The 288,358-nt window shown below is 39.7% G+C and overlaps 1 protein-coding gene, 1 long non-coding RNA gene and 2 other non-coding genes across 4 annotated transcripts; 2 read left to right on the forward strand and 2 right to left on the reverse strand.

Moving 5' to 3' along the window:
• Positions 1-2,035: 2,035 nt before the first annotated feature.
• LRP2 (LDL receptor related protein 2) lies at positions 2,036-226,517 on the reverse strand. The gene is made up of 79 exons (XM_064373346.1): positions 226,439-226,517; positions 184,106-184,213; positions 181,814-181,936; positions 175,349-175,465; positions 162,402-162,512; positions 161,962-162,075; positions 160,169-160,285; positions 158,474-158,626; positions 156,684-156,803; positions 150,547-150,675; positions 148,335-148,504; positions 147,363-147,586; positions 145,736-145,942; positions 142,601-142,803; positions 140,080-140,220; positions 137,684-137,887; positions 131,818-132,010; positions 129,921-130,046; positions 128,798-128,928; positions 126,122-126,259; positions 125,444-125,725; positions 123,322-123,561; positions 122,048-122,167; positions 121,822-121,938; positions 119,516-119,893; positions 118,117-118,365; positions 116,714-116,925; positions 115,736-115,920; positions 114,493-114,721; positions 112,117-112,294; positions 110,444-110,572; positions 105,192-105,358; positions 104,090-104,233; positions 98,970-99,079; positions 97,763-97,940; positions 95,180-95,393; positions 93,488-93,727; positions 91,004-91,192; positions 88,185-89,105; positions 87,877-88,042; positions 87,328-87,486; positions 85,895-86,181; positions 84,661-84,864; positions 83,533-83,775; positions 80,848-80,973; positions 78,984-79,103; positions 69,926-70,057; positions 68,015-68,216; positions 64,515-64,810; positions 62,089-62,605; positions 58,465-58,617; positions 57,773-57,943; positions 54,198-54,421; positions 52,685-52,862; positions 51,512-51,708; positions 50,233-50,478; positions 49,413-49,541; positions 48,338-48,457; positions 46,952-47,068; positions 46,107-46,223; positions 45,108-45,245; positions 42,573-42,695; positions 38,959-39,087; positions 32,394-32,525; positions 31,299-31,430; positions 29,278-29,421; positions 27,482-27,647; positions 25,712-25,840; positions 20,437-20,657; positions 19,457-19,633; positions 16,667-16,786; positions 14,456-14,546; positions 13,548-13,615; positions 11,774-11,894; positions 11,098-11,227; positions 9,927-10,031; positions 7,834-7,941; positions 3,933-4,004; positions 2,036-3,755 (listed from the first exon to the last, which is right to left on the reverse strand). Exons 1-79 carry the CDS (start codon positions 226,515-226,517, stop codon positions 3,585-3,587), a joined length of 13,971 nt encoding a protein of 4,656 aa, XP_064229416.1. The 3' UTR covers positions 2,036-3,584.
• On the reverse strand, positions 83,335-83,453 carry LOC135273686 (5S ribosomal RNA). The gene has a single exon (XR_010341503.1). It is a non-coding gene; the product is annotated as a 5S ribosomal RNA (ribosomal RNA).
• LOC135273691 (U6 spliceosomal RNA) lies at positions 219,857-219,965 on the forward strand. The gene has a single exon (XR_010341508.1). It is a non-coding gene; the product is annotated as a U6 spliceosomal RNA (small nuclear RNA).
• A 26,922-nt stretch (positions 226,518-253,439) lies between the features above and the next one.
• LOC135273622 (uncharacterized) lies at positions 253,440-258,544 on the forward strand. The gene is made up of 3 exons (XR_010341372.1): positions 253,440-253,662; positions 257,289-257,341; positions 258,018-258,544. It is a non-coding gene; the product is annotated as an uncharacterized LOC135273622 (long non-coding RNA).
• Positions 258,545-288,358: the final 29,814 nt, after the last annotated feature.

The following is a 288,358-nucleotide window of genomic DNA, read 5'->3' on the forward strand; positions in this document are numbered from 1 at the left end:
CCCCTCTTTACTGATAATATGATCTTGTATCCTGAAGAGTCTAAAGACTCCACCAAAAAACTCTTAGGTTTGATAAATGAATTCAGTCAAGTAGCAGGATACAAAATTAACAAACAAAAATCAGTAGCATTTCTATATACTAGTAATGAGCTAGCTGAGAAAAAAAATCAAGAAGGCAATATCTACAAAAAATAATAATAAATAAAGTATCTAGGAATAAATTTAACCAAGGAGGTGAAATATCTCTACAAGAAAAACTGCAAAACACTGAAATAAATGGAAGAGAACACAGACAAATGGAAAAATATTCCATGCTTATGGATCAGAAGAATTAATATTGTTAAAATGACTATATTGTCCAAAGCAATCTATAGAATCAATGGAATCCCCATCAAAATACCAACACTATTCTTCACAGAATAAAAAAAAATCTTAAAATTCATATGGAACCAAAAAAAGAGCTCAAATAGCCGAGACAATCTTGAGCAAAAAGAAAAAAAAAAACAAAGCTGGAGGCATTACACTACTTGACTAGAAGACTATAGTAACCAAAATGGCATGGTATTGGTATAAAAATAGACACATAGGCCAACAGAATAAAATACAGAACCCAGAAATAAAGCCACATATCTAACAGCCAATTGATCTTTGACAAAGCCAACAAGAATCTATACCGGGGAAAGGACATCCTCTTCAATAAATGGTGCTGGGAAAATTGGTAACTGCATGTAGAAGAAAAAAAAACTGAACCCTGTCCTTCACTGTGAACAAAAATTAACTGAAAATGAATTAAATGCTCAAAAGTAAGACCCAAAATTATTTTTAAAAATTAGAAAAAAACCTAGGGGAAACTCTCCTGTACTTTCTTATAGGCAAAGAATTTGTGACTAAGACCTCAGAAGCACAGGCAACAACAAAACCAAAATAGACAAATGGGACTATAATAACTAAAAAGCCTCTGCACAGCAAAGGAAACAACCAACAAAGTGAAGAGACCACATGTTAAATGGAAGAAAATTTTGCAGACTGTTCACTTGACGGGACTCGTATCCAGAATATACAAGAAACTCAAACAACTCCTCAGGATTCTTAAAAAGATCCGGGAAACGTATATTTATTTCAACAGTGGCTCTGTTCCCTGTGCTGTGATGTGAACATGCACTTTTCTCTTCTCAGCCTTGGTTTCCTATCTTCCATGTACAGGAGTATTTACTGCCCTTCCTATCACCTTCAAATGACGGTAAAGCAAGACCGAACATTTTATCATGTGCTCTTCAGCCTCATTATAGATAAGATGGTGTGCATCATTTCAAAGGCCCAGACAAAATCTCGTTCACCTGCATAAACTCCTTCACTAAAAAATAAAGAGCAGCAATTTCTATTTAGAATCGTCATTCTCAACCAAGGCTCTGCATTAAATCACCCAAGGAACTTTTACAAACACCTAAACGTCTGTTCTAGTTTCCTTTTACTTCATAAATGATAATAGGCATGGCTTCTGTTGACTGAGGGTATACTTTATGCTGGGCGTTGGGTTACACTCTTTTTATACACTTCCACATTGGACTCTCACAACCAAGCCCCCTATTTTATAGAGGCCACAGCTGAGGCTCAGAGAGCTTAACAGCGGGAAGATGGCCCACACCCTGTGTGGAAAGGAGCTGGCTGGGAAATCGTCCTCCTGACAAATGACTGTTAGAGGAACACTAGTCATTAGAGAAACAGGAATATATGTCCTTCCTCCCTGGTCTGCCTTAGCCATAGACGGCATTCAAGGACTGGCTATCCTGGTCGTTACTTGGGACTCTGATATCTACTTGTTTCTGGAGAGTTGTTTCCTATAATTTATACCAGACTATCATGGACACATACAAAATGAATGCAGAGGCTTGATTTTCAATCAAATGGCTCTGGATTCACTTCCAGGAAGGAGTGGTACAGAATTGGTGTGACTGAGAGCACTCAAAGCCTCAAGTTTTTACACAGCAAAATACAACCGATTCATGACTGGGGCTCATGAAGCACACAAAAAACATCTGATAAAATACACATTTATTAGAAATTTTTCAGCAGCATAATTTCCAGTTGTTTAATCAAAGTACATTTCAAAGTAATTACAATCAGCACTCAAAATATGAGCAACAAATATTTTGAGAAGCCTGGAATAAAATAATCAGTAGTATATGTTTCATTCATCCATCCATCCATCCATCCATCCATTCATTCATTGTTTAACAAATGTGCAGTATTAGCACAGAGAGCCAGGAATGCTATTTGCTATGGGAAAGTGTATATTCCTGCCATGGTTCCTGTTGTGGAGACTATACCTGCCCACTATTTAAGAGAAGAGCTGGAAGCTGGGCACAGTGGCTCATGCCCATAATCCCAACTACTCAAGAGGCTGAGGTGGGAGGATCACTTGAGCCCAGGACTTCAAGATCAGCCTGGGCAACATAGCAAGGCCCCATCTCTTTAAAAAAGCAATAAAAATTAAAGAGAAGATCTGGACTGTACAGTACATTCTAATATAAATGTACACATTTAGTCAAAGGGCCTAGAAAAAGTTTAATAAGAATGGTTTCCCTTTCTATTCAGGTTCAACTTAGGAAATAAATAGTGACTATAATATTTTCATAGAAACAAAAACCCAGTTGAGGCTTTGCTTAACTGGTACTTTTTTTTTTTTTTTTTTGCACCTTATTTTATGAAGACACAGATTTGGTTTCAGAAATTTAGCTACTGAGCTCCAGCTACTAGGGTAGGTGACCACCTCGGATGTCAGGTGGGGGCAGAAATTGCTTCAGGATCCATCAAGCAGAAGAGCTCATTTAATTAACTACAAACTCAATGCAGGGCAGTGGCACTTAATGATATGGGATTTCCTCATATACATCACAAATAAAAATGTTGCCTTGGTAGCTAGTGAGAGAACACACATGAAACAGAGGGTTCTGGTTAGACAATGCCAACACGCAGAAGGGCCAAACTGAATTGCTTTTTCTACCTTCTGTATTATCTGAGGAGTCTACAGTCAAGTTCAGATGTCTATATAACACATAGTGGCCCTTATCAATATACCCATTAATCAAACTGACATGTAATATTGAACATTAAGTGCTAATGTGTAAAAACGGAGCCAAGAGTGGAGTCTGGATTCCTTTCCTAGATAATTTTATGGGAGATATGAGTGGTGCCTCTTCTTTAGACACGGCTAAAGGTCCCAAGTCAATTCCTTTTCTCATTGGATCACTTACTATCATGATCACCACCCAAATCAGCAGACACTTTTATTAGCAAATTCAGTAACAGGATAATCTTTCCAAAATTTACAAATATACAGTATATTTATAGTATTACCTTCAGACAACTTCAGTGCAAAGATATACATATAATACATTGTGATAATTATTTGTAAAAATATGAGATGGCATAAGTAAAAAAAAGACATACAGGATACTTTCAACTATAGGCAAACAGGGAAAAATATATTTTTCATAAAGTACTGAATGTTGACTTTTTTCATCTCTTTGTAAAAAATATATGTGCAAAAGTGTTTCTAATTATTCCTTAAATAGCTGGTATAGCTATACTTCAGAGTCTTCTTTAACAAGATTTGCGGTGTCTTTAAAAGTGTCTTCTGTTGCAGAATAGGTTGTTGGCATTGGGTCTGTTTTTGAAGGAGGCTTAGGCTTAGCAGGGGGAGAAGGTGATGGAGGTGGGGTCGCGGCAACACTTTCCTTCTGTTCGTTCTCCACCTAAGAACACAACGTAGCAGGAATCAGTCATTTATTCCCCCAAGGTAACCATACATGATTTTTCATAAAGAAGACTATTTGTGGCCGCTCTGCTCAGAATAAGTGTGTGTCCAATTTAACTGAACAAATAATTTCTAAGAAAGAATGTCTGTGCTAAGAAAAATTGTTAAAAATTACCTGGGCATAGATTGGATTTTCAAAGTTGGTAGTTTGTTTAGCCTTCCGTCTGAAGAGATTCCATTTTGTCACCTAAATGAAAAGGGGAAAACAAAACACTCTCAGTAATGGAATTATTTTGTGGGTTTCTTTTCCTCCTGTCTCAATTTAAAAATTTCTTCTTACTGAAGGATAAAGCAATTTGGGACTTAGGACCATATGATTGAGCCCATGTGGTAGATTTTCAGTTTCTCCTGTGGTCCCTGAGCAGTAACTGAAACACTCTCGGCTCCTTTCATCTAATGGTTTTAGATACTTCTTTAATTTCAAATTTATAATTTACAGAATCTGTGCCATAGTGTCTACAAGCAGAGCACCTGGCTACTTCAGTACAGAGAGAACACATAAAACAGACACATACAAGGTGCATCTGGAGAAAAAGAGATTTCTGGGGCTGCCTGAAAATTGGGCAGAGATAAATTATAACTCTTACTCTCTAAAATAATATTCTTTGTATCCCTTCTCCCTTCATCATTCCCTCCTGTATCATAATAATACTAATAACAAAAACATCTAACATTTGTTGAGTGCTTACTGTGTGGCAGGAATTACTCTAAGAGTTTCACCAGTTTCTGATGTTTTCTTAACAACTCCTAGAGGTAGGTACACTTATTGTCCTATAGTTGCTGAGTCACAGCAAGATTATACAACTAAACTGCAGGTAGAAGGGCAGGTAATGATTACTCAGGGGACCCAGAGGCCCACAAACTGGAGAACCCAAAGAGAATCACCCTGGACCATGGTGTGTGGCCCACGCTCTACTGAAAAGTTGCCTGTCCTGCTGACTGCCAGATAAAAACCCAGTGGAAGACAAGGGAACAGACAGCCTACTCCCAACAGAAGCTGAGGGAGCCCACGGGTTTTATGGGGTATCTCTTACTCTGTGAAAGCAAGGGACCAGGCTGTGGAGGAATGGGGAGCACAGAGCTACAGGAGAAGTAGAAGAGGTCTTCACTTTAACCCATATTCAAGTGAGTCCCTGCATTGTACATAGTGCCCCCAAGGGGAACATGAAGACATTCAGGTCAAAGCCCTGCCTCTGGGCGCTCACAGTTAAGTGGGGCAGGCCAAAGTCTCTTAGATGTCATTGCTTCAAAATGGAATGGCTAGCTTGGAGTTAAGCAATTACTAACAAGAGAAAAGGGATGGTGACTTTCATTTCTGCCTCCTTGGGAGACCTTATGCATATCAATGGAAAATACACTTTTGAAAAATAATAGAACTGAATCCCAGTTCATGGTTTTTGTTTTTTGTTTGTTTGCTTGAGATGAAGTCTCGTTCTGTTGCCCAGGCTGGAGTGCAACTGTGCGGTCTTGGCTCACTGCAACCTCTGCCTCCTGGGTTCAAGCGATTCCCCAGCCTCGGCCTCCCGAGTAGCTCAGGCATGTGCCACCACACCCAGCTAATTTTTGTATTTTTGGTAGAGACAGGGTTTCACTATGTTGTCCAGGCTGGTCTCAAACTCCTGACCTCATGATCTGCCTGCCTAAACCTCCCAAAGTGCTAGGATTACAGACGTGAGCCACCGCAGCCAGCCCATGTTTTTAATTGTTAGTCTTTCTACATATTTATGGATGAAAGATACATCTGTGAGACTCTAGCATGTTCAAATCAACCTAGGTGATCTCACCCAAGCGCCTCTACTGCTTTTAAGCCATGCTGGCTGTTTTCTCAGTGCCCAGGAGGCAAGAAATACAGTGAGATCCCTGGACAGGCCACGGCAGACAAATTTTACAGGGTCTCAGCCTCACTAATTAAAAAAGTAAGAGGAGGAACCAAGGGATTACAAAGGGGAAGAGAAAGGACAGATTCCAGTTGGTGACGATCTACGATCTGCTCTCCTTTGAAAGAGCCTGTCAGTATACATTTTGTTTCCGATAACAGACATGCAGGTCAGAGGTTACGGCCTCCACACCACATTCCCCTTCCAGCTCCAGCAGGGGAAAATCTCTATTTAGTGAAGAAGATCACTAGACTAGAGATGGACGGAGAAAAAATATTGAGAATACACATCTGGCGCTAGCTTGGGGTTGACTCAAACTTGGAGGACCAAATATATGACATTCAAACCTCCATGTGTCTGTGGAAAATTAATCTTCAAAATCTATTTCTAATACAGCTTAAAGAAAAAATGTTTAGTCCCTTGAAAAATGTGAAACTGAAAATTCCTTTCTAGACAATATTTGTGTATGTCTGTGTGTGTGTGTGAGACAGAGAGAGAGAGGACAGTGTGTGTGTGTGTGTGTGTGTGTGTGTGTGTGTGTGTGTGTGTGTGACATGAGAAGAAGGAATAAGGAAGGGAATTTGAGAAGGTATATAGAAACTTTGATATAGACTCTTCTCATTAGCATCAATTTAGTTCAAATTTTATTTTTATTTAAATAAGCAGCACAGGAACCAATGTTTAAGGTGATGAGACTGCCAAGTTATCCCGATATCAATGTTTACAGATTATAAAATTTGATAAATATTGTATCAAATGGTAAAATTTCTAACTACTCTTAGACTTTCATTTCTTTACATTACTTCACAAAATTGGTCATAGAATCTTTTTTTTTTTTTGAGACGGAGTTTCGCTCTTGTTACCCAGGCTGGAGTGCAATGGCGTGATCTCAGCTCACCGCAACCTCCGCCTCCTGGGTTCAGGCAATTCTCCTGCCTCAGCCTCCTGAGTAGCTGGGATTACAGGCATGCGCCACCATGCCCAGCTAATGTTTTTGTATTTTTTTAGTAGAGACGAGGTTTCACCATGTTGACCAGGATGGTCTCGATCTCTTGACCTCGTGATCCACCCACCTCAGCCTCCCAAAGTGCTGGGATTACAGGCTTGAGCCACCGCACCCAGCCAGTCATAGAATCTTAAAACAGAGACATTCCAGTTCCTAGTGGTTCTCAACTCAGAGTGTGTGCACATGTGTTGGGGGAAGGGAGGTGATTTCTGGAGTCACATTGAATTAAAGGAGACACTACTGTAATTTAGTGGACAAGGACCAGAAATACTGAAATTCCCTGCAGTGCATAGGGCAGTTTTGAAGCACAAAGAACTGTCCCACTCAATATGCCAATAGTGCCCCAGTGAGAAATACTGTATTATTGAGGACTTTAGCCCCAGAGGTAAAACGGTTTGTCCAGATTCAAACAGCTAGATCTGGGATAGCTTCATATGTGTTCATTGAAACTAATGATGCATTAATACAGAGTTTAATATCAAATATATTTATTGAATTTCTTTCTGCAGACCAAATAGTGTACCAATTGCAAAGGACCTGCAGGCATGTTTAAGAAGTTCCATCTAATGGCATTTTTTTTCTTTCAATCTCCAGTATTAAACACCATCGAGGGCAATAACATTAGTTAGATGATTGGTTGGACAATAATTAAAAAATGGATGGTGAATGGACAAAGAGTATGTAAATTAGTGCCATCTAGTGGTAAAGACTGTAATAGCAGGAGCGCGAAGACCAGCTTAAAGGAATAAAGATGCATGCAGAGAAATCATGGCACACAGAGAAGAATCTTTCATCTGTATCTTTGACACAAGGAAATCTTTATTCATACTGAGTCAGTTTCTCAACTTAAATGTCCCTGGTCTAAAGATACTGGATCCAGAAGTCAATTTGTTCTTTTTTGTGATGTGTTCTCCCATGTTACAAGAAACATTATTCCCAACTCAATATTAGAATGTAGCTTTATTTGGTGGCAAGTTTTTCAATCTACGATTTTTAAAAATATATATTTATTAACTGTCAATGGATCTTTGAGCCTGTCAGAGTCTCCCTTGTTTGCTTAAGGTTAATAACAACCCGGCCATCCCAAAGATCTTTCCAAATCCCACAATATTTCAGGAGTCAGCAACTGTTACCTGAGTTCCATCAGCATCTGGGGAAGTTGGCTTTGTCTCTGGAACTACCTCAGAAGGGTTTATGGGACTTCCATAATTCTTATTCTCCACATTGCCAGATACAGTCACCTGTGGACATATTAAAGGCCGTTACCCTATTTGGAAACAATTCAGTAGTAAATAAATTTGCTGTAGTTTTTACCAACTCTGGCTCTTTTCGCCATCTTGTTCTTCCACAGACATCATCAGGCACCATTTTGATTGCATGATGTAACCCAGTAAGTCAGGTCTAAACATTACTCCCACCACCCCAAAATTAAGAGCAGCAACCACTAAGACACCTCATACTGTAATCCTGGGAGACAAATAACATCCCTCACTGGTCACACTCTCACTTATTACTAGCAATTTCTACTATATTTTCTATACCTTCTTACTCCCACTGTTGACCAAATTTTTGGATAAAGAAACTCTGGTTATATACCGGAAGCCAAATCCTAGAAGAACAGCAAGAATAATTCTCCAACCTCACTGGTGAACTGAGAATCCTTTCTTTGGCTCTTCATAATTTCTTTGAATATTAATAAATCCTATCTTTGCAAATTAAAATTTCATAGAACTACTAAAAAGAGGTTGCATTTTTGAAAAGATGAGAATAATAAAATTAAAACTCTTCTACACATTTTTCTGTAAGATTCATATAATTGCAAGGTTCCCTTTGAAGACCAAATGACCATGAATATATAATAAACTACGAGGTGGACAATTCTCTCCTTTTCCTATATATTCACATCCATTACTTTGTTTATTCTCAAACTTGGATATGCATTTGTATACATGACCTCATTTTATTTTAGGTGAAGATGTCAAATAAAATGTCATATCCGTTTTAACATGTGATTAAAGTTTTCATATCTGTTTATTAAAGAATCAGGCAAAACACTTTCAAAATTTAAACATTTATGATCTTAAAATCACAAAATATTTGTAAAATAAACATTTCTAGCTTCCGTATTAAAATGTGCCATATCTCAAGTTCGAAAGGAGCATAGGTGTTAACAATGTCAGTTATTCATTGTCACTAAGGCCACAGTTGTTTTGACAAAAGAGACACATGTTCACAGTTGACAAGTGCTGGAAGCGGTGCTAGGGCTATCGATGCAGACCTTATAAAAAGTTATTCCCTTCACCTATATTCCTATCTCATCTCCCAGCTCTTCTTCTTTTTTTTTTTTTTTTTTGAGGCGGAGTTTCGCTCTTGATACCCAGGCTGGAGTGCAATGGCGCGATCTCGGCTCACCGCAACCTCCGCCTCCTGGGTTCAGGCAATTCTCCTGCCTCAGCCTCCTGAGTAGCTGGGATTACAGGCACGCGCCACCGTGCCCAGCTAATTTTTTGTATTAGTAGAGACGGGGTTTCACCATGTTGACCAGGATGGTCTCGATCTCTTGACCTCGTGATCCACCCGCCTCGGCCTCCCAAAGTGCTGGGATTACAGGCTTGAGCCACCGCGCCCGGCCCCAGCTCTTCTTCTTAAAGATGACTGAGCAATAAGGCTGCAGCAAGGAAATTTAGATATCTGTCCATCAACTCTAGAGACCTTTGTACTTTTGGGAAAAGTATCACAACAGCAAGCATAAGAGGTCCCTCTCCCTTTAATCCACCTCAAACCACAAACTTGTGATAGCAGCAAGAACCAGAGACTGGGCCCAGTCCTCCAATTCCTGTATAATGATCTGACAAGTCTCCACTCCTTCATTTCACAAGTATTTGTAGATAAGCTGTGGTGTTTCAGTCACTGTGTTTACCAGGCCCGCGAAGGGACTCAGACCTCATGCTCTGACACCCCTCAGAATGAAAGGCTCTTGGTCAGCAGCCCCGGCACAGCTGCCAAACCTCCACCAATATGCAATGGAACAGGATTCTAATTGTTTTCAGGTCTTATGTCCTTGGGTTGGTCCTGTTCCTGCAGATAGGGCAGCTGCGGCATGGACCACTCACTACGCTTCCATCCATTTGGAAGGAAGGTTAGGAGAATCCTAAGAAGACATGACTCAATAGATTAAGATCCAGTGACAGCAGTAACTGAAATGAAGGACTGCATGGTTTCTCACCTGCGCTGGCTGAACCACTTTCACAGCACTGTCTCTGGCTGCTGAGTACATTGGGTTTTCAAATATTATGGGCTGCTTCCCCATTTCCATGACAAAGTCTTCACTCTGATGGCAGACAGACAGAGAGATTACACCATACTAATCTAGATCACACACAAAAAAAGGTGCCTTCCTCACACCTGGAGGTATGCTTGGTGCTATGCCAAAGTTACCCACAAGAGAACTTGCAAAAAAAAAAAAAAAGAAAGTCAGCAAGACACAAGGCCTCCATATGGCAAATTTTTATGCAAAGTCACATGACATGCACTAATTTACCAACTCAAGGAAATGGAAACACTCTTCTTATATCTAAATTCTCTTAAATAATTCAATTGGGGATTGGGTCTATGCAAGAGAAAAGGATAATGGTGGAAGAAGAAAAGAAAAATGAGAAGAGAGGGAAAAGAAAAGAATGGGTAACATTACATTTTCAGGGAAGGAAAAAAATGAAAGATTTGAGGGAGAAACAAAATACTGAAAGTGGTTTCCCAACACTGATTACAGAGAGCCCCCTCGGTGCCACGACTGTGGCAGCCCCTCATAAAGTACTTCGTTTGGTCATCCCAGGAGGTATTATTGTACCCATTTTACAAATAGGGACAATGAAGGTCAGATATATCAGCTTCATGTCTATTGTCACGTACTTAGTAGGTGGCAGAGCCATGGTCTGAACCAAAGCCAACTCTAAAATCACTGTTTATTCCATCACTATACATTGGTGGGAAAATATATGACACTAAAAAAAATATAGTTCCCTACTCCTTTTATACATACAAAATGTCATCAAATTAAAACAAAATATCATGTCCTCCCCACCCATTGTTCCCCAAAAAACCAGGAAGCTCTTCAATATTCAAGTTAAACTTAAGACTGATCATGATTCCAGTTCAACAGTGTGGCTTAGAGCAGGGGTAAATTCCAATTTTATTACTAGTGTTTTTAGACACCTTTAGGCAACAAACCTAATTTGTTTCAGCAACAATGTTTCCTAACTTGGTTTGTGTAGTGCAGACTTTATTCTGAGAGGCCTACTACTGTATTTCAGTCTTCTCTGGATAAATTTTATTCTTTGTAAAAGGTGTTTATTCTATAAATGACAACCTTCGAGTAATCATTTTGAAATCATACTCACCATTGCCATTGATCTGTCAATAGCAGTCTCAGGTCCAAAATCAGATACTCCAATATCCATGTTAAGATCTGCCCCTGATCTGAAGGTCACCCCATTTCCATTTTCAGAGGGCTTGACAAGACTGCTTAAGCTGGAAACAATTATCCAAAAAGTGTCTTGTTATTTAAAACAACAACAAGAACAAAAACAACAAACAACCTTTCACAACAGTCCCCTTTCTTCCACACTGCTGACTCTTCCTTAAATGTAATGCTCAATTCCCACTCTAAATTTACACTGTCAAATATGGTAGTAAGTTCCCTTAGCTACCTGGAAACGTTAAAGCACATTCCTGAACCCTGAGATCTAAAAGAAAAAGGGTGCAGCACACACCAGGATAAAGCCTGGGCATCACGCAGCTGCCTTTTCACTCCCCTCTGACCTGCACCCCTACCAATAGGTACAACCATTTGGACTACAAAACACAGCTTGTCACCACTCAGGCTTTAGAGAAGCAGTTAGTTAAGAAGTCGTGATTTGAAGTGACTGCCTGACATCCTCACTACTTTTCGTTTCTGCAGAATAGGCGAACCGCGTATTGTGCTTTTTTAACTGAAAAAGAAAACTAAGTCCTTCACATGGCTTCCTATGAATTTCTTAGGCTTCAAACATCAGTGTTCCCCATAATGGAACTGACCTTGGCAGCTTGGGCAGAGCAGGCAAAAGGGAGCCGGTTCTCCTATAGTGGAAGAATCCTGCAATTGCCAGAGCTCCAATTACGATGATCAAGAGGACTGCCAACAGCACAGCGACTGCGGCTATGAAGAGAGCAGAGAGCACATCAACACACGGAAGCCCACAATCCTGGCAGAAACTGGGGGCTAGAACCACTCTTTTAAAGACTGTGTTTAAGACCTAACACCATAAAAACCCTAGAAGAAAACCTAGGCAAAACCATTCAGGACATAGGCGTAGGCAAGGACTTCATGACCAAAACACCAAAAGCATTGGTAACAAAAGCCAAAATAGACAAATGGGACCTAATCAAACTCCACAGCTTCTGCACGGTGAAAGAAACAGTCAATAGAGTGAATCGGCAACCAACAGAATGGGAAAAAATTTTTGCAGCCTACCCATCTGACAAAGGGCTGATATCCAGAATTTACAACGAACTAAAACAGATTTACAAGAAAAAAACAAGCCCATTCAAAAGTGGGTGAAGGATATGAACAGATACTTTACAAAAGAAGACATACATGAGGCCAACAAGCATATGAAAAAATGCTCATCATCACTGGTCATTAGAGAAATGCAAATCAAAACTACATTGAGATACCATCTCACTCCAGTTAGAACGGCGATCATTAAAAAATTCTGGAGACAACAGATGCTGGAGAGGATGTGGAGAAAAAGGAACACTTTTACACTATTGATGGGAGTGTAAATTAGTTCAACCATTGTGGAAGACAGTGTGGTGATTCCTCAAGGACCTAGAAATAGAAATTCCATTTGACCCAGCAATCCCATTACTGGGCATATATCCAAAGGATTATAAATCGTTCTACTATAAGGACACATGCACACGAATGTTCATTGCAGCAGTTTACAATAGCAAAGACCTGGAACCAACCCAAATGCCCATTGATGATAGACTGGACAGGAAAAGTGGCACATATACACCATGGAATATTATGCAGCCATTAAAAACGATGAGTTCGTGTCCTTTATCGGGACATGGATGAACCTGGAGACCATCATTCTCAGCAAACTGACACAAGAACACAAATTCAAACTTCGCATGTTCTCACTCATAGGCAGGTGTTGAACAATGGGAACACATAGACACAGGGAGGGGAGCACTACACACTGGGGTCTGTTGTGGGGGAGTGGGGGGGGACAGCGGGGAGTGGGGAGTTGGGGAGAGATAGCATGGGGAGAAATGCCAGATATAGGTGAAGGGGAGGAAGGCAGCAAATCACACTGCCACGTATGCACCTATGCAACAATCTTGCATATTTTTCACATGTACCCCAAAACCTAAAATGCAATAAAAAAATAAAAATAAATAAATAAATAAAGACTGTGTTAAGTAGAAAAGCTGTGACAGCGTTCAGTTTAGGGGCCATGAGTATTTACAGGTTGCCCGCATTTTTTTTTTTTTTTTTTTTGAGACCAAGTCTCACTGTGTCGCCCAGGCTGGAGTGCAGTGGTGTGATCTCGGCTCACTGCAACTTCTGCCTCCTGGGTTCAAGCAATTCTCCTGCCTCAGCCTCCCAAGCAACTGGGACTACAGGCGCTCGCCACCACACCCAGCTAATTTTTTGTAATTTAGTAGAGACAGGGTTTCACCATGTTGCCCAGGCTGGTCTCAAACTCCCAAGCTCAGGCAATCCACCCGGCTTAGCCTCCCAAAGTGCTGAGATTACAAGCGTGAGCCACCGCGCCCGGCTGCTCACATTCTTAAAACTTACTTGTTCCTGGAGAGATGCCTTTTGAAAATGCCATTTCACAATATTTTCCGGTGTAGCCGTTAGGACACCTGAAAGGAAAAAGAAAATCATTCACTAGCTGTTAGTTCTTGGACTTCTAGTGCAGTTTTCTGAGCACATCCTGGGGTAGAGAGAGCTTTACATAAATTACATGTTGAACAGACAGGTATCCTGCATGACTTTTGTTTATTCTGCCAAGAGAAAAGCAGACAGAACAGTGCTCTGGTTTTAGAAATTCACTTTTAATGGAGTAGCTGTGGCACCTACGGGGTCAGTCTCATCACCAAAACCCATTGGTGTCTTCTCTAATCTATGCAATGCTTCCTTGGGGAGTAAAAATGGAAACCATGCTTATGTTTTTTCTTTTATGTGCTTTCATTAAATGCTTTTTAAAGACATCTATTTATCTTGCCCCATGTTAGAGCTTTCTCAACACAGTCATCTTCTTTCCGAATCTTTCTCCCAGTCTTTCTGCTCATCGTGACACCTTGTACTAACGCAGTACTGCAAACAGCTCTTCTCCCACAGTCCTCTTGGTATTAACAATTCCAGTGAGTAGGAAAATGCTGCTGCCAATTCTCTAACTCCTTGCTCCCCAAAGTATGGTCCAAGACCCCATAGCCTCACCCAGACCTTGTTAGAAATGCAGAATCTCTGTGCATGAGAATGGGCCCTTGAATCAGATCTCCACGGGATTCTCATGCACATTCTAGTTAAAGAAGCACTGCCTCAGTTCTCTGTGGACTCCCTCAAGGGAAGGAGAGCTGGTTAAAATATAAGAATTAGTAAACTGGTGAGGCTCCTGTATTTGTTTTCCCAGCTACTTAAAGGTCTCAAATTCCCCTAGAAGAGGCGAGGCCTATGGCTGGGACCTCTACATTCAGACTTACTTGCATTTGGGGAGGTCAGTCTCATCAAAATAGCAATTTCCTCCGTGCATGCACCTGCACGGTGGGGGCAGGTTGATAGGCAGTTCGATAGCTGCAGGAAGGGAAAGCCATGCACGTGTTAGTCAGCTGTACTCAGCAGAGTGCCCACACCATGCAAACTTGCCCGGGTTAGGGGTGGGAGGAGGGGCGGGCCAGCCAATTAGTCTCCCTGTCAAAGCTTACCTTCCCCCTAAGTCCAGTGAATTTCCTTAAAATCTTAGAGAGTAACATACATTTAGTGGAAAGAGAGGGAGCAGTTTATAGAATTTTTCCCAAAAAAACCATGGAGAAGTACTAGACTCTGGAGCATATATTAATAGTTACAAAGAGCGTAGTGGTAAAATGATCTCTTAAGATGTTCACATTATCATTTGAAGTTTTCAGAATTCTCCTCCATGAACCCAGTTAAAATCAAGAGTTTAATGTAGGCCCACCTTGAAACTTGCACTAAAGGCCCCAAAACATCAGTAATTGATCAGTCAACAGGCAGTTACATAGTACAGATATACAGATACTTGATAGTCAGCTAGCTAGAGAGCTCCTGAATTTTCAAGTCCTCCCAAACTGCCCTGATTCCAGGTCCCTGCTCCCAGCTCAGCCCATAAATACTCCTAGGATGTACCTGATGGGTGATTAGTGCTTCAGTGTCTTATATGTTGAAGATGCTTAATAAGTATAGATCACATGTGTATATTATTTAAAGAGTCTGGATACCCGCCTGGCTCAGACCTTCAATATGAGTCTCCACTCAGTGTTCACTGTATTAGGCCTTCCCTGAACACTATCTAAAGGGGGGAAACCCACCCACCCCATCCTCATCCCTCTTCCCCTGCCTTCATTTTCTCCATAGTACCACCTGACCTACTGTATATTTATTGACTTCTCTATTTATTGTCCTATTAGAAAGTAAACTCAATGAACACAGGGGTTTGTCTGTTTTGTTCACTTGTTACATCCAGCACTTAGAACAGTGCCTGGCACACAGTTGGCACTCAAGAACTCTTACTGAACTAATTGCTTAATTAATTATTATACCAAACTGAGGCCCTATATGGAATGACTGCCATCACTCATGTTCTTACTTCGGTTAATGTTCTTTAAAACAAGAATCTTAATATCATTCACTCAGCGAAAAATTTAAATGAATAAAGTAGTAGATGAGGTGACAACCTGGGCCACACTGCTCCTACGTTGTGAAGTTGCAATGAGTGGCAAAATGATCTATCCGCAGCATACAGCACATCTCAAAGCTTGAAATTGTCATTTTGTTCCAAATATTGCTCGAAATATTGGAGTCCTTCCAATATTTCACCAGTAACATTGGGATGAGTGCAAGAGTAGGGGAAGAGGGCAGACAAGAAGCAGTTTTTTCTCCCTGGATTCATTCCCTAAACCTGCCAACTTTTCAGCCTGTTTAGGATGAGTCAAAGGGCGGTTCCTGGTCCAACTGCCTGCTCCCCCTGGTGGTAGAAGGTGGTTAAGCGTTTTTATTTCCCCATCAGCTAAAACTGGGGTAGGCCCCAAGGATGTGAGCCATAAAATGGGCCACTAGTGAATTGCAGGATGACTTTTTCACAGGCTTTTTCCAGCACAGGATGCTAGTTAGGGACACTAGTTAGTCCCCCCAGATTATTAACTCCTTAACTTAAAAAAGTCATTGAAAAGACGTCTTGCCAAGAATAGTTCATCCACAGCATTTGGGACAAGAATTAAACCAGTTTCCTCATGCTGGTCTTCAGCTCCTGATAATATAAAGCACTTTTCAAAAGGGGGTCCTTTTTCAGTTGTCAAAACTGAACATGGTTCTCTACCCTGAGGAACTCCAGTTAAGGTTGAGTGGATTCTGGGGCAATGGGAATCCAGACGGAGGTAGAGGGCCTATAAAAACTCACCCTTCAAAATGTCTTTACAAAACAACACAGCAATAGATTTAGGGACACTGGATCTCTATTTCTGCAGAGCTTAGCAAATAATTCTCAGAAGTCACTGGAACATGGTTCTGCTTGCCCCCTAAGTCCCTCTCAGCTCTGTTCATGCCTCCCACATCCCTCATCCCTCCTCCCTGCCATCCCCACCTGCTGCAAAGGACCCAGTACACGGAGATTCTTCAGGCTCCTGAAGACAGCAGAGGAGTGCTCCCAGGCCCCCGTGGCTGTTCAGGCAGTGCCCTACCTGCGTCACACTCAGTGTTGCTCCCCTCTATAAAGCTGGAGCCTTGGGGACAGGCACAGCTGTATCCTCCAGGTCTCAGAAGGCAGAGGTGGCTGCAGATCTGTTTGCAAGGGTTGGGCACTGGAAAATGGGTAAGACAGCAGTTAGGTCCTGATAGAATGAATAACCTGACTGTGGACACACCCAGCAACTGGATGTGGCTCTGCCAGGTGACAGCAGAGCCTAGGCAGCATCCCAGTACCTCTAGTCCAGTGCCACCTGGCTACTCACCCTCATTTACACTATCCTCTCTGCCACCCCACTGCAGTGGCATAGTCCCTTCCCGGGCCCTCCTGCCAATTTCTGTACCATTCACATTTTCTGTTGTCATCACTTATCTTCTCTGCTGCCCTGGGAGGTTTGGAAGGTATCTGGTTCACTGCCTAACCTCAAAATCTGCTCAGTGCTAAACAACTTGAGATGGTTCAAAAGACCAGTGAGATCCACATGTTATATCAAGATTTATCACTACCCAAATCTGGATAGATCATAACGATGGTCTACCCAAAGCACACTGGATGTGATTTCCACCCCAACTCTCCAAGGAGAACTTTCTCTGGGCTTTAGTTACCTTAATTGTAAGAAAAGGGAATTTAGAGCAATGATTCCTCAGAATTGCCTGGGAGCTATTCAAAACTATTGATGCCCATTCCGAGATTCAGATTTAAATTCATCTGGAATAGAGCTCAAGTACTACCATTAAAAGGTCCCCAGGTAAGTTTAGAATCTTCTGAATTCTACCTTAGCATGTATTATGATTTATCCAGCAGTTGTACTAGAGTAGATAACCTTTACATTCCTTCTCAGACTAACACTCTGTGATCCCGATTGATCGTCATTCAAGATGTAACCATAGACAAAGCATGGCTATAAAATAATAAGACATCTTCCAAAAGCCTGTCAAAATCTGTCCCATTACTGTGTCATCTGCCCTCCAGAGAGGAGCTTTTCAAACTTGAGTTGTGATACCAGTCACCTGGGGAATCTTGCTAAAATGCAGATTTGGATTCAGAAGGTCTGGGTGGGCCTGAGAGACTGCATTTCTGACTAGCTCCCACAGGATCCCAAGGCTATTGGCCCATGGCCTACACTCTGACTAGCAAGGAACTGGAGCAGTGGTTCTCAAAATGTGGTCACTGAACCAGCAGCATCAGCGTCACTGGAGAGCTTGTTAGGAATGCAAAGTCTTAGGCCACCTCAGCCATATTGCATGTGAAGTCCGACAGGTGGGGCCCAGGAATCTATGTTTAACAAGCTCTCCAGATAATTCTGAGGCATGCTCAAATTTCACAACTCTGAAATTCAAACAAGGCGCTAACCTAGCACAGCTGGGCTGGCACTGAACTTCCCCACCCCAATCCCTCCCCTGCTCCACCAGCACTTTCCAAAAGGGCCGCCTTTCCCTGAACATCCACTGGCTGAGATGCTTTTCCTTCAGGGCCAGCCTCCAGACCTTCCTCTGCCTTCTCCTCAGGGTCCAGAGGCGGTGTGGGGGTTGCGGGGGGGCTTGCCTTTCCAGGTGTACTGTGCCTTCCTCTCCTACCTTTAACATTGCCAGATGTGAGAGCTGCAAAGGTACTTAGGACACAAGAGCCATTATTTTGGTCAGGTCTAGAGTGTTGCTGGAGTGTTTTGGAGACAGGCAATACTACTTCCAAAACAAGGGAGCCACGCCCCAGAAAAGGCATTTGTCACCCCTGTCGTCTCATGCGAGTCTCAGCTCTGAGTTGTAATTTTTCAAGGCTGATCAGGGTCTCAAAATATCAGCAGACTCAAGAGAACCCTGGACTCCACCCATCACTCACATATGGGGATAGGAAGGGAGTGGCTTGTCACAGGCCACATATCCATAGCATTCAACCTGGGACTTTGCCATACCGAACACGGGGAATTTAGAGCAATTCCAAACAGCTGGGCCAAAACAGCAAGATGCTGAGTTTTGGGTTGGCTGGAATTGAGCCTAAAAGTTCTTTCATTTCTGAGATTAAAACTTACCCATTTGTTATGTGACTTAGGCACACAAGTTACTAAATCTCTCTTGGCCTCAGTTTCTTTATTTGGGATAAGAATAAAATGCCTTTATAAGGTTTTAGAGGTCTTTATAAGGTAATTGAAGTAACAGATGTCTGAATTAACACTGAAGAGAGAATCTGACATAAGAACTTAGTAAAAGACTATTTCCTTTCCTCACTTCCCCTTGCCTTTCATCTTGCTCCATACTCTGCTTAAGGACGAATTAGAGCACAGGTAACCTGAGGAAGCAGGGCTCAAAACTAGGAAAGTGAGACAGAGGGAGCACGCAGGAATGCACATGACTAGCCATTTTAAACTAAGACCTACATAGCTCAGGTTGACCTGACTAGCCTCGCCTTGCAATGGGAAAGATAAGATTTCTGATGCCCATGAAACCCATTTGGTGACTTGTTAACCCAACCCACACTTAGTAAGGGATTAACTTCTGCTGAACTCTGTGGCCTAGAAATACATATCCATAACTTCAAACAACGAGGGTTATTTTTACTTATCTGCTGGTGGTTTGCATAATTTCATTTGACCTCCCATTTTATCTTTCTTTGGTTAAAATAGTTAAAACATTCCTCCCCCCAGCACCCGTACATACACACGTACCCTTTTCATGCACCAAGAGATTAGCCTATTATTATCTACTGCCATCTTTCAGCACTATAGCCATTATTTTGAAATAAGGTTTCCAAGTAATGAGGAGCATCTTATACCAAAGTTGGTGATTACCTGACTTATTGTATCTGAGTTGATGAAAGATTCGAACTTGGGTGAGCCAAGGGTTCACCACTAGAGTTTTCTCTTTCTTGCCTTGCCCAAATTTATTCTGTTTCCACACTTCTCCTTTTTCCTTAGCTATCCAGTATAACTGGTCTTCAAAGATGTCCAGGCTGTAAGGGCGCATTGCTGCTCACCCACAGGGGAGAAATGAAACAAAAGGTTATTGAAAAGAAAACATCCAGGATACCCTAGCACCACTTGTACATCTGATGGCATTCTGCTTGAATTCTTCCCTCATACAATGCCTTGAAGCTCTGGGAATATTCAGGCAGACTTTAGACACATGGGACTGGGAAAGTGTGCTGCACTAGGAGGTCAAGAAGACAGAAATTAAACCACATTCATGTACACAACACCAGTAACAGGGCCCTAGCTCACTTTGAAGTTACTGATTATATTGCATTTTTGGAAAACAATTTATATGGCAAGATTTTATATTTTCTTTTGAACATAAGACATCTATCTGATCAAATAGGAAAAATGTGATATGTGCTGGGTCATTACAATTCTGCAGAGTCTGAACAACAACAAAAATGTTTCTCTCCTAGATATATGTACAGTTGTGCATACTGGGCAGTCTAGTAAAGTGAAAATGAATGTGTCCAGAAGCGGTAAGACCTGGATTAACATCAGTACACATGAAGCTACCTCTATGGGGGTAACCTAACAGGAAACTCAGTTATTTCAATATCTTCTGCTGAGAAGCATTTTCTTAAAAAGTTGTGTAAAAAGGACAAACAGGATTTAATTATTGCTAATGAACTCATCTGCATTTAATTCAGCAGGTGGGAGTTGGTGGGGGTAGAGGGCTGGTCTCTAAATAATTATATAAGCCATTTCCTAAAGGGCTCCTTCTTGAGAACATAGGCAAAGACATTAGAATATATTAATTAGTAATTTAATATATTACATTCAAACTCATTTCTAACCTTCCTTTGAGATGACTCTCCTATCAGTCCCATCAAATTTTATGGTTTCAATAACGTCCTCCTTGAAGTCACTCCAGTAGATCCGGTCATTGTTCAAATAATCAATGGAAAGACCAGTTGGCCAACCAAGGTTCCCGAAAACCAGGACATTGCGGGACTCTCCATTCATCCAGGCAGACTCAATTTTAGGTTCTTTTCCCCAGTCAGTCCAGAACATAAGCCTGTAACAGAAGGTTTCTTCATTGTAGCATCTCACCTGGTGGGACTTCATTACAGTAGAGCACAGGGCATTACCTACAGGGAAACCAGCTGTTTTGCTCGGGGACCTGGGTGCTCAGTGACACTGGTTTTATATTTTACAGAAGATGGGAAGCAAAAATAGGGGAGCGAGAGTGTGTGTGATTTATCCTTCCTGAAAACTGCACCTCCTTAAAAGAAATTGGCCAAAGGATGGACATTTTAGGAAAGCTGTTCGCATTTTAAGAAATATTATTGAAGGCCTACTGTGTGAGAGGCACTGTTTTGTGTTTGGGATCTGTGGGTCAAGATGGCCAGGGGGAGACCTATGTTAATTCTAGCTAAATAATGATAAGCTTGATTGGCTCATAGTACACTGAAGTTTATACACCAGACTAAACTATATTATTGGTGTAGTTAATTAGAAATCAAAGCGGCAACAGGAGGCCTAAGGTAAAGACCATCCGAGAGCATGGGGAACACCTCGGGGTGGTTGCAGAGCAGGGAATACTACTCTGGTCCCATGAATGCCTTCTCAACATTGAGACTGCATAAGGGCCTCATAAGGAAGGCTTGTGCAAAGATCTCTGAGAAGGGAGGCAACCTCTGCTCACAAGATCTGGGAGGGTCTTTGCAGATGGGAGCTGGCAAAGAGGAAAAAGCCTTGCAGGGCAGAGATCACGGAACACCTCAGGCTCTGCCTAGGTTCTCAGAATATGGAGTGATTTTAATCGTTCTATGTCCGCTATACTTGTGGTGCAGCGGCACCCTGATAACAATCGGTGGTGAACTCGGAGTACTAGTTCAGCATGTCTTAGAAGGATCTCAAGTGCTCTCCACCTGGCTATCTTACTCCTTTACCCTCCCTTTCCATACCCATAAGATCAATGAGATTGTGCACATAATAAAAGTGTTTGGAGCCCACAGCTCCAAACCAAGCATGGTTGCCATGCTTGCGTTGGTCCCCTGAACCTATGCTGTAAATTCTGTTTTTGTGTCTCTGTCTTTATTTCCTTTTCTCAATCCCTCTTCACTGCTGGGACTAAGGGCACCCATGTACGGGGTTGGGCTGGTTCCCAACAGGATCTATCAGAGAAAAAAACATACGAAGATGTCTGTCTTCATGGAGCTACTCTGTTGCCTGGGCTGGAGTGCAGTGGCACAATCATGGCTCCCTGCAGTCTCACCCTTCTGGGCTCAAGCAATCCTCCTATCTCAGCCTCCTGAGTAGCTAGGACTGCAGGCGTGTGCCACCATGCCTGGCTAGTTTTTTGTAATTTTAGTAGAGATAAGGTTTCACCAATGTTGCCCAGGCTGGTCTTGAACTCCTGGGCTCAAGCAATCTGCCTGCCTCACCCTCCCAAAGTGTTGGGATTACAGGAGTGAACCACCACACCTGGCAACTATTTTTAAGTGTATATTTTGCATCCAATGAATAATTAATTGTAGAGCAAGAGTCTATGTAAGCAAAGGTGATCTGACTTTGAAGAATTATCTAGACCAGGGCTTGCATGATTTCAAATACCTGGAGAGGAACACATATGTAAGATGAATGAGGGGAGATCCTGGTTGTGATATCAAGTGATTAGGAGAGCAAGACCCTGTGTAAGAGCTCCTGTCAGCGCCCTGGAAGGCAGACCTACCCAGTGCTACCAGTTCCTCTGATTTCCAAAGCAAGAAATACAGATTTTCTTTCTTTTCTTAAGTTTTCAATGTCAACACTACGTTTAAAAAAAAAAAAAAAAAAAAACCCTTAAAGCTCTGTGTTGTCCAAGCCAAAAGTGTCTATGGGCCATATTTGGCCCAGCAGCTGCTGCTTTGCTGCCTCTAGTCTAAACCAGGCATCAGCATAGACCAAATCTTAAATTCTGCTGAGGAATGTGTGGATTTTAGACAAACTGGGCTCCAGAAAAAATGTAGCCAGGGGCCTTTAAAGTCTCAGCAACTGGTAAATACCACCTTGTTTGGTTTTCATTAAAAATGGCACACATGTGAAAGAAGCCAGTCACAAAGAACCACATACTGTAGGATTCCACTTGTAGGAAATGTCCAGAATAGGCAAATCTATAGAGACAGAGAGCAGATTAGCTGTTACTGAGGGCTGGAGAATGGTGGCTCAGAGGAACAGGGTTTCCTTGTAGGGTGATGAAAATGCTTTAAAATTGACTGTGATGATGGATATACAGCTCTGCATATACTAAAAGCCAGTGAATTGTACACTTGAAATGGGTAAATTGTGTGGTATATGAATTATATTTTAGTAAAGCTTTTTTTTTTTTTTAAGATAATAAGCCTAGCATGGTGGTTCCACCTGCGGTCTTAGCTACTCAGAAGCCTGAGGCAGGGGATTGCTTGAGCCCAGGAGTTTGAGGCTACAGTGAGCTATATCACACCACTGCACTCCAGTCTGGGTGACAGAGAAAGACCCTGTCTCTATCAGTAAATTAATTACTTTAATTTAATTTAAATTAAGAAATATTAAATATTCTGGCTGGGTGTGGTGGCTCACGTCTATAATCCAAGCACTTTGGAGGCCAAGGTGGGTGGATTACCTGAGGTCGGGAGCTCAAGACCAGCCTGACCACCATGGTGAAACCCCGTCTTTAAAAAAAAAAAAAAAGGATTAAATACTCAAAACTAAAAAAACAAAAGGTAGGGAATGGAGTGGGAAAAACACGCAACAGGTTCACAGAATGATTTTTGTTTCCTCCATGACTTCATTTATGCTATTCCCTGAGTTCTAAATAGCCTGCCTGGCTCCCTTGCCTACCTGTGCCCAAGACATCCATCCTGGTTCCATGTCAGTCCCACTTTCTCCAGGAAGTGGCCCTCCTCACTCTCACCCATGCTGACCTCACATGTCACATGCTTTATCACCAGTTATACTAACAGTGGATCCCAGTCTTCAACATTCAGTTCCGTGCTACTTTCTCCATAGAGCTTCTCTGGATCCTTGTAAGGTGGGAGAACTATCATAGGTTTTTCAGGAATTTCCTCATCACAATTCTCCCTTTCTGGCTTATATTTTAGTCAACAATTGCTATCTAAAGGCGCATGGTATTATTTTGCCCATCTATGTAAATAAGGGATTAAAAACCTATGACTAATTTATAAATCCTTTGTACGATTCAAAGGAGTTTATATATGCAGACCACTTAGCAGAGTAGTTGGCACACAGCAAAAATATAATAAATGTTGGCACTTTTCATTGCTGCTCATGGTATTTTCAGTAGTCATCATCTTCATCATCCTTTGAACCCAGTGGCAGGTCTTATACCACAGACGCTGTAAGAAGGTTTCACATATCATATATGCTTATGCTTATAAAACTTACGGATGATGAGCCTTTCAAATGAATCATGGAATGAGGAGGTTGTAGATCGGGTCTGGAGGCCTTAGGCAGTGAAACCCTTTCTTACTCCTTTGTTAGTTCCTATCCCTCCCAGGGCTACACTGAACCATTCCAGAGAGAAAGGAATTACAAAGACTAAAATAAGAATTTCTGGCGGGGTGCAGATTACTGGCTCATGCCTGTAATCCGAGCAGTTTGGGAGGCTGAGGCAGGTGGATCACCTGAGATCAGAAGTTCGAGACGAGCCTGGCCAACATGTTGAAACACCCACCTCTATTAAAAATACAAAAATTAGCTGGGCGTGGTGGCGCACACCTGTAATCCCAGCTGCTCAGGAGGCTGAGGCAGGAGAATCACTTGAATCTGGGAGGCAGACGTTGCAATAAGCTAAGATCGTGCCACTGCACTCCAGCCTGGACAACAGAGTAAAACTCCATCTCAAAAAAAAAGAAAAAAGAATTTCTATGAAAAACAGTGAAGGGATATCAGAGTGTGATCATAATATGAGATGGATTTAAACATTAGTTACAAAGGAAAAAATTAAACAGCACACTGGAAACAGTCACATCATTCAGACCACAGAACACATTTGCATCTCCTTGCTCCTAAGATATTGTGTAGTTAAGATATAAGCAGCGATGACTAATGCTGAGGACAAGTACTCATCACGGGTTAATCTTATCAGTCAAGTATTTGTAATGTTTCATCGCTGAGTTTCTGAGGGTATGATTTAACATATGAAATATAACAGAATCAAAGTAATAGCTCATAGTGTTCTACCTACAAATACTGGCATATCTACAGAGGGCTAGACTGGTCCTACCCAAATAGGAAAATTGTTTGGGGTTATTCAAAAAACTTTTTAAAAATGTCACTATTCTGCAGCTAAACTAATATGTAAATACCAAGATATTTCAGCTTCCTGATTATCCAAATAAACATCCTGAAATGTAGAGGAAAATAACAAAAATTGTTCTCACTTACACTAAGATAATTTATAGGCAAACTGCAAATTGGAACATTTCTACAACTGGATAATATATATTTATACATATGTCATTTTAAATATTGACATATTTTGGATATACATGTTTAATTATTTCCAATGAAACATGACCAAATCCCTAGCGGAATTTCAATGAATGAGTTACTTTAAAACATACAAATGAAAGGAAACACAATTCTGCTGAAACCTTCAGTTAAAGCAGTTAAATCCACCGAGAACTTTAGAGTTCAGAGCTCTGATTTGGCAAGGAATCCATGTAACCAGAAAGATCCTCAGATGTGTTCTCAAAGGAATTTCCCCATCAGAAATGGTTGCTCCTAGATGATCTCAAAAGCATGTTATAATTCTTTTTTTTTTTTTTTTTTTTTTGAGACAGAGTTTCACTCTTGTTATCCAGGCTGGAGTGCAATGGTGCGATCTCAGCTCACCGCAACCTCCGCCTCCTGGGTTCAAGCAATTCTCCTGCCTCAGCCTCCTGAGTAGCTGGGATTACAGGCATGCACCACCATGCCCAGCTAATTTTTTGTATTGTTATAATTCTTGAAACAGTCATAGATGCTACTCCCAAAAACCTGAAGGACAATTTCAGTATAACTAGGAACAAACATTAAAAGAAACAGAATTTGATGAGAATCCAGGGAGAAATATATAGAACACTGAAGACTTCTCCAAATACTTACCCTAGTTTGGGATTCACAGCAACTGCAGCTGGTTGATCCAGGTCAGTGGAAATTAGCCACTTTCTGTACCTTCCATCAAGTTTAGCCACCTCAATGCGTTTATTCTTGACATCTGACCAGTAAATATGCCTGAATTCAGAGGGACACAGTTAAACAACTGCAAAGCCTAGAGTAATCATTACTGGGTAAGAGGTTTGAAGATGAGAGCATTTTGTTTGAAAGTTCTGGCTGGTGAGAGAGCTACTCAGATACCCATCATCAGAGCACAGTCCTCCTCTCGGGAATGCCCAGTCTCTCCAGCCAAGGAATATTTTTGGCAGGTTACAACTGGAAAAGTAAAGAACTGACGGGACTCCTGTTCACCAGCCAAAGCACCTGAATCAGGCAGCTCTGCAGTGATGGCAGACACAGCAGTCAGACTAGCCTCTGACTGGCATTATTATGAGACTCAGGCTTCTAGTAGAAGTCGCAAGGCACCATGGGCCTGGTGCGTTAACTCTGACTGCTCGTGAGTCTATTTCCTCCTCCTCAAGAAAGAGCCCCATTAGAATCAATAGGAACCTGGCATCAGCTCAAAGATGAGTGGAAACAGCCTATCAAAATAACAAACTCAGAAAGACTGTCCTGCCTTATTTCCATTCTGAGGCTGCAGGTCTCAGTCTCTTACAAGCAGAAAAAGTTCTATCACTTTCTTAATTCTCTTATTCATTAAGGCTGAGAAAGAGGTAAAACTTAAAGCAAGAAGACAGATCTGCCATTGCCTGGTTGGTTTTCAGAAGAGAGTATGAATGCCTGGATTTTGAGTTCCTGACTCTAGCACCAGTTCTCGAAGGCCCTGTTTCTTGTCCAAAAGTGCTGAATTGAGACTCCTGTTAGCCTGCAGGCACAGTGGGACCCAATTAGCTTCTTCAAAGATGCTCAAGTCTTCCAGGGATACCAGCCACATTTTTTAAAAGGTGAAAAAGAATTTATACTGCAAATGACTCTCTATTCTCCAGGAAGGCAGTGACCCCTGAATCTTCCCCCTCAAACATGTTTCCATTATTAGTTCATTTTCAAGGAATCACTTTCCCACCAATGTAACTCAGTGCAAACTTCTTCCTTGAAGGAGCTAACTTCTCCACATCTGTTTGCACCTCACACATCTACCTGATAACCCTACTTAAGGTTCTACTTAAAGACCATCCAAAATGTGTGACTGTGGTCCCTGGGCTACTAGACGGTCTATTAGAACAGAACAGACTGACATTTCTATCAACTCATCCCAAAGACTAAACAGGAAAGTCAAATTTCCAACCTGTTTTAATTATCAAGCCTGCTAAAAACACAAGATGTGGATTGTTCATCCCCAAGAGAACTACCATAGGAAAAAAAAAAGTTTCACCTCAACTGCTTTTCTGGGAGAATTGTGAGGCTGCACCATTTATTCACAAAATAAACAGTACTGCCATACTGAAAGTTAATTTTGGAATCCAGAACTCTGTTGGCAAGAATGCTGTCCTAGATACAATAGTGAATCTTAACCTGGGTGCTTTTTCAAATTTTTTCACTGCCCACAAAAAATACAGGATATGATAATGTCTCCATAACATGTTGGGGTAAGTGGAGGTAGTTGCTGGGGCTTCAGCAAGCCCAACCATAGCCCGGCTGCACCTGTGGCTGAATGTACCCATATCCAGGTCCAGCCTTACTCATGGGCCATGGCAAGCAATAGAGAACTCTAACCAGGAAAACAGAACAGATAAGTGGGGAAATGTATGGCAAATTTACCTTCCAACCCAGTCCACTGCTATTCCATCTGGCTGCATTACATATTTCAGTTTCAGGTCAACTTCCTGCACAGGATTATTGCGGCCGGATTCAAAGTTGGGGATGTAGGCACGTTTGATAGCACCAAACCTAGAGCCCTCCCCTCGCACAGTGTAATACACAACACCTACAAAGGAAGACACACAGGTCAGTTTCATATCAGAAGCATCAAGTAAAAGAAGAACTGGGGTCTAGTCTGGTGAAGTACTGTTCATTCATTGACATACCTACCTCCTTCCTCACTATTGTTATAAGGTAAATAATTCAATGACATCAGTATAATCAAACCTTAAAACCTATCAAACTTGAGCTATGAGCTACAAATGCTTCAACTGAGAACTTAGTCAGATTTAGTCATCTCTATTTAAAAGTGATTGATTTAAACATATTTCAACAAAGTGCATATTTACCCTTATTAGGATCAAGTTCTAGTTTCCAAAACAGAATGTATAGAGATAAACCAGGGCAGGCTGTTGAGAATTTCAAAGCATACTCAAGACCAGAGGCAATAAAGAAGCCATGTTAATGAGAAGTCCTGTTTTATGTATAGACGGATGGTGGACAGCAGTCATGTTAAAAGCATAGGAAGACTGCGACTGTAAAGGCATGAACTGAACGCCTGCTGCTTTCCTAGGTATGCACCATTCTTGAAAAGCTCATTGTGTTGCATAAGCTTTTCATGTTCTTTTCGTATAAAAAGAACATGAATTTTTATAGGAATCTGACTATATTAACTATCTCTCTGTTAATCAATAAAGCTGACTATCCAACTGGGTTACAAAGTCTGTGATTTGACATATGTGAAATACAACAGTATATGTGAAAATACAACAATAATAAATCCTATATTGGCGTAGTTATTGATAGTTTTCAAAGTCTTTCATATATGCTATCTCATTTAATCTTCAAAACAACTCTCAGAGGTAGGCAGGCAGAACAAGATTACTACTTTGATTTTGTAGATTAAAAAACTGAGATTCAGAGAATTGTTATGATTATTTAGGATCATAAAGGTAGTAGATAAGGGAGACTGGCATAAAAGATAAGTTTACAGGCACAGAAGACAAGTTTTCTGACTCCTACCTTACTGTCATCTCCCCCAACACCAGATAGAGCCATGAGAGATTCAACAATAAGCATTATTCATTTTTTCCTTCATTTGACTAAATTTTTTTTATCACCTACCACATAGAGTATACTAGATGTTGGGTCAGATGCTAGGCATTTAGAGATAAATTAGATTCAGTCTTTGTCTCCAAAAAACAGATGTCTAGAGGATAGAGAGATATTATGTGGCCAACTAGCATATAACTCAGAGTAGCATGTGCCATAAAATGACATAGGCTCATGGTGAGCAATCATAAAACTCTGCCAGGAGGAGTAATAGAAGTTGTCACAGAGGTGGTGACATTAAACTGGGTCTTTGAGGTGTCAGTAGAAATTTTCAAGGTATGCAATGGTAGGAAAGAACAAGATCTGCAGTATCAGTGACAGAAATTTCAAAATGCAAGGAGATGTGAGATGGTCCAGAAAGGATAAACCCTAGTGATGAGAGGAGTTTTGGAAATAAATCAAGAAAGACTGGCTGGGATACAAGGCCACACTAAAGCATCAGAAACAGGCTGGATTGGAAGAGTTTCCTGTTCCACTAATGTAACAAAATTCACTCATTAAACAATACATTCTTTAAAAGTCAACACCTTAAAATTCTATAAAGTTACTTAATATCAATGAAAGATGCTGAAGTTTATACTCACTGAGGCCTGTGTCCTCGGGATCCCAATCGTAATCAACAGCTTGGATATATTCCTCATCTTGAAGATACTCTGAGAACCTCTCAGATGAGAGATTATATTTTCGAATTCGAACATTGTCAGGCAATAGCAACAAAGGAGAGCTACCTGTAAACAAACAAGGGGCTACTTTATACTTTCCTTATATAAAGCAGAATATAAAATGCACAGCATGTACTTGCCCCTTTTTTTTAAAGAACATGAGTTTTTTGTTTTTTTTTTTCTTCTGAGACGGAGTTTCACTCTTGTTACCCAAGTTGGAGTGCAATGGCGCGACCTCGGCTCACCGCAACCTCCGCCTCCTGGGTTCAGGCAATTCTCCTGCCTCAGCCTCCTGAGTAGCTGGGATTACAGGCATGCACCACCATGCCCAGCTAATTTTTTGTATTTTTAGTTGAGACAGGAGAACATGAGTTTTTATAGGAATCTGACTATCTCTGTTAATCAATAAAGCTGACTATCCAACTGGGTTACAAAATCCGTGACTTGACATCTTGTCTCCACTTCAAGTGGAAAGCTAATATGTCTTTTAGAGACATTACCAGTTCTTTATTCTTTGTCCTTAGTGGTAGTTTGGAACAAAGCCAGACTGGGACCGCTACATAGAGTCCTCATTTTCACAGAAATGTTTTTATTTACTGACATCAAAATAGACAAGACTGCAGACATTCTATCTCACAGAAGAAATACTTTTATAGGCTTACTAAAAGTTTACCAGGAGAGTCTCATTCCTCATTCTTTACTGATAGATTTTATGACTCTTTCAGCAGGTAATCAGTTCTATGACCCAATTTAGTTTCTGGCTAATGAAAAAGTAAACCTAGTTTGTCCTTGATTTATTTTTTTAACCTAAAGCAGCTACTTAATGGTGACTCATCCCAAGATGCTCTGTCTAGAATCTTTAAAATTTAATTTACTGGCATAATATCAATTGAATCCAATTTAAGTAACTTTTAGAAGTTCATTTTATATATTTCTTCTATCTTGACATTATGTTTTATATGAGTATTCCAGTTTGTTTCAGTCATGTCCTTAGTTAAAAGATTTAAACATTTTTAAATTTGCGGCTTAATTACCAGACCAACTGTTCAAATGCCTTCAGTCTGGTTTTCATTCACCGTCAACAGTGTTTGGAAGGTCAAATATTTAAGTATGTTAGTCAAATGTATGCTTTAAAAGCTCAATTTGTATGAAGAAATCGAACAGCTATTTTGGCCATTTGCTCTTAATTTACAAAATAAAGTGCTATTTTCTTATCAAGTTCCTTAAACCCTAGTATGAACTTCAAATTCAAAATAAAGACCCATGCCTCTTAACTAGGATAGGATGATTTAGATCAGGCCTCTGGGATTTAGAGTATAATACTTCTGACTTACATTCTTTCTTTTTATCAGGCCTGATTCTCAGATACTGGCATCAACCTAAAGTATAAAACTCACGATTGAAGTTATGACAGTGCCAGACTTCTTTCTGCCTGTGATCAGTAGCCCATGAACAATAAAAAGCAGATATGTCAGCAGAGTATCCTTGATTTGCCCCAATTTGTGAGCCATCTTGGACTCCTGGGCCTCAAATCTTATTCTCAGTGAAGTGGGAGCTAGAGGGCCTTGTTACTTTCCTTCTATTGATGACCATCCCTTAGGAAAGCTTTTGCTGTTGTTTGAGCCTTAAGGAAGATGACCCCTTGTCAACTTTCTGAAGTTTTTATCAAGCTGGACAAGAAGCTAAATCCATTAAAATAAGTAACACCTGACTCTTGTTTTAATTGCTACATATTTGTTGGGGGATGTTGCTATTGTTTTAAGCTGGCAGGGGAGGAGAGAGAAGGACAGACTAAAGATGTGTCGGAAGAGAAGTAGCTGGAGAGTTAAAAAAAAAAAAAAGAAAAGAAAAACTCAGAATCTAAAGTTTCTTTCCTCATATAGTGTACTCATCAGTATTTATTTCCCCAAAAGTCAATTAATCCCGGCATGAACCCATCATACCCTCAGCTGCACATCGTTTTCCAAGGCGGTCACTCATAGATGTGAAGCCATCAGCACAGACACACTCATAACTTCCTTTGGTATTTCTGCAGTGCTGGGAACAAATCCCAAATTGCTCACATTCATTGATATCTGTAGGTAAAATAAAACCAAATATGCAACATCTGCTCCCATGCATTCTTTAGAGACCTTACTTCTGTTTAAGGTCCAGCAGTGAGGAACAAGAAGTGTACAGATGAAAATAAGCAATGATACAAACATTTGTGAAACACTAGGTTTCAGATACTGTTCCACATGCTTTCCAAATATTTTCCTCGTACAATCCTGCCAAAAGACTGTAAGAGGTATGGACAATTAAGCCCACAGTTCCAAAGCTGATAAGCAATGGAGACAGGATTTAAACGGTATGACTCTGCAATAGCAGAGCACATTCTCCCTTTCAGAAGGCACCTGTTGTGTTGTATTTTTCCGTTGTCCCTTCCCTTCTGCTAACCAGCTTCAGGAACAGGAGACATTGATTTGGTTTTCAATTGAGTTCTTAAGCTTCAGGTCCAAAATGAACGCTTAGAAAATCTTCTGACTATGATGTAACATGAGTTACAAACAGTAAATTCAAATGGTAAAAGGCACCTAAAATCATGCTCATCACTCACCATCTTGATAAGCTACCTTCTGACTCCTTACCTTACAATTCATCTATGTCTAGTGTAACTGTAGGTATGTAACAAATATGTGTTGTTTGACATCCGATGAAGAAAGCAAGCCTAGTTTGTTTCTTTTAAAGACTTTGATTTCACACACTGGTGTAATAAGCAGCCATCATCACCAAGGCCTTTATCATTCATATTGATTCCACAGACTTTACTGAGCACACAGTATCTGACAAGCACTTAGGTAGGCACTGGTCAGATGGCATGCATGCAGGCAGGGGGCAAAGCAATTCTTCAGTAGTTTAATTACCTAGAACCATGAAACCATGAGTATGGATGGCACCATTGGGGGAATTAAATAGTGATTTATTTAATAAAAGGGAATGCGTGGAGAACCTTAAATGTAAAGTTCACCTAAACAGGAATTGGAAAAAATATACTCTACCTAAACAGGAAGTTCTGTCAAAAACACTGGCTTCGAACCCGGCTGTACAGGAGCAGATAAATCCTCCTTCATTTAATTGGGTACAGTTTTGCTCGCATATATTTTCAGCACATGTTCTTTCTTTTCCTATGTCTGAAAAACAAAATCACAGCATCACAAACCAGATCAGCCACAAATAACAGTCAAGTGGTGTAACAAAAGGAGCACCTACCCATAACCAACTATAGGACATCTTAAAATGACACCTTTCCACAAGCCTTGGAGAGGACAGAGGGCTCTGGGTGAATCTGGATTCCTATTTCTGATAATGGCCTGAATGCCATTTATAAAAATGCATAAAATATTAAAACCTTGAGGTAATTTTCACATTATATGCCGCACTCCCAGGCTGATCCTCAGAGCATCCAATTCTGGACTCCAGAACTGTGAAGCCTGATACTGTTCAGCTATTACCACCTGCTCTACTATCTTTAATCCTATTGCAGATAGATAGATAGATAGATAGATAGGCACGTATAAATAAAAGACATAGATACTTGTAGGTTAGAACAAAGTTACAAACAGGAAGAAACTATAAAATTTTAAGAAGACTATAATTTGCCTAACATTGACCAATTGATTTTATATATATATAAAAAACACTTGATATACATACATATATATGTATATATACATATATACATATACATGTATATGTGTACATAAACACATATATGTACATATGTGTACAAACATGTACACATATACATGTATATGTGTGCATACATTATATGTGCATGTATATACATCAAGTGTTGACGCATTTTACTGCACTCTGGTCAACACTTTATATACATACATATATATGTATGTATATATATGTACAGATATATGTACATTTTATATAAAATGTACAAAATTCATATAAAAGAAATTTTATAGTTTCTTCCTATTTGTATATATATACAAAAAACACTTGATATACATACATATATATGTATATGTATATAGGTCTGTATACATATATAGACATATATGTGTGTGTGTGTGTGTGTGTGTGTGTGTGTATATATATATACACGTCTCTGTCTCCATCAATCCTCAAACCTAGGTCTTACAGAAAAACTGGTGAAGATATATATATATACACACACACACACACACACATATACACACACACACACACATATATGTGTGTGTATGTGTATATGTGTGTGTGTGTATGTATGTATATCAAGTGTTGACCAGGGTGCAGTAAAATACATAGAATTCTAAGTCATACTGCTCTTAGAGCCATAAATCAGTACACATGGAAAGAAATTTTGTACTATGTATGTATGCATCAAGGACTTAAAAATATTCATACTTTTTTACTCAGTTATTCCATGTTAATGAATTTTCCCTTGAGAAGGAAAAAAAATATGCAGTATGATTTATGTTTAAGGGTTATAACAATATTTATAATTAGAACATTTTGAAAACAAATTGAATGTATGTTCAGTGATAGGGAATAAATTATGGTATAGTATACTTTAACAAATTTAAGACATTACTGATGCACCATTACTTTATGTTACACTAATGTAGAAAAAGTCTGGAACACACACTAACATGTTATTAATTGTAAGATGTATCTTGGTTTCAAAGATGTTGAAATATAAAAAAATACACCTAGAATCAATGTTATTATTATCTAGCAATGTTATTATTATCATTTAGCAATGTAAATGATGAATTGCTATGCAAGTATTAAAATTTATAGTTTCAAATGATACTTTGACACGGGAAATATCCATAACAAATTGAAAAAATTGAAAAGCTCCAGTTAGTATAGAATATTGCTTAATTTTTTTAAATACTAAGAAATATTTCTTGCATACACATATGCAAAACAAAAATGATGTAAATGATGAATTGCTATGCAAGTATTAAAATTTATAGTTTCAAATGATACTTTGACACGAGAAATATCCATAACAAATTGAAAAAATTGAAAAGCTCCAGTTAGTATAGAATATTGCTTAATTTTTTTAAATACTAAGAAATATTTCTTGCATACACATATGCAAAACAAAGATAGCAAAAGTACACCAAACTTTAAAGGTTAGTTCTCTCTTAGTGAAGGGATTCAAATGATTTTTACTTTTGATTGGTAGTTAACTTTCACAGTAAACAAAACAAAACAAAAAAACCCAACTCATGGTTTTTTTTGTAGAGCCCATATGAATGATCCTTGTTATTCTGGGATCTAGATGTTCCAGGATAGACTTTTAACAGCTCACACTCTACCCTAACACTTCATGGTTCATCATTGCTCCAAGATCTTGTCTCTACCAATATCTATCCAAGCTGTCTGGCTTTCATCCTTGTCATTCTTATCAGTTTGCTTCTTTTATCCTCAGTCTCCATCTATCCCCAAACCTAGGTCTTATGGAAAAACTGGTGAAGATGAACATAGATAGTGAGTGATAATGGGGGAAAGAGAGGCAGTGGTTATCTCCATTAAGGATTTAAGCTTCATCTACCTCTCAAATAAAAAGTTTCCTGGTCATAGGCTTATAAATATTTTAGCCAAAGAGACTATAGTATCTCCTGGTTCAGTCCTTTCAAATCAAAATAGATTTTTATCTATCTGTTTTCTATACACAATGAGATGAACTTAATCACCTCCAGAGTCCTTTAGGTATAATGAGCACATCAGTATATGTGGTCTGAATAGACTAAAAACATTGAGTTTCAAAAAGAAAAATAATCAAAATAAAGTACAATGAAATTCAATGGAATGCTGCCCTTGGAGTGCAGACTTCAAAACTGTACACAGGAAAGCATTATAATAAATATCCTAGCCTTTTTTACAGGAGCTCTTAACAACTATACATTGCTAAATCATCTATTTAGATTTTTTTTTCATGAACCATTTTCAGCATTGTGTGTCTTTCTAAGAATTTGTTCACTACATGTAAGTTGTCTAATTTACTGCCATAAAATTTGTCATAGTATTTCCTTACTATCTTTTAAATTTCTATAAGGTTAGCAGTGATGTCCCCTCTACATTGCTAAATGAATCTGACCTATGTTTATTACCTTGGACATCGAGACAGTCACATAACCTCTATGAGTTTCATATGCATCACTAGACGTTGTAATTTCCTCCCAGCTCTGAAATCTATAAAGGGATTGGGCATCCCAGGAGTCAAGAATTTCTGGACCAAATGATCCACTGAATAAGTCACACTTTTATGAAGCAAGAGTCTTTAACAAGAGCAGAAAACACACAACACTACGGGATTCTTTCTAAAATGTGAGGGCTTTCTCATAATTGCTTTTCATTTGAAAATGATCACCATTTTAATCCGTATAACTATTTCCCCAAACCCAGACATATGACACTCTATTTATAAAAGAACTACTAATACAAAAAATTAGCTGGGCATGGTGGCGCGTGCCTGTAATCCCAGCTACCCAGGAGGCTGAGGCAGGAGAATTGCCTGAACCCAGGAGGCGGAGGTCGCGGTGAGCCGAGATCGCGCCATTGCACTCCAGCCTGGGTAACGAGAGCGAAACTCCGTCTCAAAAAAAAAAAAGAAGAAAGAAATACCCGACTTTCCATTTTATGAAGAAGGAGTAAGAACTACCAGAGAAACAGCAAGTCACTCTATCTTTATGATCACATAAATAGTATTTGTTACCTGAGGTTAACATCTTTCCTTTATACCTGAATGGTGCTTAAAAAAAAAATGCTAATATATTTTCATTCCTTTATACCTGAAGGGTGCTTAAAAAAATCCTAATGTATTTCCAGTTTGTCAAGAGACTAGATTGTAGGTGCTCTCACTACAAAAAAACAATTTTTTAAGATAATTATGTGAGATAACAGATATGTTAATTTTCTTGACTATAACACTTCATTACAGATGAGTATATTAAAACATCATGATGTACACCTTTAATTTTAAAAAAAACAAATGTGTGTCCCAAACACCTCAGTGATGCTTTTGGAGAAGAAGAAGAGGCAGAAGGAGGGGAAGGAGGAAAAAAAAGAAGAGGAAGAAGAGAAGAAAGGAGAAAAAAAATGAAAGGCAAAACAGCACCCAAGAACTAGTATTTTAAATAAGAATTCTATGCCTCAAATTATTGGCTCAGAGAAATAAGACTGAATTCCATATCACATATCCACTTAATATCTGAAAAGAGAAGCTGCATGCACACCTGAATTAATGTTCATGCTACTTATTTCCTTTAAAAAAAAAAAAAAAAAAACCTGCTACTAATTAAATGCCATTTGAAAAGAAAGTACTGTAGTTGATTTTAAGCCTTTTAACTGGCACAGACAACTGAAAGAGAAACCAGTGCTTGACCACTAGACCCAAGTCCAATTTGGAAGTACTCCAAACTCCTGGAACTGTTCACCTATCAGCATCTGGGAGTCAGAACCCAAACCTGCCATTCAGTTTTGTAAATTCTATCATGTTCAGCTTTTAAAATATTCAATCAAGTCACTTCATTCTGTCAATAACTCTAAGTCTCACAGAAAACGCATGTGAAATAAACAGCAAGTCAACTCAATATGGCTGGTTATTCAAACCCCTTTGTAACTTATGCAGGACAAAAATTGACAGAAAATCTTTTAAATGCCTAAGAAAACTATCAGTTAAAGTCCAAGAAGTTGAAAGCACATGGAACTCACTAGGATGACTAAGTCACAGGCTCCTAGAGTTTGAAGAATGGTCTCCTTTTTTCTGTGAGGAAACCAAAGACTGGTGAGGTCAGTATGTGACAAAGTGGCAAAGCTAGTGTCAGGGATCCAGAAGCCAGCCCTCCTAACCTGGACTCACACGACTGCTCCAATTCTGCCTCTGCCATTCTGTGTGACTTCGAGCAAGTTACTTAAGCTCGCTTACCTTTATTATATAGACAGACAATAAAAACAACTCAATGGGGCTAACTTGAGTAATACATTAGATAACATATATAAAAGCACTTTATAAGTCATAAATGGATTACAAAGGTGTGACTTAGTAACATGTCATTCCAACATTTCCATCAAAATATTGAGCTAGAATTCTTCCTTGGTTATGGTGTTTTTTGGGGTTTTTTTTTTTTTGAGATGGAGTTTCACTCTTGTTACCCAGGCTGGAGTGCAATGGCACCATCTCAGCTCACCACAACCTCCGCCTCCTGGGTTCAAGCAACTCTCCTGCCTCAGCCTCCCAAGTAGCTGGGACTACAGGTGGGTGCACCATGCCCAGCTAATTTTTGTATTTTTAGTAGAGACGGGGTTTCACGATGTTGACCAGGAGGGTCTCGATCTATTAACCTCGTGATCCACCCGCCTCAGCCTCCCAAAGTGCTGGGATTATAGGTGTGAGTCACCATGCGAGCCCCTTGGTTATGTTAATCATCCTTTTCACATAAAAAGTGCTCCCTCTACTTCGTTTTTGCTGTTGTTGTTTTTTGTTTGTTTTGATACAGGGTCTCTTTATTGGCCAGGCTGGAGTACAGTGGCACAATCACAGCTCACTGTAGCCTCTACCTGCACTCAAGTGATCCTTCCACCTCAGCCTCCCAAGTAGCAGGAACTAGAGGTGCATGCCACTACACCCAGCACATTTTTACATATTTTGTTAGGACGGGGTTTTACCATGCTGCCTCAGCTGTTCTTGAACTCCTGGGCTCAAGTGATCTGTCCGCTTCAGCCTCCCAAAGTGTTGGGATTACAGGTGTGAGCCACTGCACCTGGCTACTCCCTCAACCTTAAAAATAAAAATCAATGTTCCTTCCAAAGTCCCCTGTGGTGTTCCCTTCTTGATCAACCATCCTCAGAAGCTTTTTCAAGTACCAAGGATACTGCATTTGGCTTAAGATTTGTTTTTAATGTGCAGATTAATAAACAAAATATGTAGCCTTAAGAGGCACCCAGTGAACTGGAAACAGGATGTGCTCTGCAGTGAAGCAGACCAGAGTTCAAATCCTGACTCAGTTTGTTTTTTTTTTGAGGTGGAGTTTCGCTCTTGTTACCCAGGTTGGAGTGCAATGGCGCGATCTTGGCTCACGGCAACCTCTGCCTCCTGGGTTCAGGCAATTCTCCTGCCTCAGCCTCCTGGGTAGCTGGGATTACAGGCACACACCACCATGCCCAGCTAATTTTTTGTATTTTTAGTAGAGACGGGGTTTCACCATGTTGACCAGGATGGTCTCGATCTCTTGACCTCGTGATCCACCCGCCTTGGCCTCCCAAAGTGCTGGGATTACAGGCGTGAGCCACCGCGCCTGGCCTCTGACTCAGTCTCTTAATGACAGTAAGATCTGGCCAATTCATTCAACCTCTAAGTTTGTTGCCTCATGTGTACATAAAAAAGAGATAACAATACCTAACTCATAAAATTGCTACCAGGCACACTGAATGTTTGACACAATGTCTGGTCTAGGATAAGCACTCAATCACAGCTAGCTATGGGCTTGACTGGAATTCAAGCAAAAAGTAAATTCAAGAAAATGTGGTGAGTGTCTACATTATGTTATTGCATGCTTTAATTAAGTAAACCCGAGTTACTACAATGATGTATAAAAATAAATGTTTACTTACTGCAACCCAGTTCATCAGACAAGTCACCACAGTCATCAGCATTATCACACACACTGTCATGTGGAATGCAATGTCCATTGCCACACTTATATTCATATTCTGTACAAGGTTTCGGGGTGGGTTTTCTACCTGTAACGTAAGAATGAGTTAAAATCAAAACTTTTTCTTTTATGAAGCAAGATGCTTCCTTCTATGACAGAGACAGTTTGTGCTTACCAAATAAATAAGTGCTTCCCTACATTTCCCAGTCTCCCTTGCAGCTGGGTTAGAACCATGGACCAGTTCTAGCCAATGGACTGTGAGTTGGCAGAGCCATGTGTCACTACTGGGCTGAAGCAATAAAAAGCCCATGTGCCTCCTCCATGTATCCTGTGCTGCTGCAGCAACCTTGGAAACCATGTGTTCCAGGCAGCACAGCTACAAGATGCAGGAGGGCTGTGGAACCAGCATTGGCATTTATATGAGTGCTCAGTAAGGCTTCATTATGTTACACCCCTGAGACTTTAGGATTTGTTGGTTGCAACAGCAGTATTAATTGCTCTGAATATCCTAGAGTGATAAGGGAAGTAGAGTACTTCCATAAAAAAACCTAAAATATTTGGCATTGGATTACCAGTCAGGAGGCAAGCAACAGGGACACTGATACTGGAGGCAGGGAAGACAGAGATCACGTTACACAGCATCTAAGCATTTGGTAAACCTACCACCTCAAACAAACTGGAAGGCAGATCACATGCTTACTGAAGCTGTCAATCATGGAGTGAGGTTAGAAGACAGAATGTTAGGAATGGGCATTGATTGTGTGAGAAAAGCCAACTGTATCTACATCCCAAACAATAAAAGTCTGAAGTTTAAAAGGCTTTGAGACACAAGGGCCCAATAAAATCTCTTCATTGGATAAAATGACTGCCCATCTATTTTTCTACATGGATTGGATGTAAGTGACAATCAGTTCAGACAAAGGTATATGAGGGAAAGAAAGCAAAGAAAAAAGCAGATTTGAGAACTATGTCTCAAAAAGAGCACTAGGTCAGGTTGCTAACTTTTAGAACGGACTAGAAGCAAACAGATCAAAAGCCTGGTAGGTTTCTGAGAGAAAGTATAATCAAATAAACCAAAGTATTATGACTGTTTGAGACTTGAAAAACAAAACTCTTGGGGTCCCGACCTTCCGTAAGCAAGAAGCAGGCTGAGAAACCTGTGCAGGCCCTAATGGGAGTATATTTCCCTTTCCCTCTTCATTTGAAGAAGAAAATAGACAAGGAAAAACTCTCAAAGGGTAGAGTCAGACACTGAGGGACATTTGGACATAGGAGTTCCTCTCAAAGCAGAGGCATGAGCTAATCAACAAATCCCATCCATTCCCCAAAGAAGGGACCTTTATGATGTCTTCCCAGAGTCACTATGTAATTTACTCTCCTTTCCAAGCCAGTGTGCTTTTGAACATAAAGGTGGTGCTATTCATAATTCCACCAGGGTAGCAGACATGAATCAGGACTGTCCTGTGCCAACATGTGTCATCTAGCCCAGTGGGACTTCAGAATTGCTACGGACTGGTGATTGCCATGATTCTCTCTTTTTTTCCAATGGGAATGTTTATTTCTATTGTGTTGCCCCTGTTCCACCACTACCTATTAGGAGCCAATGGCACTGATAAAACTAGTTTATTAGTTTGTGGGTCTCCAAACCAAGAGGAACCACATCTGGAACTGACTGAGTGGCTAATGCGCATTACCCAGAGGTCCTGGATTTCAGTTTCTGAATGGACTATGAGCTATGTCCCTTGGGGAGGGGTTAAGAGTGTGAGAAGAAAATCATAAAGGAGTATTTAGTGACGCAAGGGTAAATCGTATGAGAATGAGTTCTTGCAGTCTCCCTTATAGTTAGATCAGGGCCATGTGACTGGTTCTGACCAATGGTCTGTGAGCACGAGAATATCTGTTATTTCCAGGTTCAGGAAGTTAAGAACCTGCATGCCTCCACCATGTAGATCTTCTCTTGCCTTCACAACCTTGAATGTGTTCCTGATGGTACATTATAGGACAGGGGAGGGTTGCTTGTCTGTTATTAAACTTAACATGAGTGAGAAATGAACCTTTGCCATTTTAAGCCATTGAAATATTGCAGTTTGCTTCCTGTGGTGGCTGGTAGTGGTTTCCCAGATTAAAACCCTGCTCCTTGGAAAGAATAGAAGTTTATGGATCTTTTTTCCCACTCTGGGATTTGATCATGTGCTACAAATGTCTTGCTTCATTTTTTTTTAAAGGGCACTATTAGTAGGGGAAATGGAAAGAGAAAAGGGGAAGGGGAAAATCTACTCAAATTTTTAAAAAATTATTTTATGGCCAGGTGCGGTGGCTCATGCCTGTAATCCCAGCACTTTGGGAGGCCAAGATGGTTGGATCATGAGGTCAGGAGTTCAAGATCAGCCTAGTCAATATGGTGAAACCTTGTCTCTACTAAAAATACAAAAATTAGCCAGGTGTGGTGGCATGCACCTATAATCCCAGCTACTCAGGAGGCTGAGGCAGGAAAATAGCTTAAACCCGGGAGGCAGAGGTGGCAGTGAGCCAAGATTGCACCACTGCACCCCCAGCCTGGGCAACAGAGCAAGACTCCGTTTCAAAAAAAAAAATTTATTTTATTTCTGGGTTTTGATCCTTTTGTGTTATGCCTCAAATAAATGTATTAATGCTATAGCCACAGATTCATCTCTGCCAGCAATAATGATAATCTGAATACAACCTTGAAGGTTGCAGTAGTGTCAAAGTCCTCCCTGACAGACAGTCCCCTCTGGGATGGGGGCTGGAAGTAAGCATTCTGTGGGAAAGCATTCTAAGGCCACATCAATCCAAAAAAATAGAATGTGGAAAAAAGTCATTTATCTTAATTTTCCCAGATAATATCTTTGTAGGGGAAAAAATATTAATTGGAGTTGGGGAAATGATCTTCCTCATTGACTTTTTTCTAGGCAAATTAAATTGCCCAGAAAATTGATCAACTTTCCCCTTCAATGAATAGATTTTAAAACATTTTGAAAGTATAGAAAAAGCACAGATATTTCAATGCCTGAAATATTAAATCCAGCCAACTTGAACTAATCTATCACTTTTCTCTTCTGGGAAATGAATTTTCATTTTCGACAAGGATATCAGATAAGCTCTGTTAACACCAGTGCTGCCTTACTTCACGTGATCTCTGCAGCCGGGCACCTGCCTAGATTAGCAATTAGCAACTCCAGGCTGAAGAATGATCAAATCTTATATTTGAAAGAAAATAAACTATGAATTTGTGAGGTGGGACTCAACCAATATTTAGTGTTTGTTCTCATTTTCTTATGAGAAAAGAGGAGGGAAAGGCTTATTAAACGTTTAAACAAAGACTGAAAACTTAATGGATTTTCCAGCACCATGCTCAAATGAGACAGGAAGAAAGAGGCAGAGTTACATGGAAGCAATGCATGGGGCATGGTCTTGTAAACCATTATGTCAGCAGAGATCCACAGCCATGGGCACAACTTTGTAGAACAAACTGAAATCCCAGGGGTACATTTTGCAAACTGCCGACCACTTGGGGCCCTTCCTTTCTCCTTCTCCCTTTTGACTTTTGCTTACAGTGCTCCTCTGTCTCATCAGTTCCATCTCCACAGTCATCCACACCGTTGCACACCTCATGACCATAAATGCAGCGATTGTTGACACACCGGAAACGGTTTGGTGAATTACAGGGAATATTCACTGAAAGGAAAGATGGAAAAATGAAATTACAAGAGTAGAATCTAAGTGTCAATATCTAAAATACTCTGGTGCCAGCACCAAGCTTGCTTCATCCATGCACTCATTTACTCATCTGATTTATCAGTCTGCAGATACACCTTACATATCTAGTACACAGTAAGGCACTGTGCTAGGCACTAGATACTATGGGGAACAAGAAAGACACAGTCCTTGTCCTCATGGAACTTTCATTCTGATAGAGAAATTGAATTTTCAAATTAACCATTCAATTACAACTGTGAAACATCCACTAGGGTGATCTGGCATAATTTAGGGAGAGGAAGGCTTGGAAGAAACTTCCCATAGCTTCTGAGTCAGGGAGAAGCATGGCAGGTCTCTGGACCTCAATAAAGGCCTCTGTGGCTAGAGCATGGTGTGGAGCATAATGGGGGCTGCGAGGCTGGACAGGTTGGCAGTGCATGGGCTCTTATCCTGACAGCCAGGAGGCCATCTGTTTGATCATTCTGATGGCAGTTGTCCTAGAGTCTCTAGAGCATGAGTCTTTTATTGAAGCTTTAAATTGTGTTGGATTTTCCTTCCTGAATTCCCTCACCTCTTACATTTAAAATCGATAACTCACAATCAAACCCTGAATCATCTGTTGTCCAGAGTGAGACCTCTAGCTGCTGCCTGTACAGCTGTGAGGACCTCAAGGGTAGTCCCCGGGTCCCCTAATTGTTTGGTACAGGGAACATGGTTCTCTATGCATGCACCACAAATTCAGTGAGCTCAACATACATGTGGGCTTCTTTCACATGGAGGATTTGGGCTGCCTGATTTTCCTTCTGCCTCTCCATCACACATAGGGATCAAGAAGAGAGACTTGTAATGAAAAGATCAGATCTAAGGGCTGGTTCTTGGAAATATTTTTAATAGAACTACTGCAATAATTATTTTGTGGGAAAGGCAAGTACAATATTATAAAACAGTCTTGGAAATTTATTAATGTAGCTGTGTCCCTGACTCTTCAAAGTTTACTTTTACTAGCTATGGGAATTTTACCTTATGGAGAGAAGAGATTTCCTAAAGGCTTCTTTGAAAGTTAGACATGTCTAAGATATGTCTCAAGTTTCATGAAGTTAAAAGCAAAACAAGGCTAGTTCCTAATGAGTAAAGAAAAATGTTGGGATTCCACTGTGAAATATAATGAACACTAATTAATGTTTTCTGAGGAGGAACAAAATACTAAGACATACCATTTTCACTAGTCAAATCTCTGGGCTAAAAATGAATAGCGATGAAGCTGGGAAAGGAATTGGAAGATGCAATGTGAACTTCCAGGAGGAGTGCTTCTGCGGTCCTGTCTCCTAGGTTGAGGGCTTTTACTTATGCAAACTCCTAACACTTTTAGCTTGCATCAGAATCATTTGTATAGATTATTAGGTCCTTTATTTTCCCACAAAATTAAGACCATTTTCAGGAAAGAGTTTAAACAGCAAGGTCTTTGAGTTAATGCCTTTCTTTCCTCTACTTCTTCTGGTCTTGATTTTTTATTTCTGTTTGGATAGGATGCAGCCCCTGAATTTGCATTTCTAACATGTTCCCAAATGGCATTGACATTCCTAGTCCAGGGAAGACACTTTTGAGAATTATTACCCTAGAGTTTCTCCGGTGACTCACAGCATGTAGCAAAATGACTGAAACAAACTCTTTTCCTTCACTTTCTTAAAATCAGTAGTTCTCAAACAGAGGACTAAACTAAAAATCGAAGAAGCTTTTTAAAATAAATATATGGGCAGGCTTCATCCTTGGAGATTCTGCTTTATCCGGTCTAAGCCTAGGGTGAGACCAGGGCACGTGATTTTGAAATACCCTTTCTCCACTGCTTCTGACATGTACCTGAATTGAGACTCACAAACAAGCAGGGTTTGAAACATATATATATGCATCATTCAACAAGAGGGAATTAGATGGCCTTGAATCACAATGTTAAAAGAAAGTGACTGTAAAGATTAAGAAAGTCTTAGCATTTTCCAAAGGTGTTCCAGGAAGCTCTAGGGATTTGGAGAGGGTACTTCAGGGGCACCCAAAGTAGGATGCAGCAAGAGAGGTACAGCCTCCTCCCTGCCCTTTGTCAGACTCAGCCACAATAGACCTGCCTTTATTTATGCACACTGGGTTTTCAAGCAAGATTTCCTTTAAGGACATTGTTTTCTAAGGCCACAAAATGTTTAAAACAATGGAGTTTTTCCCAACTTTCTCAGGTTACAGAGAGAACTGAAGCTGGAAGACCAAGTGAAATAACACCAATGTTTATCCTATGTCCAGTCAACAACTGTACATCTGTCCTCCAGGCTCACATGCTGCATGTAAGAAACATTGAGATTTGACAGAAAACACCACTCTTGTTCACTCCGTTTCACTCCCTCTTACAGCACTGGTGAAGTTCTTCATCTGAACCATCGCCACAGTCATTATCGCCATCACATTTCCAATATTGTGGGATACAAACATGGTTTTTGCATTCGAACATAGTAGCCTGGCAGTATGCACCATCAGGAAAGCGTGTGGCTGCCATGGGAAAGAAAACATATTCAAATTATTGTACAATTGACTAGTTTGGGAAAGCTTCCTGCTGTTTCTCCTTTGGCTCTTGCCATTATAGCCTGCTCTTCTTTATTCATCAAGATGTATAGTAGCCTTGACCTGTCTGAAAGTCGGATGGGCTATGTCTTAGGGCAGCTGTCAGAGCCCAGTTTCCAACAGCATGAATCATCCTGTGGACAGCACTGAACTTAGTCTCTACAGGCAAGTGTCAGGACTGGTTTGATCCACGTACATTTACAAAGTCTCTTTGGCAACCACATCATCAACAGTAACCATCATGGATGGTTATCAGGGATGCTAGTTATTGCTGATGGATCAGCAATAATGATGGATCAACAGCTTGCATTATTCAAGTGATCCATAAAGACTCAACTTTGAGTAATCATATTGGCTTTCCAGTTTTAATCATTTCTATACCCCATTGTGTGATTAGAAAAATTTTAATGCTATAAATTCAATATGTTCTAATATCCAACCCAAGTTCTTTATACTACTGTTTTCATTGCTTAAATATTTGTTTTTAACCTGAAATGTTTTTCAGTCAATTAATGATTTGTATAGTAGCTGATAATATATAAATAAATTGTTAGCACAGATTACTTAATATATTCTCCATTTAAAATACCAAGGAAGTGCACTTGAATGGCCATTATCAGATATATGATTAAGGTGACTTAGAACTCAGGTGAACTGATCATTGTCAGTGCATGCTGAACAGACAATACCTATGGCCTTTTAATCTAAGAAGTGGTAGCTAACTGATGTCTAAACCATCACATCCATACTCTCGGGTAAGTAGTACTACATATGTGTCTAGGGACTTACGACAATCAGCTTCATCAGAGGCATCCAAACAGTCAGCGGTTCCGTCACATTTCAAATCACTGCGTACACAATGTCCACTTGTACACTGAAAATACTCAGGATGGCAGGTCCTCATCTCTGAAGACAAAAGATCATCATTCTGAGAAGGCCTTGTCATTTTCAGTCAGATATTAGGTACCTGGAGTACAGTGAGTACTCCATCACATTCCTATCCACACCCTGTGACTGACTCAAAGCAAACCCACAACTTGTGGTTAGCAGATTAATAAATTCTCAAAACTCACACTTTCCCCACTCAACATACAGAGATAGAAGTACCTTGCTCCCTTCTATTAAATAATCTCCAGCTCTTAAGCTTTTCCTCAGAAATCAGAATTCCCCAATTTTCAATGTTTTCTAATTTTCCTAAGACCCAACACCTAATCAGTAAAGAGCTATAAAAAGGGGTTTAGGATTCCTCTTTCAATGATCTGACCTCTACACAAGAGCATCACACTGGTACATGTATGTTCCTTAGGGTGACTTTCTGTGGAATAGTAGCAAGATCAATGTCTTTGTTTACAAGGCTAATGCAGATTAAACTCTGCTCCTAAGAAGTGTTGAGATTAAAATTAGATTTTTCTAAATTCCTTGCTATTTGTCTCTATTATGACTGATCTAGACTGCTATGAGTTAAGAATAAAGCATAGGAAATACAGAGCACAGAAGGTACTGTGTTATGCTATGGTTTATATATTACACATATGAAAAGTCATTTTCCTCTAAAAGCCTTATAAACACTAATTTGAAGTCCCTACACTGTCACGGTACAAAATTCTATGGTAAGCTTCTCCAGTGACAGTTACCACAGTCCCGTTCGTCTGAGTTGTCCCCACAGTCGTTGTAATGGTCACAGATCCATCGCGAGGGAATGCACTGCTGATTGACACATCGAAACTCGCTCTCCGTGCATTCCCGGGGGACTGGAAAGGAAAAGGAAAGACACCTGGCCATGAGTGTGCACAGGAATCACACACAGGAGACATCTTGTGAGCTGGTCAAAGTGTCCTGAGCGCCCAATGCCCTCTGGTGTCCCAAGCCCCAGAGGTGTGCTTGGGCAGGTCATTCACCCTCCAAAACTAGACCTTTCACCTTCATTTTGAGTCTAGAAAGAATGGCCTTTATTAAGATGTTTGTCCAAAGGTGACTTTTATCTCTCTTTCCTTCTTTCTTTTTTTTGGAAACAGGATCTTTTAGCATTGCTGGCTTTGAACTCCCGGACTAAAGTAATCCTCCCAGCTCAGGCTCCTGAGTGGCTGTGACTGCAGGTGTGTGCCACCATGCCCAGCTTGATTTTCTCTTAAGATTTTTTTTTTTAATTTCATGAAACTCTAGATAATCTCTTATAACATTCAATATGAACCTTTATTAATTTAAAAAAATGCCAGTTGGATTATCCTTTTGTGTAAGTTTTTGGCTGAAGGATATTTTGATGTGTAGTCAGCTTCCTAATTCTTTCTTCGAGTAAAGTTAGAATGTATTTCATTAGTCAATTAGAAATTGACACATATCATGAGTCAGTGACATATGCTCTGGGTAGGACTTCATTAAGTTTGTTTTCAGAACACAAAATCGAGTATGTTCTGACCATCTACTTTAATATGATTCAGCCTCTTGGCTTCCTTTCCTCAACCTCCCTATCCAATGCCTTGTAGTCAGTACCTTCAACTGGGAGAGAGAAACTAAAACTTTTCCTGTTATTTAACCATTAACCCTCCTCAAATAGTCAGCTATTCCAAGAAGGGTAATAATCCAAACACAAGTTCTCTCTCCTCTCCCATGAAGGCCATTTTGGGGAAAGAGCTTAAGAAGCAGTATCTCTGGGTTAGCACCTTTCTTCCCTCTACTTCCCTTTGTCCTGATTTTCTGTTTCTATTTATCTTATTATATTTTTCCTTTATCATAAGTCACCTCAAGTTCTTTTGGAAAAAAAAAGTTGGGTGTAAATAAATTCAGTACACAAAAGATATACTTCAGTAAATATCTTCCTCCAAAACCTTGATTTGAAGCATCTCAGAAGGAGATGCTTATGTCTTTAGTGGAAGAAAAAGTAAAAATGTACTGACCAGCAGGAAGAAAGAGATGTCATCCTACCCAATGAGAATCAATGACATAGACAGTTGAATTACGGAAAAAGAGCAAACCTCTCAGCTCTGGTGGCACATAAGGACCACAGGACTGTGAACACTCACCACAGTTTTCCTCATCTGAGTTATCACCACAGTCATTTTGCCCATCACATTGCCAACGAAGAGGGATGCAGTGATGATTTTTACAGCGGAAATCCCCTGCAGGACGGCATGTCCTCTCCTCTGCAAAGCATTGCAAAGACTTCATAAACCAAAATGCACAAAGTAGTACTAGCTTCTTTGTGACACACAGTCTGAGAATTGTGTTATCATATTCTTGAAGCTCCCAGAGAGAGGAATGCCAGCAATATTCATGGTCAACATTCCCTCTTTTAGCTACCCTGAACCCAACCTACTTCTTGAAACCAGGTCCATTCCCTTTGGTAGAAACTGTGCAAAAAAATGAAACGGTTTCTGGTTTGTAATTTGCAACAAAGGCCTGGTATGGGAGGCTAAAATGATGCCATAATAAATAGAATATTTCAATCATATTGTCTTCAGTTGATTGGACTCAGTGTTCTTAAAGCAATCCAGTATCTTCCTTACTTCTCTTCCAACTAAACCTAATACGCATACTCATAGACACTTTGGTTTCATGTTAGACTATATGACTAATCTTGACAAATTCCATTAATTTATCTGGCTTTCCCATGTTGCCAGAGGGACTACAGATGTCCAGTAGATAAGAGGGAAAATCAGAGAGACGTTCAGAATATGAAAATCCGCAAATAAGAAATATTCTAATTTGGCAATATCCTTTTTAGAGATAGATACCAAGTCTTTCCTCTAACCCCTTTCCACCAATTTCAACCAATTTATCAAATTAGACAAACAATTTAAACTTGTCAAGTGTAACTAAGGATTCTACATTTGGAAGAAATTATACAAGTTTCTAACATCTTAATAATGACTTCCTCAAGCATAGCATGATTTAAAATGCTATAAATTAAATTACCCCAGTAACCCTGCAAAATGCGATGAAAAACTTAACATGTTATTAGAAGAATCAACAATTTTTTTTTTTTTACAGAGGTAAGAAAAGATGACATGGGAAATCCACTCTCATCTCTCATCTAGTAAATGGTGCTTGACATGTGAAGTTTCTTGTCCCGCTCCACTCCCCTGCGACCCCTCCTACCACAGCCTTGCTCATCACTGTTGTCCCTGCAGTCGTCCACACCGTTGCACACGGCCCACTTTGGGATGCAGCGGTAATTTGTTTTGCAGCTGAATTCTGTGAAGTTGTCACAGAGATGGGCAGAGCTCACTGAAAAGGGAGGAGGCAGCAAAGTCAGAACTGGAGGAACAAGAAGGCACCCTTCCATTGTCACACTGAGGTCGTGGTACTGAGGAGTAACAACGACCATGTTACCAAGCAAACTGACTCTGGCCTTATGTGTCTGTTTTATGATCTGCTTACCATGAGCAGAAAAACAATCCTAACTTTTCTCACTATCTCAGCATCACTCATTTGTTTTATAGTATAACTTTGTGGGTGGGGTTGGGGAAGGGCAGGGTTTGAAGTAAAAAACCTGGGTTGAAGTGTTGAACCCCGTGCTGAAGTGTTAGATCTGACACTAAACAGTAATATGTGAACCTCAGTTTCCTCATCTGTAAAATACAAATGGTTAACACCCCATACCTCATAACGTTTCTCTGTGGCTCAAGTGAGAAAGCAGTAGATACACAAAATGTGTAAGTTCTTGATACCATATTCTGGTTAGTTAGACATCCTATGTATCAAAAGGAGGCATTAGCCACTTCAGAAACAGTGTCTGGTTCCACCTGCAAGCCATACAGCTATACTCTGCCTTACAGTGCCAGAGTTTGCAGGAGTGTCAAGGGAGAGCATCCCATCAGGCTGAAAAAGAAAGCTCCTCGTCCTCTCTTAGTCCACATGGAAGTTTCCTTGTGTCTCTCCACTCTGGTCATGCCTTGGCCCTCCCACAGGAACTTACTGCATTCTTCAATGGGCTCATCCGAGTGGTCTCCACAATCATTATCCACATCACATTTCCAGGCCTGTGGGATGCAGCGGCCGTTGGCACAACGGAACTGGCCCGGCCGGCAGGTCCGGCTGGCACAGTGGGAACTGTCTTCATCTGAGTTATCCTCACAGTCATTAAATGTGTCACACTGCCAGGATTCTGGGATGCAACGTTTGTTGGTACACTGCCACTCATTGGTGTCACAGCGGTGATTCTCTGAAAGCAGGGACATTTGGTTATCAGCTTGGAAGGCATCAAGAATGGAAGCTCCTAACAGACACCGATGAATCCTGAATCGCTCGATCATGATTTCTTTTTAGAGGACTTATTTCCTAATGTACTTATCAACCAGTACTAATACATGGGGCACTGCTTTTGACTATTACTGTCTCCCAAATTCTTAAATATCTTTTTATTGCATGCAGTGTAAGAACTGAACACCCTGACCCATTAAACATACCTTCCTCTGTCCCTATTATCCTACTGGAAAATAATCTTCAAACTTTGTGTTTGTTGCTGTTATTGATGTGTTGTTTTTAGTTTGGGGGGGATTTTATTTTTTTGCCTATTTAATTATTATTATTATTATTTTTCTTGAGACAGGGTCTGGCTTCATCACCCAGGATTGAATGCAGTGGCACAAACAGCTCACTGCAGCCTTGACCTCCCAGGATCAAGCTATTCTCTTACTGCAGCCTCCCAAGTAGCTGGGACTACAGGCACATGCCACCATGCCCAGCTAATCTTTTGTATTTTTGTAGCGATGGGTTTTTTCCATGTTGCCTAGGCTGGTCTTGAACTCCTGGGCTCAAGCAATCCACCTGCCTCAGTCTCCCAAAGTGTTGGGATTACAGGTATGAGTCATTGTGATCAACCTTTTTAAATTTTTTTGCCTTTTAAAATGGAAACATAAATAAATATTACAACTGAGAGTCCCTCTTAAAAATGGGGATGGAAACCCCTCATTTCCTCCTCAATGTTAGCTCTCAAAGGGGATTCAATGCCTCACACATGGCAAAGAGCCATCAATAGAGACAATTTACTATCTACATCAATCATTTGCCTTGTGAAGACCTTGAGACTTCTTTTAAAAACTTCATAAAAATAGAAAAAGGGTGGAGCCTGAATTTCCTTCTAGGACTTTTTAACTGGTTTTTATTTCATGATATTCAGGAAATATTCACAGAATCATGATTGTATACAATCAACATAGAAGTGGGAAAAAGAGGCATAAAGCAATTCAACACACCACAAAGAAGATGGTCTTCGTCAGACCCATCAGGGCAATTTTGGTGAGCGTTGCATAAAGACTGTGGGCTGGTGCAGTTGCCGTCATTGCACTGGAACTGCCCTAGTTGGCAGAAGCGCTGCGGGCAAAGGGTCGGTTCATCAGAGCCATCTGAGCAGTCTTTCTGTCCATCACATTTCCACCAGATAGGGATGCACCTGCACAGAGAACATACAGCACTTCTCTAGCAAAGCACCAGGAACAACACTAGTCTGGAGAGGAGAAGTCAACGCTGAATTCCAAGAAATGATATGCATGAGTTCTCCTGTGGCCGCAGAAGAGGATCAATTAAATCTCAGTTACAGTGGTATGTTTTCAGAGAAAACATAACTTGGTGAGATTGAACAGGTTTGTTAAGCTCCAAACACACACTGAGAATATGCTTTAAGTATGATGAATAAATTCCTTCCACAATAAACCATAAATAAAGAGTGGGTATTTGGAGCTGTGTTCTAGGAGCAGTGATTGGTTGAGATTGTCTGCCAGGGTGATATAAAAGGCATTCAAGTAGTGTTTGGGAAGTTTGAAGGCAATAAAAATTGTTGACGGTCTTTCTTAATCACACAGTCATCTACCTCTGCATCTTAGACGCTATAATCTGCATTAACACCTCTCTCCATGCCACTCTCTAACTCCGGTCCTCTAGTCATCAATGGCCTGTGGACATTGTTAAGGAAATAATCTGTGGCCATGTTTCATAGCAAACACAAACGATCAAAAATGACTTTGAATGTGTAACCCTAGAGCCCCTAGCATAGGCAGCTAAGGAGCTAGGCCAGCATAGGCTTGGAAAAGACAGTGAAATTCTATTACTTCTGAGGACTATTTTTCAGTACATACTTATATACACTCTGGCTCCAACACTCAGGACAATTAGAAATGAGAAATACATGGTTTGCTCCCTTTCTATGAAAGCTTGCATATATAGGCATAACAGTTTGGTGAACAAATTCCTTCTATTCGTGGAAAGGATTATCTGAAGTTGGAGTCTGAGAGTCTTGCTGTGTTCCACATGAACCAAATTAATTAACCAAAACCTTGTCTCATTATAAACTCCCATCTCTTGGAGTCTTGAAGGTCAATGTCTGTCCAAGGGCTAGAGAGGCACTGAGGGGAGGGGAAAGAGAGGCTTACTTTTCATTGTTAGCACACAGGAACTGGGTGCTGGAGCACATGGGTAGGCAGTAGGTGCTGCCACTCAGCTGAAGGGTGCGGAAGTCATCCGGACACTCACAGGTGAACCCTTTTCCTCCTGGTTTGATGAGGCAGAGATGAGAACAGCCACCATTGTTGGTACCACAGGGATTGCTTACTAGTGGAAAAGAAAGAAAAATATGTTCATTGGCTTAAAGACAGTATGAAGCACAGATAAGATGATTACACATCTTTATATTAAACTCGTCACCTCTTAGAGAGCAAGAAAAACAACCATCCTAGATTTATTATTTTCCCCAAAGTTCCTAAACAAAACAGATGATAGAGTTATATAAGCGACAACCCTTTGCTTTGAGAAAGTTCATTTATATGCCACCAGAAGTGAGTCATACCCACTGGTGTTTCTGACTAGAAAAGATGTGTTTCTCTAAGTCCTGGGACAGCAGGCAGTAAACTTAGCCTATACTCATGTGCCCAGACATAGGTTAAAGTTTTAATTTCCAACAGATGCTATACTCATTCCCTCATTCTAAGTATATAGGTACCAGAGGTTTGGCCAAAACTAATGTGGATGAATAAACCGAGTAGCATCTTTACTAATTTTCTGGGTCACCACTTGGAGGTGAATATTTATTTGAACTTCTTTTTTTGTTCGTTTGTTTGAGACGAGTCTCACACAGTCACCCAGGCTGGAGTGCAATGGCGTGATCTCGGCTCACCGCAACCTCCACCTCCCGGGTTCATGTGATTCTCCTGCCTCAGCCTCCTGAATATTTACTTAAACTTCTAATAAAATGATAGGAATATTAACTTCCAGAAGAAATACTGAATTTCTTTATTTTGCTAATTCTCATTTTTCCTTAATTCAAAGTTTATCATGTTTTAACAAGACATCACAACAAAGCAGACCCAAAAAAACCCAAAATATAATCCAGACCTTTATTACATTATCTCTAAATCATAAAGTTGCTTTAATTGCATAAAAAATAAGTTCACAGTCAAATAAAAACAAGTTCTCTTATTTATGAAACACTTAAATGCACTGCTCTTGACATTATCTTCTAGAAGATAAGAATAATATCTGTTTTATACATAATACGATATCATACACATTTATTTAGTATTTAGTATTCAAGGCTGAAATGCCATATTTTTCATTTCTTTAAAATACTCCAGTCCTCCCATAGAAATAGATAAAGTAAATATGGCAATACAGTAACTGTTGAATCTTATCAAAAACAAAGAAAAAAATATGATCTTAAAGAATTGAGCAAGTTTTAAGGAAAAGGAGAGTTCTAGGTAGTCTTTCCTAAGGGAAGAGGCATAAACTCTAAAAATATCTACCTACTCTCAACTTTCAGCATATGCTTTGAAGGAAACACTAACAAGTAACAACAAACTCTTTGTAAATCATAAAGTTCATGTTTAAAGACAATAACAACATGCACATAACCCAGGGCAACCACGCCAAACCCCTCAACCACTTACTCACCAATGGGCTGCCTATATGGATGGTACACATGGATGTCAAATGGTCTGTGTGTTGTGTTCACCAATGTCTGTCTTTTTGATCCATCATATTTGTTTCCCTTTTCCACTGTCCTTGTATTCCAATCTGTCCAATAAATAGTGTCTTCAAAAATGGTAATAGCAAAGGGGTGAGGCAGTGTTCCATCATACACTGTGTGTCGATGGCGGCCCTCCAAATCAGAGTACCTGCAGCAGTAAGCAAAGACAGTCACGTGATGAAGGAAATCCCTCTCCTCTAATGTCTTGCAGGATAAATGAATTCACAAATCAGCTAATAAAATTCTACCTCCTAGAGATAGCGTAAGTTCAAATCCTCAAAACTCCTCATCTTTAATTAAAACAAAAACTAAACTTAAAGGATTTCTTCAAATTGAAAAGCAATGCTCAACAAAATAGGAATAGTGTCAGGACTTCAAACAAATGCTAATTCCTAACCACAGCTGCTTTCCTGCAGATGAAGCTGGTATAGCTGTTGTAGGTTTATGATCTCTTACGTTGATGTTTCTAATTAAGCATCCTTTTGATATCCTGGGGTGAACACCATTTGTGTTTCTTCCAACACCATTGGATGAAATCAGAAGATAGCAATATAGTACCTTCTCATTAACATTCAGGATGAGAAGCTATTCCAGGAGATAGTTGGGTTCTCAGAATAACCTAAGGGGAATACAACTTACAGGCCTGCAGGGTTAACTTTGCAAACAACAGCAGGACATTTATTATTAATCATGCCATGACACTATTAGCGAATATTTTTCCAGATGAATAAACCTCCAGAGAAGGTTCTCAGATTTCAATATGTTACAGAGGATCCTCAGCCAAATTTCCAAGTCCTCTCAGTTTCAAGGGCTCATTCATTACTATAGGTCTATATCAAAAATCATTTCTAAAATAGTGACAATTTAGTATTTTTAAAATTCAGAACAGATCCTAAAATTCAAACAGGAGATAGAACAAGCCAGCAACCAAGAAACCAATAATGTTAGCCATGCAATGTTAAAAATATTTCCAAAAATATCATAATTTATGGTAACTTATAGAAGCCACAAGAAAACTTGAAGACACGCTTGGTCTCTGTTGATAAGGATGTAGGTGAATGACCAGAAATTAGTCACCATCTGTTTTATTTATTTATTTTGAGACAGTCTCACTCTGACGCCCAAGCTGGGTGTGGAGTAAGACTGGAGTGCAGCGGCGCAATGTCAGCTCACTGCAACCTCCTCCTCCTCCTAAGTTCAAGTGATCCTCCCACCTCAGCCTTCTGAGTAGCTGGGACTTCAGGCAGGTGCCACCACATCCAGCTAATTTTTGTAATTTTTGTAGAGACAGAGTTTCGTCATGTGGCCCAAGCTGCTCTTGAACTCCGGAGTTCATGCAATCTGCCCGTCTCAGCCTCCCAAAGTGCTGGGATTTAAGCGTGAGCCACTGCACCTAGCCACCATCTATTTTATAAAAAAAAGTCATAGGCCAGAAAGTGGTCTTGACACCTCTCCTTTCAGTTCCTGTGTAATCTCTGTAGAGAGATCTCAGACACCTCTATGAGTATTTTTTGTCAAGGGTAGAACTACAGGCAAAGCTCCAGTGATGTGTTGGTGCATCCCAAGATGTACAAGGAATCAACTGGATGCTCTATAAAAATATATTGTTTTATGTGTCTATGAAATATATTTCTGAACACAGTCATTGCTACCTCTCCAGGTAACCAATTTAACATGGCTCATGAATATTAAAGTTTCCTTCATTCCCAGATCACAGTGCCTCATACTATGATTTGACTTTTAGGCTGAAATCTACTGCCTAAATTTTAGAATCCATCTACATAAAAAATCTATATTAGATCTTATCAAAAAGTGAACAGAATATTGTGCAACTAGAAAATTTTTTTTCACTTCTAATGCTCCTGAAAACAGTGTCTAAATGTATGCTGAGTGAAACCTACTAAGCTTTCAAGATCCAGAATAATCTATAAGACCCAAAGAACAACAAAATTCAGTGAGAAAGTTGTTGAAGCTTCTATGGGACAGAGTTTCACTCTATTGCCAAGGCTGGAGTGTAGTGGCACAACGTCGGCTCACTGCAACCTCTGCCTCCTGGGTTCAAGTAATTCTCCTGCCTCAACCTCCCGAGTAGCTGAGATTACAGTGCCCACCACCATGCCCAGCTAATTTTTGTATTTTTAGTAGAGACAGGGTTTCACCATCTTGGCCAGGCATGTCTTGAACTTCTGACCTTGTGATCTACCTACCTTGGCCTACCAAAGTGCTGGGATTACAGGCGTGAGCCACCACACCCGGCCTCTTTGAACATCTTGATGCTTCTACTGATTCAATATAGGATTATAGGGGAAGCTACTCAGATCTTTGATGTGCCTTTCAAGAGAGGATACACACACTGTGGGAAGGGCTAAGGGTATCACCATCAGTATATCACATCACAATGGTATAAGTAAACTAGAAGTAATACTTTACTGCTTCTGATTAAAGTTAGTCTCTACTCTTAAGAGTGAGTTAGTATCTACTATGGTAAATTCTGCAATGAAAATGCTAATGGCTATCTTAGTGTAGCAAATGAACCAGTTCAACAAGAGAACATTCTGGGATGGATTAATTATGCCTGTCATGAGCACAGGAAGAAAGAGCACTAATGTGCCAGGTATTCCTTCTTTTTCAGTGGCATGTCCCAAGGGCGTATGGTGTTAGAGAACATCAAACTTTTCTACACTGACTTTGGCAGCAAAGTAAATATAACAGAAGAACATAATTTCTATTAAAAAACAAAACAGCAACTTTGAAATAGCTCTACTGAATGAATGGCATTTCCATGCTTTTGAATGCAACAGGATGTACCTGGATCATTATTCATAAATGCTTATGCAGAAGACATTACTATGGTCCGACTAGGCCCTAACTAGCAAAATTCAAAATAAACATTATATTGGTTGATTAATAATGTGTATCATCTTTTTTACAATGAATACTTTTTATTGAACAGTATATTTAACAAATCTTAAAAAAATCATCCTATTACCAGAAAGATGTAAATGCCTTATCATATTGGATTAATGTTAACAGACTCTACTGCTACCTAAAACACTGCACTGTACTTAACCATAAATATGCCAAAGTATTTTAGGGAAAGTTTTTCAAATCCTTTTATTCTTTCCATTTTCTCAAATACTAAAATTTATTAATCATATATTTCATAGGGGAGAGCAAAGTAAAGAGATTAAAAAACTAAGATGAGTTGCACACTGAGCTGACTACCATGGGGAGAGATTATTAGCCCCATTTTCTAGATGAAAAAAAACAGATAGAAGTAAAAACACCAGGTCATAAACCCTGATCCATATGACTTCAAAGTTCACTCTCTTTCTACTACACCATACCATAGAGGTTTAGTTAGAAGTATAACTTCCTCTGAGTGACTTCCAACAGACAGGCCAATTAGATGATAGAGGGAACTAATAGACTGAATCACAAGCTCTGATGTTCAAAATAAACAGTTACACAATTATTTTATGCTTTTCTATGTACGTACTCGATATAACCCAGGTGGGCATCTGCCCAGTAGAGTAGATCATTGGTGTAATCAATGGTGATGCCATTAGGCCACTCTAACTTGGTGGAGATAATCACAGACTTGTTGGTTCCATCCATGCCTACTCTCCCAATGTATGCACGGTGACCCCAGTCTGCCCAATAGATGTACCTGTCAGGGCAAACACAAAGGGTCAGTCCCTGATGTCAAAAGAAGTCAGTAGCCAAAATATACACCTTTTTTCCATTTAGAGAAATGGAGTCTAGATTCTCTAGGGCCCCTCAGAAAGGAAAGAGAGCTAACAGCAAATGATCTTTAAAAGAAAAAGGAAGGGGACAAAGTAGAGAAAGTGCTCACAAACAAACATAACTCACTGGATTTCAGTGGCTTTGACATGGAGAGTCCAGTAAAGAAATTGGTTTTTCAAAACCGCAATTTTGTTTGCAAGCAGCCAAAATACACAACTTGAAAAGTACAAAAGTGTGTCAGGTCAAAGAAAATGGAACAGCTGATGACGATGTGAAGAAGCCATGCTTCTACTCATTACACTAAGTGATTTACCCAGTAGGAAAAGCAGAAGACAGACCCCAGGAAGACACTGGCCTTGAGACAGCTACATGAACAGCCTTTTTGGTAACAGAGGTGGACTAGGGAGGTGAAAGAAAAGCCCAGGATTGCAGGGAGACAATTACCCATATTGAGGGTGAAGGACAATTCCTCTGGGATTATCAAAGCAGAAGGTGTTGTTGGCATCCACACAGTGCTGGGCCAGCATGCGGCGGTGTTCACCATTTAGGTCAGAGACAAAGAGGCTATCCAGGTGGGCATCCAACCAGTAGAGCTTTCTAAAATGGAGAGCCAGGAGTTAACCAATACAGTTACTTTGTGAAATGGTACATATTTAGCCACACAGTTTCCTATCCAAGCTACCTGAGCATCACAGACCGTTGTTAGAAGGCACCTTTCTTCATGCAAATGAGGGCAGGGGAAAACGGGAAGTTGGTCTTTCTGAAGGGAGGCAACAGAGGGTACAAGACTGTGTGCAATAATTCCCACTTTAAGGTGGTGTCATGTAGGAAATACTGGGGCCACACCTCACATCAGGGGTCTGGTTTTACTTTCCTCATGCAGCATAAGGCACCCTCTCCAGGCAATGCAAAGGCTTAGTGGAACAGGGAAGCAGCAGTGAGTATCATGAATTACAGTTTAAACAGTAGAGTCAAGGAAACAGACTTGTCTAAGTGTGTCACTGAAACTGCACAGAGAAACTCTGATTTGTGACATCCTTAAGATAAAGATTATGACATCTGTAGGATAAAGAGACATCCCTGCCTCTGTCAGACAAGCTGTCAAAATGAGTTTCTTAACCTGTGACACGTTTTACTTAATCAAACCTAAGAAGCTTTAGAAATGTATTAGGATCTGTTAGAAACTGCTACCCCAAGGATATTTCAGTTATAAATATATTTTTATTCAATAAAATTTATTTTTTCTATAAGGTTCTTAACCCAAGGTCTTTACCCAGAATCAGGGAAGCCAGCTTTGGGGATCTGTGTGCTTTCTAAAACGAATGTGAAATTTTAAGAGTATAAATGCCTAATTGCTGTTATCCAGCAAGGGGCTCATGGCTTTCACCAGAGTCTTAAACTATCCATAACCTTCCAAAGGGTAAAATACCCCTATAATGAGAAGGTCACTTAGGATTTGATAATCAATTCCAACTGGAATAAGAATGATTTCCCTTCCAAAAGACTTGAATGCCTCTTTGCAATAAGTGACCCCTTATCCATTCATACTGGATATCTGAACAGTTTAACTTAGGTCAGTAGCATCGTTTCAGGCTTAAGCAAGAAGGAATGAGTATGCATATTGTACAAGTCTTGCCAGTTAATTCACTTGGGTAAATGGGTAATCCTGATGAATGAGATGGCTACAATCTTGGATTCCATCATTGTAAACACTAAGAATAGTAACAGTAATAGTAGCTAATTGTTGAACACTTGCTATATGCCAGGCCTTAGATCAGGGATTTTTTAAAACATTATATTATTTCAGATCACAATAGGCTTAGAAGGAGTTGCTATTACTATTCTTGTCATATTATTATTCCTGTTGCTATTACCATTCAAGTGCTGGCACACTGGCTACCCCATAGGGCACTCTACTCTGTTCAGCTTACTGCTTTCCCATTAATTTCTCTTTATTCCACAATCAAAAGACATCCTGTAAACAGATTCTTTTCAAGAGAACATGGAGAAGACATTCCATCTCCACTACTGGAAAAATTAAGATGACTGAGAGCCAGCAGTGTCTTCCAATGTGCATAATGGTTTAAAAAGTTATGTCAGGGCCAGGCACAGTGGCTCACGCCTATAATCCCAGCACTTTGGGAGGCCGAGGCGGGTGGATCACGAGGTCAAGAGATCGACACCACCCTGGTCAACAAGGTGAAACCCCGTCTCTACTAAAAATACAAAAAGCTGAGGCAGAAGAATTGCTTGAACCCAGGAGGCGGAGGTTGCGGTGAGCCGAGATCACGCCATTGCACTCCAGCCTGGGTAACAAGAGCGAAACTCCATCTCAAAAAAAAAAAAAAAAGTTATATCAAATGTAAGGGCTTTGGAAACCAAACACATAATTGTTGGCAGCAGAAATCTTTATTAATATTGGAGAAAAAACTGTTTCTAATTTCAGTGTAGCTAATATCTTAGAAGTGCCCCCTACCAATGTAAATGTAACTGGGCTCCATTCTCCCTTCATGTTTTTAGGAATGTTGAGCCTGGCTGTGCACCTTCCTGGACTTTCAAGAAAAGTTCACCCTACCCTCGCCCAGACTTTCTTGCCCATGTTTGTCATATGTAGTTAATTCTCTTCTGATCAAGAACACACCTAGATAGAGAGGAAAGTAGCTGAAATCCAAAAGAAATGTCATTCTACCAGTTTCTGAGAGAGAGGGTTGAATGACAGTATCTTACAGTTCAAATATTATTTTGTCTGCACTGGAACAAAGGATAGTGGCAAGAACAGTACCATGTTCAGTTCTGTTCCTGGAAATCATTAATCACTGTACTTTGTGACATGTAGGATATGTAAAACAGGAACTGATTTATAAAATAGGAATGCTTAGTCAATGTTTTATTCATTATTCAGCAAGCACTCAGCACCTATGTCAGGCCAGCTACTGGTCAGAGAGAACTAGGAAGCAAACTCTCCTCATGTGTTGTAGGATCTTTACCCTTAAGGTGGTCAGATAAGAGGATATGGGGAAGACTCCTCTGGAGGTCTGGGCTGACTGCAACAAGAATCTTCACAGCATAAATGGCTGCAGCTTGATGTCTACTGACCACCCGGCCAATTCGTTTATGCTGCCAAGAATCTGATAGATTTGATAGTCAACCGAGATGTTAAGAAGTGTGGTTGATCTGGTAGTTTAGTTAAAGAATCACTGGCCTGCCCTAAAGACTGTCAGCGTCCAGAAGGGAAGTCTCAAAGCAAAAGTCTCATGTTAGCCATTCTCTAGTTTTCATGACCAGCCCATGTGGGGAAGGACTAGTATTGGCTGGTTTTTTTGTTTCATTTTATTTTGTTTTGTTGAGACAAGGTCTCATTCTGTCACTCAAGCTAGAGTGCCATAGCATGATCTCGGTCCTATAACCTCCATCTCCTGGGCTCAAGGGATCTTCCTACCTCAGCCTCATGAGTAGCTGGTACCACAGGTGTGCACCACCACACCTGGCTAATTTTTTTATTTTTCACAGAGACAGGGTTTTGCCATGTTGCCCAGGGTGGTCTTGAACTTCTGGGTTCAAGCGATCCTCTCACCTCAGCCTCCCAAAGTTCTGGGATTACAGGCATGAGCCACTGCTCCCAACCAATGACTAGTATTGTAAGCAAGTCTATGCACTCCAGAAGAGCAGGGACCATGTTTGCCTCATTCCCTCAAAATTCCTACTGCTTGTCATCACACTGGGCATGTGGGAGGGACTCAGGAAGTAATGACTGATCACACCAATGAATGCATGAATCGTCCCTCATATCATCTCCAGTTAAGTGAATGGCCAGCAACAGTGAACTCTCTTCCCTTGCAATTCCTCTTTCCATAAAAAAGATACCATAAATTCTTAAAATAATTAGATATTCCCTTCTGTATCTCTCATTCGAGTATCAGATACAAAGCAGAAAATAAACCTGCAGAAGCATTAAATGTATCTGCATATTAATCCAAGTTGAAAAGATTAATTTCCTATCAAGATGAAAACCTGGTTAGAATTTTTTTTAATTTTTAACTTTTAAAAAGCTCATCAATGTTTTCTTACCTGGAAACCCAGTCTACAGCCAGACCTTCTGCAGCTGGTAGTCTGTGGCTTATGATTGTCTCCTTGTTTGTCTTATTCAGAAACATCCTCTCAATGACTTGCCTCTGTGTATCAATCCAGTATAATCTCTTTTCTACTCGGTCAAAATCTAATGCCACAACATTGCCCAGTCCTTCCAAGATGAGGGAGTAAAAATAGCCATCTACAGTTAGATTTCTCAAATAGTAACGGTTACTAAAAATGAGATAGGGTTCGATGTTACTGTTCTGCCGGCAGGTCTTTCCATCTGGTTCTCGGAGGTAGCCTGGGGCACACTTACAGATGTAGGAGCCTATTACATTCTCACACTTCTGGCTACAGACAAAGGGCATCTCTGCGCATTCATCAATATCAACACAAGTCCGCTTGTCCAACATGAGCTTGTAACCAGGACGACAGGAACAATAGAAACTGGTTAAGGTGTCTGTGCAGTTGTGATCACAGCCACTGATTGAAGGGTTCTGACATTCATTAATGCCTGTAGGTAAAAGGCAGTTCTTAGAGATTCTACAATATCAACAACCACTCACTATAATGGTTCAAAGTCAACATTTCTACTAAACAATGCCAGTTCTTAATGAATCATGCTAAAATAAGACAGACAACAGAGACTTCCAAAGACTGGATTATTGAAAAGTCACTGTTTTCAACTTCCTCACCAACTTACTCCATCAGTGGTTTAAACAAACTAATACAGGAGAAAAGAGAAAGAAGAGAAGAAAAAAGCCTGGCCAGTGTGCTTGTAAAACAGAGCTCAGGAAAAATTTTCTAAGGGCTTGGATTTGTAGTATCTTCCAGTGTGACTGTTCACACCATGGTCGACCTCAGGCTTCCAGTGTGACATCACTGAACATGGAACCATGAAGAGATGCATACATTTGCCTCTCACAAGATAGCACGAGCTCAACACTAGATGCAACACAACACTACACGTCCCTCTGGCTGGTCCTGTAACACATGGTCAACCTCACTCAAAAATGATCTACGTAGGGAGGAGAGCATGTTCTTATTAGCTCTCTACTCATCGAGGAGCAATAGATTAAAACTTCATGTACTGCAAAATCCCTGATCCAAATATCAGGCCAAGTTCTGCTGCTAGTTTACTGTGCACCCCCAAACAATTCATTTCCCAGATAATAAGCTACAGTCTTATTATCTGCAAAGAGAAGAGGGTACTCAAGATCACTGGGCCTCCTTCTAGTTGTAAGAGTGGATGTTTCATAAGTTTGGAAGAGACCTAATGAGATCACTTCCTCTTCAAACTAAAAATGTTAATTTGAATTATGTACTATTGAGAATTTCATTCTTATAGTTCAGGTAGAGCCAAATTAATTACAATGTAATGGGAATCTATATGAATTAAAACTAAATATAAGAAAGTTTCATATGATTTTTGTGTAAATGTATAACATGTTTTTCTTAATTTATTAAATGGTTCTTGAAACTTATAGTTTTTCTTATAATAGAGCAAAAGCCAGTTCTTAGATTATTTTTAATATTTTTAAATTTCTTTTATTCTTGAACTTTTAAGTTCAGGGGTACATGAGCAGGATGTGCAAGTTTGTTATAATAGGTAAACACATGCCATGGTGGTTTGCCGCATAGATTTATTATTATTATGCATAGATATTCTCTTCTCTACATTTCCACACCAGTTTCTGTCTAGAATTTAATTTTGATGTTATTTCAGATAAATCTTATCTTTCATATAAGGACAAAAACTACCTTATATACTTCTGGGTCCATTAGGCAAAAATGAGTACTGACAATGAACCAGTAGAATAAAGAAAACAAAATAAATGAAATTATATAATCTCTCCCTCAAAGTATTTACATTGTTATTACAGAGACAATACCAACATACATGAAACAATGGTTACAAAGATTAAACACCACAAACAGGATGAATTGCCAATATTACCGAGTTCAAGACAGTGCTAAGCAAATAATACTATGTTATAGATTCTTGACTGCTTTACTTGTGGTTGGGTGACAGAGATATTAAACTCTCCTATTCAATTACCTGAGAATGAAAATGAAGAACAGGCCAAGGACCCCTAGCAGAGGTTTGCTTCAGGCAAAAAGTCATTACAAGGTTCCCTTCATTCTTGAGTACCTTATTTGGCCATGACATTAAATGACGGCCTGATTATTTGTTCATCTTCTGTTCTCTCTAATGACTGTCTAAGTAAAGAATTGGTCCAAAATAATGTGTGTTCCCATCTTATATACCAAGAAATCTTGGTAACCTTTTGCTATATCAGGAATAGTGACTTTATGGTAACTTTGTAGTTAGAGGACAGGTTGGAAAGTCTAAGCTGCAAAGGGTTGAGAATCCATATTCTGTCTCTCCGGTTTCCTTTTCCCAAATCCTCTGCCATACTCACCACAGCCTTTCTCATCGCTGTTGTCCAAACAGTCGTCTAGGTGGTTGCAGAGTTTCACCATCTCGATGCAGCGCCCATTGTCACACTTGAACTCGTGAGGTGGACACGTGGGTTGCAGGGTGTGGCACAGGTGCGTGAGCTCATCAGATCCATCACCACAGTCATTGTCCTTATCACAGACGAAGCTTTTACTAATGCAGCGCCCATTCTGACAGGTAAACTGATTCTCTTGGCAGGTCGGGTATGAGCAGCCCCTCTCATCGCTGTAGTCACCGCAGTCGTTGTACCGGTCACACCTGTATCACAAGATCCAGTACCACTTTTAGGGAGGTTGACAACAAACCTTAACTACTACTCACTTGGGGCTTTGCTCCTTCTCTATCTACCTGAGTGCCAGGTCAACCATTTCAATAAGATCACCAGTGTCCTTGGTCCCCTTTCCTCCAAAGTTGTGAGGAAGTTTCCACACAACTTCCTCAGGGGCTGGCTGCTACCATTAGAAACATGGATCTATAGCTATTAAAAATAATTGCATTCATTTTTTCCTTAGTTGGCAAACTCAACTAAATCCAACTTTTGTAATTTTGGTATACATCAGATCTATGAGTCAGCTTATGAACACTGGCACTATGTTCAACAGATAATGAGACAGCTGGTGGGCACTGGCAATGTACTAGGTAATCACATGATGGAAGTGCCCATACCCAAGTGGAAACTTGTAGGGTGAGTGCTATATATCACAAATGATAAGATTATTGGGTATGTCCTCGAATAACACATATCTTCCCACTGGAGTAACATTTACATTGTCAGTCTGTTTCTTCCTTCTTTCATTACACTCCTGCCATCTATCATGAGATGTGAGTTTCCATGGTGATGTGAATGAGGGCAAGCTAGTAGGTTAGCATGGCATACTGGCAAAGGAAGAAGGCATGCTATAGTAGTAGAAGCTATCTCGGGACCTAACATACACAGGCATCATTATGACAACATAGTTTCCTGAAGCTCTGTGAGCCAAACTGGCCTTTCTTCTCCATGTTACCCCAACAGCCTATAAAAGTTATGACTAAAGTGGATCTCGCATAAGCATAAAGGAATCTTTGATAAGAATGAACAAAGCTAATGGTTTTGAACAATTTAGCACAGAAAGCACAGGAGCTGCACATACAGCATTACAAGATATGAAGGCACCAATGGTGAAAGCAGATCTATAACCAGATCTGTTAACCAGCACAGCCATCCACAAACCCAGGGCCTTGTCAACATGATTTACAGCAAAATGTTTGCATGTAATTGTGAAGAAAGTTGTTGTCAAGGCAGACAGCTCCATTGGGTCTCCTGGGAGCTATTTAGCTCATTTCCAAATGGTTTGAAACACCAGTGCTTTCCTTTCTCTAATTTAGATCCAATGCAAGAGGAAAAACAAGTCACCAAGTGAATCACCAAGCTTTCAAACACTATTGCAAGTCAGTATTCCAGCTCACCACCAAGCTGTCACCACTTAGTTTTATCATCCATGATTTTCAGCAGCATCAGTAATAAGCCAAGAAAAAAAAAGTCAACAGGAAAAATCATCTCCTGTCCCACTGTACCAAATGGGGGAGCACACTGTCTGCCAAGCAAGCTGGGAGATGCACACTAACAGCACACCTAGTGAAGCCCACTCCAGACACATAGATTTTTGACTTATTTAAAAGCTGATAGCTCAGGTTTTCAAACAAACAGCATTTTTTTTTTCTCTTCTATCATAGCCCTTTTCAAGGAAATTCAGAAAGCACAAGAGAGAGAGAGAGAGAGACAGAGAGAGAAAAAGGGAAGGAAAGGGAAGGAAAGAACAAGGGAGAAATGAAGACAGGGAGGGAGGAAACATGACTGTGCTGTGAGATCATAGTGATGGTAAAGGAAGAACCCAGAAAGCTCAGAATGGGAGGAATCAAAGAGATAACTTGGAGTCTGATCAAAATTAACACCTGCTACAGTTCTTGTGCCTAGAGTCTAAGCCTAGGTATTCAAAATATATTTACATCTAAGACTAATGCTATTAGCTATTTATGAAATTCAGAAAACACAATAGAACTCTTGAGCAGTAGGGAGAAAATATAGACAAAGAATTATCCACTTTAGCTGGAAAAAATAAAAATCTACACATTACATCCATATTACTTAAACCCAAAGCATCTTCTACTGCAGCTTCACTACAAAAGAACACAGCTCCATCTCTTGAATGTCTTTGGATTATCAGTGCACAAACTGCCACCTCTCAACAATGTCCACTCATCAGAGGATGAATCACTGACACAGTACATTTTCTTGATAGCATTTATCTCCTTTTATGTCACTGCTGAGTCCCTGCTTCTTCACCTCCTCTTTCCTCAGGATCACCGCAATAAACACACAATCATGTATCACACGGGACTCCAGTGGTACCTTAGTGCCTGTTGATTAGCTGCCTGCCCCTCCAGTCAATGGCCCCTGTGACTCTGCTGCTCTGATCTTGTGCCTACTTAGTATATCTTTCCCATTGTCTTCCTTCGCACGCTAGGAGCTAGCCATTCCTGTTCTTTCAGTGTGCCTGTATCCCTCAACAGTCCTTGACACAAGCAATATCTCTTCGTGGCTCCAGTTCCATGTGCCCAAATGCCTAAGACATACTTTCACCTCAGGAAGTCCTACTACATCAAACTCATCTTCCACCTTGAGCTAGCTCCTTTCTGGACTCCCCTACTTTTGTTAATGCTCTTGCTATTCTCCTAGTCAATCAGGATTGAAACTTACAAATTGTTCTTCTTCTCCATTTCCTTCCATAATCCAAATATTTGTTAAGTGGGATGAAGAGAAGTTGGGACATTAAGAAAGTATATAAACCATTTGAAGAGGCCCATTTGGAGAAAGGTGAGAAGTCAATGGAATGCTGCAGGAGAGGTCCCCCAAACCAGCAGGCTGTGAGCTGAATCTCTTTGACCTAATTGGTGTTTTTAAGAATTTCAAAATTTGTTTCCAGCATTTAAAATCAGACTATTTTGTATGAAAATCCAGATTTCCAACTTCCCACAAAAAGAGAGCATCAGAAAGTCTGGCCTCCCAGCCCTTCCTGCACGATATTGATCAATGTCTGCATCCTTAGTTGGAGACATTGTCTCAGTTCACTCCACCTGCCTCTCCTTGACCCTGAGCCTAAGAGCCAACCTCTATTTATCATCATGCTTGTGCTGTTATCTTTCTTATAGCAGAGAGAGGAGAGTGAAATAATTATTTAAGTATCTAACTTTTTTCATTTTAATGCAGTCATATTGGTATAAAGCCAGATATATTACTATCATATATTAAAATACTTTCTTTGATGTAAAAGTTCTTTTTTTTTTCCTTTTGATTTTAAAAGGAATCCAAACATTTTCATAGGCCACCAAAAGCATCATGGGCCACTGTGTCTAATATGTAAGTCAGCCCAGGCTGCATGGACATTTGAGGCTTGCTGGGTAACTTTTGAATCCTCAATTCACCTGAATACAGCTGGGATACACAGTCCATAACTACAGGTGAATTCGTTTTCAGAGCAAGTTCTCCTGGTGCAATTCTGATTCTCATCGTAGCCATCAGCACAATCCACATCGCCATCACAGACCCAAGACTGGGGAATGCACCTCCTCTCCGGAGGTTTGTTATTCACACAGAAAAAATCGGTATGTGAGCAGTTTTGACTCTCTGAAACCAAAGCACACAAGAATCAGAAAGCATGAGAGTTCAGTGCAGCAGTTAATTCTCTTTGCTTTAATGTTACTTACCATTCTAAGGATGAAAGAAAATGGGAGGAAAACATGTAGACAAATCACATTGCTATTGTAATAATAGATCGTAATAAATATACCTCCAAAAGTTCCACTTAAATTGCTTTGGACCCTGGCTTTTTCAAAGAAATCAATATAAGAAAACGCCTCCTTTATTTTTCCATAAAATACATTAGAATGGTCATACTTTTTCTCTTAGGACTTCAGAGAACCACTCCCATTTTGTTAATTGGATACCAAATGCCTTATATTTTGGTAACTTTTTTTAGTTTATAAAGTATAATCACACAGGCACAATGTGAGACAGGTATTTTTACACCAGTTGTATAGATGAGAAAACTGAAGCTCAAGTTAACTGGATGTCTCAAAGTCCTAAAACTAGGTGAAGAGCTAGGGCTTCAGACCTGTCCTCCAAATTTAGTGCTTTTTCAACTACATTATAGCTACCACCCCAAGCAGTACTGGGGTGGAGAGGAAAGGCATATGTCAATGGAGTTGTCAGAAACCATGATGCCAGGAGGAAAGAGATGAGATGCTGACATGGAATCATTAGTGCCCACAAAATAAAAGAATGGGTATTTTATCCAGTCTCATTGCAGATGAATAGGAAACAAAAGAAAGGAGATCTTGGTAAAAAGAGGTGAGAAAAATGCATACGCCACAATCCATGTATGGGCAGCTGTCAACCACCCATGTCAGTGGATAGGGTGGACAGGGTAAATGTGGAGTTGTTAGGTCCCACCACCAGTCACGACACAGGAAGGTGTCGTCAGATGCAAGCAGCAGGGAGCCGTTGAGTCTATTGCCCTACCATAGAAAGACATTCTTCTAACACTGGTTAGATTAATTCTTGGACTAGCTAAGATTTCCATACCCTGTTGGTAATGAAAATGATGTTCTATTATCTACTCAAGAGGCATAACATCCCTCCCTTCATATCACTTTAAGGTGACAGAGTAAACTAGAGACAATTCATTGTTATACTGTGAAAGATGCTATTAAGTGTGGCCAAACACTGGGTGCAGTGGCTCATGCTTATAATCCCAGCACATCAGGAGGCCAAGGCAGGGGGATTGCTTGAGCCCAGTAGTTTGAGACCAGCCTGGGCAATATAGTGAGACTTCATCTCTATAAAAAAATACATTAAAAAAATCAGCCAGCATGGTGGTGGGCCTATAGTCCCAACTACTTGGAAGGCTGAGGTGGGAGGAACACTTGAGCCCAGAAGGCGGGGGCTGCACTGAGCCATGATCATGCTGCTGCACTGAGCCATGATCCCACCGCTGCACTCCAGCCTGGGCAACAGTGTAAGACCTTGTCTCTAAAAAAGAAAAATAAAGCGGCCAGCCAAGTCTTTTGTGGGTTTTTTGCCCTAGAAATGTAGGACATTATGTCCATTAGCCAAATGGAAGAGAAAGAAAGTAAACATAAGCCATTTTTCAACATTCTGAAGCATTTAAGTGGATGATATCAAACACTCCAGCATGGTGAAACAAAGGTAACATTCTATCAGTGTCCATTCAATTAAAGAGAAATCTGCAATCATACTTTCCAAACACAGAAAAACAACTCTACTGCATTTCCCCAGAATGTGACTCTGCAGAGGAATTAATCAGCTTCACTTACCACACTCGTGCCTTTCATCCTCATCACTCATATCCCCACAGTCATTATCACCATCACAGATCCATTCGCTTGGGATGCACCTCCCATCATCACACTTGAACTCATCACTGAGGCATGTTCGCACCTGGTGACCTGAAAAGATCAATAGCATTCTCAGTAAAAAAACTGTTTGCAGTCCAGGAATCTGGAGAGAAGCTGGCAGTAGCATGGGCTGTCTAGAAAACCTGAAACAGAGCATTATTTAGTTATATACATCTAGATGTTATATACATCTAAATAATACACATTATTTAGTAATATACATGAGACTAGTACCAGTGACCAACAGTCTGAGGTAAAAGTAGTCAACTGACAGTGCAAAGCCCTAATTATCTTTGGTACTAAAATGAGATACAATATTCCCTACGGGTATGGTAGAGAAAGAGCAAGTTCTTTTTCCAGGGAAGATATGAATTACCCACTATTTCACGTTTCTGTTTTAAAATATACTTTTCTTCCAAAACCATTTCATTTTGTGCAAATTCTCTCCCACCTACACTCACCATCCCCAATTCCTTGCTCTCTTTCCTTCTTTCCATAACACTTACCACCACCTTTCAACATACTAGACAATTTACTGATTGGTTGCCTGTCTCCCCTCTTTAGAATATTAGCTCCATGTGGGCAGAGATCATTGTCTCATTCACTGACACAGCCTAAAATTCCTACAACATGGCTGTTCAATAAATACTGAATTAAAATAAGTCACTCTTCTACTGCAAATTAGCCATCGCAAATTCAGATGCTTTAACCCTAACCCCACGTGTTCCTATTTAACTAATCAAGGTGTCATTGGCTTCCAAATCCAGGGTGCCCTGGAATTAGTCCAAGGCAAAAGAAAATATAATTACAACTGATAAAGACACAGCCTAACAACAGTAACAAGAAACAGGCTCTTTCAGAAGCTGCTATGAAAAGTGTGTACATTGATCCAGACTTTTTGAAGAGACATATCCCTGTTGACACAGCGGCACCACTTCTGGACATCTAGACCATAAGGATCCTTCCATTTGTGCATAAAGAGGTTTCTAAAAGGATGTTCATCCCGGCGCTGTTTTTCATAGCAATCAAATGGAAAGAAACTACATATCTAACCACTAGGAAAAGGATAAAAATACATGGACTATTCGTATGTCAAAGTATTCTTTGGCAGTGTACAGAAGTGAGACAGGTCTGTATTTGCTGACATGATGTTAAGCTTTTTTGAAAAAGCTAACTGCAAAAAATATGTATAGTAAAACTCTGTGTTTTTAAAAACTATATATCAATATATATAAAACTAAAGTAAGATATATAAAAGATAAAAGTAAGGAGAATTCACAACCACACTTAATAGTGATTATCGGGGGATCGATCCAAGATGGCCACTTAAGAGGAAGTCGGGATTGCAGCTCCGAGAGAAGGCGCAGAGGGTGAGTGGACGCCGCATTTCCAGACGGACTTTTACTGCCCACAGACCAGGAGATTCACAGGAGGAAAAGCCCCACGGGTCTCCAGCGCCGCTGGTTTGAGCGGAGTGGCCGCTCAGCCTACGCCCTGGAGCGGGGGGCAGTGGCTTCTTGCGCAGAGCGAGAGAGACAGAGTTCCCTCTGAGCCAGAAAGGGGAGCTGAAGCAGGGAGCCAAGCCAGGAGACCCCCGGGCAAGGGAGCGCCAGGAATCTCAGAGCCGCTGCTTCAGCTGACGCAGCGGCACACAGGGCAGCGGATTTTAATTGTGCGGAGAAGCTCCCCGCATTCCCAGCGCCGCTGGTTGGACCCGAGCAGCCGCTTGGCCTGCACGGGAGGCGGGGAGCAGCGGCTCCTTGAACAAAGTGAACGAGACTGTGTCCCCTCTGGGCCAGCAAGGGGAACTGTGGCAAGGAGGCAAGCCAAGAGATTACAGGACAAAGAGGGCCCCTCTGGAAACAGGGCTGAACCCTGGACGGTCCAGCTCTGTGGGGGAGGGGCGTCCTCCATCGGGAAACACCCTGCAGTTCCCGGGGCAATTTTCCGTAACCAAGACAACCCGCCACTACAGAGACTCCGTCACTACAGGGGCGGGCCAGCATAGCGGAAGCAGTTCTAACTACACTCACAGGACTGCAGGGAAGCTCACACGGAAGCTGGGCGGAGCCCACAGCAGCTCAGCGAAGCCTCTGCAGGCTGAGTGTGACTAGACTGCCACCTTGTGGGCAGGGAAAACGGTAGCAACACAGCTGAAAAACATAAAGTGCTAAACCCCTGGGCCAGAACACCTGGGGAGAAGCAAAGGGGGTTTATGAGTTCAGCTGCTGCAGACTTAAAATTACCAAAATCAGAAAGACAGCAACTACAAAGTCAATAGGCGGATAAATCCACAAAGATGGGAAGAAACCAGCGCAAAAAGGATGAAAACACCCAAAACCAGAACACCTCTCCCCCTACAAGGCAGCATAACTCCTCACCAGCACGGGAACAAGACTGGACGGAGAATGAGTGTGATGAAATGACAGAATCAGCTTTCAGAAAATGGATAATAAGAAACTTCTGTGAGCTAAAAGAACATGTTCTAACCCAATGCAAAGAAACTAAGAACCTTGAAAAAAGACTTGATGAAATGCTAACGAGAATGGACAACTTAGAGAGGAATATGAATGAATTGATGGAGCTGAAAAACACAACACGAGAACTTCGCGAAGCATGTACAAGTTTCAACAGCAGAATTGACCAAGCAGAAGAAAGGATATCAGAAGTTGAAGATCAACTCAATGAAATAAAACGAGAAGAGAAGATTAGAGAAAACAAGGTAAAAAGGAATGAACAGAGTCAACAAGAAATATGGGACTACGTGAAAAGACCTAATCTACGTTTGATAGGTGTACCTGAATGTGACGAAGAGAATGCATCCAAGCTGGAAAATACTCTTCAGGATATTATCCAGGAAAACTTCCCCAACCTAGCAAGGCAGGCCAATATTCAAGTCCAGGAAATACAGAGAACACCACAAAGATATTCCTCTAGAAGAGCAACCCCAAGGCACATAATCATCAGATTCGCCAGGGTTGAAATGAAGGAGAAAATACTAAGGGCAGCCAGAGAGAAAGGTCGGGTTACCCACAAAGGGAAACCCATCAGACTCACAGCAGATCTCTCAGCAGAAACCCTACAGTCCAGAAGAGAGTGGGGGCCGATATTCAACATCCTTAAAGAAAAGAACTTTCAACCCAGAATTTCATATCCAGCCAAACTAAGCTTCATAAGTGAAGGAAAAATAAAATCCTTTGTGAACAAGCAAGTACTCACAGATTTCATCACCACCAGACCAGCTTTACAAGAGCTCCTGAAGGAGACACTACACATAGAAAAAAACAACCAGCACCAGCCACTCCAAAAACGCACGAAATGGTAAAGAGCAGCAACACAATGAAGAATCTCCATCAACCAATGGGCAAAACAGCCAGCTAGCATCAAAATGACAGGACCAAACTCACACATAACAATATTAACCCTAAATGTAAATGGACTAAATGCCCCAATCAAAAGACACAGACTGGCAAATTGGATAAAAAGCCAAAACCCATCAGTGTGCTGTATCCAGGAAACCCACCTCACATGCAAGGATACACAAAGGCTCAAAATAAAGGGATGGAGGAAGATTTACCAAGCAAATGGAGAGCAAAAAAAAGCAGGAGTTGCAATTCTCATCTCTGATAAAATAGACTTTAAAGCAACAAAGATCAAAAGAGACAAAGAAGGACATTACATAATGGTAAAAGGATCAATACAACAAGAAGAGCTAACGATCCTAAATATATATGCACCTAATACAGGAGCACCCAGATACATAAGGCAAGTTCTTAAAGACTTGCAAAGAGACATAGACTCCCACACATTAATAGTGGGAGACTTCAACACACCATTGTCAATATTAGACAGATCAACGAGACAGAAAATTAATAAGGATATCCAGGACTTGAACTCAGACCTGGAACAAGCAAACCTAATAGATATTTACAGAACTCTCCAGCCCAAATCCAGAGAATATACATTCTTCTCAGCACCACATCACACCTACTCTAAAATTGACCACATAATTGGAAGTAAATCACTCCTCAGCAAATGCAAAAGAACAGAAACCATAACAAACAGTCTCTCAGACCACAGTGCAATCAAGTTAGAACTCAGAATTCAGAAGCCAACCCAGAACCGCACAGCCTCATGGAAATTGAACAACTTTCACCTGAATGTTGACTGGATAAACACTGAAATGAAGGCAGAAATAAAGATGTTCTTCGAAACCAACGAGAATGAAGACACCACATACCAGAATCTCTGGGACACATTTAAAGCAGTCTCTAGAGGAAAATATATAGCAATAAGTGCCCACATGAGAAGAAAGGAGAGAACTAAAATTGACACCCTATCATCAAAATTGAAAGAGCTAGAGGAGCAAGATCAAAAAAACTCAAAACCTAGCAGAAGACAAGAAATAACTAAGATCAAAGCAGAAATGAAGGAGATAGAGACACGAAAAACCCTACAAAAAATCAATAAATCCAGGAGCTGGTTTTTTGAAAAGATCAACAAAATAGACAGACCACTAGCCAAACTAATAAAAAAGAAAAGAGAGAATAACCAAATAGATGCAATAAAAAATGATAAAGGGGATATCACCACAGATGCCACAGAAATTCAAACCATCATCAGAGATTATTACAAACAACTCTATGCACATAAATTAGAAAACCTGGAAGAAATGGATAAATTCCTGGACAGTAGCCTCCTCCCATGCCTAAACCAGGAAGAAGTCGAAACCCTGAATAGACCAATAACAAGGTCTGAAGTCGAGGCAGCAATTAAGAGCCTACCACTCAAAAAAAGCCCAGGCCCAGATGGTCTCACAGCCGAATTCTACCAGACATACAAAGAGGAACTGGTACCATTCCTACTGAAACTATTCCAAATAATCCAAAAAGAGGGAATCCTTCCCAAATCATTTTATGAGACCAACATCATCCTAATACCAAAACCCGGCAGAGACTCAACAAGAAAAGAAAACTACAGGCCAATATCCATGATGAACATAGATGCAAAAATCTTCAATAAAATACTGGCAAGCCGATTACAACAGCACATCAAAAAGCTTATCCACCATGATCAAGTAGGATTCATCCCGGGGATGCAAGGCTGGTTCAATATACGCAAGTCTATAAATGTAATTCACCACATAAACAGAACCAAAGACAAAAACCACATGATTATCTCAATTGATGCAGAGAAGGCCTTCGAAAAAATTCAACAGCCCTTTATGCTAAAAACCCTCAATAAACTAGGTATCGACGGAACGTACCTCAAAATAATAAAAGCTATTTATGACAAACCAACAGCCAATATCATACTGAATGGGCAAAAACTGGAAGCATTCCCTTTGAAATCTGGCACTAGACAAGGATGCCCTCTCTCACCACTCCTATTCAATATAGTACTGGAAGTTCTAGCCAGAGCAATCAGGCAAGAAAAAGAAATAAAGGGTATTCAATTAGGAAAGGAGGAAGTCAAATTGTCTCTATTTGCAGACGACATGATTGTATATCTAGAAGACCCTATCACCTCAGCCCAAAATCTCCTGAAACTGATAAGCAACTTCAGCAAAGTCTCAGGATACAAAATCAATGTGCAAAAATCACAAGCATTCCTATACACCAATAACAGACTTAAAGAGAGCCAAATCAAGAATGAACTGCCATTCACAATTGCTACAAAGAGAATAAAATACCTAGGAATACAACTAACAAGGAACGTAAAGGACCTCTTCAAGGAGAACTACAAATCACTGCTCAACGAAATAAGAGAGGACACAAACAGATGGAGAAACATTCCATGTTCATGGTTAGGAAGAATTAATATCGTGAAAATGGCCATACTGCCCAAAGTAATTTACAGATTCAACGCTATCCCCATCAAGCTACCAATGACCTTCCTCACAGAACTGGAAAAAACCACCTTAAACTTCATATGGAACCAAAAGAGAGCCCGCATAGCCAAGTCAATTCTAAGCAAAAAGAACAAAGCAGGAGGCATCACACTACCGGACTTCAAACTATACTACAAGGCTACAGTAATCAAAACAGCATGGTACTGGTACCAAAACAGAGATATAGACCAATGGAACAGAACAGAGACGTCAGAGGCGACACAACATATCTACAACCACCTGATCTTTGACAAACCTGAAAAAAACAATCAATGGGGAAAGGATTCCATGTTCAATAAGTGGTGTTGGGAAAACTGGCTAGCCATATGCAGAAAGCAGAAACTGGACCCCTTCCTGACACCTTACACTAAAATTGACTCCAGATGGATTAAAGACTTAAACATAAGACGTAACACCATAAAAACACTAGAAGGAAACCTAGGCAAAACCATTCAGGACATAGGCGTAGGCAAGGACTTTATGACCAAAACACCAAAAGCATTGGCAACAAAAGCCAAAATAGACAAATGGGACCTAATCAAACTCCACAGCTTTTGCACGGCAAAAGAAACAGTCAATAGAGTGAATCGGCAACCAACAGAATGGGAAAAAATTTTTGCAGCCTACCCGTCTGACAAAGGGCTGATATCCAGAATTTACAATGAACTAAAAAAGATTTACAAGAAAAAAACAAACAAGCCCATTCAAAAATGGGTGAAGGATATGAACAGATACTTTACAAAAGAAGACATACATGAGGCCAACAAACATATGAAAAAATGCTCATCATCACCGGTCATTAGAGAAATGCAAATCAAAACTACATTGAGATACCATCTCACGCCAGTTAGAATGGCAATCATTAAAAAATCTGGAGAAAACAGATGCTGGAGAGGATGTGGAGAAATAGGAACACTTTTACACTGTTGGTGGGAGTGTAAATTAGTTCAACCACTGTGGAAAACAGTGTGGCGATTCCTCAAGGACCTAGAAATAGAAATTCCATTTGACCCAGCAATCCCATTACTGGGCATATATCCAAAGGATTATAAATCGTTCTACTATAAGGACACATGCACACGAATGTTCATTGCAGCACAGTTTACAATAGCAAAGACCTGGAACCAGCCCAAATGCCCATCAATGATAGACTGGACAGGAAAAATGTGGCACATATACACCATGGAATATTATGCAGCCATTAAAAAGGAGGAGTTCACATCCTTCGTAGGGACATGGATGAACCTGGAAAACATCATTCTCAGCAAACTGACACAAGAACACAAAATCAAACACCGCATGTTCTCACTCATAGGCGGGTGTTGAACAAGGAGAACACATGGACACAGGGAGGGGAGCACTATACACGGGGGTCTGTTGGGGGGGAGGGGGGATAGTGGGGGGGTGGGGAGTTGGGGAGGGATAGCATGGGGAGAAATGCCAGATATAGGTGAAGGGGAGGGAGGCAGCAAATCATACTGCCAGGTGTGCACCTGTGCAACAACCTTGCATGTTATTCACATGTACCCCAAAACCTAAAATGCAATAAAAAAAAAAAAAAAAAAAAAAAAATAGTGATTATCTTTGAGGAGTGAGGAGATGGAAGAAGGATGACAAAATGTAAATTTTACTTTTGGGTATATCTTATTTCTTTAAAATATATTTCTGAATATTATTTCTTTACTACAATTAGGATATATATCATATATAAATTATGTGATTATTTTTATTTAAATATATCAGGTCATTGGTACTCATTGCTATTACTATGGCTTTCATTACCATAGAGAAGTTTAAAAACTCATAATCATTCTTTGTATATTTGAACCAATAATTCATACATTTGAACCAACTTCCAAGACTATTCCACTCATCTAGTAGTTATTAATGATTTCCAGGTCCTCAAAACTCTATGTGCCCTTTGCTTTCTATAAAACTTTCAGTGTTGGAAGAAAAGAACTTAGTAAAGTACTCCAAATACCACTCTCCAACACAGAATTTAAACCTGAGAGACATTTGGAATAAAAAATAGCTTGACTTCAGCTAAAAACTATACTAATTATCCTAAGAAAATATCCTCAAAATAAAATGTCTTAAAATGTGGTGTTAATATTTACTGCAACAATATATACAATGGAGGAATAAAATAAAAGCAACCTAATGCTTAATAATAGAGGCAGTTAACTCGACACTATAACCACTCAATGGAATATTATAGTCATTAAAAGGCAGTGTGAAGACTATATAACAAGGATGAGCAAACTTTTTCTTAACTAGGTAGTAAATATTTTAGGTTTACAGCCCCTACGGTCTCTGTCACACCTACTAGACATTGCCATTGTAGAAGGACAGCAGCCATAGATGTCATGTGGCTGCATTTGAGTAAATGTATCTGTTATCTATAAAGATGGGCAACTGGCCTATAGCTATAGTTTTCTGACTCCTATACAGCAATATATGACTTATTGACAGGTTTTTTAAAAGCAATGTAGAAGATTGTATTTTTACAATTATGTACAAAATGTGCATGGGTATAGATTAGAATTTGCAAAGGCAAATAGCAGCCTCCAAAAGTAAATAGGCATAACTGCCCCCAGGAATACAACCAAATGCCCCTGCAACTTCTTGGAGATCTTGCGCTCATAAGCTGGCACAGAGGCAGAACAGAAAGAGGATGCATGCTCCTAATATACTCCTTCCCCATGTACATGACTCCAATCACTTTTGGATCTTCTGACAGCTTTCTGGGCCAGCAAGCATTCAACCAAATTCAGAAGCTCTAGTTGAGAGCCAACTAAAATTAACTTCTATCAGCCAAGCACTGTATTAGATGCATCATCAATATAATCTTATTTTATCAGCATCAATCAGCAGCTTCCATATCCTGATCAGCTTCCCGCACAGTGCTCTGCACTAACAGGTCTTTAATGAACATCTGCTGAGTGGTTTTAGCATTCCAGATGAAAGCTGGGGCAGAAAGTCCAAGCATTCAGCAGCCATGACCCTGGCCTGTATTTGAAGAGGTTGGAAGAGACCGAAGTTGTCTAGGTGTATTGTGATGTTTTTCATGCTTGCTTACTCTCTTACCACAAGAGGCAGGTTCATCAGAGGCATCAGAACAGTCTGCTTCTTCATCACAATACCAATGCTGAGGAATACAGCGCCCAGATGTGCACTGGAACTCACTGCTGCTGCACGTGTGAGTGGCTGCAGAAGGGAAAGAAGATAAAACCCATGAGCAAAGCACAAGCATGTTCCCATCAGTCTTAACAATCTTCCTGTATCTCTGAACTACATAATAGTTACCAAGAAAGGAAGACTGAGCCTGGAAAATGGGTGTTGGTGTAAACTCTCTGTGGAGAGGGAGAAGTATGGGAGACAGAAGGAAGTCAATCCTGCCCAGTTCCCCAATTTTTTTTCTAGATTCCAGAAATTTAAAAAAAAATTATATTTTTTAGAAATACTAAAGAACTATCTTTGTGATAAATGAAATCACAAATTATAAGTCTTGGTTTAATTTTTCTACTGTAACATAAAATTAAATAAATTCCATTGCAATAATAATTAAAAGCAAAACAATAATATGACTATATCTGAGCTGACTCCACACACACCCTTTTAGCCATGTTAGATAATAATTCTAGAAAGTTGGCAAAATTATCTTCTTATTCATCCTTGGAATACCAGACTTTTATTTGAGTAAGTGGGAAACTCTGCCTATGTTTGAACATTGACTCTTTTCTCGAGTAACTTTAGGTAGCTCTGATCATATGCATTTCCCAAATTGCTGTGTGGGTGCACATCTAATTCAAGCCTTGTAATTCTTCTGGTCTATAAAGGTTTTCTGGCTTTGGACCCTGATATCTGACTATTTGCCAGGATAAAACTGAAATGAAAGCAGAGGTCCCTGAAAAGTCAGCAACAACTCGAATCCATCTAGTCCTATCTGGTGGCTGCATCCTGAATTCCTGTTCCTCATGCTGCTGTTACTAGATCAGATTCCTCTTCTTGTGCTGTAGTCTGGCTTGGTGATAAATAATTATGATTATTTGGTTTCCTTGGGAAGGGACCCATGGCAAGAGTTTAACCACATATACCTAGAAAACAGAAGGGGTCTAAATCCTTAAATTATGTATCGTTTACACGAATAGTTTCAAAGTTATCAAACTTAAGAAAGGCCTTTTAATTTGAGCTATAAATACAGGAAATTCTTTGAATGAACCAAATTGCTAACTAACTATGAAATAGAGATTTCTGAAATTCAAACATATCTAGGTGATATAAAGATACTTTCAGTTACTGATCAGGCACAGTGGCTCATGCTTGTAATCACGGCACTTTGGGAGGCTGAGGCAAGTGGATCACTTGATCACCCAAGAGTTCCAGATCAGCCTGGGTAACACAGCAAAACCCCTTCTCCGCAAAAAAATACAAAAATTAGCCAGGCGTGGTGGCGTATGCATGTAGTCCCAGCTACTCAGGAGGCTGAAGTGGGAAGATGGCTTGAGCCCAGGAGGCGGAGGTTGCAGTGAGCTGTGATCATGCCACTGCACTCCAGTTTGGTGACAGAGTGAGACTGTCTGAAAAAATAGTCTTCAGTTACTAATGGCCATTATAAAAATATTAAGAGTAAATAATAAGGATTGAATGGGCAAATTCTGCCTGAGTACATGAAGAGGAAAGGCTTTCAACACTGGGAGAAATGGCTCTCCAATAGTAGCAGATCTCTGGAAGAAATATTTGTGGCCTGGGAATTCCAGCCAAGGAACAGAAAGAGCTGCTCATACCCCTACAATTACATATGAAAGCAACTGCCTACCACCTTTACCTAGAAGGTCAACATGAAATGACAATTGAAATCAACCCAAATACCCACGCTTCATATATTTTTATTAGCTCATAACATGCATCTCTGGAACGATGAAAAGAGAAGCAGTTTTATCTTACTCACTGCAATAAATAGGGTTTTCATCACTGTTATCTCCGCAGTCATTGTCTCCGTCACACAAATAAATGCGAGGAATACAAATATTTGAATTCTGACATTTTGTGTATCCAGACTGGCAAGTGCGATCAGCTTGAAAAAGACAACCAGATAAACATTTGGAATATATCCACCAAAAATGTACTATGAACAGTATCCATGCTAACCAATCTATTGTAAAACTCAAACCACTGGAAGGGCGGCACTTTCAAAGCTATTAGAAAGGCAGGATCCACGACACTTATACCTATATCTATACTTACAGATTCTATAGTAAAAAGACATATTTCCAGCTGATACTGGGGAGAAGAGACACTGGTTGGTAACTTAAATAATCTTTTTCCATTAATTAATAGTATCAACAAGAGTTCCAACTCTTGGTAAAATAAACTATGGCATTTCCACACAATGGAGTAATATGTAGCTATTAAAGGAATAAAGATTTCTTTATACTGAAAAGTAATGACAGTATAATCTTTAGGATATATTCTTAATAGCAAGAAAGAAAATTCAAAACAGTAGGCTATATTTTGTATAAGAAAAATAATGATATAAGTGTGTGTGTGTGTGTGCAGCGAGAGAGAGATACTTATATTAAAAACAAGAACAAAGAAAAGATAAACTAACAAAGGTTGTCATCTCTCTGGATAGATTGAGAAGAACACAGACGAAGCAGAAAGGAGGGAAGAAATGAAGGACTTCTATAAATGTACCTTGTCAAATAGTTTTAACTTTTGAACTATGTATCTTATTTTATACAAATAAAATTAAAAAGAAAATGAAAAAAGAAAATAAAACTTAGAAAGAATGATAAATGAAGCTAACTATATATCGTTAACAGCATAACCCTGCAGAAAAAAAAACCAAGTATCTTTAAAATCAGTATTTTGACTGCCTATCTCTAGTGGGACATAATCTAAAAAGCAAGAAGAATCTTGCATTTAGTAGATTTATTGTAAATAGTATTATTTGACTGGTTACAATACTGTTGAAATTGTTATAGGCATATTGAAATGACTATAGAATAAAACAAACAAGTAACTATATTAATGTCAAGAGAAACCATGATCTTAAGCATGAGAAGAGAATGTGATTATAAAATCTAAATGTAAACAACCTGTTATCTTAAATTTAAACGGGAAACATCAATAAAAACTTTTTTCCTTAAAAATCATATTTTCTAGATCTGACCACTGAAAAGGACTAGAAGCAATGAAAGCTAAGTAGGAATGAGCGCCTCAACCCAGTGATAATGTCTAAGTACCACAAAAGGAATGAGGTCTCCTTGGATAAGAGGCTAATTCCAGAACTGGGACAGGAAATATAAGACAAGTTGGAGCTATAAGAAGATGGATTAGGGTCATGTCAAAGAACAGAAAATACAACTTCAGGACCCCCATTGACCTAAGTTTAGACAACCGGGTACCAAAAAGAACAGCTGGCAGCACTGTATTAAAACTCATCAAATACATAAAGATCAAAGAGTTCAATATAATATTAACAAAAACTTCATGCTCCTTTGTCACCAATCATTACTCCGAAAATTGACAAGAAAAAGGCATTCATCCTGTAGATTCTAATTGCCAACAAAAGCTGATTAAGAGAAATGTCTTCTTTATAAAACTTCAGCTAATGAATGTGGCAGGAATACTAGAATTGTAAAGTGCCCATTTTGTAACCCTTAAAGAAATAATGGGTTTATGGAACAACGACCCATGGGTGCTAAGACCATTGGGTGAAAGGATGATAGGAGCTTCAAAGAGAAGATTCAGGCTGACACCAGAATCCACTTAAAGTGGGGCAACCGAACATCATGTGCCTCATGAGGTGATGCAACAGGAAATGCACAGCTCCACCTCTGAAATACTCTTACCCAAAGAATTGCACCTGTTATGATCAAAACTCTAGGTCTAAATACAAGTTGACAGGAAAGAAGAGGGAGATAAGATAAATTAAATGGATCAATTATGCAATTAGTCAAATCCAGAATGTGAGATATTCTACAGGATAAATCATCCAATTTGTCTAATGCATCAATGACATTAAAAAGTGGGAAGTGTTGTAGCATAAAAGAGATTGAAGAATTATAACAATCAAAATCAATGTGTAGATCTCATCTGAAACCCAATTTGAACAGAGTAAGAGTAAAAATACATTTTGGGGACAAGTGACAAAATTTGAACATGGACTAGGTACAAAGGGACATTAAGTAAGTATTGCTGATTTTGCCAGGCATTATAATATCATGGTGTTTTCCAGAATGTTATCAGTGAAGTGCATGTCTAGGAGTCACTTTAAAAACACTAGAAAAAGGGAGAAATAGATGAAACAAGACTGGTATTTGTTGGTACTTGCTACCATGCCCAGCCAAAAATTCACGTTTTAGATAAATACTTAGGAGTTCTTTTGGAAAGCCTTTGTTTGTTTGTTTGTTTATTATATTTTATATTTAACAGCCTACAGCACCTGGTATTCCCAGGCAGTCTTCCATCCAAGTACTAACCAGGCCCGACCCTGCTTAGCTTCCGAGATCAGAAGCGATCAGGCGCGTCCAGGGTGGTATGGCTGTAGACGCCTTTGTCTTTATATCATCTCCCACGATCCAAGACTTCAGAGACCCAAAAGCACAATAAGCACTTAAGATAAACTTACGGCAATTTTTCTCATCTGAAGTGTTATTATCGTGGCAATTGTCTACACCATTGCAGACGAACTCATGAGGTATGCACCTTCTGTTATTACACATAAACTCCGTGGTGGTATTGCAGTCCCTGAACAGGCACCCTTCCTCATCACTGCCGTCCCCACAGTCATTGTAGTAATCACAGCGGTAAGAGTACGGGACACAACGCCCGCTGGCACAGGTGAAGGCTGTCAGTGAGCAGGTGTGGAGTGCTAAGAAGAGGAAAAACATGAGAACAAACCCTCTCTATTAAAGCATTATCCTAATTTTTAAAAAGATACAATTAAATAAAAGGGACACTTCGAATTTACCTTCCAAGGCAAAAAACGCTGCACAACGGACTGCATGCAAAGTGAGATAACACTTTTAAATTACTCAGATTAAACAAAACATGTTGTATACCTTCCTTAAACAAATCGTTTTATGTACAAACCAAGTAATTTAAGCACAAATCAAAGTCATTCTATTTCTCTATATTCTCAATTTATCTTAACCCACAGAAAAGCATGCAATTATAGTTTATTTCAGGAAAATAAAAACTCCTAGCCCCTATCACAGTCTGCTAGAAAAAGGTAACCAAACCTCAGAACTCCCTGAGAAAGTCCACTGTGTTTTGCTCACTCCATTCAGATGGAAGCTGAGGATTGGAAATTATTTTCATAAAATTATTGAAATAGTGACCTTTGTGCTATGAAAATTAGTAAAATGATACATTTCCTTAGTCCCAAGCTAAGCCACGCTTAGCATGTACCATGTCTCATGCTAAGGGTTTTTTACATATTGTTTCTCTTACTCCTCACAAGAACCCTAGTAGTAGCTCCATTTTACAGATGAGACATCTGAGGCTTGAGACATTAAGTAATTTTCCCAGGGCAATACAGATTACAAATGCAATCACCAGGATAATGACTGTGCTTGTGCTCTTAACCACTACAGAGGTGATTTAACAGAAACAGTCTGGATTATCAGAGGAAACATTTTTCAGCTCTACCAGGATGCCTAGGCACACATTTCAAACCCATTCACATACAGCAGGATTCTGTACCAAACACTCGACATCAAGATGTCATTAGCTCCTACCAAAAGTGCCAACTCACCACAGACACTTTCCATCTCATCACTGCCATCCCCGCAGTCGTCGTCAGTATCACACTTCCACTCTTCCGAGATACAGCGCCCGTTGGAGCAGGTAAAAGAAGATGCACCACATCGTTGACCATTGTCCACAATGCAGTGCTTCTTGTTGTTGGCCAAATACCAGTTGCCCTCATGTGGACACTGGCACTCAGCACCATTTGGACCTGAATGAAGATAGTCCCAGAAGAAGCAAAAGTGGATGCAGCCACCATTCACGTTGTCTCCTCCTCCACAATAGTACTTGCAACAGTGTCTACATTAAATGCTCTCTAAGACAAGCCATGGAAATTCTGCCCATTAACCTTTCAACTATATTCTGAGTCACTTTTCCATCAAGAAGAGCAATCACCAATTTCTAATAAAGGCCTGATTCCTTCTACACAACAGGAAATATCAACGACTCTCTCTTCTACGCATAATTTGCAAAGCAACAACATCAAAAAGCACATCTTCCCATGAATTTGTCATTCTTTATAAAACGCATGATGAAGCATGTAAGATCCCACCTGCAAATATCACCAGAAATATTTCAAACTATAAATAATACCTCTTAAGCAGAAAATATAAATCCTTTTATAAGGAAGATAGGCTCATTGATGGAATTCCTAGTCAAGACATTAAGTAGGGCATCCAAGGCCTTCATCTTTCTTTCCAACTCCATCAAGCTTGTATTTAAAATGCCTTCATAAGCAGAGCACGATGGCTCATGCCTGTAATCCCAGCACTTCGGGAGGCCGAGGTGGGCAGATCACTTGAGGTCAAGAGTTTGACACCAGCCTAGCCAACATGGTGAAACCCCATCTCTACTAAAAATACAAAAATTAGCTGGACATGGTGGTGTGCACCTGTAGTCCCAGCTACTCGGGAGGCTGAGGCAGGAGAACTGCACGAACCCAGAAGGCAGAGGTTGCAGTGAGCCGAGATCACACCACTGTACTCCATCTGGGCAACAGAGCAAGACTCCATCTCAAAAATAAAACAAAAATGCCTTCATAAAAAGGGCTCCATATAGAATAGAAAATAAGTCTACCAAAGTCTTCCTCTCAAAATATAGCCCCAGGTCTGTTTTATAAATTACGCTAAAATCAAAGAGAATTTGGATATTTTTTCTCCTGGTGAGTGCTTCAGCTTTCCTTACCAATTGGTATTGTGATCATTACTCTCATGCTTCAATTTTCATGGTCAATGCCTTACCTGGTGAACAGATATGGCTGCAGCCCCCATTAAACTGTTCACAAGGGTTGTTACACTGTTGTTTCTGGTTCTTCGCAACAGTGTTGATTCCCCGGGGCTGGAAGAGCAAATTTGTAGTCATTGCAATCTGACCTGATCCGTCATATTTGTTCGCTCGGTAAATTCTTTGTGTGTATAAGTCAGTCCAGTAAATATGCTGGCCATAGAGAGTCAAGCCGAAAGCATGAGCTACATTGACAATAACCTCACGATCCATGCCCGTCAGAGTGCTGCGTTCAATTCTTTGCCTAAAATGAAGCAAAAAATAAAAATAAAAAAAATAAAAAAGCTGAAATCTCAAATGAGTTAAGTTTTCAACTGGCAACCCAATGTATGGGCCTCATCATTGTTTACGCAAGCCCCTCAACTTTCTTTTCAAGTGGGGCATATGGCAGCTAGAAATGTTTCTTCTGGTTATGGAAGGTCTTGTTTGCTTATCAAATAATGGCCTATATAAAATCATTGACTTCCAAATATGAATAGTAATCCTACAAAAGGAACCAGGTTGACATTAGAAACAGGAAAATGTGAAATAACTCATGTAATGCATGGAACTCAGAGTTGAGCACAATAAAACTTTTCTATCCCACGTTTTTAGTGGCATTTTCAATTTGACATTTATTGAGTACCTTGTGGTGTTTACCTAGAATAATCCAAGCTTAGACCCAAAGCATCACTGCTTTGTTTCAAATAGGAGAATAAAGAAAAGATCAGGATGTTAGGTGCCTGGCATTACAAGACTAAAATTCCAAAGAAATATGCAAGAAAAATTAAGATTCCTGATATGTAGACACCAGCCACTATAGGCAAAAATCATTTCATCCCTTCAACTATTCCTTTAGGAGGACTGGAATGTGAAACATTTGGGGGGTACTTGGAGAAGTTACACAAAAAACTAGAGTGGATGAAAGGAAAATATTAAGAAAATGCGCTGAGGAGAACCTTGCCAGAGAAGAAAGAGTCTATTTAAAAAGATGACCAAAAGTCAAGGAGTAAAGAAAAGAATTTTCTAACAGATACTGAACGCGGCATTTAAAGTCATTCAGATTTGATGGCAGTTACCTAGGGCCTGCAGAATGTAAACTGAGTAATTTCATTTGTAGTTATTAATTGATAAGACACATTTATAATTATAGCTGAAATTATAGATATATTTAGTAATGCATCTTTAGATATCTTTTCATTCATAATTATTCAATGCATGATATAGATAAACTTTCACAGGTATGTTCACCAAGTTACAATATAAATATAGTTCCTAAAACTGATTCTATAAATTTTGTTAATGTCTATCTGGCATATTATATTTTCATCACATGATGCAAATCCCTCTTCTTTGGAAATGGGAGGAAAAATCCTTCTTAACACCCACATGAGTAACCAGAGACACCTACAGACTAGGATCCACCCAGTACAGAAGGTCCTCCTCATAGTCCAGAGTCAGCCCACTGGGCATGACCAGGCTGCTGTTCACAATGGGTACCCGGAAGTTTCCTCCCAATGTGGCTCTCTCGATTTTGGCGTGCATATCCCAGTCAGCCCAGTACAGGTACCTAGTCATACAAAAGGAGTCAACAATTAATTCACAGGAAACCTCAGAGTCCTTTAAAAAACAAAGAAAAAGGACAACATTCTTTAATTGCAAATTTCCAGTAACATGGCCAAAGAAACCCCATTTCTACTTACACAACTCATCCAAAAGGGATCTGCTGAGTCAGAGTGTTGACTCACTAGTATGTTGTCAACCTTTCTGCCATCAAAGGGAGCTACACGCTGCACTTTCCTTCCCAGGTAAAACCACTCAATGTGCTTTCACCTTTGAATCTGTAGCCATCGTGTTATTATAAGCTCATAACACACTGGCTGTCTATGAACATCATTTCAGGCCCCACTCTTTTGAGAAATAAGCAGATAGAAATATAACAAAGAAGATGATGGCATACCCTTGGCAGGGATCTAATACAATTGCTCTTGGTTTTGAAACACGGGCTATCACAGTGCGGTTAGACCCATCTTCAGCCATGGAATTAATCGTCTGGTTGAGGTAGTCACTGTAATAAATTCTTCTAGTAATCCAGTCAAAGGCAATGCCATCAGCAGTCCCTATACCTGGACACATACCGGCAGACACACACACAAGCACACACAAAGGCATTAGAGTCTCAATATGCATTAGAAACACTCAGTCATCCATGTGTGTTGACCCCATTGTGTCTACTTCCGGGACAAGCAGCGCCTGGAGTGCACTTACCTGAAGCAATGACAGTTGGAGCATGGATTCCTGAAGACAGGCTGACATAGGAAATCTGGCCACGTCCGGAGACTAAGTTTTGTGTGAAGTAGATTCTATCACTTACACTGTCATAGTCAAGAGACATGACAGTTCTTCCCACATTTATTGTTTGGAAAGGTGGGCTATGGTTTTCAGGGTCCAAATGTAAGCTTCTCAAGGAATCAGACAAGGCAAAGATGAGAAAATTTTCTGTTGAAATGGCACAACTCTTGCCATCACTTTGCAGGGTCCCGAAGGCACAGTCACATTTTGGGGTGTTCAATCCAGGTAGAGCAAAGCAGAGGTGAGAGCACCCACCATTATTTTCCAAGCAAGGGTTGTTGTTGACCTCTGCTGGTGACCGGGGCTGGACTTCCTTGTCAAAGATGGTCACATCTCTTAGCCAGTTGATATTGTCCCTTATCACTGTGGGTGGGTCTGTGTTCTCCGGTTCCTTGCTAGCTTGGAAGACTTTTTTCAAATTCCTATCTACCCATATGATAGAATTTCTAAAAACAGTGATGCCATAAGGAGTTGGGTAACGACTGCCATAACGAATCACTTCAGAGTTCTCTCCACTGATATGAATCCTTGCAATTATATCTAAAGAATCATCAACCCAATAAACGTAGCCATCGCTGCGGTCCACTGCTAAGCCCCGTGGTGTGACAATGCCCTCTGACACAAGCACAGTTCGATTGGTACAGTCAAGGGAAGAACGCTCAATCTTTGGTCTCTGCCCATAGTCAGCCCAGAAAAGGTATCTGTTCTTGGGATCTACAACGATATGCCTAGGCATGTCCACTGTGGCTTTAAGAAGAACACGGCGGTAAGTAGTATTGATCCGCAGAACTTCTATCAGTGTTTCAGACACAAAGGCATTGGTGAAATAAATATTTCCTACAGGAAAATGAAAGTGCATGCTGATCAATAGAGAAGCAAAAAGAAAAAAGGGGAGAACTTTACAAATTCAGAACAAAATATATAAGGTTAAGGTTTGCGTCACTACATGTTGTCTTTTCCAAGATGATAAATAAATGTCTCAGTCTAGGCTTAGAAAAATAAATACTTACTCCTAGGAATTATAGAGATTGAGTCTGCAGATTTAGAGAGAATGTACCTACCTTCAGCTCCTAAAGTAGATTAGAATTCATAGCAACATCATAACCTACTTTCTACTGAAAGGTATATTTTCCAGAATGTCCTTCCTTTTCTACCTGAAGCACTAAATGCTTAATACCTACTTGAAAGACTCTAAGTATACATTGTCATAGCATAACTTCTACCCCAATGTGATAAAAGTAGCAAAGAGGGAGCACCAGCAGCATCTCAGGTTGTTACTGATGTTATCAAATGTTCTTTGTGCTTAAGGTTAACATGAAGTTTTTCCTTAGTCCTTCTAACTAATGTTGGCGTTTTCATCCATGGACCTTCTAAAAGCTACCAAAACAAAAGTCCATTTCGCTTTGGGCCTTATAGCACAATGTAATGCTAGAATAAAAAGATAACTTTGTGAAGATAGTATTTAGAGAATGATCCCAAATTACTGATTCCATGTAGTTGAAAGCCTGTTGCTCAACTATCAATACTACTACCAAGACACACAAATTTTGTTCCTGTATCTGATTCAAACCACCTCTAGAGAAATCAGGCCAATGCAAAATATGTTACTGATAGATTTTTCATTACCTAACTCTACTTGCTATTTATGTATTTGCTCACTTCCAATCCTTTAATCCAGGATTGGCAAACTTTTTCTGTAAAAGGACCACATAATAAATACTTTAGGCTTTGTGGAGCATATGGTTTCTTTTACAAGTACTCAACGCTGCCACTGTAACATGAAAGCAGCCATAGACAATACATAAATAAATGGGCATAGCTATGTTCCAGTACAATTTTATTTACAAAAACAGGCAACACGCTGCATTTTTTGCAGCCTGTTGCAAACTCGCAAGGCATAGTTTGCTGACTACTGCTTTATCTACACCCTCAGAAATAGTAATTTGTAATCAGGAATGAGAGTTAGGAACCCAATTAAAGCTTTATTTAACCATATTACCATATTTACTTTTTGCAATAAACTCTTATTATAGTACTTAGATTTTCATAACACATGCTAGTATTTCTAAGTGACACTTACCAAGCTTGATCCAATGTTACTGATTTTATGTAGAATTGGATTGTATTCCAAAATATATAATAGCACTAATTATGAGTTGTACTTTTACTCAAATGAGTGATAAAAATGATTGGTAATTCAAGCTTACGTGCATGAATCAATACAACTAAGTTAATGTAATACTGGAACAGGCAGTTAAATAAAATTACTAATAAAATATCTCATAATCTAAATAATTTTTATATATGAACAAAAGGAAGCAATTAAGAATTTGGTAACTAAAATTCTCAACTTTAAAGTAAATGAATGCTGTTCCATAGTTTATATTTTTTATCCCTTTGTCTTGAAAATTTAGAAAATTTCTAATGCAGAAACTGGGTATAAATCAAAGTGAAAAAAAATCCACATAATTTAATATTTTAGACATTTTTGTCTTCAGATTATGTTAATAGAAGAAAATGATAAGGATTAATTTGTCATGAATCTGTAAACTGAAACACCATTTCATTTATCAAATAGATATATAGCTTAATCTAGATTCAACGTATCTTAAATTATCTTAATACTTGTCTAGAAAACCAAATCTGTAGCACATGCAGTTAGGCTAAACTTTTTCTAGCATAAAATAAGACAACAGAGATGCAAACACATTAAAATCACCATACAGCTTACATACCTGCTACCCAATCCACTGCAATACCCCGGACTCCATTTTCCCCTATTCCCTGTGTGACAATGTTCATCAAAGAAGATCCATCTGGTTTAATTCTACGGATTGCATTATCAGATGTCACAGAGCTACTAAAATCACACCAATAAATAAAACCAGAGGACATATCAACATCCACATGCAGGGCATTTCGTCCTGGAACAGTTGAGAAAAGATCATTAAACAATGCTGCCACTGAAACTAGAACTTTTAAATGTCTGCCCTTCTTCTCAAACCCTCATTCCCACCCCACTGCTCTGAGCATCTCCCCATTACAAAATGAAACCCTTTTTTCCCAGTTGCAGTGAGCAGACCTACAATCCACATCTTGATTTCTAAATACTCTTTCCCACAATATGGAGCTGTGGATCCCAGGAGAAATACTGATTATAGGGTTAGCCAGGAAAGGTATGAGGTGAGCATGAAACATCTCATTGTACCAAGATACAAGGCGTATACCGGTGGCCACTTGAAGAGGCTCTGCCTGGCCAAAGTGGATCAACTAGGACATCAAAAGAGGGATTACAGTAATTGATTATAACATACTGAATTTAAAAAGATAAAAATTTGACCCCAAAATGATAATAAATTTTTAAAAGATAAACCAGGGAGAAACAAAGAGCTTTCGTTTATAGAAGAATATTACCTAACAAATGTAACGGGAATGCTACAATAAGAAAATCACCATTTTGCAATCCTCAATTAAATAATTATTTCAGACAAGGATCATCAATGGCTGCGAAAACCAATGGGTAAAAGGTGCTTGCGAGGCAAGATGTTCACAGGGCCTAAGAGTGACTGCATAGATTTCACACAAATTAAGAAGGAAAAAGATACACTTCTGAAAAGCAGTGATATAGCAGGGACCACCTTAACCAAGTGATCAAACTCAAGCATCACTAAGAACAGGACAAGCTGACATTATGTTCTTCCTAATAAGATTCTGTATCAAGTACACAGCATAACCTATATTCTTGCTAAATGTATTTAACCTTGATCTAATCAAGCAATGAGACCTAACTTCCATTTCATGAGAATTGCAGTATGAAAATGAAAGACAAGCTAAATATTTAGACAAATCCTCAGCATGGGATTCTCGAAGACAACAGGTCTGCCTCTTTAAAACATCAATGTCATAGCAAAAAGCTAGAGGCAAGTACTCCAAATTAGAAGAAACTAATGAGATATTCCTAGTGCAATGCATGAATCTTGATTAGATCTCGGATGGAACAAAACAGCTATATGTAAAATGTTGTGAGGCCAGCTGGAGAAATATGATTATGAATATTAAATAATGCCCTTTGAAACTGTGTGCTAGCATATGTAGGGGTAAAGTGGCATGGTATTAAAATTTATTTTCAAAAGGTTCATAAAAAATGAATGTGAATATTTTTGCATGTACACACACACACACAGATTGAGAACTCCAATGTGATGAAATGTTAACAACTGTTATATCTTAGTAAGGAGTCTGAGGATATTTGCTATGTCTTTCAACATTTCTGTGTTTGAAATTTTTTTAATGAAAAGCTGGGGGGAAAAACTATTGAATTTGTAATATTTTTACAAGATGATAACTTAGATCCATAACTTTTTAGATATGGGAAAACAAAGATGAGTCATAAGTCCATGTGAACATGACCATCAAGCAGGAGGACGTGTGGGCCTGGAAGCTCTGACTCCTTCCACTAGGTGCATTTCTGTCTTTTCTGACCATCTCTTCCACCCGTTCATTCACTTCATCCTTTTCGCCTTCCTTTCTGCTCTCTGTATCTATCTTTAGCCTGTGACATTCTCCTACTGATGCTAGAAAACTCTTAGTTCCTCTTGTGCTAAGGTACACCTAAAAACCTTGGTTCATCTAGGAAGCAAGTGATCATTTTATACATTCACAGTATGTAAGCACAAAGTGCTGCAAAATACGATTACTAAGGAGAGACTAATACTGTGAACTCTTTTGCTTCAATTCACCAAATATATATTAATAAATCATATTTGTGGACTATTTCATTACCATATTAAATAGTAGTATACTTTCTACCCCGAATCTCCATTAATAGTCAGAAACAGGGCACAGTTCAGTACTTCTTGCAAACCCATGCCACGTTGTATATTGCTCTAGGCCTGGGGTTCTCAGCGTGATCCATGGGCCAGCACCAACAGCATGCCCTGGGAGCCTATTAGAAGTGCAGATGCTCTGGACCTACCCCAGACTACAAAATTGGAAAAATCTGGGGATGGGGCCTGGTGTTGTGTGGTCATGAGCCCTCCAGGTGATTCTGATACACCCTGAAGTTTGAAAAACACTTTAGGCTGTGCCATTTGATTTAAAGAGAAAAGCAAGCTTCATTATGCACTGAATCCAAACATGAAGAAATGCTTTCACGGCACCAGGGATTTCAGCCTAGTCCCAGAGGAAGTCAAATCTGACTTATATTGGAATTGGCATACCTTGGCCTGCCACTGGCACCATGGTTTCTGAATGATCTGACAATTCCAAGCTGAAACCTCTGATTGCAGACAGCATTGAAACAACAATGAAAGAGTTAAATGGAGAGCAGGACCGATTGTCAGGATTGAGTTTAAACCCAGTGGCACAGGCGCAGGAAAACAGTCCTCCTGGTATAGGCAGGCAAATCTGCTGACAGGCATTCATGTTGTTGCTACAGCCATTTGAGAATTCAGCGGCATCTAAATGAAAACAAAATCCATTTGTAACTTTTGATCCTAGCTACTTGCCAGCCCATCTCAAATTTCTTTGAGTCACCAACTAATTTATTCTAAAAATTGATAACCAACCTATAGTAGCTGAGTTAACAAATGAAAAACAATATTGGAGAGACTAGAGGTTATACAACCTAAAGGTATGAAAGCAGTATCCCAACCATTGTATAATAGTTATGGAATGGGGCTTCAATTATATTCTTGTATAAATCATGTGAGGATTAAGGAGGCCAGTATATAAATCTGTTCATAATTTTCCTATGAACTGGCACTTAATATGTTCCATTACATGATCAATAATGTGATTTTTTTTTTTTTAATATATGAAACAAGAAGATTTAAAGACTATTCCTTGAATTAATGGCATTTGCAGTGACCTGGATGAGATTGGAGGCTACTGTTCAAAGTGAAGTAATGCAGGAATGGAAAACCAAACATTGTATGTTCTCACTGATATGTGGGAGCTAGGCTATGAGGACACAAAGGCCTAAGAATTATACAATGGACTTTGGGGACTTGTGGGAAGGGTGGAGGGGGCACAGGATAAAAGACTACAAATAGGGTGCGGTGTACACTGCTCGGGTGATAGGTGCACCAAAATCTCACAAATCACCACTGAAGAGCTTACTCGTAACGAAACACCACCTGTACCCCATCAATCTATGGAAAAATAAAACTTTTTAAAAAGAATATTCTTCATAGGAATAAAAAATTAATTTCTATTGCATGTGTTTCTTTCACTTGCAGTAAAAAAAAAAAAAATACCTACTGACAAACTTAGGTTATAGGACAGGAAATAAATTGTTTGATCATCTTTGGTTGGAGACTAAAGCTATAAAATACACCAAAAAATAATACCTGTATCATAATGCTGATTTAAAGGGGTATATCAGAAGTTAGATTATCTTTGAAAAAAAATGTTGAAATAGGAAATATCCAGAAGTATTCCTTTTAGATTAAAATTCCATCCCATTAACACTTTCCCAGCAGGCATCCAACTAATATTTCCTGAGCACCTTCTATGAGCCAGGCACTATTCTACTCACTGAATGTTGAGCAGTAAACAAGATAGACAAAATGCCTGCCCATACAGAGGTTATATTTTAATGAGTAACACAAAGAATAGACAAACAGATAATATGTCAGGGAGTGCTATGAAGCAAAAGCAAAGTAAGGAACTGAAAGTAACGGGAAGAGAAAGGAAATAAACTTACTCTGAAGTCAATCTGGTCTTTCAGATGCCAAATTAGCCCTTGGCACTTAACCATGCTTAAGACTTCATTATCACTTTTTTGGTAATTTCAATTTGTATGCATGTGTATGTACATGGAACTATGTGTGGGTGTGTGTTTACAGATGTAAGTTATGTGTGAATAGTCATTATACGTCCATGAATGTATTTCAGTGACAAATACTTACTGCGTCTGTGATAAACTCGAAGACCCCTCAGATTTGGAACGTTATTTCTCAAGACTATTTTGTTGGCCCCAGTGGCCTTGTCAACTCTTTCAATGGCCTCATACTGTTCATCAGAATAATAAAGGAAAGAACCGTAGACTGCAATTCCCCAGGGGTGGGAAAGCTCATGTATTAGGATCATTCGATCTGTTCCATCCACGTTTCCTCTTTCAATCTAAAGAATTGGAATTTTCATCAGTTTCATGGATTCATAGTGAAAATTTTGAACACTTAAACACTAATATTCTCCTAATTTTAATGTCTCATGTTTATACAGCCTTCGATCCCTTACAGAGATTTTCACATCTATTCTCTGATTTGATAAGCACAACTATACCAAGCAGCAAGTCAGGAAAATGTCATTGTGCCCATTTCACTGATAATGAAGACAGAGCTCACATGAGTCAGTCAGCCTTTTCAGATGGCACAGTGAAGAAAAGGTAGCTAAACCGCTAGTCCCTGCATGTGGTATTCTGGTCAAGGATGTACTCAAACATCTAAGTGCAGGCCACTGCACAGGAGCTGACTGACCCTGGGTTTAGCACCTTCACTGACAATTTCTGTAGCAGACATTGGAAACATGCTCCCAAACAACCACAGAGGACAGCAAGACAGGACGGGGCCAAAGATGGTGCCATTATATTGGAACAGATAACAAGCTTTAATCAAAATGGCTTTGATAAACTGGAAAAGAACCACAAGAATAAAGTCCCTAAGGGGAAATGACAAGTAGTCTGCTTCTGGAAGAAAAATGAAATGCAGTTGTAGCTGGTTTAATTTCACTCCAAACACCTGCCTCAAGTGCCAATTCTGTGCCGAAATATGGGCTAGGTATTGGTGAGAGACACAAAGTGTGGTTTTACTGCCACACCTGACAAGGGAGCCCAGCAGTCACAAGACTGGTTATGCCCTAGAAACTGACAGAAGTTCTAGAACTTAGAACATAAGGAAGATGAGCTTGGAAAAGAGCTGCAGAATCAGTGGAGACCAGGACCAGATTAGCTGAGCAAGCTTACAGAAGTGTTGGGAGCTACTCCTCGGGGCGAGGCTCCAAGCTGAGCCATGATTCAACTTGCTGATTGTGGCTTTATGAAGAAAACATGTCTCCAACCTGAAAACAGGCTTCACCACTCAAGGCCATGCCTAGTCCAGGCTGGAGAGAGAGGTTGCTCAGAATGGTGGAGGTGGCAGAAAAGATCTGGGCATGAGTGAAAGGCTAAGGATGGATTGCAGGATTTGGTGATAATTAAACCAGGAGAGCAAAGAAGAAATAAGGGAACTAGACTAGGAGAAAGGTTGGAGAGTCACACCACTGACAAGCTCACAGATTTTGAAGCCGTGTCCTGTCAGATTTGTTTAGCAAAACCATGCCATGTAACAAGAGCTCCCTCATCATTGCACACAGGCACCAACTCTGCAAAGTGTTTTCACACACATCACCACTTCTTTTTAATCTCCAAAGCTTACCACCATTATAGGTCCATATTAGGAGTCAAGTTAATATTTGTTGAACAAATAATGAACTAAAAGCCAAACCTATTGCACAATATTATCAAAAGCATCAATGTCAAGGATCTGAAATAACTGCTATTAAAAAGCAAGAAAGAGACTAGCATATATTCAATTCAATACCCAAAGCAATGCTTAATTACTCAATAATTATCATTGAGCACCGTCTATGTGCCTAGACCCAACTCAGCTGCATAAGCACAGCAGTGAATAGTATTACAATGAGTGAATGAGACTTTATAGTTTCTGCTTCTTATTGTAGAATGTAATGAACCCAATCTTGGAGCTTAAAATTACCAGTAAATAAAGTTTCACATGTGCATTAATCATGTTAGAATATTAGAGAATAATGTGTAGCTATGAGGGGATGGTGAGCTCAGAAGCTTGCTAGATAGATAAATAGATATATACATACATACACACATAGGTAGATACATAGAATATACCTATATCCTATACAGAAATATAAATTGTATGTTCTATATATATTATAGATATATAGTCTATATTCTATATTATATTCTATATTCTATAAATATAAGATATCCATTCTATATGCCATATATAGAATAGATATGTATAGATATATATTATATACCATTTATATTATAGATATATAGTCTATATTTTATATATATGTGTGTGTATATATATTCTTTTAGTCACTATAATTGGATAACCCAGAGTACTTTCAAAGGAAAACACTGAAATCACTAAAACATGAAAGAAATGGCTCTGAAAGGACAAGTAAGAAATGACAAATGGAATTAACTTATCCTGAAGAAAAACGAAGGTTGGTGGAAAAATTAATAAACATTTTCCTATAGGGAACTATGCACATACTATGAAGAACTGGACTTCAGCTAGGGTGAGGTATGTGCAAGGGAAAGAAGTTATTGGGAGAAAGGTCAATGAAACACTGGTGCAAGTTACCAAGTAAGACTCTTCAACAACCACTGCCCGACAGCTCGGAACACTCAGCATCAGCTACACCAGCTCAGCATAAAGACCAAAAGACTGAAAGTGTGCTCATACCACTCCTCTTCCAGTAACTGCCCAGTAGAGTTTCTGCTCCCCAATGTCAAGGGTGACACACTCCAGGTGCTCAAGGTTCCCAGTGAAGATCGTTTTTATAGATGTGCCATCCATGTTAGCACTGGCAATTTTGGCAGGAATTCCACTGTCAGTTCCTTGGTCTGACCAGTATAGCTTCCTACAACCATGAAAAACACCAGCATGTAACAAAACAGAAGGTAGATTTGAGTCAGTGACATATATAATTTAAATATTTAAATGACAATGTGTATTTCTTGTTCTCATGATGCTCATAATCCAATGGGCAAAGGCTGAAACATCAGTATCTTGTTGCATACAATGTGGATGGGTACTTAACCAGTGTTCTCACTTATAAGTGGGAACTAAACATTGAGCACACATGGACATAAACATGAGAAGAACAGACACTGTGGACTATTAGAGTAGGGAGGAAGGGAAGAGGGCAGGGGTTGAAAAACTAACTACTGGGTACTATGGTCACTATCTCTGTACAATATACCCATGTAACAAACCTGCACATATACCCCCTATTATCTAAAATAAAAGTCAAAATTAAAAGAAAAAATCCCTGCTTGCTCCTTAGTACTCAAAAGAATAAAGTCCAACTCCTTAGCATGACATTAAAGGCCCTCCACAATTTGTCCCCAAATGACCTTACCTGCTGTATCTCCCATGTGGTCAACACCTCCCTACTCTAAGCCTCTGGTTCCAGCTCTCCCCACAATCATGCTAAGTGTCACCATACTTCTGTGCCTTCATTGCTCCCTTGGCCTCAAGAACCACTGCCTGGTTGCAACCCATTCTCCACCTACTAGAAGGATTCTCATCCTTCAAGGTCTATTGCAAACGTTACATACCCTCTTAGAGCTTTCTGTGTCCTTTCAAAGTCAGAATATATTGTCAATTCTTACAATGCTATTTTAAAATCTCTAAAATTCTTGTTTTTTGGAATTAATTTTAAATCCAGTGTTGTTCATTCGAACACCATAGAACAAAATACAAACAACATCTTGCACATTAAATATAGTCAGAGCTATTTCTCTTTCTCACTGATACCTGTTATTTTTCAAATGTTGACATCTGAAATCAGAAGATGTCCTAAATTTGAAATCTTCCATTTTGTCAGGCCCTGACACTGACAAGAGCAATGCCACAAGGAAGACATGTGCCATTTACAAATACTCACCCACGAACAGGATCAACAGTTATTCCGATTGGAAAGCCAACTCCAAGAGCTGTCCCATCATTGGTAATCAGTGTTTTTCTGTATCTGTTATCTCCATGGAGTGTCAAAACCTATAGTGTAAAATCACTTATTAGAACCAAGTTTCATAAGAGGACCAAAGAAAACTGAGATGAAAGAGAACTTATATACAAAACAAATTCCAAAGCATGACTAGGGATAGATAAGAGAGGGTCTGGATGAGATTCAGATCATCTCTATTGCACTTCAGGGAAATGAGGAAATTAGCTCAATAGAAAATGAGAGTAAGAGAAGGAAGGCCGGGCGAAGGTGGCTCACGCCTGTAATCCTAACACTTTGGGAGGCTGAGGTGGGTGGATCACCTGAGGTCAGGAGTTCAAGACCAGCCTGGCCATCATGCTGAAACCCCATCTTTAAAAAAAAAAGAGTAAGAGAAGGAAAACCACCTCCCAAGTTCCTACTTCTAACCCACCTAAAATTTCAGGACAGAACATTTTTATGGATAAAAGGAAGATTCAATTGGGAAAACATCAGAACCACTGCCTGAAGAAACTATGAAAATCCTTCAGAAAAAGCTAAGAGAAATCTCTGGAAGACAAATGAGAAGCCCACAGCTTTCCTGCACCACAGTGACCAGGCCATGGCACTCGGTGGCCAGTCACTGCCAACACAGTTGATCAAAACAGTCCAAATTTACTCAGAGGTACGGTGAATTCTGTCCCAGATCAACAGTCTAAGCTGAAACACATGAGCTGAAATCTCTGCCCTGCCAGATCCTGACTGTACAACCTGAGGCAAATAAATTCAACTCTCTGAACTTAGTTTATTAGTCAAATGTGGATGAAAGCATTACCTTCTGCAGAGAGCCCATGGGACTAAGAGATAGTACAGGTAAAACACTTAGCACAGCACCCAGCACAACTGTGTTCAGTAAACTTCTCCTATTGTTAATTGGTCCATCTACTGGTCAGTTACTCCGTATGAGGTATTAGAGCAAGCATTATTGTATTTGATCCTCACAAATAATTCTGTGAGGTAGATCCCATTATTTTTCTCAACACAGATGAAGAAAAAGAAGCCTAGAAAGGTTTAGTGGCTTTCCCAATGCTATCTGTTTGTTATTCTTACTGTTACAATTGCAATTTTTTTGTGTTTTTTACCAGGAACATCAGTAAAGGGGAAATAATCACAATGTTAGCAGGACCCTGATACAGCACATAGAAATATCGTTTATTGGACTAGAAGGAAGTTTCTTATGGCAACGAAGCTATTTTAATAGGTATCTAAGACAGTCTAAGAGACAACTAGTAAGAAATTAGAAAATGCCTGTTGATTTTTGCATTAAGGTTTTTCTATAAAATTGCTTTTCAATACAAATAGATCATTTGCATTTCTCTGTCTCTTAAATATGCATGCACACACACACACATACACAAACATGCACACACACATATTTTTCTCTCCCTCATTCTTTTCTCTACATTTTTCTCTCTTTTGTCTGGTATCTTTCACTCCTGCTTGGACTAAGGTAACTTTTTTTTCTCAGTTGCCTCTTTCTGCTATAATCTCTCTCCTTTTCCTAAGACTAGGGATCTCTTTGATTGAAAGCTCCTTTCCTTGTTTTCTGGAATATATAGAGCTCTCTCTCACACTGCCACTCTGTAGGCTTCACAATTCAGCTATAAAATTTCTTTCAGTGGATGGGCACACAGCTACCCCTAGTGGATAATAATGTCTTCAGTGTTTCTCTTTTATTTTCAAGTTGGAGTTAAACGGGAAAGGAATATTATACAGGTAAACAGCAAGTGAACACGATTCCTATTTTCTTAATTAATCCAACAATCACCTGGAAGAATTATTTATAATATAAATTTACAATTTAAAATAATTCTTGGAAAATGAATTATTTATCATTTACATTGCAAATAATATAATGGTTTTAGTGGGAAACACCAATAAAACCATTAAAAGGGCAATTTGCCCATGGATCATTATTTTCATAGGTCTTTTATGGATCTTCTGAAAATATTAATCATTTGAAGGAAACAGTGCTCTGTATTTACAGGATACCTCAGTGTTATGAAGTACTTTTACTTATTCAGCCATGAACTCCATAGTACAGATGAGAAAAGAGAGGTTCAGAGAAGTTAAGTAATTTGTCCAAGGTCAAACAGCTCATGAGTGGAGAAAATGCTGTGCTGTCCCCAGGTACAAAATGCATTTCCATGTTTCAGGGTCTTTATTCAACTGTTTTTTCCTGCCTGGGACACTTTTTCCCTACATCTTCATTTGGCAAAAATAAAATCAGTGGTCCCCCCTCATCCATGGGGGACACATTCCAAGATCATCAATGGATGCCTGAAACCTCAGCTAGTACTGAACTCTATGTACACTATGTTTCTTCCTATACATACACACCTATGATAAAGTTTAATTTATAATTTAGACACAGTAAGAGATTAACAATAATCAGAAAATAGAACAATTATAATAATATACTGTAATAAGAGTTATGTGACTGTGGTCTCTCTCTCTCTCTCTCTCTCTCTCTCTCTCTCTCTCTCTCTTTCTCTCCCTTTAAATATCTTATTGTGCTGTATTCACCTATTCTCAGGCCACTGCAGGTAACTGAAACCTCAGAAGGTGAAAGCCTCGGATAAGGGAGGACATATTAGTCATCTTTCAAGACTCAGCTCACAAGTACCCATGAATGGGAAGTCTGCATGCTCTCTCCCCTCACTTTTACCTCTGCCTCCAATCACTAGCACTTTATATTCACTTGTCTTACCACACACTGGAGCACAGATGTTTGTTTATGTATCTATCTCACAGATATGTGAGCTACTTAAAGACAGAAAAAAAATGTTGTATTCATCTTTGAATATCCAGGACCAACTGATTCATAGAAAGCATTTACTAGTGCTCGTTAAATGAATGAATAAAATGAGTAAGCAAGCCAGACTCAAAGCCAGGTCTTTGGACTCCAAATCAAAATATCTTTCCTATGTGCCACACTGCATCGGGCCGTAATTACAAAGTTTTGGTTCATGTGGTTAAAGCGGCCTTTCCAATTCATACACACATGCATGCTCAGTTCTTCTCCGACTGGCTGCTATTGCATTGTACCTAACACTAATGGGAAAGACATGTCCCTGCTTTTGGAAAACTATCAGTTTAAAACAGAAGAACCCCATTTACCAAGCAAGATACCAAGAGATAGAATAAGAGCATATTAATTGCCATTTGGAATTAAGACAGCTTTGCACTAGGTTGACTCCAGAGAGATGTGAACTTGGTAGTAAGGGTCTTAGGCAGTAGATGTTGCCTATATTTAATGGGAGGATGATATTTTTAGTTGAAATCGTGAAAAAATTTTTCTGCCACTGTCAGAGGGTTAAACCAGTCTAGATTGCTGGAGTTGTAGTTTATAAAAGTGCAAAGAGAGAATAATGCCCCAAATTAGAGCAGCAAAGCTGACCATTTAAGACAATTTCTTAACTTCTGTGGGACTTGGTTTCTTATGTAAAAAAAACAAAGAGCTTGAACCAGAGGAGCCTCCCAAGGGGCCCTTCATGTTAACACCTGATGATTCTACCTGGTTTGAGATATTGGTGCATATTGCAAATATCCATCTCATTGTGAATGGCTACCAGACCTGCCTGCCCTCAGGAATGTTGTGAGGATTAAATCAGATGTTAGTGAAAGACCTTTGTAAACTCAAGCACTGTTCCAGTGAGAGCTCTTTTCTCTGCCTGGGACACCTTTTCCCTACTTCTTCATTTGGCAGAAATGAAAACAGTCATCCCCACTCATCCATGGGGAATACATTCCAAGATCATCAGTGGATGCATGAAACCTCAGATGGTACCGAACTCTACATAGGCTGTATTTTCAGTCTGCAGAAAGTGTTTTTTAGTATAGACAGGTGCTCTAAATTAGCCACCAGGCTGCTGTGTACCTTCCTCAACTTTAGTATTTCTATTTCTGAATGCTCCAAAGAAAAACTGGCTTGCCAGCTGGTGCCCACCTAAAGCAGTGGATTGTCAGTACTAACTATCCCCCTCCAAAACCTTCTTGCTTTGGGAAGTCTCACTTTCAAAATTATTATGAATTAATAATCCCTTCCATGTTTTACCTTTCTCTCACAGTGGAGCAAACCAACACTAGTCAAGTTACCTCCGACTTCCTTCATGTGATTTCATACCTGTGCCTCATCTAGAATTTCTTCTGGGAATGAGAGTAAAAAGAACACTTATCATGAAGAAGAGAGTAGCAAAGGAATTAGAATCAAGGTTCTACTTTATGTTTCACTGTTAGAAAAATTGTACTGGAGCCATAGAAAGATTTCCATCTAAGAACAGAGGCAAACTATAAATTTGGTTGAGAACTGAAATAGCATTGAAGATTAGATGAGGAAAAATAGTAAAAAAAATAAATAAATAAAAATCCCTGCTTACCATAATCTTCCCTTTATGCTGAATTCCTTATGTAACTTTTATTTATCTTCTTATATATTATTTTGTAAATTACCTAAAATACTTTTATGGAGACAAGGTGGTATTGATAATTAGGAGGAAATAAAATAGAGCAGTAGAAAGCTCAGATAATTTATTTTTGCCAGGTGGGTGTGGTGGCTCACGCCTATAATCCCAACACTTTGGGAGACCAAAGGAGGTAGATCACTTGAGGTCAGGAGTTCGATACCAGCCTGGCCAACATGGTGAAACCCTGTCTCTACTAAAAATACACAAAAAATTAGCCGGGCATGGTGGTACATGCCTGTGATCCCAGCTACTCAGGTGGCTGAGGCAGGAAAATCACTTAACTCAGGAGCTGGAGGTTGCAGTGAGCCAAGATGATGCCACTGCACTCTAGTTTGGGTGACAAAATAAGACTTTGTCTCAAAAAAAAAAAAAAAGAGAGAATTTTTTAAGGTGGTTTTCCTCCTTCACTTCGGAGACTGATAGTTAACACTAATATTTTTTCCCTTTTTCTTCTTGCTTAAAAATGATTCCAAAATCCATATGAGATCTATTCCTGAGAATAGAGTTTACATGAATCTAAATCCAATGCTTGTGTAAATAGTATTATGGAATCATTACCTCAATTGACTGAGTTCTAGGATTGGTAGAATAAAGGTTTCTTGAAACCCAATCTAAGGCTAGGTTCATAGAAGACCCCACCATAGATAGAGAAGCAAACACTGTCCTGTTGGTGCCATCTGTCTTCACTCTGTGAATTTCACCCTGGAAAGAAAGACAAGGGGAGGTGAGCAGTTTCAAGGCCACAGCTCCTGTGGAAGAACCCTTTCTTCACTGTGGCTACTGCCAGCTGCTGTGTTTCTTGAACACTCCTCATCCTCAGAGGAAAGGCAAGCAAAGGTTCAGCACCATTGGGTAGGCTTCAAATGATTTTTCAGTGTGTCACAGGAATATACAAGGCTTACCATTCAGGCTCTCTCCAGTATTGGCTACAGAGATAGTTCTTAACTACCACAGACATAAGAGTCATAAGAAACACCTAAGTCACAGATGTGGATCAGAAGGCCAGGAGTATATTTTGCATACGGGTGATAAACATGAAACATAAAGATCTTTCTTTTCTTCCCCATTTATATTCTCCTTGCCCTTTTCCCATTCTTATAGGTTTTTTCCCTGAAGGCTGAAGAAAATGTCTCTTGAGGAAAAGAACTGGAGGAGTGTTCACATTTACCTTAGAGGCAAAGATTCTGAAGGAAGGCCCCAGCATCACATCAAATGCTTACACTGAATTCCCTTAGGGAACTACTACTTTTGTCTTGAGTTTTGATCATTTTTATGTTCACCTAATATTTTCTACTAGCTTAAGACTCCTCTAGGGGCAAGTTTTGTGACTGCTGCTTCTTGGCATGTATTCTGTGGTAAGAAGCAGGTAATGCAGTGCAGGGCAAATTGTAGGCACTTCTAGAAAATACTTGCTAAATGAGTAAATAATACACAATAGCTTAAATTTGTTTCTTATTCTAAAGCTAAAGAGTTTTATGATCTTTGCTCCAGGCCAAGCTCACGTTTATACCCCTCATTGAATCAAAAACCTTAGTGATAAATTAATTTCCACATCGTTTCCCTTTTATCCACATAACAAAAGTATGCTTATAAGAAAACATCAGTGCAGGCAGGCCCTTCATGAATAAATTATATACGTTGAATGTTATTCAAAACTTACCGGATTTTCAACCCAATAGATGTATTGCTCAGAGTCATCAAATTCAACATCTAAACCATTCTGTATCCCTGCTATAGGAACCATAGCATCATTGCTCTTCTCTTCAGGATTAAGAGAGATTCCAAAAATTATGTGTTGTCTTACAGTTATTAAGAATGGTTGATCATCTGTGAAAATAAAAGAGTATCAGTCAAAACCATATGCCACTATTCCCGGACATTTAGAGTTATGGAAAGCAGTAGCCTATGACAATCATATGGGCTAAAAGGACATTGAGCATTGCAGCAATAAATAGAAGGTACTTTGTCAATCATGGGCCTTTCACAGGGTTTCAGTGGGCTGCTGGGCCACAAGACCTCCGACCCCACATACAACACTGTCTAGACTTTTTCAATGCAGGTTGGTATTTATCTTACTCTTCATTAAGTCCTTACTTAGACTGATAAACCATCCATGTTTGCTAAACCTCACAGACAGAAAGTTCTTTCACTTCCTGTCTGTGACAAATCTCATTAACAACACTACAAAGTGTTGCCTAGTATTTATTGAAACTTTAATAAATAAATCCAATGTAAAATCCCATCAATTGTTATTTGACTAGCGTCTGTCTTCCCTACAAGATTTTAACTCCCAAAGGTCAATGATTGCTCATTATTGTGTCCCAGGTCCTGGCATAAAATAGTTGCCCAATAAATGTTTGCTAACTAAATGGATGACCACATGATTGCATAAATGGATGAATGCCTAGGTGAATATATAAACAGTATCTTCCAAAGTTAGCAGAACTATCTACGCATTGTAACTTAAACACTCCCATAATATCTTAAACTATCAGTTCACTTAGCCTCCTGAATAATTAATAAAATTTCCTTTTTCAAAAATAATTTAATCTTTATTATGATCCCCATCAAGATTCAGGTTTTATTTTAAAATTCCTCTCTGAGTAAAGGAAAACTTTTTGAATCTAAGTTTTGTATTAAGATGTGATAAGATATATCACATATTAAGACAAAGTATAAAATGATTAATCATTACATAACTTTCATAAGCTAAAAATGGTGTTTTCATTATTTTTATAACCTGGGAAGCTTTACATCTTCAGCAGGATAACTTGGGCACTTTTTCCTTACTCATTTTCACATCTCATTAGCTTTTCATTGTTCCTATCATTTCTATTACTGAGAAATAAGTCAGTCTCTATTAACCTAGGACAAATTTAAATTTAATCTAATGTAAATTTTGCAACTATTAATGCTTTACATTTTTCTTTTTTCTTCTTCTTCTTTTTTTAATAAAGATGGGGTTTCACTGTATTGGTCAGGCTGGTCTTGAACTCCCGACCTCAAGTGATCCGCCTGCCTTGGCCTCCAAAGTGTTTGGATTACAGGTGTGAGCCACCACTCCCGGCCAATGCTTTACATTTTTCAAGTACTACAATGTATAGTCTTTCACAACAAGTCTGAAAAGTTGTTTTCAGCTGGAGCAAATGAGACTTGCAGGAGCTCTGTGACTTCTGCAGGAAACAATAATAGGAGATAGACCCTGGCCCATTCACTTCCAAGCCCTTCCTCTGTCAGCTGCTCCACATTGCGTCTCTTCTGAATAACTGCAATTGCAATAAAAATCACCTCTCATTTATTGAGAATGTGTGCCGCACTGCATATATCAGGTAAATAGTTCCCTTAATTTATCTCCCTCAAGCTTCCTAATCTTGTTGGTTAGATAGGTGTCTCCCCCAGTTTGCAAATAAGACACAAAGAAATCAAATCAAGCAATTAAAACAAGGTCACACAACCAGGCCTCCTGGACTCCAAAATCTATGTTTTTCATCACTACACTGCAAATAGCCAGGTACTACTTATTGAGTATCAAATTACCACTCATTTCATTTGGTTTAACTGCAATAATTAAAATGCTAGATTATGAGTTTCAGCTGTACCATGAAATTATATTGAGACATTTAATTGTTTATTGATTATATGTTATTAATGTTCCTTGGCTCAGTAGAAACTGTATCTCTGTCCCAATTTTATAGGGAACTTTAAATTTGTACTCACTCAAAACCTGATGCTACCCTTTTGAATGGGTAATCTCCCTTTGCTTAATTGGAGTAATTCTCAGCCAAAGCACTGTTTAGGGCCTAAAAACTTTGCATATCTCATCCATCATATATGGGCCTTCCTGACTCCTCCATGGTGCTCTTCCCTTAAGCACCACCTGCTTCTACTCCTTCCTGGAAATTATGTCTCAAGCCCTTTATCTGAAAAGCGCTGGCATATTGAGAAGATTTACCACCAATGAACATTTGCAGGCAATGGACTAGAAAGCAGGACCTCCTCTAATGCGGCACTGGCTGAAACTGTGATCGTCATGGTGGGGGATGACACCAGGGGAGCAATAGAATGGAAGTGGCCAGTAAGACAACAGGTGGCACAGGGAGGTGCCTGCAAAGTGCTATATGGGAAAGCAAAAATAAGCGATTTCACAACACTGCACACGTATCTAAGGACCAAATGGGTAAAAACCAGAGGACTGGGGAAAGAGCAAAAATGGATATTGGAGAGCTTGTCTTTCACTCAACATTTACTGAGTGCTGCCATGTACCAAGAAGTGCCACTGGCAATAAGCATACAGCTACAGACCAGGTACAGGCTTTGTCCTCAGGGAACATAGCATCTAGAGGGCAAGACCGAGTATATGAGCCCTTACAATTCATCATGACAACGGCATGAAGGGGTAGGCACAGAAGCATCTAGGGTTGGATGGAAAGGAGTTCGGGAGGTAGTGACAGGTAAGTTGTCCTAGGTCAGTGTATCTCTGTCTTTTGATACTAAAGATTATCTCCCTACTTCTATTTTTTCACGTCATAATCCCATTAATGTTAGTGTCAGCAGAGTCATGAAGACACTATAGTCAGGAATGGGAAATCAATGTTGTAATTGAATGACAATATATATGACCCCCAAACCTAGTTCCTCCTTAAATCATACCCTGCACAAGCTGATCAGCACTGCAGCCTTCCCTGGAGCAAGGGCAAGGAGTGTCCTCTTATCTTGCACAAAATCACTCAAGCAAGTGCCTTGTGCTGCTGAGACTGAGTCAGAAGTCTATTTGTATTTGGAGTAATTTTAGGGTTGCTGAGGTGATGTTTGGCTTGAATTTTGTTTATTTGGTTTTGGCATTATGGGGAATATATATTCTAAAGAATAAAAAATGTCCCATATAGAGAAAACACTCATTATAACATAAAATTGGAAATAAATAGAACCATCTCATAATTCCGCTACCCAACTATAATCACTATTGGCACTCGTGTGTTTTTGCTTCCAGACTTGTTTAATGCATGTTTTTACAAGGCCAATATTGTGCAATATCTGCTTTTATATTTAGCAGTATCACAGAAGCACTTCCACATATATTCCAGCCACTTAGTAAACACTATTTTAAAAGCTATTCAACAGTCAAATCAAGTAAAATGTCTCCACCTACAAATGTTAACAAGTTTTCTAAACTTCTTTTTGGGAAAAAAAAAACGTGGAAACCTTTTTTCAGTTAACATATATTGGCAATCATTTACTCAGCTGGTGCTCTGAAACCAACTGGGAAATACCAAAAAAGTTCCACTTCAGTAAAGTCAACCCATGAGAAAACCACTGGTGGAATTATTTGTGAAACAACAAAAGACACTATTTAAAATTAACACTTATCAATCATCATCAGAGAGTAATGTTAATTACACCAACCCCCAATGTGCAATTCAACAATCTTTGTGTGCTGAAAGAATGCTTTGTATCCAAAATGTCTACAGCCCAATTTAATCTTCTCCTGAAAGACTCTGGGGACACACTAAATTAAACAATGTCAACCAGGATTAGGTACATAATAAGTCTCTGAGGAAAAATGGCAAATGCCAGTCCCACTGTGAGAATTACCAATAATTAAAATCTTTCATCATGAGAGTATCATTGCACAATATTACATGCTGATGGAATTTGATTTTCAGAAAGCCTACATCTGCATAATCTCTAAACACTAAAAATTTCCTGAATTCAGTATACATTTTTCATTCCAGATTAGGACTAAATTTCCTTCTAGATTAGGACTCTGTTATCCCTTAATTTAGGAATATGTGATCATTAAACATTTAAGTTGAAGTCTACAGCAATTTTCATCAGTATCCAAATATATTCATTCACACCTCTTCACTGAGAAATGAAAGAAACTTGGGTTTAGAGTAACTTCTTAGATTTTTAAGCAATCAAGAATTATTTTTTAAGTGTACTGTACACAAATACACACTCCAGAAGAAATCTCTTTTGTGAACTGGCTGCAACTTTTCCTTCTTTTCTTACTCTCTTAAGTACTTAGTATAATTCTCCACACACTCTTCAATCGACCCAGTAAAATATCTCTAGGATGAGAAAAATATTAAATTGCTCAAATAGTCACTTATAATAACTCATGCAGAGACAATTCTCCTTCTTAAAGTATCAGATGGTAACAGTAACAGTACTGAAATTGGAGTCAGAAGACCCAGGCTAGAACATGCATTGACTATTGGTTACAAGAATAAAAATGAGACAATGGAGCCAGGAACAGTGTCTCCTAACTGTAATCTCAGCACTTTGGGAGGCTGAGGCAGGTGGATGACCTGAGGCCAGGATTTGGAGAGCAGCCTGGGCAACATGGCAAAACCCTGTCTCTACAAAAAAAATACAAACATTAGCTGGGCGTGGTGGCATGTGCCTGTAGTCTCCTCTACTCAGAAGGCTGAGGTGGGAGAACTGCTTGGGCCTGGAAAGTGGAGGCTACAGTAAGCTGTGATTGCACCACTGCACTACAGCCTGGGCATCAGAGCAAGACTCTATCTCCACCCACCCCCCCACCCAAAAAAAGAGACAATTGACATGAAAAATTGAACACAAACATTGAGAACCTACTTCTCATGTGCAGAATTTAGAACTTCCCATTATCATGGCTTGTCAGAGAAGTCTAACTGTACCCAGGTGAGAGAAAATATGAGGTTACCGATTGTTCAATCACATGCACAGATAACATGAGCTCCATCTACAGAAACTATATTACAACCAAGGCACTCAGTGACATCACCCCATACAACACACATCATTCTGCAGACACCTAAGGAATCAAAGGACAGCACACATTCAGTCGCAAGTGGGTTTAGTTTCCACTGCTGGGCACAAACTATGACCAGCTCCATCTTCAGAGCACACATAAGGAGCATACTATACCTCTCAAGCAATTCATGAGATCAGAAGACAGACCCCATCCTGAAGGACAAGCACAGGAGTAAAAATAAGGGCCCTGTGAGGAAAGCAGGCACAGATGGCTGCAGCGGGCAAAGGCACACGGATTCATGGCTGTATGAGAAAGAGAAGAAAGCCCTGGTGAGTGGCAAGCCTCCACATTAAAATCAAAACAGAGTACTGGGCGGTGGGGAGGGCTTAAATACGTTGTTACCGCTGCTGTTTTGTTTTCCCTAAACTACTTACGCTTTCAACTTCCCTAGCATTAGGCTTTCAACTTAGAATTCATAAGAGACACAAGAGAATGACTCAAGGTTACACATCGAGCCACTCTATAACTGGATTATCAACAAACCACCACTGAGTAATCTGGAACTCAGAATAGAAATACGATGCCAAATAATCTGTCTCCTTGTCTGACCTAAAAGAGATCTTTCTGCATTAAACAAAAGTTGTATGTTTGATGTGTGACCTTGAAGTTTACCTAGAGTCTTCCAGATTTTTGGTTAGATAATCTTTTATTTTTCTACTGATGATATCTCTGTGCATCTCTGCACCCTGAAAATTGGGATCCTGTGTGGCCCCCACACAGGATGTTCCCTAGATTCTGTATATTCCTATTACACATACCATGTTATTAATAGATTATTAGTCCATTCATTCACCAGAAAAATGGTAGGTATTCACTGTATATCAAACACCATTCTAAGCACTGGGGATGCTCTAAAAGTGGAGTGTATAGTCTACCAAAAAGAAACAGAACTAAACTCAGAGAGGGGGTGGGGGAGAGAGAAAGAGTGATATTTCAGAACATGAGGGTAAAGAGCAAATGAATTATGAGGGGGCGGCTATATTAGGTAGAGTGGTCAATGAGGGCCTCTGAAAAAGTGGCATTTAGGCAGAATCCTAAATGACATGAGGAGCAGCTCATGCAGAGATCTAGACGAGAGAAGTTCCAGGCAGAGGAAAGAGCTGGGGCAGAAGCTGAGAGGCGGGAAGTGTCCTGCTGTGCTTCTGGACCATAATGAAATCCAATGTAGCAACAGCGAGTGGGAGAAGAGAGCCGGGAAGTAGTGGCAGCCACACTCTGAAGTGTGTGAGAAACAGCTGGAGAGTTTTGAGGAGAGACGATTACATGACAATTACGTGACTTATCTCCCCCTCCCACCAGGAAGAACAGTGCAGAAGCCGAATCTTTCAATCACCTGGCCACCCATACCACGCACTTTAGGACGACTCGTGCTGGCTACAGCAGAGCACCTATAAGGCAGTGGTGCCATAATAAACTAGTCCTAAAAGAAAGCTGCTTTCAATCACAGAGCGGTGGCGGTAAGAGGATCGAAGGTGATATCTTGTCTGTACTCTATTTGTAAGCTGAGGAAACGGAGACTCACATGAGGGTCACAGAGGTAGCAGCCAATTGCTGAAATGATACAATTCAGATGTGCTGTTGTTATATCCATGGTTTGAATTTTCCATGGTAAATAAAAGTAACGGCAACGTCAGAACTGGGGAAAGCCTAGAGTGGGGTGGTTTGTAAAGAGAAAAGGAAAATGTATTGCCCAAAGAAATGTGTCTGTAACAGTGTGCATTTAGCATTCCCAGGGGCAGTCTTTTCCAAGCTACTTCCAGGTAGGATGTTTCTCTGTACCACTCACAGTTTGGTTGTTTCAAAGGATGAACCGCAGCAATCCCAAGGGGCCATTGAATATTGTACATTACAACTGACTGGTTCCCCCCATGCCACTTGTTGGCTTGCATAACCCGACGAGTAGCCCGGTCAGTCCAGTACACGGAGTCTTCAAAGAGAGTCAGGGCATAGGGATGCCGTATGACCTGTGAGGCAGAAGAGAAGAGAGAGACCTCACCCAAAAGTCACAGCCAAGGTGCACTGCATCAGAGGATATCTGCTCAAGACGACGGTTTCCTTTAGCATGTCATTATTTACTAAAAACAGAAGGAAGTCATTGTGCCAAAGAATGGCAAAAAATACACAACTCCTCCTATACCCCACTAAACTATTCAAGATCCTTTCACATTCACATGTCGTTTACTCTTTATGTTTGTCTTGATAATTACACTGGGCATCTATTTTACAAATGAAGACAAAACTGAAGCACAGAAAGCAAAGGTGGTATATCAGGATCACCTACTAGTTAGAAGTTAGATGGAACTAGAGAGCTTAGAGACTCACCCCCATTGCCACACCCCAGCCCCTACTCCATCATCAGCACCCTCGTCCCTGCTATTTCCACTGTCTCGTGCTGCCACTCACTGAATCACATCAATCTATTACAGGTGTATCTTTCCTTCAAGTCACAGCAACTACAAATAATGACATGTTTTTTTCTTTTCTTTTACTAAGTTCTTGGATACACGTGCAGAACGTGCAGGTTTGTTACATAGGTATACATGTGCCATGGTGGTTTGCTGCACCTATCAACCCATCATCTAGGTTTTAACCCCCACATGCATTAGGTATTTGTCCTAATACTCTCCCTCCCCTTGCCCCCAGCCCCCAACAGGCCCCAGTGTGTGATGTTCCCCTCCCTGTATCCATGTGTTCTCATTGTTCAAATCCCACTTATGAGTGAGAACATTTGGTGTTTGGTTTTCTGTTCCTGTGTTAGTTTGCTGAAAATGATGGTTTCCAGCTTCATCCATGTCCCTACAAAGGACATGAACTCATTCATTTTTATGACTGTATAGTATTCCACAGTGTATATGTTTATCATTAATGGGCATCTGGGTTGGTTCTAAGTCTTTGCTATTGTAAATAATGCTTCAATAAACACATGTGTGCATGTGTGTTTATAGCAGAATGATTTATAATCCTTTGGATATATGCCCAGTAATGGGATTTCTGAATCAAATGATATTTCTGGTTCTAGATCCTTGAGGAATTGCCACACTGTCTTCCACAATGGTTGAACTAATTTATACTCCCCCCAACAGTGTAAAAGCATTCCTATTTTTAATGGAGGTCAATAACAGCTCTTTGATAAAATATGTATTTTCTGTATTTTCCCATTTAACTTGTGAAAATAAATTCAACAGAATCTATTGAATAAAAAATATTACATAAGGAACAGGCTATAATTTGACCAAGAAATATAAATCTAGTTAATTATTTTTGAAGACAGGGTCTCTGTTAGCCAGGCTAGAGTGCAGTGGCACAATCATAGCTCACGGCAGCCTCGATCTCCCTGAGCTCAGGTGATCCTCCCACCTCAGCCTCCCAAGTATCTGGGACTACAGGCACACACCATGCCCAGCTAATTCTTGTATTTTTTTGTAGAAATGGGGTTTTGCCATGTTACTCAGGCTGGTCTTGAACTCCTGGGCTCAAGGGATCCACCAACCTCAGCCTCCCAAAGTGCTAGGATTACAAGTGTCAGACAATGTAACCAGCCAAGTTATTAATTTTTGCTTGACAATTTTTTGTGTTTTTTTGAGATGGAGTCTTGCTCTCTAGCCTAGGCTGGAGTGCACTGGCACAATCTCAGCTCACTGCAACTTCCGCCTTCTGGGTTCAAGTGATTCTCCCATCTCAGCCTCCCAAGTCGCTGGGACTCTAGGCAAGCACTACGATGCCCTGCAATTTTTGTATTTTTAGTAGAGACAGGGTTTCACCATGTTGGCCAGGCTGTTTCAAACTCCTGACCTCAGGTGATCCACTCGCCTTGGCCTCCCAAAGTGCTGGGATTACAGGCATGAGCTACTGCGCCCGGCCAGTTGACACAATTTTTAAAGGTATAGAAGCAACAGATTCACATCTACAGCTCAACTAAATCACACGAGTTATAAAAATCCTTCCTGGACATGGCACAATTTGATCATGAACTGGAATGAAAATATTCATTTTCCTGTTAGTCATATGGGATAGACTGCTTCTCACTATTGCTTGGATTTCCTGGATTGACCTGATAATGTCTATGACACGAAAATTAATTTCTTAGCTTTTTTGATACTTGTCTGATTTCTACCTATCCACAACTGTAGTTTTAATTTGGTTTTCCTCACCACCAACTTACCAAATCACTGGCTATCACCTGTCTTCGATGGTGTCCATTATAATCACAAAAGTCTATATAATCAAGATAGGAGTCCATGAAGTAGAGCAGTCTGTTAGGGTAGTCAATAGTTAAGCCACAGGGCCAGAAGATCTTGTCCTGGACGATGACACTGCGCATGCTGCCGTCCATGCTGGCTCGCTCAATGCGGGGGTGGTGGCCCCAGTCAGACCAGAACAGCAGATGCGCACTGTGAAAAGAAACGAATTACCAATTGGAGGGGACATATTTAAATATGATAAGTAACTGTCATTTTAAATAACACAATATCCTGTTTATGCCCTGCTTAAAATAAATCACCTCTGGTTAGAATAGATGCACAGAGTTTATTATTTCCTCTAAGTGTCACAAAGTAAAACTGTCATTATAACGCAATCCCAAGCCATCTGGGTATTTTTATAGTGTTCATACAACGTATAGTACATAATGTCACAATGTTGTACATTATGACATTGAAATGTCTCATTGCCAATTCATATTTGTATACAATCCACAAATAGTTGATCTAGAAAAATCCATCTGTCCTTGTTTGTCTACCCTGTCATGTTTTTAGATAAGGAAATGAATTTATTCTTCATCAGGGATTCATCGTAAATTTCACAGATGTGTAATACTTCACAATATCTAGGAAGTCAACATCACATTGAACATAACTTGCCTAATTTACCATCCTGCAGAAAAGAATCAAAGTTACAAAATCTAAGTAAATTCAGGGGAAGAAGAACTCAAAAATTTCCAAACACGGAGAATTTCTCTTTCTTCCCTTTAGGACCAGCAAGCAAAAACTACCTCTCTTATATGACTTAAAAGGGAGTTCTAATAAATGACATAAAACTGAAGCAGAAAAATCTAGCTTTTTTGCTGTATAATCATGAGTTATCACAGTTATAGCAAACTGGCCCCTCTATGGACTATTACTGCATGCAGTCACCAGAAACTTAATTTTTAATATGACATTACAAAACTTGTATTGCCAAGCTAATAAATCAATGTGCTCTTAAAATAAAGTGAACAAACAATTGCTCTTATGTACTTTATGAAGAAGATAATTCAAATAAAGGAGAGATAGCAACACCCAGTTGGACACCTACCATGTCTAAACAAGGGATCATTTTAAATTTTGCCTATCAGCAACATCATGTTATTGTTTTTCCCTCATCATAACCATGTCAAGGCAACATAACTGAAAAAAAAAAAGTCTTACTTCATTCTGGGATCTAATGCTAGTCCTCTTGGATTTGTCAGGTTTTTACTAATCAGCACAGTCCTGTGACTCCCATCAATTTTAGAGACTTCAATTGTTTCCAGAGCATAGTCTGTCCAGTAAAGATTACGACCTACCCAATCTACTGCAATAGTTTCAGTCAAGACAATGCTACTGTCAAATACCTAAAGACAAAAGTGAGCAAAGAGTGAATTCTAGAGTAAATAAATGAATGCAAACATGGATATTATATAAAAATCTAGATTAAACCATCTAACTTGTCCTATGATTACTTGTGGAGATTAGAAAATTTTGTCTTCCCATGTAGCTAACCACCAAATCAACAGTAGGGTTTTCTGAGAAAAGTATACAAGATTTTGTCGCACTGAATATTCTAAGATAATTGCATTGTTGGGTTAGTGCATCATTTCATTTTGGTTTCAAAAGTTTCTGCAATTAATCAAAAGCTCTCTCCATTTGTTTAGTTGGCCACATTACAAAACTTCATAGTGCTTGCATGCAAAGAATAAGATCTCTATTAATTAAGCACCAACAATTACAAAATAAAGTTGTAAGAGGCAGAGGAAATGTAACTATCAGGAGCCGAGAAACTGAAATTCTGGGAGATGGATTGAGAAATATAACTAAATTAAAGCTCAGAAAAGCAACCTCTTAACTTTCCTCTGCTCTCATCCACTAGAAAAGACCACAAAAGGAACCTCAGAGATATTGTGAATTATCTGCATCACATGACCTGGAATTGCGAATCATATATCTGCCTTCAGAGCCCACCCTCCTATCTAAAACAGCCATAAATTTGTAGTTATGAACATGCAGGCATCTTGGGTGTGACGTGGCCCAGAAGGTACCATGAGAGCTACCCAGATGAGGTAGGGCCTTCTCTCACTGGTGAATAACAGCAAACACACCCAAGACAGGGGAACTAGCCAGGACAAAGGTCAACAGAAATGTACTTACTACTCTTCTGTCCGTTCCATTTTGAAACGCACTCCAGGTTTTACCCTGAGTTGCATCAGACCACAAGATACGACCACTAATTGAATCAAAATCAATAGCTACAATGTAAGAACCATTCTCGACCAATGAATACATATTGTGGACCTGGGAGGTGATACTGTCAGCAATAATTTTGTTCTGACTTGCTACAAGTAACAGCAGACTTTCAGATGCTGTACGAGGAAAAAAAATGCAAAAATGTCAGTGATACTGGGAGAAAACATAAAACAACTCTTTAAAATATTTGATTCAACACTTTTGATAACAGAAAGAAGGTGTAATTCCAAACTATAGTAAGTCGGGGGAATGCTTTTAATCACTTCATTCTTAACCTTAATAGTTAGCTGATTTTCATGAGTACTTATAATAGACTCTTTCTTGGATTATATTTAAATGTGCTTCTAAATATTTGTCTAAAGTAAACTATGCTTACATTCTTCCTTTTACCATATTTATTTTTGTACTTTGTTTATCTTCCTTACTATTTAATAGATTGTAGGCTTCTGGACAGCAGGAATCATGTCTTAAATATTTATGTTTTCTGAGGCCCTAAGCTACGGCAGAGAGTTCTATTTCTCCCAACACCCTCTCTTCTCTTTTTCTTTTTAGTAATAAAGTATGCCAAGTTTTAGCTTGGCACATACTGACCGGAGAGGTCTCTCTCTCCACTCAAGTTTGGAGTGACCACACGACTAAGTTCTGACCAATAGGATGTGAGTAGAAACTATGAACCAAATTTCATATTCTAAAAAGGAAGCTGCTTGCCTTCCACTTTCTCTTTCCCTTTCCTACTTTCTAAGAGAAAGTAAAGCCTGAAGAATTGGAACCTTTGATGTAAGTTACATGATGAGGAAAACAGAGCAGCCCCACGCCCTGGACTGTCCGACATCCAGACTTTTAATTATCAAAGAAAGAAACTTTCTATTTTTCTTTTAGCTTCCTTTATTTGATCACTTTGAAAGCGATCAAATCAATATCCTAATACATAGTAAAAAATCACTTTCTTATAGCAGAAATTGAATTAATATTGGTTGAATTCAATTAATTAAGCACTATATAAAGATGCTTAAATATAATATAGAAGTCATTTTAAGTAATATAAAAACCATTTGGTATTATCTTAAATACTTTAAAAAGTCTACTTGTATATTTTTAACCTCTATTTTCCAAAATACACCAAGAATTTAATGTATGTTACCTCATTTAATCCTCTCAAAAAATAGAGGTTTAAAGAGATTGCATAATCTTTCCAGGATTCAAGTTGATCTAACTCCTAATCAACATTGTCAAATGCCTACATGTGCCATTTGATTTTAAGCTCTAGGACATGCTGATAAACTGGCTAGGGTTAGTTCAGCAATTACCTGTGGCTTTGCAAGTCCTCCCATCACTTTCTAACTGGTAGCCTGTATCACATGAGCACCGGAAGGAACCTCTCATATTGTAACAGTGCTGGCTACAAGAGCCTGGAATATCACATTCATCTACATCTTCACAGGTCTTAGAATCATTGGCAAGTACAAATCCCGACGGACATAGGCATTTAGCCCCAAAGGGCTCTTGAACACACTCATGAGTACAACCACCATTGAAATCTGAGCAGCTGTTCTGGTCTAGAAAAAAGAAAGAAAATAATGAAAAAAGAAATTCAAGAATCTATGCTTCTTTGATTCATTCTTATACAATAGTTATCATGCAGTATCATGCCACCTTCAAGATGACGCTCAGACAAGAACTAAGTTCAGCATTCACTTGGATGTGCTCCACAGGCTGTTCAGGGTTTGCTCTGATTTGCCTGAGGATTTACCATCCTTCCTATCCATTGGAATACAATTGCCTTCTTCACTACAGCCTGATAGTATAACTCCATTTAATACAATGAGAGTCCTTGAGAAAATATTGTTGACATCAAGGAAGAAGTGTCATTGATAGAGCATGCAAAGGACCTAAAATTGTTTCTCATTTTCTTCCTCTGAATTCTTCTATCCATACAGAAATTTAAGAGAAAAGACTAGAAAATCTATGAAGTGAACAAAGGGGAAGGCCATTGAAACATTAGAGTACACAGATCCACTAACACATCATCATGCCTTACTTTCAGAGCCAAAATGAAAATGCCTAAAGCCATCCTAAGACAGTTCACATGTGTACTCTAACATATTTGCAAGAGTCATAACACAGAACATGCATTAGAAAGGGAAGTAAGTTAATACAATCAGGACATTTTCAGAACAAATGCAACACATACGATAAGAATCTGAAATACTTCACAGTCATACCTGGCTGGGGTTCATCTGAGAGTGAGCATTGATTAAAGAGGAAAGAAAGAAATGACAGTAATTAGGATCACATGCCAATCACAGCATTTTAATCACAGCAACACAAATCCCTGGACTTCATTTTTTTTGTGACAAGTTCTGATTGAAATTAGAAAATATTAAAGTTAGAAAAATTAATGAGCACATTACCAACAGAATCAAATTTAATTTGACAATCTAATGTCCTCAATTAGTCTTATTTTTTGAAACAAAGACATAAAAAGAAGTAAAAACACATAACCAAGTGCAAATAATTTAATCAGAAAATTATCCAATGGTGATGTATTTTAATTCAATTATGGTTACCCCCTACGCCAATGTGAACTCATAGAGAAACTGAAATCCCTTCCTAAAAATCTACACAGTGACTGTGACAATGGTGATACACACCAGGCTACTGTTCAGAATGAGTTTATGGTCAGTAAACTGTGGTCAGGAAACTTACTGCAAAGTGGGGACTCATCTGTCCCATTGGGGCAGTCAAAGGTGCCATCACACACTACACTCAGATTCACACAGATGTTATGGCCAAGACACTGCCATTGCCAACTAGGACAGCGAAAGGGCTGTGTAGGGCAGTCTTTCTCATCACTCATATCCCCGCAGTCATTGTCCCGATCACAGAGCCACGCCCTGTGGATGCAGTTTCCGTTATCACAGAGGAAATATGACGAAGGGCAAGTCTTGGGGACACAGGCATTGTGCTCATCAGATCCATAGAGGCAGTCCGGATGCCCATCACACTCCCAGAACTTCGGGATGCAGTCACCATCTTCTTGACACTGAAATTCATCTGAGTGGCACATACCAGGAGGCCTGGTGGCTAGAAGGAAAACATGGGAGAAATGGGCTTGTGAATGTAATTCGTGATCCTTTTTAAAGCCTAAACTCAGAGGAAATGATTTTGGATCCAATAGTAGATTTATAGTAACGACTATGACAAAATTAATACTGAAAGCTAAATAATACAGAGTCTTCTTCCACATAGTTAGCACATAGAAATATTTCTGTGTGGCAACTAGTGGATTTGACAACAAACAAAGTACAGGATGCACCCTGCTGACTAGAAGATAAGTACCTGTGTCAAAAGAACATTCTGGGCCAGGTACAGTGGCTCACGCCTGTAATCCCAGCACTTTGGGAGGCCAAGGCAGGCAGATCACGAGGTCGGGAGATTGAGACCATCCTGGCCAACATGGTAAAACCCCATCTCTACTAAAAACACAAAAATTAGCTGGGCGTGGTGGTGCGTGCCTGTAGTCCCAGCTACTCAAGAGGCTGAGGCAGGACAATTGCCTGAACCCGGGAGGCGGAGGTTGCAGTGAGCCGAGATTGTGCCACTGCACTCCAGCCTGGCGACAGAGCGAGACTCCGTCAAAAAAAAAAAAAAGAGAGAACATTCTGTTTCTTATGTTTCTAATGTTCTTCCAATTGCAGATTCAATAATAAAATTTATCTTTCTATGAAAGAATCACCAGAACATTGTAATACAGCTTAAATAGCTATGGTTACTTTGAACTTTATGTGTTTAATATCATGTTTGGGTGTTACTATTTTCCCTCAAATGAACTACACCCAATGAAACCAGCACACACTAAGTAAACTAAAGGTGATGGTAAATACTTAATTCTTGGCAAACTTTCCACTATGCATTGAGCGGTCCTGGAGAGATAGGTAAGCACTGCTTCCCTTTTCACAGGGGTAAACCGAAACTCTCTCCCAGGGATCTCACAAGGCAACAGCAAGCCAGCAGCAATTGACAGTTTAACCTCAACTCATCACAGAATTTTATGTTTTCAATGTGAAACAGGAAAATTGGTGATTAGGAATTTCTACATGCTGTGAAAACTATAAAGTACATAAGCATTTTATTTAACTTTTCTTTTGAATCCATGGCTTTATACACTACCTTCTGACTTGGGAGGAAAATTCATGAAAACCTACTTTTCAAGGTCTGAAACACCATTGTTCAAACAAATGCTCAACTCACTGATGAGTTTTTGCAAGTCTAAAATCCATTTAACATAAAAAGTGAGCAAATAACAAATCATGTGAGTATAGGCCTCCAGTCTGTGAAGATTATAGATCCATCAGAATTATTTTGTATGAAGTCCTACTTGAATCCTCCAACTAGAAGAAATTTCTTTTCTATGAACCTCCATAGACTTTTATCTGCACCATTTCCAAGACCCTTACAACTGTCTATCTTGCTTAATTGTCTCTTGCCTTCTATAATCTCCCTTACCACAGTCTAAGGACAAAGGCCATAAATAACATCTTGGCAGATATTCAACACATAATAGCACAAAGAATAAATTTTATCAGAGTCAATACCAAATACGGTTCCATACCATTTCTACACCATGATTTGACCTCTCTACTGAAACTTAAAAGGAACCAGTAAAATATATTTATATGGAGTAAAGCCTCAAAAGTTTAAACCCACTAATGTGGGAAGTCCTGAGAAAAACTAAAAGTGAGAATGAAAATATCTAAGAAATATTTAGCCTATCAAAAGGACTATTTGAAGTGTCCATTTATACAACCACTTGATTCACTAATTAAACATTATTTGGAAATGTCTACTCAATTTTATTGTGTGTTCAACATTGCATTCCTTTGAGGATACTTTGTAATTCAGACTATCTTTCCCCCAGTTTGTCTGAGTTAGGGAAAATTTCTGGTAATATCAATACTGGTAAAAATGAAATGATCCCTTTGTCTGAAACATGCTAGGTATGTGTTACTTACGACAGCCTGCTTCATCCGAGTTGTCACTGCAGTCAAAAACACCATCACAATGTTTTGTGATGCTAATACATTTATCCCCACTGGCACACTTGAATTGAGAAGCAGTACAGTTTAATACTAAGAATGAAAGAGAAACGCATTAGAAATTAGCTCAGGGCTGAAATGACTAAACACTGAGATTTTTCTAAATAAACACTGTGAATAAAAACAAAAGCAATGCACTTACCACAACCAACCTCATCAGATCCATCAACGCAGTCTCTGTCCCCATCACAAACAAAGGATAGGTCGATACATCGATGGTTGGGGCAATTAAACTGACTAGGTTGGCATGTCTCTGTCGAATCTAATGTCATCCGAAACAAAACCAGTAAGTTTATTTCCTGTGCAACAGGTACCAGAGCCAAACTAAAAATGGCTAAGTAGCTACAGAAGTTATCTCAATTGTACGTGTGTTCAAAATTCTTTCCAATCAGCCACATTATCAAAGTCAGCTCAGCAAAAGAACTCAAAACTAGGATAGGTTTTAGAATTGAGAGTCAGAAACTGTGATCACACCTGGGAAAACAGACCACATTTAGAAAGTGAGCATCATGTGCTTGGATAGGGACTACATTTCATGAATACTATGAAGTCCATGACTCTAGACAAAAGCCAAGCAATGTTACCCAATTAGGCAAAACAACCAGCAAGACCCACATGCCTAGTAGCAGCGCGTAGACAGACCCCCAAAACTGGATTTAATCCAAAGCCTAAACAGAAAAATGCTAAAAACAGGGTCTTACCTTGCTGTTAAGACCATATCCTTGGAGTCAGATGCAGTGGCTGGTCCCACCCACAACATGAAGTTGTATTAAATACAGGCTCATATGAGTATGAAAGCTAGACAGGATCTTGAAGGGATCTTAAAGCTCATCTATTGCAAAAGGCAGTGACTTGCCCAGTCATGCAACCAGGACTAGAACTTAGCCCAGGGAACTTTGCTCCCCTTAAACTATTATTGAAGACATGAAATAAAACAAGCTAAAGGAAAGCAGAACTGGCAAGATGAAAAGCAGGTGGATAAGATTAATGGAAATTTTAATTTTCTCTGCCTCTTTATTTTGTTGCCTTTTTGCTTGTACCAAAGGCTACTTTGCAGTACTTTGCAGTAGCCAAAGGTCTGGATATGTTTATATGATTTTTAAAATTGTTTTAAATATATAAATAGATAGTTGAGAAATTTTCACTTTTTCAATTTCTATCTGAATTGAAGTGTTTGGCATCAGAGACAGTCCTTGCTTTGCTTCCATAGAACCCAATACTTGTAGGTGGACGCTAAGCATCCCATGTGCAGGCACATGCCTTTGTTCTTACAACCTATTGATACAGAGATTGACAAGTGGAATCGAAGAGGCAATGAAAATTGCAGGAGCCTTAGAGGAAAGAATGTAAGGCCATTTGGTTGTTCAAGTCTATTTTTGAGGCTGACCAACCAAGAGAAATTAGCTCAAAACTTACTGCAGTTCTTTTCATCTGATCCATCCCCACAATCATTGTCTGTGTCACAGACCCAGTTCTTTGAGATACATTGGTGATTATCACAGGTGTACTGGGTGTCAAGGCAGGAAGCAGGTGCTTGGGTGGGGCAGTTCTGCTCATCACTGCCATCCACACAGTCGTTGTGCTTGTCACAGTGCCAGTGTTCAGGAATGCACTCTCCATGGCCACAGGTGAATGCCGAAGGTGAACAGGTATTATCTACAACAGCAACAAACTAGTTATGAAGACATTTGTTGTTACAACCTTTTAAATGAGTTCTTGCCTTGTAAAGGCCCAGTTCTTCACCTTTTTCAGTGGAGGCATTGTACATAATAAGGAGAAACGTTCACCAAGTGATGCCACCATCATTAACATCATTACTGGTTGGCATTTATTTGGCATTTATCATAGTACATGCATTTTTCTAAGTCACGCACATACACACATTATATACCTTCACTTTAAATCCTCACAAGAATACTATGAAGTACCTATAATTATCTGCATTTTACAGATGAAGAAATTGAGGCTTTGAGAGATGTAGGAACCTGCCTATGATTCACGCTGTGGTTAGACTGACTCTAAAGCTCATCTTTAACTTTCAAGCTGTATTTCTTCCAACCACAATTTCAAATTCAGACTACAGAAAGCTTGAAAATGTGTCATATGAAAAGTGCAAATAGAGGCCGGGCGCGGTGGCTCACGTCTATAATCCCAGCACTTTGGGAGGCCGAGGCAGGTGGATCATGAGGTCAAGAGATCGAGACCATCCTGGTCAACATGGTGAAACCCCGTCTCTACTAAAAATACAAAAAACAAGCTGGACATGGTGGCGCGTGCCTGTAATCCCAGCTACTTAGGAGGCTGAGGCAGGAGAATTGCCTGAACCCAGGAGGTGGAGGTTGCGGTGAGCTGAGATCGCGCCATTGCACTCCAGCCTGGATAACAAGAGCGAAACTCCGTCTCAAAAAAAAAAAAAAAAAGAAAAGTGCAAATAGATAAAATATTAAGATAAAATGCTGTGCTCTTAGAAACAAGAAGATAATACACAAAAACATGGATATTTAAGAAATTTCAGAAAAATGTGCAAAGGAGCACTTGACTCTTTCAAATCTGTCACTCCTCTTTCTCTCCAAAAGAAAAGTTATTATTAGTATGAATTTCACCTTGATAGAGATTTCTGAGACTTCAACTGTTCTCTATCTTTTTAAAAAATTTTATTGTAATGCTTTTGCCCTCTGCAATAGTGTTTATTAGGCCTCAAACTATATAGACTAGATTACCATCAAAAGACAAAGTTAAGATTACCATTTCATTGTTAACTTGTTTTATTCGAACATGGGGGAAAAATATAACACATGAGATTTTTCAAAGGCTATGATTGCAAGTAGTTATTCTGTGATACTAGCCTCTCAGTTATGAAGGTGAGGTCTAGTTTATTTTCGGTTTTTGTTGTTGTTGTTTGTTGGTTTGTTTGAGGCAGGGCCTCACTCTGTTGCTCAGGCTGAAGTACAGTGGCATGGTTTTGGCTCACTGCAATCTCAACCTCCCCAGCTCAAGGAATCCTCCCACCTCAGCCTCCCAAGGACAAATTTTTGTATTTTACAAATTTTGTGAAAATACAAAATACAAATTAACTGGGTGTGGTGGCATGTGACTGTAGTCCCAGCTACTTGTAATTTTGTATTTTTTTGTAGAGACTGGGTTTCTCCATGTTGCCCAGGTTGGTCTCAAACTTTTGGACTCAAGCAATCCTCCTATCTCAGCCTCCCAAAGTGCTGGGATTACAGGCATGAGCCACCTTGCCTGGCCAGATCTAGTTTATTTCAATTTGAGTTTTTGAGGAATTTGCTAAGATGTAATGACTGCATTGGTCCAAACAGCCAATGTCAAAGAGAAAATTTGTTGAAGATAGTCTAAATCAAGCTTAGAAACCATCCATAACATTATGAATGAAATGTCTTGCTTAATTTCCTAAAAGCCTTGAAATTCTAAAAGATCTTTCTTCCTATATAAATAACTCAAGCTTTTGCTTATTTTCTTTAAAGCCCACCTCTACTCTATGCATCCCAGGAAATATCGCCAGTGCATAGCTACTTACTAAGTGTGCCACATAGTTGCTCGTCACTGTTATCGTGACAATCATCGACTCCATCACAGCGATAGTACTGGGGCACGCATCTGCCATTTTTACAGGGGAAGGAAAACAAGCCACACTGCTCCGTGGGTGGTTCATTGCTTGGATCCCCCTCGCACATCAAGTGATTGGAAGCCAGCCTCATTCCATAAGGGCACCCACATACTCGCTGGAAATTTGGCACCGGGAAGCAGAAGTGGCTGCAGTCACCATTAGGATGTGTGGGTTGACTACAGGCATTAGAACCTGCAAAAGCAAAGCCCTGAGGTAGTCAATCATGTACATTTCACTAGGTGGGTCACGGGTTTGATTTGTGAAGGAAAACAAATGGGACAAAACATTTTTCAGACCCAACACTAAAAAGTACCTTCCTCTTGGAAATCAACCTGCCAAATACAACACTCCATTTAAGTACAGAAAAGCCCCAAAATGTGTTTTTCCTGACAACACATTTAAGGCTATAGCAGTATTGGACAGAGATTTAAAGTCTTAACACTCTTAGATTATGTGAACGACGAGAATATAAAACTACCAGGAGCTAGATCTTTAAGTAATAAGTACTTAAAGAGAACAGGAGTCACGATAACAAATAAATAAACCCATACCAAAAAAAAAAAAAAAAAAAAGGGCAATCTCACTCACCAGTCTGGATGCTGATATCATACGATTTCAAATGCAGTATGTAAGCAATGCCACTTCGGATAACTGTCATTTCTCCACCGTCTGCTTTCCTGACTCGAATAATGGCACCCAGTCTCCAGTCGGTAAAAAATAAATGCTCTGAGAAGAAATATGGGTGATTAGTATTTTCAGTCACAGCTAACTTGAGAAAATGCAATAGGCTTGCAACACTTCTTGCAAATATGAACATCTTCCTCCATAAATATCTGTAGTATGTTTCCATAATCATTTTCCATGACTTGTTACTCTCTAGAAATGCTCTGTGGAAGCCTGTATGTAAATAATACCAGGGTTCAGGTTCAGGCAAGCACATATGGCTTTATGATGGCATTTAGTAGCAACTGAGTTTAGTTCTGCATAGGTAATAGTAAAAATAAGAATCAGAGAAATCTTCTCTGGAGCACTAAATGAGGACTCATGGGTCTGCGCTCTCATTCCTGCTGAGTGCTTTTAGTCAAATACTACACTGTGTGAAGGAGACAGTCTGAATCATTCCTGAGATCCTTCCCAGGTCAAACAGTTCATAGCCTATGTTTTAATGAGAACACTCGAATTGGGTTTTTGTTTTTGTTTTTTTTTTAACCCTTGACTTAAATAAGAAGTTGTTGAGAAGGAAAAGTACAAGTATAGCCCCAAAAGAAACTTTCAGCGTATGTTTGAGGATCAATAAAAATCTCAACACAAGCGTGCATACACCTCCAACCACACCACTAATGTTCCATGACACTCAGAATGGTAAGAGAAGTGATGTAAGCTTCTAAACAACAAAAAGTTAATCATGTTCACTTTACACTAACTACTGCAGCAGGAAAGTAAACGTATTTTTAAAAGAAAGAATTGCACCAATGTTGACTTTCTCTTTAATGATTGTTTAACTAACTAGAAAGCCCTAACGAATCAGAAAATGCTTAAGATGTCATAAATTGTATTTGACCAGTCTCCTTATCTGTGGTCTAATCAACGCCCAATCAGTCACTGGACTCCCTAAATCTTCTCTCTAGAGACTGGCAACCCCAGCCCCACTACTCACAAAGGTGTCTTAATATGCTTTAAAAAGTAAGGAGCTCGCTAAGTCTTTTAGTTCTCCATGATGCACAATCAAGATCTAGCCCTTTAGTAAAAGGGTACATAATTTCTATGGTGTTGCACAACAAAAGAACTTTCCAAAAGAAATTCACAATGAAAGGCAATGCTGAAAGAAACAAAGAATTATTTTATTTTGGGAATGTTGTGTTGCCCTCATGGGTATGCATTCACTTTTTTCATACTGATGAAACCAAAAGATACTAAAACTACATTTTCTAGAATCCCAAAACATTCCAGCCCAGAACAGGTAAAATTCAACATTTTTTTAATGTTTCTATGTGACAGCAAATAGCGTGTGTCTGACATCATTAGTGAAATGGGAGTAAATCCATGACGGGGGCAGGAAGGGAACAGGAGGAGTATTTATAATTAACTCATCAAAAATCTCATGAGCATTTTTTAAACACTACACACTCCTCCACAGATAGACAGACAGCAGGACAGGATATGCAATATACTTACTAACTATTCATTCCACACATACATTCTATACATGTCACACATACGTTCTATACATGTGAGAAAGTCTTTGATTTATAGTGAGTGTCTAGTTTTTTCAAGCACTATGTTAATTATTCAAAGTAGGAGGTTTCAGCCAGGGACACAACTAGCATATACAAAGGGCTTTTGGTAGACCTAAACAAAACAGGACCCCTTTAACTGGAGTCATCATGGTTTGTCAAACAGACTCAGGATAGATATTAGTCTCTCCCTACCCTTTTCGCCTGGCGTTTTTATGCAGTGCACAAGCTATACAACCATTCACAGAGCTCCTGTTTTCAAGACTAAGCAAACCACCTGTTTCTTGGGGCTACATTCTTACTCCTGGCAACTCAACTTACAACAGCATGCCTGCACTCAAAAGGGGAGCTGCGAAGGCAGGTGAGCATTGGCTGTGCTCATTGTGACTGTAGTCACTCAGAATTCATGCTTCCCAGCAATCTTCACTAGTAGCATGAAATTATTTGGAAAGGTTGATGAAAAAACAATTAGTATGTCTTGCTGTTCTTCATAAAGCATAACCTAACACTTCTATAAAACAAAGATGATGTCAGTTCCCCAACATTTTGAATAAAATGTTTCAAAGTCATTCAGTGAACATACAGTTGATGAATATGTGTCATGGTTTTTTGCACAGGGATGTCTAATGAGATTATTGTAAACACTGGAGAACAATGAAATGCTACAACAGTTACTATTAACAGCTCTTGCTGCTTTATTCTTGAAAATGAAGGCAATAATTTACTGTTTCCTCATGTGATACTTGTATAACTAAGTATTTGGGATGTTGAATTGTACAATACATGTAATCTGTACCCATATACATTGTCAACATTATACAAATATATGCCAAAAAAATCACAATCTAAAAGTGAAATACACCATCAACAAACCAAATGTTTTGTCTATATATAACAGCACTATTTTAAATTTTTTTCATTTTAAGGGGGCCAGTTTTCTGGGATGGTGAGAATGCCACGAGGATGAGATTACTGTTGTAACTTGCAACGTATAAAAACAATAAGCACTTTTATTTGCTTTAAAACATACCTCCAAACATGGTAAGTCCAAATGGGTGTGTCATCTGCTCTATATGGCCCAGTCTTCTTCTGTCTAAACCATCAAACGTGCTGTGCTCAATTTTATCAAAATAGGCATCTACCCAGTATAACCGTGAAGCACTAAAATAATAAAATATTTAGTTACCGCACTTTGGAAGGCCAAGGTGGGTGGATCACCTGAGGTCAGGAGTTCAAGACCAGCCTGGCCATCATGGTGAAACCCCATCTTTATAAAAAAAAAAAAAAATTTAGTTACCTCTTATCCAAAAACTATCAGAGTACCCTTACTGAGGTCATTCAAAAACAATAGGGTCAGTTGACACATTTATTAAACAAAGTTTTTTAAATTTAAATTACATTTATTAAAAATTTCATAGTTTTATGTCCTCCAGAAAGAGACAGCTACTTTCATGAAGTGGCTTTCAATTAATTAACTTAGAAAACTTACAATGTTGCTATCTTTGAGCCAGGAATTTTATTTTTCTTCTTGTGAAATCAACAAGTTAAGAAAAACATTGGTAGTAATCTACGTTTTAAAGGTTAAATACATTTCTTCCCTTTTTTTCTCCCATAAGTTATTTCAGCCTTTCATCTTTATAAGCTTATTTACTCTATTCCTTTTCCTATATTCCTAGATAGACAATTGATTTATTGAGAACCATATCTTATACTTTTAAAGTTCTCCCAACGTGTATGTAAGCAAATGTGCATTTGTTGATTGGCTCCAAAGATTTCCTAAACTCAAGATACTCCCTGTAAGAAATTACACACAGCCTGTAGTTCATCAAATCTGTACCCTACTTCCAATGGGGCTTGGGACCCACCTCCCCTATCCTGAGTTTCCACTAAATCTTGTCATTCAGCTTTCTCTAGTAATTTCCTCAGAATACTCATGAATTCATTAGTTTTCACCACAGCAGTAGCTGGCCAACTATGTTTATGTTCTTTGTATTCTCATTCAATATTCTTCTCCCATCGCCAATTAATTATTTAAAATTCTATGAGGGAAAGCAGTCCCAGTTTCCTTACTCCATCATACCACCCCAGACTGCCTCATTATGTGTTCTGCAGTAAAAAGGAACTAAGTAACGGGGATGATGATTCCTACTTACGCCCAATCGATGGCCAAGCCATTGGGCCATCCAAGAGTAGTGTTCACTATAGGCAAGAGGTGAGATCCGTCGCTCCATGCTCTCATAATTTTAGCAGGACGGAACCAATCAGTGAAGAATAGATACCTAGAAAAAGTAGTCATAAATCAAGGCTGTTAACACTGGGACAAATTACATGACTTCAAGAGATTTAGAACAAACAGATTCTCCAGATACTGCAACTGATTTTGCTTTCTGTATATGCAATTGAGCTTAATATATTTAGTGTATAAACATATTTAGTGTATAACTGACATAATTCTCAGTTAAAATTTTAGTTATCAACATGTAACCAAAGCCACAAATACAAATGGCATTAAAATGGGCATTGAGAGAAGAGAACCACTGTCTTAGACTTTAGAACCTAAAACTATTGTTTAACATATTCTCTAACAAGACACAATTCAGGTTACCTATTAAATATTCCATGCTGTTAAATAAAATAATAAACCACAAGCAGAGCAAGAGAACAGATTTCAATCTCTTTCTCTCTGGATTAAATATCCAGAATCCTCTAGTCATTCTTCCATAAGGAATTGATAAATTTCCAGGAAATTATTCATCTCGGATGAGGAGAGCATCCAAATCAATGCAATGCAAACAGTATCTTACCCAAGGCATTTTTTAATACTCTGAAGAGTAGAAAGAGATAAGTCTAGAGGCAAAAAAAAAAAAAAAAACCTTTTTCTCTTTCATGAGGTCCAGAAGAATCAAAATTAGTCTTTTCCAAAATGTAACTTTCTAAAATGTAACTACTTCATATCATTTTAAAAGAAAGAGTCATCAGGAAAGGAATCAACAGGTTTTCAAAACCAGAGGCCAAAGGTTTGGGTTAAGACAAATTCATTAGAAAAATAAACTGTTTAACTTGGTATAGGGCAACGAGATTTCTTATCCATAATAACATCAGTTTTAAAATGTGTTTCTTTTATTATCTTACAGAGAGAAAATTAAAGCAGACACTCTAGAGGCAGCAGACTTTCTTAGGCACACAGGCATTCCAGTCAGACAGGTCTGGAATTTGAATACTGACCCGTTGCCTAATAGCTGCGGGCCCTTTCACAAGTCACTTTATCTCACTGGGCCTTAGATTCATTCTCTCTAAAATGGGTGTTTACACATACCTCCTTCACCAACTAGCTTTGGGAGCCGGTAAGATTATACACCTAACGGAAGCACAGGGACAGATGTTCCCTGGGAAATCAGGCGTTAGTGAGTTACCAGCCGTCTTTTTTAATCATTCCACTCATATGCAACACATAGCTCAGATTTGTTCTAAATAAATACAGTAGCTGTTAAACATATTTAAATAAGAAAGGTAGGTAGGAACCAAAAAGGAATACTGTGAACTCTTCTGTCTTTCCTTGTCTGGCACCACCAATTACAGAACGGTGAAACATGAAACTTTGTGGTCTGAAAAACTTTTTATGCTGAAAACTGCTGAATGATTAAGCAAGTTTTGCTAAGCTTTATAACAATATATTAAAGCAGGGAAAGAATTTGAGTCTTTTCTGTTAATTCCGTTGCCTATTGACTCCTTCTCTACTGAATCTATATCACATTGTTTGGTCCTCTGCAACTGTGAAAAACACTACACTTCAATGAAGACAAGGAAAGCCAAAACTTAGAAGAAAGGTTTTGGGTTTAAAAACAATTTTTTTACTCCCCCAGAATAAAGTTTTTGAAGGAGAAAAATGAATAGTGAAGCTTATGCTAAGGAGATAAAATTTAAGGTGATTTCAATTAATACAGTTCAATTTTACATTTGCTGAACTTACCAAATCCCGAGGACATCACTTCTCAATGACTGTAAAAGACATACAGTTTCAAGCTCTTAGGAAAACATGAATACACTTACCCAGCAAGAGGATGAACTACCACTGATCGTGGGTTATTTAAATACTGAACTACTGTGCGTCTCATTTTATCAGCTAGTCCCATGACACTGATACTCTTGTAATGAGAGTCTGTCCAATAGAGATTCTTTGAAATCCAATCAAAAGCCAAACTTTCAACATTTTCCACCCTGTTAGCTGCGAGAATTTCTCTTCCTATAATTTAAAATATGGACATGTTTTAAGCTAAATATATTTTGTAAGACATCAACTTTCCTACTAATGCATATTGAAATTTTGTGTCAGAGTTAGAGCGTATTTCAGGAATACATGTGGAATTCTTTAAAAAAAAAAAAAAACTCTGTAAGCTGCTGAGCAATAACATGAGATAAACGTAGAATCTATCCATTCCTCAAACTTTGGATCTCAAAGAATAGATACGATACTGACAAACAGAACCAGGAATGGTATGGCCTGGATATACTCCCATGTTCAATCTTCCAGAAAAAATTTCTCACTGCAGAACATCTGAAGAAGAGATACCTGAGTTCACCTACTACCACCCGGAGACAGCTCTGATAAGCTGACACCACCAGGTACGACCTGAGGGTAACCCTGAGGTATCATCGCCCAGCCCTCTCATCAACAGTCTTCCACAGCCACAAAGTTGCCAAGTTTGGGAAAAGACCAGCAGAGATACCAGAAGGAAAATCAGAACTGAGTTTTTTTAAAAAAAAAAAAAAAAAAAACCACTTTCCTCTTTATGTAGTTGTTACACCTTCTTTTCTCCCTCTTTTTTCTTTTTTTCACTAAAGAAAATCTGAATCAGAATAAACAGCTGTACCTCTTTCTTTGCAGTAGGAAGAAAAAAATCCTAGTGCTTTTTCTATTCATTTATCCAGCGAATTGTGAAAAGAAAGTTCTCTGTGTGATAGACAATTGACTAGATATTTAGAAAACACAGTACTGCTAATAGTGATAATAATTACAGCTTAGATTAAATGTGCACTTACTATGAGGCAGAAACTGGACTGAGTACTCCACATGGATACATCCATCATCACAGCCACTAAGTCAAGTAGGCCTTAATATCATTCCTATTCTATAGATGAGGGAACCAAGCCAAAGGGAAGTGAAGCATCCAAAAAGAAGTGTGGACACCACCCTCAGGGTAATTCATAGTGAGGTGGTGAAAGAGGAGGAGGCAACTAGGCCAACAGACAAAAATAAAAGCGTAACGGGTGCTGAGATGGAGGGATGCATAGGATGGTCTGAGAGCACTGACTCCTAATGGACAACATGGCAAGGTGGAGGTCTGGGGTGGTTGACAGAGACAGAGATTGAAAACTCTATATGTTCTAGGAGCATGGCTGGAGGTTAATGCGTCAATGTTAGAGGCAAAGGAGAGAGAGATGTTGATGATGACCACCAGGTGGGGATGGGGCACCAAGGAAGGGGTGAGTGGTCATGCCCTTCCTCTAAGGCCTGTGAGAAGTTGGATGAAGTATCCACTTGGTTTAGAGGTGATTGTAGGATATCCAGGTGAGTTATCCAAAAGGCAGCTGGCACTGTGAGTCTGAACCTCAGAGAGAGAACTTGCATAGAGATTGTATCATGACCTACAAGAAGGCTTCCTTGGTCTTTCCCTCATTCCCCAGGTTAGGAGGAGAAAAACTCAGTAAATGCACTATATCAAAGTCTCCCCACAATTATTTATAGTTGCTACATAGATGGTAATCAAAGGCATGAAAGGTATGAAATTATTTAGAGAGAGGAAGACCAATGCTGAACACCAGATTTACAGTTTTTTGTAGAACAGGCAAAGGAGAAAAGATCTCCAGGGTACACTAAAAAAAAAAAAAAAAAAATGATTAAGAAATACAAGGAAATCCAGGAGTGTGCTGTCATGGAAGAAAGAATTTTTTTTTTGAGACAAGAGTCTCGCTCTGTCGCCAGGCTGGAGTGCAGTGGCGCGATCTCGGCTCACAGCAACCTCTGCCTCCCGGGTTCAAGCAATTGTCCTGCCTCAGCCTCCGAAGTAGCTGGGAATACAGGTGCGTGCCCCCACGCCCAGCTAATTTTTGTATTTTTAGTAGAGATGGGGTTTCACCATGTTGGCCAGGATGGTCTTGATCTCTTGACCTCGTGATCCACCCGCCTCGGCCTCCCAAAGTGCTGGGATTACAGGCGTGAGCCACCGCGCCCGGCCAGAAAGAATTTTTGAGAGAAGACGGCCAAAGTGCCAAATGCAGGACTGAAAGGCATTATTTAGTTTAACAAGAAGAGATTGGAGGTGACCAGGATGAGAGGGGTTTCAGTCACCTGGTGGGCAGACTGCAAGAGGTGAGGAATCAATAAGAAATGTGGAAGAGGGGGGAAAGTGCAAATCAATCTTTCAAGAAACTTGACCATGAAATGTGAAGGGGTTATCACTAAAGAGGAACATGGAGTGAAGGGTAAGTTGCATATTTTTTAGGATGGGAGCAATTTGAGCTTATCTGATGATAGGGAAAAGTCAGTAGAAAAAGAAAATTTAGAAAATAGAAGGGATCACTGATGGAAGGAGTTCTCCCGAGGGCTTCATTAAGCTAATCGTGACTTTTAATGTGTTTCTTCTTTTTCTTTAGAGACAGGTGTCCCCTAGGCTTAAGTGCAGTGGCACAATCATAGCTCACTGCAGCCTCGAACTCCTGACCTCAAATAATCCTCCCAAGTATCGGGCACTACAGACACACCACCGCATTGGCTAATGTGACTTCTGACAACTCATTTCCTGCAAATACTGCGTACACATTCAAAAAAAAAAAAAAAAAAGAACAATATAATGCCTCCCTCACCAAAGTATAGAGAGTTTAACCAATGACTATGAAGAATATTTTAAAGGGTAGCTTGTTCAGCATATGGACTTGAAGTTTACCAAAAATACGATGAGAATTCCAGATCAACAAAACAAAAAGAAGCTGACCTGTGGAGGTGCCAATGGGAGACTTGACCTGTGTGCAGCTGAGAAAGCCAGTACTGCCTTTTGCTGAGAACCAAGCTCTATTGCAGTTCTCCAAGCTCAGTGGGCCTGATTCTAAGTCCTCAACAAAGATAATTTCTGGTTCAAAATAGCAGATTGACCAATCAAACTTGTTTATCTCCTCTTCCTTCCAAACGCTACTTAAAAGATGGTAAAAGAACAGCAGATGAGCAATTCCAACAAAGGTTTGAAAAGTAAGTTATTGGAGGAGTGATAACTCAATCAAGAAGGGGAAAATGCTACAAACTAAGTGTCCACAGAAGAGAGACACACACCCACATATGCAGAAGCCTCAGTGCACTCACACTCAGAGACACTAGGTCCTAAGAAAGGCAGAGGTAAGGAACTAAGGGGCTCAGATAAAGTCAGGATAAGGAGCAGTCCAACGCCCAGGTCCCTCCCAGATTCTGAGTATCATGCCACTCCTCTATCTCCCATAAGGGACCAGAGATTTTCTTCTCTGGAGGAGCTGAAGCAGAATGGCTATGGGTTCGGGGCACAGTGCTCAATGGATAACTGGGACGGACGTGGAACTGAGTACAGGAGGATTATAGGAACACTGAAAGGGCACCCTCAGCTCCCTTTCCTCTGTCCACTCCCAGAACATACACCACCATCTCCCCACATCTTCTCCTTACCCCAAGAAGGAGAATGAAGGCATCTATGAAGGAGAAATTAATCACCCCAGAACAGACCACCATCTCCACACATCTTCCCCTTACCCCAAGAAGGAGAATGGAAGCATCTATGAAGGAGAAATTGATCATCTCCAGAAAAGAGTCACTAATGCTGCCTTAGGGAGCAATTTGGCAACAAAGCCACCTCCCCACCTGCAACTCACCAGCTAACAAGGCCTATCCACACATAGAGACTTTCTGGTGAGGTTTTATAACCTCACACTTAATACCAAACTAGCGTCACAGACATTTGGAGAAAGCTTCCATCACAAAGAAGAAAGTTGAAAAGAAATCAAAAGGAAAAAGGAATCCAGAGAAAATGGAAACAGAGGAAGATTAATTTTGAATGTCATATCCATATTCATATCAAGGTCATATTCATAGAAATGGTATTCAGAATGGCACTGGACTCGGCACTGGACTCAACACTGGATGCTAGAGGTCACTGGAGCAATGTCTTCAAATTCCAGATTTAAATTAACTTGCAACCTATACCCAGCCAAACAGTCAAGATGGTGAGCAAAATAAACACGGACATTCAAAGACTCAAAATATATGCCATCTACTTATCCTTGTCAGGAAGCTACTATATAATGTGTTTCAGCAAAATGAGGAAATGAATCTACAAAGAGAAATAAATGGCCTGCCACAAATAGCAGGTCCAGTGCAAGGGAAAAGCAAAGAGAAGTCAGAAAACAAGAGCTGTGCGCCAGGCCAGAGAAAAACCAGTCCCAATTGGAACAGGGGAGAGAGGCTCCAGAAGGAAAAATATATAGATAGATAGATTGCTTTTTATCTTGTTTAGGCATTTGATAGAGCTATTGGGGCATTTGGGGAAAATATATTATTGTTATATTTTAAAAAGTAAACAAATAAAGATGGAGCAATTGTCAAAAATTGTCAGGAAATGTCATCCTAGAATACTAACTGGCTAAGCAGTGACCAATATTTATATTTATATTATATTAACAATATAAACACATAGTATTAACCAAAAATTACAACCTAGCTTTTTAAGGAGAATGGGGGGATGGATGTCCAAAGCTGGGAGAGAAGAATGATGTAAGAAACCAAAATGCTCACCTAGAACCAGGAAGTAAATATCAAAAATGATAAATCAAGAAACAGTCGTATAAACAAAGTATTTAGAAACAGTCAAGAGTTGCTCCCTCCCCAGGGCAGGTCTGGACTGGGGGCAGGGTAGGGTGGGGAAATATGGTTTTATATTGATAACAGATATAATGATATCCAACATTTACTGAATATTTACTATTTTCTAGTCATATACTCTAGGTGCTTTACACATATTATCCTAAAATTCTCTCAACAACCTTATGAACAATGTATGACCTGCATATTTAGAAAACTGAGGCATAAGGAAACTGAGTAACTTCCTCAAGGTTACAAAGCTAGGAAATGTGGGAAGCTGGGATTCAGAACCAGGCAGCGTAGCTCCTAAGCTGGCCCTCTTAGTTGGTATGTTATACTGCTTACAAATTTTATTACTATACAAGCTAAACCATCGGCATTTACATAGTCCAGCATCTCTAAAGAGATGTCTTCCCCTTTAATCATTCTGGCTGTTTGAGTATAAAAAACAGTTTCTAATAAATTAATCTGTTAATGGTTTCATGCACTTGACATTCCTTTTACATTAATATTGGTCATTGTTAAAATACACACATGTTGGTAACACGTTTTTTTTTTTTCCGAGATAGGGTTGCACTCTGTTGCCCAAGCTGGAGTGCAATGGTATGGTCATAGCTCACCACACCTTGGAACTCCTGAGCTCAAGAAATCCTTCCACTGCAAACTCCCAAGTAGTGGGGACTACAGGTACATGTCACCATGTCTGGCTAATTTTTTTCTTTTTATGGTACAAGTGGGATCTCACTATGCTGCCCAGGCTGGTCTCAAACTCCTGGCCTCTAGTAATCCTCCCATCTCAGTTCATAAAGATAACTTGTTTCTAAAATGAAGGAAAGGTGTTTGTTTTACCTTAATCCATAAAAAAGCAATAGATTTATTTTCTCAATCTAAAACGATTTAGGAAGCTTAGTAAAGACTCTGCTTAAGAAGTAGATACCAAGTTTTAATTATCAAGTTATTAGTATCACTGCAATAAACAGGCAAAACATCCACACACACACACACACACACACACACACACACCACACAAACTTTTCTCACCTGTACCATCAATCTTTTGTTTAAAAATCATGTGTTTTGACGTATCTGAAAAAAAGATGGTTCTTTCCTTGGCATCAAAATCAATCCCAACAAAGAAAGAAGGATTCCCTGAAACTGGAACCATGACATCTTTCTGGGTAGACAAGGTGAATGGGATCCCACGAACAGCAAGTTGGGATGAAAAGATGAGGAAATTCTGAATAGCTGTAGGAAGAGGAACACAGCACAGTCAGCCAGAGCATGGTTCTTGCCCCTCCTCCCAAATTCCAGATAAATGCATCCATAGAGCAAACATTAAATCGTAAAATATAACTCTGAAATAAATATAAAAAATAAATTTGTGGAAAACATAGAAATAATAGAGAGAAGGAAAAAAAAGGTAACCAACTGTGAGGGTGATACAAGTATTAAATCTTCCTTCTTCCTAAAAAAGTATCCTTAAAATTTATTCATATGAAAAATGATATCCATGTGCGTAATTTATAAAATAGTATTAGCTGAACTCTGTAGTAATTCCATAACAATCCTCAAGTTGGATTAACTTTTGCATAGAGATCTACACCAAGAACCTCACTGTAGATACCAAGATAATTAACAGTAAGCAGAAATATAAAGAAATAGAGGAGTTAAAAAAAAGAGAAGGAAGGAGAGGGATAAAGGACATAGGTAAGAAGAAGTGCTGTTTAAAATCAAAGATTGTGACAGTATGCCAGGAAATCAAGAAGATGAAGGAGGTGTGCCCAAGACAAAGATAAAAATTGCAGGAATGGAATTTAAAAGCAAAATTATTAGACAACCCACTAATGATATAATAGCTATAAATACACATTTTTTTTTAATGAGAGTGATTTCCTGAATCTAGGACTAGTTAAGAAGTTAACAAATTTGTCTGAGTTAGAAAAAGAGAATTTATATACTGTGCTAGAAACAGCAACATCTGGAGAGCAAGAATTTGTCACAGGTACAGAAAGGAGAGTTGTAGGAGTGAAAATAAGAAAAACAAATATTGTAGGAGTGCATTTCATCATCAGCTGGGGCCCAGACAATGGCTTAAGTATGAACAAATGTGTAGGAAACCAAAGAGGAAGAAAGAAAACCTTCAAGGTAAGAACAAAATCAGGTATATGGAGGCAGATACAAGAAAGTTTAAACTGAAAGGTAAAACCATACGTGAGGAACTGAGTCACTCCAATGCTCAGGAGTTTACTTTGGAATACAGAAAAAAAAAAAAAAAGTAGATTGAATTCAGATGATGTGATTACCTGATTGAAAGGGGCACAAGTGGTGGTCTAGGAGGAGTCAAAGTGGGGAGAAGTGCAGTACTTTCCATCAAAGTTAAGGCTAACGTCTAAAGTAGAAAAGGTATACGTAGTATAGAAAAGAGCTCAAAGTCAATAGGATCTGTCATCGGATAGGATTAAAATAAAAAAGAAAAGAAAAGAGCTCAAAGTTTAATCATATAGAATTTCAAGATCTTGGTTAATAGGAGAAAAATGTTTCAAGAAACAAAAGGGAAACGGCCCAGCTCTTTGGGAGGCCGAGGTGGACGGATCACGAGGTCAAGAGATTGAGACCATCTTGGCCAACATGGTGAAACCCTGTCTGTACTAAAAATACAAAAAAAAAATTAGCTGGGCCTGGTGATGCACATCTGTAGTCCCAGCTACTCGGGAGGCTGAGGCAGGAGAATTGCTTGAACCCGGAAGGCGGAGGTTGCAGTGAGCCGAGATCACGCCACTGCACTCCAGCCTGGCGCCTGGCGACGGAGCGAGACTTTGTCTCAAAAAAACAGAAAACAAACAAAGGGGAAAGGGAACCCAAGAAAACCCTAGATGTGGGATTAAAGCAAAATCCCAAAAGACAGAAAATTACATTTTCAAACATAGCTCTGTGTATAGTAGAAGTGGTGCCTACCAAGGAAGACACCCTGTGGGCTACGGAAAGCTTATTTGCAGTGAAGAAGTTAGAAAGGGAGCTGGCCCAGTTCACAAGCAGCAGTTAGTCTAGTTAGAAGCTTGGACATGCCTACACCTGTGCCACCTGCCAACAACATCCAAAACAGATTTCTTTTTTTTTTTGAGACGGAGTTTCGCTCTTGTTATCCAGGCTGGAGTGCAATGGCGCGATCTCGGCTCGGCGCGATCTCGGCTCACCGCAACCTCCACCTCCTGGGTTCAGGCAATTCTCCTGCCTCAGCCTCCTGAGTAGCTGGGATTACAGGCACGCGCCACCATGCCCAGCTAATTTTTTGTATTTTTAGTAGAGACGGGGTTTCACCATGTTGACCAGAATGGTCTTGATCTCTTGACCTTGTGATCCACCCGCCTCGGCCTCCCAAAGTGCTGGGATTACAGGCATGAGCCACCGCTCCCGGCCCCCCAAAACAGATTTCTTACCAATGCAGCGGCGCTCATCCATATCCAGTTGGAAGCCGAATGTGCATTTGCAACGGAAACCCAAGCCATCATTATCTGTTCTGTGGCTGAGGACACAGACCTGCTCACAGCCTCCATTGTTATCTTTACATGGATTGGTAGCTGGAGGGAAAAATGCACAGGGATAAATTGCAATTAGAAATGTGTAATTATCCAAGACATGAAGCTATTGCTAGCCCTTTTCACCTATAGTTGAAATAGAGTAATGAATTAGCAATGCTTTGAAAACATCACTAACTGGTTATTACCGAATATATCCACATCTGGTTACAGTAACCCTCCCAATTTTACTGCTGCTCACCCATCCACTCACCAAATGATGGTGGCAAAAAAAAAAAAAAAAAGAAAAGAAAGAAAGAAAAAGAAGGGCGTGGTGGCTCACGCCTGTAATCCCAGCACTTTAGGAGGCCGAGGGGGGTGGATCGCAAGGTCACGAGATTGAGACCATCCTGGTCAACATGGTGAAACCCCGTCCCTACTAAAAACACAAAAAATTAGCTGGGCATGGTGGCACGTGCCTGCAATCCCAGCTACTCAGGAGGCTGAGGCAGGAGAATTGCCTGAACCCAGGAGGCGGAGGTTACGGTGAGCCAAGATCGCACCATTGCACTCCAGCCTGGGTAACAAGAGCGAAGGAAGGAAGGAAGGAAGGAAGGAAGGAAGGAAGGAAGGAAGGAAGGAAGGAGGGAGGGAGGGAGGGAGGGAGGGAGGGAGGGAGGGAGGGAGGGAGGGAGGAGGGAAGGAAGGAGAGAGTAAGGACTCCTACAACTGTCTCCCCAAAAATTACGTCAGAGTATGTCTGCTATCCTCCATGATTAGAAATAACTGTCAAAAATACCCAACACTTCACCACTTTTTTGCCATTCATAGGATATAGTAAATATTACTCACTGGATGCTTACTTTGTAAGTAAACCAACTTAATAACCAATAGCTCTAAGAGGTATTATTCCTCCAATTTTACAGAGGAGGAAACCAAGAATCTAACAGTTAAACAACTTGCCCAACATTATTCAGCAGCTAAACAGCTTACCCAGGATACAAAGCCAGATCTGATTCCAAAAATCAGGTATATGGAGGCAGACACAAATGTCTGCAACACAAACTAGTTTATACTTCCAAAAGCCACTCTTAAAGTAGTGACCTTAAGAAGATCACACTATACGGTACAAAGGCTGACACGGCTAGAAATTTTATATCTGCTTTTAAGATTGTCTTCTTAGCCTTTGAATTATCCTTTAAAATATTCTTTTTATCTTCTTAGATGGATTGATTTGGGGACACAATAGGCAGATGTCATTCTCAGCCAAATAATGGAAATACTCATTTGAGTGAACACGTCGATCATTGATCTAATGGATCTAATGTGAAGGCAGGTCTAAGTTTAATAGTTGTGAATTGAGTGTAAAAACTATTCCAAATAGGTATTTCCAAAAATGTTTCAGATAAAATATATATTTTCAGGTAAGTATATAGTTTCCCAGAATGATGACATTGAAGGATATTCATCTAAATATGTCAGTTCTAGTGGCTGGGCTTTTGTTAAATTAACCAAATTACTTTATAGTCTTTTCATCCTAAATAGATCCATTACTTAAGATGAAAGTTTTAAAGCAAATCTGTTTTTCTCTAAATTACTGTTCACCAATATTAAGCTTTCTATCAACATAGTAGAGTTTATATTTCTTTTTCTTTGATCCACAAGCAAATACAGAAAAGAGCCATATACAGTTCAGACAGATGCATCAAAGCTCAAGCTATAACCTGGAAACATAAACAAAGCTTGCAATAGGCCAGGTGCAGTGGCTCATGCCTGTAATACCAGCACTTTGGGAGCTGAGGCAGGAGGACTGCTTGAAGCCAGGAGTTCCAGAACAGCCTAGCCAACATAGTGAAAACCCAGTCTCAGAAAAAAAAGAAAAAAATGTATGGTAAAATAACAGAAGAAGACTAAACAGTCCAGAGAGACACCAAACCCAGCTGGCCTAAGACAGATTAATCAGAACCAAAGAACAGGTGCCATACACATGCAACAGAGAAGAAGAAAGAACTGGTTCGGACACGACCTAAAATGAACACTTAGACATGTCATTTTTTTCTATGGGACCTGTTTCCTTAACTGTAATATTAGAAGTTTGAAATAGAAGATGTTTTTCCTAGTAGAATGAGGATAGGTATTTTGGTTTGGTTTGTGAGCTACTATACCCTCAAGCATCTTTACACGTGCCAATAAATGTCTGTAAAATAAATCTCTAAATTCCCTCTAGATCCATCATTTAACTCTAAAATACATCACTTTCTCCAAGAATGTTCCTAATCTGCAGAACCAGTTTCAGAGAGTTTAACGCTCTGGGTAACCCTTCATATACTTGAGAATGCCACCCAAATTACATGAGATCCCTCATTATTAACTTCCAAAGCTTTGAGAAAACCTTCCCATCAAGTCTGGTACCAAGCATGGCTACCACTTTTCTGAGGCTTACCATAGGGCTGCCTGAGAGGATGGTAAACAGTCACTCCATAGGGCCTCAGGGAAGTCTGGTAGTACACTTGTGGGTTGGTCTCTGTGAACTTGTTTGCCTTCAGCACGGCCATCTTTGTCCAATCAGTAAAGAACACCTGACCTTCAAATAAGCTTATTCCAAAAGGATGAGGAATGAGGGAGCCTCCATGAACTACAGTCTTCCTGTTATAAAAGATACATATATATCATACAATTTATTAGTTTTGCTTTATTATAATTAAAGCTGTAGTTAGTTCACTTAAATGCCTGAAAAGCTAACTAATTTCTTTTCACAAATATGGAATAGATAGAAAAGATATATTTTAGATGTATATTTATTTCTATCTACATATGGTAGAAAGATTTTCATGTTGTCTCTTGAAAAAGACCCTTGAGATATAGGTGATGGGGAGGAAGGCAGCAAACCACATTGCCGTGTATGTACCTATGCAACAATCTTGCATGTTCTTCACATTGTACCCCAAAACCTAAAATGCAATGCAATATATATAAAAAATTAAAAATTTAAAAATTTAAAAAATTTTTAAAATAAATAAAAAGACCCTTGAGACTTACATTCCGGTCCCAGTCAATCCTTTAGCTTGTCCTAGAGTTTTTTTTTAGAATTTACTGTTTTCCCATTTGCTCTTCATTCCTTTTAGGTTGCCCCACATCTAAAAAACTAAGATGTGAAATAGCATTTTGAACACCATGGGTGAAAGAGTATACCAGGACTTTGAAAGTCTGGGAGAAGATGGCTTCACCAATTATTTTCCACTGCACCACTGACCATTTCCTAGCAATTAGGGAGCAGAGCAGTGAGTGGTAGAGCTCAAGCCACAGCAGACACCCAGGTCTGTTCCTGACGTCACTATAAGGAGAACAAGAAACAATGCCACTACCAATCTTATGCATCTGCTTGATGAAAATATCAACTGATCATACTTGTAATGGAGACCCAAAGCCATTTAACTGGGATAAGAAAACAGAAGTAAAATTTCCACTAAGCAAAGAGTGTAAATCAACAATGCTCCCCATGACTACATTTCCATAAACAATGATTCCGTTAGACACATGAACAGGGTGAGGTGGAGGACAGTTGATATGGGAAAACTCTTATTTTCTTTATTTGGGCATAATACAAAGACCTCAAAGAAAAATCTTACCATCCCCTGAAAACTAAAAAGCACAATAGAGCTCTAAGAAAAGATTTGAAGATATTAAAGCTGGGAAACACGCTAAAGAGGAGTAAACAAAGAAAAGTGAGGTGACAGGTTAGTGCACACTTTGAAACATTCCATAATGACATGGTACATTAAGATTGGAGAATAGTTTCTTTTTCAATTAGCAAATTCCAGAACCCTGAATGCCACCTGCTGGCAAAGCAAGAGATTTTATGATTTCAGCTCTACTCGTGAGCTTTAGTATTTCTTTGATGTTTCTTCACAGTCAGCAAACCACTCAAATCTTTCCAAATCTTCATTGATTTTTACCTTTTATGCTTTACTTTTTTTTACTTTAGTAAAAAAAAAGATTGAGACTATATAATGTAGTGCTAAAACATCCCAAAGAGGAAAAAAAAATAGGCAATTTCACAATTGTTTCATGTGACTTACTGGGTTAGCTAACTTTTTCCCAAAATTTATTCATATTCTCCACATGGAAACTAGTCTCAGTGATACGAAGTCACCACATTAAGACCCAATCACTTCATTTAACCAAGCAGTTCTAAGGATATACAATCCAGTGGCAAACTGTGATATCACCCTTACAAAATGGAAATACAAGAGGAAACAAAACTATCATATTGCTTTCATTGAGAAAACAATAAACTCAGGTCATTGGGAAAAATTTAAATAACCAGCCTATTTGCTGAATCCACAAAGAATAATTTTTGGGTCAAAATTTGAAGAACATGTTTTACTCAATTTTTGAAAATACCAAAAGGAGAAGTTCTAAAGTAGTTTTTTACATTAAATTATCGTTAACTCTCATCAGAGTAAAAAGATGAAAAAAAAAAAAGTGCCATATTCAGCCAGGTGCAGTGGCTCACGTCTATAATCCCAACACTTTGGGAGGCCGAGGTGGGCGGATCACTTGAGGTCAGGAGTTTGAGACCAGCCTGCGCAACCTGGTGAAATCTCATCTCTACTAAAAATACAAAAATTATCCAGGCATGGTGGTGTACGCTTGTAATCCTAGCTACTAGGGGGCTAAGGCAGGAGAATCACTTGAACTTGGGAAGCAGAGGTTGCAGTGAACCAAGATCACATCACTGCACTCCAGCTTGGACAACAGAGTGAGACTCCATTTCAAAAAAAAAAAAAAGTGCCATATTCCACATTCAAATATTGCCATTTAAGTATCTTTGTATACCAAGAAAAAATGCAATAAAGAGAATTTCTCCTTGAAATTTGAAATATATAAGAGCAGAGTAAAATCCAATTAATTCCAGTGGGTAACATCAAATACCTAATAAAACATGCATTTATTGGGGGAAGGTTGGAAAATTAAAAGGGAAAGTGGTCTTGAGAAATAAAGCACAAATGAACTCAGGAGTGAATGAAAATAATGTGCATCATCTGGGACTGAGGGAGGAGTTGGTGAGGAGAAATCAAAGAACAAATGCTGGAGGTTGGATTTAATTAGCATTTACCTCTTGTATTATGGGACACAAGAAAAGTTAACAAAACACAGCAGGTCACTTCATGCAAAAAATATCAGTACAAAGATCATTAAATCTATCATGTCAACCAACAAGGCAGTATTTTAATTCTGGTCCTTTGATATTCCTCTCCAGCCATCTTATACACTTTTCCCAAAACTTACAAAGCCATAAAAAATACTTCTTACCGGGAGGCCAAGGCAGGTGGGTCACCTGAGGTCAGGAGTTTGAGATCAGCCTGGCCAACATGGTGAAACCCCACCTCTACTAAAAATACAAAAATTAGCTGGTCGTGGTGGCAGGTGCCTGTAATCCCAGCTACTCAGGAGGCTGAGGCACAAGAATCGCTTGAACCTGGGAGGCCGAGGTTGCAGTGAGCTGAGATCACTCCACTGCACTCCAGCCTGGGCAACAGAGACTTTGTCTCAAAAAAAAGAAAATACTTCTTACCTTTGAATTCCATCATAAGTTACAGTTTCAATGTAATCAAACCGAGAGTCAACCCAGTAAACACGCTTCGATATCAAATCCAGAGTTATCCCAGCAGGCCATCCCAGCTTCGTTTTCACCAAGTCCTTACGGTTGCTGCCATCCATGAACGCCCTTTCCAGCTTAGGTTCCCCAGAAAGGCTCTCCCAATCTGAGAAAAATAAATAACTACAAAAGAAAAACAGAAAATGAAAGAATCTGGTATTTTACAAGTTTACTCATGAATTTTTTTTTTTAATAGTGTGTTTGGATCAATGGAAATTTTATCCCGCTGATTAGAGAACCACAAGTGTATAACACAACAGGGAAATTAAGTACTTTTAAAAACAGAGACTGTGGGATCAACAGGAGCATCAATGGTTCCAAATAGCAACTATTATGATGCACTAATATGGCGGCCTAAAAGTTCATAGTCAGCCAGTCAGGCACAGTGGTTCATGCCTGTAGTCCCAGCACCTTGGGAGGCTAAGGCACAAGGATCCCTTGAGGTCCATAGTTCAAGACCAGTCTGGGCAACACAGCAAGAGCCCATCTCTACAAAAATTAAAAACTTAGCTGGGCATGATGGCACCTGCCCATAGTCTCAGCTACTCAGGAAGCTGAGGTGGAAGGATTGCTTGAGCCCAGGAGTACAAGGCTGCAGTAAACAGGTGATTGTGCCACTGCACTCCATCCTGGGCAACAGAGCAAGAACCTGTCTCAAAAAAAGAAAATCATATTCACCTTCTGAAGTTTCCCCTCTGTTCCCTTTATCTGTCCTTTGCTTCTCTTTTTTACACCCAGGAAAACTTGTAACTACCTTTTAAAATAAGCTATCAAGCAATTTTACTCCTCAATTTTCCTTTCTGAGGCACAGCCTGAGAACATTTCCATCATTTTCAAGGAAGGACAGCTGATATAATGAAGTAAAATTGACTAATCATCATTCGCCAAGACTAAAATAGCCTAAAGCTTATCCAAGGGTCCTAAGACCCAATTGTGAAATTCTAGGAGAAAGCTAAGTCTCCTATAACACTTCTCAGATGTGGAGATCGGGAAATCTGAATTTAAATCTGAAGAAAAGCATTATCGGGTTGCTGGGTTGATTCAGACTGAACAACTTGTAATGAGATATTAGCATTGATATCTCAATCCCAGCCTGTATCAAGAAAGTTCTGAAAGACATAGTTCCAACTTCCTTTCCCATCTTTAAAAATATTTACAGCTAATTCATGTTAGAATAATCATCTTAATAATAATAAAACATAAGTAATGTTCAGTTGCAATAATATTATTAGATTGAGTTAGAACACAGAATCCAATCTCTTAGCTAGAAAAATGTGGCAAACATTAAGATTCGTACCCCCAAAACAACAAGTATTTTTAGTACACCAGTAGGTATGTTTGGATGACATGTCCTTAAATAGGATTATATTTAATAAACTCTCCTAAAGCTTCTATGAATAAGGGCACAAAATAGACATGGGTTCTAGAGTACAGAGCCTAAAAGAAATCAGAATGAGCTTTCAATTAATCCAATGGCTATTCAATGTATGGGGGAGAGATAAAATTCTAAAAATACAGGAATCAATGTTTTCACATCACTTACCCAACAGTTGGGTCCACGGCAATTCCTCTAGGATGCCCCAAGTTTTCAGTTATAAGGGTAACCCGGTAGCTTCCATCCAAATTTACCATATCTATGCGGTTGACCTTGGTTTCCACCAGATAGAGTTTATTATTAACCCAGTCCACAGCCAGGTTCTCTGGAGTTTCAACAGAAATATTGAGAACCTCTTGGATATTTAAACCATTAATGTCAACTGAAAAAACCTAAAAGAAAAACCAAAATTATTATATTTCTTCACCATAACTAACCACGTGTTTTGTTTTGACTTTTTTAGCTAAAATCAAATTAGAATTGCTAAAAATCCAAATTCCCAATTTTTAGAAATTTCACGTTATTTAAATAAATGAGAATTGTATTGATGGTACAATAAAATGTGAAAGGAAGAAATAAATAAAATTCCATAACTCTTTAGGAGTTTCTGAAATTTATGTTTCAAAAATCTCTATTGCATTACTCCAAGTTGAGATGAAACCCATCACACTTTCCAAATAAGACAGTGTAACAAAATTTTGGCCATTAAACAAAATACTGTCAATATTTGTTACTAAATCCCCAATTACAGCTCAATTTAGAAAATGCAGGTAAAAATCTGATTTTTATCATCCAGAAAAGAAGTGTGCTTTTTACATTTTAAATGATCAAATATCAAAAATTACTATCAAATATCTATCCAGTTTTGAAAGAATGTCTACTATTTCTTTTAATTAGGCTTTTGGACTCTACTTCGAATACAATTAAAAGTTGCTCAAGGCTAATCCATATAATAGACTGCTTTGTTTAATAGGTCACATGTAATAGTATAGCATGGAAAAGGTGCTGATTAACATAAAATATCTCAAGGGCCTTTTTTGTTAGAAAACAAAGGAACTTTCCCCTCCACTCCCTCCAAAAGTGAAAGCTATCAACACTTTGTGCTCAGGGTTCCATTCAGCTCCTGAAATTTCTATTTACCTTATTTTGCACGGTGTCTGTCCAAAAAACTCTTTGCAGGTGATAGTGGAAAGCCACACCCACGGCCACTCCACGATTCTGAGACTCCACTAGGATCCGGAAGTTCCTTCCATGAATATCACCAATTAATAAATCCCGACCATTGGAGAAGATAACGGAGGCCTCGCCAACTAAATGTGAAGAAGGAAGGCATCACCACTCCTTCAGGTGAGCAAGGATGGGGAAGCAGCTTACAACTGATATGTTTTTTGCTTTTTTAAATGCTATCCTCTATGTTATCTTACCTGATTTTAACATAAACCTATGAGGCAGACAGATAGCTATCATTCTATCCATTGTACAGAAGGGCAAACTGAGGCACAAAAAGGCTTAATGAAGTGCCCAAAATCTGAGTAAGTTAGGAAGAATTTGGTAAGAATTCAAGTGTCCTGGATGCTAGTCCAATGCACTTTAAATGACATTGAGGAGAGCATTTTTCAGGTATTTTCAAGACTCCTTGATGATATGGGAACCTTACCCCATGTGCAACTTTAGAATGTGTTAAACACAGAAGACATTTTAAAGATTACCAGAAAATCACTCTGAAAAATGTGGTAATGGTGGTTCCAAATCTCTTCTGTCTGTATACTCACAATTATGCAAAATGATATACAAACAAGGTATTAATTACAGTCTTATTGGCAATAGCAAAAGATAAGGAATGATATAAAAGTTCATCAGTAGAGGGCTAATTAAATAAACTATGAACATCAAAAAAAGGAATACTATGCCATTATAAAAAAAAATTAAGGCTGGGCACAGTGACTCAAACCTGCAATCCCAGCAGTTTAGGAGCCCAAGGCAGGTAGATCACCTGAGGTCAGGAGTTCAAGATCAGCCTGGCCATCATGGGGAAACCCTGTCTCTACTAAAAATACAAAAATTAGCTGGCATGATGGTAGGCGCCTATAAACCCAACTACTCCGGAGGCTGAGGTGGAGAACTGCTTGAACCCAAGAGGCAAAGGTTGCAGTGAACCGAGATCATGCCACTGCACTCCAGCCTGGGTGACGGACACAGACTCCATCTCAAATAAATAAATTAATTAAATAACTAAGAAATAACTTTATGTGCTGATATGGAAAGCTCTGGAAAATATCTTAAGTACAATCACAAGATGCAGAACTGCACATATAATTTACTACCATATCTACAGTATTGTATAGTATATCTATAGTTAAATATCTATATTTGTATATTCTTGTCTATTCATTTAAAAATCTCTAGAACTGAAATAAAGAAACAGTAATTATTCATGGGAAAGAGGAAGTGAAAACCATGCAGAAGGGAATAGGTATGGAGAAAGACATTATACTATATATCTTCTTATAATTTAAAATTTGTGAACATATAAATATGTTACCTGTGCAAAAATAAACAAACTGAATTGTTAAAAATCAGCTGAACCTAAAAGTTATTACACAGTAAATCAGGTATTTTTATGCAAAAAGAAGTAGAAAAGGGGCCATTCATCAATCACGGGAGCAGTTAAGTTTCAGAAGACACCAAAGACGCTTCAAAAGCAAGTGTGAAATAACTATTAGAAAACAGGAGTTTATACTGATACCTTCTTCCTGAGAAATCCACAGCAACAAAATACTTTGGAGTGCACATCTGTTTTTTGCAGATTTTCCCCATGACTTTTCTCTACTACTCTTTACCATTCTCTACTTTTCATACTCTTGCATTGATTCCAACAAACTACCCAGAATTAGGGCATTTAAAAAGTTTTTAATCCAAATTTAGCATGCTCATTTGGAAACACCCCTCAATTTTGCAAGAACACTGAGAAAATTATTTCTATAGATAGTTGTCACCTACTTTTGTGGTAGGTAATTAATTAAAAGTTAAATACCCAAGCCAGTCAAATGTAGGCATAGAATTTATTCCACAATTAAAGGTAGGTGGCATCATAGCCTAGGTCAAAGTAAACAAGGAATCAATTTAAAAATATTAATAATGTCACCATTAATCAACAAATTGGTCCTTAATAATCAAAGTAAGAATTAATGTTTACCAATTCTTCTATGCAGTAGGAACAATCCCTGATTTGTGATGATAAAACCCTGCCAACCCCATAAATGCTGATAATTCTGTTGTCATCAGAAGGAAGGAAAGAAGCTATTAGAATCTGTTTACTCTTCAGAGATACAAGTGTCCATAATTTACTCACAGGAATCATTAGCTTTGCAACGCTGTCCATGCTCCAAGATATACCCTTCTTCACAGTGGCACAGGTGATGGCCAGGTCGGCTTTCACACCTCTGGTCACAAATTCCCCATATCTGGCAATCATCAAACTCTGCCATATGGAAAATACACATTTGTAGTCAAGGTTACCAGCATTTCTTGAGCACTCTCTGACAAAAATCCTAGATAAGATGGCCAAGAAAATGGTGTTGCCCATGTCTAAATAAATACCCTCGGAGGTAGGCACAGGTTCTAAGAATTTATAACAGTCATCTTCATTTAAGGAAAAAGAACATTTACATCATTTTAAAAAACCTAAATGAAGGATAATTTTACAGAAAATGCACAACACTTCTTGAATTCATAGCCCTGTGGTATTGCATTTCATTTATTAATGTTAGTTTTTAAATATATAAATTTTAGTATAAATGTTAATACTATGCTTTCCAATATGGTAGCCACCAACCTTCTGTGGCTCTCTAACCGTATCTTTAGATTGACTAATATAAAATAAAATTAATAATTTGCTTTCCTAGTCACTTGCCACACTTCAAGTGCTCAAGAGCCACATATGACCAGTGGTTACTATATTAGAGAGTGAAGATACACATTTACATCATTGCAGAAAGTTCTATTGGACAGCGCTGTTTCTGAATAAAGTAAGACCTGCCTACAGACAGCCCCTCAAGAAGACACAAATCTATGACTGCAACAAAGTATTTGGGAAGGTCTGTTTACCCAGCTGTCTTTCCTCTGATGTCAAAAAATTACAACCAAAATTAAACTGAACTTATTTTTAAGACATCAAAAATTTCTTCTCCTCTACTTATTCATTAACTTATTATTCACTCATTTAATAAGTGTTCATTGAAAGTCCCTTGTATGATAGAGCTCTGTTCATTACCAGAGAAGTCCCAGTTCTACTGTGTAAAAATAGTTCCAATATAATTGACATAAACAATATAATATGGAGGGGAGAACACAACAAAATATTAAAAGAGTCTTTCTTAGACTATAAGGCTTCAGGAGTGTAGAAATCATCTTATCCTTGGTACATCTGACTTTCCAAGTCCATGTCCACGCTCCATCATCCTTTACCCTGCTCTCTTCCCTGGGAGGATGACCTATGTAAACTATAACAATAGGGTTCCCATGCCCTCTGGCTTCAGGAAATTCTCAAATAGATTATAATTTCTGAAACCCTTCAACTCCCAAGTCTAGAATTCTCCAGATTTCTATGATCTGATTACATCTGCAGCAACTGTCAGAGTTGTGAATCAGGTTCAACCATTCCTGCTGGGTGGCCCACTATTCCATGACCCACCAACTAGAAAAGCCCAAGAAGGTTCTTTTTTTTTTTTTGAGAAGGAATATCAGTCTGTCACCCAGGCTGGAGTGCAGTGGCACAATCTCTGCTCACTGCAAGCTCCGCCTCCTGGGTTCAAGCTATCCTTCCACCTCAGCCTCCTGAGTAGCCGAGACTACAGGCATGTGCCACCACGTCCAGCTAATTGTTTTATATTTTTAGTAGAGACAGGGTTTCTCCATGTTTGCCAGGCTGGTCTTGAACTCCTGAGCTCAAGTGATGAGCCCATCTTGGCCTCCCAAAGTGATGGAATTACAGGCGTGAGCCACTGCACCTGGCCCCAAGAAAGTTCTTTTAATGATCCCATTTTCCCTGCAGATGAAACATAACAACATAAGCCAGCATGTCTTTCTTTCTGAGGACTGTGACTAACCAAAGGAAAAAACCCAATCCAATCTGGACATGACCAAGTGAAAGGCCGTGTGAGGGTGTGAAATGCCCTTATTGATGAATCCCTTCTGTGCCTTCACCTCAGCCCTGAGAAAGCTCCACCTAAGGCTTTGCCTTCACAGGAAAAAAAGTATAGGACATTCTCCCTCAAATCCCCAGAATGTCATAACCTCATTTTGAATGCAAGATCCAAGATCCATGAGACTACGTCTAAGGATCTGGAGTCACTCTAAGCAGAAGAAAACCGGTGGAGAATTCATAACTAGGAATTCTCTAGCACAAATGCCCTTTCTATCACCTGCACTATAAGTGGTTTAAAGATTTGAATGAGTGGGCCAGGCACAGTGGCTCAGGCCTGTAATCCCAACACTTTGGGAGGGCAAGGTGGGAGCATCGCTTGAGTCCGAGGGTTTGAGACTAGCCTGGGCAATATAGTGACACTTTATCCCTACTAAAATTTTTTAAAAATTAGCCAGGCATAGAGGTGCGTGCCTGTAGTCCCAGCTACTCAGGAGGTTGAGGTGGGAGGCTGCAGTGAGCCATGATCATGCTACTGCACTCCAGCCTGGGTGATAGTGAGATCTCAAAAAACAGGATTTGAATGAGTGCAGAAAATTACTGTCACTTTTGTGACAATACAATTGTATCCTTGGATCATTACAGAGAAATATGAAGGTTAATTAACATCTATCAGCAGCCAGAGTGAAGACAAGAAAAATAAAAGTCGAACTGAGGGTTTTCATGAGAGTAGAAAAGACAGTGGGAACCACACAAAACACTGAAACACTACTTTACAATCCCCCTCTCACTCCAATATCTTTATCTATTTTTCTTTTCTTTTTATTCTTTGTCTCCTCCCACCAACAAATACTGCTGTGAAAATAATTCAAAAACTCCTTTTTAGCTGAGACCCCCTCAGCCACCCTCTGATCCATCTGGCTGTGTGAAACCCCACCATGCTGAATGACCTCCTTGCCCTCACTCTGCACCACGATGTCATTCTGTCAACAAACAGCATGTCCTGTCAATCAGAAACAATGAGCCCAGTAAACTGCTTTAGCATGCCTCAGAGCTTCCACTGCCAGGTCAAGACTACCAGGGGCAGATGAATGGTAGAAAGACACAAGATTTTGTGTCAGGATTATTCCATGTTATTGTTGATTACCACGCTGGCATTCACTGGAGAGCCATGTGTAAGATAATAAATGTTGCATAGGTTTCCAACACCTGAAGCCTCTGTAATGTGTCAGCCATGCAGAGGGTTATAGCCATACACAGAGTATTTGTTGAAATGAAATGCTTGGGAGAGCAAACCAAAGCAACAATTCCCAAAAAAATTCAGCTCAGCTGAAACAAGTGTAACTGGTTTCCTAATGTCATAGAGTTCTCTATAAAGAAAGAAAAATACAGTTTTCTTTGAAACCGATGTGAAAAAAAAGTTAATTCAGCTTCAAAACTCAGGAGCAAATGACATTCTTGAAGGACAGTGAAGGTCACAGAAAAGGTCTCTGCAGGTGGGAGGGGGCCTCATATTCACAAAGGCCCTCAAATGTAGACTTTTGAGATTATCTCCAAATGAGGTTGTCTGTACTAAAGTCCCAGAAACACACTAGAGGAAATGAAAGAAGATGTCTGTTGTGGACCTTAAAATTAGTACCCCAGTATTAGAACACACTACTTCCACTGTGCAATTAACTGAGTATGTTCTCCAATCCTGAAATGATCTTGTGCATAGCATCATACTGCAATATTCTGCCTTACATTCACTAGTAGATTAAATGCAAAATTTTATAAAACAAGAACCTTGTTAGGACAGTCTTTCACTTTGTAAGGGGCTATAGAAAGTTGAAGTGGCCTGAATCTCTGACATTTAGGAAACCCTAGACATTTGAAAATACAACCCAAGGCTCACCACAGACTTACATGTTGGAAAACAGAGAATGTGCTATCCGGGCTCTAGGGTGAAACAAAAAACTGAGAACAGCTTGCCGGGCATCACAAGACTGAACTAGGGATTCCAAAAGAACAAATCACTTTTCCTGAAAGGACTTCATGGCCTATCAAGTTTCAGCTGTAAGACAGCTCGGCCCCAACTGCTTTTTGGGAGTTGATAAAGGAAAAGGAGAGGAAAGCTGATGTAATACTGAGAATGTGGCTTCTGGTATTTCTATTGGAACTTCTTTTCTAGTAAGAGAAAAGGAAAATGCCTAGAGAACTAAAAGGCTGGGAATGGGATTGGCAGCTGGGTAGCAGTGAAGGGGTGCAGAGGAGCCTGACATTTGCCAAAGACACAGGAGCAACCTCACACCCACAGATGAGCCCCACTCTGAGAAGAAGTGAGGCTGCCCTTCTGCCCAGGGTGCCTGAAACGCAGGCAGGACTCCCAGACTCAGGTCACCACCTAACCAATAAGGGCATTCGTGTGAAAAGTACCTGTAAATTACTTGAATGTATCCCCAACATAATGATAATGATAACAATAAAACACAAAGTGTCCTGCAATCTTATTTAAGGATATTTGCAGATCATAACATTTTATTTATAAAATGTTTTGAAATGAGTAGAAATTTGGGGGCCTTCTGAAATTATTCAGAGTTCACTTAAGTCGCTTGATCTTAAAAGTACCTTGTTGAATAAAGTTACTTAAGAGGAGCAATTAGATGGGCAACTTCGGGATGTTGTCCTGAGATTAAAAACCTACAATTACCCACCATGAACACAAGGAAAAGCTCAACTGGATTGTTTTACTGGATACAAAAATCCAGTTTCTCTTGGCATATGATGAGTAAGTGAGTCCAACGATTATCGTTTTCAATAACACTGAGGAGCAGACTATCTCAGGAATTTCAAGTTTAATTTGCAAACCAGAGTTTATTTTTGGTATCAATACATTTTTCTGTTTGCTAGTACTTCTGCTGAAAACAGAAAAAAGAAAGATTTTTTTCTGGCAATGAGTAGTTATTAAGATCAGCCATATTTGACAAAGTATAATTATGTTGGAAGCCATGAGCTGAGTCTAAAAATGGAATAACTTCATTAAGTTTATCCAAATTTGATATTTTTTACCAAATTATATTAATATTTCAGAAACTGTTTCAGAAGAAATATCTTTCTAGAAGCACTTCTTACACATTTCATGTTTGTTTGTTTGTTTGTGGTTTTTTTGTTTTTTTTTTTATCTTTTAAGACGAGGTTTCATCATGTTGGTCAGGCTGGTTTTGAACTCCTGACCTCAGGTGATCCGCCCGCCTTGGCCTCCAAAGTGCTTGGATTACAGGCTTGAGCCACCATGCCCAGCTCATGTTTGTTTTTATCCCAAAAACCCTAAAGAATACCTCACATTTCTAAGGACTATTGAAACAATATAAATATCCTGGAAAAATTCTGAATCATTTTGGATATCCATAGATGACTACCAGATTTTAGTGAATAGTTTCAATTGCCTTTCAGATGCATTTTCCCAACAGCAGTAAAAACAGTTTTTTTAATCTCTGTGATCACTTCCTTCTAGTATATTTGTTGTTCAGGTATCAAAAATTAGATAGGAGGAAAAAGAGATCAGAGCACCAAAAACTCACAGTCCAAATTCTAAGAAAACAAAAACTGATGATAGCTGGCCATGTCTAACTCTCCCATCATAAGCCCCCATCCTAATCATGGTGAGCTATAAATCTGGCATCAAAATAAAACATCTCCCAATGGGAGAAATCATGTCTGAAGTCAGAGAGGAGAGATGTGAGGAAATAGCTGGTGTACTGGTGTCTAGTTTAACGCCAGCCACCAGCTAGGAGCACCATAATAAAGAATCTGCTCATATTGAATGATAGCCCCAAGACTATGTCACAATCAGTGGAAATAGTAGCCAGCATAGCATGGGCACTGACCCGCAGAAACCTGAGCAGTGACCTGGTGATCCTCTGCTGTGTCAGGTAACAACTCTTTAGTTGTGGGATCCTGGGGACATTCATCTTGGAGAAGATGCCAGGGGAGCAAGGTAGGGGTGCTTGATGGGCTAAAGCAATGTAAGTAGTTTAGTACTCAATAACCAATATTGCTGCACCAATCCTGATGCCAAATACTTGAAAAAACAGAAAAGGACTACCTCCCTCATCAGGTTGTGGATAGGTTCCAGGTAGCTAGTCAACTCGCTCATCACAAAACCACTCTTTTGCCTTGTACACCACACCAAAGCTTCTCAGAGTTAAAATTCCCTATTTGCCAGGTTTTCTGTGAGGTCCAGGTTGTTCTTTGTTATGACAGACCATGACAACTCTCCACAAGTGCAACCTCCTGATGTCAGAGATCAAGGGACGTCTCAGTGTACTGTAATGAAAGACAAGAAGTCCCCACCCCCCATCACTTACCAACACAGGTACGGCTGTCATTGTGGTTAATGGTATAACCTGGGGGACAAAAACACACTCCTCCATATGGTGTCTCATGGCACTGGTACTGGCAGTTCAAGGCAGAACACAGAGTCGTACCTAAATAAAAGAACTTTGTTAAATGAATGGCAACCTCTGGACAAGACTGATTTACCTAACAGCTTCTTTTTTTCTGAGTAACAGCTAAGTAAGGATGTAAGAGATGTACAGAAAAATCTGTCACCCTTCAAAGCTTACTGCAAAACTTTGCAATAAAAAGCTCAACTGAGACAGGAAGATTGCTTGAAGCCAGGAGGTCAAGACCAGCCTGGGTAACATAGCTAGACCTCATCTCCACAAAAAGTTAAAAATAAAAACATTATTAGCCAGGCACAGTGCCTCACACCTGTAATCTCAGCACTTTGGGAGGCCGAGGCAGAAGGATCACTTTAGCTCAGAAGTTTGAGGCTGCAGTAAGCTATAACTACACCACTGTACTCTAGCCTGGTGACAGAACAAGAGCCTGTCTCAAGCAGAAAAAAAAAAGCTCCTTTTTAAAGTTATAACTATGTGCAAGTATAAGTCATTATAAGTCTTATTTATATAAAAAAAAATCAGGTAATGAGTCTGTCTTTGTAGCTACATAGCAAAAAGGGCTAAGAACTCCCAAGTGACTGGAGCAAGAATAAGACCTAAAAATATTAACTGTTGCTAACTTCAAGAGATGGGATTTCAGGTGATCATCTTTTTTTCTTTTGGTTAATTTTTATTTTCCAACTTTTGTACTATGTCTTATTAATTTTTTAAGCTTTTTAAAATGGGCTCCCAAATGAAATAGAGAAAAAAAAATGCCATAGACGTCACTGCATATTTAAATGTTATGTACAATTTTTGTCAGGAAACAAAAAATAACCTTGGGGTTGCAGTTGCACGGGCACTTCCAGGCAACCACAAATTTAGTTAGAGAATATTATTGATGAAATCAGGGTTATAAATGGTATTCCCTTACAGGACAGTCAGTTGTCCACAGAGTTGATGGGTTGACGGTGGGAGGAATATTCAACAGTCACAAAAAAAAGAGAAAAAAAACTCCCTAGTTCCAGTTAGTTTCCTCAGAAATGAATGTGGTCGCACAAGACATAATCGAACAACACTATGTATGCATGGCCAACTCAATTTTGCCATTGTAGAGTAACTCAAAATACATAACCCAGGAACCAGAAGGTTTTTTTTTTTTTTTAGTACAGCCAGACAAGGCCTTTTTCCATAAGTATAAGCCAGGTGATAAAATCTCCAGAACAACTTTAAGGTCAACAAAATTGCCATTGAAATAATCCTCCCTGTGTGTGTGTTGGGGATTGCGGGTAGGGGGGTTGCTAAAAATTGTTAAGCTCCTACCATCAAGAGATGGAGTCTATTTCTTCCATCCACTCTGGGTTTGGCCAAGTGTCTTGCTTTGAACAATAAGACTTGAGTAAACTTGGCATAAGCAGAACCTTCAATGTACTGGAGCCCTAGGGTTTGCTCTTTCAACCTCTGGATCAACAAGGCTAGGCCAGCCTAAGCTTTTCTTACAATATCCTGATGTGTGAGTGAGCTGATATAGGCCAGAGGAACTACCTAGCCAACCCACAAAACTGTGAGAAATAAAACACATTTGTCAATTTAAGTCACTAAGTCTTGGGGTACTTTATCATGCAAACGCCAACTGATATACTCTGTATCTGAAATCTGTTCTAGAAAACAAGTATCTTTATCTGAAAGCTACCCAGGTAAATTTCTATGCTTACCACAGTATTTTCCGGTAGTAGTACTATTTTCATCTTCTCTTCCTGGGCAATCTAAAACCCCATCACAAACTTTATAAATGGAGATGCATCGTCCCGACTCTGGGCAAGACCATTCTCTTGGGGAACATTTATCAACACCGTGAGGACTGCTTTCTGTGGGGGGGGCGGGGGGGAAGAGAGTTACAGGCCACAGGAGAGGTACAGCCAGCTCTTTTTTAATCGGTGGTTAAAAGAGGATGTAGAGCAAGTTGGACAACAGAAATCTATAAATGTTCCACATTTTACAATTAGCTAGTCATTTCTAACTCTACCATGAGTCTTTTACTGAGATTCTAAGGAGAGACATAATGGAATTACTCCACTTTTGCTAGAAGAGGCAGCTCCCAGCCAGATTATAAGAATAAGAAGGCCAGGCACAGTGGCTCAAGCCTGTAATCCCAGCACTTTGGGAGGCCGAGGCGGGTGGATCACCAGGTCAAGAGATCGAGACCATCCTGGTCAACATGGTGAAACCCCGTCTCTACTAAAAATACAAAACATTAGCTGGGCATAGTGGTGCATGCCTGTAATCCTAGCTACTCAGGAGGCTGAGACAGGAGAATTGCCTGAACCCAGGAGGCGGAGGTTGCGGTGAGCCGAGATCGTGCCATTGCACTCCAGCCTGGGTAATGAGCGAAACTCCGTCTCAAAAAAAAAAAAAAAAAAAAAAAAAAAAGAATAAGAAGCAGATACAGGCCTCAATTATCAACAAGATGCAGTTATTTAAATCCTGAATTCTAGAACTAGGGCCATCAAGGTAGCTCCAGAATTACTGAGTTTGTGATTGGGCTTTTTGATTTGTTTTGCTTATTTAGTGAAATGTCAATAGTATAAGAAAAGCCATAACCCAAATGTAGAAAAACCACTTTCTGGAACATAAAAATATAAAACCAAGTTTTATGTTCCCAGAACAAGCATTTCCCTTATCACACCTGGGATTGGAATGGTGCCGGTGACTTGCTTTAGGGTGTGGGTGTTAGTAACTGCTAAATTGTTGGAGGTACTGCTGATGATATCAACAACATAAAAGGGTGAGTATCACCGGCAATTTTCTTCTCACAGAATCTTTAAGCACCTCCCTGGATAGTAGCTTCTCCTACACTTACCAATCCCCAGCTTCACCCAACATGTTCCCAAGATGACCTCTCTTTCACCCCTGAATGTCAGTGATTCATTTGGCAATCAGAATTTACAAAACCAAAATAAAAAAAAACAAGCTGAACTGTTACCAGGGTTCAAAGCCATTTTTAAAGATTGTAAGGTCAAAGACAAATGACAATTTTCACTATTTTCTCTCCTTCCTCAGCCTATTAGTTTTGTATAGGTAAATCTATTTAAAACAGGCAGTCTTAAAGGGGGGAAGTCAGACTGGGATATAGAAGAGGGAGAGAACGTCCTACTTATTTTGGCTTAAAGATAGAAAGAAGAGGATTATAATTTCATCTCTATTTGAGTTCTGAGTCTTCTTAGGAAAAGTTAACAAAGTTACCTTCTTCTTCCCCCCACCCCGACTAAGCCCCTAAACAACCCCTTCAACTCCAGCCAATCCTGAGGCTTGCTTCTCACACAAAATTTGTAAAAAGGAAAGGAGAAAAACCAAGTGCTGGAAAACACTTTAAGGAAATGCTCCTCAGTAGGAATCTCTTCCCTCCTTACCACATCCATCTTCATCTCCATTATCTTTACAGTCATCTTCACCATCACAAACCCAGTTTTGATAAATGCATCGGCCATTGGGGCAAGTGAACTGGTAACCACGGCAGGTCGGATAGTCTGGAACAAAGCAACAGCTGCACTCCAAAGACACCAATTATCCGGAGAAACTCAAAGTGCTCTCCTCTCACTGCCTAAGCAGAACCCCTAGAAACTGAAACTTTGTCTCAGTTGAATCCCTGAAGTATCTTGACAAAAAATGTTAAAAGCAGGAAAAAGAGAGAGAGAGAGAAAGAAGAAGATAACAACAGATTTGGGTTCAGGAAATGAACTCAGGTGCTGGTTTCTGGTTTTCAAGATTAAAAACTAGGTCAGCCTTGGCAACATGGGAAGACCTCATCTCTACCAAAAATACAAAAATAAAAATAGCCAAGCATGGTGGTACATGTCTGTAGTCCCACCTACTCTGGAAGCTGGGGTGGGAGGATGGCATAAGCCCGGAGTGGGAGGCAGAGGTTGCAGTGAGCGGAGATTGCACAACTGCACTCCAGCCTGGGTGACAGAGTGAGACCCTGTCTCAAAAAAAAAAAAAAAAAGTCATTAAAAACAAGATGGTTTGCAATATGTTGGCACAGAACAGAGAATGCAGACAAACATGCTGCAGACATGACAGTGTCCAGCGTTCTCATACTTTACCATGAGCTCTGTAATTGCTAATCTAGGACCAAATGATTCTCAGTCAACCATTCCATGATGTCACATTCACTTTAATTCTCTGTCACTTAAAAAAGCCCAGGTTCCAGAAGGGAAGTCAAGCATGGCTCATAGAAAATTAGGATGATATCAAAAATATTTAACAACACCCTAAGGCATGGATATCAACCAATCAAAAAATGTGTGGAGGGAAATCATGCATTTTAGTAAATAAATCACCACCAAAAGCTTCCAACTTACTGGAATTAGTAAAACTCTCTCACGGAGTCTTCTAACTTTACTCATTCCAAAAAAAGTAAGTGGAGAGGAGGCAGTAATAAGAGAGGTCATTTGCATTGCGGGCAACAGCATGGACGTAAAAGCAAGGTCAGAGTGAAGAAGTGGAGGCAAGAAAACCACCTATACCACACTGAAACTTTCAGGCTGGGCACGCTGGCTCACACCTATAATACCAGCATTTTGGGAGGCCAAGGCGGGTGGATCACTTGAGGTCAGGAGTTCAAGATCAGCCTGGCCAACTTGGTGGAAACCACATCTCTACTAAAAACACAAAATTAGCCAGACATGGTGGTGCATGCCTGTGATCCCAGCTACTAGGGAGACTGAGGCAGGAAAACTGCCTGAACCCCAGAGTTTGCAGTAAGCTGAGACTGCACCACTGTACTGCACCCTGGGCAACAAAGCAAAACTCCGTCTCCAAAAAAAAAAAAAAAGAAACTTTCCTGAACCTCCAACTTTAATGCAGTAGGAATTCTGAGGTAAAGAGGAGAGTTAGAGCCACTCCTAGGGAACTGCCTTTCCCTTAAAAGCCCTTCTCTCACTCGACTATCAAGGTTATCACACCTATTCCTATTCCTGAGGTATGGGTCATTTGAGAATCCAGTGATACAATATATCCTGTACCCCTGGAGCCTGAGGAAGGAAGGCAAACTGCCCACCATCAGATTCCATCTGCCATCAAACATACTGACTCTTTTCCTTGAAGAAAGGAAAAGAGGGGATTGGTGGAGGGGATACATTGGTGGAGGGAATAAAATAAAACACTCCCGACAACATGACCCAGCATAAAGAAATCACCGTACTGCAAGCACGTTCATCACTGCCATCTTGGCAATCACTGTCATGGTCACAGACGTAAGTGCGAGGGATACACTCTCCACTGCCACATGAAAACTCATTGTGAAAGCATATCTCAGCTGCAACAGAAAGTTAAGAAGGGAAAGAAAAGAGAATTTAACTCCATTGTAGCCATTTAATCTCACAGGAAGATCATCCCCAGTTTAAAAAGAGATTCTTATTAAGAAGTGGTGTGCTGATAAATGTTTAAGAACCAGTTCTCCAGGAACAAAAGACCCTGGTTTGTAGTGTTTGCTGATTTTGAGTGTGTAAATACTCCTACCAACAGCTGACTTCAAACTACCAACATGAATTCACTGAACGTGAACTTGGGAAGAGATGCACATAGTTGGCTCTCTCAAGTCACTCTAAACCAGCTTCAGCATATCTTGTCCACAATACTTACTGCAGTTGAGTTCATCCGAGTAGTCCCTGCAATCAACTTTGGAATCACACTTCTGGCTGTTGTTATAGCAGGCTCCATTGTCACAAGTAAGTTGCTCACATGTTGGGTATTCTATTGTTAAAAAAAAAAAAAGAAAGAAGAAGAAGGAGAAGGAGAAAGAGAGAGAGAAAGAAAGAAATGAAATGAAAACAGCAAACAAACCTCAAATTTCCTTCAGCAAATATTTATTGAGTGATTACTATATGCAAGTCACTAAATGTTGGGCATATACTGATACACAAAAGAAATATGGTCCCTGGCTTCATGGAGAGTATGGCTGGATGGGGAGACAGACATTGATGAAATAAGAAACAAATGGTAAATTACAAACTGGGATAAGTGCTAATATGGAAAGTACAGAGGACTGTGAGACTGCATAGCAGAGGGATTTGGGGGCCCAGAAAAGTCTCCCCTAAAGAAGTGACTTTTGAGCTAAAAGATGAAGAATGAGAAAGAATTTAACTTTAGTTCAAAATGGAATACTCTTTTACATAATACAAACAACATCCCATGAAACTAAAGTACCACCATACAAGCTTGGAGAAAAGACAGGCCATTTCTTCCACTGGAGGGTTGGAGAAAGAAAGCAGGCCTAGAGTTCAGGAGCCCTGGCAACCCAGAGGTACCACTCAGCAGCTATTTTCTGTGACTCAAGCTTCATGTCCTCTCTATGTTGCTACTTCCCTATCCGCATATTTGGATCAGGTACTGCACAGGTTAGAGGGGCCTGAAAAGACCATGTCTGGTAAAGCATGTTGAAAAGCATAATGTGCTCTGGAAGCACAAATTATTGTTGCCACGTTATGTGCATATGGCTACCTCACTGCTACTCATTGGACCTAGTTTTCTAGGTCACAGTGGAAAATCAGGAAGTCCCTTACAGGAATAACATGCTGTCTGTCCCTCCTCTCTACCTACCAGACTTGGACCACCTGTCCCTCATGACTTCTTACTGGAGGCTTTATTCTGTGGTTGAGATCAAGGATCCTGTCTTACTCACTTTAGAATCCCCAACACTTAGTACAGGGATGGGACCTTTCTCACTGTGCTAAAGAAATTTTCAATATTGCTATTATTTACCACAGGTGAACATTTTAGTTCACTTGGCTTTTTAAAATATTTTGAAGTTCTGCCCTTTATGGCCTTTCAATACCCTTCTTTTCACAAATATGATATCTTCCTTGGTCTGACCATCTTTTTCATGAAAGATTATTTTCATAGTGATTCTCATGTCCTCTTCAGATTTCTTTTTAACCAAGGAAAAGGTATGTCTTAGTTGAGATTTCAAAGACCCAACAGTACAGTCTACTTTGAGTCTCAATTTTGCATTTAAGAACCCAATTTGGGATTTTATAGACATACAAAGATACTGAAGGTAATTCTTTGGATAGTCCCAAGTGTTTTCAAGCAGAAACCATGCACAAAATTCTGTGCTAAAACTGTACTAAACTTGTGCCATATGAACAACTTGCACTTTTAAAAAAATTGACTCTGAATTGACATTTTTTCATTTATATTTTTGGTATAGCAAAGGAATAAGCCTAACTCTTCTCATATCCAGAGGTTCAAAGCTAGTTTATTAAGTATCCTTACATATCTCAATTGCCAGAGTTACATATAGTTAATCATATGGGAAAATGGACGGCATTTTGAAATAGCTGGCTAAAATTTAAAATTTTTTCTGAATTTTATATCGCTTTTTAACAGTCCAAAAGTAAGTCAATGCCTAGGGTTATTGCTGTAATAACCTCGCTGAGATGATATCCCTTACAGATGTGCCTTCAAATGAGTCACACAACTCTTCCTTCAAGAGATGTTTATTAATTCTCCCTTCAAGAGATGCAAAAGACCAGGTGAGACCAACAAGCGATTCCTTTGCCCCTGATTCCTTCGCCCCTGTGGGCGGGATAGCTCCTAGAGTCAATGTGTTATCTAGCCTTTTAAGAGCAGCAGCAAAAGTTTACTGACATAGCCCTTCCCCACCCAACAAACAAGGCCAGCTTGACATCATCAGGGAGGGTATTGCGGTGGCCAGAGGTCAGCAGTTTGACATTTGGAATGAGGAACGAACAGCTTTCTTGTCTCCATCCACACTGATAAAGAATCTCTCTCAATCAGCAGAGGACCTTGCTCACCCCTGCACACCTTCTGATCTCTTCTGTGCACAGTTAACCTGAGCTGTATACTCACAGGGAAGATTACACAGAGCTTCCTAACTCCACTAAATACTGAAAATACTTGGAAATCTGTTTCCAAATAGTTTTCCCTCTTTGGAAGAGACCCACACAGAGAGAACAGGTCCAAACTGTTGACACTGAGCAAAGAAAGAAATGAATGGATTCTACTACTCTTGATAAAGATGTTAATCAGTTTCAATCTACTCCAGAAAACAATAAGTCACAATCCTTTGAGCTTCCAACTGGGAGATACCAAAAATCTTATTTTTTGGTTTATTTGCTTGGCCAGCCTGAGTTTAACCTTCATCCCATAGAGCAAATCCATCATGTGGCTAAAATCTCCTGCAAGACTTTAAGTATAGGGTAAAGGGCAATATGAGAAAAGACCATATATAAGAAAACCAAGCAAACTCTTCTTTCTGAATTTTGTTTTAATGGAAAGAACAAGAACTATAAATTAAGCCTCAGACCTTTAAGGCTTTTCTAACAAGAAAAGGTGAAAATATCCTTCCTCACGCCACTCCTTGCTTGCCCTTTCTTTACTTTCTCCCCGTCCCGAATGATACATATTCAGATTTGTTCCCCCATAATTGGGAGCTGCCCCCAAAATATGCATACATGACTTTTTAAATGTTTTCACTGTGAATGATTTGGTTTGGAGCAAGAAAGTTCCATGCTATAGTTCTGTTTACATAATCAGGGTGGAGGGTGTAGAAATGTAGCTTGAAGACCTTGTAGGCCTCTTAGAATGGAAATCATTTTAAGCAGAGTATTACACAGCAGAGGAAGATACAAATACAAGGCACTATTCACTATTATCTCACTGGGAAGACTGTAAACATATTTTATTCTCACAATTTGACAACATGGCTGAAAAGAACACAGAAAGAAGACCATTATGATAAAGAAGGCATCTTAAAGGTAAGTTAGGAAACTTAAGCCAAGATTGGGAAACACACACACACACACACACACTCTTACTGATACAAGTCCAGCCCAGACACCTGGGACTTTTCAAGGTCCTAGGGTCATCCTTTATTATTACTTTTCAAGGTCCTAGAGTCATCCTCTTTGTTATTTACTCTGGCTCCAAGACAGATTAATCTAGTCAATGTAATGATTTGCCAGAAAGAATCTACCAGTTTGGCCACCAGCACTTACTTGCAAGTACTACTCACAAAGTTAAACAAGCAATCATCATCATCAATAACATATATTTAAAACTATGTGCTAGAAACATGTCAAAGTACTCAATATGGATAAACTCACTTCATAACAACCTCATGAAGTAAATACTATGATGACTCCCATTTTATAGAGGAAGAACCTGAGGCATTACGAGATTAAGGAATTTGAAAAAGGTCACACAACTGGTAAAGTTGGAGAGCCAGAATGCAAATTCAAACAACCTGGCTCCACAAGCCATGTTTCTAACCACTACCACAGACACAACTACCACTTATAGGTTGCAGAGTCAGTAAAAGGAAGAAGTGAAAAATCTAAAAAGAATGAAATTGAATGAAATGGTAATAGAAAATTCTTAAAAGAGATTATGAAAAGGAAAAAACCCAAGGTGAAGGGGGAAAGATTTTCTTTCTTCCTGTCAGTTTCCCATCCACATTGAGTAGAAGAAAGAAGTGAGGCCAACTCTAGTTTCTCACAACTTATGGCATAGTCCACAAAATAGTTCAATTTGATATTATCTAGGAATTCTAGGAAGCCTATGCAGGAAAAAATAACTTTCCAGAAGGAGCACAGGGACAAGCAGGAGAGTCAGTACCATAAACAGACCATCAAGTTCAAGTCCCATAAAGGGACCACCACCACTCCCCAAGCCCCCACCCCTGGTGAATTTCAAGGCCCTAAAGGACTATCTCCTATGGAGTGCAGTAATATACAAGGAAAAAAACAGAGTACTATTTGCTACCTCTTTCCAAAAATAATTTGAAGTAGCCTTCAATAAAAAGTTATATAAAACCAGATTTATTTTTAAAAATTTATTCAGCACCTTGGAAAGAGAAAGAAAATATGGTCATCCCAAGGACTAGTAGAATTGAACAAACATCAAGTTTAGTCTGGGCAGCTTTCAGGAAGCCAAAGCAAAAAGAGAAACACACTAAGTTATCTAGTTTTCCTTGGCTCCCTGCCTTTGTGCTAGCTGGGTCTTAAGCCTCAGATTCCTAGCTGGTCTGTATCCACAGTGACCTGATATGAGACCTAAATTAGAAATGTGCCTGAGAGGGTTGCTCCAAGGATTCTGGACCCACAGCACTGTCTTCTTTCCAGAGCTATCACCGAAAACTGTAAAGGAGGTAAAAACTGACATTGTTCTAAATTCCTTAAAAAAAATTTTTTTTAAACCTCACACGCGTTCTATCACAAAAGTGACTGCAACAAAATGGAAAAATGTGTATCAAATGCTCTAAGGAATAGCACAAAGCAGTAAGATTAACATGCCTTCTTATGGGTAAGCAAATGTTTATAATGTGCATCATATTTAGTGGTAGTGGGCTACATGTTTTCTTTCAAGGCCAGACAAACACCATGGTTCCACACCTTGGTGGTGATTCCCAGGGACCCACCTGGGCAGAACAAAAGACAAAATCTAATCAAAGAGACAGGAAAACTAGATACACCCCAGCATTATAAGAGTAGCCACTTTTCAATCACTAGAAATGGTGTGGCTCAGCCTCCCTGCTGGAAACCTAACCCCAAATAATTTGAATATTCATCAGCAAATCATTGCTGAGTAAATGTCAATATCCTAGGAACCAGTTATTCTGCAGAGTGCTGTCTTCTTCTTAATTAGAATTCTCTTGTGCTCAACATATATTTATTGAAATCTGACTTCATAGATACTGTGCTAAGAATTAAATTAAAAGGTAAACAAAATTACAAGTAGCAATTCCCACAGCATTTTATTAATCAATGCATTCAAAAATAATTATTGCACACCTATAGGTATGCAAGGTACTAAAGAATGAAATAAAATCCTATTTCTCATGGAACTGATATTCTGTTCCAGAGAGTGGAATGATGGCTATTAAAGTAAATATCTCAAAGGGAAAAAAGTTGCAAAAATAGAGCTGGATAAAAGGTAAAGAGTGACTGTGGGGAGTAGCTCTCTGAGAAGTGACATCTGAACAAGAACCATTAGGCTTAGCATAATGGCGGTCATTGGTAGCACTGAAAGAATGTTTTCAAGAGACTGGTGAAGATGAAGGACTGTTTCCAGTGGGTTCAAGAAAAACGGACAATCAGTTGGATACATTACATATGTAAAGAAAAAAAGTTTTTTTTAAGAAAGAAAATTGGACAAGAGTAAATGGAAACAGCCATTAAAGATAATGCTAAGAAACTATCGTAAAAGGGAGCAGAGTAATTGGGCAATAGCTAAGAGGGATCTTAGGATCTTTTTAAAGACTGGGGATATTTATAATGTCCTTGTATGATGGGAACCACATAAAAGAGATTTTTCTCTCCTTTCTCCAGGTTTCAAGGCTCTGAATCCTATCTCAATTGTAATAATGCTAAAAAGGTACATCTGTGATGTGGCAGGGAAGACGGGGTCCTTTGGAGAGTCACCTGCTTCTTCTTTCTGGCTTCAGGAAGAGAGAGAATAGCAACGGCAAGGCTGATTGGGCAGCTTAAATGTGGAACCGAGTTTGAAGAACGTGTTCTTCACGCACCCTCACAGTCCACAAAATGACTTAACCATCTTTTTTATTCCCCTCCCACTGTTCCCTCAGCTGGAGCTTCAGCAGTTAGAGATATAAAGCAAAATGTTTAAATTCTAAAGAGCAGAAAGTCAATAGAAATAAAACTTCTGGGACAAAGCAGCCCCAGTTGCAGGCAGACCAAATACTGCTGATTACCGGCAAGAAAGCCTTCATTGTAACAGGGATTTTACCCTTTCTTTGGCATTCCTAAGTAACAAAAGAGAAGTGCTGCAAACCAACAGTAATTAGCAATAGTTTTATTCACACCAAAATCATTCTAATGTGGTGCTTGAAAAAGCAAAATAATCTTTTCACTTAACAGAAAAAAAAACTGCACTATTTTTGAGTAACTGAAAGTCACTTCAATATATTAATTGAATGACCCATAATTGCTGCATTGTTCTGATGTTTATCTTAGACCCTGCATGAGTGGTTTTTCCTTGATGCTAATCCCATTAGAAGTAAAATGGACCACAGTTTTGAATCTCTCTGTTCCTTAAAAAAAAAAAAAAGTTAATTGACAAGCTGTTTAATATAAGATGCCATTTCTGACCAGATTGAATAATAAAAGAACTAAGGGGGAAAATGAGTTTTTACCTGTTTCACAGAGAATATATATAAATATATATGTATATATTTTCAGAAATATTTCTAAAAGGGTATAATAACCACCAATAACTTATGCATATAAAGATGAAGCAGACAAAAAGACCAAACACAATAAGAATCTTTCATACTATATCAAATTTATCTCAAAAATAATCTTTTTGTTGAGACCTTAATATCCTCGCCTTCCTCACCATCTTGACCATTCTCTCACCTCCTCTCTCCCTGCCTGCCTCCCTGAGAGGACTCTTACACACCACTCTTTGTTCTGTAAAGGAATGCCTGGAATGGACACAAGGTGCTCTGTCTTGGAGCTCAGTGTCCTGATTTTAAAAGCTTGAAAGGATACTAACTACAATGTAGGGGTCTGGAATGATAGGCAGGGCTATGAACTACAATGTCAACCTCCCTAATCCTTTTGAATATCGGAGGGAAGAATTGAGTCCTTTTTTGGAGTTTTTCCAACATCCATTACTATTTTTAGGTGGTTTCCAGGTACCTACTATATTCATTCCTATAGGCCATTCTATTTCTGAGAAATAGAAAAACAAGAGCCCCATTCACAGACTGATTCTAAGTTTGTCCACAAGTAGTGATTTCTATGCAACATCACTGCGGAAATAATAAACTGTCATGTCTCATGAGGATGATTTCTGGCTAAGCCTCACTTAATCATTGATCACATGGAAATATTCTAATTTAAAGCAACTAATAACAGCTGTTATATATCTAATGCAACATTTAAAATAACTAAGTACTGCAATGACTAAATGGATTTCAGCAACAATCATCAATGGCTACTCATATCACAAAGAGACAACTAGCCTGTGTCTCCTAATGAAAATACACACATTTATGTAAAAAGTATTCTTGCCTTCCCTTGTTTTCCCCCTAGGGGAATTCTTGCACCTGTTCAGTCCTCTAAATTAGTGGTTCTCAACTGGATGATTTTGCTCCTGGAAGACATTTGATAATGTCCAGAGACATTCTGAATTGTCACAACTGGGCAATGCTACCGATATCTAGTGGATAGAGGTCAGGGATACTGTTAGACATTCTACAGTGCACAAGACTGGCCCCCACAAGAAAGAACTGTCTGGTCCCAAATGTCATTAGTGCCAAGGTCAAGAAACCCTGCTCCAAGTCTAGCTACTAATTGCCAGGAAACACAGAGGACAGAGAACATGTTAAAGGACATCAGGGACACAATAAGCACAACCCAACTGTGGGAAACTCCAGAACAAGTGACCTGGGTTTTTTTTTAAAAAAAAAAAAACAAGTAAATTGCAAGGGGTAAAGAACAGAAATAGAAGGAAAACCCGCAAATTGAAAGGCTTATGAAACATGTCAACCAACTTGAACATAAAGATTTTTTTGAACTTTGATTTAAAGTATCAAACTGTAAAAAATAACAAGATGATTGGGGAATTTAAAACACTGACTGGATATCTGATTATTTTAAAGAAGAATTGTTTAATTTTTAGGTGTGATAATGATATCGTGGTTATGTTTTAGTCCTTATATTTCAGAGATAAATACTAAAATATTTAAAGATGGAATTATACCATGTCTAAGAAATACTTCAAAATAATGGAGTGAATAAAGAGAATAGATAAAACAATATTAGTTATGAGTTCATCATTGATGTAACTGAGTAATATGTAAAAAGGGATTCAAGGATTCACTATACAATTCATGCTTCTTTTGTATATGTTAAAAAACCTTCCATACTAAAAACGCTTTAGGCAATAATATGTAAAAATAATAAAATAGCTAAGTAACCTTTAAACAAAAATATTTTATAAATTTCTATTGCTAAAGCAAAGTATTTTGAGAGCACAGGCATACGGTTTAGACTAGGTTAAAATCCTGGCTCCCCGCCCAGAGCGGTGGTTCATGCCTGTAATCCCAGCATGTTGGGAGGCTGAGACGGGTGGATCACAAGGTCAAGAGATCAAGACCATCCTGGCCAATATGATGAAACCCTGTCTCTACTAAAAATACAAAAAATTGGCCGGGCGTGGTGGCACATGGCTTAATCCCAGCTACTTGGGAGGCTGAGACAGGAGAATCACTTGAACCCAGGAAGCGTAGGTTGCGGTGAGCCAAGAATGTGCCATTGCACTCCAGCCTGGGCAACAAGAGCGAAACTCCATCTAAAAAAAAAAAAAAAATCCTGGCTCCCCTACTTTTGCATCGTGATCGTCTTTACAATCTCTGTAAAACAGATATGGTCCTCACACCCACCTTGCGGTATTGATGTGAAAAGTGAGTAAGATGGTGGATGGTGCTGAGTGACTGGCAGTTCCCTTTCTCACTCTCCACAAGAGCTTTAAACAAAGAAGGAAAACAAAATGGGACCACTCCTGCACCCGATACCCCATACTGGCATTTTCTAAGGACTTTGATCCAGGCCATTCATTTCCTTCTTGTACAATTCTGTGACCAGATCAAAGCACTAACAAAGGAATAGGAAGATTCTTTCCTACATTTCCTCTGATGTGTGAGGTTTCTTTTCAATACTCCTCCAAAACTGAAACTTAGTAATAAATAAACAAGGTAGAGGGAAATAGGAAAGAATACCTCACTGCAAATCCCTTACTTACATGCATGTGATTCATTTTAGGCCACAATGTGCCCTGAAAGGTTCATGACTTGTATGATTCCAGAAACAATAAGCCAAATTTGGTTCTCTTTCCTTAGTGAATCTTTATTTCACCAATTGTTTGTACCTAAATATTTTTAAATTAAAAAAAAAACTTGATTAAAAATTCCTGCCCAGATATAATAGCTTATAACACTCACTTCCTCTCCCTCATTCCCTTTTACAGCAGCTACTTGCATATTAGTATCCTGCCAGGTTTTTGCCAGAGAAGTTCACTGGCAAAGTTGCAGGCAGTTGTATTAGTGACTTTAGACCTGGCTGCAAACATTCTGTTTCAGCTGACTTTTATTTTCCCCAAAGTAGCATTTCCTTCAGTCCCATTGCATTTGCAATAAAGCACTCATTTTTGCCCACTTGTAAATAAGGGATAAAAACACAGACTGTTGGCTGTTGGCTGATGGTACAGACCTCTGATGCTCTCTTAACTTGTACAAGATAGGGCTTTCTCCTTCTCCAAATAAAGCCCTCCATGAAGAGCAATCACAAGACTTGGAACTAGAAAACAAATTAAGCCCTATCTCTACTATACAACCTCAAACAAGCCACTCTACTCTTTGAAGTTTTCATTTATTCATAAGAGATTATAATAGTGCCTGCCCTATTGGCCTCTAAAGGAACTTAATAGTAACAACTAGAGTTTATATCATGCTCTGAAATCTACCAAATGCTACAAAATATATCATATGATTTATTACTAATATTAATCATTTTGATTAATATCAGTAATTAATATATCATAAATCATATGATATATTTTGTAGCATTTATGATTTATTACTAATATTATTAATCAAAAATATCTTCTTCATTTGCCTCAATGAAGAAACTACTGTGTGCTTTACAAAGTATTGAAAGGAGAATCCTTGGTTCTTGAACTTGCTCTTCTGTGGTATCCAGACACACACTGTCATCTCTAAACTTGCCAGAGTTGAGTCTAAATTCTTTGCATAATTTCCAGAGTGAAGGTAAATCCACTGTAATCTCTTTCAAAAAATTAAGAAACATATGCACACATGCTTATTGCAGCACTATTTACAATAGCAAAGTCTTGGAACCAACTCAAACACCTATCAATGAAAGACTGAATAAAAAAAATGTGGCACACATATACCATGGAATACTATGCAGCCATAAAAAAGAATGAGTTCACGTCTTTTGCAGGAACATGGATGAAGCTGGAAGCCATTATTCTCAGCAAACTAACACAGGAACAGAAAACCAAATACCACATGTTCTCTCTCATAAGTAGGAGTTGAACAATAAGAACAGATGGACACAGGGAGGGGAACATCACACACTGGGGCCTGTTGGGGGGTGGGGGTTAAGAGGAGGGGGAGCATTAGGGCAAATACCTAATGTATGCAGGGCTTGAAATCTAGATGATGGGTTGATAAGTGCAGCAGACCACCATGACACATGTATACCTATGTAACAAACCTGCACATTCTGCACGTGTCCCAGAACTTAATAAAATAAAAAATAAGTAAAATTAAAAATAAGAATATTTAAGATAAATTAGAACAGAACTGTACTAGGAACTCTGCTAGGAAATAGGGAGACAAAGACAAATAGCACAGACACTTCTCTCAAAGAAAAATAACATGCAAAGGGGAAAGCACTGAAGAAGGGTCATTTTTAAAACTGCACCATGTGGTCATGGTATGGAGGGAAGCATAGGTCTTTCCTTTGCGCATACGCAAGTATTTCTTCCATGAACAGTATAGCTTGAAATGTACAGTGACTAGGAAAAATTTGCTTCCCATAATCGATGTATGTTTGCTCCTACCCAAGGCACGGTACCATATTAGGAAGTTTAGCAAAATTTACACAAGATAGTTCTTTCATCAGAAACCATAAAAAAAAAACATTTGTATCAAAGGAAGGAATTTATAAACAATCCAGAAAACTAAAATTAAATCAACTTATTAAACAATAGAGGAGATATCCCATGAGAATAGGCTAAAACTTGAATCTTCAGCTGGGGATATAATAACTGAAAAGTTTATGATCAAGGTTTCTAAGGTACACAAATATCTGCCCACCAATTAATGGAATACGGGGATAACTCTTTGAAGTTTGAAATATAAATTTAAGAGGAAACTAAAGGAAGTACAGTCATACATCGCATAGCACTCTTTCAGTCAACGACGGACTGCACGTATTACATGTACTACAATGGTCCCCTAAGTTATAATACCACATTTTTCCTGTACCTTTTCTATGTTTCCATATGTTTAGACATGTAAATACTTAACATTGTGTTCCAATTGCCTATAGTAGTCAGCACAGTAACATGGTGTGCAGGTTTGTAGCCTAGGAGCAAGGGTGTACACCTAGGGTATATACCATGTACCCTAGGTGTACAGTAGGCTATACCATCCAAGTGTGTTTAACTACACTCTATGATATTCACACAACAACAAAATTCCCTAACAACACATTTCTCAGAATGTGTCCCCCTCATTAAGTGACACATGAGTATATCTTTATATAGCACATAGTAAAATTATGAAATGCAGGAGTGCACTAAAAGACCTGTCAGAAATATATATATGTATATTATATATACACATGCATATATATATATGTGTGTGTGTGTGTGTGCATATATATGTATATATGTGTGTGTGTGTGTATATATATATATATAAAACTCAAGGAACTTCTGGAAATTCATAAAGATAGACTTGTAAGAGCTTTTAAGAGAAACTATTGGCCGGACATGGTGATTTACGCCTGTAATCCCAGCACTTTGGGAGGCCAAAGCAGGTGGATCACCAGAGGTCAGAAGTTCAAGACCAGCCTGACCAACATGGTGAAACTCCATCTCTACTAAAAATACAAAAATTAGCCAGGCATGGTGGTACAGTGCATGCCTGTAATCCCAGCTTCTCAGGAGGTCAGGAGAATCACTTGAACCAGGGAAGCAGAGACTGCAGTGAGCTGAGATCATGCCATTGCACTCCAGCCTGGGTAACAAGAGGAAAAGTCTGCCTCAAGAAAGAAAAAAGAAAAGAAAAGAAACCAGAAACTAGGTATGTCTGAGATTAAGGACAATTATATGGACTATAGGACTGACGCAGCAGACTAATTCCTATCTTGTATCCTAACAGTTCTATATAAGCCTCGAAAAAGGAAGACTCTTCTTGATTGTTCTTTACTTATCTGTTACTACATAATGAATCATGATTGCACTTTCTTATTTTGGTGTGGTAACATTTATACATTATACATAGAATGCTATGATTTATATGTCTTATTTTGTAGTGATCAGTTACAAACATAGTATGCTGCTGTAATAGGAAAAGCCATTTTCAAAATGTAACACTTTTCCAAAGGTAATCTGAAAAATGTTGAATCCATAAAAGCAGGAAAACTAATGAGAAATTTGACCTAGAAACTTACTATAGCCATGTAATACCAGTTAAAATTGACCAAACTGGATTCTGTGCTCAATGTGTTTAATTATCTTTTTGGATTCTATGTTCATGTTAAAAGTTTCTTACTATAAAAAATACAGAAACTTGATGTGCTAAGGCAAGACACTCTTAGAATGTCTTGTTAAAAACAGACTCTTATCTAAACATCACCCCTATTCCACAAAAGAATCTGTCAAGAGATTGCAATAACAAGAGGCGTATTGTAGGCATTTATGTCCATCAACAAATCTAACAAATTGATTAAAATGCCAAAGGGACAAGGGTGAAACCAAATACAGTGCAAGGACTCAAACAGACTCACGGCAGTCTTTCTCATCAGCTCCATCTGGGCAGTCTCTGACGTGGTCACACCTGTATTCCCCTGGGATACACTGACCATTGGAGCATGTTATCTGATGACTTGAGCATGTACTTTGCGCTGTGAAGAGAAAAAATTATTCTTTTATAATTATTGCTAGATACAGACTAAACTATTGGCATTAGCAAGGATATTGAAAAGCATAAAGTTCACAGGGACACAAGATAAAGTACCCAGCTACCACCAAGCTAAGCTTACAATGCAAAAGCAAAAGTATAATATTATCAAAACCCCCACAGGATAGTGTCCACATTCAAGCATGCTAGCATACACAATTATGTTATCAACATGTGTAAGGAATACATTACAGATTTTTAAACTATATGGTAAAAAGTGTTAATGAAATAAAAATTTTGTAGATATAGGTATTAACCAAAAACTGGCAAGGTCCCTTCTCCCCTCACCCGTTGAAATTCTTGTATAAACAAGGAGTCCAGACACAGTGGCTCATGCCGGTAATCCCAGCATTTTGGGAGGGAGGCGGGCAGATCACGAGGTCAGGAGTTCCAGATCAGCCTAGCCAACAGGGTGAAATCCTGTCTCTATTAAGAATACAAAAATTAACTGGGCATGATGGAGGGTGCCTGTAATCCAAGCTACTCGGGAGGCTGAGGCAGGAGAATTGCTTGAACCCAGGAAGTGGAGGTTGCAGTGAGCCAAGACTGCACCATTGCACTCCAGCCTAGGTGACAGAGTGAGACTCTGTCTCAAAAAAAAAAAAAAAGAAAGAAAGAAAGAAAAAAAAAGAAACAAGAAGGAAATATACCAAAGCTTTAAAAGCAGTTATTACAGAGTGGTGTGAATATAAATAGAAGTGATTTCTTTTCTCTATAGTTTCCTCTATCCTATAAACTGTCTACATTGACCATGTATCAATTTTATAAACAGAAAAAAAATTAAGCTAGTTTTATTTTATCCCATGTTGATTAGTATAGATGAAAGCAGGGCATCAGCAGTTCATCAGATTTGCCTCCAGATAAAACAGATAAAATCCAATGAACTGATGATCGCAAGCATGATGTGAAAGCTATCCTGTAAATGCAAAAGCAAAAGTATAATATTCTAAGGCAAGAATTATTACCACAACGTGGCAACAGTATCTTATGGTGGGATTTTAAAATTGTCTACATACAAAGAGCTTTGGGGGAAAATGTGATCCTTTAAAAAATATAATATAATCCTCTAATGGAAGAAAAAAGGTTTGCCCTCAATTTTTACAGAGCTTCCCATACTTCTATATAGTACAGAGATTTAGGTTCAGCAAAAGTTGGTTTTCTGATAAAATTAGATATCCGTTAAGGAATGTACCATCAAAACTTAGCATGAAAAAACTTTGCAAAAGACAAGTAAACCCAGCACAGTGGCTTGTGCCTGTAATCCCAACTACTTGGGGAAACTGAGGCAAGATCACTTGACGTCAGGAGTTCAAGACCATTCTGGGCAACATAGTGAGATCCTTGTATCTTAAAAAAAAAAAAAATTAGATTTAGTCAGGCGCAGTGTCTCACTTCCAAGTAGCTGTAATCCTAGCTATTTGGAAGGCTGAGGTAGGAAGATCACTTGAGCCCGAAAGAACTTCTCTTTTTATGTAGTTAGAATGAGCTATAATCATGCCACTGCACTCCAGCCCGGGCAGCAAAGCAAGACTCCTGTCTCTTAAAATATATATATGTAAAACGTAAGTAGACAGTGACAGTTTTCAAGGTGGTACTTGAAAATTCAAACATATGAAAATTATCATGTGATAAGATATTTTATAAAACCATAATTAACACCCTTTGCTATGCTTCATTGATTATATCCTCCTTGTCATTTTCTTCCTTCTTTCTGTTTAATTAATAAAATGGTGTCATATAATTCTGGAATGCAAACAAAGTTTTTCCAGTCAGCCTATTTCTAACACTAAATAATTTCATATTTTCTTATTTAAGTATCTATTGCCAATTTCCACATAAAATTAAAGATCTTTCTTTTTTTTTTTCTTGAGAAAGAATTCACTCTTGTTGCCCAGGCTGGAGTGCAATGGCACGATCTTGGCTCACTGCAACCTCCACATCCTGCCTCAGCCTCTTCTGCCTCAGCCTCCTGAATAACTGGGATTACCGTCACACTCCACGAAGCCTGGCTAATTTTGTATTTTTAGTAGAGACAGGGTTTCTCTATGTTGGTCAGGCTGCTCTCAAACTCCTGACCTCAAGTGATCTGCCTGCCTCAGCCTCCCAAAGTGCTGGGATTACAGGTGTGAGCCACTGCACCCAGCAAGAACTTTCTTTAATTCCTGAAAAGGCAAGTCATGAGTTGTCTCAAACAAAATATTAAAAGAAACTAGGTCAGGTATCAGTATTATTTCAATTACCTTGGCTTTCTTCTTTACATCAAGCCCAAATAATTCTGTATTTTGTGTTTAGGATTTCAAAGGGCTTATAAAGGAGCAATTAAAAGCTCATTCAAATGTAGAGAGAGAACAAAGTAAAATTATGTAGTTCTCAACCGATCTAATGCTGAGATTCATCTATTCATTAATTTCACAAACACTTGTTGAGGGCCTATTATGTACCACACAGTATAGCAATATGGAAATCCGCAGATGAACAAGGCACAATCCCTACCCTCAAGAAGCTCATAGTCTTCTAGGGGACACTTTAAGGAGTAATTAGAAGATAGTTATGAAAGTGGATTATAGGTACACAGGAATGATAGAAGCACCAATCAAGGAACTTAATTCATTCTGGGATGGGAGCATGGATGGGGACAGTTTTCATGAAAAAGTGACACCTCCCTTGGTATTAAAGAAGCAGCAGTTTCAAGTAGGACAAAAGCAAAGAAGGGCTGTCTAGCACCGAGCATTCAGCATTCACGCAGCTTGCACAGAGACAAAAGGCTAGGACACAGCATGGCACACCCACAGGAACTGAAAGCACTTCTGTGTCCAAGGGGCTACTTCAAGGCAAGAATAGCAAATGATAGACACAGAAAAATAAGCACCAGCTACATTTTGAAAGCCGCTATAAACTGTGTTAGGGAATTGGAACTTTCTCCTGGATTTAATGGAGAGCTACCAAAGCATCTTAGGTAGATCAGCATGAGTGTCAGAGAGAATCTAAGGATGCACAAGACTGCAGGCAGGGAGGCCAATCCAGAGGCTGCTGCGTTCACCCAGATGAGAGATGTTGGCAGTGGGAGCAGAAATGAAGAGATGGGCCAGACATGGTGGCTCACATCTGTAATCACAGCACTTTGAGAGGCCAAGGTGGGCAGATCACTTGAAGCCAGGAGTTGGAGACCAGCCTGGGCAACATGGCAAAACAACATCTCTACAAAAAAAATACAAAATGTAGCCAGGTGTGGTGGCATGCACCTGTAGTCCCAGCTACTCCAGAGGGTGAGAAGTAGAAGGATCATTTGAGCCCAGGAGGTCAAGGCTACAGTGAGTCATGATTGTGCCACTGTACTCCAACTTGGGCAACAGAGCAAGACCCTGTCTCAAAAAAAAAAAATTGTCCTTACTAAAAAAATAAAAGAGAAAGAAATGAAGAGATGAACTTCAAAAATATTTATGAGGCAAATTAGGCAGGAGTTGGTGATTAAATGTGGGCAGTGAAAAAGAGGAAGGAATCAAGAATAACTTCCAAGTTTCTAGCCTGGGTGCCTAGGGGATTGTGATAGCCCTTTCGTGTTAATTGATTGTATTTTTCGCATCACTTATAGCAATCTTTCTTTTTCGTCTAATAAAATACTTTCATTATGAAATACATTTCACAAATTTAAAAAGTAAAAGAGCATCCATATGCTTATTTCCAATAGTTTGAGACTGATTTTGTATTTTCTGCCAGTGCCTTATAGTGGGTTAAATGCTATTTCTATTAATAAAGATAAAATATGTAGACCAGCAAATGTAGAAGAAAAAGCCAGTTCAGGAGGGAAGATGATTATTTGCGGTTAGGACACCTTGAGTTCGAGGCACCTTACAGAGGTGCAAAGGTAGTTGAGTGTACAAGACGGAAGTGTGGGCTAAAAATCTGGTTCTAAACACAGAATTCAGTCTCATCAGGCCACAGAGAGTCGCCAAAATCATGAGAATGTGAGACTATCCTAGAGCATCTAGAATAAGACACTCAAGCCCTTGAGATACTCAAGGGCTGAGTAGAAGAGGAAAATAAAATGGAATGACCAAAGCAGCTCAGAAGAGAGCCAGGACTGCTGAGAGTCGTGGTAGCCAAGGGAATAGTGTCAAGAAGGAGGAATGGTCTCCAGAGTCAAGTGAAGTAGAAAAGTCCATCCAGTGTGACAAGGAAGGAAAAGTGCCCATTGCAAATCACCAGAGTCTTCTGGTGACTTTACTGAGCACAGAGGTGGCATATTTTGTCTTTGGTTAAAAGATATCTAATGGAGAATTACCTTATGAAATCCATAGTCATTTAAAATAGTATGCAATATTGTTTTAAAATGTCCACTATAGGCTGAGCACGGTGGCTCACCCTTTTAATCCCAGCACTTTGGGAGGCCGAGGTGGGTGGATCACAAGGTCAGAAGTTCAAGACTAGCCTGTCCAATATGGTGAAACCCCATCTCTACTAAAAATACAAAAATTAGCTGGGCGTGGTGGCAGCCACCTGTAATCCCAGCTACTCAGGAGGCTGAGGCAGGAGAATCACTTGAACCCAGGAGGCAGAGATTGCAGTGAACCAAGATTGCACCATTGCACTCCAGCCTGGGCAACAGAGCAAGACTCTGTCTCAAAAAAAAATGATCACTATAAACTTACCTCCAGTCTTTTCCCAAGCAGTTTCCCTTAGTAGTTCCATTGCCCTCTATAAAGTATTATTATTAGCAAAGAGTCATCCACCACACAGTGAATCACAAAATAAAACTCAGCTTTCTTCCCACTCTGTGAGAAGAGTAAGGGAAAACAGACCCAAAACTACATAGCCAAACCCATCATTTATGCATTTAGTATCTATTTATTAAGAACCTCCTCTCTGCCTGAGAGAATGTCAGGCCTTCAGGATGCAAAATTGAAGATTTGAGCAGCATTTATGCAATCAAGACAGGCCAATAGGATAAATATGGCAAAGCAGAAAAGTAAGGAAAAAATGGATAACGTTACTGAGCTGGGAATTAACCAACCCTGGAACAATCTACAATTAGCCTTCTTATTATGTGAGATAATAAATCCCCTTTTGTTCAACTTTCTTGAGTTGTATTTTTCTTTCCTTGCAGCCAAAAACATACAGTGATACAAGAATGATTTTAAATTATACAAATGTCCTTAATAGAGAAAGGAATGGAATGATACACATGATAGACAAATTGCTAACAGGTCGATATCTTATATTTATCCAACATTACTCTCTTATCTGAAATTATTTTCAAGCCAGGCATGGTGGGTCATGCCTGTAATCCCAACATTTTGGGAGGCCAAAGCAGGAGGATCACTTTAGCCCAGGATTCCAGACCAGCCTGGACAATGTAACAAGATCGTATCTCTACCAAAAAATTTAAAAATTAGCTGGGCATGCTGGTGCACACCTATAGTCCCAGGTACTCAGAAGCCTGAAGTGGGTAAACCTCCCACTTCAGCCTTCTGACTAGCTGGGACTATAGGTGTTTGAGGCTGCAGTGAGCTGTGATCGCACCACTGCACTCCAGCCTGGGTGAGAGAGTGAGACTCTGACTCTAAAAATAATAATAAAATAAAAATATCCAAGATCAAGGTGCTGGCAAAAAATAATAATAAAATAAAAATTAATAAAATAAAACTATTTCTAAACCTGTTAAAACATTCTTTCTAGTTTGATCCCAAAGAAATGAGAATTTAAAGGGTTTTTTCCAGGTTACTGAGCCAAAGCCCCTCAATGTCCAGGGATGCCACAGTTGCCAATATCCGCTTCATTACTACCATTTTCTTTCTTGTCCTGACTCATCCTATGGTGGCTGTGGCAGCAGTCACTGAATTAACCACCAAGAATCCCTCCAACAGAACTACCTACTTCCACTCAGTCATAAAGAAGAGAGTTTAACATTGGAGCAGAAGGGGTGAAAGGTTTGAATACAAAGTATGCCACAAGAGCCAAAAGATTCACCCAGCTGCCAACCACACACATGAAGACACCCAGCTATATGCACCAACAAATATTTGGTTTCTTTCTTGAGCATAACATAATCAAAATTAAAGACTGGGAACCTATTTCATTTCCAAATTTCTGGGGTATATTCATAATTCTTCAGTATATCCGTACTATCAATATCATCCAACCCCTCAATGAGATTGCTGGCATAGGTTCCCTTGTGACTTAAGGCCCCACTTCACATTTATAAAGAATCATCCCATTGTGTGTAACCTCTTTGCGGCAGATTGGGTTGTAGGAGTCCACAAAGCCAGAGCAGGATTCCTCTCCAAACACTTACAGCAGTGCTGAAGTTCATCTGAGCCATCATCACAGTCTTGATCTTGGTCACACACCCAGGAGTTCGGGATGCATTGCCCATCACTCTGGCACTTGAAATAGCCCTGCTGGCAGGTCACAGGAGCTAAAACAAACCAACAGAGGACTCATTATGGCAAGCATTCTGCCCATTATAGTAGCAAGCCATGCTTGTTCCACAAGAATATATCATGTCAACTCCTGCTCAATTTATGTGAAGGCAAACAGTTAACAACCCTTATACCAGAGTCTGTGGACCCCAATCAGAGTTCACCATCAAATAAGCTCGGCAACGAACTCATGAACCAAAGGAACACAGAAACACAGAGAATAAAAAAAAAAGCAGATATACACACAGATTATGACAAAGGTGTTAGGTTAAAAGCTTAACTCGAGTAAAAATAAACCATGAGTTATTGTTAAACTATTTGTTTTGTAATAGCTAATAGTAAAGTATAATGATGAACTGGAAAATCTATGAGATTTGGAAAAGAAAACCCAGAATCAAATAATTATTGCTTCCATGATTTACTTGCTTTTGGATCTTTGGCAGGTTCTCTGAACCTCAATGTATGCATCATGAAATGGGAACTATGCTCATTTCACAGTTTGTTGTGAAAAATAAGTTAAATAATATATGCAAAAGCACCATGTAATGTTAGTTGCTATCACTGTCGTCATTGGTATCGTTGTTATTGTAATTATTTTTACGGGTCAATAAAATACAATACAGGTAATCTCTGAAGAGTGTTGGCATAGCTGTTCATTTATTCCTTTACCCCAGATACACTGCTGCTCTTGCCTTTTTGCTTTTATTGTTTAATAAAAATGAACTCAGTAAGCCCAGAGGAGGCAAATAAATAGCACATGATTGTGTCTCTACAAATACAGCTTACTGCCTTGTTCATAGTCGACAAACTAGCAGCATCCACATCAGCAGGAAGTTTCTAGAAAGGCAGAAGCTCAGATCCTACCTCAAAATACGGAATCCAAATTTGCACTTTAATGAGCTCTCAGGTGATCCATTTGTGCATGAGCTTTTGAGGAGCACTGTACAGGACCCAGTCATTACCCATTTTCAAATGCATTGTCATCTAAATGACACACCGAAGTTTGACTGCTATCGTGTGTCATAAAATGGCCAACAATTCAAAACAAAAATTTTGCGTCTGCTCTCCTGATTTGTGAAAGATAACCTTTGTTAGTTCACCTGCTGGAATAAGGAAACTGCAGATGTATGATTATCACCTGTGGGAAGTCCGGAAGAGCAACGGGATCTGTGCATGGACTTACCAACCGTTAAGAACTTTAATAAATGACTTAACTACTCCACGTCTCAATTTCCTAATCTGAAAACTACCTCAGAAGATTAGTGAGAAAACTACATGACAAAATGTATGTAAAAGCCATTTTATAATCAGTTAGATCTGAGGTTTAATACATTATCCTATTTTTTAACTAGAATTTTTTTTTTTTTTTTTTTTTTTTTTTTTTTTTTTTTTTTTTTGAGACGGAGTTTCGCTCTTGTTACCCAGGCTGGAGTGCAATGGCACGATCTCGGCTCACCGCAACCTCCGCCTCCTGGGTTCAGGTAATTCTCCTGCCTCAGACTCCTGAGTAGCTGGGATTACAGGCACGCGCCACCATGCCCAGCTAATTTTTTGTATTTTTAGTAGAGACGGGGTTTTACCATGTTTACCAGGATGGTCTCGATCTCTTGACCTCGTGATCCACCCACCTCGGCCTCCCAAAGTGCTAGGATTACAGGCGTGAGCCACCGCGCCCGGCCCTTAACTAGAATTTTTTAACAACATAAATCACAGTAACCAATTCTGTGATTTCTTTATGGTAATTCACATAAGTTACTCTACACCCTTGACATAAAAATGGACTCCTCCTTGACTCACAAATCATAGTAATTCAGATAACATTATTTTTTGTTTGTTTTTGTGGGTGCACAAAATTCACTAAGCAAATATCAGAAATAATCACGTATAGGCTTCAGAAAACTGTAACCAAATATCTTTCCATATCGAAGTTGTGGTCAAGGGTTAAGGGTAAGATATAAACTGATGTGAATTGCACCCCTACCTCAGAAAGGAGTGAAATAATTGCTAACACCATCGGTTCTCTATTCAACCACACAGATCTCAAAAGACTTGGGCCCAGCCCTGCCTCTGTCAGTAAAAGGCATAGCTCTTCTGTTACAGCTGAAATCACCATGAAGCACTTACATTACTCAAAATAGAGCTTAGCCTGGCCCCTCCTCACTTACCACAACCAATTTCATCTGAGTCATCCAAACAGTCTTTGGTCCCATCACACCTCCAGTCTTTAGGGATGCAATGCCCATTTCTACAGCGAAAATGCTCACTGTCACATTCTGCAATAACAGACAGAAATTTTAAACACTTATGCCATGCAGATACTTAACTGCAGAAATATACATTTTTGATAAAAATGAAAAGTTATTCAACTAACCAAATAATCAAAGAAATGCAAATTATAAAATTAGGAAAACATTCTCCCAATGATAATATAAAAATATTTATTTGAACATCCGAAGGAAGAAAGTGATTTTCATACACATTTGATTAGTGCGTACCTTGATGTAACTCATTGGGAAAGCAGTTTGACAACATGTATCTTGCTTTTTAAAAATATTTGATCTTGGGGCCGGGCACTGTGGCTCACGCCTGTAATCCCAGCACTTTGGGAGGCCGAGGCGGGTGGATCACGAGGTCAAGAGATCGAGACCATCCCGGTCAACATGGTGAAACCCCGTCTCTACTAAAAATACAAAAAATTAGCTGGGCATGGTGGCGCATGCCTGTAATCCCAGCTACTCAGGAGGCTGAGGCAGGAGAAATGCCTGAACCCAGGAGGCGGAGGTCGCGGTGAGCCGAGATCGCGCCATTGCACTCCAGCCTGGGTAACAAGAGCGAAACTCCATCTCAAAAAAAAAAAAAAAAAAAAATTGATCTTTAATTTAGTACTTTTACTTCTAGGATTTTTTTTCCTAAGGAACTAATCAAAGAAGTAGACAAAGATTTATGTATAAAGATTTTTCATCACATTATTTATAACAAAGGAAATTGCAAACCTCTTAAATGTCTAATAACAAACAAATTAAATTTTTTCACATCTATATTTTGACAGATTAGTAACTTATAAAATGGTTATGGAGAATTTCTAAGTACTTAGAGAAATAATTTAATGTAACAAAAACAAGGATGTAAATTTTTACATATAACAGAGTTACATATGAAAAAAAAGCATAAAAAAGACCAGAATATTAACAGTGGTTATCTCTGATTGATTGATAATATCATGAGTAACTATTCATTTGCTTAACTGTACTTTTTTTAGTTTCTTATCTTATTTTTTAAGATCTACAGCAAGTTATGGCCTTTTATTCTTAGATTCTAAACTAACCAATATTTTGGCTTAGTTTTTAAAAGTTCAGTTATAACTTGCCAGATCTATAAGCTCATCTCTGTAAACAATTTTTTAAACCAAAGAGCCAAAATTAAAATAAAACAAAATCTCACAGCCAACCAGAGTATATAAACTTGACAGCAAAAGTTGACACCCAAGTGGCAGTGATACTCCCTAGTGATACTGGAAGGAGAATGTAACTTAAACAAGTTCACTTCACTGAACAAATATATCCTGTGATTTTCCTAGGTCTCCCCAAAGGACAAAGTTCCCCAAATACCTGGCCAGTGACATTCCCAAGCATTATGTGCCTCATAGAAAAAATTTTCAAATTTTTCTTGGCCAATACCAGCCCAAGTTAGAGAATGCTCAAAATTATTTTATTCTTTCACAAACCCACAGGATAAAGGAGCAATTTTTGGAGTTGGAAGAACAATTATATCTTCCCCGTGTATTTAAGCAATCATGCTAAATTACCTATTTCAATTTTTTGCTAATTAACCAAAATTAGGTATGTATACAGATCAATTACCTGCTCCTAAAATAAATAAGCAGTGTGCTGTCCTGACTTGTGTAAATGCAGGCATATCAACAGTATGACATAAACATAGTTAAGTGATCTATTCCTAGGGTATATAGGCTACTTTGTTCATGGAATGTTCAAATCTGATTGTCTGGTAGTGACATCCTGATTTATAATGTATGCTGCAAATGGTCAGAAACTTCACTTGACTAAATGGTGGTACCGAGTGGTACAGGAGTATGTACACCCAAATACCTTCTATAGACTAATGCATGATGGTGGTTGGTGGTGCAGGTCTGGGGTTGGTGGTGCAGGTCTCTTATCAACTACCTTTAAAACACAACAACCTCCCTTGCAAAAATGCCCCTAAGGAATGTACAAATTCACTCTGGAATCCCAGAACTTCTCATTGGATTTTGTTCTACAAAGCAATATTTCCATGGGAGATTAGGGGCTTTGGAGGTTTAGCTATTAACACAACATATATTAAATCACTTTTATCAATTAGGTCTATTGTTAGTGATTCAACATAATACATTTGTAAGTTCAGTACATTTGTCTACCTTAGTATCTAAGGTTGTAAAGGTAGTATCTTCTGGTTGAAAAATTGTAACAATCGTAAAGAACAGTCCTCTTACAGAGAGTTTCATATTGTCATGGAGAAAAGAAAAATATAAACTGAGAGACTGAGTATTTAGAGGAAATTATCAGAACAATATATATTGCCTGTTTTGATAATATATATAATTAATGCTATTTCATAAGCAACTTTTATTACAAGTCCCATTTTTAAGGGGTGGGGTGGGGGGACTTGTGTGTTTTTGCCAAACTAAAATACCAATTTAAACACATCATGGAAAGAACACAAAATAGAGACCCAAAAGTCATTTTATAAAACACTTCAAAGTCAATTATTTAAAATCACACATGTAAAAAATGAAACTGATGGGGAAATGTTGCAATTAAGTAATTTTTATAGGTAGGGATTTTCACATTTGATCTCCCTATCACTCCATTATCTAATATATCAAATCCAATTTTCTCAATTTATCAACAGGACTATCATAATTCACTTGTCGAATTCACCTTTGCAGTAGTAACTTTCATGCCTGTTATAACTCCCAAATGACTATTGTTTGGAAATAGTTCTCCAGAAAAAACAAACTGATACTTTATTATTGCTGGGTGACCTCTCAGCAATCAGCCAGGATGCTCCACTGGCTTCTGAAGCTCATTCTCTCATAAAGGGAGTATGTGTTGTTTAAAAATAAACCACTAGTGAAAAGGTCTAGATTAGGTCTGATAATTGCAGGTGCCCCGACTTCAATTGGTCTACATGCACTTTATTTTCTGAGTGTTTTGTTTTACACAAATAGCCTTTACTCACAACCCTCCAAAAGTTTTATCTAGATATTATCTACATTTTGTTATTTAAGAATTTGAAGTTTTTTTAAAAAAAAGATAAAGGGATTATTCCACCCACAGGGAGGAAAAAAAATCTATACAGAGCTGGCTTTAAAACTTTGTTTAGCAAATAGTCTTTAATTTGCCACATTCAACCAATCCAGTTTTAACCAAGAAGTAATCTTGCAAACAATCATTTATGTATCTTTAAAACATTTAAAACATTTTCCAGGAGTCTGTCTGAACCTATTCTGGTTTGGGTGCTGCCTGATTTTAAAAAATAAAAAAAAAAAAAACCTCTAGTAAAAACCAAGGAGGAAAATATATCCACATTGAAATTAAAAACCTTTTGTTAAGAACCAGGCAGTCATCACAAAGGAACCATCAAAACCAAGTGAACACCCTATCCCCCCAGCACTAGCTCCTGCCTTTCCTGTGAATCAGAATAGATGGTGCAAAGATGAAAAGAAGTATTCATACGGCACTTAAATGACATGCATCATTCTAAGTGCTCTGCCAATATTAGCTCATTTAATCCTCATAATAACCCTGTGAAATAGACGCTGTTATTATGAACATTTTACAAATAAAGAAATCGAAGCACAGAGCAATTCAGTAACTTGCCCACAATCCAATAGCAAATATGTGCAAAACAAGGATTTGAATCTGACAGTTCTGATTCCAGCATTCGTGCTACTTGACCACTACTCTACATTCCCTTTCACCAAAAAAAGTTTATTCCACTAAACTCAAGAATGAATGGGAAAATCTGATTTTTTTCCTCCAAAATTGCTCTCAATTAACATTAACTGAGTTCATTATTGGGCTGGTGTAGAATCTATAGTGCTCATATACTTCAGGTGGAGAAAAAGAGTAGTCTACTTGGTGACTAACATAGCGTTAAAAAAATTATTGGAGGCCGGGCGCGGTGGCTCAAGCCTGTAATCCCAGCACTTTGGGAGGCCGAGGCGGGTGGATCACGAGGTCAAGAGATCGAGACCATCCTGGTCAACATGGTGAAACCCCGTCTCTACTAATACAAAAAATTAGCTGGGCACGGTGGCGCGTGCCTGTAATCCCAGCTACTCCGGAGGCTGAGGCAGGAGAATTGCCTGAACCCAGGAGGCGGAGATTGCGGTGAGCCGAGATCGCGCCATTGCGCTCCAGCCTGGGTATCAAGAGCGAAACTCCGTCTCAAAAAAAAAAAAAAAAAAAAAATTATTGGATTTAGGACACACATATACCTGACTGTTGCATGGATAAAAAAAAATTATTGGATTTAGGAAAAATTGCACCAATCAAAAACAATGAAAAAAAAAAACAGGAGTAATCCTTTCTTCATAAGTAGCCATATCCCAGGCTTTGGGCAAGTGTTGGACAAGAATGCGTTAAGATAAGATATTAGAGTAACAGATAGTGCCCAGAGAAAGGAAGTCATTTGCCTGTTTGTTTTCCAGAGCAAGGAACAACCCTAGATTGAGAACATTCCTCTGCCATTTGCAGTCTCTGGCACAGCACTGGGTGCTTATGGACTAGCTAAGGCATATTCATCAGGAAACGCAGAATTCTCTTTGTAAAATTTAGCCTGCTGAGACCATTATATATCAGAGATATAAAAAACTATCAGAGCAAACAATTAGACATTAAGTGGAAATTTACCATCTTAAATCCATAGAGAGAAAAATGGAATCTGGAATAATCTAAAAAAAGAGGAATATCTAGAAGTTTTAGAAAAAAGAGCAAAACATTGAGTCATATTAATAGCAGTTTCACTCTTTTACCCTTTCTTTGTAAGTTTCTTTTTCTTTCCATAAATTCACTTTTTTTTTTTTTTTTGAGACAGAATCTCGCTGTGTCGCCCAGGCTGGAGTGCAGTGGCACAATCTCAGCTCCCCGCAACCTCCGCCTCCCGAGTTCAAGCAATTCTTCTGCCTCAGCCTCCTGAGTAGCTGGGAATACAGATGCATGCCACCAGGCCCAGCTAATTTTTGTATTTTTAGTAGAGATGGGGTTTCACCATATCGGTCAGCCTGGTCTCAAACTTCTGACCTCATGATCCATCTGCCTTAGCCTCCCAAAGTGCTGGGATTACAGGCATGAGCCACCACGCCCGGCCCCATAAATTATCTTCTTAGAAGAGAAAGGCAAGTGGTAGTCAATGGAACATTGTCCAAAGTTAACAGAGTAAGGTAATTTCTATGGCAAATCCTATTTCCCTGCTAGATCCTCTTAACACATGCTGGTCCTTCCAAACACTTGGTCTACCTGAGGAGGTACGTGTCCTCTTCTTTAAAATGTCAACAACTAAATCACATTTTAATAGTCCCACCTTCACTAAACTCAAAGAAACAAACAAATTTAAGAGGCAATTCCTTATCCGTAATTTTTGCTTCACTTTTTCTCTACTTAATTTTGATTCCTTTGGTATTGATAGACATACTTCTGATATTCATAAGTTGGCTGACAGTTCACTGCAATTCTCATACCTTGCTCATGTAAACAAAGCCAGTCTCCTTTTGAAGATTTAGGGTCATCTGCTTATTTCCAAAACTTTACACTATAGTGATGATGGCCAAGCGTGACAAATTATGTGGAGCACCCTACCCTGTCTAGTGTCAAATTGATGGAATAGTCAAGGATTCAGTTAATGAAACTGAAACAAACCATGAACAGCAAACCAGCATACTATTCTCTTTCTGTGCAACATTTTAACTGCTTGGTTTTCCTTACAGATCACCAAATAGGTGGCAGGAATTCTTTTTTTTTTTTTTTCCTAATCCAGTTTACAAACCATTGAATAGACGGCTTTGTTCAAATTATTGTTTCAGAGCCCCGATGTTTTCTTAGAGCAAAACAATATTATAAGGACATTTCAAGAAGTCAAAGATTTGAGGACAAAACCTACAAAGCAAGTTGATGCATTATCATGTAGACACAGATTTTCAGTGCTAAATAAATAAGGGCCAAAAGAATGTGATGCCAGATTCACTAAAGCCACAAACAAATTTATAACTACTATGTGCAGTTATCCTAGGACCAGTGGAAGAAAAAAGAAAAATAAGATACAGTCCTTTTTTGACAGAGCCTATAAGTTTATTGGGAGCAAAAGTGATTTATATGTTATAAATTAAATATCCATGCAATAACAATAGCTGTTATTTACTGAGCACCTACTATGTGTTAGACAATATGGAAAGCTTTATACATATCCACTGGATGGATCCTCTTTGAACTGTATGATGTGAGATTTATACTTATTTAATAGAAGAGAATCTGAGCCTCAGTGACATTAATGAACTCCCTCAGGGCCAGAAAGGTAGCAAATGTCAAAGTCTGATTTAGCCCCAGGACCTGTGTGACTCCAGAGCCTGTACTTATTTTATCATTTCACATCCTGCAAAGAAAATGACAGCATTTGTTCACCCAGACTTGCCAGCAGTATTTTAAGTGTTTCCCATGAATTACCTTACTTACTCTCACAACAGCCTTGTGACATGGTATTAATGGCCCCATTTCATAGATGAGACAATGAGGCTTGACCAAATCTCACAGCTAGTAGGTAGCGGAGCACATATTTACACTGAGGCAGTCTGACTCCAAACCTATGTCACATGACAATAGACAGTTTGGTTCCAAATAACAATGGAGATAATAAAAACCAACTGGCCTTGGGGGGAAAAATAACACTGCAGGCTGGTGTCATCAGAGAAGTCTTCACAAAGAATTCTAAGACTACACTGGGTCTTTGTGAATGAGCAGGATTTGGGGAGGTGAAGAGGGAGACCAGGCTTTGTGTGTAGGGTCAAAACAACTTGACAGACCAGGCATGATGACACATGCCTGTAATCCCAGCACTTTGGGAGGTCGAGGGGGGCAGATCACTAAGACCAGGAGTTCAAGACCAGCCTGGCCAACATGGTGAAACCTGTCTCTAAGAAAAAAAAACACAACTTGACAGAAACTTAGCATGGGTGAGGGTCTAATGAGTAGGACCCAAGCAGTGGGAACCTCTTGGAGAGCAGTAGGCAACAAGGCTGGGAAGATGGAGAAAAAAGAGCTTTGAGTGCCAAGCAAAAGAGTATGAGGGTGACTACTCAGGCAGTAACTGAGTTAAAGGTGAAGATCGCTCTGCGTAGGTAAAGCCTGAACTAGCATACAGACTTTGTCAATGAGAAGAGCTTGGAGCTCCACCTCAATCCCCAAAACCTCACCCAAACCATGAGTCCAGTGAGCAGGCTGGTAGGTGCTTCACCAAGAGGCTGCTAGCAGAGAACGGTATCACCCTGCAGCCCCTCCAGCTGCCCCAGGCTGATCCAAAGCAGCCCTATTTGCACGGCAAACTACCAACAGATTCCATGAGGCAGGGGTTCCCAGACCCAGGGCTACAGTCCGGTACTGGTCCGTGGCCTGTTAGGAACCAGGCTACACAGCTGCAGGTGAGAGGCAGGTAAGTGAGCATTATCGCCTGAGCTCCACCTCCTGTCAGATCAGTGGCTGCATTAGAGTCTCAAAGGAGCACAAACCCTACTGTGAACTGCACATGAGAGGGATCTAGGTTGCACATTCCTTAGGAGAATCTAATGCCTGATGATCTGAGGTAAAACTGTTTTATCCTGAAGCCATCCCTCCCTCACCACCACCACTCTCTGTGGAAAAATCATCTTCCATGAAATCAGTCCCTCATGCCCAAAAGGTTGGGGACCACCGCCTTAGGGCATTGCCAGCATCCTAGTGACCATCCCCCACCATCCTCTCCAAGCTGGCCATGTCTGAGTATCCAGCCCACAGAATCCAGTCAGCTCTCATAGTCAGTTGATCTCAAAGATTACTTAAATATTGCTTAGTAATTGAAATAAAGTGCCTTTCCAATAACCAAACGCCAGCAGAATGAGATATACTACTTGAGGAGCCTCTCAATTCTGAGCAATGAGAGATTTAAACTGAGATGTTTATAACTGAACTACCCTTCTCCATTTCCATTTAAACACTAGTCACCTGTCTTTCTCCCCTGCCCCCAAGGCTCTTACATCCCACTTGTTTTTTCATTATGCACCTCTCACCTCTACAATCAGGCAGTCCATCAGCACTAAAGAGCATTATAAGCAAAGCCACACTTCTTGGAGGGTCTTCAGGGGACACTATTGGCATTTAGGATAGGAAAATTACTCACCTTGCAGAGATGTCCTGGGCAAAGCAGTATGTACGTCATCCCTGGCTCCCATTTGTGGAACACCAGTATTGCCCTCCCCCCATCACCATGACAACAAAAAACACTCCCATGCACGTCCAGACACTGCTTGAGAGCGGCAGTACCACCCCCAGTGGAGAACAACTCAGAACCTCTAAGCGGCTTGGACAGTCAGAGCTCAAACTTATCTTAGCCTACCTGAAAGAGATCAACTTAAAAAAAAAAAACCATAATAAATTCTTCCATTCTAAAGATAATAAAATTTCTTAAACAGCAATCCCACTCCTTCCCACCCATCAATAAGAGCACCTAGGATTGGGCAATTTCACCCTGCAGCGGCAGCAACTTGAAATGAACTCCCCTGGGAGTGTGATAAAGAATCTAAGTTCCAGGAAGGCCTGTTTCATCCTGGAATGTTCCATTCCATTTCACATCCACAGGTCTACCCCTTCAAGGGGAGGGAATCACACTTGAAAAACACAAGCATCTGAAATCCTCAAGTAGTTCATCATTAATGTAAAGGATTGTGGCTAAGAAAAACAGTCATAAACACATCTGCTTTATGGTGCAAACTTTTCCCATCCATCTTCATTATCAGAGCAAAAAAATAATTTTTTCAAATGTCCTCCCCATCCCACCACATACACTCACAAAAAATAAAAATATAAATTGACAATCACTTAAGTCCCCAAACATTCAAAAGAATCTCCAAGTTTTTACCAAGAATGCTGAGCAAGGAAAACTTCCTATCAGCCCGCATCAAAGCTCTGAAACTGCATTTGTATCGGTCTTCTCTGTGCTCCTCCTGAATAGCTCATGCAGTGCTTTCTCTATCAGCTAAGTCACTGAGGTTCCTGGAGAGGGACTATCCTTTACATGGAAGGAAACTAAACCCCAGACCTTCTTCTCCTCTGCCCCCCATCCCGATTAGGGACTAACTGGTTATTTACATCTTTCATGCTAAAAGAGCTACACTTATAGGATGTTGAGAAAGAACACTATCCAAACAGAAGAAAAATTAAGATGGCCTGCCTGCCCAGGTGAATAAAGACCCAATGAATCAAACTACTTAAAAGAATAGCATGCCCTTCAGCACCTGGTGATTTAACACACCCTGTGCAAAAACTATAAATCATCCCATTTAAGAGCAGATTTCCAGTCCCAATCTCCCAGAGAATTCCTATATGGCTTTTTGATTAAAAACATAAATTACTGGAAGATGGTTGCATAGAATCAGACACTAAGAAAGAAAATGGACATTCATGAGAAATAAATGACAAGAGAGACATTAGAAAGGCAGCTTTCCTGCTTAAGGCTTTTGAATGATGTTTCAGACTAGCATTAATAGACAGCATCAAACCAGGGTTTTCCTGATTAATTAGGTCCAAGTGTTGAACCATAAACAAAACTGACATGGATATGTTAAAGCTACAAGCATCACTTTCATTTTAGTTATCCTAATCAGATGAGATCACCAGCTTATCAAATGAATGATAGCTTGATACTCAAATTATGACAATAACGACAAGAAGAGAAGAAACTAACTCGCAATTGGTGGATCTGGTAATTCCCCATAGGCTAAATTATTATAAGCTAAATTATTTATAATTACAAAATGGACCTTCTTGACTGAATCATATAAACACCTTGCAGTATTCCTTCTCCTTAACTCCATGTTATTTAGTTCTTGACTATCACAAGAGTTACAACAAGCTCTAAAGACATGAGAAGAGAGAGAAGATGTAAAAATAGGGAGAAAAGCCAGGCACGGTGGCTCACGCCTGTAATTCTAGCACTTTGGGAGGCTGAGGTGGGTGGATCACCTGAGGTCAGGAGTTCAAGACCAGTCTGATCATTATGGTGAAACCCCATCTTTTAAAAAAAAAAAATTAAATAAAAAATAGGGAGAAAAAGAAAAAGGGAGAGAGAGAGGAAAAGAGAGAGGGCAGAAAGGAGAGATGTCACAGTTAGCAATCAGTGTCCAGACAGTAAATTTAACAAGACCTAGCATCTTGCATCCTAACCTTGGTTTAAATGACACCTGGCATCTCGCACTTTAACCTCAATTTGGTACAAAATGGCAACTCATCCTTATTTGGCTATGGCCCAAATTCAGACTGAACCAGTATGTAATTGCTAAGTGGGTTTATAGGCAAGGGCAAGTTACATAGGAATTAAATAACCTCTCATTCTAAATGTGTACATTTTCAGAAAGTAGAGATCAGGTATCTCTCTCTCTATATATATACACACACACACACACACACACACACACACATACATATATAATTTACTCTAATGAAACCAACGCTTCAACATTAATAAGGAACTCTGATGATAACTCTTATCAAAAAATGTTTATGCTTGGTGATGATGAGGCTCATTGCATTGTTATTCACGCAAACACTGAACTTTATCCACAGTTCATGTGTTAGATGAATAATTAAGTTGCACACACATGCACACTTCAATCTTGACCATTTAGTTATGGGTATGTATGGCTTCTGCCAACAGAGTATGAATTTTCTTAAACTGTTAAGAAATATTGTGCAGCAAGAGTGCCAAAAGATTTCCAACAATAAGTTAAAAAGTCTTTTCTTGGGCAATAAGTACTGATAATTAATCATCTAGTAAGCTGAAGTCAACATTTTTAATAAAAATGTAATATGTCATTCCTTTTTAAAAATTGGTTTCGCTGCTATTTTACACAATATTTTTTGTACTTTTCCCCTTTAGTGACAAGTTATGCCTTGGAAAGGAAAGTTTAAAATTCTCCTGCCATGACCTGGATATATGAAATATAAAGAACAGAAGAATAGATGAGACTAAGCGACCTCTGTATTCCCAGGGCCTGTTACAGAACCTCCTGATACCCAGCCTACACTCAATAATTGAACTATATATGATGTGTTAGAATATATGTGTGAAACCAACATGATGTCCAAAAGATGATAAAGAGATCTGCAAAGAAGGAAGGAAAGAAGGAAGGAAGGAAGGAAGGAAGGAAGGAAGGAAGGAAGGAAGGAAAAAAGGGCTACAAGGGCACATCTTATCCTACGATCAAAAATTGCAATTTATATTATAAGCAATTGCTAATGTAGCATAATCATGATTTTAATTTCCCTATACAGAGACAAATGTAATGCTGAATCGTTGCCTCATAAATCTATAAAGCAGGACCTATTATATTTGCAAATACTCTCATGGTAGAATGACCCTAAATTTCCTGTGTCTCCCCTACTGCATTGCTTTTAACAGACTGAGCAAAAGAACTTCAGAACATGCCTCACCAGCATGTTATCTTTGCACAGGGAGTCCCTTGGTTTGTTATGCCTGGGCTCAAATACATTAGTAGGTCTCCAAATCGTGTTCAGGCTCTGTAAATGTCATCACTTCACCTTATAATGTGATTGTGATGACTTGAAACAATTCAATAGCTTGTTGACATGGAATCAACAATATTACATTGTCACCAACTGATACCCACGTGTAATAAGGTGGTGTTCAGGTTTCTGCCCAGACATGGTGAATTTATAATGTCCCAATATTAACACCAATATGAATAAAATTACAAGTTTATCTGCAACGACTGTCAGAAACAGAAAGAAAAAAAGCAGAGTATATTTCCTAATCTATGTTTTAAATATAGTAAAAACCTTTGTCACTATTATAAATATAAAATCTTAGAACTTTAATGCTAAAAAAAAGCATGGTTTCAGTAATAAACTATACCAGAAAGTACATACAATAAAATCTCTACTTACTGACACACAAGTAATTAAAGCCATTTGCTTACTGGAGTTCTGTTTGTATTATACTTTTTAAAAAGGCAATAAAATAAAATAAAATGATAATAGAGAGTTAGCCAAGCATAGAGTTTCAGTGGCCATCTCAATTCTGGGTGTTGGGTACCTACAGTTTTCAGTCCTGGATTAGCATGAATGAGCTAACATGCAGAACATAGATCCATAAGCATCGTAATAATTAAGTAAGATTTAAATTAAATTCAGCAAGAATGGCTAAAATAAGAAGAATAACAATGGAAAAAACAATAGCCAGAGGGCCAAGAGATGCATGGCTTTCACCTCTGGCAAAGCACTGACTGTCCCTATGTCATTCCAAAATCTAAGTTCCATGAGGGCAGAAACTGTGTCTCATTTACCACTGAACCTTCACTCAATAAATATTTGTTACTGAATTGGCTTAGCTTGATGAACTTGAATTTAAACTGATACAGTACGCAGTTTTCTTACCTACAAAATTTCTGACCTGCAAAATCAGGTTATGGTGAAGATTCAAGAGGTCCCTGTAAACCTCTGGCACAATGCCTGAAGCACAGCCGCCCATCCATGAAGTGTGGTTCCCTCCAGGGCATTCCCACCACTCAGCTAACTCTCACTTTCTAGAAGTTGTTTCCCTACTTTCTGACTGAGAGAAAACTCAAAATCTAAGCCACCTTGCTTGGTAGGATGTGCAGCGCTGAAAGCACAGGTGTTGCTGGTTGCCTCCACGGGCCCAGTCAAGGGCAAGAGTGAGAAATCAAGATTTATTCTAATAAACACAGGTGAAAGTAGAGCCAAAGCAAGCTTGCTCCCAATTTGCTATTTTCTTGTTTATGTACTTCTGATGTTTATTTTCTTGTTTATATATTTTTCTATTTTCCTACAATGAGCATTTTTATTATTTTGTCTGTTGTAAATCACTCAAATTTCAGGTGATCCTCTGGAGTTTTATGTGAAATACTGTAGCTGTGTAATTATGACACCAAAAAGAACTGGATGATAAATATACAGTCTTTCCCAGAATGGACATTAAGTCAATATACTGTACATTAAACTTGGTCATAGTTATCTATCATCATAAAAAGGATTCCTGTTGACCTCAACTCATGCTTTGGCATAAGCCATAGAATTAAGGACATAAAGAAATTCAGGCTTAATCAACAGAAACTAAGCTAAAAAGTTTTCCATTTAAAAAGTTTGGCCAGCACAGTAGCTCATGCCCGTAACCCCAGCAATTTGGGAGACCAGGAGTTTGTGATCAACATAGACAACAGAGAGAAATCATGTCTCAATAAAAGAAAAGAAAGAAAGTTCAGAGATTCTCCAGGTCCCAGGTTTAAGATAATTAATTTTAAATTTTTCCTAAAAGCATTAAAGGCCAGGTGTGGTGGATCATTCCTGTAATCCCAGCACTTTGGGAGGCCAAGGCAGGCGGATCACTTGAGTTCAGGAGTTAAAGACCAGCCTGATTAACATGGCAAAAACCTGTCCCTACTAAAAATACAAAAAATTAGGCCGGGCATGGTGGCTCACGCCTGTAATCCAAGCATTTTGGAGGCCAAGGAGGGTGGATCGCCTGAGTTCAGGAGTTCAAGACCAGCCTGACCAACATGGTGAAACCCCGTCTTTAAAAAAAATAATAAAAATAATAAATAAATAAAAATACAAAAAATTAGCCAGGCATGGTGGTGTATGCCTGTAGTCCCCATTACTCGGGAGGCTGAAGTGGGAGAATCTCTTGAACCCGGGAGGCAGAGGTTGCAGTGAGCCGAGATAGTGCCATTGCACTCCAACCTAAGTGACAGAGCGAGACTCCATCTCAAAAAAAAAAAAAACATTAAAAATATTCACTATCCTAGTTCTCTAAACTTTCTCTTATATAATAGAAAAACACAACAAATGCAAAAATATTCTTTGACTAAAATAAATATGATAATGACCTTCCAATTCATTCAAAGAAAAACTTCATTATCTTGTTACCTTATTTCTGGCTGAATGAGAATAGATTTCCATACACCTAGACATGCAGCCCTTGCAAAAGAAGGAATAAGGCCGGGTGCAGTGGCTCACACCTGTAATTCCAGCACTTTGGAAGGCCGAGGCAGGTGGATCACTGGAGGTCAGGAGTTCAACACCAACCTGGCCAACAAGGTGAAACCCCGTCTCTACTGAAAATACAAAAAGAAATTAGCCAGGCATGGTGGTGTGCACCTGTAATCCCAGTTACTCAAGAGACTGAGGCAGGAAAATCACTTAAAACCAGGAGGCAGAGGCTGCAGTGAGCTCAGATGGGCCACTATACTCTGGCCTGGGTGACAAAGCAAGACTCCATCACACACACACAAAAATAGGAATGAAATACCCCATTGCCATGACCCCACTCATATGCTTTTCCATTAATGAAACAAAGAGATCTTATCACCCTCCAAAGTATTCTCCGCTGCACAGAGCAAATGCTCCAAACTAAATGCAACCCAACAAACAGGTACTGAAGCTCTGATAGACCATTTATCTTTGCACTCTTAAGGTAGAATAACACTTGTCAGGAAACAAGCCCTCTTGCCCACAACTGCTTGGCTGTCCTCAAGCAAGCCAATACAACGATCCCATCTCCTTCCAGAAACCAAGAATCTAAAGTTAGCCAGTTCTTCCCTGGGAAGAGTTATGTTCACTCTGTTTACTATAAGCACTCAACACTTCACAAAGTTTGGTGGGTAAGGTTACAAAGAGGGAAGAGCAACTTAAACTTAAAAGGCTGTTCTGATAGTTCAGGAATGAGATGATTAGAGCCTTATCTAGTTAAACGGCCCCAGCTTTGCCTGACTTCCCCCACCCCTGTCTAAAAACCCTTTCCTTCTCTCTCCCTCAGATCCCCATAACAGGGCCAGAGTTTTCACGGCTCGTGACCCTGACCCCAAAAATCTGCTCCCAGGTGAACTTATTCACAGGAAGGTCTGAGTGATTCTTAAAGCCTTCGTCGGGTATTTGCACTTTCAGCAGAAAATAGAAGCCCTCACGGAATGAATTTTCTAATTGTGGCATTTTAGGCATTCCTAATGCCTAAATACCTTCCTCACCAGCTTGATGGAGCAGATTGTAGGGGAACAGAGTATCTTATCAGGGCTTCTAACGTCGTACCACATAGGTTGTGGTACCATTTATAAGGCCATCTTTGTTAATGCCAGAAACCTCATGAGCAGTCAGATAGCATTTTCCCATAAAAGCACAGGCCAGTTCAAATACAGTCAAAGGGCTTTTCAGGAGAATTTGGTGACATCTCTGGATCAGTGTAATGTATTTCAGATTAATCTAGACTGAAGAAAAAGGCCCTAAGGGAATATTGCAAAAGCAATGACTCCCAAGGCCTCAAGAGAATCAATTAACACCTGAACATGATTAATGAAACACTGTCTTTTGGGCTCTGTTGTAAACGGAAAGCCCTTATTCTACTATTTGTAACTCAGAGAACTCCTTCCACTGGAAACAAAAGATTCATCCATTCCACCCAAAGTGGAATATGTGTATGTATGCATGTACATCTACATATATGCACATCTACATATACGCACCAATGTTACCAGGCTTACTGAACAAGAAACAGACTTGAGGCCAGGTGTTGTGGCTCACACCTATAATCCCAACACTTTGGGAAGCTGAGGCAGGAGGATCGCTTGAGCCCAGGAGTTTGAGACCACCCTGGGCAACATAGTGAGAGCCAGTATCTACAAAAATAAAACAAATTAACCAGGTGTGGTGGTGCACACCTGTAGTCCTAGCTATTCAGGAGGCTGAGGTAGGAGGATTGCTTGAGCCCAGGAGTTTGAAGCTGCAGTGAGTTATGATCATGCCACTGCACTGCACTCCAGCAAAAGAAAGAGAACAAAAGGGGAGGGGAGTGGGGAAGGAGAGAGGGAGGGAGTAGGGGAGGAGAGAGAGAGAGAAAGAAAGAAAGAGAGAAAGGGAGGAACAGAGGGAGCGAGGGAAGGAAGGAAGAAAGAAGGGAGGAAGGGGGAAAGGAAGGAAGAAAAGGAGGGAGGGAGGGAGGAAAGGATGGAGGAAGGGAGGAGAGAGAGAAGGATAGAAAAGAAAATAAAGACAAAATGCATTCCAAAAGGCACACTTTATAGAGTGCTCATGTGGCCATGTGTTTGTTTACCATCACTGGATTAACTCAAGAAGTTTCAGTAAATTTTTCCCCCTATTGATTCAACTATTGCTACATATGAAATCATTATTTCTCCAAGTATATCAGTCTGTATTTTCCTTCTTCCATCTGCCAAGCATGTCTAAAAGTCAACAGTTTTTCCACACAAGGTTAAGAAACAAAGTCTGAATAGCCAGATGGAGGTATACTATTGGGAAACTACTATAATATTACAGTAGGACTAGGAAGGGGAAGAGCATGCGAAGACTGCTTAGAAGCCAAGTAACTGTCCAGGGTGAAGGCCCTCTAGTCATATACGCAGGGTTCAAACCACTGCTCCACCTCTTACTAACTCTCTGGCAGCCATTTAATTTCTGTGCCTCAGTTTCCTCATCTAAAAATGGAGATAATAAAAGCTCCTACTCATAACATTAATCTGAGGATAGAGTGAGGATTATGGGTCTGGCATAGCAGTGTTTAATAAAAATTGATAACCGTTACTATTTTTAGGCCAGCAGTTTCTGATCCTTTAAACCCCAAATATTGTCTCCCTCTGAATTCTACAGGAGGTTTTTTTCTGCTTCATGTATATTTGCTTATATAAGAATTTATATATATATAGCTCTTCTATATTCATTGGCAACCCAGTTTGAAAATCTATTAAAATAACCTAATTATGTGGCATATTCCCCCAAAAGCTGATCTAATACAGAAAGTTACTATCTTCCCCACCAAATATTTCTTAAGTCTAAGATTCACAAAAGAACAACATATCCATATTCAAGGTAAAACCGAACTAGAAAAATAAAACAACTCACAAAGATAGGCAAATTTATAGGCACACATCTATTCCACATACTTTCAAAAATATATGACTACTTCAGGAAATAACTAAATTTTCTGGTTGATACTGGCTGTGTTCTTAAGACATTTTCAACAATTATATTTCAAGGGTGTTTAAGAAGTTTAGTAATAATAAAAAATACATGATTAACTAAATAACATTAACCAGTTGCGTAAAAGTAGATCTCTTAATCCAAATAAGTTGATAGTGACAATATTTATTGAACCACTGAGTTATACAATGTAGAATTACTAACCCCTGTTATTAGTATCTACGATTTTAAAATTATCCTCACTTCATTCTGATAAATTTGGAAATTGTTTCTGACTTCGTGACATTTTGAAAGAGGCCAAACATGAGGGAAACATAGAGACCACATCTCACAGAAGAAAAAGTCCAAAGCTTTTCAAAATGCAGACTGCTAAGGGTATCGTCACCATAGCAACCCTTGAGTAAAGGGAATTCCAATATGAAGAAACCAGAGAATAAGCAGTATTTTCACTTCAAAAGCATAAACTTATGGATGCATCTATATGGTATACATTTGTACTCTATAAGGTCAAAGGTTAAAAGTGACCTTAAAGTCAAATTCCAGCATTCTTTTGGTGCATACTATATACCTACAATTTCTTTCCTATCTCTTAGAGTCATTCAGAATAAGTTTTATCCTTCTTCATATAATAGTTCTTCAAATATTTGGAGAGCTAGCTAGTTCCTCTATTCTTCTCTTTTCCAAAAGAAACATCTCCAGTTTTCCCATCATTCCCCCATAACATTGTTTTCAGTTTTCTCATAATTCTTGTTTCTCTCTTCCAAATAAGGTTCAAATTTTCCATGCCACTCCCAAAATGCAGCACTCAAAGCTGAAGAGAAGATGCCCAGTGTCACCAGACCAGCCGTGGCCAGGACCAGTCGTAGCATATTGTAACACTCATTTCCCTCTCCCTCTTCAGTAACAGAACCCGGTGTTACTCAGGTGAACCATGTGCTCAGCTAAAAAGCTACATTTGCCAAACTTCCATTAAATGTGATCATGGGACTAAGTCTTAATCAATGAGGTCAAATGCAAGCAGTAGTGTTGTGAGGGACTTCTGGAAAGTCTCCTTTAAATGGAGAAGGCATGTCTTTCTTTCTCTTCCTGCAATCCTTCTACCTGGCATGGAGAAAGGATGGCAATGGCTATAGCAGCCATTTTGGACAATGAGGTTACTTCAGGAATGGGAGTCACCAGCAGAGGATAGTGGAGCCTGGGTCTCTAAATGGTATCATGGAAGCACCAAACTATCCTTCTACTGGTGGTTATGTAAGAGAGAATTAAATGTTTGTCTTGTTCAAGCCAAACAAAATCCTCTCTGTGACAGGAGCCCAGAGTAGAGCATGCCTATTACCTCCCCAACGTGATGGAGTTGCTTTACTATACCACATGTTCTTTTGACTTTCCAGTAAACGAAGACTTCTTGAGTGCCTGTTTATGCCTGGCACTGTAGGCATGACTCTTAGCATCAGTGGTCCTGTTCTATGCCTCTCCCAAAATGTACTCTTCTAGAGGAAGAGATGAAATATACACACAAATGATTGTACCTCATGGCATAATGAGACATGCTATAAGAGAGGTTCAGATAACACTCAGTGTCGATCAAGAAAGGTCCTGTAGAGGAAGGTGCATTTAAACTACAAATAGATGGATCTGAAGGAAGGGGATGCCTCGCAGAGGGAGCAAAGTAGAACTGGCACAGAAACGGGGAAGTGTAAGGCATATCCAAGAAAAAGCCACATTATTCATCAATGTCACTGACACATCTTCAAATTACAAAGATCATACTTGAGGCATATTCTCTGTTATGTGAAGTAAAAAAATACAAATAAATTTGCAAGATCTATGACACCCTCTAAAGCCACTAAGTGCCTCCATAGAGTCAATTCAATTCCCCAGGCATTTATGGAGCACCAACTGTTTCTCCATCAAATAAGGGTTTCTTCCAATCTACAAAAGCCATCCTAATTTTAAACAAACTTCATCAAACATTTTCCATATTTTAAAAAACACTTGGAGGCGATAACTTGTCAATATTCTACTAAACCACAGAAATGTTTCCAAGAGGCATATTCTGATATTTAACAAACTATAAAAGCACAAAGCAAATGTGGTTCTCCTTTTCCTCTTACTATTGATTAATTTAAAGTTACAGAAGCAAGAAAGTAAAGCATGTGGGAAAAGAGTATTAAAGTGAAGTATATGAGACTCAAAGCTAAATATCCTATTCTGCCTCAGTTCACTCATTAGTAAAAAAGGGATAGTAATGGTATCTACTTCCCTGGACTGTCATAAGAATGAAATGCTATAGTTATGGTGACCATATTCGGCATATAGTAAGTTTCAGTCTATGACAGCTCTTATTACCAATATCATCCCTTCCTGCCACTGTTCACTCCTATCAACCAAGATGGGCCCTCAACAGAGGCACTATTGGCATTTGAGCCTGGACAATTCTTTGTAGTATGGAACTATCCTGTGTATTGCAATGCTTTAGCATTCCTGTCCTCTGCCCTCTAAATGTTGGCAGTGATACTGAGGCATTGTGACAATCAAAAAATGCTACTAAATGTTTCCAAATGTTCCCTGAGGGAGATGATCCCTAGTTGATTCCACTGAACCAAGTTGATTCCATTGAACCAACTAGGAATCAATGAACTACAAAATGTCACACGCCATGCCCAGATGGACAGCAAGCTGGAACTTTTTCAGATAGGGAAAAAAAAAAAATCATTGAATATTTATGGATGTAATTAACATACACATACATTGAAAAGACATGTCTAGGCCAAGCGTGGTGGCTTATACCTGTAATCCCAGCGCTTTGGGAGGCCAAGGCAGGTGGACCACGAGGTCAGGAGTTTGAGACCAGCCTGACCAAGATGGTGAAACCCCATCTCTACTAAAAACACAAAAATTAGCTGGGCGTGGTGGTGCACACCTGTAATCCCAGCTACTCAGGAGGCAGAGGCAGGAGAATCTCTTGAACCCAGGAGGCAGAGGTTGCAGTGAGCCCAGATCATGCCACTGCACTCCAGCCTGGGCGACAGAGCAAGACTCTGTCTCAAAAAAAAAAAAAAGAAAAGACATGTCTAATACTCCTATAAATCAAACGTACCAACTTATAAAACAAATAATATTTATAAAACAAATTATCAGAAACAGTAACAAATCGAAGCTTTCTCTTTGTTTCATGGTGACTCTCCTTTTCTCATCACTTCCACGTGCACAAATCTAGCTTTGCCCTCATCATCTGTCACCCAGATAATCCCAGTAATCCTCTAACTTAACTAGTTCATCTGCTTTTTCTCATTGCACAAGTTTCTTTTTACAAAAAAAAAGTCTGATTATTGTACTTCCCAGCTTACATTTCTTCAAAGGCACCAAACTTCTTAGCTTGACATACAAAATCCTCCACAGTCCACTCTCCCAGCTCCTTCAAGACTCCGTTCAAATTTCAATCTGTGCAGTCTTCCTTGGCCCTTGGTCCTCCAGGCCTACTTGACTACATCACTGCCTTTCCTGTTCCCCCAAACTTCTATTATAGCACCTCGCATCCTGCAGCACAATTGTTTATTTGCATGTCTTACTCATCTATGCATCTTGCCAGTTCCTGACAAAATATGCTTTCAATATCTGTGTGTGAAATAAATACATTAGTGGTCATTTTAACTGTAATTATTAACCAAGTCTAGCTTAACAGCTTTCTTGCCTATTGAATGTCTCACTGACCTTTCTGTAGTTTCATGAAGTAATAAGGAACTCTCACGAGAGAAAACTCTTCATTGACTGTGATTCTTACATGCTCTGCCTAAAACCTCTCACAAAATCAAGTGTTCGTCTTCAAGTGTAGTCTTCCTCGGGCAAATCCTTATTGCACAGAGGACACATCTGACCTTCACTTAGACCCATGCTTCCATCATTCCTGTTCTCAGAGTTACAGAGACATCATCAGCAAGTTCTGCATAAAACCAAGTTTACATGAAGCATGCACAGGACACCTATAATGGAAACACCAGGTCCACCAAAGTTAGAACTTCTTGGAAGCTTGACATTTGGATCTGTGCCTTCAAGACCTGGGAGGTGAAGAACGAAACTTTCTTGGGGGAAGAAAGGCAGGTGACTTTGTCTAGTAGTTTCATCTCCTTTAAAAAGCTGTATTTTTCCCCAGCAATTTCTATGGATAGAGAATTTGGCAAGTGGTTTATTTCAAAAAACCACAGACTGGTGGCTGCTCTGCTGCATGACCTAACCAAGAGCTGGTCAACTATGAATGATTTAATATCAGGTTCCCTGTGGAGCCAAATGTTTACTGAATGCTCACCAAGGGCCGGGACCTTGCATGTTCACAATGCTCTTTAAATATTTCAAGGTATCTGTAAGGTATAAATTACTAACACCCATTGTATAGTCCAGGAAATTGAAGCTCAAAGAGGTCAAGTGGCCCAGAGGTACACATCTGGAAAGCAGTCGAGCTAAAATCTCTGAGCTCCGATTCCAAACTGTGTCCCAACACCAGAAAGGGTTTGGCCACAGGTTAACTAAGTTCAGGGCAGATCCCGCTGAGACTGGAGATCCTTAGGGAAGTCGGGAAGGGGTAGTGGGGGTATGGCCAGGAAGCTTCTATAATAATAGGAAGAGCCCAAAATTGTGCTTGCCAGCCAGAGATTTAAATTTACAACTGTGGCTTCAGCTCAATCTCACAATGTAGTCTACCCTTAAGGAACGCCGTAGGAATTTTCTCTTTATAAAATGGGAGCATAGCACAGAATTTTTGCAAATACACAAATATTTACTAACTCCTCAAAAGTTATTCAAGACGCCAAATATCCCTTCTTGAAGCAACCATAAATAAACCTATATTATCTGTCCTACCATGAAAATCCTCCGAGAACACAATGGCATATTCAGGGGTATAGGATATGGTTTTATAACGTTCCAATTCATATTTCACTGGAGATAAAGACAAAATAAAGTTATGTAAGCAAAAGAGAATTTGCAATTATAAAGATTCTGAGCCGGGCGCGGTGGCTCACGCCTGTAATCCCAGCACTTTGGGAGGCCGAGGCGGGTGGATCACGAGGTCAAGAGATCGAGACCATCCTGGTCAACATGGTGAAACCCCGTCTCTACTAAAAATACAAAAAATTAGCTGGGCGTGGTGGCGCGTGCCTGTAATCCCAGCTACTCAGGAGGCTGAGGCAGGAGAATTGCCTGAACCCAGGAGGCGGAGGTTGCGGTGAGCCGAGATCGCGCCGTTGCACTCCAGCCTGGGTAACAAGAGCGAAACTCCGTCTCAAAAATAAATAAATAAATAAATAAATAAATAAAGATTCTAAAAAGTAACAGCATTTTAATTGTATATTTGTATGGTATTTTTTAAATGCAATCCGGCTTTACATATGAATGCAATCAATATATCCCAAGATTTTATGAAATTCCCTCTAAATGGAGCACGTAAGATATCCAGTAAAGTTTATTTTTAGCTAAAAGCCAAACCTTGTTTCATTTTATTATAGCCTTCATCGAGTTTTAACTTAGAAAAAAGAAATATAACAAGACATTATTAAGTTACTTAATAATAAAAGCTTATCCTAGAATGCATTTCAGGGTTACTTGCCACATACACCCCAACCACTGCTCTCCCTAAATCATTCTTTCCAAATGTGCTGAGATGAAGGAGCAAAGGTGTCCTTAAGCCTGACTTTCCCTTAAAACCATATATTAAAAGTTTCCCTGGTGTGCTCCTCTCAAACTAAAACTGGCTTATGATTAAGAGTAAGAGTGGCAGGGAGGGAATGAGATGAGAAGGAAAGCCTCTCTAATTTGTCATCAAAAAAATAAATCAGAAAACAGCCTTTAATCTTAAGAGTACAATTTACTGATTTAGTCATTTATTTACAAAATTGATGGAAATTGTTAACAAGGAGTTAATTGATTTAAGTCACCTGATTACCACAGTTAATTAACCACACTGACTTAATCTTCTTTGAAAACATCAACTAATCATTTCCCAGGTGTCAAGGGCTAAATCATTAAATAAAAAATAAACCTCTGTCCTTCTCTTCCAGAGAGATTTCTTGAGTGTGTTTTCTTTACGGATTCCAATCTAGCAACAAGCCAAGTTTGGGGAAATTTTGTTTTTATATGGCTCTACCGAAAGAACTGCCATTTTTCCAGAGTTTTTTCTCCATTATAATAAAGGAAAGGCAGTCTTGCAACCTTACCACGAGTGTCATTTTGAATTACTTCAAAAATGAGCAAGGAACAGTTCTTAAGTAAAAATGAACAAATAAAAGGCAATGGAGACATTCATCTGGGAAAGTCAGTTTTCAAACAAAGAACTTAAAAAACACTTTATTGGGAGGGTGTGACTACAAAGGAATAGCACAAGGGAATTAGCAGGGGTAATTGAACTGTTCTAATCCTGACTGTGGTTGCGGCTAACCAAATATATACATGATTAAAATTTACAGAACTGTACACATATGCAGAAATTTTAGCCTATGTTAATTTTTAAAATAAAATAAAACACTTCATAAAGGCTAATTCTCTTTTTTACAGATAGAAAAATAGAGATTGATCACTTGGCCCCACCTCAAAAGGGAAAGAGAGGGCAGTGAAAAAAAAAACCGAGCACTGTTAGAAAATCAGAAATCCATCCTACATGACTCTTGCCATTCTTGTTCTCAGTTAGCAGAACAATTGCTTCTCTTCAAAAACAAGAACAACAACAAAAAAAAAGTCAATTGCCTTTGATCCTCCAATGTGCCCATAGAACAGCAAGGTCTTGGAAGGAACCAAAGTCCCAGGTCACTGTGACAAGTCACACTTAGGCCTCCTAAGGGAAGAAGTAACTGGAGCTTTAATACAACTCCATCCTTCTTCCTATCCCTTTCTCCTTCCTTCAATCACAGCAAAATGCTTGAAAAATAAATCTGGATTACAGTGGGATTTTGTTACACATATTCACAATCAGCAACAACTATTAAAGACCCTTTTGATTTCCCTTACAGGGAAATGAAAGTGTTCAATACAATATGATCCTTCTTAGCTCAAGGCCCTCTTGGTGCCATGTTCTCTCGTCTGCACTGTTGAGTTTAATTATTTACAGCAAGAAGCATCTAACTTTCACTGTCTTTCAGTTAGTACGTTCAATTTTTAAACCATGCATTTTGTTTTTCAGTAGACTCTTAGCTTTCAATGATTACTTAGCAAATTCTTTCAACACCTCACTGCACCAAATATTAGGGAAGAAGTAAATTCTTATATCAGAAGTGACCTTGAAAAAAAATGCAGAATTTTGGTACATAAAAAACAACCATTTAACAACTGAGACATGTATATTCAACTTTATGCATTTGCAAATTCTTTTTTTATTACATAGTAACTTCAAAAGAGAGCTGGGCACAGTTGCACACATCTTAGTCCCAGCTACTCAGGAGGCTGAGGCAGGAGAGTTGCTTGAGCCTAGGAGTTTGAATCCAGCCTGGGCAACATAGTGAGACCCCCATCTCTAAAACATAAAATGTCTAAATTTTTTTAATTAAATATAAATATAAAATTTAAATATAAAGATAATAGGATTCCCTAGTAATCATTATGGTCTAGATAAATTACAACTTTCATGTACATTAAAATCCAAGAGTCTCTTCTCAAACTTACCAGGCACTGATGAATCCCCAAGGAATGGTTGATAGAATCTTGCAACTGTGTTGCTTTTAAGGACAACTTTTTCTTTTATTATAACAACTCAATTTCTACTGCTAACTCGAGGAAGGACAGCCATACTAGAAGTTTGTAAGTTCTATCTTTGAGGCCCTCCTAATAGATCACAGCTGAAATTCCCCATAAAGCCATTCTTAGAAAAAGCACAACCTTTTTTTTCCCCCAGAAAAGGAAGTTGGCTTATTTTCAAGACTATATCATACCTTCTGGTACTTTCTTTCATCACAATCAAAACATAACAGCTTTGTGTCTCCTTCTCTCTGAACCTTGCTCTGACGAACATTTACTGTGCATCACTATCTCAACTAACTACTTTACCCTACAGGAGTGAACATTTCCACATTATAACAGGAGCTTCAGGAGGAAACAATGTCTTACTCTGAAGAACTGACTTTAGCGATGACAGAGCAGAGATTTTTGGCCATAGTGAGAGATCCTTTGGGGCCAAGAGATCTTTAAGCACATCCAGCACATAGGAAATGTCTTCTCCACCTCTACAAGAGCAGCCTTCTCTGAGAAGTAAAGAAATTCAGCTCTCATTTGGTCGTTCTTTTTTTTTTTCTTCAATGACTTTAAATAAGAGAACCTAAGAATTTTTCCATCAATATTAACCTCTGAAAATCTATAGATGACTGCTGTTCCTTATGGAAGGTTAGAATTGAACTCTCTGATTAGGTAAGGGTCCTCTGAATTAAAAGACATATAATTACAGAGAGAAAAAAAAGCGTGTCCCCAGATAATGAAATAGTAGTATAGGAAAAACCCAGCAGAAATCAATCTGTACCTAAAAACTATAGCCTTCTAGTCTTCTAGAAGGAAGTGGAAATGTACTCTGTCCAACAGTAAGCTGTTCTGGATGTGGCCTATGTTGAGGGACTCTCTCTATACTCCGCAGTGCCTAGTTACATCAGGACTAGAGCAGCATATATTGAATGAATGAATGAACTGCCAAAGTAGCATAAAAATATCCAAAAGTTGGGTCACAATGGTACCAGCCTCTGAAATGAGGTCACTTGATCATAATATGAAAAATTAAATGAGGCTTCATTTGATTGCATACAGAGGAACTAGCTTCCACTTCCTCCAAATTATCCATGGTGACATGTAAGAATAAGGGTTCTGCGTTCAAATATTGGTTCTGCCACTTAGTAACTGAATTGCTTTGGGCAAATTAACTCACCTGTCACTGTCTTGGTCCTTTATCCATAAAATTTTTACTGTTACCACATAAGTAGGTAAACTAATACCTACAAAACACTTAGGCCAGTGTCTGGTATAGAAAGCACTCAAATAATTTAGTCGTTTTTACTGTGGCTTATTTCCCAACTCCTCCTCTACTCATCCATGTGTGGAACTCCATCATTCTCCTGCCTCCAACCTATTTGTTAGCTACAGAGTCCTCAAAAGAATGGGAACTGAGCCGGTGTGGTGGTGCGTGCCTGTAGTCCCAGCTACTTTGGAGGCTGAGGTGGGAGGATCGCTTGAGCCCAGGAGTTCTGGGCTGTAGTGCGCTATGCTGGTTGGGTGTCTGCACTAAGTTCGGCATCAATATGGTGACCTCTCAGGAGCAGGGGACCACCAGGCCTAAGGAGAGGTGAACAGGCCCAGGTAGGAAATGGAGCAGGTCAAAACTCCTGTGCTGATCATTAATGGGATCGTGCCTGCGAATAGCCACTGCACTCCAGCCCGGGCAACATAGCGAGACCCAGTCTCTAAAAAAAAAAGAAAGAATGGGGACTGAGATGAGGGAGACTATGCCCAGGAGACAAGTGGCCATGGGTCCTTTTCAGCAGTCGGGGGCCCTCTTTGGTTGTGCCCATTTTTCCTTCATTCATCAGGAACAAGACTCATGAATGTCCTGACTTGACATGTGATGTTCTTTCCATCACAATCCATGCTGCCTCCCTGAGTGGAGAAACCACTCCCCTCTTCAAATAGGGCCTTTTGTTTGATCAAGGCTGTTTTCACTGTGTCATGGTCTCAGACAGCTTTCTTTTGTGTTCTGTTTAAATGCAGAATGACAGTCCACTAACATGAAGTCTAAAAACTTTGACTTATCTTTTTGTAAAAGATACTGTATCAAATCTGTACTAAAAATAGCAGAATGACCCATTCTATATGTACAGGGGAATTCTCACAGGGTAACCAAGTATCTGGGATGGAAGTTGAAAAGAAGGATGCGGATTCAGCTACTCTCAAATGCACTGGGAATCACCAACAGGGCGCGAGTGGGAGGCATTGGGGTGGAGAAAAGGGGGGAGCCAAATGGAGAGAAACAGCGTTGCTAAGCCACTTGCTTTGATAGAGACAGCAATTTTCTCTTTTCTCCATCAGGACCCTGATGGGGCCTCCCTCCAGGGGCCTCAAGGAATTAAGGGCTGGTAGTACCAGGGAATGGTGATGAGCTAAGGATGCCCCTTCTTAGTGCCCATGGTGGCATCTGTCCATTCATTTATTCAATGTATATTCATGTATTTAGCCCTATTCTGGACACTAGGGAAAGCAATTAATAAAAGAGATGAAAACCCCCGCCCTTGTGCCATTTATATCTTAGGGAAGGGAAGACAATAAGTAAGGAAATAGGCAAACAACTAATTAAGTTACATACCTTATGTCAGATGGTGGTAAATGCAATGAAGAAAGTAAATCAGGAAGGAGGAGATTGGGAAAGAATCAGAGAAAGCCACACGGAGAGGGTGACTTATGAGCAAAGACCTGTAGGAGGAAAGGAAGAATTCATGCACCATCTGAGGCAAGAGCATTCAGAAGAGGGAGCAAGTGCCAAGGCCCAAAGGTGCTCACCATGTCAGGGAAAACAAGGATGTCACTGCCTGGAGCACTGTGCATGGGGAGAGGAGAAGGAAATGAGGTCAGGGAGGTGATGTGAAGGCCAAATGGTTAGGGGCTTGCAGATCATAGTAAGGACTTGGACTTCAGCTCTTCACAAGATGGGAAGCAGTGGTACCCCCGGAGACACGCCATGCAGCTTCCCCTTATAGGAAGGACCAGCTGTGAGGAAGGACTTTCTTCCTGCAATCAGCTCCTTTGGGGTCTGCCTCAACTGTAGAAAGCCACCTGTCCAAGGCCATGTTCTTCCCAAGACAGGCCACATCCAGTGACTGAGCAAGGCCATTTCAACCTGACACAGGACATTCTAACAGGCAACTTTTGCTCCAGAGCTTCCTCTGGGTTGACGAAGGGCTGTCAGAGTTCAACTTCTTCTTCTGCCCATCCTGCTTCCTCCCTTTCCCTTCACAGGCATTGATCTTAATAAATATCTTGTACTCCAAGCTCCATTTCAGTGTGTTTTTGAGCAATCCAACCTGTGTATGACAGAAACCATGGGAGCTTCTGAACAGAGGAGTACTGTGATCTGACTGATGTTCTAAAAAATGTTGCTAGAGCAAGGAAACCAGTATGGAAGCTATTGCAATCATCCAGGCAAAAGAGAGCAGCCACTGAATCACGATGGCAGGGGTGAAGAGGATGACAAGTAATCGGATTCTAGATTTATTTTGAAGATCAAGACAATGGGATTTTCTAAGGAATTCTGTATGGGGTAGAAATGCAAAAGAAGTCAAAGTAGGAAACAGTTTGAGGCCTGAGCAAGGATGGAGAAGCCATTTGCGGAGATGATAAATTCTACATGGAAAGCAGGTTTGGGCATTAGTAGAGATCGGGCATTCCATTTTGAACATGGAATGTTCTGAGATTACTATTGGCCAGTCAGGTGAGCATTTCAAATAAGCAGTTGGATATGTAGGTCTAGACTAGGGTAGTGGTCTGAATTAGATTCATAAATTTGAAAGTTGTCAGCATGCACATGGTAAAGAAGTACATATGGAGTCCTCAAAAATATAGGAACTGAGGTTGGGCACAGGGGCTCATGCCTGTAATCCCAGCACTTTAGGAGGCTGAGGCAGGAGGACAATTTGAGGTCAGGAGTTTGAGACCAGCCTGGTCAGCATGGTGAAAGAGTCCCCGTCTCTACAAGAATACAAAACTTAGCCAGGCATGGTGGCATGCACCTGTAATCCCAGCTTACTCAGGAGGCTGAGGCAGGAGAATCGCTTGAACTCAGGAGGCAGAGGTTGCAGTAAGCCAAGATTACACCACTGTACTCCAGCCTGGGTGACAGAGCGAGACTCCATTGCAAAAAAAAAAAAAAAGTATGGGGACTGAGATCACAGGGACTATGCCCAGGGACAAGTGGCCCTGGGTCCTTTTCAGCAGCCTGAGGCCCTCTTTGGTTGTGCCCATTTTTCCTTCTTTCTTCAGGAACAAGACCCATGAATGTCCTGACCTGATATGTGATGTTCTTTCCACCACAGTCCATGCTGCCTCCCTGAGTTAGGAAACCACTCCCTGCTTCAAAGAGGGCCATGAGACAGGATAAGCCACCAAGGAGGTAGTGTAACTAGAGATGAAAACAGGTTGGGGAAATAGGAACAAGCATGAGATACCAAGGCAAAGCCAGCAAGGAAGAAAAGAAACCGGGAGAATGCAATTTCTTGAACATCTAATTAAGTGTTTCAAGGAGGAAGTCAGCATACACTGTGTCTGATGCTGCTAACCAATTAAATAAGACCAGAGCTGAAAATGAATCTTTGGATTTAACAGCATGGAGGTCATGAGTGACTTTAACCAAAAAACTATCTGTCAAGGGTAGGAGCTAAATAAAATGTCATGGATTTGAGGAAAATTTTGAAAGATAATTACAGGCCAAGTATGGTGGCTCATGCCTATAATCCAAGCACTTTGGAGGCCAAAGCAGGTGGATCACCTGAGGTCAGGAGTTCAAGACCAGCCTGACCAACATAATGAAACCTGTCTTTATAAAAATAAAAACAAAAAAAGAAAGGTAATTACAATGGATATAGGCACATGTGTATAAGAATTTTACTGTAAAATGGAACAGAAAAAATAGAGTGATAGCTAGAAGGGAATGTGGAAGAAAGAGAGGATTTCTTAAAAGACAGAGGGGACAATTGCAGAGAGGTGAGAGAGGGAATGGGATCTAGAACATGAATGAAATGGTTGGACTTAAAAATATGGAAAATTCTTCCAGAATAATAGGAGGAAAGACAGAATCTATAAGCTGAAGTTCAAATGATGATAGCTGAGTCATAGAAATTTATGGAGTTTTCTTCTGGTTGCTTCTATTTTCACATTTTTTTTTTTAAGATGGGGTTTCACCCTGATAGCCAGGCTGGTCTTGAACTCCTGATCTCAGGTGATCCACCCAGCTCGGCCTCCCAAAGTGCTAGGATTACAGGCGTAAACCACCGCGCCTGGCCTATTTTCACATTTTTTAAAAGGCTAACTCTATAGCTGAGCAGGTGATATCAGAGGTTTGAGTAAAGAGGAGAAGATACAAGGAAGCAGGAGAGGCAATGGACAAGCTAGGAAGCAAGTCCTGAGCTTGAGATTAGCTTCATGAATGTAAAGCAAGGCTAGTCAGTATACTTGTATTTTTCTCCTGCCATGTTTAGCTACAGAGCTGCAGATGCAGAGAATTGGATTTAACCAGAATCAGGATCTTGGGAAGCACAACAGAGCCAGATAAAGGAGCCAAGCTGCTGCGGGTGTATGTATGCAAGGAAGTGAAGTTAATCATGGCCATAAAATATAAATTGAGGAAGTAAATAGATGAGAGATTTGAGGGACAGTGAAGAGGCAGTAGGATCAATGAACTCTAAGTCCCAGTGAGCTCAACAAAGGGTTAAGGCTAGGATACAAAGGAAATGAGCTGTGAAGTTTATCTACACTTCCATTCCAATGGCAGAACAAACAGCATCTCTAGAAGCCAGTGGGCTATGTCAGGGGTGCTCTGAGATGAATTCCTGACTTAGGTGAGAAAAGATTAGAAGACCTGCAACAGTTGTTTACCTCAATAAATCTAATGACCTTGGGAAGGTCTTGGGGTGGGGAAACCTTAAAGTTGTCCAAGGTAAGAGCAAAGTATACAATTAAGACACAAACAGTGGCACATTTAGGGAGGGTTTCAGGACCTGCCATGCTGGCCAAAAAATGAGGTGGCCAGGAATGAGGACAGTACTTCATATTACCCTCAGACTCAGAGTCCTGTCCTTGTTAATGTAGCTACCTTGTAACATTCCCATCCAAAAGAAAGAGATTTAACAGAGTATATACTTAACTGCCACTGAAAAAATTTGCAGTGGCAAGTCAGTTCATCTCTAAGTCTGTTTACAAAATCAAAAAATGAGAGAGGTTACATAGATCAGACATTCCCAAAATTTGTCCAGAATCACCTGGAAACTTAAAAATACAGATTTTCCACATTTTCTTTATCTAGTCTATCATTGATGGGCATTTGGGTTGGTTATGACACATACACGCCATGGAATACTATGCAACTATTAAAAAGAATGAGTTCATGTCCTTTGTAAGGACGTGGATGAAGCTGGAAGCCATAGTTCTCAGCAAACTAACACAAGAACAGAAAAACAAACACTGCAAGTTTTCACTCATAAGTGGGAGTTGAACAATGAGAACAGATGGACACAGGGAGGGGAACATTACACACTGGAGCCTGTCGGGGGTGCGGGGCAAGGGGAGCGAGCATTAGGAGAAATACCTAATGCATGTGGGGCTTAAAACCTAGATGACACCAGGCACGGTGGAGAGTGCCTGTAGTCCCAGCTACTCACGAGGCTGAGGTGGGAGGATCGCTTGAGCCCAGGAGTTCTGGGCTGTAGTACGCTATGCCAATCGGGTGTTCGCACTAAGTTCGGCATCAATATGGTGACCTCCTGGGAGCGGGGAGACCACCAGGTTGTCTAAGGAGGGGTGAACCGGCCCAGGTAGGAAACGGAGAAGGTCAAAACTCCCGTGCTGATCAGTAGTGGGACGGCACCTGTGAATAGCCACTGCACTCCAGCCTGGGCAACATAGCGAGACCCAGCCTCTAAAAATAATAATAATAATAAATAAATAAAAATTGAAAAAAAATTTAAAAATAAAAAATAAAACCACCGGGCGCGGTGGCTCACGCCTGTAATCCCAGCACTTTGGGAGGCCGAGGCGGGTGGATCACGAGGTCAAGAGATCGAGACCATCCTGGTCAACATGGTGAAACCCCGTCTCTACTAAAAATACAAAAAATTAGCTGGGCATGGTGGCGCGTGCCTGTAATCCCAGCTACTCGGGAGGCTGAGGCAGGAGAATTGCCTGAACCCAGGAGGCAGAGGTTGCGGTGAGCCGAGATCGCGCTGTTGCACTCCAGCCTGGGTAACAAGAGCAAAACTCCATCTCAAAAATAAATAAATAAAATAAATAAATAAATAAATAAATAAATAAATAAATAAAACCTAGATGACAGGTTGATAGGTGCAGCAAACCACCATGGCACATGTATACCTATGTAACAAATCTGCACATTCTGCACATGTATCCCAGAAATAAAAGTAAAATAAAATAAAATAAAATTTTTTAAAATACAGACTTTTATATCCCTGCTTTAGCAAGGATGGATTTTGATTTAAGAATCTATATACTTTTTAAAGTTCCTCAGGTGATTTTGATGATATGCCGAGTTTGGGGAGCTAGCTGACTTTATCTAGGGTCCTTAGAAAATATGACAGTCTGTAAGTTATTGTGATGAAATAATACTTTTGAGAACATAACTGAAACCTTCTCAAAGTTGAGTTCCCCTAGATAGGATCAAGGAAACACGTAGCCGCATTTGCCCTGGCAGCCATATCACAATCATATGGAAAGCCAGACTGAACACAAAGGTGAAACTTAGAGGGGAGTAACGTCAAGAAAAACACATTAAAAAAAAGAGAACTGGAGCCCTGACTGTACCTCGCCTGAACCCCACTCTGCCTCAGTATTTTTTACTCACATAAGCCAAGAAATACCCTTTATTGTGTAGGCCATTTTGAGTTGGCTTTTCTGTTTCTTGCAATAGAAAGTATCCTCCACACCCTCCCCTACATCAAAATTAAACCAGCGTGGAAGTACATGCTAGCATGTATCACCTCCCTTCTAGTGAGACTAAAATGTGAGTAGGATTGCCATATTTCAGATAAAATGCTTCCATTCTTTTTTTTTTTTTTAAGACAGGGTTTCACCATTTTGGTCAGGCTGGTCTTGAACTCCCAACCTCAGGTGATCCACCCACCTTGGCCTCCAAATTGCTTGGATTACAGGTGTGAGCCACCACGCCCGGCCAATGCTTCCATTCTTAAATTCAACTTTAAGAATTTCCTGATAAAATAAATTATTCTAGCTGGGCATGGTGGCTAATGCCTATAATCCCAGCACGTTGGGAGACTGAGGCAGGAGGATCAGTTGAGCTCAGGAGTTTGAGACCAGCCTGAGCAATATGAAGAAACCCCATCTCTACAAAAAATATAGAAATTAACAGTGTGTGGTGATATGTGTCTGTAGTCCCAGCTACTTGAGGGGGCTAAGCCGAGAGGATCGCTTCAGCCTAGGAAGTGGACGCTGCAGGGAGCCGTGTTCACATCACTGCACTCCACCCTGGGCGATCAAGTGAGACCTTATCTCAAAAAATAAACGATTTTGATTTTTTTCAACCTTTACTAAGGAAATGTTCTCTTTGTTAATGAGATAGAAACCAAAGAACTGGGGCCAAAGTGACATGCAAATCACTGACACTGTAAGACAGAATATGTTTATATAGGAGTCTAAGAATGTCCAGCTATACAGAAGTGTAGCTACTTTCCTTTTCCTTTTCTTCAGGTTTCCTCAACACCTTCAAAGGTACTTACGCTGTTACCTAATGTGAATCAGTAGATCACTGAGGAAATACTAGGAATCTTCATGTGTTATTGGCTGATAGTACATAAATTTAAAGGAGACCTTGGGTATTGCTTGCAAACTTGGCTCTCAAGATCTGGACAATAAACACACCATTGTATCCATGGTAACAGTGGCTCAACTATTCAATGCACAGAATGGTAATTACATTTCTTCCTTTCATTCATTTCTCACTGTTTCCAATAACCTGGGGGTCCGGCATGATCTGAGGGCTAATGACCAAAAGTAAAACTTCAAATTGTCTAGTCTGTCATTATCTAGGAAAGACTTACATTTCTTTGCAATGAATTTCAGTGCTATCCTAAAGCAAAAGTGCACTAATGTAAAAGCTAACCATCTTACTTTCAGAATGATAATGTCTCCATTTTCTCAGCCAATGTGATCAGAGATAAGACTTCGATTAGAGACCAACAAAGTAAGCATCAGCAAAGAGTACATATATCTGGCATTTCTGAATTAATCCAATAAGGCATTATGGATACCTGTTCTACCATTTACAGGAGAAGTCCATAGGTGAAGTGCTAAGGATGCTCAGATATGTACCAAGATGTATTGTGTCTCCACAGAAGCATCTTAACCTGTCTCCAAACTCTTGAAGCTTCTTTCTCTCTACCCTACCCTTATAGCTGAGGACTAGTGCTTGGAAAAGGGACAAAGTCTTAGGAAGATAAACATTGGAGTGAAGTAAATTGGAAAAGGAGCAAGAGCCTAAGATTCCCAGAAAAATGAAATACTACACTGGACTCAAGGGATCCTATAGTCTGATCTCAGCTCAATTTCCAGAACTTTCCTATCACAAAGCTCTGCTCCAAATAAGAAAACTTTAGGATCCAAATAAACCTTCTAAAAGTCCTTCTTTCTCCTGTTCTCCTTCTAAACTTAAAGTTGCAACATGTTCACATGAGCACAGATCACCACGTCTTTTATCATAATATTTCTAATACTTTTCTCCTTTCAATTCTGTAAGTTACTCCAGGGCTACTAGCTCTTAAGAAATTTCTGTAGCTTTTTCAAGTGCATCTTCACATATAAAATGGAAATAACATCGCCAGTCAATTTTATCCAATAAGGTATACTGGAAACCTGTTATTTTTGCATCCCAGCATCCGTTCGCCATTCTCCCAATAGCCTTACCCCAGTTTCTCTCTGGACTCCACTCCTTAGTACATAGGAGTGAGTATATAGGACTGAGTATATAGCCCAAGCCTAAGCCAAGGGAACACATCATGACCCTGGTTTCACTGACTGATTATCCAATGAGCTTACGACCTAAGCAGAGCCCCTGAGATGCAACTCAAACTTTTGCTGGGAATAGTTAAGATTAATACCCTTATTCTTTCCCAGTGGACATGAGGAGGTGGCTCCAGAGCCACTGACTGCCACTTTACATTAAAGGAGAACATGTTTAAGAATGGAGTCATCTCAGAGCCAGGAGATGGAAAGAAAAACAAGATTGGCGTGACATAGTTTGAGCCTCCATTTTATATTAGGTTGAACCAAATAAAATTGCCAATATTTGACTATTTCTGCCTAGAAAAAAAAATCAGTCTCAAATGGATCAACCTAATTATCTGTATCTTCAACTATATATTTATTTTCTTTGAGACAGGGTCTTGCTCTATCGCTGAGGCTGGAGTGCAGTGGCGCGATCACAGCTCACTGCAGCCTTGACCTCCTGGGCTCAAGTGATCGTCTCACCTCAGCCTCCCAAGTAGCTGGAACCACAATGCCACACCACCATGCCTAGCTAAATTTTTGCATTTTTTGTAGAGAGGGAGTCTCACTATGCTGCCCAGGCTGGTTCTCAAACTCCTGGGCTCAAGCAATCCTCTTACCTCAGCCTCCCAAAGTGCTGGGATTTATAGGCATGAGACACCACACCCAGCCTCAACTATGTCTTTCAATAAATTTCCTTTTTGGCTTCAGGCAGTTTAACGGGTTTGTGATATTCACAACATAACAGTACTAAATAACATGTTAAGTTGTGGTAGCCACAATAAAGTTCTAACAACATGCACAGGTCCATCATTCACAGACACATTTGTAAAGAAGATACTAAAATACTGCAATATCTCCCTCCCCTCAAGTTTGGAGAAAGTAAAATTCTCATAGAGGATAATAATGATGAATGGAGTGCTCACTTCAGCAGCACATATACTAAAAAATTGGAACAATACAAAGAAGATTAGCATGGCCTCTGTGCAAGGATGACAGGCAAATTTGTGAAGCGTTCCATATTTTTAAAAAAGTTAAATAAAAAAAAAATGATGATGATGAATGGAAATCTGTAGGAGACTTCACAGTTTATTAAACATTTCACATTCATTGACTGAATAACCACCCCGTGAAGTAGATATATGCCCATTTTATAGATAAGAAAACTGCCCCAGAGCATCCAGAGTCTGTAGTACTGGATTTCCCAGGTAATAAACAGCAGAGCTAGGAATCAAACCCAGATCCTCTAGCTTTAAAATCACAAGCCCTTCCCACTGTACCTCAAAATGCTGTAACTGTCAAGAAATTACTTAGAAAACATTTCCATTAGGACCACATGAAGAACCACAGAAATGCTCTTGACATTTCAAAACAACTACTATCTGATCATTATCAAGAAGCATCAAAAAACTCTGATGCTGAAACATCTCCAATCTTTCTAATGCTAGTGAGATTCCGAGCAGGGTTATTAGGAATGAGTCAATGACTATCTCAGAATCTTAAATGCAAAACTGCAGTCCATTTTAATTATGAGATCTAGACACTTCTTTTCAGTTCTCATCTTCCTTAATCTTTCTGTAGTATTGATACTATTGACTCATCAGCACACTGTTGACATTAATAAATTCTCATGGAAAAAATAAACATTCACAGAATACAGAATAGCAGTAACATTTTTTAATTACTCAAGACTATAAAGTTAGCCGGGTGCAGCGGCTCACACCTGTAATCCCAGCACTTTGGGAGGCCAAGGCACGTGCATCATGAGGTCAAGAGATCGAGACCATCCTGGTCAACATGGTGAAACCCCGTCTCTACTAAAAATACAAAAAATTAGCTGGGCATGGTGGTGTGTGCCTGTAATCCCAGCTACCCAGGAGGCTGAGGCAGGAGAATTGCCTGAACTCAGGAGGCGGAGGTTGCGGTGAGCCGAGATCGCACCATTGCACTCCAGCCTGGGTAACAAGAGCGATACTCCACCTCAAAAAAAAAAAAAAAAAAAAGACTATAAAGTTAATAGGATATGATATAACGGTTTGATTTATACCAAAGTTTCCATCAAGCTTATTTTTTCCATACTAGAATAGGGCTTCACAATTAGTACTTTTTAGTTGCTCTAAATTCATGCAGTCAACCTTGAGAATCACTTTCCTATCAATTCAACATTCTTTCATAAGCACCTTCTACTTTCTACTTACCTTGTTGTAGCTACTAAGACTTAACAGAGGTCGGGAGTGGTGGCTCATGCCTGTAATCCAAGCACTTTGGAGGCCAAGGCAGGCGGATCACCTGAGGTTGGGAGTTCAAGACCAGCCTGACCAACATGGTGAAACCCCGTCTTTAAAAAAAAAAAAAAAAAAGACTTAACAGAAATTCCAAAGCCAATGTGACAATGTGCTTGCTTCGGATCACACAGGAAATACATCTAGGTTCTTGATAACAGTATTTTAGAATGATAATTTAAAATTTTAATTAAAAAGTTTTGGCCAGGCACGGTGGCTCATGCATGTAATCCCAGCACTTTGGGAGGCTGAGGTGGGCGGATCATCTGAGGTTGGGAGTTTGAGACCAGCCTGACCAACATGGAGAAACCCTGTCTCTACTAAAAATACAAAATTAGCTGGGTGTGGTGGCACATGCCTGTAATCCCAACTACTCAGGAGGCTGAGGCTGGAGAATCGCTAGAACGTAGGAGGCAGAGGTCGGAGGTTGTGGTCAGCTGAGATTGCACCATTGCACTCCAGCCTGAGCAAGAAGAGTGAAACTCCATCTCAAAAAAAAAAAAAAAAAAAAAAAATTAAAACCTGTCAGGGTTTTTACAGTGCCTGCCTAGAGAGCATGAACAATAACTATGACCTAATAATTACCTTTATTAAGCCTAAAAACCTATTCCTACAGCAGCCTACACTACAAAATCCAAAGATCTTCAGGAATGTGCTTTGATGGCTCAAGAATTTGAAAAATGGATCTGGAGGTATGGTCATGAGGAGTAGAGACATTGTCATGGCATCACTTCTGGACCAGGCTGAAATCACATGGTACATGGTTGTAATAACCTATTACAGGATTCCTCTTTGGCCTGGGACACATAACCCATCCAATTTTTTTTTTAAGATTCATCTGCTTATGGCCAGGCACGGTGGCTCACGCCTATAATCCCAGCACTTTGGGAGGCCGAGGCGGGTGGATCATGAGGTTAAGAGATCGAGACCATCCTGGTCAACATGGTGAAACCCCATCTCTACTAAAAATACAAAAATTAGCTGGGCATGGTGGTGTGCGCCTGTAGTCCCAGCTACTCGGGAGGCTGAGGCAGGAGAATTGCTTGAACCCAGGAGGCAGAGGTTGCGGTGAGCCGAGATCGCGCCATTGCACTCCAGCCTGGGTAACGAGCGAAACTCGGTCTCAAAAAAAAAAAAAAAAGATTCATCTGCTTATCAGGCTGTGCCTTATCAAGGAATCTAGAAATCTCAACCAAAGGGGTGGGAGCATTCAGAAGGCACGAATATATCAAAGGCACATATCCTTAGGCAAGAAACATATTAACTCCCTTCCCTTTCACCCCCTCAGCCTCTTTCTTCTCCCTCCTGGGCTAGTTGCTTATCTGTAAGAAAAAAAAATGCAAGCAGACCCGTTGATATCTTAGATTCCCTCTAGCTGTAAAAAGTCTGAGTTTCTATTAAAATGAGATAGTTGCTTGACTGAAGGGAGTTCAGGCAGAAGTCTTATGAAGATGAGTAAAGAGAAACTTTTTCAAGTAGAGAAAGAGAAGTCAATAACTTGAATGAAAGCAGCTGTGAGGTTCCAGAGATGTGATGGAATGAAAACAATACATGTTTGCTATTGGCCCCACAATCCTTTTAAACATATAAACTTCATGTGAAGATATGATTGTCACAAAAGCTGATACTAACTCTTAAGGACATTACCGCATTTTTATTGAATTAAAGAATACAACATTGGGCCACGTATGGTGGCTCCTGCCTGTAATCCCAGCACTTAAGGAAGCAGAGATAGGAAAATCATTTGCAACCAAGAGTTCGAGACCAACCTGGCAACACAGTGAGACTCCATTTCTATTTTTGAAAAATACCTTTTTTAAATTAATAAATAGAATACAACTTTGTTTAAGGTCAATACTACTTTCTCAAAAAAAAGAAAAAACTTCCAATCACATCCTAGGGTCTGAGAAGTCTTCAGAGAACTGTTAGTGAAAAATGCTTAAAGAAGACTTTCCTATGTATATTTGAAAATTGGAAACATGAAGAGGCAGCAAAAGAATGTTACTTTAAGTGTTGATATATAATAAAAATATTCTATTTTTGGTTTATTTTCTAGTTTATTTTCACTGTCCACATGCCTTACACCAAGCTAAGCACTTTGCATATTTTATCTCTTTATGCTCACAAGATGTCACTGGATAAGTTCTCTTATTATCTTGTCAATTTTGAAGATAAGGCATCTGAGTTATGCAAAGTTGGTTGACTTTCCCAAGGTCACACAGCTGGAAAGTGGTAAAGCCATTGTTGGAACCCAAACAGCTTGGCTGCAGATTCAGGCTCTTCAAAATTTTTTTTCTTGACAAGCATTACACAAAAGATAAGGAAAATATAAATAATTTTAACTACAGATAGGGTACAATTTTTTTCAAAGACTAACCATAGAATACTCAGAGCTCTTTTTTTTCCCCTCCAATGTTTAGTGATGCAAAGTTTTCAGTGGTATCCTGTTTAAAATGTAGTGCTTAATTAAATAAAGGCTCTTATAATGTCCCTGTATTTTACTTCATATAGTAAGTCAGGATCATTACAACAAGATTGAGAAATCTCAACGTATCAGGCTGAGGACATTCACAGGAAATGTATCTTAAAATGACCAAGTAGGAGGACCGGGAATGAGGAGCCTTGGGCTCAGGTCTTAGAAATCTGAGGAGAGATTCTGAAAAAAGATCCACAGTTATGAAGCAGCAGGTGGTGAGGCGTTGCAAATTGCCCCTCAGCTTCTTTAGGAACCTCACACATGCACAGTAACTTAGGGAGCATGACTTTTTTTGCACAAAAGATAAAAGAAACTGGGGGCGGGCACGGTGACTCACGCCTGTAATCCAAGCACTTTGGAAAGCTGAGGCAGGCAGATCATTTGCAGTCAGGAGCTCCAGACCAGCCTGGTCAACATAGCAAAACCCTGTCTGTACTAAAAAAAAAAAAATTAATTGGGCATGGTGCCCCAGGCTTGTAGTCCCAGCTACTTGGGAGGCTGAGGTGTGAGGATCGCTGGAACCTGGAAAGTGGAGGTTGCAGTAATCAAAGATTGCACTACTGCACTCAAGCCTGGGTGACAAACTGAGACTCTATCTCAAAAAAAAAAAAGAAAGAAAGAAAAACAGAGAGAGAAACAGAGAGAACCACACACCATAGCGATTAAATTATAGACTCTGAATTCAGAATCCCTTGAGTTTCCCATTTTCTAGCGGTATGACTTGGGACAAATTACTGAATTGCTCTGTGCCTCCACTTTCTCATCTGTAAAACAGGGATAATAAGAGTACTTACTTCCAAGGGATATTAGGAAGATTGAGTCAATAAGTATGAAGTGCTTAGAACAGGACCTGCCACATACATGTGTATGCTGTGTTACTATTACTATATACATTATTATTATATATTATTATCATAGAATGGAAGATGGATGGATGCAAAAAACTACCAAGAAGAGTAAGTACTGGTTATTTAGTGACTAAACCATCAACCCAGGAAAAAGAACATCTCTTTTGGTTGTACAGAGACATAGATGAATCAAGGTAAGATTTCCTTTTGCCGAGCACTGACAGGAACGTAGTAAATCCCATATCTATATTTAGAACATGACATATAACCTTAAGCATCGTGCAAACTGCACGATAATAATAAACCCTTTTTCTGCGTTACCAACACTGAAAAAAGGTATTCAGAGCAAGATTGTTAATGATCTCTCCCTGCCTGTCTTGCCTTTCCGAAGACTTTTGCAAGACCTGTGGGGTTTGTTAGCGTTTCCAAACTTCTTCCCAGGAAGTCTGAAATGGGTGCTGCTAGGAGTTGCTGTATAATTACTTACTTGATTCCCTCTAAGGAGCTTACGCTAAGAATTGAGGAAAGAAAGCAGATTAACCATTTGAATACATGCCACGGCCCATCTACAAGCCCTCCCCTCACGCCTCCGTAAATGGGGGCTTCCAGAGTACCCACCCGTCAACCCCAATATGTGATTGAGGAAAATCAATTTATTGCATTGGCTAATCCTACAACAATAGGGGTTTCATTTTCATTGTAGAGCAATTAAGTTGTCCGACGGGAGGGAAGAAGCAGGAGGGGAAAGGGGGGACTCTCCCATCCCCACAGACAGATTAGTCCCTGCGGTGGCAGCAGCGTCCGCTCTGTCTGTCTGGTGGTCGGTCACACGCAGCTCCTGGCTGCTACCTAGCAACGCAAAGCCAGGGGGAGAGCTTGCCGGTTCCAGCCTCCTCCTCGCCCTTCCCATTCATCCCCGGTCTGGTCTCTCTCTCTCTCTGTCTAATATCTCTCTCTCTCTCTCTCTCTCCCCCCCCCCGCCTTTCTCCTTTCTTCTCTCTCTCTCCCCTCCCAGTCGCTCTCTCTCCCCTCCTTCTCTCCTTTTCCGCTCTACTTGCTTGTCTTACTCTCTCCTCTTCCTTTCTTTGTATTTTTATTCTCTCCGCTTCTTTCTCCCTCTCTTTCTCTCTTCTCTGTTTCTGTTAAAACATAAACTCTCGGACAACTCGAGAGAAGTTTAAAGCACTTCACACCAGAAACTTTCTGCATTCGAGCCCCAAAACTCTGGCCTTGCAGACGGGCCCCATTCATCAACACAAAAGCCCCCAGCTCCCAGCTGGAAAGCAAAACTTCAAGAAAAGACTCCAGTCCCTCAGCCGCTCTCTCGGCCAATCCCACCTCCCGGCCTTATCTTGGCTCGTAAATGATCTGTATGGTGAGAGCGGTCTCTGGGGGTCACCGCGGGACCAAGTTTCGCCGGTGGTGGGAGGGGTGCTCTGGCCAGCGGCCCTGGGCGCGCGAAGGGATCCAGGGAGGGGAACTGCAGGTGGAAAGCTGCGCTCGGCGCAGAGCCCGGGACCAAGCCGCCCCGGGGAGAACTCCGCTCGAGAGGGCAGGCTGCAGACGGCAGAAAACCTCGTTCTTCCGCAAAGCGCTTTCCACAAGGGTCGGAACAAACGCCCACGGGAACAAAGGGTCTCCGTGGGGTGCGCTGTCACCGAAACTGGCGGGGCTGCTTTCTCAAGTTTGCTGCCGTTCAATTTCTGGCGAGCGAAGGAGGGGCGCTCCCGCTCCGGGTTCGCGAAGCAACCGGAGAGCCCCACCGGGAGCAGCTCCCGCGCCGCAGCCCGGCCCTAGCCCCGCCGGGTCGCGCTCCCCTCCGGCCTCCCGCGGAACCCACCCTGTCACAGCCGGGGAAGTGGGCGCTCCGCGAGAGGCTCCGGCCGGCACTTACCTTGGCCACTGGCCGGGGCTAGGCAGGCGGCGAGAGCCAGCAGCAGCGCGCACACCACTGCCGCCGGCCGGCGCTCCATCCCCGCGACGGTCCCCGGCCTCGCCGTTCCTTCCCCGGGAGGTGGGCGCGCGTAGCACACGGCACCCGCAGCGCCTCCGCTAGCGAACGCTCCTTGAGGTCTGCACCTCAGCCCGCTCCTAGTGGCCCAAAGCCTGCCCCCGCGCCCGAGGCATCCCGTTTTCTACCCGCGCCAGTCCCCACCCTCCAGACAGTGCATAAAGCCCTTTAGACCCGACCGCCCCGGAACAAGCATAAGGGAATCCAGCGGGCAGGCCCCCTGCTGCCCGGCCCGCCCCCTGCACTTTGCAGCTCGGGGAGGAGTGGGCACTCGAACACACCCGCGCTCACACCTGCACACTCCACAGGCGCGTGCGCACTCACACATGCACTCATACAGGCGCATGTACTCCTCAATGTCACACTAATTGATACAGGTTCACTCATACCAGTCACACACGCGCGCACATTCCAGTCACTTCAAGCCGACACACACAGTCCCCTTTACGCGTGCATACACGAGCACTCTCCCGTGAGCACACTCTCACAGGCACACTCACACGCGCACACGCGCTGCCTTCTCTCCACAGTGTTTGCCCCACACAGAAGCCGGCGAGGCAACTCACGGGGAAATCTGTAAGCAGTTTTACTGCTTACAGTTTTACTAAATAAGCAGTTTTACTAAATGAGCAATGGAAAGGAATAGGCGAGGAGGAAAGTCAAGAATAGAGAGAAGATAAAGAAAAATAAGAAATGGAAAAGGACAGAAAAGCCAGACAAGTAGAGAAGAAGGAAGGAGAAAGGAAGGGAAAGAGGCGGGGTAGGGAAAGGAAGAAGTAAAGAGCCTGAGGGATGGAGATCTGTGACTTTTATTCCTGGCCTGATCTCTCTAGGGTCCTTCAGATATCCTGGTTTCCCCTGATAGGATACAGGCTGATGAGATGGGGTGCTCTGTGTTTTTACAAATTAGAGAGGAGCTGGATCTTTGTTGAGGAGGTTGGATCCTTGTTTAGCAATTATTCAGCACCACATCTACAGGTGTCACGGCCAGATTGCGCTTCTTACAAGTCTGTTCATTTTGAAGCAAAATTGAAAAACAGTGAACGTCTTCTCTGTGGTTTCGGTATCCTTTTTTAAGAGGGAGAAACACAAGAGGTTCAGAGAACCCCGCGCCTCCCTTCTTTGGGGCCGCTTTGGACAGGCTGGCAAGGGGCCCGGACCCCAAAAGCACAAGTGAGCCTTGCATGCGCCCTCAGCGCACGATCCCCAGCCTACACGTGACCTCAGAGCCCACGGGAGCGGGGGTGGGGGGCGTGGGGGGAAGAGAGTTGATGCAACTTATTTCCCGGTGCTGGGAGTCCTCTGTGGGGAGCAGCTGTTTATGGCCCTGAGGCCATCCCATTATCTCCAGCTTCAGCCCCTGAACCGGCGCGGCAGCTAACGCCAGCCGCCGGCTCCTGGTCCAAGAAGTCAGGAGCCCTTTCCCTTCAGCGATGGGGGCCGTGACGCACGGAGGAGACATCCCTGAACGCACGTGGTCGCTGGACAGGTTCCCGCTGCCTCCCCTCCCTGGGGGCGAGAGCCTGCCAGTTACTGCCAGCCCCTTTCCCTGGAGCATCGGTCGTCGGCGGCTCTGCTGACCCCAACAGTCCTAATCGCGTATCTTCTGTGGGCTGTAGTGGTTGGCGAAGTTTTGGGTTTGGGGGCTAGGGGAGGGAGAGGATAGGTGTTACTTTGGAAAAACAAAAAGTGATAAATAGACACAAAACAGAAAACTTAGGCTTGAAGCAAAAAAGGTGGAGCGGGGAGCGTTGTGGGAAAGGGCGGGAGAGATTCCTGAATTGGAAAATCCAGGGGTCTGTGCTCTGGCCAAAGTCACTGGATCTCTAATTTGCCTCCCTGCACTGAACTGTTGGCGCTGTGCGGCGCGGAGGAGGAGGCAGGATTGGGGACCGCAGAGCTGGGGGCTGAGGAGGGAGGGGGAGACCCGACCCGAGCGGGAGGAGGGAGGCGGCGAGGGGGCGCGATGCTGCACTGCAGTCTTCGCGGGTGATTTATGCCGGTTCCAGGCGGTCGGGGCGACGGTACGAGACCGCGCCGGGGTCAAGCCGGTCCGACGCCCGCTGGGGCCGCGCTGCATAGTCAATGAGCGTCCCCACACCTCCGACTTACAAAGAGCGGCTGCCGCCCGGCGGGAGGGAGGACCGCGAGTGCGGGAGGGGCTGTGCTCCCTCCCCGTGCGCCCGCGGTCGCGCAGGCGCGACCGTGTGTGTGTGTGTGTGTGTGTGTGTGTGTGTGTGTGTCCTTTCACTGTAGCAGCCAGCGCTCCAAACATTCCTTTCTGTACTGAAGAGTGCCTCAATTGTTGTTGTCTTTGTGCTCCAGTGTTGCCAACTTACTGGAATTCCTGACGTGGTTGCACAGCAGGGCTCACGCTGACCATACTAGCCAGCTGCGTTTGTGTAAGGGGCCGACCCCGCCGTTAATCCCAGAATAACGCTGAAGAGGGGAAAGGCGGGAGGGAGAACGGAGGTAGGAGAGGAAAAAAAGGGGCAGGGATGGGGGACCACCTAACGGAGCACAGTCCATCATTCGCAGCACTCTGTATGTTGACCCACATGCTTTTCCACTAGTACAAGCCATTTTCTCAATGCAATCCTCAATTCGTGACGTTTGAAAACAGCCTGCACCATGCATGTGTTTATCTCTGGCATCCATACCTGAGAATGCCTGTTGCTAGATTGGGGGAATAAAATATATGGACTGGTATCTGGGAAAGCCCAGGTTAATTCAGTTGCGATTTAAGCCAGCGTTGTTTCTCTATAATGCAAAAGGATAATTTATTTAGTTTTCACATTTATCTCTCCATATATGTATATAGGACTTTTCAGAGCAGTCAATCAAAAAAGACAGGGAAAAGTGCTGAAAAGTGAAATTCTTTCTAGATTTGTTAACTTCTTTGATTTTTTTTTTTTTTTTGCCTTCCTATATTATTTTATTTATTTATCTCAACACCAAATTACTGGAGATACTTTAAAAGCATTTGTTCTTATCCTCAACCAGCTTCCCACAGTGAATATTAAGTTGTAAAATCTTCTTGAGTAAAATCCAACTTCAGTTTGTTTTTAATCCAATCCAGATTTTCCTCCTGAGTGCCAAAGAGCCAACTGCCTCCTGAACAGCTCCAATCCAAGGTCCTAACACCTCAAACTCAGCAGGTGCAGCTGAAATCATGAAGCCTCAGCGCCACCATTGCCCCAGAAGCCAAGCTGAAATTTACATCATTCTTGACTCCTCCTTCTTTTCTCCACCCCCATTCCCTATCAATCATGAAATTCTGTTAACTCAAATTCACCAATCCACTCATCAATCTGAATTATAGCAAGAGCTCCTTGCTATCAGTTGTGCCCCCTCCCATCTATTTTCCATTCAGCAACCTCCCATCTATTTTCAATTCAACTTGGTAGTTCTGTCAAGCCAGTGCTTGCAAACAGAGGTAATTACCCGTTAGAGGGTTATGAAATCAATTCAGCAGGTCAAGGCAAGAATTATATTCAAATGAAATAGAACAACAAAGAAACTAACACAACTTTCATGTGGAAAGGATATGTAAAACTTCATAACACTACTGTTTCAGTGTGTGTGCATTTTCCTCCTGAGTGCCATAGAGCCAACTACCCCCTCAACAGCTCCAGTCCAATGTCCTAAGACTGCAAACTCAGCAGGATGGAGCTCGAACCAACATACACAAACAAACACATTCACAGTGTCACCATGTAAAATATATTTCTCATATTCATCTCAGCCAGAAAAGTTTAAAGTATCTCCCTACAAATTATTTATTCATTAAAAAAGAAAAAAGTGACTTTAAGCAGAAAAATATGGCAGATGTTTTAATATGTTTCATTATTATTTAAATATGATAAGGTCAACACACCAGAAGACAAATGCCATTGAAAATACAGTTTGTTATATTCACAGATTCCAAGAAAAGGAGTATACATCTTGCCACGAGGGACCATACAGGGAGGCAGGGGGCAAAGCGAGAAGTGTGGGCAAGCTCCTTTACTATGGTTTCCACCCAAAAGAACAGATGTGGCAGAGTAAGCAGGTTTAGAATTGGCTAATTTTACTATGGTTTCCATCTAAAGGGACAGATGAGGCAGAGTAAGCAGGTTTAGGATTGACTAATAAATACAAATTAGTCAATCCTAAACCTAAACAAGCAGGAGGTCAAGGCAAGATGACTAAGTAGTCAGGCATATTAACGGGTTATCTAAAACAAAGTGTATCTGGCATATGCATGCAAGACAGATGTTAAAGCATGAAGTCTAGGCCCAGCACAGTGGTTTATGCCTGTAATCCCAGCACATTGGGAGGCTGAGGCAGGAGGATCACTTGAGGATCACTTTATCACTTTCTTGGAGATATATATATATATATAACCAAGGAATCTTGGTTCCTTGACTCTGCATTGAACCAAGGAATCAAGTCAACACAACTATCAAAACTAATATAAGACAAACTGACATCATGTGCTTCCTGGTATGATACACTCTGAAGGGTACAGCAGCACTTCTGTGGTATTACTGTGCATGCCTCAAATCTAAGCATGAGAAAACATAAGTCAAACCAATGTTTTCTCTTTTTTTTTTTTTTTTCTTATTGCCCAGGCTGGAGTGCACCACAACCTCTGCCTCCTGAGTTCAAGTGATTCTCCTGCCTCAGCCTCCCGAGTTGCTGGGATTACAGGCATGTGCCACCACATCTGGCTAATTTTGTATTTTTAGTAGAGATGGGGTTTCTCCATGTTGGTCAGGCTGATCTTGAACTCCCGACCTCAGGTGATCCACCTGCCTCGGCCTCCCAAAGTACTGTGATTACAGGCATGAGCCATAGCACCTGGCCTCATTTTAGAATGTCCAAGCTGTGGGACATTTAAGTACTGAATTAGAGTATTTGAAGTATATTTTTTTTACTTCAAAATTGGCAAGGTCACAAAAGACAAAGGCTGAGATATGCAGTTTAGAGATTGCAGTGCATGACCCTAGGGTGGATCTTGGACTGGGAAAAAAGTATATCTAAGGAATGTTAGTGGGAAAATCACACATGTATGCCCTCAGGGCTCTCTTTACTTCCCTCAGCCCAGCACTTGTCACATTTGTTGTGTTCCCATGGCCTTCTCAAAACTCTTTTCCCTCTGCAGCCAGAATAATTTTTTTAGTCATTATGCAGACCATACCACTTGCCTGATAACAATCTTTCAATCATTTTCCCATTATTTCACAATAAAATGCAAAAATTTTAGCATAGCCTACAAACCCTTGCATGATCTGGCCTTTGACAGCCTCTCAAACTTTACTTGACAGTTCAGCCACACTGGCCTCCACTTGATTCCTCAATCATGTACTACATGCTCTCACAGGCTTGAAGGCAAGATTAAGACACGTAGGTCAGAGAGGCAGAGTCATGGAGTTGCCTCAGTTCCTGATCCTAACCTAGCATATCCTTATAAAAATTCCCCCTTTTTGCTTGCGTAAGCTCGAATGGACCTCTGTCTCTTGTAAAACAGAGCTAGGCTGAAATGATCAACAATTGCTAAAAAGACATCATAACGTATCTCACCTACTAGTTAGCTCCAGTATTTATACTTTTTTTCTTGAAGCCTTTTAAAAATTAATGATAATAAGCCAGGTGTGGTGGCTCACACCTGTAATCCAAGCACTTTGGAGGCCAAGGCAGGCAGATCACCTGAGGTCGAGAATTCAAGACCAGCCTGACCAACATGGTAAAACTCTGTCTTTAAAAAAATAATAATAATACTAATAACTTTAAACTCACCAGTCTGAGGACCAGGTTCTGAGCCATAAATTCACAGCATATCTCTGGTGTGTAGCCAGGGCCAGGAAAGCCACAGCAAGATCTAAAGGGACAGCCAGTGCAGCAGCCATATTTTCCACACCACAAATGAAGACACCAGGTCTAATCGGTCTAATCCTCTTGGTTTGCAAATAAAGTTATGTGACAAGACTTGGCAAAGGTTTAAAGAAACAACAGAGATGCTAACAAGTCTTTTTTTTTTTTTTAATTTAAAGATGGGGTTTCTCCATGATGGCCAGGCTGGTCTCGAACTCCTGACCTCAGGTGATCCACCCACCTCAGCCTCCCAAAGTGCTAGGATTACAGGCGTGAGCCACCGCGCCCAGCCCTAACAAGCCTTACTGATTGAAAAAAAGTTAAATAAAATTAAAGCTTTCCTGAAAAAAAAAAATCCAGGATTTAAAGACATCATTGCAGGAGTACCTGGGAGTCAGTCACCTGAGGGCAAGACCATCACGAATGCTCCTGTCAGTCCAGGACCACCACTAGCACCAGAGTCAAGAGCCTGTGCATGGAGACTTCAGAGTACACAATAAAGAAGACTAGGAATACAGTTAATAAAGTCAAACTTGTTAACCTTACCACATTTAAATTCTTCTCCCTCATGAGCAGTTTATGCCAGTAAAGATCAGTGAAAACATCTGGCTAGATAATGAGTCTTGAGGGCCAGAAGACCAAGATGATTCCATCAGTCTCACTATTCCCTTATCTCAGGGATTGTAAAGTGCTGAAGAGTACAAAAAGGCATATGATAAGGAGTAGTATACTCAGGAAGAAAACACCTATATTTAGTCAGGATGTACATAGGATCCTTCAAGTGAAATCAATGAGGACAGTTACCGCAAGGTCACCATTACATGTAAATGTAGTCTTCTGCATTCCTAAAACACAGGTTTAGGACTGTGCACCAGAATTCAGTCAAGCTCCCTGTCAAAAGAACCAGGTCTATCTTGTTCACTACCAAATCCCCAGAACCTGGCACAGGACCCAGTTCATGGCAGGCCCTCAGTAAATGTTTCGTGAATGAATAAATGAAATAAGACAGCACAAAGTCTGCATTTGGCTTCTGGCATTTCAACCAAATCAGAATCTAGATACTGAACAGACTTTACAGGAAACAATTTATGCTGAAGTGATCTTGAGATCTTGAATACCATGGAAAGCATCCTCAGGTATTTCAGTTTGAATTTCTCCTTAGTCATACTTGCCTTCAGAACCTACAATTAACTTTGCAATGTGAGTTGAAATAGAGCAGTATTTCTTTAATGTCCATAGAGGACATTTCAAAATATTTGGAGACTGATTTTTTTTTTTTTTTTTACATTTTTAATTATCACAACTGAGGAGTTCTGCTGTCAACTAGGGTATAGAGGCCCAGGATGCTACTAAAACATCCTGCAATGCACAGAACAGCCCCTCACAACAAAGAATTATCTGCCCTCAAATTTCAATAGTGCAAGGTTAAGAATCCCTGAAATAGAACAATCAAATCTTTAATATTTTGACAATAAAGTCTTTAAGTTGGGATTTCAGACCTAGAGATCAAGAACAAAATCTTAAAATCCATTTAGAAACCACTTCTGCTAATTTTCTTTTTCTAGTACTGAATAATACAGTGGGCAAAGGAATATAATTCTGTAGATTAAAGTCCAGCCAAGAGAAACAGACATATCTCACTTATAAGTGGGAGCTGAACAATGAGAACACATGGACTGAGGGAGGGGAACAACACACATGGAGACTTGGTAGGTGGTGGGAGGCATGGGGAGGGCAAGCATCAGGACAAATAGCTAATGCATGCTGGGCTTAATACCTAGGTGATGGGTTGATAGGTGCAGCAAACCACCATGGCACACATTTTAACTATGTAACAAACCTGCACATCCTGCACATGTATCCTGGAACTTAAAATAAAACCCATAGAAACAGAGGCCAGGAGCAGTGGCTAACACCTGTAATCCCAGCACTTTGGGAGGCCAAGGCGGGAGGATCACGAGGTCAGGAGTTCGAGACCATCCTGACCAACATGGTGAAACCCCGTCTTTTTTTTTTTAAAGGAAAAAAAAAAAGAAACAGACATAAGATGCAGCATGTCGGGCCGGGCGCGGTGGCTCAAGCCTGTAATCCCAGCACTTTGGGAGGCCGAGGTGGGTGGATCACGAGGTCAAGAGATCGAGACCATCCTGGTCAACATGGTGAAACCCTGTCTCTACTAAAAATACAAAAAATTAGCTGGGCATAGTGGCGCGTGCCTGTAATCCCAGCTACTCAGGAGGCTGAGGCAGGAGAATTGCCTGAACCCAGGAGGCGGAAGTTGTGGTGAGCCGAGATCGCGCCATTGCACTTCAGCCTGGGTAACAAGAGCGAAACTCCGTCTAAAAAAAGATGCAGCATGTCAAGAAGAATTTCAGGCCGGGCGCGGTGGCTCATGCCTATAATCCCAGCACTTTGGGAGGCCGAGGCGGGTGGATCACGAGGTCAAGAGATCGAGACCATCCTGGTCAACATGGTGAAACCCCGTCTCTACTAAAAATACAAAAATTAGCTGGGCATGGTGGCGCACGCCTGTAATCCCAGCTACTCGGGAGGCTGAGGCAGGAGAATTGCTTGAACACAGGAGATGGAGGTTGCGGTGAGCCGAGATCGCTCCATTGCACTCCAGCCTGGGTAACAAGAGCAAAAGCTCTGTCTCAAAAAAAAAAAAAAAAAAAAAAGAATTTCAAAACAGAGAAGCTGCATATTGGTTCCTACACTTCAGTGATGTTAAAATGCAAACCAAACAAGAAAAATACTTCTTTCCTCTCTCCTCTCTGGTTGAACAACTGATATTTCTTCCTCAAGCCCCAGCTCAAATGTTTCCTCTTTGGTGGTGAAACCTCCTCCACCTCTCCCAGAGCACCTCTTTCTTTTATGTAATCCTATCCCACCAAACACTTACCTTCATTAGGATTCTCAACATGTGAAGTAAATTCTTTGATTACATTTATGTTTCCCCCAATAAACTTTGTACTCCTCATGGTCTTCTTTTCTAAACTAAACTTTTTAATTGTAGAATAGATTGACTGAAAAATTACAAAGATAGCCCAGAGAATTCCCATATATCCCACACCCAGTTTAGCCTATTATTAACATTTTAAATGAGTATGGTACATTTGTCACAATTAATGAGCCATTATTATTAACTAGAGCCCACGGTGTATTCAGATTTCCTTCGTCTCTTATCTAATGTACTTTTACTGTTCCAGGATCCCACCCAGGGTACCACATATACTTAGTGAGCCTATCTCCTTAAGCTTCTCTTGGCTGTTGAACAGTTTCTTGGGCATTTCTTGTTTTTGATGATCTTGACAGTTTTAAAAAGTACTGGTCAGGTATTTTGCATAATGACCCTAACTTGGGATTTTCTGATGTTTTTCTCGAGATTAGATTGGCGTTATGGGGCTTTGGGACAAAACCAGAAAGTAAAGAGCCATTCTCCTCATATTAAATCAATTATAGATATGATCAGTATGACTTAAGTCATGATTAAGGATAAATTTATATCAACCTTGATCACCTGGCTGGAGCTGTGTTTGTCAGGTTTCTCCATTCAACAGTCACTCCTTTCTCTTCCTTTTCATTCTGTACTCTTCAGAAGGAAGTCACTACATGCAGCCCACAGTGAAGAACTGGAGAGCTGTGCTCCTCCTCCGCCTTGCAGACACAGTGAAGGAATTCTTCTGCATGGATACATTTGTCTGTTTGTTCCCATTTATTTATTCAATCATATATTTATATCAACCTAAAATCATGGATATTTATTGTATAATTTGCATTATAATCCAAGACTACATTATTTTATTGGTCAAATTGTTCTTGCTTTGGCCATTGTGAGCTCTGTCAGTTGGCTCCTGTGTCCCTTTGACATGCCCTCATTATTGTGGGGCTGGGGGGCATTTTATTTGTTTTGTTGTTATGGTTTTATTTTGTGGTTTAGCACTTGCTTGCTTTCTAGCACAGCAAGTTGCCCCAGGCTCATCTTCTGTATTCCCTGCACCCATCATAAAGTCAAGATCTTCTTTTTATTCTTCATTTCAAGAAGAAAGAAAATAGCCAGGTGCAGTGGCTCATGCCTGTAATCCTAGCACTTTGGGAGGTCGAGGTGGGGAGATCACCTGAGGTCAGGAGTTCAAGATTAGCCTGGCCATCATGGTGAAACCCCATCTTTAAAAATAAAAAAAAAAAGAAGAAAGAAAATAGTAACCAAAATTGACTGAACATTCACTATGTGCCAAATATGAGCTAAGAATCTGACATGCATGTACTATGTGACATGAAAGAATTCTAACTAATTGGTATGTAATCTATAGACCTTGTTTGTAATGAATTGCCTGGGGAAATGAATTGTCTGGGGAAATATTTTATCTTTTAATCTTGAGAAGAACGGGAAATCCCACCTAAGGAAGGCATGAAGGCTACAGTTCAGAATGGAAAGGATTGCTAATTTTGTCTATGTAAAAACAAATGATTATGTAAGGCAAAAAATACCATGAACAATGTTGAAGGAGAAAATGAGAAAATACTTATTACATCTATGACCAAAAAGGTTAATATCTACTAATATAGAAAAGTTCTTAGAAACCAATAAAAAGTTGAGTATCCCACTAGAAAAATGATCTGCAAACACAGTAGGAACTAACATTTATGGAGTGCTTACCAGGTGCCAGACACAATTCAAAGTGCTTTATGAATATAAACTTATTTATTTCTCACAGCAACCCTGTGAAGTAGGCACTGTAATTATTCCTATTGTCCAGATAAGGAAACTTAGCCCAGAAATGTTGATTGTGATTTTCCCCAAGATCACATAAGCCGGTTAGCAGCAGACCTGGAATTTGAACCCAATCTGATCAGCCACAAGTTATCTAGGCTTGTACTATCCTTGAAAGCAGGTCCTTGGTACAAAGACTTAGATGTATGTAATTCATTGAGAAATAATTCCAAAGAGCAATAATGAAGGACCAGATAGAGTGAGATGGGGAAGAGGAAAAACTAGGTAGTGGTGCTATATTCATGATTAATATAGCACTTAATTTTTTTCTTTTTTTAATTTAAAAAAAATTCATGATTAATATAGCACTCAATTTTTTTTCTTTTTTTAATTTAAAAAAAATTCATGATTAATATAGCACTCAATTTTTTTTCTTTTTTTAATTTAAAAAAAATTCATGATTAATATAGCACTTAATTTTTTTTCTTTTTTAAAGACAGGGTTTCACCATGTTGGCCAGGCTGGTCTTGAACTCCTGACCTCAGGTGATCCACCCACCTCGGCCTCCCAAGTGTTAGGATTACAGGTGTGAGCCACCGCTCCTGGCCTCATGACACTTAATTTTTAAAATGCTTTTCACAATTGTCCACTTGAGAATCAACCAAGAGAAGTATTTATCCATCAGCTCCCATGCCCTACCGGTTAAGAGCTCTCCTTGGGGCATCAACTTCTCTGTGCCCTGGGGTATGCATGTGGGCTCACTCAGCCCACCAGTGTCTACAGCACCAGGGAAGCTTTAGGACAAAAAGTGACAGCACATCCCATAGGTACTTAGAGCACAATACTTCCAGTATAAAGTGAGTTGAAGCCCCAGTGAGGACCCAAGTGAGCAGCAGTTATGATACTTTAATGTTGTGTGGTACTTATTGGTGGAATCATTCCATCTAGGAACCTAGGAATCAGGATTTTTTTTTCTTTTTCTTTTTCTTTTTTGAGACGGAGTTTCGCTCTTGTTACCCAGGCTGGAGTGCAATGGCGCGATCTCGGCTCACTGCAACCTCCGCCTCCTGGGTTCAGGCAATTCTCCTGCCTCAGCCTCCTGAGTAGCTGGGATTACAGGCACGTGCCACCATGCCCAGCTAATTTTTTGTATTTTTAGTAGAGACGGGGTTTCACCATGTTGACCAGAATGGTCTCGATCTCTTGACCTTGTGATCCACCTGCCTCGGCCTCCCAAAGTGCTGGGATTACAGGCGTGAGCCACCGCACCCAGCCTGGAATCAGGATTTCTAATGCAGCAGAGCCTAAGATGTCAGGAATGAGAAGCAAATTCTTGAGCTGATGGTGGGAAGCACCAATCTTTCTTTCACTTTTCAGGACAAAGTATCATATCCTACCATATGCCACATCCTAGAGGACAACACTCTAATCTCACCAGTTTTGTCCTTGAACTGGTGATTTAAATGAGAATTTATCATTCCATCACTCTATTTAGGTGGCTGCTTCTAGTAATGAGGTATAAATAACAACCAGACATTCCAAGGTCATATACTGATGTGACGCCTCCTTCAGTGTAAATGAGTTGCTTGTTAAAGCAAACTCATATTCAGATTATCTGTTGATTCTAGTAAGGACAAGTCACTTCTCCCTTCATATAGAAAGGGTCCAATGTAATCAACATGCCACCAAAAAGCTGACTTTCCTATTTCTTCTCATGTCAGCATTGGAAATTTGTGCCTCCCTAGGAATTTTTCCATTTCACTCTAATTTTCAAATGTATTGCCATAAATTTGTTCATTATATTCACTTATTATCTTTTTGAGATCTGTATGATTATGATTTATAGTATAATCTCTCTTTGTTGTATTGGCCAATTGCTGTCTTTTCTCTCTTTTCTTTAGAGTATAGTCAATTTTGTTGGCCTTTTTAAAGAATCATTGTTTTCATTCTATTATATGTTTGTTTTTTGAGACAGTCTTGCTCTGTTGCCCCGGCTGTGGTGGAGTGGCATGATTGCAGCTCACTACAGCCTCCATTCCCCAAGATTCAAGTGATTCTTCCTCCTCAGCCTCCAGAGTAGCTGGGACCACAGGTATATGCCACCACGCCAAGCTAATCTTTTAATTATTTTTGGTAGAGACAGAGTCTCACTATGTTGCCCAGGCTGGTCTTGAACTCCTGGGCTCAAGTGATCTTCCCAGCTTGGCTTCCCAAATTGTTGGGATTACAGGCGTGAGCCACCACACCCAGCCCTATTTGTGCTTTCTTTATATTTCATGTATACCTTTTGTTTCATTATTTCTTTCTTCCTACTTACTTGGGATTTATATACTGTCAACTCTATCTATTAAATTTTTATTTCAGTCATTACATTTTCAGGTCCAAAATTTCGATTTGAATTATTTTTAGAGAGTGCAGTTCTCTTGTGAAATTCTCCATTATGTCATCTATTTTCTTGAACATGTCAATCATGATTATTTGACTTTTATGGGGGGCATTGTTTGTTTTTTAGGAGGTGGGTTCTCACTCTGTCACCCAGGCTGGAATGCAGTGGTGAGATCATAGCTCATTTTAAGTTTGAACTCCTGGTCTCAAGCGATCCTACCACCTCTGCCTCCTGCATAGCTAGGAATAAAGGCAAGACCACCAAACCTGGCTAATTTTTTTATATTTTGTAGAGGTGGGATCTCTCTATATTGTCCAGCTGGTCTCAAACTCAATGATCTTCCCATGTCAGTGTCCCAAAGCATTGGGATTAAAGTCATGAGTCACCACCGCTGGCCTATCATGATTATTTTAAAGTTTGTACCTGATAACTCTTAGAGATGGATTGTCTCTGTCTGTTGTTTTTGTTTCTGGCCCTTTCATCCAAGGTTCTGGTATGCCTGGCAAATTTTAATGGAATAATTTCCATTGGATATGAAAAGTTATATAAGCTTTGGATGATGCTATCTTCCCCACAGAGAATTTCATTTCCTTTAAGCAGGCAGTTAGAATAGAGGTAAATCCTTGATCCAGTCAGAAAGAGTTGTCTCAGGGCTGGGTTCCAGTCTATTTTGAGAGCTGAATTATTTCTGGTTTGTCCTTACTTCTAGGAAACGGTTACTCAGGCATCTCAACGGAAACATGGAGTGTGGCCCAGGATTGTGTCTCTTCCTTGTTAGGCTCTGAATTCCAGTGTTTAGCTCACCAGCACCATGATACTACCAAAAACTCTGATTAATCTTTTAACATCTTAGTTTCCACATTATATTAGTAATGTTGCTTACACATTTTAAATTCCTTGAGGAAAAAAGTAGCAGAGAATTATAGGCTTATCTTAACTTTCCTCTCTCTCTCCTAAATCTTGGTCTCTCAAGTGCTGAATGTCTTGTTGCTTTCCAATGCCTTTATTTTTGTTATTTCTCTTATTTTATTTTATTTTTTTGAGATGGAGTTTCGCTCTTGTTACCCAGGCTGGAGTGCAATGGCGTGATCTCAGCTCACCACAACCTCCGCCTCCTGGGTTCAGGCAATTCTCCTGCCTCAGCCTCCTGAGCAGCTGGGATTACAGGCACGCACCACCGTGCCCAGCTAATTTTTTGTATTTTTAGTAGAGACGGGGTTTCACCATGTTGACCAGGATGGTCTCGATCTCTTGACCTCATGATCCACCAGCCTTGGCCTCTCAAAGTGCTGGGATTACAGGCAGGAGCCACCGCGCCCGGCTCTTATTTTTATTTTTGAGATGGAGTCTCGCTCTGTCACCCAGGCTGGAGTGCAGTGGCATGACCTCGGTTCACTGCAACCTCCACCTCCCAGATTCAAGTGATTCTCCTGCCTCAGCCTCCCGAGTAGCTGGGATTACAGGTGCCTGCCATCATGTCCAGCTAATTTTTGTGGTTTTAGTAGAGATGAGGTTACACCATGTTGGCCAGGCTGATCTCAAACTCCTGACCTTAGATGGTCTGCCTGCCTCAGCCTCCCAAAGTGCTGGGATTACTGGTGTGAGCCATCATGCCTGGCCTCCAATGCCTTCAAACAGTTCATTTATATTTTAAATCTGTAAATTTTTTCAGATAATTGTGGCTATTCTCTGATACTACAGCAAAACTTGATAAGTGGTAGTTTCTTAAAGGTTCATTGCTATATGGAATCTGAAACCATATCAATGAACTTTTTATCCTCAGTTATATTAAAACCTATGGATCCATCTTTCTTTTCTTTCTGTTTTGTTTGTTTCTTGTTTGTTTTTGAACTGCTATAGGACCATCTTTTATTTTAAATGGTTTTGTAACATTATGCACTGGTCATTTGAAAAATATTAGTTTACTGTTAGGCAGTTCTTCTAAATGTTGATATATTTCATTATAGAATTTTTTTTTTTAAACGGAGTCTCACTCTGTCACCCAGGCTGGAGTGCAATGGTGCAATCCCAGCTCACTGCAATCTCTACCTCCCAGATTCAAGCTATTCTCCTGTCTCAGCCTCCTGGGTAGCTGGGAATACAGGCATGTGCCACCATGCCCAACTAATTTTTGCATTTTTAGTAGAGACAGGGTTTCACCATGTTGGTCAGGCTGGTCTCGAACTCCTGAGCTCAGGCAATCCACTCACCTTGGCCTCCTGAAGTGCTAGGATTACTGGCATGAGCCACCATGCCTGACCTCTAGAATATTTTTTAAATCACATTTGTTAATATCATCACCAAACACAACAAAAAATTATTTAAGTATTGTGAAGCTATCAAGCTTCAAGTAGCAGATACAAGTTTTCCAAAATGCTAATTTGTCAGTTGAAAGCATAATACATTCTGCCTAATGATTTCAATATATTCTGTTGTTACAGGAACCTCTTTTTTTTTTTTCTTTAGGCCCTGGAAAATTAAAGCAATAGGAACCGTTTTTTAACAAATACGTCAAAAAGAATCCTACTGTATTTGAATATATTGCAAGACAATATTTGGATAATATGTCATAAAAGCTGTAAATAAAAATTTACCTGCAGGGCATGGTGGCTCATGCCTGTAATCCTAGCACTTTGGGAGGCTGAGGTGGGTGGATCACGTGACGTCAGGAGTTCAAGATCAACCTGGCCATCATGATGAAACCCGATCTTTAAAAAAAAGTAAAAATAAAAATAAAAATTTACCTAAACCAGGCACAGTGGCTCCCACCTATAATCCCAGCCACTCAGGAGGCTGAGTGAGGAGGCTTGCTTGAGCCCAGGAATTGGAGGCTGCAATGAGCTATGATCACACCACTGCACTTCAGCCTGGATGACAGAGTGAAACCCTGACTCTGAATTAATAAATAAAATTTACCTATACTCTTCAAAATGTGTACATTCTGTCAGCATATAAATGGTAACTTTAAGATTTAGCCCTAGAAATACCCGAACCTGAAAGGCAAATTATACTAAATAGAAAAGTTCATCAACTATTCATATATGAAGAAGAAGGAATAGAGAAAAGCCTTCGCCCCTCCAAAAAAAATTAATTGTTTTAATTTTCAAGAAAAAAGAGAGAGAAAAGGCTTCCCATGGCTAGTGAGTAAAGACAGGAACCCAGATGAAAACCAGCCAACTAATTTTCAGTTTTTTTTAATTGTAAGTAGACAATTGCCACAGCTACAGAAGAAAAGAAACAGTATTAGAACTAGAACCTTACAATTTAATACTGTTTTAAAAACAACTTTATTTGTCTTTTACAACCCTTATTTGTAATGGCTCTAACTAACTTGCCATGTCATTTCAGTTATTAGAAATCTAAAAGGTCAGCTTATTATAAACATTTGACATTATTTTCCTCTGCATGACAATGTTTTAAAAATCAGTTTGCAAAGTAGCATGTATTATACGTACTATTGTGTCAAAGCATATACATGTTGGGGGTGTCTGTAGAGGGAGAGAAAGGCGCATGGAATCAATGCCAAAATTGTGCTCTATGCTCAAAGAATGTTCACTGAAACAAAACAACTTTTCTATATTGTTTAACTTACCTATAGTAAATGTGTTTTCTTTATGAAAAAAGAAAAAACAAGTAAGTTACATTTACTGTCCATCATCTAGTTTCCAAAGTTTCACCTCCATTACTATTCATAGCTCAAGAACATTTAGGAAATTTCCAATTTCTAACATTTAGGGAATTTTCAAATTCACCAATAAGCTGGTGACACAACCAGAACCCAAACACAGGTATTCTGACAGCTAAACTAGGGCTCATACTATGTTCCTACTGGATTTTGTTTGTTTGCTTGGGGTATTTGTGTTTTTTTTCACTCCAACAGAAATTACAGTAGAAATTGACTTTTCCAGGACACTGAAGGAAGCTGAAATAAGCCCTTTTCCCAAAGTCCCTGGGTTGACATCTCATGACAACACCAAGCTTCTCTTGAAAGACCTGTAGGATTGACATTTTCCCCGTAAGATAACACCCTAAATTTGCTTATTTGCTGTCATTTTCTGAAACCACAAGATCCTTCATTTGAATCTAGCCAATAATGAAAAAACAAAAATTGGGCACCTTAATGGAGGGAAAGGGTGAGAGTATTAATTCTTTTTTCCATTAGATAACAGATTGGCACTAGTCTTCAGCAATAGTGAATGCAAAAAAATGTGAACAGCAGGCCAGGCATGGTGGCTCATGCCTGTAATCCCAGCACTTTGGGAGGCCAAGGTGGCAGATCATCTTAGGTCGGCGGTTTGAGACCAGCCTGACCAACATGGAGAAACCCTGTCTGTACTAAAAAAAAAAAAAAAAAAAAAAAAAAAAAAAAAAAAAATGTGAGCAGCAAAACCATGAAGTTCTCCATTTAGTTCTCAGCAGACTACAACTCATCTTGGCATTGAACCTCCTTTCTTCTCTTCCTCTAATTTATGACTCTCCTGACTCCACAATTCACAGTAATAGCAAGTGTTAGTCACCAAAGGCCCTCATCAACATGATCCAGCTTATGATTCTTCAGAAACATACTTTCAACAGGAAGAGCAAATTCTTTTTGTATGAGTAATGTCAGAATGAGTACAGAATCTGAGGTTTCTAATTCATTTGCTTAGGTGTTAATATCTTTCATTCTATCTGTGTGTATATCTTATATATTCTACATGAGAAATAATTTATTTCTTTCAGGAAAAAAAAACTTCACAAAACTTTCATAATGCACAAAGACTTAGTTTTATGACACTTTATAGTGAAAATCCTGAATACGTAAAATCCTGAAGACAAGCTAGAAAGGACTTTTCAGATAGTTAAGGTTATGACGCCCGGCATATAACCTGTATACATTTACCAAATATCTATGTGCCAGGCACTGAGGTTGGAAAGATGAATAAAAACTTGCCTGTGTTTTTAAGAATTTATGACCAAATAATACAACACAGCCTGATAAATGTAATCAGTGTATCCACAGAATGTTAGAAGAGCGTAAAGAGGGAACACTTAACTCTCCTTTGGGAGGAAAAAGGAAAGATTGGAGAAAAAAATTATCCATAAACTAAATATTAAAACATAAATAATTCATATGGCTGACAAAGGAAGAACGAATATAATAAAAGTCATTTATTTAGCACATTATAGTTCTCAACAACCTTATATAATAGATATTTTTATCTATCTATGATATCCTTCACATATTACTTATGTCAAAATTCTCATCTTGAATATGTTTTTGGAGACCAATGTTACAGACTCCAAAAAAAATTTCATTGATAAAAGTACTTATCAGATACTTAACAGACCCTAAAAAGTTAGGAGTCTTAGAAAATGGTAGCTCTGCAAAAAGGCAATTTAGAAACACCCTCAATATTTATGCACTAGGCATATTATTCAGTCCAAAATTCCCCTACCTATTCAAGGAATATTTTTTAACATTACTGGAAAATTTTGACACTCGTAAAGTGATGGCTTTAATATATTATGATGATTTTAGCTTGTTGCTAAATTTGGTAGATTTCCTAGACCTGGAAAAAACAAAATGCAATGAGTGAAATGGACAAATTTCTTTTTTCTTTTTTTTTTTTTTTTATGACGGGGTTTCACTGTGTTGGTCAGGCTGGTCTTGAACTCCCGACCTCAGGTGATCCACCCACCTTGGCCTCCAAAGTGCTTGGATTACAGGCATGAGCCACCACTCCCGGCCGAAATGGACAAATTTCTACAAGTACACTAACTACTAGAACTAACTCAAGCAGAATAAAAAATCTGAATAAACTTATAACAAGTAAGGAGATCGAATCAGTAATTAAAAACCTACCAACAGCAAAAATTCAATACTTGTGAATTCTAAGAAACAGTTACAGAAAAAATAGCTCCAATCATTCTCACACTCTCCCAAAAAATTAAAAAGGAGGAAACATCTCCTAACTCATTCTATGAGGCTAGAATTGCCATGAGACATGAGCCAGATAAAAAAATAATAATAATTTTTAAAAAAGAAAATTAGGGCCGGGCGCGGTGGCTCACGCCTGTAATCCCAGCACTTTGGGAGGCCGAGGCGGGTGGATCACGAGGTCAAGAGATCGAGACCATCCTGGTCAACGTGGTGAAACCCCGTCTCTACTAAAAATACAAAAAATTAGCCGGGCATGGTGGCACATGCCTGTAATCCCAGCTACTCAGGAGGCTGAGGTAGGAGAATTGCCTGAACCCAGGAGGCGGAGGTTGCGGTGAGCCCAGATCGCGCCATTGCACTCTAGCCTGGGTAACAAGAGTGAAACTCCGTCTCAAAAAAAAAAAAAAAAAAAAAAGAAAATTATAGGCCAGTGTCCCTTATGAATATAGATGTAAAGATTATCCACAAAATACTAGCAAACCAAATCTGGTAGCTTATTAAAAGGATTAAATACCATGACCATGTGGGATTTGTCCCCAAAATGCAAAGATGGCTTAACATACAAAAATCAATAACTGTAATACACCATGTTCATAAAAAGGAGGGGGGGGATAAAACAGCATGATGATCTCGGTGGATTAAAAAAAAAAGCATTTGACAAAATTCAACAATGTTTCGTGATAATACACTTAAGAAACTAGGAATAGAAAAGAACTTCCTCCACATGATAAAACTGATATAGAAAAAACTCACAGCTACCATAATACTCAATGATGATAAAAATAAAAGCTTTTACCCTAAGATCAGGAATAAGAGAAAAATGCCCACTTTCACCATTTCTATTCAACATAGTACTAGAAGTTCTCACCAGAACAATCAGGCAAGGAAAAGAAATAAGTGGCATCCCAACGGGAAAGGAAGACGTAAAAAATCTCTATTCAAAGATGATATAATTTTGTATATAGAAACACATAAAGAATACACACTCACTCCCCAACACACACACTGTTAGAACCAATAAACTAAGTCAGCAAAGATGCGGAACACAAAATCAACACGTAAAAATTATTTGTATTTCTATACACTAGCAACGAACAATCTAAAAGGAAATTAAGAAAAAAATTCCAGGGCCGGGTGCGGTGGCTCACGCCTGTAATCCTAACACTTTGGGAGGCCAAGGTGGGTGGATCACCTGAGGTCAGGAGTTCAAGACCAGCCTGGCCATCATGGTGAAACCCCATCTTTAAAAAAAAGAAAAAGAAAAAAATTCCAGTTACAATAGCATCAAAAAGAATAAAATACCTAGGAATAAATTTAACCAAGGAGGCAAAAGCCTTTTACCCTGAAAACTACAAAACATTGCTGAAAAAAATTAAAGAAGACACAAATAAATGGAAAAACATTCTATGTTCATGGATTACAAGACTTAATATATGGCCAGGTGTGGTGGCTCACTCCTGTACTCCCGACACTGTAGGAGGCCGAGATGGGAGGATGATTTGTGCTCAAGAGTTCAAGACCAGCCTGGGCAATATAGTGAGACTGCATCTCTACACACAAAATTTTTTTTAAAAAATAGCCAAGTGTGATGGTGTGCACTACTCAGGAGGCTGAGGTGGGAGGACTGCTTGAGCCTCATGGGTGAAGGTGCAGTGAGCCAAGATTGTACCATTGCACTCTAACCTGGGTGACAGAGGGATACCGACCGTATCTCAAAAAATAAGACTTAATATGGAGATCGACAGGGTGGCTCTCACCTATAATCCCAGCTACTTGGAAGGCTGAAATGGAAGGACCACTTGAGCCCAGAAGTTTGAGTGTGCTGTGAGCTCTGATCATACCACCGTACATCAGTCTGGACAACAGAAAGATTCCATCTCAAAAAAAAAAAAAAGACAATGTGGTTAAGATGACAATACTTCCCAAAGCAATCCTCAGATTCGATATAAACCCTATCAAATGATATTTTTTTTTTTTGCAGAAAACAAAAGCCAATCTTAAAATTCATATTGCAAAGGGACCCAAAATAGCCACACAATCTTGAAAAAGAACAAAATTGGATGACTCACATTTCCTGATTTCAGAACTTACTACAAAGCTACAGTAATCTAGCATAAGTACAGACATACAGATCCATGGATAGTCAATTAGTTTTCAACAAGGGTACCATGACCATCCAAAGAAGAAAGAAAAGTCTTCTCAACAAATGATGCTGAGACAATAATACATCTATATACAAAAGAATAAAGTTAGATCCTTACTTCACAACTTCACACCACATATGAAAATTAAAAATTTATCAAAGACCTAAGATATAAAACTATAAAACTCTTAGGAAAAAACAGAGGGGCAAATCTCTGTGACCTTAAATTTGGCAATGGTTTCCAAAATATGACACCAAGGGCACAGGCAACAAAAGAAAAAAATAGATAAACTAGACTTCATCAAAATTTTAAAACTTTTGTGCATCTAAGGACACACTCAACAGAATGAACAGACAACCCACAGAATGCGAGAAAATATTTGTAAATCATGTATGTGATAAAGGTCCAGTATCCAGAAAATGTAAAGGACTCCTTCTCTCACGAAATGGAGGGTAGAAAAAAAAGCTTGACAACAAAAAGACAAAAACCAATTTAAAAATGGACAAGGAGGTCGGGTGTGGTGGCTCACGCCTGTAATCCCAACACTCTGGGAGGCTGGGGTCGGTACATCACCTGAGGTCATGAATTCGAGACCAGCCTCACCAACATGGTGAAACCCTGTCTCTACTAAAAATACAAAAAAATTAGCCAGGCATGGTGGTGTGCACCTGTAGTCCCAGCTACTCGGGAGGCTGAGGCAAAATAATTGCTTCAACCCAGGAGGTGGAGGTTGCAGTGAGCCGAGATTGTGCCACTGCACTCCAGCCTGGGCAACAAGAGTGAAGCTTCATCTCAAAACAAACAAAAAATGAACAAAGAACTTGACTAGACATTTGTCCAAAGAAGGTATATAAATAGCCAAAAAAGTACATGAAAAGATACTCAATGTCATTAGTCATTTGTGGAATGCAAATCAAAACCACAATGAGATACAACTTCACACATGTTAAGATGAGCATAGTAAACTAAAACCAGAAAATAATAAGTGTTGACTGGCTGTGAAGAAATTGGAATTTTTGTACATTGCTGTACAGCCACTGCCAAAACTACTTGATGGTTTCTCAAAATGTTAAACATGGAATTATGATATTACACAGCAATTTTACTTCTAGGAGTATAAGCAAAATAATTGAAAATAGAGACTCAAGCAGATGCTTATACACTGAAGTTCATTTTAGTATTATTCACAATTGCCAAAATGTGGAAATGTGGAAATAACCCATGTAAATTAACAGATGAATAGATAAACAAAATGTTGTATGTACATGCAATGGAATATTATCTAGCTATAAAAAGGAATGAAGCTCTGATATATGCTACAACATGAGCAAATTTTTAAAACATTATGCTAAGTGAACTATGCTAAGCATAAAACATTATTCTAAGTCAGACACAAAAGGAAAAATATTAAATGACTGTACTGAGCTATCCAGAATAGTCAGGCTGGGTACAGTGGCTCACACTGTAATCCCAACACTTCGGGAGGATTGCATGAGCCCAGGAGTTCTAGACCAGCCTGGGCAACATGATGAGACTCTGTCTCTACAAAACATACAAGTTAAAAATTAGCCAGGTATGGTGGTGTGTGCCTGTAGTCCCCGGAGAGGATTCAGGAGGCTGAGATTAGAGGATCACTTGAGCTCAAGAGGTCAAGACTGCCATGAACTATGATCATACCACTGCACTCCAGCCTGGATGACAGAGAAAAACCTTCTATTTTTATAGAAGGAATGGAATAGGCAAATTCACAGAGATAGAAAATAGAAGTGGTTACCAGGATCCGTGAGGAAGGGAAAATGTGAAATTATTGCTCAACGGGTACATAGTTTTGATGATGAGAAATTCTGGAGATAGTGGTGATGATTGCACATTGGGAACGTGCTTAATGTCACTTAATTGTATATTTTTAAATTGTTGAAATGGTAATTTTATGTTATGTATGCTTTACTACAATAAAAAATATTTAAACAACAATAAAATGGAAGTCAACAATAGATAGGCAGCTTCACTGTACTTTCTTTGGTAGCAGATCTCTCTATTTGGCAATCAACATAGACTAAAAAATATTTTTCAAACTTCTCATGTTTTTGTCCTCCTTAGGGACAAATTCCAAATTTTGTGCTCCTTTTCTGCAACCTAAGACAAAGCCCTACTCACTTACTTTTCTTTCTTTCTTTCTTTCTTTTTTTTTTTTTTTTTTGCCCTGGCCTCCCTCACTTACTTTTCAAAAGCAAATGTGTAATTTGAAACATTTCTACTCCAAATGAACTCAGGTCAACCTTCAAGTGCAGGGATGACTATCTTACTCATTTGGCTCTTCAATGGCAATAGTATTTCAATGGGTTGACTCTTCATATAAAGAGACACAAGCAAAATCTATTACTTTTTTTCTCACTTCTGCAAACTTCTTTGTATGTAGTTGAGAGAAAAAAAACAATAAATGAAATAATCACAAACACTCAAGTTTTCTGATTTTTCAGTGACGAAGGGATGGTTTGGTTTTGTTTTGGAACAGGGTCTTGCTCCATCATCCATGCTGAAGTACAGTGGCACAATCATAACTCACTGCAGCCTTGACATCCTGGGCTCAAGTGATCCTCCCCACCTCAGCCTCCTGATTAGCTGGGACCAAAGGTGCACACAACCATGACTAGCTAATTTTTTTATTTTTTAGTTTTGTAGAGCCGAGGGTCTCGCCACGTTGCACAGTCTGGTCTCAAACCCTAGCCTCAAGCATTCCTTGCAGCCCGGCCTCCCAAAGTGCTGGCATTAGAGTCATAAGCCACCTGTGGCTGGCCAGCAGGTTTGTTTCCTTTTTATTCCACATCAACTCGACAAATAACAATTGACTTAGCTATGACATGAAAGGTTTTGTGGCAGGCATTGTAAAGGGTAGACACAATATTGTCTAATATATTATTTTTGCCTTGTAGGAACTAATAATTTTCAATAGAATTCAGCAAACTACAGGCCAAATCCAGCAACTTCTGGTTTTTGTGCAGCCCACAAACTAAAGATAGTTTTTACAATTTTATATGATGAAAAAATCAAAAGAATAATATTTTGTGACATGTGAAAGTTGTATGAAATTTAAATTTTAGTGTCTAAAAAAATCAAGTTCTATTGAGCACAGCTACACCTGCTCATTTAAACATTGACTGTGGCTGTTTTCACACTACAATAGCAGAATCAAGAGTTATGACAGAGACCATACAGAGACCACACAGCCTGAAATATTTACCACAGACCACTTACAGAAAATGTTTACCAACACATGATCTAAAAGGTAAAGTGAAATAAGTAGCAAATGACATCAAATTCAGGGAGAACGGGGTAAACACCATGTGAGTGACACCCACTCTGTGCTGAGTGTTGGAAGACCACAGAGAATAGGATTATCAAAGAAGGCATCATGAGGCTGGCCTTGGAGCATAAAGGGTTTCAATACGAGACAATTCAGAAGCCAGGAGTGCTGGCTCAAGTTGGTAAATCCCAGTACTTTGAAAGGCCAAGGCAGGTGGATCACCTGAGGCTAGGAGTTTGAAACCAGCCTGGCCAACATGGCAAAAACCTGTCTCTACTAAAAACACAAAAATTAGCCAGGCATAGTGGTGCACACTTGTAATCCCAGCTACTTGGGAGGCTGAGGCATGAGAATTGTATAAGCTGGAAGGCAGAGGTTGCAGTGAGCCAAGATCATGCCACTGCACTCCAACCTGGGCAAAAGAGTGAGACCTTGTCTCAAAAAAAATTTTTTTTCAGAAAAGAAGATTGCAAATAAAGGGGAGGGTTTGCACAGAGAAAGGAGAAGGAAAAATATAAGCCAGAAAAGGCTATGGGCATAAAACATCACAACTCTACAGTTAAAAAGAATTATTTGGAGCAAAGAATAATTTGCTCCCATTTGTTACCTGCTCTTTACTGCATGATAGAAGTCATTAATAACCACAATCACCAAATTTTAAATATAGTAGCACTTTAATTCTCACTCAACGCTATCATCCAGAACTCAGCGCATTCTAAGAATTATTAGAGCCAAGTGCATTAAAAAGTGTATAGTCTGAGAAACAGGATGCACTTGGATTGGAATGGTCAATAGCCATACTATTGCTAATTTGAATAAAATGAATATGAATGTCTATGATTTATTTCTCTTTGGGTAGGTGTGCCATTTTACCCCAAAAAATGCCCAACATTTTATAAGTGTATATTAGTATGTCAAGTCTATACCTGTAAGTGTGGTGGCTTAAAAGGCCATTAATAGGGGATGGGCGCAGTGGCTCACGCCTATAATCCCAGCACTTTGGGAGGCCGAGGCGGATGGATCACGAGGTTAAGAGATCGAGACCATCCTGGTCAACATGGTGAAACCCCGTCTCTACTAAAAATACAAAAAATTAGCTGGGCATGGTGGCGCGTGCCTGTAGTCCCAGCTACTTGGGAGGCTAAGGCAGGAGAATTGCTTGAACCCAGGAGGCGGAGGTTGCGGTGAGCCAAGATCGCGCCATTGCGCTCCAGCCTGGGTAACAAGAGCGAAACTCTGTCTCAAAAAAAAAAAAAAAAGAAAAAGAAAAGAAAAAGAAAAAAATAAATAATAAATAAACAATAAAAAAGGCCATTGATAAAAATGTGCCAATTCCCAGAAATCCTGTATGACTGCCAAAGTAGATGAACTGTGTCAATAATCCAAAGGTCAGAAGCCCTGCAGCCTGATGGTCACTAAGTAGTCAATTTTTTACCCCTTTGTCTAGGTGTTTTCTTAGTTAAGAACATTCCCAGAAAATCTCTCTTAGGAAAAAGCAAGGGTTCACCCAACCCTTGGACCCTGAGTTGATTAAGGTAACTGTTTTACTTGATAAACCATGAAGGAGGTTAGAAAAGGAAATGTTTAGCTCTTGCTGCTGCCTTTGTACACATTAAAAATGTACAGGGTTCCATGGACAAACTTGATCGTGCAGCTCCGCCAATGCTGGGACCAGGCAGCACTTCCCAGGGGAGCCTTGCTGGTGTTATAGAAAGATGATGATTTCAACAAATTCCTCCAGATCCTCCCAATAATGGAGCCAATGAGCCTACCACAGTCAACAACCAATAAGAGCTAAGCTGCCAAGTTTAAATCCCCGTTCTATTCCCCCAGCTGTATAATCTTGGCAACACCTTGGTTGGTAAACTCCCTGTGATTCCGTCTCTTCATCTGTGAAATGGAAAGAATAATAGTGTTTGTCCCAGGGTTTTTATGAGAATTCATATTCAGTAACCATCAGTTATTATTATTGTGGCTCCAACATGAGGGACCTAGGAAATCAAGGTACCCACTCTTCTTGTCAAGGAGTCCTTAGTCGTCCCCAAGGCCCATTTTATTAGTGACCCCATGTATCTCACCATAGAGTATAAGCTTCCATTTCTGGCCAATTTCTTTGCTTACCACCCTTCATCCATTCCCATGAAGTCCTTTGTGAGATGTAATTACTTCAGCCTCAGAAAAGGTCTGCACTTTTTTTTTTTTTTTTTAAATAAAGACGGGGTTTCACCATGTTGGTCAGGCAGGTCTTGAACTCCCGACCTCAGGTGATCCGCCCTCCTTGGCCTCTAAAGTGCTTGGATTATAGGCGTGAGCCACTACGCCCGGCCAGTAAAGATGTTTTTTGTGGGTTTTCTGGACTTATGAAGTGTCAAAGATCCATTTGGGTCAATGGGTTAATTCTGATGAAAAGAGAAAGCTCTCTTACTTGCTTTAAAAGCTTTATAGCACTACCTCAGAGTGGATAATAAATAACTAACTTGTGTCTTTGGGGCTGCTGCAGACTCATCAACAAAAAAGAAAAAGAATGCTATTTCCTTGTTCCAATTTAAGAAATACAGCCAGGTCTTTGTGTTTTGAGTTTTGGGTTCCTTTGCCCAGGAGAGATAACAGTGTTTTGCATGTTTCCTAAGCTGTCTTCTTCTGGGAAGGCTCAGCCCGTCCTAGGAAATGATGCTAAAGTATCTGTGCATCCAAGGAAAGGAGAGCCTTTGCCTGGACTCTCAAGTATTGTTGGGTGCCTGAAAGACACGGAGAGGAGAGGAATGGGATTCTATTAGAAGGTAAGCCTATACCAGCTTCTTCGAAGTGTCCTGTATGTTGAAGGCGGATGGGCACACAGATGCCTGAGGAGGACCAGACCTTTGGGAATATCAATGAGACTCTCCATGGCCAAACCTGTAGAAATTAGAGATGACCTCAGTGAAGGACACCTGAACAGTGAAGGACCGGGAACTGAAAAGGGCATCAAGTAGTGGGATAAATTAATTAATTATGGTGACCACTATGATTCAAAGACCCGGCTCTCCTCATCCTGTCCCTAAGAGTAGGGTTCTTGCACAAGCCAATGGCAGGCGAATGATTTATATTGAACTGTTCATCAACCTTGGCAAATTGGAACTCAGAAATATATTCAGTTTTGTTTCAAAAAATCAAAACAAAATGACAAATGGTTATGGAAAAATCCATGCCTGTTATAGTTTTTTTACTCCTCCACAAAGTAGGAATAATAATAATATCTATCTCAAAAGTTATTGGGATGGCAAATGAGATATACTGTGTAGAATAAAAAGTGCACATCAAAGGTTTCTTATACTGTTACAGATACCCTTAGACACAGTTAGCACGGACCTTCCTTCCCTTGCTGGAGTGTTGACTATTTTCCATCTCTCCCTCCTTTGCACTTAAATAAGTGAAGGTTCAGTTTACTGCAGCTAGCAAGAGCAGTTAAAAGAATGTCAGGAAAAGGAGACAAACCAATGGCCAGGCTTCTGCTCTCTTGAGATTTACCTTTCTTCCGCATACCAGCACCCAGTGCTAACATAAGGCCAGGGAGCAGCAGCTCATATTGATGTCCAGGTACCCTAGACCAATTAAATCAGTCTCTGGGAGTAAGGCCTGAGTAGTCCTAATGTTTAAGATCTTCCACGTTGGCCAGGTGCGGTGGCTCATGCCTGTAATCCTAGCACTCTGGGAGGCTGAGGTGGGTGGATCACCTGAGGTCTGGAGTTCAAGACCAGCCTGACAAAAAAAAAAAAAAAAAAAAAAGATCTTCCAGGTGATTCTAGTATGCAGCCAGCAGCCAGATGGAGAACCCTGATCTTGGGGATGCTTTGTTTAGACAATGTTAATAACTTTATAGACCTGTGCCGACAACATAATTAAAGGAAGGAGAAGGACTTGAAGCAGATTGAATTTTCGGGCAATTGCTGTAAGATTCCTATTGGCTTTGTTATCAATTTCATTTGTAAAATGTATGCCTATGAAAGAGTTTTCTAGGTCAAGTCTATTTTCCTAGCCCAGGAAAGCTGACTCATCTCTATTCTTGCAACTACTGCCCCCTACACCCCCCAAAAAAACAGAAAGGATTCTTTTTCTTTCTTTTTTTTTTTTCAGTGCATTTTTCAAGGTGCTGTTAAAACAAAAAGGATTCTTAATCCTTTTCTCCTGTGATTGCTTGTTTGTTTTTAACATTTCTTTTTTTTTTTTTCTTTTGAGATGGAGTCTCGCCCTGTCACCCAGGCTGGAGTGCAATGGTGCGATCTGGGCTCACTGCAACCTCTGCCTCCTGGCTTCAAGAGATTCTCCTGCCTCAGCCTCTCGAATAGCTGGAATTACAGGAGTGCTCCACCATGCCCGGCTAATTTTGTATCTTTAGTAGACATGGGGTTTCACCATGTTGGCCAAGCTGGTCTCGAACTCCTGACCTTGTGATTCACCCACCTCGACCTCTCAAAGTGCTGGGATTACAGGTGCCAGCCACTGTGCCCAGTCTTAACATTTCTCTTATTATCAACTCTAGGAATGGCCTCTGAAGTTACGGTGACTTTTAAGCATGATTATAGTGAACACAGAAATCTAACCAAACAATGTAGGAAGCTTTATTCAGTCTGAAAACCACCACTGTGACTCTTGGGAAAATTATATTAAAGGGGAAATGGTTTGAAACTCTTGACTCCTGAACTAGGCGCAGTGGCTCACGCCTGTAATCTCAGCACTTTGGGAGGCTGAGGAGGATGAATAACTTGAGGTCAGGAGCTCAAGACCAGCCTGCCCAACATGGTGAAACCCATCTCTACTGAAAATACAAAAATGAGCCAGGCAGGAAAATCATTTGAACCCAGAGACAAAGGTTGCAGTTGGCTGAGACAGCACCACTGAACTGCAGCCTGAGCAACATAGTGAGACTCTGTCTAAAAAAAAAGGAAATTCTGACTCCAAGACTAAGAGAGACAATTCTGAATTACTCAATTGATTGTAGCTAATCAGATAAAACAGATAAATTTAGATGTGTCTAAAATATGCAAATGTACTTCTCTTTTAAGAATTTTACTAAATGTTCTGTAACAATTTCTTAAAAGTAGCTAGGATGTTTCTTGATTAATGAAACTTTTTGTACCAGAACTCATTACTCTGTGATACTCCTCACAGCAGCTCTCCAGGGAGCCATTATTGGCTTCTATTACCAAAGAGGAAGCAGTGTAAGAACATTTAAGCAATTTGCCCCAAGTTCCATGATGTAGGAAATGGCAGAACAGGGATTAAAGCTCAGATCTGTCTGATCCAAAGTCTAGACTCTTGACCATGAAGCTCTAGGGTCATTCTAGCTTTTTGGACAATAGCTTTTTGAACAATACAAAAATCTTTTGTTTCCTTCAAAGTCTTATCTCACCCAACCACACCCCTGCCTCAAACAGGAGTCTCAAACTCAACAACCTACAGAGGGTCAGGATGCTAACACAAATGAGTTAATATGGGTTATATTTAAGAGGAAACTCACATTGTTCTATAGCGTGTAACTTAGCTACTGCTCAGCTTCAGGCAGCTGTTGTCCTGGAAGAAGTTAATCCTAGAATTGCCAGTTCCCCTAATTTTGTAACAGAAACAGACATCTGGATTTTTGTGGAAAATATCCCAACTTTTAAATGTTGGCAATAAATTTCCTTGCTTTTTAAACATTACACAGGACAACACCGAGCAGGCTAAACTATGTGAGCCTAGTTTGGGAGAAAAAAGGAAATGCATTCAGTATCTTCTGGGAGAAAATAAAGGAGACACATTCAATATCTTTTGGTTTCTGACAGACATCAGTTGGTTTAGATGCAAGTAAATGACCTTCTAGAAAACACAGTAAGGGAAAGGGGCAATGTCCACAAGTCCTTGCTAGAAAAAAAAGTCAGCTTATTAACTAGTCTTAGTTATATATATACCATGAAAGATAACCTTTGATGATCTTAAATCAGATTGTATGTCTTGATGACAAGGGTTAGCATAGAAAAACACTTTGTACCAATTACTGTTAATATCTCCTTTTTTTTTTTTTTTTTTTTTTGAGACGGAGTTTCGCTCTCGTTACCCAGACTGGAGGGCAATGGCTCCATCTCGGCTCACCGCAACCTCCGCTTCCTGGGTTCAAGCAATTCTCCTGCCTCAGCCTCCTGAGTAGCTGGGACTACAGGCAAGCGCCACCATGCCCAGCTAATTTTTGTATTTTTTTTTTAGTAGAGACGGGGTTTCACCATGTTGACCAGGATGGTCTCGATCTCTTGACCTCATGATCCACCCGCCTTAGCCTCCCAAAGTGCTAGGATTACAGGCATGAGCCACAGCACCCAGCCCTAATATCTCCTTTGGCAACAAATTCACTGGAGTAACTTAAAGCTAAATCCAAATCATCTCCTTTCTTTAGGGCAAAATCTCTCCTATCTGCAGTAGACCAAGGAAACATTATCAGGTCTGGAGGTAGGTTTTTGTTCCCCCCTACCCGACCCCCGCAGCAATGGCAATGTAAATGAAAAGGCTTCCAGTTGAGTTACAACAAAAAGGCAAAAAAAAAATTCCTATTTCCTACAATCTCTTTACCTTTGGCTCTCATATCTCTAAACTACAGATAGGGCTAGAATGTAGATGCAGACTGGGAGTAACAGCGCCAGAATCTATTCAATGGATGTGCTTCTAGGCATATGACTTTTAAAAAGAATTTTCCCAATGTCACTCAATGGGGAAAAGGACTTATTATTTAACCTCGGAACCTCAAAATAAGTACTGAGCCAATATTTGTGTCTCTATTTCATTTTCACCAGCCACTCGCATTAGTAACTATAGTACTTTAATTAGTCTCTTTTTGTTTTCTCCTCTCAGCTACATACAATGTTTAAAACCATAGTTACCTTTGAAACTTTGTAACAAATTCTTTTGGGTACATAGCTGCATTTGTAAAGGCATGGCTTTCAAATAATATGTACTAAAAGATCAAAAGAATGAAAGTGAAGAAAAAAATGTGTTAGCAGTTCATTTTCCCCTTGGATTTAGGTCTAATACAATAATTGATTTATGTCTAATACAATTAGATAATAATTGATTTTTGTCTAATACAATTACTTCACTTTCTTTTTCTTTTTCTTTTTTTTTTTAATAGAGACGGGGTTTCACCATGTTGGCCAAGCTGGTCTTGAACTCCTGACCTCCTGATCCACCCACCTCAGCCTCCCAAAGTGCTGGGATTACAGGCATGAGCCACAGCACCCAGCTACTTCATTTTTGAGTTAAGGAGGAATCAAATGCAACTTCTATCCAAATGCAACTTTGAAAGTTATTATTTTGTGTAATGCCCAACATGGAGCTTGATACACAATGAGTAGAGTGTAAGAATGAATTGCTGAACTGTATGGCAAAGATTTTGTAAAATCTAAATTTTAAAAATTATTAGGTAAATATTTTAAATATTTATATACTTGTTCTTTGAATTTCTATCTAGTTTTATTTACTCATAGGTGTCTTTTGGTCTGCCTTGAAATGCACAGAGCTGGGACCAAGGCATTTTTACACACTTTAAATGTCAGTAAATGATTATATGAACCCAATTGAAATGTTGACAAGGGCTGTTGCCACTTCTTAATGTTTCAACTATGTAAGCAGAGCATTTTTCATTTCTAAAATTTATCTATATATGTAAAATAATAAATAAATATAAAGAAAAATAATAAATATTTTTCTTATTCCAACCAGAAAAGGAAAAGTGAAATTGAAGGAATCATTAATACACTTCAGGCCGGGCGTGGTGGCTCACCTACCTCCAGACTTGATAATCCAAGCACTTTGGAGGCCAAGGCGGGTGGATCACCTGAGGTTGGGAGTTCAAGACCAGCCTGACCAACATGGTGAAACCCTGTCTTTATAAAAAATTAAAAAATATTAAAAAAAAAAAAATACACTTCAGGCCAGGCGTAGTGGCTCACGCCTGTAATCCTAGCACTTTGGGAGGCCGAGGTGGGTGGATCACCTGAGATCAGGAGTTCAAAACCAGCCTGGCCATAATGGTGAAACCCCATCTTAAAAAAAAAAAAAATTACATTTCAAAAGAATTTTTGAGCAACTCTGGATGCAAAGAAAAAGAGTAACTTCATAAGGTGAGTTGTCGTATTAAAAAAAGAAAAAAAATATCCAATGAATGGGAATACAGAACCTGAGACAACTATCACAATATTTCTAGAAAGCTGATAGCTATTTTCAGATTTTCTATAAGTAATTTAGATTTTAAAAATCTATAAAACTGCAAGAGCTGCATTTACTCTGGTGGGCCATTAAGCATGCCGTATTTTCCCCGGTAAAGCATTAATTGAAATTTTTATTTATTTATTTATTTATTTAGAGACGGAGTTTCGCTCTTGTTACCCAGGCTGGAGTGCAATGGCGCGATCTCGGCTCACCGCAACCTCCGCCTCCTGGGTTCAGGCAATTCTCCTGCCTCAACCTCCTGAGTAGCTGGGATTACAGGCACGCGCCACCATGCCCAGCTAATTTTTTGTATTTTTAGTAGAGACGGGGTTTCGCCATGTTGACCGGGATGGTCTCGATCTCTTGACCTCGTGATCCACCCGCCTCGGCCTCTCAAAGTGCTGGGAGTACAGGCGTGAGCCACCGCGCCCGGCCCTAATTGAAATTTTTTAAAGTGGAAATCATGGCAGAAGATCAAAGAATGAGAAATTGGTGGCAGGCCGTGGTCAGTTCCAAATCAATAGCATGCAGCCGCCTCCTCCTTCTATTTCTAGATAAAAACCCATTAATTCCCACTCCCTTCTGTGCTAACATTTATTTCAAGAAAATACGTTTGGACCTGCCAGGCACACACATGCCATTCACACTGTGAGGAGCAGAAGTAACGGAGTTATGTTCCTAACAGACTGAACATCTGAAAGAGCTCTGCTCAATTCAGCTGTGCATCTGGCACCTCTGCCCCTCCTCCATCCACCTATGAGGTCCTCGCAAGACCTTGAGGAGGACTTATCACTCCCTTTACTGCCTGGGGTGAAAAGAAGATCAGGTAACAGCACATAAAAAGGTTATACAGTGGAGAAACAGGGAACAAGCATTTCTAACCCTGAGCACAGGGCAATAACCAGAAACCTACAGGCCCCCTGTGTTTTTCCATTTGTTTGAACAAAAGATTCCCATGGGGTAGATTTTTATCTGTTACATTTTTTAAATAAATGTGCTGATTTGGAAGAACTGGATTTCCAAGGAGTGAAAGGACGGAGGTGCATAATTATGACCCTTCTAAAATATGAGCCTCTGTCCTATCACTATTTGTTTCAATCCTTCCTTTAAGGTGGGTAAAACAGCATCTCAAGCTCTTGCATATAGACATCACCAGCCAATATATACACTTTTAAGGGAGCTTTTAAAATTAAAGAGTAAAGCAAATACACAAATCATCAAGTATAGAGTTAGACAAATTTTTCGTAAATTAATCCATTTAAGCCAGCATCAGATTAAGAAACAGCCCATGATCAGCATTCCAGAAACTCTCTTCATGACCCTTCACTCCCATCCTGCAAGGACAGCTAACATTCTGACTTCTAACCGCAGAGATTCATTTTAGGAAATATCATTTTAATGCAATTAAATTGTATCTTTTTGCATACTTGACTCCTGATAAAATCTGCAGATATATATTGGACCAACTTAGTTGTCCCAGACCTTTATTTTTTGACTACTTGGTACGCTGAATTCTACATTGTAAATGCCAGTTTGGAACAAAAGACCCCAGATTTAGTCCTGTTCTGACACTAATTAGTTGGGAGATCTGGGAAGAATCACTTCCCCATTTCAGCCTTAAACTCCTCTTTGTAAAATAAGTACTTTTAACTAGACAAGCCATAAGCTGTCTTCTGAAAGAATATACTCTTCAGAATAGAAATATTAAGGACATACTTTCAACCATATGTCACTTTCAATTATATTTATGTAACACTGTACCTAGATGCATCTCTTCAAAGACAAGTATTTATGAAGGCGTTGCACATGCAGTAGTATAAGCATAGCTGGGGTTGTTGCCCTCATTCTGTGTCCAGTCTTGTGCTAATTCAAGCAAAGACATGAATAAATGGTTAATAAATGGAGCAAGAGAACCATGGGACTAAATATGTATGGATCATTAGATGACCTGTCTCAAAAGGACACAAACCCAAGGAAATAGAGGCACGCACTTAACAGGGTAGCCTGCCCTATCTCTAGATTTGGAGTATCTCTTCACCTTTCCACTACTCAGTGGGAACTCTTTCTCTTCCCAAAATACTCACTGCCCTTATCTCTCCCTAACAAAATCTGTTGTTTATTCTCATTAACTTGTAAATGATTGCCAAGCCTGAATGTTCTCTTTCACAGAAGTGTTTACACTTACCAAGACATTTTGATTTTAAGGAGTGAATCCCTAGTTACAAAATTTCACATATCAGAGTCAGGGGAGTACATTCACTTTTAGACAAGGAGCAACTAAAGTCATCCCATACAGGTAACTATGAAAGCAAACTTCTCTCCTAATGTTGGTACCACTATTAATTGAGCACTTGATACAGGCCAGCTTTGTGCCAAGCCCTTTACACACATTATCTCATTTATTTCCACAGGCAGTGTCATTATTATTGTTTTTATTTCACAAATAAAGAAACTGTTAGTATCCAGCCCAAGGGGACACAACAAAATCCTTCTTTGCATGTCTGAAAAGCCCATTTGACACTGGGTTTAGCAGCAGTTACCCACCAAAAGAAAAATAGAAACCAGAGGCCAGAGCTCTCCAGCTCAGTCTCAGGAAAGGAACTCATTCTTCTGGATCTCTGGTGATGGAGGTCTGAGGCAAGGAGGCAGCCCCTCTTTTTTGTGCTGGGGGCATCTCCACCCCTCCTTTGTGCTGGACCCTTTCAGATGCTGCATTAGCGTTTTCAAGGCCTCAATACATTACACGGCAGACAGACTCTAAAGGCCCATTGAAACACTGCTGCAGAAGGCCTGCAGAATACCCATCTAGCAGCCCTGACTTAACATCATTTCTAGCTAAGATGTTTTTGGAGCTTCTGAGGCCAACGGGGACCCCAGCTGCAAATCAAGGGCAGCTTCTGTACATCCAATCAGGGGATAAAACATCCAACATTTATTCCCTTCTGAACACAGAGCCAATCATTTCCCCCAACTCTTACGAGGCAGTGCTGCAGAGTCACTCCAAAGGGGCCTGTTTTGCACTATTTGTAGAATTACAAAGCTCTGAGGCTTTTTAAAACACCATTTACTGACCAGTGGTTCTAACTACTATGCTGAGAAAGAGACCACAGCTTGGTAACAGGTATCCCCCAGCATTTCATACCCAGGGTATTGCTAATGATCCCCAGGGACCTGAAGCAAGACTCCACAAATGCTCAAGACCAAATGAATTCAAAACCAAGGTAAAGCCACCCGCAGTGCCTGGGATGGGAGCAAAAGTTGAAAGCCAGCAGCAGAGTGCAACAACTCCAGAAAGCTAGGACTCCTCGGCTACCTGTTGAAGGTATATCTCAACACATCATGATTACACTGGTTTTAGAAAGAGTACTGGCATTTTGTCCAGAACAGTTTGAATGTCACTCCAACATAACAGAAGGTGAATTTGCAGCCACAGCAACATACAATAATCACTGAGACTCATCTGGGGCATCCCTGTTTGTGGGATGAGAGATTCAAGTCTAATCTACTGAATTTGGAAAAATACAAATATGCTCAATTCAGTTAAATAGCTTAGAAGTAAATGAGATCAAACTGCATTGTTTTAATCAAATAAGGTTTTTAAAAACTTTATTTGCAAATACCCAGCTTTATCTAATTTTATGGTATGTTTTCTTCGGGGCCCTTAACAATGCTGTGGTGTGCCTTGGTGGCCATGATATGGCTGTGACATGGCTAAATGGACCAGCAGCGTCCAAGGAGATTTGTCAGCAAGCCTCAGATAAACAGAAGTCAGAGGTATGTTTAAGATTGTTGGAGGGGTTTGGAGGGAGGAGGAGGAGAAGGGAAATCAAAGACTTGCAGACCATGAGAGGCGAAGACATCCAGCTCCTCTGCGTTCCATTTCCTCTAATCTGGATTGGCATGTCTGACCAAATTCTTGCCTTTAGTACCACTTGTAAAATCCGAAAAGATGAGAACATCAGAGCACTATTTAATGTCTTTTGTCTCGATTCGGAATGAGGTAGATCTACATTAACTGATTCAAAGCAATGTCCAAGATACTTTTTTTTTTTTTTTTTTTTAAAAGATGGGGTTTCACCATGTTGGCCAGGCTGGTCTTGAACTCCTGACCTCAGGTGATCCACCCACCTCAGCATCCCAAAGTGCTAGGATTACAGGTGTGAGCCACTGTGCCCAGCTCCAAGATACTTTATTAAATGTAAAAAACAAAGTTTCAGAATGACATGTTTACAGTGCCATTTGTGTATTTAAAAAGAGTAGGAGCTACGTAGCATAAATGCTTCTGTATGCATAGAGTTTATCTAGATTCTAGAAGGATGAACTACAGGGAGATAATGGTAAGGGAACTGTGAGGCTGAGAAATCCCCCTATATTATATTGCCTTCTGTAGTTTCACTTTTTTCCTGGTTTAAAATGGCAATCATATAATAAAACATACCATTTCACTAAAAGAGCTAAGTTTTCCAGAGCAATGCTTAACATATGGAACTTTGAAATTTTACATAGTTGGGAGTGTACAGAAATCAAGTCACAGAATAATGTCTTATACAGCTGTCCAAGCTTATCCCAGAATTTTTATTTTATTTTTTTTGAGACAAGGTCTCCCTCTATCACCCAGGCTGGAGTGCAGTGGTGTGATCACATTTCACTGCAACTTCTACCTCCCAGGCTCAAGTGATCCTCCATCTCAAACTCCTGAGTAGCTGGGATCAATAGTCCAGTGCCACCTTGCCTGGCTAATTTTTTATTTTTATTTTTCTAGAGAGAGGAGCCCAGGCTGGTCTCAAACTCCTGCGCTCAAGTGATCCTCCTGCCTTGGCCTCCCAAAGTGGTGGGATTACAGGCATAAACCACCACACCCAGCCCAGAATAATTTTAGAACTACAAATGTCAGTGCATTTTTGTTAAAGATGCTTCTTTGGGTTATTTTTGGTCTTTTTTTCCTCCTCAGATTCTCTGAAGATTATAATCTTCATGGTAGTGAAATAGAGATCACAAAGATTTTAAGAGAGAAAATGTGTGCTGTTAGGTATAAATAAAATCACTCTCCTAACTCTCTGGGGAGAGAATGAGGAAGAAAAGCTGTAGTTATATGAGCATGTTCTTTCCCTGTGACTGTGGATCAAGATTGACACCCAGTGGCCACATTTAATCCTTTTTTTCACTGACATTCCCTTTCTATATAATTCGCCACAAAAAAATTATTTAAATCTGTGATGTTTACTGAAAGTGAACTGTATCTTAGACAGACAGGTTAAATTAGTGGGTCTTGTTTCATACATAATTAACAGGTTTATTTCTTTTTTTTTAAAATTTTTTTTATTTTTTTTAAACTTTTTTTTTTTCTTAAAGATGAGGTTTCACCATATTGGTCAGGCTGGTCTTGAACTCCTGACCTCTCAGGTGATCCACCCACCTCAGCCTCCCAAAGTGCTGGGATTACAGGCGTGAGCCACCGCGCCTGGCCAACAGGTTTATTTCTGTATTCTCCCTGTTTGCATTTTTTCCTAACGTTAGTAGCAATTTTCGTTCAGCCGACAAAACAATGTACTCTAAATTTTGTGGAAACTGCAACTTTAAGCAAAAGGAGGTACAACAGAGCCTTGAATAATGTCTTTTTTTTTTTTTTTTTTTTTTTGAGATAGGAGTCTCACTACGGATGCCCAGGCTGATCTTGAACTCCTGGCCTCAAGCAATCCTCCTGCCTCAGCCTCCTGAGGAGCTAAGATTATCAGCATGAGCCACCACAGCTGGCTTAGTTATAATGTCAATGAGAAAAATTTTAAAAAAAAATTTATATCTTATTTTGCTTAAAGTTGCCATTTCCAAGAACCTATTGATAACATTGAGGACTTACTGTATTCAATCTTTTTTTTTTTTTTGAGACAACGTCTTACTCTGTCACCCAGACTGGAGTGCAGTGGCATGATCTCAGCTCACTGCAACCTGCACCTCCCAGGTTCAATCAATTCTCCTGCCTCAGCCTTCCAAGTAGCTGGGATAATAGGCGTGTGCCACCATGCTCAGCTAATTTTTGTATTTTTAGTAGAGATGGGGTTTCACTGTGTTGGCCAAGCTGGTATCGAACTCTTGACCTCAGGTGATCCACCCACCTCAGCCTCCCAAAGTGCTGGGATTACAGGTGTGAGCCACCACACCCAACCATGATGAAGTTAATATTTTAGCAAATAAAATTAACACATTTAACACAGATTACCAAAGAGAAAAGTAGTAAATTTAAGAATTAGACACATCAAAGTCAAAATTCTAGCTGGGTAATCTTGAGCAAGTCCTCTGAATTTTACTAAATTTCAATTTCCTCCCCATTGTGAGGATTAAATGAAATGCAAACTTAAAATGCTTATCTTGGTACCTGGCATGTATGTTATGAGTTGTACACACACACACACACACACACACACACACACACACACATATACATGCAGTAGCTATTGTTACTACCAGAAAAAGCAAGTTTATGAAAGTAAAACCCACATGAAGAATACATATCTTCTTCAATCAACTTTATAGTTTGATGCAGGAGAACAGTGGCTCCAGATAATCTAAAAGTATACATAATTCAAAAGATCAAACAATCTAAATAGAATCATTTAGAACTGGATTTGCATTATACATATATTTTTTTTGAGATGGGCTCTCACTCTGAGGTGGGAGGTGCAATCCTCCCACCTCAGCCTCCCTAGTAGTTGGGATTACAGGTATGTACCACTACACCCAGCTAATTTTTGTATTTTTTGTAGAGAAGGGGATTCATCATGTTGCCCAAGTTGGTCTCAAACTCCTGGGCTTAGATGATCTGCCAACCTTGACCTCCCAAAATGCTGGGATTACAGGCACGAGCCACCGAGCCTGCCCTATTATACATTTATGCCCTATTTACTGTCATAATCACTTTTTTATCAAAAATTAAAATTAGATTAAAACTCAAAGCTCTTCCCCTTTCAGGAAAGAAAAAACATTTAGTACATACCCTACAAACCTCCATATATGATGTATATAAATTAGCTTATTTATAAATCACATACACATGTTATTTTACTATACATTATATACATTGTAAAACTGTCCCCAAATAGATATTTGTCAGTATAAGATACATAGAAATCCAAATGGAGGCAATTTCCTTCTTCCCCTCAATGGAATATCTTGCACATGCCTGAGGTGGGCACCCCCATTCTGGAAGCTGTTATCCTAACAGTTCTCCGACTCTCACCAGTAAAGAGGAGAGAGACAAACTGGTGATCTGGTGCAGCGGAAAGAGCACAGGCTTTGATAAGCCCAGTCCTGCATTTGAAAACTGAGGCTTCTTTAGTGCTGCTATGACCTTGGCAACAGTCCTAATCTTGTTGAGCCTCAGGGTCCTCTTCTGTCAAAGGAGGACCCTCCTCTTCTGTCAAAGGAGGACATACAAATGATATTGTCCATAAAACGCAGTTCTTGGCATGGTATTATTATTGCTTAGAGCTGGAAGAAGCTTTCAAAGGTCACTTAGGGAACTAGGACTAGAAAGATTCAGTCTCCTGGATTTTTAAAGCCATCTGGCTACTGACAAACGTAGGACCACCCCATTCTCTTTACTGAACTGATGAGGGGGCCTCAAAAAATGTACTGTCAGACAAGGTTTTCCTGAGACTGGAAATATAAATTCCATCATGAAATTTTCCACACACTTGGTCATTCCATGTGTAGCCTATAGAGAGAAATGATTAATAGTTACGTATGTGTTGTTATTACTAAATGGTTTTTAAAAGCCACAAACCAAAGAGAAAAATATATCCTATTACCAGTATCAAAAATTAAATATATATATATACATATATATATATATATTTTATTTTTTTGAGAAGGAGATTCACTCTTGTTGCCCAGGCTGGAGTGCAATGGTGCCATCTCTGCTCACCGCAACTTCCACCTCCCGGTTCAAGCGATTCTCCTGCCTCATCCTCCTGAGTAACTGTGATTACAGGCATGGTACACCACGCCCAGCTAATTTCATATTTTTAGTAGAGACAGGGTTTCTCCATATTGGTCAGGCTGGTCTCAAACTCCTGACCTCAGGTGATCCACTCGCCTCAGCCTCCCAAAGTGCTGGGATTACAGGCATAAGCCACCACACCCTGCCAAATATATTTTATTTTAAAATCTATGCAATGGGCAAAGCTCTGGTCCAAAAGGAAGGCTACCTAGATTTTAGTCCCAATTGTGACATGGACATGTCACTTGACAACTCTGTATCTTATTTTCCTCATCCATTAAGCAAGAATGATATTACTTACACTGTTGCAAGATTGGCATGCAGCAATATAGGTTAGGAAAAGGATTCTACAAATAACTATCATTATTGCTATTGTTTCCCCAACCACAATAAAATTATCTTGCATGCACAGACTTGAGAACTCAGTATCCTTCCAGCCCAAAAGGCTAGTCCCTTTAGAGAAGAGATTAAGGCCCACTCTGCTAGGCCGCAGGTAGTCTCAACAGCAAAAAGCATAGACATTTTCTGTCTTCTCTGATCCCAAGACAGATTGTTCCCAGACCTGGACCCACCCTGAGCTATTCCTTATCAGCAGCCTTAGGGCTCTGACCTATAATCCAGGTGGATGGTTTGCTCAGCTGTGCCTTTGGAATTCCAGGTAGCCAGATTGAGGCATTCCCTATCTAAGACCTGTTTGGAGCTCTAGTCCTTTACTAGGACTAAAGCCCTGTTAGCTACAAATAGATGCCATATTTTGGGCCTACTGCTGTGCTGCATATTTTGTATACATTATTTCCACTCCTTAAAACAACAACCTGTGAAGTAGTGACTATTATTTCATTTCACAATTATGGAAACTGAAAGCCAGAGGTTAAATAGCTTCCCAAAATCAAACAGCTAGGAAGGAAACTGCTAATCTGGCTCCTAATCACATGCTCTTTCTAAAGCATTTCCCACCCTGATTCCCTTCTGGTTCCTGCCTGATCTACCCTCAGATTTTGGACCGTATTTCCTTTACCCTTGCATGGGTCTTGCCAGGAACCGTCGTACTGCCATTCCTATATTCTACTTCGAGACTCACCTACTAAGTGCAACGTATTGGAGCTTACTGGAACATTCAGTATGACACATGCATGTACCCAGATTTACTAATTGCCTGGCAATCCCACATTGCTACACCCTTCAGGCATAGGGCATCAGGTTTCCCAGCCTTCCTGCATGCATACTTTCATTTCTCTCTCCACTCAATCTCAGTGTCCTCCTATTTCATGCCAGCCGATGTTCTGAGGTTCCAGCATGCTTCACAGCAAAGCCTGTTACGGTCCCGGAATGATGATTTATGGAATTGACAAATTATTCATTACCTTGGAAAATACCATATTCAGACAGATAACTGTAATTCATCAGTAAGGGGGGAAAAACCACCACAGTAGACATCTAGGCTTGACTTTAGAGACAAAGCAGTCATTTAGATGGAAAACATCTGTGAGTAGCCGAAGTCTTTTTAATCTCCACAGATATAAAGGAATTAGTGTGAGAGGGTATCCCCTAACCCATTTTAAACTTGGGAACATTGATATAAAATCCCAGTACAGGACAATAAGTTTATGAAATTTTAATGAGCTCACCCTAATTCTCCAAGTTCTGAGAAATGGGAAAAGCTGTCCATAATCACGTTTTTATAGGCATTTGGAAAAGGTATTTAGAAAGCACAAATTAACTATGATATCCTAGGAGGGAATTTTGTAGATCTCTCAAAATGGAAATGATGCTATACATTTGTTACAGGACACTTTGCTGTAGACTTAAAGCCCTGACTTTAAAATAAATGCCCTGCTCTTCTCACATGCTGGTGAACATAGTTACCTTTAGCTATAATTCCAATTTTATAAATTTATGAACCAATTTAGCAAAATTGAGACCAATAGCCAAGGTAAGCACAGGGCCTAGCAAAGTGGCTTCAACTCTTGGGTTAAAAAATAAAGTATGGCCAGGCACGGTGGCTCACGTCTGTAATCCTAGCACTTTGGGAGGCCAAGGTGGGTGGATCCCTTGAGGTCAGGAGTTCAAAACCAGCCGGCCAACATGGCGAAATCCCATCTCTACTAAAAATATAAAAGAATTAGCTGGGCATGGTGGCACATGCCTGTAAACTTGGAAGGCTAGGGCACAAAAATCGCTTGAACCCAGGAGGCAGAGGTTGTGCTGAGCTGAGATCACACCACTGTACCCCAGCCTGAGTGACACAGCAAGACCCTGTCTCAAAAAAAAAAAGTGTGACTGTTTTCTATGAGGTATCGGTGCAGCAACTATTTAAACAACTACTATAGGCCAGGCGCAGTGGCTTACACCTGTAATCCTAGCACTTTGGGAGGCCAAGGTGGGCGGATCACCTGAGGTTCAGAGTTCGAGATCAGCCTGACCAATATGGTGAAACCCTATCTCTAAAAAAAAAAACTACTATCAAGGCTAATGGGGGTAACTCTGTCCCCATCACCAAGAGAGTGTCCAGAGAAATGTGCCAGACTCTTGTGATACCTTTGATCTCATTAGACCTTAAGATGTAATCACACACCACATTTCTCTCTCCCTTCCTGTCTGAGAACTGAACAAATATCAAAAGCGGACTTTGTTTGCTGCAAAGTGATTCAGCAAGGCAAGGTGGATGGGATACATTTATCCTTCAGCAAGTAAACATGTTTCACTGGTTTGGCATTGTTTTCCTCTGTGTCAAAAACTATGGTCAGAAAATGAGGAGCTGGTGGTCAAAGGTACAAACTTTGAGTTATCAGATGAGTCCATCCTGGAGATCGCATGTAAAACATGGTGACAATAGTCAGCAATGCTGCATTTTATACTCGAAATTTGCTAAGAGAGCAGATCTTAAGTATTCTTACCACACGCATCCACAGACAAACTATGTGAGGTGATGGATATGTTAGTTAGCTTCATTGTGGAAATAATTTCAAAATGTAAATATATACCAAAACATCACCTTGTGCATCTTGGATATATATTATTTTTATTTGTCAATTATACCTCAATAAAGCTGTTGAAGAAAGGAAACTGAAGCCAAATACTTCACCATATTCATGAGGAATAGTAGTGAATGCCCCTGGCAGCACTTGTGCAACAGCCAATTTGCTAAGAGAATCTTAAAGGGTAGAGATCAGAACCAATTAGTGTCAGTGCCCTAGCAAAACAGCTAGAATCCACTCAAAACTTCAGACTTCAAAGAGGACAGAAGTTGGTTTCCACACAAGTTCCCATCAATGTTGACAGGGTCATGGATGTCACCTTGTGTCAGGCCTTGTTCATGACTTACTGCTATAATATTGTGTGTTTAGAGATTTTCATGCCAAAGAACCACTCAGATTCTTCTTAATTTGCAATCAAGAAACATCAGGGGTCTTTCAGTTCAATATAGAAACTGGCCTTTACACTTTCCTAAGCCTCTAATGGAGATGGTCTCTCCCTGATGTCATTATAAGGGGACTCACTCTGGATGCACTGGTGCCCGGGTATGCACAGGTGGCACTGCCTGTTGTAATTTGATGTTGCAACTCTGGTTCTTTTGTGTTCCTGTTGTCCTCCGGTGCAGTGACAGAGGGGTGGGCTGAGGGAGTTGCTGAGGACTTGCAGCCATAGGTATTCTCTTGTCCCAAGCCTGTACATTCCTTGATTTTTTTTTCCTATTGCCCATATATGACAACTGAGATAATACATGTCAAGTGCCTATTACAGTATTTGGCACATAACTGTTCAATAAATGTTAGCTATGATTATTCTTTTTTTGTCTAAGAACTGTAGCTTAGGTAAAGGTCAGAGCAAATCCACTGAGCTTCAAGGGAAAGAAGCAATACATTTGATTAAAACCTTATAATTCCATACCAAACCTCCACTATAATAATCACAACTTTATGTCACCGGTTAGCAACACATGAATTGCCAGACACAACTATTTTGACAATACACTGTGAGAGTTGCAGACACCAGGAGGAAATCATTTTTGTGAATCCCAGACAAATAGGGATAGGAAGGGCAAAAGGAGATGGGGCTCATGCTTACAAGTCTGAATAAGAACTGTTTCCATGAGACAGGGTTTCACCATGTTGGTCAGGCTGTTCTTGAACTCCTGACCTCAGGTGATCCACCTGCCTTGGCCTCCAAAGTGCTTGGATTACAGGTGTGAGGTACCACGCCCGGCCTCCAAGGACTTTCTAAAAACTCTTTTGCAGCCTTCATGCATGTCCTGCTTTGATAAGGTTCATCACTAGACGTTCTTTAGGACCGCAAAAACTTGGATAAGATGTTCTCAGAACACTTGCCCAGTAATGGTACCTCCACCAATGAGCTGACAACAACCATGGCTTTGAACCTCTGGACCCAAAGAACTCTATTTCTAAGCATCTTATGTAAATCTACTTTTTCCTAATAAACTTTTTCCTGTACTTTTCCCTTACCAAATGTACTGGTACCTTGCCATTTCACGCATTCTAGATTATAATCCTTACTTCTATTCCTGAGTAAACCCAACATGTTTAGGGATAATTTTCTCTATTGTCTTTTTTTTTAGGTTGACAACACTGTATAAAGATAATTCTCCAAAAATGGTAAAATCATACTTTCATACAGATATAAAAATAAACATACATTAAAAATTTTAGGCTGGGCACAGTGGCTCATGTCTGTAATCTTAGCACTTTGGAAGGCCAAGGTAGACAGATTGCTTGAGCCCCAGAGTTCAAGACCAACCCGGGTAACATGGTGAAACCCTATCTCTACAAAAAAATACAAAAATTAGCCAAGTGTGGTGGTGCACACCTGTAGACCCAGCTACTGGGAAGGCTGAGGTGGGAGGATCGCTTAAGCACGGGAGGCAGAGGTTACAGTGAGCTGAGATGGTGCCACTGCACTTCAGCCTGGGTGACACAGTGAGACTCTATTGCAAAAAAAAAAAAAAAGATTTTATTTAACTCAATGAAAAAATTGGAGCGCTGTTGTACCCTTTTTTGACTATACCCAAAGGAAGAGTCAAAAAAGCACAAATTTATATGGAATAAGGAAATATTGAAGCAAATGCATAAGTTGAGGCAAAATGAGCTTCCTCCACAATGGAGAGGGCAGGCAACTGAGTCTTCACTGTACAGAACAGAATTTGCACATCTATAGACAAGAATTATTTTACATTGCCATTAGTTATTTACAATTCACAAAACCGAATATAGCTCCCAAAGAATCAGATAACATGAAATGGCTTCATCTAAACAATGCATAGTTTTTTCATCAAAGCACACATTTTTCCCTACAACACGTATATTTATATCAAGTTGCAATTAAGGAACGAACGGATAGGCAATTGATCTACACAGTTGTTCAAGTAAATAGTCTGAAAGAATGGTGCAAATACCAAAGATCTTTCAAGGAGGTTGGCCAATAAGACCAAATCAAATTATTTCAGTCTCAAATCATTAAAATGTCGCTTCATGTTCAGTAATAGTAATAAACATTATTATATGTCTAATGGTCCATATAGTTGGTTTCAGAACGATGATTCAACCATTATATGGCATGTTCTGTGAGAAGCTGTTTATTTGTATCGTTGCTCTATCTACACCTAAACTTCCATCTTTTTTTTTTTTTTTTTTTTAACCAGTGAGTAGCATCTGTGGAACTGGATAGAAAAAAGAGCTCCTGGCACCTTAAGTGAGATAATGATAATTCTTACCTATATTGTCCCAAAGTTCACGTGGCATTTAGAATTGCTATCCTGATTAGTAATAAAGATCTTCCCCTAGCATTTCCTCTAATGCCATTTGGAATGTCTTTAATTTTTATTTAGTTTCATTTTATTTTACTTGGCTTCACCAACTGAGATTTCATGAGTCTACTAACTGAAGGAAGCATTAATTCCTCTCTAACCACCACAACTGCTCCAATGGAATCAACTGATATTTCTACACCTACTTGTATAACTCAGAGACAACCTTGCAAATAGCACACATACCCCCTTCCTTGTTAGCCAAAGGGAGACCAATGGAAGTAAGTGTCATAGATCTGCCTAATAATGGTATAAGACAAAATTGTATTTTTAAAATATGCAACTGATGCAGTTTTGGTCTCACAACCCCTAGTAATTCCTAGTTTCCCTGAGGCTTTCTACTTACCTAGCCTAGAACAAAGAAGACAACTGAGTTGCTTCAACAGCTCACAGAAGACACAACAGTCTGAAAGCAAAAGCAAAGGGATTGAGTTGCAAGTGCTTGAGAAAGTACAGTGATAGTTTTGTTTTGAATTTACAACAGGATTTAACTAAAGGACTAAACATTGAGTTTTATGTTAGCCATAGCAATGGTGCAATATGGAAAGCACACACCTATAATCCAGTACTTTGGGAGGTCGAAGCAGGTGGATCACTTGAGGTCAAAGACTGAGGTGGGAACGTTGCTTAAGCCTGAGCCCAGGAAGTTGAGGCTGCAATGAGCTGAGATAGCACCACTGCATTCCAGCCTGGGTCACAGAGCAAGATCTTGTCTCTAAATACTTATATAAATAAATGTCAGTTACAATTTAAAAGTTGTTTGTTTGTTTGCTTAAAGAGCCCCAGGCCTGCACACTCTCCCAAGTGGTTGCATCTGATCAAGGAAACATGCATACATCCATTGCTTTCACCTCAGATCAACTGAAGAGTCCACATTTCTGCCTTTTACATCATCCAGTCAAAAGTCACCAGTCCACATTCCACATCCCCCAATCACATAAGCCACAGGTCAAGATTCCTGAGAAGTTCTTCTTATCAAGCTTGAAATGAGGGAAAGGAAGGCAGGGATAGCTTACAACAGAGTTCTCTTCAAAGACGTGCTCTATCCAATCCTCTCTTCCCATGTCCAACCCTATGCTTTGGAACTTCCATATGAGAAAGCTTTGGAAATTTCCCTTGAAATTTTACAAATCCTGCTGAGTGATCACATAATTCACTCTGGCATCTGGCATTTGTCATTTTAGGATCTCAGCATAAACTTCCATTTACAGTCCTACCACAAGTGTTTTCTACTATTAGAGAAAACAAGAACCAATTAAAAAGATAAGCTCAGTTACAGAGAAGGAAATAAAGTTAAATATTAACACATCTACATTATGACTAAATTTTGTTTTTGTTTTTTAGGGATAGAGTCTCACTATGTTGCCCACGGTGGTCTCCAACTCCTGGGCTCAAGCGATCCTCCCACCTCAGCTTCCTGAGCAGTTGAGATTACAGGCGTGTGCCACCATACACAGCTTATGACTAAATTTTGACAAAGCTTTATTATTATTTACCCTGAGCACTGCACATGCATGTAGTAGAACAGAGCCCTGAAACATGGGGGACCTCGAAGAACCCAGGAGAAACAGAAATCAACTCTGGCCAAGAGAGGAAAAGCAATAGAGTGAAGGACAAATAACAAACAAGTTGGCAACAAGTTGAGCACCCCAAAAATGGCTTGTCTCTGCTCTACAATATCTGGGGCCTCAATTGGGAAGACTCAATCGCTAAGAATGACACTATGGTTGGGAGGGGCTGGAATCATCATGTGGAGGTGTCTTCATTCACATTTGGCAGGTGATGCTGGCTGTCAGCCAGGACATTAGCTGGGACTGAATACTAGAGGTGGCCTCTTCATGTGACCTGAATTCTCCCACATCATAGCAGCTGGGAATTTGCATGATGGCTCTGGGTTCCAAAAACTGAATCCACATCACCCTTCTTACTTAGCCTCAGAAATCACACAGTACCCACAGTATCACACGGTATCAAAGAAATTGTAGCCAGCTTTCAAAAACCACGATTCCATCCTTGACCATCACTCAAATACATACAACAATGTCTTAAGTGCACATCTATGGTTTTGTCATCACTTTCCTATTTGAGTTATCAGGTCAAAAAAGGGAAGCCTTCTCTGAGACTGAGCCTTCTGCTTTCCTCCTCTTCTGTCACCTCACTTGGCCAGGTACACACACAAGTACATACACATACAGTTCCACACATCAAAATTTTCACAGAATTAATTAAGTAAATCAGCTTTTTTTATTGTGCTTAAGATGCGGGAAAACTGTCAGAGTCAATTTTATCTTTGGCTGCAAAGGGAGGGCAATCTTGAATTACTCAACAAATTTCAGCTTTTGCTTTCTTCACATTTCAGAAAAACTTAGCATGCTTTCTATCAACTTTTTTACATCAATTGATTCCATTTTTTTGAAACACCATTAATTTTTACACTAGCCGTTGTTCCATGTCATACAGTTACATAAGCAATGTTTCAACATCAGTGTTCTTTATAGTAACAGAAAAATAAAATATTTATTGATTAGCACTAGAAGAATTCTTATCCTTTTTAAAAAATATATTGTTAATAACCAAGTGAATAATGACTGTTGCTAAAGAAGCTGAGAAACGTATTCACTCAGACATTTTTTTCTTCAGTCTTTGCTATGATGAAAACACTAGATTGTGTAGAAGCTCTCTACCAACCTTAAAAGAAAAAATATTTTCTGATCATATATTTGGGTTGAGAGGCATTTATCCTGCATCCCTCTTTGATATAATGGATGCATACAAATCTCTGTCGTTTTTAGCAAACGTCTGATGTACCATTTGCTGCTCCCTAATTATTGGTAGACCCTGAACGTTTGAAGACTCTGTCTTCTTGTAACAGAGGAAAGAGCCCACCCACTAATTAAGAACATGGTTGAAATTCTTGGATCATACTTGCATAATCTGATAGCAGCAACCATAGAATAGTTTCTTGAATTTACTAAACAAAGAATTATTTACTTATTGAATTTACTGAATAAAAAACACCTAGAACCTTTATTTAGTAAATTCAAGAAACTATTCTATGGTTGCTTCTATCAGATTATGCAAATATGATCCAAGAATTTCAACTATGTTCTTAATTAACACTAATTAACAATCTTAAACAGCATTGACAGTGAAAGGGAAGAAACACAAAATGCTCCAAGGTTATCAAGCCTGATTTTGGGTCATTTATCCCAGGGGCACAAATTTATATCTCATAGGAGAATCTACATTTATAAGGCTAGTTTAGAAATAACTATGATATAAGGCTGGGCGTGGTGGCTCACACCCATAATCCCAGAACTTTGGGATGCCAAGGAGGGCGAATCATTTGAGATCAGGAGTTTGAGACCAGCCTGGCCAATCTGGCAAAACCCCATCTCTACTAAAAATGCAAAAATTAACCGGGCGTGGTGGCGCATGCATGTAATCCGAGCACTTTGGGAGATTAAAGCGGGTGGAGCAAGAGGTCAAGAGATGGAGACCATCCTGGCCAAGGTGGTGAAACCCTGTCTCTACTAAAAATACAAAAATTAGCTGGGTGTGGTGCCATGCATCTGTAGTCCCAGCTACTCCAGGCTGAGGCAGGAGAATCTCTTGAACCCAGGAGGCAGAGGTTACAGTGTGCCAAGATCGTACTACGGTGACAGAGGGAGACTCCTCTCAAAAATAAATAAATAAATTATCAGATATTTTTGGCAGACAGCAACATGGAAGAGAGAGATCAAAAAAAGCAAACCATATGAAAGGAAAAAATCACAGAAAATTCAGAGACAGGGAGGAGTAGGGGGGACCTGATGCAGGAAAGAAAATTTACAAAGAAAAACTTACAAAGAATAACCTCAGAGAAATAAAAGAGAATGTGTCCTGAAAAAAGAATAGGGGCTATGAAAACAGATAATCCAAGAATAAGAAAGAGCTCATAGCAATTAAAAAATCTGTGCATTCAGGATCAGGTGTGGTGGCTCATGCCTGTAATCCCAGCACTTTGGGAGGCTGGGGCAGGAGGATTGCTTGAGCCCAGGAGTTCGAAGTTGCAGTGAGCTATGATTGAGCCATCCACTGTTCTGAGTGACAGAATGAAATCCCATCTCTAAAACAGATGACAACAAAAACTGTAAATTCAAAATTTAAAAATAAAATAGAAGGGTTGGAAAATAAAGTATTTCCAGCATGCAGAAAAAAGGGGAATAGATGGAAGATAAAAAATACAAAAGATAACCAAATCAAAAGATCTATCTTGGTTATCGAACATATGAGTGCTTTCTGAGAGCCAGGAAAGGAAAAAAAGATTAAATGAAAGGGAAAAAAGTGATAATCTAAGAAGTATTTCAACTAGTGAAGCTGAAGGACACAACTCTGTAGACTAATAGGACTCACCAAGCAAGCAGCACAATTAATTTCAAAAGTCTCATTCCAATAGTTTCACACAATGAATGACTACTCAGGATAAAGTGAAAATCCTTTAAGTCTTCAGAAAGGAGAAGATCACATACAAATGAACAGACATGAGAAAGGCCTTGAACTTCTCAGTAATGACCTTATATGTAGAAGACAAAAGATCAGAAGTCTTCCAAATTTTAAAAGATAATGACTTTCAATCTAGAATTTCAATCTAGAATTTTATACCTCGTCAAGCTTTAGAGTAGGCTGAAAGCATTTACAGATGCACAAAGACTAAACACACTTACTTCCTTAGAAAGCTAATGTTGTCCAGCAAAATCAGCAAATGGATCAAGAAAAAGGGAAATCGTGGATCCCCCAAAACAGGTTATCTAATTTAGGAATGAGTCCAAGAACAGTTGTAGGATGACACCTGACCTAGAGAGCAACTGGTTTACAGTAAGCCCCGGAGGGCTCCAGGAAAAAGGTTCCCAGAAAAACGAATCAAGTGAGATAATCTGACATGCTCAGCATTTGGAAAACAAGTGAGAGAAATGTGACAAATCTCCGAAAAAAATTAAGTACTGGAAAGTATGCAAGTGAAACAAATGTTGCAATCAACAACTCCAGGAAGAACAAGCAAGGACGTTAAATCATAACACATTATGTGGCTCAGAAGTGAACAATATTTATATATATTCTGATAATGTTATATGTGATAGCAATTGAACCAAAAACTGTGATATAATTCCACCATGAGGATGGAATGTTGTTCCCTTCCTTTCCTCCCCTACCTTCCTCCAGCTAGATTTTATTCAGGTATCTACCATTTGCTGCCTGCCAATGTGCTGTAGGGGAGACTGATCGCAACCTCAACCGATTAGTTAGCGTGCTAGATTAGGGTAAATCCAATTAATCCCAATGACAATCCCATTCCCTTTACTTGTGATTGTTTTAGGAAAAGGCAAATGACCTAAGTCTGTTCAGGGGATTCTTAAACAGAGATGCAAGAAGAGCCACTCTTCTCTTCTTCCTCTGGATACTGTCAAATGCAGAAAAGACAACTAAATGTGCTGCCGTCCTCTAGCAATTATGAGGGCAGTCAACCTGAAGACAAAGACCCCAAGGGTAGCAGAGTGAAGGTCAAAGGTACCTGGGTATTGATGATGCCACTGAATTATCCAACCTTGAGCGGCACTGTCTTCAGACTAATGTTAAGTGGAGATAATAAATTTCCTTATTAAACCAGCACAGTCAGATTTTTCTAAAATCCTCACTTGAAAGTATTCTAACATTCTAATTGCTTTTTGTGGGGGGAGGGTGGGTTGGGGGGTGTACTCAGGTAGTGAGAGTGCCAAATACACATCTATCATAACAGGAAATATATAATGTACTATCTATTTTTTTTTTTTTTTTTTGGAGACGGAGTTTCGCTCTTGTTACCCAGGCTGGAGCGCAATGGCGCGATCTCGGCTCACCGCAACCTCCGCCTCCTGGGTTCAGGCAATTCTCCTGCCTCAGCCTCCTGAGTAGCTGGGATTACAGGCATGCGTCACCATGCCCAGCTAATTTTTTGTATTTTTAGTAGAGACGGGGTTTTATCATGTTGACCAGGATGGTCTCGATCTCTTGACCTCGTGATCCACCCGCCTCGGCCTCCCAAAGTGCTGGGATTACAGGCGTGAACCACCGAGCCCGGCCACAACGTACTATCGAAAAGTGTTGAATCTATACTGTAAAGAGCAATATAAATCCTATATTTAGAAACACAGAGTTACATACAAAAACAGCTAAAATAGTAGGGAGTGGGTGCTTTTCAGGCACAGGACTAAGAGTTGCAGAGGGATGAGATAATAATTGATTGTTTTTAGTTATGGGAGTGATGACTTTGATTAAGATAAATAAGCAAGCGAATAAAAACACAAAATAATTTTTCGAGGTTACTTAAAGAAAGGTTCCCCATGTGGCTATCAAAATAGCTACTGACATCCCCCAAAACACAAACTAGCTATAAGCTTCAAAAAGCTGATAGTCTCATCATAACCATATCGATCTTACAGTGTCAGTTACCAATGGCTTAAACTGGGGAGCAACTTGAATCTTTTTATCTGCATAATGGAACCCTCAGATACTTCCAGACAAGATTAGAGCAAGGTGATATGGCACTAGGGGATGTGATGAAGTCTAGGCTGAGGTCACATGACTCCCCAGTATTCTTTTTACAAGTTATTTGGTGTCAAATTCATTCTTTTTTTTAAATCAAGAAAAATATCTTCCAGCTTTCATTTCTCTATAATTCAAATATGAAAGTTTACTGTCAAGTTCTCAAGATGGTAAAAGGCTACCTGCAAATGAAAAAAAAGATCTTTACCATCCTGGGCAACATAATGAGACCCTGTCTCTAAGAAATTTTTTTAAGTAGCTGGGTGTGGTGGCTTGTGCCTGTAGTCCCAGCTCCTCAGGAAGCTGAGTCGGGAGAATCACTGGAGCCCAGGAATTTGAGGATACAGTGAGCAAGGATCATGCCATTTCACTCCAGCTTGAGCAATAGAGTCCATCTCAACAAGAAGGAAGGAAGAAAGGAAGGAAGGAAAGGAGGGAGGGAGGGGAGAAAGAGATAAAGAAAGAAACAAGCAGAAGGAGGAGGAGGGAGGAAAGGAAGGAAGGAAGGGAGGGATAAAGGGAGGGAGGTAGGGAGGCAGAGAGGGAGAAAGGAAGGAAGGAAAGAATATTTTTGAGAAACTTTTATGATTTTACACCTATTGAACATTACAGTAACATGAAGGAAGCTGATTTTTGGTGGTCAAAGAAAATGGAAATATAAGATTTTATAGCTGGGACCTGGGTAATGAGGGGGCACTGTCATCCTGTCAAATATTCCAAATGATTTCAATTCATTCATCTTTTGATTTTTTACAAATTAACAATCGGATATTAAAATTAACATATTTCAAAACAAAATTTAGTCATTGATTTTGGCCATTGGAACACCAAACTTTTCACTAAATTAAATAATGAAAATGACTGATTCAAACTAACTCCCTTCTTGTTCCCTAATCACCTCTTGGTGAGGTGAGCCTGAGTCTAGTGTAGGAAGGAAGTACAATCACTCCCTAGGGTAGGAGGGAACCAGGGCACTCTGGTGTTAACAGATCCTGGACCCACCATTGACAATAACATTTTACTCCACCATGCCTCAGTGTCCCCATCAATAAAACCAGAGGCAATCACTTCTGACATCCAATTTTCAAATATAATATTTAATAATTGTGTGATACTTTATAACTTGGGAACTTTTAAGTCAAACTGGAAATAGACCTGTTTGGTGATCTTTTCAGTAAGATGGCAAAAACATTTCAGTGTAGAGAGATTCTGTAGAGTAGGATCTAAATGTAAGTCCCTTTGGAGTAGAAAATGAGAAAGAAAAGCCAGATTAAAATCCTCTGCATCTTAAGTTCCAGGCTTAGAAAGTAAAGACAAATGGGGAAAAAATGGTCTTAAGAAATAAAAAAGAAAGTCTACCTTTTTTCAGTCACTCTGTTTCATGTGCATTTTTCTACAATTTTGCCTGGGCCACAACACTCCAGTCTGAAAATGGCTTTGCATCAGAATGGTTCTCTAAGCCTTATGTCACCATATTGTTTTGAAAATTATGTTCTTATTCTTGGCTTTCAAATTCTAATGCGGCCTCTTAAAGATTTCCTCATTATCTTTCAAAATTTCAAGAGTTACAAGACTGTCTTGTAAGGAGATGCTTTCTGTCTACAGAGGAAGACTGTAGATCTGTCTAGGGTCCTTTGACATCCTGGTTTCTTCAGCCAATTTAGTATTTATAGCAGGGTCTGAGTCTATAGTAGTCTGTAAATTATTTCCTATTTATCTAGATTAAATTTATAAAGATCAATTCCTAAAACACTAAAAATGTATCCCTAAGATCTCAATGGTACACAGCTTGGTATTCCCTGTGGAATCCATCATAAATCCCAGAATGTATCTGTGGTTTGATTGTTTATGTAAATGTCATTATTTGTATTTCTCAGTACAAAAAAGAATAGTTGATACAACAATTTTTTTTCTTGCAATGAAAAAATTAAAGATAAAGGATACTTAATGAGCAAACTTTAACAGAAAGTGCTCAGGTGCTCACTTTATTATATGTTAGTCCTAAAGTGAAAAAGCAAATTTGAATACTTTCAAAGTATTCTTTTCCCTGCAGAACACAAATTGTTAAAAACCACTTATTTTTACTTTGGAAGACTAAGCATACAACAATGACTTAAAGTTAGTAACTTCTGTAGTTAAACATGTCACAGACAAAAATAAAAGAATTTCTTTCATTTTTTTAGAAATGAAGTTTTGCTGTGTTGCCCAGGCTAGCCTCAAACTCCTGAACTCAAGTGATCCTCCCACCTCACCTTCCCCAGTAGCTGGGACTACAGGCATGCCACCACTTCACCTGCAAAATGATTTCTTTTAAAGCCAGTCCTTCTCATGTGAGCAACAGACAACAAGAAGTATACTTATTTTGGGAAGTTGCTTTCCAATATAGCTCATCTAAGGGAGTCTATTCCTTAGTTAGTATCGTTTTTTCCAGTCAAGAAGGCCCTGGACTCCCTTTTTATCTCAGCATCTTCACACAAGTTCTTCCAGCTGCTGGGGAAGCTTATCCCTCGTCCCATCTCCCACTCATTTTCCACGTTTTTTAACTCCAGTGCTCCTTCAGATCTCAGTTTTCTTCTCCAGGAACCCCTCCATCTTTGCCTAGACTGAAAGAGTCTCCATGTTACACACTCTTAAAACATAATAGAAGGCCAGGCACAGTGGCTCACGTCTGTAATCTCAGCACTTTGGGAGGCCGAGGCAGGAAGATCACAAGGTCAGGAGTTCAAGACCAGACCACCAACATGGTGAAACCCCGTCCCTACTAAAAATACAAAATTAGCCAGGTGTAGTGGAGCATACACCTGTAATCCCAGCTACTCAGGAGGCTGAGGCAGGAAAATCGCTTGAACCCGGGAGACGGAGGTTGCAGTAAGCGAAGATCCAGCCTGGGCAACAAGAGCAAAACTCCCTCTCAAAAAAAAAAATCCTGGATTTTTTGAAAAGTTAAACAAAATTGATAAACCTTTAGCAGACTAATTAAAAAAGAGATAATAGTCAAATAAATAAAATCAGAGATGAAAAAGGTGGCATTATAACTGATGCCATGGAAATTTAAAGGATCATTAGTGGCTACTGTGAGCAACTATATGCCAATAAATTGGAAAATCTAGAAGAAATGGACAAATTTCTAGACAATTACAACCTGCCAAGATTGAACCAAGAATAAATCCAAAATCTAAACCGACCAATAATAAGTAATGAGATCAAAGTCATAATAAAAATTCTCCCAGTAAAGAAAAGCCCGGGACCCAATGGCTTCCCTACTGAGTTCCACCAAACATTAAAAAAAAAAAAAAAAAACTAATACCAATTCTACTCAAACTATTCTGAAAAAATAGAGGAGAAGGGAACACTTCCAAACTCATTCTGTGAGGCCATTATTACTCTGATACTGAAACCAGACAGAGACACATCACAAAAAAGAAAACTACTGGCCAATATTTCTGATGAATATTGGTCAACATACACAAATCAATGTGGTGCATCATATTAACAGAATGAAGAATAAAAACCATTTGACCATTTCAATTGATGTTGAAAAAGCATTTGATAAAATTCAACATCTTTTCATGATAAAAACCCTAAAAAATACTGAGCAGAGATGAAATATACCTCAACATAATAAAAGCCATATATGACAGACCCACAGCTAGTATCATACTGAATGGGGAAAGCTGAAAGCCTTTCCTCTAAGATCTGGAACACAGCAAGGATGCCCACTTTCACCACTGTTATTCAACATAGTACTGGAAGTCCCAACTAGAGCAATTAGTCAAGAGAAAGAAAGGTCATCCAATATAAGAAGAAGTTAAATTATCCGTGTTTGCAGGTGATATGATCTTATATTTGGGAAAACATAAAGACTCCATGAAAAAATGATTAGAACTGATAAATTCAGTAAAGTTGCAGGATACAAAACAAACATATAAAAACCAGTAGCATTTCAATATGCCAACAGTGAACAATCTGAAAAATAAATTTATAAAAGTAATCCCATTAACAATAGCCACAAATAAAATTAAATACCTAGGAATTAACCAAAGTGAAAGATCTCTATAATAAAAACAATAAAACACTGATTTAAAAAATTGAGGAGGACACCAAAAAATGAAAAGGTATTCCATGTTCATGGATTGGAAGAATCAATAATGTTAAAATATTCATACTACCCAAAGCAATCTACAGGTTCAATGCAAACCCTATCAAAAGACCAGTGACATTCTTCACAGAAATAGAAAAAAAAATTCTAAAATTTACATGGAACCACAAAAGACCCAGAATGGCCAAAGCTATCCTAAGCAAAAAGAATAAAACTGGAGAAATCACATTATCTGACTTCAAATTATACTACACAGCTATAGTAACCAAAATAGCATGGTACTGCCATAAAAACAAACACATAGACCAATGGAACAGAATACAGAACCAAGAAATAAATCTACATACCTACAGTGAACTCATTTTTGACAAAGATGCCAAGAACATACACTGGGGAAAGATAGTCTTCAATAAATGGTGCTGGGAAAACTGAATATCCATATTCAGAAGAATGAAATAAGACCCCTATCTCCCTCCAATCTAAGACCTCAAACTATTAAACTTCTACAAGAAAACATCAGGAAAACCCCAGGACATTGGTCTAGCAAAAATTTCTTGAGTAACACCCCGTAAGCAGCACAAGCAATCAAAGCAAAAATGGACAGATGGGATCATGTCAAGTTAAAAAGCTTCTGCACCCCATCTTTAAAAAAAATTTAAATTTAAATTTAAAAAAGGCTGAGTGTGGTGGCTCACGCCTGTAATCCAAGCACTTTGGAGGCCAAGGCAGGCAGATCACCTGAGGTTGGGAGTTCAAGACCAGCCTGACCAACATGGTGAAACCCCATCTTTAAAAATAAAAATAATAAAAAATAAAATAAAATAAATAAAAAGCTTCTGCACAGCAAAGGAAACAATCAAAAAATGAAGAGGCAATGCACAAATGGGAGAAAATATTGGCTAACTACCTATCTGACAAAGGATTAATAACCAGAATATATAAGGAGCTCAACTGTATAGAAAAAAATATAATAATCCAATTAAAACATGGGCAAATTACTTAAATAGACATTTCTCAAAAGAAGGCAGACAAATGGCAAACAGGCAAAGGAAAAGGTACTCAATATCATTGATCATCTGAGAAATGCAAATCAAAACTACAATGAGATATCATCTCACTGCAGTTAAAATGGCTTGTATCCAAAAGACAGACTATAACAAATGCTGGCAAGAATGTGGAGAAAAGAGAACCCTCATACACTGTGTGGGAATGTACATCAGCACAATCCTTTGGAAAACACTTTGGAGATTCCTCAAAAAACTAAAATTGAGCTACTATATGATCCAACAATCCCACAGCTGGGTATATACTCAAAAGAAAGGAAATTACTATATCAAAGAGATATTTGCATTCTCATATTTGTTGCACTGTTCACAAGAATCAAAATTTGAATGCAACCTAAATGTCCATCAGCAGATAATGGATAAAGAAAATGTGCTACTTACACATAATGGAGTACTATTCAGTCATTAAAAAGAATGAGATCCTGTTACTTGCAACAGCCTGGATGGAACTGGAAGTCATTATGCTAAGTAAAATAAGTCAGGCACAGAAAGACAAATATCACATGTTGTCACTTATTTGAGGGATCCAAAAATCAAAATGGTTGAACTCACTGAGATAGCTGAAGAATAATTCTCAGAGACTGGAAAGGGTAGTGGGGAGGGAGCTGGAGGAAAGTGGAGATGGTTAATGAGTACCAAAAAAAAAAAAAAAGAAAAGAAAGAACAAATAAAATGTAGTATTTGATGCACGATAGGGTGACTATAGTCTATAATAATTTATTTATGCATTTTTTTATACAGAGTCTCACTCTGTTGCCAAGGCTGGGGTGCAGTCGCACAATCTCGGCTCACTGCACATCTGCTTTCTGAGTTTGAGTGATTCTCCTGCCTCAGCCTCCCTAGTAGCTGGGATTACAGGCATGTGCCACAACAGCCAGCTAAGTTTTGTATTTTTAGGAGAGATGAGGTTTCACCATGTTGGGCAGGCTGGTCTCAGACTAAGTCTCAAACTCCTGGTCTCCAGTGATCCACTCACCTCAGCCTCCCAAAGTGCTGGTATTACAGGCATGAGCCACCAGACCTGGACTAATTATATATTTTTAAATAACTAAAAGAGTACAACTGGATTGTTTGTAATACAAAGAATAAATGTTTGAGGGGACGGAAACCCATTTACATGATATGCTTACTACACATTACATGCCTGTATCAAAACGTCTCATGTGCCCCATGAACATTTACACCTACTGTATAACCACAAAAATTAAGATAGATTAAAAAAAAAAAAAAGGCCTGAGTGGAGAAAAGAGGTATTCCTTTTTAATAAAAAAACTTCCTAGGCCGGGTGCGGTGGCTCACGCCTGTAATCCCAGCACTTTGGGAGGCCAAGGCGGGTGGATCACGAGGTCAAGAGATCGAGACCATCCTGGTCAACATGGTGAAACCCCGTCTCTACTAAAAATACAAAAAATTAGCTGGGCGTGGTGGCGCGTGCCTGTAATCCCAGCTACTTAGGAGGCTGAGGCAGGAGAATTGCCTGAACCCAGGAGGCGGAGGTTGCGGTGAGCCGAGATCGCGCCATTGCGCTCCAGCCTGGGTAACGAGCGAAACTCCGTCTCAAAAAAAAAAAAAAAAAACTTTTCCTGTTTTCCCCCTTAGAACTCATAATGAGTATGACGTGGCAGTCAAGAGCAAGAAAAAGAAAAAAAAAAAAATCCCTGTGCCTCAGTGTCTGAAACTGGGAAAATAAAAAAGCAAGAGAGATCTATACATGGCTTTGCTTTGATGTGCTCCTTGGTGACCCACACTGAGGCAACACATGTCTGGGCGTTTCCATTGTTAGAGTAAATGCGACCTTTCTTACAGAACGGGATTGTGGCTTTGATCAATTGAAAGGACCCCGTGGGCAGCCAGGGATCAGCATAAAGGGTGAAAGGTGAGCAATAAATATGCCACTGCATAAACACAATTAGGTTTATAAAAAAGGCACTGAAGCAAAATGAAACATCAGTGGTTTACAAAAGCAACGGGCATGTTCTGTGTTTTAGAGATGGATTGATGGCTCATTAACTGTCCAGAACAATTCTAACTCCTATACATAGGAAAACACGAGCTGAGACTAAGAGTGATTGATTTTAGTGGGAAAGTCCTGTATTATGAAACGAGAGAGAAAGGGAGGACACTGTAAGGCACTTATTGGAAGTTTTGAGTCTACACAGTTTATCTCTTTTTTTTTCCTTTTTTTGTTTTTCTTTTTTAGTTTGTACAGTTTAGATGGGGAATCTAGATTTTGCCAGAGACTGGGTTTTGTTGTTGCTGCTTTTGTTCTTAGTGTTGCTTGTGTTGTTTAAAAGTTTCCTGTAGTAAGGCAATAGTTATACCTGTCACGAAAGAGTAGCTGGGCCACAAGATTTACCAGAACCTTTTGAAGGCACTGGCATTGGAATCCAAAGAAAGCCGTAGTAGTCAACTTTGATTGTATAGAGATAATCAAACTATCATTAGAAGAAAGAGGAGCTTTTGCCTTTAACAGTGATTAATTTTTCCATATTTAGAGTTAAGGATTTCAGGAGCTGAGAAAGTGCCCAGAACAGGAACAGGCACCATCACATCTTGAAAACATAAATACTTTCTTTTTAATTTATTCTGTGTCCTGAAATGAAATCGTTTCTACCAACAGCTCCATGGGCGTCCACTCTCCTAGATTTGAAACAGTCAAACCAAGAGTGTGTACGCCACTGATGGATATCAGTCTAATAGCAAACATCTACATTCAAAATAAATCCTAAGCACAAATATCAACAGGGGGTTCATCCATCACCTCTGTGGCTCTATTCTCCCCTCACCCCACAAAGATCAGTTTCTCTAATGGCAGTTACCCACTTCCTCCCATTAGAGGAGCTTCTAAGAGGAGTAAGTGGGAATACACCCAGAGGGAAAAGGTGCTGAAGTCTGAAAAGAGTGAACACATAGCAAAAGATGATAGAGGGGTCAGCAAAAAGGCAAAATGGGTTGGTTGACAAAGTTTAAGTTGGCAGCAAAGATTTAAGATTAAAGATAATCAAATAGCTTGCTCTTTTGAAAGCAAAAAGAACCCCAGATTCTGTCAATTAGCTGATATCAAGCTCTAGAAAAAATGACTGACTTAAACATAACATTGGTTAATACTTAGAAAAACTGGTGATAATTCAGAGCAAGTTTCACAAACTCTTTTTTACAAACTCTTTTTTTTGTCTGCTAGGCTGTCTTCATTGGTAGATCAGGGATAGGTCAGTGATGTAAACTAGGGATTTCAGAAAGTCATGTGACAAGGTCTTTTATGATAGCCCTAAAGGCAAAATGGAGACAACTAGGCAAGGTGATAATACAGATAAGACTGGCAACATCATGAGGACAGAAAATGTGGCTGACTTGTTCACTGCCATATCTCCTCTATGCTGCACAGAGCATGACATGGGCTCAAAAAATGGGTCCTGATTTGACATAGTTAGGTGCATTCACCGATGACTGAGGATTAATACGCAAAGCACATTGTTTTCTGGATCCACGTGAACAGACTTGGTTTTATTTGCTTCCATATCTCTATGGCATAGAGTAGGCATTTAATAAAATCTGATGAATAGGCTGGGGTTGGTGGTTCATGCCTGTAATCCCTGCACTTTGGGAGGCCAAGGTGGGCAGATCACTTGAGGCCAAAAGTTCAAGACCAGCCTGGCCAACATGGTGAAACCTCATCTCTACTAAAAATAATAATAATAATAATAATTAGCCGAGAGTGGTG

Source organism: Aotus nancymaae, unplaced genomic scaffold (genome assembly GCF_030222135.1).
Source record: "Aotus nancymaae isolate 86718 unplaced genomic scaffold, 86718_ANA_hifiasm-v0.15.2.pri h1tg000008l, whole genome shotgun sequence".
Classification (NCBI taxonomy): domain Eukaryota; kingdom Metazoa; phylum Chordata; class Mammalia; order Primates; family Aotidae; genus Aotus; species Aotus nancymaae.

Excerpts from the sequence above, each read along its gene's own strand:
- LRP2 (XM_064373346.1), bottom strand. The coding sequence starts at position 226,517 with ATGGAGCGCCGGCCGGCGGCAGTGGTGTGCGCGCTGCTGCTGGCTCTC. Across the intron at positions 89,106-91,003 it reads TGCAGTGGATTGGGTAGCAG|GAAATATTTATTTCACCAAT; the intron begins GTATGTAAGCTG and ends ATTTTCCTGTAG. Across the intron at positions 84,865-85,894 it reads CAGCCATATCTGTTCACCAG|GTCCAAATGGTGCTGAGTGC; the intron begins GTAAGGCATTGA and ends ATCTTCATTCAG.